This window comes from Chelon labrosus (genome assembly GCF_963514085.1).
Source record: "Chelon labrosus genome assembly, chromosome: 1".
NCBI lineage: Eukaryota > Metazoa > Chordata > Actinopteri > Mugiliformes > Mugilidae > Chelon > Chelon labrosus.
The window spans coordinates 4,127,991-4,373,210 of NC_140337.1; the positions used below are offsets into that span (position 1 = coordinate 4,127,991).

General features: G+C 42.4%; 5 protein-coding genes across 8 annotated transcripts; 2 read left to right on the forward strand and 3 right to left on the reverse strand.

The window, feature by feature from the left end:
• The first annotated feature begins 12,689 nt into the window (after positions 1-12,689).
• Positions 12,690-94,454, forward strand: LOC311489817 (diacylglycerol kinase eta-like). Of its 2 annotated transcripts, none has more exons than XM_084547105.1 (30): positions 12,690-12,823; positions 13,917-14,157; positions 15,526-15,630; positions 61,614-61,724; positions 61,821-61,901; positions 62,774-62,878; positions 63,671-63,803; positions 66,170-66,276; positions 66,470-66,595; positions 68,582-68,684; positions 69,671-69,830; positions 70,100-70,208; positions 71,132-71,271; positions 73,769-73,856; positions 74,737-74,828; positions 77,778-77,877; positions 79,272-79,337; positions 80,933-81,275; positions 81,362-81,446; positions 81,541-81,648; positions 82,794-82,890; positions 83,012-83,119; positions 83,238-83,351; positions 84,979-85,113; positions 85,801-85,964; positions 86,672-86,777; positions 87,430-87,519; positions 88,198-88,311; positions 88,478-88,616; positions 90,503-94,454. In XM_084547105.1, the coding sequence occupies exons 2-29, from the start codon at positions 14,065-14,067 to the stop codon at positions 88,604-88,606; spliced, it is 3,312 nt and encodes a 1,103-aa protein (XP_084403231.1). In that variant the 5' UTR covers positions 12,690-12,823; positions 13,917-14,064; the 3' UTR covers positions 88,607-88,616; positions 90,503-94,454. The 2 variants fall into 2 exon arrangements, with proteins under 2 accessions (XP_084403231.1, XP_084403230.1); XM_084547104.1 differs by having other exon boundaries at positions 88,478-88,592.
• Positions 94,455-96,582: 2,128 nt separating this feature from the next.
• On the reverse strand, positions 96,583-105,278 carry LOC311494357 (cysteine and histidine-rich domain-containing protein 1-like; the record flags this gene model as incomplete). Its single annotated transcript, XM_084553367.1, has 11 exons — positions 105,104-105,278; positions 104,419-104,468; positions 104,275-104,331; positions 102,406-102,560; positions 102,116-102,219; positions 100,702-100,754; positions 99,519-99,589; positions 99,053-99,155; positions 98,286-98,405; positions 97,522-97,581; positions 96,583-96,999 (listed from the first exon to the last, which is right to left on the reverse strand). The coding sequence occupies exons 1-11, from the start codon at positions 105,165-105,167 to the stop codon at positions 96,583-96,585; spliced, it is 1,254 nt and encodes a 417-aa protein (XP_084409493.1). The 5' UTR covers positions 105,168-105,278.
• A 4,727-nt stretch (positions 105,279-110,005) lies between these two features.
• Positions 110,006-198,434, reverse strand: LOC311494131 (phosphatidylinositol-binding clathrin assembly protein). 3 transcript variants are annotated; one of them, XM_084553024.1, is made up of 19 exons: positions 197,168-198,431; positions 175,694-175,836; positions 154,056-154,131; positions 153,745-153,847; positions 152,247-152,340; positions 151,612-151,723; positions 151,073-151,179; positions 146,943-146,984; positions 142,170-142,255; positions 141,837-141,960; positions 136,851-136,987; positions 136,195-136,295; positions 133,310-133,420; positions 125,854-125,991; positions 125,322-125,379; positions 124,764-124,896; positions 117,811-117,867; positions 116,533-116,649; positions 110,006-115,866 (listed from the first exon to the last, which is right to left on the reverse strand). In XM_084553024.1, exons 1-19 carry the CDS (start codon positions 197,295-197,297, stop codon positions 115,852-115,854), a joined length of 1,884 nt encoding a protein of 627 aa, XP_084409150.1. In that variant the 5' UTR covers positions 197,298-198,431; the 3' UTR covers positions 110,006-115,851. The 3 variants fall into 3 exon arrangements, with proteins under 3 accessions (XP_084409150.1, XP_084409151.1, XP_084409152.1); XM_084553025.1 differs by having other exon boundaries at positions 125,322-125,352; positions 197,168-198,430; XM_084553026.1 differs by lacking the exon at positions 133,310-133,420 and having other exon boundaries at positions 197,168-198,434.
• A 14,486-nt stretch (positions 198,435-212,920) lies between these two features.
• On the reverse strand, positions 212,921-224,986 carry LOC311488427 (ras-related protein Rab-38). The gene is made up of 4 exons (XM_084545124.1): positions 224,396-224,986; positions 219,129-219,259; positions 216,677-216,826; positions 212,921-215,824 (listed from the first exon to the last, which is right to left on the reverse strand). The coding sequence occupies exons 1-4, from the start codon at positions 224,586-224,588 to the stop codon at positions 215,621-215,623; spliced, it is 678 nt and encodes a 225-aa protein (XP_084401250.1). The 5' UTR covers positions 224,589-224,986; the 3' UTR covers positions 212,921-215,620.
• A 7,376-nt stretch (positions 224,987-232,362) lies between these two features.
• On the forward strand, positions 232,363-240,688 carry LOC311493935 (ras-related protein Rab-39B). The gene is made up of 3 exons (XM_084552757.1): positions 232,363-232,608; positions 238,878-239,058; positions 239,907-240,688. Exons 1-3 carry the CDS (start codon positions 232,394-232,396, stop codon positions 240,150-240,152), a joined length of 642 nt encoding a protein of 213 aa, XP_084408883.1. The 5' UTR covers positions 232,363-232,393; the 3' UTR covers positions 240,153-240,688.
• The last annotated feature ends 4,532 nt before the right edge of the window (positions 240,689-245,220 follow it).

Below are 245,220 nucleotides of genomic sequence, written 5' to 3' on the forward strand. Positions count from 1 at the left end.
TCAGTTTCAAAATGTAATCAGGCTGAGTTCAGGATCGACTCTTTCGTACCCCCTACGTCACTTTGCGTACCCCTGTGGGTACGCGTACCCCAGATTGGGACTCACTGCCCTAGAGGATAAGCGGTAATAGATAACGAATCAATCACTAGAATGAATTGCTTGAGTAGAGTCCAACATCCTGGCAGGGTGGAGGCGGCAGAGCAGAACACTTGTCGCTGGCTTGCTTGTGATGCTCTGCAGCTGGTGAAGCTCTGCTCCGGCTCAGACATACCAGTCTGCACTCCTGCAATTAAGCCAAACATCCAAGAAACACAAAACAGGACAGGGAAAATACCTGGTAAGAAGGGAGGGGAGTTAGAAGCTGAAGCCATGACACTGTCATTAATACAGCTGTTCTTCACTATTGGCTGTTACATACTCTGCGAGAAGCAAGAAGTTTGTTCTTGCTCCTAGGACTGCAAGAACAAGATCAAAGTTTGTTTCGGCCAGGTAATTTATATACCTCACGAGAAACTCAAGTGCCGAACTCTGGTGGAAGTCCTCATAGGGCCCTCCCACTGCAGCATACGTCACACATGCTACGCATTGTGGGAGATGCAGGAGATGGACGACGAGAGGCAATTTTCTTATAATTTTCAGATGCCGGCCGGTCGCTTTGACGACCGTGTCTGTTGGATCACGCCGTTCATTCAGCACGCAACCACACACAGTACGGCAATCTCTACCCAGGAGAGACCAGCGGTCGCACTACGAATACTAGCATCTGGGAGCTCACAGAGTGGCCGCTAGCATTTTCGCATTAACCACGCCCACCTCTAATTTCTGACCAATCACAGAATAGCAGCTGGATACGACACGAGAAAAAAGTTCTGCCCGGTTGATGTGTCGAGAACAAGCTGCGAGAACTTCTCACGGAGTATGTAGCAGCCTTAGACAAAACCTGCATAGACAAGGGTCTATTCATTTTGTGTAGGGGTGCACGCTGGCTTATTGGTTAAGTATCTAGTTGGCATCTTTTATTCACAAAATCTTAATTGAAAATAAACCTATGTATTTTATTCTGTAATATGTGCACGAATAGCACACATGAGACATTAAATTGGTTAATAACAGATGGATTCTTCCTCTGAAGGAAATTATCTCACCCAACAATATGGACGGGAATAATAATCTCTGACACCCATCGTATCATTTTAATCCTTTGTCCTCTTCTTCTCTCTACTTCCATCTGCTTCTCCTGCTCCACCTTCTCCCTATACAACTGTTTACCGGTTTGTGTGTTTGTGTGTGGGAAGGTGCGATCTCACACACGTTTGCCGGTCTTTGTCAGATGTGGCCTCGTGCACCTCCACACACACACACACACGCGACACTTACCATAAGAAAACAGTTGTTGCTTGCGTAACGGGCCAGCTGTTCCTGCGGTGGATGCAGTACGTGAGCTATTGTTGTTCTGTTTTAATTATCAAGCTTTCTCACTCCCCTAAAAGGTGTGTGTGAAATGCATCCAACACACACACACACCTACACAATCACCCCCACTGTCCGCGGTTGCATAACGCGGACGCATCAGCAGCACAGCACACCTACTGCTGCGTCGCTCAGAGTCGGATAGCGCTGAAGAGTTTCATTTCAAGCACGCAATCTGTACTCTAGAGCACAAGTTTTAAAATCCGTATAGATTTATTCCATCGCCAGACTTGTGTTTGTTTAAATTCAGCAACTGTTTAGTTTGCTTGTATCTTGAGGGCTCCGGTGTATTTTCTTTTCGGAGTGATTCACGTTCTGCTCTCTCACACTCCGACATGTGCCCGAGATGTCTGATATATTAGAAGAAAACACGTGGAGCGTTTAAATTCGAGATGTTAAGCCGTGATGATTCAGACTGTCTCGTAAGACATGCCATCTTCCGTCTCTGTTGCCATTCATTTTTCTTTTTTTTTGCAGCACTTCTTTGAATCACTGCCGTTAAAAGGTCCAACTCTCGGTGGATATTCCAGTTCCAACTTGGGAAGTGATCTCCAATAAGTGTTGATGGTAATTGTTGACAACTGGGGCAATACATTCTCTCTTGTGTTCAATATTAACACATAAATGTAAGTTTAAGTTTAAACGTAAGCTTTTATTGCACTGCAGCTTGTGGAGGCTGGCATTTCAAAGCTGTTGTATATGTATAAAAAACATGTAAAGACACAAATATTATATACTTTCTAAAAAAAAATAGGGATGGGATTTTAACGCGTTAATTAACGCATCTAATCGCAGTTTGCATTCCAAACAACGCAGAACTTTTGTCAGTGCACGATTTCCTGGTACACCGATTACACTGATGCACACGTCAGAGCTCTGCTAACGGCTGCCAAAATGGAGGAATCAGATGAAATCACCTTGCTAGGACTGATGGAGGGCAAATTTTATTTAAAAAAACTACCTAATGGAAGCCTTGATAAAAGCGGGGGTTTTATGAAAAAAAAAAAAAAGGAGTTTGCATACCACCGAAGCACTTCAACCCTGCATCTAAATGTAAAGCGTGTAGCACAGAAAACACCGGAGCTGTTCACGTCCCAGTCCCAGTCCATGTACGGACAAGACAAGTTGGCAGCCCAAACTGTTTCTTTTCTTTCTTTCTTTTTTTTTTTTTGGAAAAAGTACTTAAAGTACTTAAAATGGCACTTTAGGTCTGTTCAGTTTTGGCCAGGGACCTTTTCTTTGTTTTTCTACTGTTTTGAATTGAAATGCAATTAAATAAATTCTTCCAGACATTAAAAGAGCTTGAGTTTACAATATTCTTCGTTAACCATTCTTTTGTAGAAGGACTTGTCTGCTCGGGGTTGTTGTCTTGCTACATGACCTAGTTTCTCTTAAGACTTAGCTTCACGTTTTTTTGAATTTGTTGGTATAGTTCAGAATTCACTGGTCCATCAGCAATGGCACAGATGCCACAAATCGGGCCCAAACAAGGACATCCCTGCATTTAATGTACAGGATGAGCTTCTGCACTTTAAACCAATATAATCTTTCAAAAATGTGTTGTATCTCTGTCTTCTCAAAACAACCGTCTTCAGTAGTCTTTTGTGTTTGCACAAAATTAAACAGCACTGAAAGGGCGCGTGTTTTATGCATGCAAGGAGGACTTTGAATAGCCCACAAAGGGTCAAGATGAACGCAGCAGAACTGTATGAAGCTCCTAGCCTCAAGCACAGATGAGCAGAGTATAGAGGTCTCGTCAAGTGACACCACTTGAGGCAACTTTACTCAACTTCTTCTGGAGCCACAAAAGGTTGTATACATGTTTTTTTTTTCTTTCAAGTACTTCTCTACAAGACATGTAAACATATTTTGATGTGTAACATCCCAGGAATTCCCCCCAAAAATTCCCATCCGTTGCTGATTTTGCTTTTATGTGACACTTTTTCTTTTTTTTCAGATTCATAGAGGCTTTATTCAAAGCATCCTCATGATGCATTGCTTAGTTTCACTCCATGCTTTCTAAAATATTTACTTGAGTGCTCTTGAACATGATACTTCAACCTCAGCTGCTTCAGGGATGTTGTTCACTCTTCATTTAGCCAAGTGTTTTCCCTGAAACACGTTACTATTAACTCTATTAATAGCATTTAGAGTACTACACACAGATCTTTTTGACACTTCGGGAGTCTTTGGTTATATTTCCATGAGCAGGGAATGAATTACTGTGTAAACAGTTATTTAAAAGAGCCTTGTCTCGTGTTTCTCTGCAGCTCAGAGCGGACGTCTCTGCCGTTATTATAGTCTGGGAGCTGATTGTTTAACCACTGACGCGTCTGATTGATTGGACGTTTAGATAAATGTCAGACTGTAAGCTAGACGCCAGCCAAGACTGTCACGTTTTCACAAAGCTATGAAGCTTTGTAAGTGAAATATTTAGAACAAATCAGGGCTCAGACAGAAAGATGAATGGTTCATTGTTTTAATCATTTGAAGTTATCTAGCACCAATGTGTACAATGCAGTGAAGATGGGAAACAGCATGCACCCTATTTTTGGAACACATGGGAGCAGTACCTGATCTGTTCTAATCATCAGTATTCTTGGCAGTATTGACAGCCAACTTGCATTTTAATTCACTGTATATAGTATGCTGCTGCGTCTGTGTTTGTTTTAAACATGGAGCCACTGCAGCATGAGATCAACGCAGTTGTTAATCCTGCTGTTAAAATGTTGGTTCTGCCAGCGCCGCTGCCGCTCAGCTCTCGACATTTATTGAATCATTTAGCGAAATGAATCTACCCATTAGAGGTTTGGTAAACCACCACAACCCTTTGAGGTTAACACCTGCTTATCTTGACGCCACCACTCAAGTGCTCCCACTGTTCCATCTTCTGTAGTTGCAGTCGTGAACACAGTTTTGTGGTTTGATTCGCATGCAGAGTTTCTCACCGAGTTTGATTCATCCTTTTAAGCCTTAAAAGGTTTTGGAGCACATTCACATAAATATGCTTTTTGTGATTTGCAATCCGCGTCATTTGTTGAATAGTGTTCTTGCTGAAATACTTTCGGTACAGCTACACGTGCACATACTGAAACTGTTTTACCTTAAGCTGCTCTTATTATAACCAAGCAGTGACCTGGTGGAATGGAAAATAAAGCTAATTGCCAAGAATTGCAGTTCCTCAGCCCCCCACTTAAGGCTGAGTCAGAAATAAACATGTTTACAGATTGGTACAAAAACAGCTTTGGTCTCTTTACCTAATTTTCCCACACATGAAAACTGTATGTATGAGTGATTTCTTTATATGACTCACCTGTTCAAATTGTATTTCGTCTTAAATTTATGTAGGATTAAGGGCGTGGCCACTTTGAGTGACACGGTGTTGACGCCAAAGGTTGCTAGCTGTCACCCACCCACCTCATGTCCACTCACGTTCCACCTCGTCCACTTTTGCCAAGATGGCAACCGCCGGAGCCACCATTCTGAGCTTCTGAACTTCTTGTCAGAGATGCATTGAGTAACTTCTTTGGGGGTTCTTCCAACTTTATCTACAGTTGATAATTATGATCCATAGTTATGCTTCTTTGCAAGGTCACCCTTGCTAGGAGTAGTCAAAAGTGAGGCAGTGTAGTTAGACTAGGAGGAGGTTGGGTTGGACTGAGGGGTCAACAAAACGCTGAACGAACGGCACTGATTTGAACCCTTATTGTTCCTTGACTGAGTGTTACTGTTGCACAAAGGTACACTATATTTACCTGAAACTGGATAGTTCAATAGCTCTAGATCAACTTGTTTTTGTGTGTAAACCCATAATAAAAGTGTACGATTGTTAGAACTGCTGTTATGTGGTAGGTGCAACATAGTTTGAAATAGCCCATAGTTCATTTCCTGCCTCTACCGAAAAACACCAATAATAGATACTTACTAGGAGAGTGAGAAAATGCTGCCACTGGTGTTTATTGCCATTGTGCCTTTAGTTGTAGAAGATTTAGAGGCCAAACTTATTTATTTATTTATTTTTTTACATTCTTCAAGCTATACGTTTAGCGCTACAACTATTCTCTTTGTGCTGTAAGCTGCATGGATATCGTCTTGGTGTCGGTGACAGACAGATAGTAGTGGTGGGTGTGTTCTGTAAACTCATCACAGCATGTTGCTTCATTAGCAGTTCTGTGTTTGCGCGGCGTGTATGAAGCCGGGTTGTAAAAGCTAACAGGATGTGTTGCTGTGCTCTTTGAGGTTACCACCTGTTCGCTCACTCTGTCTTGTGTTCTCATGGAAACCAATATGGTGAAGAGCCGAGCCAATCAGACACACAATGGCCTCTTTGTTTTTCCACTTGCGAGTGTCTGTCTGCTTACGGGTTATGTCCATTCCCGCTCTCTTGTGTTTGCCGTTGCTACTGTTACTGACTTCTAAACCGCACTAGCACTATGCACCAAATTCTTTTTCCCCATGTTCGCTTGTAATAATCAGAGCTATTAAAGTTTGACGTGTGACATGGCTGTTCAAAGCAGACCTGCTGCATTGGACTAGACTTCAAATGGCAGATGACTCACATGTTCCTGATCTATGTATTCCACAGGGGTATTTATAGCTTCAATAGATCACAGAGGGGAGGAGGCGCTCACCTTTCTTCAAACTGTATCTCTCCCTGTCTCCTTTTCTGCCTTTTCACAGCATGCCTTATGATATGCGTCTTCTTTGGAACAAAACCCTCTTTAAAACTATAAATTGCTTACACATTTTGTACGGATTCAGAGATAACATATCAGTTGATTGAGCCTTGAGGGATACTGATGGATTTTGTTTCATTTGAATAGAACCAGTGTCACTGTATCTCCCTTGTTTTTAGTCTTCAAGTTGAGCTACGTTTACTGGCAGTTGGCTCCTACTCTCCATTTATTGCATGGCTTCTGTTTTTATGCTAAGCTATGCTAACTGGCAGTTGGCTCCTGCTCTGTATTTACTGCACTGTTTCTGTCTTTATGCTAAGCTAGGCTAACTAGCAGTTGTCTGCTGCTCACTATTCACTGTATGGCATCTATCTTTACGCTAAGCTAGGCTAAGTGGCTGTTGGCTTCTGCTTTGTGTTTTCTGCACAGTTTCTATATTTATGCTAAGCTAGGCTAACTGGCTACTGCTCTATAGTTAATGCAGAGTTTCAAGTGTTTACGCTCAACTGGGCCAACTTGGTTCCTGCTTCATAGGCTACGTAAAACTCAGTTTCTATTCTGCATGCTAAGCTAGGATAGTGGGCTGTTGGCACCTGCTCTGAACTTAATGCTTGGTTTCCATTCTTTATACTAAGTAGTCTAACTTGCCTCTCAGCCCCTTCTCTGAAATGAATGCATCATTTCTATATTCTATACTATGCTAGGTTTAGGCTGTTTGGCTGATGAATGGATGCTCTTTTTCCATCCTTTGTTCCAAACTAGGCTAACTTGACTCCGGCTCTGCAGTTTCCAGGCTTCATGCTAAGCTACGGTAATTGGATGTCTGCGCCTAGTCTGTACTTAATATTTCCAGCTGCTGGCTACAGCTAGCGGGTTTTGAACAATTACTTCTGTCAGGAAACACAAAGCAACAAACAATGACTATATGAAAATACTGTTTTTTTTAAGAGTGAAATTGCTCAGATCAATTAGATAGTAGATATGCCATCAGTCAGTCAGATATTTTGCATCAATTTGGTTCCGTCCAATCATGTTCTTGACTGTCAATGCTTTTGAAATCAGACTTTATCATTGGAGGTAAACTTCTCCTTTAATCTGTCTCACCATTTCCTGTTTTTGTGAGCTACTCTCACTCTCTCTCTCTCTCTGACCTGTCTTACTTCTGTTTCGCTTTCTATTCTGCTGCTCTACATCTCTCTTCTTCACCCCTCCTCCCATTGTATGCCTCAAAATCATTAACCATGATTCCCCCGTCGCACTGATCAAAGGGGAAATCGCAGACTCCGCTTAATAATTAACGCTCTTAAAGAGCTTGTTGTTTGACTTCACCACTGCTTGCCATGCCTCCAATAACCAGTCACCCTCTTCCTTTTATATTCTCTCGTTTTCTTTTTTTTTTTTTCCACTGCATGCCGAGTCCCTTCCTGCACCCTCCAATCTCATTTTCTTGATGATTTCTTTTAATGGAATAAATCACTAGGTGGCAGCATAGTAACACATGGTGCATACATTGACAGGAGACTGCACACAGTAAATGAGCTGCGCAGACTGTATCATGTGGGTTGCAAATAGTTTAAGAAACGGCACTGAGTGTGACGAGCTCCATCCCAGATTGGTTAGGATCTGGAAGAACAGCCGCACCATTCATCTTTTCATTTATCTCTTCAATTTCCCTAATTGCCTGATCAATAAGCTCCATGTCGATGGCAGATCAATTGAAATAATGTTCCCCTGACCCATTAACGACCTTTTACGACCTTATAAAAGCATTCGGGTGATTTGCCAAGTCCTTAAATCTATCGAGTCAGGCGATTAATGAGAAGGTCAGTTAAAAAACAATTAAGAGCACTGTGTAAGGAATTCTCGTTCTCTTTTTAGTTTTCAGTTGTACTTGAAAAACTTGAATGCCACTGCCACAACAAAGCTTAGTTTGAAACAGAAGCACCAACAAATCAGGCCTCTAAAATAAAAATCACACATTTTAATATGCTTTTGCCTCCAGAAAAGACCAGAACCAAATCAAGAGCAGAAAACATTTTAGAAGCATTTGGGTTTTGTGCACGTAAAGGGAGCATCTGTTTAAAAAAAAAAAAAAAAAAAAGAGTAATTTGAGTCTCATGAATATAGTAAAGAACATTTTTTTTTTCCACAGAAACTGTTAACTGACATCTGCGATCCCTCTCTTAAGTGACTCATTTTTAATATGTGTGTGGCAGCTTATTTTAATATCTGATGTAACCATTCCTTGCGCTGTTTTAGGCTGCGTGTGGGGGGGAGGTATGTGGTTTAGTTGTGGGTGGTGAGAAAATGAATGACAGTGGGAATAGGACTGCGATTTTGACATTTCCCATTTTAGATCTGTGCCACTGAATGTGTCTGTACCATAGACAGGCTTCCCTGATGATGTTTATGTTTATTATGATAACAGATGTTTGGCAGGAATAGATTGACACTTAAACCTACATGCGAGCACGAAGCTAGCAGCTAGCAACTTGGCTTTCCCGGACAGAGCTGTTTACACTCCTTATGCTATGCTAGCTAGCTGCTAGCAGTAGCTGCAATACTGCACAGATATGAGAGCAGCTACAAATCTTTTCATCTAAGTCTTGGGAATGATGTAAGGTAGGGTATTTGCTAGGGAACAGTGGACTATTCACTTACCTTCAATCTAAACGCAAACATAAAGCTAGTAAGTTTAGCTTTCCACAAAGACAGGAGACTCTAAGACATCGCCCAAGCTAGTTTTAATGAGCTGTGAAGCTGCTAGCATGCAGTTTGTGTTACCACTGGACACTGCTGTTAATACTCCTAATGCTAAACTAGCTAGCTGCAAGCATTAGGTTTAACACTGTACAGATAAGAGAACATCTACACATCTTTCCATCTGAGTCTTAGCATCAATGTGAAATAGGGTATTTCCCAGAACTATTAAGATTTCCATGAAATCTTTTTTGAATTTTAATACATTTTAATTTTAATATTCCTTGCTGTATGCCTTGTAGTATACGCCATTATAGAACATTATCGCATTATAGTCATTTTAAGTAGTCCCAACGGTATTTTAGAGTTAGTAATTTCCTGGAAAACGATTTAAAAGTGTTGATGAATCATTCTGCACTTGAGGGCGTGTCCTAGTTGTGCAACCAATCCGATGCGTTCACAAACTTTTACGTCCCTCCCCCTGTGCAGCCTCCTTCAGCCGCAGGGGCGGAGCCTGCCCGAGGCCATTGGAGCTGACCAATCAGAGTAGACTTTGTGAGTGGAGCCTGGCTCGCTCCGTTTATAAGAAACATACATGAATTTTACTCTGCTAGCTGTTTGACAGAGTCTGCAAGGGGGTTTATAAATACATACACGCAGTTAAAAGGGCTAAAACATGGAGACAGGGACGCAGAAGCGATTCCTGCAATGTTTTAGCTGCACACCATTAAAGAGATAAACACGGGGTACGAGGATAACTGCTCTTGAAAGATTAGTACAGGATGTGCGACAGTATGTTCACATTTGCACAACGATAATGAGGGTGCAGCAATTCGCCCTCAGTTTGATATGTAACACAGAGCCGTTAATTATCTCCCTGTTATCAGTTTCTTTTATTGCTCAGCTCTGATTGCCGCTCACGCTGCGCGCCGCTTGGATGGGGAAGAGAGGAAATTTGACAACCTGTAAGCAGCTCCCAGGGAGAGCTTGAAGGAGTGTGAGAAGAGGGGGAGGAGGGAGGGAGAGCTTAGTGTACTGCAACTCTTCTGACTCCTTTTGCTTTTCCAGAATTTGTGAGTTTTTTAAAGAAATAAAAGAGTAATATGCTTTGGATGCTTGATTAACCTCCCTCTGCAGCAATAACAATCAACATACGAGTGGAATAATCTAATAGAGGAAAAATGTGATTGAAATTTAACTTAAATAGACAAAAATCACAGTTAGATCTTTCCGTTTGTGCATGTCGTTGAAGGTGAGGGATTAATCAAACAGTCGCCTAAATGGAAATTAATTACAGGCAAATGATTTTAAACGGATCTCTCAGCTTTCTGCCGCTTTATCGACACGTTTCCATTGGAAAACAATCCATGAATTTCATTCCCTCCCTCCCCTCCATCCTTTCGGCCTTCTTCCTCGCCGTCGCCAAGGGCAACCTGGAGGAGAGCGATGAACACGGCAATGCCATCACCTGAACGTCCGGGAAATTCAGCAGGTGCGAGCGTGAGCCACTTGTGGACGGTTACAACCCAACAGAAAGCAGGTGGAGGGAGGGAGGCTGAGAAGGGCACACAAACACACACACACACACACACACACACACACGGTGTAAATGAAGTGAGTACTGGCAGGCTCACAGCTAATTCAGCATGAATATTTAATCAACTGTAAACAAATTACTATTGCACTGAGCGGTGCCAGCGCGTGTGTTCATGCAAGCGCATCTCTGTGAACGCCTGCATCCATCTGCCCTCGTATCTGTGTTAGTGTGCACACGTCGCTCCCTCCCTCTCCCCACCCTCCCTCCCTGCCTTATTAATGCAGACGTCTCTCACTATTAAATCTGGACTCTACTTAGTGGCGACTCTGCTGAAGAGGGTCGAGGAGCGAAAGAGGGAAAGTTTTGACGGCGTGTGTGGACATCATTTTGAGCAAACAGATGGGGCCCCGCAAGAGGAACGTTACACCATTCGCTCGGTTCAGGCGGTTTGCGTCCCTCACTTGCAAAATCAAACTGTTGCAGCAAAGTAGAAGCCGACAGATTTGAATGCACGCGGCTTCTTTCCATCGTTGTTCCGAGTGTGGTTCACTTTTTCTTTCGCTTTCATTTGCACAATTTCAAGAGGCCCGAAACCGAAAAACCGAAAAATAAAGACAAATTTAACATTTTATACCCCTGAACATTTGACTTAAAAAAGTCAGACTGAATTTGAATCCATGGGCCGACTGGGCCTTTCTGTGTAGAGTTTGCATGTTCTCCCTGTGTCTGCAATGGTTCTCTCCGGGTACTCCAGCTTCCTCTCACCATCCAAAGACATGCTGGTTAGGTTCATTGGTGATTCTAAAGTGGCCATATGTGAGTGTGAAAGGTTGTCTGTCTCTCTGTGTTAGCCCTGAGATAGACTGGAGATCTGTCCAGGGTGTACCCCGCCTCTCACCTAATAAGAGCTGGGACAGGCTCCAGCAGACCCCGCGACCCTTCACAGGACAAGTGGTTACAGAAGATGAATGAATGAATGATAAATATATAAATCTGTTTTAAAGCCAAACAAAGAAACAAGCAGGAAGCGTGAACACCCTGGACTTCCATGACCACTGGGGATCATGCCACAGGACTGAAAGCTCCAGAACAGCTGCTCAAATGGGCTCGAGGTGAGATTGTTTTGCCAACCGTAAAACCGCATCCAACGCGTGTTGATCCAGCTGTCCGAGGGGGCCTGGATGACTTTAAAGGAACTGCGATTTGGTATGGTACCTCTAGGCCTAAATGTTTTTTTTTCCCTCAAATCAGTTTGCCGGTCTGCAGTTGGACGGTTTGGAAAGTTTCAAACATCATTTTTGGACATATTGTGTATTGTTCTACTTTTTCTTTAAAAGTGTCTTGCTTTTGCACGTCATGCTGCCCTTAAATTGCTCCCCCCGGGCACAAATAAAGCTTTCTGAATGTGAATTTAACGGAAACTGGCTTTATTAGTGCACACACGTGGAATTTGTTCGGTGCGTGTAACCCACACTAGAGCAACCATACAAGGCCTCAAGGGGGCAGTTTAGGGGTTAGATGCACTTCAGACATGGATGGGGGGGGCACAGTCCCAAGCCCCCTCTCCCCCCGCTCACCTGAAAACAAGGGCAACTGTACTTCTAGAGTTCCTTGAAGCAGGTTCTTCATTAGAGCCAGTGTTACCAGAGATCCCAACCAGGAGCATTTTCCTAATCCACCCAGTCACTTTCATCCAGACTTTTCCATCAAGACAGTAGTCTGCAGGCATAGTGCATCTTAATGTCATATTAATTGATTTCTCCTTTGAAGATCAATTCTACAACACCTACCAGGCCACTGTGCTGTCTAGTGCACTGTAAAAAAACAAAAAATCAAAACATCTAAACAAAACGGTTCTTTCCCTCTAGGCTGGTCTTAGCTTGTACCGCCTATTATTGGTGTTAAATGTGTGTTTCTTTTATTAGTTTTTTTATTAATTATTTCTTGTGGATGGTCTGCTGTGCCCTCCTCGCACGCGCATGCGTGCGTGTGCGCGTTGTTTGCTCTCCGTTTAACCTCGGAACAGCGATTCGAGGCGACTCAACACGGCCGCTTTCAAATCTCTCTCTCTCTCTCTCTCTCTCTCTATCTCTCACTCTCCCTCCCCTCTTCCCCTCCTCCCCTCCCTCGTCCTCCTCCTCCTCTCCGTACCTGATTCAGATCCGCTCCGACGCTATGCGTATGACCGCGTCTTTCTCTGCAAGGCGAGCACCACCGGAGAGACCCGCACGCTGCTGCCGCCGCCTCCTCCTCCTCCTCCTCCTCCGCCGCCGCCGCTGCTGCAGCTGCTGACCGCCTGGCCGCCCGCGAGCACCCAACGCCGGCTGTCGGAGCCACCCAGGCCGGGCAACAGGAGCGGTAGACGCCGACCGCCGCCGCCGCCGCCGATTTACCTCCACAGACACTGTGAACGAGGAGGGGGCAAGAGAATTAAGCCGAGGTAAATAAAATCCACATTTGATCGACTCGTGAGCGCAGAGCGGGGTTTGTTTGTGCAGAGGAGGTGGCCCCGCTCAGCGGCGGCGGCCGTCCAGGTCTCCGATGAATGTTTCAACCCCCTTTTTTTTTTCCCCCCCACTGACAGCTGATCCAGTTTGACCAATTATGCAAGGAGTTGAAAATTGATGATTGATTTATTTTTTTTATTATTATTATTTATTTTTTCGTCCGCCTTGTTTTAAAACGACCAGAAAGCTGAGAGTGCGCGGTGAACAGCGGTGATATACGGCCGGAATGCATGATCAAGCTGGGCTGAGGCGCTCGGCAGCCTGTTGTTCATCCGCGCTTCTGTTTATTCTCTCTTCAATTTTTTTTATTTTTTTTTTAAAAAAGAAAACACGTGAACCACGCAAACACCGTTTCTTGACCCCCCCCCCCCCCCCCCCCCCCGCGCGCACACGTGTTTTTCGGCGGAGTGTGTTCGCGCGTGTTGAAGTTTGGTGTCACCGGGCTGGAGTGAGGTGCAGACGGGCTTATGAATAACGTGTCCACGTCGCAGTCAAGGAGACGCGCACATGCACAGCTGACATCCACTTTTTTTATTTTATTTTTTATTTTAAATAGTGTATGAAGCATGCAGGAGCCCATGTGAGGCTGCATGGAGAGGATGCAGCATGCTTTGGCTCTGATGAGCCATATCATCATCATCATCATCATGTTTTCCCATTACATTCATCTTCATCTCCTCCAACTGTCATATTTGGTTTGACTGCGTGCATGCGTGTCTTTTTTGGGCCGCCCTTCATCACAGCAGCTCTATTTAAAAGACAAAAAAAAACAAAAAAACACCCAGGGCGGACTTTAAACCTCAAAAGTGTTTTCACACAAACGCAGGAAGACGAAAAGGGGAACCGAGAAAACAGAAGCGGCCCTCATTCGTGTCGCCGGCTCTCGGACTGAACAAGTGCAGGGCGGCGGAGGTGAAATAGTTTGTTGTGAACTTCAAGAAGTGGAGCTGCCGGCACCTCCCTGCCTCCCTCTCTCAGTGAGTTTTTCCTCTGCCGATCAATAATTCATTCCTCCATCTTTTCCAGAGTTGGCCCCCGGATATAGAGAGGTTGGGAAGAGAGCGACGTCCCGGAGCCTGCCGTCCCGTCCGCCGATCCTCAACCGGCTCCACCCTGTCCCTCCTCTTCTCCTGCTGCTTCCCATCCATCTCTAGATCTTTCACACCTGCCCGCCATGGCGTCCAAGCTGAACCCCAACGTCCTGTACGTGACGGGGCCCGGCGAGTCGCTGGGGTCGCCCCAGGCCGACTCTGAGAGGACTCATATCGTGAGTACCCATTCGGTTCGCTTCTAAGCTACACGGCCACAACACACTGCTTAGCTTCGGTGGCAGAAAAGAGTTATGCAGATTCTTTCAAACAATGAGTGCAGGTTTCACTTCCACATCATGCTGTCGAGTACCGTTAGTGCCACTTTTTGCGATTGATCTCCAATCTAAGACATGTTCAGGTCTCAAAATGCAGCTATTCAGCAATGCACGATGTTCTTGTGCACATGTGTAAACTACTCAGTGTTTCCTGCAGAGATGAGCACCTTCGTCTTAACGCTGGAAATGTAAGTCTGTGCTATATACAGGAAGGCACATTTACTATCAACGTAAGCAGACGGATTTTTAGACTCAAGAAGGGATGGAATCAGAACACGCACTGCGGTCGGGGTTAGCAAGCTGGTCAAGTGGATGTTGTGAACATACATGTGTTTCTGCCATGTTGCTTTCCTCATGAGAGAATTTATTTTGCAGAGTTTCTTCCAATTCGGACATAGGAAATTCAAACGACTGCAGGAATGAATCCATTTTTTAAGAATGATCCTTGTAAAAGTATTCTGCAGGTTACACTGTAGACCAAGAGGGTCTTTCCTTTCCCTCTTAGCCTTAGGCATATAATGATCTAAGAATTTTTTCCCCCAACTTTATTGACAAACCTGATCCTGTGTTCCTCCTGGAAACTCCTTGCCTGTTTAGCCCACATGGGGCAAACACGCTCAACAATCCCAACCGGAGAGAAACGATCAGATCAAGTGTTTACGTGGTTATTAGGTGATCTGATTTTCCTATTGAACTGATTATCAAAGGTCTACACCACCCCTCTTAGTCTGATTGAAAAGTCCTTCTGATCAGACCAGTCTATTCTGACTGAGCTGGTTACATGAGGCATTTGTATTCTGATTGTTAGTGGAATGCTAGCGTCCATGCAAACGTAGCCACTGTCTTTTATTTTGAAAACATGCATGCAAAAAATTAAGAAGCTGGCTGAAGGGGTTAAAAAATCAAAAAGTAGAAAATCAAAAAAAGGTCAAAGGTCCTTTGAATCTTGAAAAACAACTAAAGCGACAGAACCAAACACAGAAAATATCAATAGTATTCATTAAAATACTTAAATTATGTTGTTTGTTTTAGTCTTTAGATTTCAAAAACTTTTTTTATCAACCACATTTACATGATTTCATGATTTCAAGCTAGCTGTGATATTATCTAATGAATCTAATGATGCGGCCTCATCAGAATAGCGGCCCATCATCAGCGTAAAGGTTTATCCTAAATTAGCGGTTGTGCACTTTACAATACGGACATTTTTGTTTATTGACGTCAAAACTTCTTCTGTAATGCTGTCTTTGTTCCCTACTCCTCTTCCAGGCGGGAGAAGCTGGAGAAGAGTCGTCGGACAGCGACGGGGAGCAAGAAGAGACGTCGCACAAGCTGATCCGCAAAGTGTCGACCTCGGGACAGATAAGGGCCAAGGTAGGACGAAGTGGAGTGAACGTGGGAATGTGGCCTCGGCAGTGGTCAGAGAGCTCCTACTGAGTAATAGAATTTTGACAGGCTTGTATTCAACACATGAAATCTCTTGGCATTGTCGAGTTATATCAAAGATCACAACATTATCTGCCGTTTATCTGACATTTCTGGCACCGTGTATGAGAGCCTTTCTGAGCTGGATACGTCTCCAAGGATAGACGCAACATTAGCAAACCAGGGAGCGATAAAAGTTTAAGGTTCGAGAAGTGCTTTTCTCTCAGTTTGGGAAAGTCATGGAATTTTTCATCAGGGCTGTTTAGTTATTTAAGAGCTCATGTAAAATTTAAAGCTTTCACCGGAGAGTAGACGTGGGTTTGACGCCGGTTGAAGGGCACGCGATGATCACACACTTTTGTTAACCGCATCAATCGGCCCACTGAAGGATGGGACACTTTATCAGCGTTTTCTCTGTCTGATTGTCTCTCTGGTGTGACTTCATCATCACATAAATAGGAGCATTTTATCTTACCCCACCCCCCTCGTCTGCTGTGGTCAGCTGACTTCCTGTACAAGCCAGGTCCTCTTCCTGCCTGCGTCATTCTCCTCTTTTACCGCCACTGTGATGATGACTCGTGCTCAAATATCTGATAGGCCGTCTGACGAAATCGCACAACTTTCTTTTTTAGTGGATCTCTGTTTTACTGTAAAGTATAGATGCCTTGATACTAGCCTGTTACCGGCATATCAACAGACACACATCAGTTTCTTGTCGGTTATCAATGAGCTAATATCCACAATGAGAAATGCCTCATGTTCCATGCAAACACACATCTGATGAATGTCCAAATGTGTAAATCATCATCCATTACCTGCATTGACCGTCAACTGTAAAGCACACCGGAATCAATATGAGACACGGGATACCCGGCAACCCCTGTCTCCATGGGGACGGCATCCCATAATGCCTCAATTGTTCCCAGTGCAGACAATGGTATTGGGTATCACCCTGGTATTGATTGGCTAATCTCATCGGACGGCGCCACAGCGTGATGTGTGCATATGAACTCTGCCCGTACAGTTTAAATTTTTTTCCCTTTAAATTTACAACAAACACTGTATTTAAGCAAATTGTTGAACGGTGGGTCATACTTGACAAAAGGACACATTAAATATATAAAATCTAATAGATGAAATAGGTTGAAAATTTATGAGAACACAAAATATAATAAAATGTTTTAAAAAATGCAGATTAAAGAAGATCTTAACTGTATCAGTTTACTTCTCTTTGGCGACACCTATGGCGACAAGTGGCAATTGCAGGTGTGTTTTTGAACCTCCCTTACCAGACGTGTCTCCACAGACGCTCATTTCTTAATATCATAAATGCAAGGACTTTCACATCTTTTCAACAACGGTGGTGACACACGGTGACTCAATACTCGCGTATCAAAATAAAATTATTTGAGATTTACACTTTTCTTTGTAAATGTTTTGAGTTTAAGAAAATAATGACTAAAAAGTGTGAGCTTGCCAGCTGTATGTTTGTGTAAAACTTTTGAACATAGAAAAATCACACTTTTACCACAACATCTGGAATTCTGGAGAAAATGTTTGCAAAATTTTGAAAAACTTTCAGTTTAAGGTACAGAAACTCCAGTTCTCATCAAAAAAATATTCCAGTGTATATGTTATGTAGCATTTCTTTTAAACAGACATTATTGTGTGTATAGGACAGACCATCTGGATATGCTTCACAAACGGTAACAGATTCTTTGCGTGCTACAGGGAAGTCACAAGTCAACATTTTTTAAAAAACAATGAGTATTCAGTCCCCTGTTTCAATACAATGGCGCCTTCCTACAGCTCTATGGATCACATATTCACCTGAGTAGATCTTTGTAGTACATGCTTGTGTGTGTGTGTGTTGATTAGACTGTGTGTACCTACAGTCATGTGACTTAGATTAAGCTAGTCATCGACTTCAGGATTATTCTTCAGCGACAGCAATGGCTTGATCGGATTAGCGTGTTTGTGGATCCCTTTTGTTTGCTTGTGTGCATGCAGGCGTGTGGGTGTGCTGCATGCTCAGCTGTATAGTGTGTGCATTGTTTATTGTTAAACATCATTAGCGCATCGCTGCCTCTTTCTCCTCTTTCTCCTCTTTCATTTGCCTTGCCTCGTTTTGTCCCCTGCCTGTTACCGTACTTGTTGGAGCAGCAGTCTGTTGCTGCACTTGTTAAAGAGGTGCTAATTCTTATCAACTGTGACATGACATTCTGACACCATTAGATTAATTCGGTTCCTCCGTCGTGAATCCCTAAATAATTACACAGATGGAAGTCGGGGTGTGTCAGGGAGATGCTGGTGTTGGCTGTAATTAAATATCTTTGCGTTTAGAGACAAGTTCTTTGAGATTTTAAGAAAGTAGACACGAGTTTACACTAGGCATATTATTAAAAAAGTGTTTTTCACAAGGTTAAATGCTGTTTTCACAATCCATCTTGGCCAGGTAAGGGACAACTAAATGTTTTGTTGCTGCTCTGAAATGAAAACGAATGATACCTTGGAGATTTGCTAATTGGCTGACTCTGTAAAACCTCTACTGATGGATTGGATTTTAAGGCTGATGGAGAATGACTTGGTGTAATCTTGTTTGGATGTCTTTGAAAGAACAGAGAGTTAAACTTAATCCCAACTCGCTCTGGTTTGTTTTAATGTGGATAATTGTTCTTAAGCCATCGGACCAGTCGGCCAGCCATGCATTTGCTGCACATCTATGCTATGTACACAACTCCATTATGCGATATTGTACTCCTGTCACATGTCGTTGGAAAGCTAAGATTCGCATTATTTGGATGATGTAAAACATTTCAAGATACAATCGTAACAGTCAACATTTTTGTCAAACTAACACAAAACAAACAATTACAAAGTTGTACAAGAACTTATGTATGACCCTTTTAGTACTGGTACTACACCTGTCAACAAAACTCAGACAAAAATGCTTGTGTCATAATTGCAATGGTCCAGTAAAGTATTTAGTCCTAAACACATTATTACATGAATAAATAACAAAGAATCAAGTCAAAGTTAAATCAAAGTATTCTATACACTGGAGGTAGTCTGAGGTAGTCTGAGAATGTCAGTATCCTGGCATCAGAACCGCATCTGCTCGTGTTGGGAAAAATAATTTGCTTCCTTTCAAAAGATGCCTAAACGATGTTCCGTACCTTTGTCGGCTCAAGAACGGCGTCCAGGTCATCTTGGGTTCACATTGGGTAGGCTTTTTCTGGTGAATGTTGGTAAGGCGCTTAGGCGTCACAGTGGTCGCTCAGGCGCATACATGCAAACCTCAGTGTCCCCAGTTCATGTCCTTGTTGCATGCCTCCCCCAACACTTCCTGTCTACCTCTTGCTTTTATCGGCGGTTTTTCACAAGAACACAAGACCCTCAGCTTGAAGCACGGCAAGCAACGAAGCCTTATTTCTGGCGTAGTTAATATTGATGAGCAACAGACAAACCTGATGTTGGGACATGAGATTTCAGCATGATGCTGATGTTCACCACATGCTCAAAGGTAATGGTGACAGTTTCTTATTTTAGAGATGTTTATGCATCACTCATACAACCAGCTGCATGATAAAAATGGTAAGAGACGGTGAGAAAAACTTTATTTAGAAGTTTTTACTACATTGTTTATGCCCTATGCTACCAGTCTGAGCTTATCCCATAGAGAACATACATAGTTTGATGAATTTAATGGAGGGAAAAGACAAATTTCTCCCTCTATTTTAGTCCAAATATCTCAAATGTTCTTTTTAAATTTGCAACATTTAGACCAAAAGGTTTGGAAATCAGATGACCTAGTTTACAGAACAAATCTGAAATCGTTCTCATTTTGTTTCAGCTGCAGTTCACCATGCACATGTGCAGCGCTGCAGTCTTATCTCAGATATCTTCACTTGTATTCAGACAAGACGGTCTTGTACACATCGCCGTTGATCATCTTGATAATGTCTTAAAGATGCACTTTTAATAAACACGTTCAGCGCTGGGTGTCTTGCATGGGATTTTTTTCAAAACAAAAAAGTAGAAAGTCCATGAGCAATTTGAGTCAAAATGTGAAGAAATTAGTCTGCTCGTCTTCACCCTGGAAGCTCCAGAAGGGAGTGACTAACAGGTATAGCCGGCGAGCTAGCCGGTAAAGCTCTAGCACGACTCAGTCACAATAACTCTTTGAGCTTCTTTAGCTCCTCTTTATCCAGCCTTTCACTCACCACTGCCGTTTGCTCTCACAAATGTACTTCAATTTATTCAATACAGAGTTATTGAAGAGGGGGAGGAAAAGGTTCCCCAGCTAGTAGTTAACTGTCAGCAAGCTAAATGACATTTAGAGGATGTGACTGAGGCTGGAGTTACGGAAAAAGAACCACAGCGCAACAAAGTAGAAACAGACAGTTGAGAGACAGAACTTTCTTTCTTTTTAAAGCTCGGCACAAGCTCAGCACAACGAGATGTGTTGCTGCTGGTCAGAGGCACAAACTCCCAGCTCACCCAGGCTTAACTTAATGTGAATTTCTCCGATGGCTGTGATTGGATTCCAGTAACAGAGCTGCTTGTGTGGTGGAGCTTTTATGATTGAGCAGCAGCTTTTTGCCACAGGAAGTACTTGGCTTGTGGGAAATGGACATGTGATGCTAAATTGGTTTAAGTTTTGCTCTGTCAGTCACTTTCAGGGCAATGTTTCTGCATTTGCATTGACGTTAGTATTCCACTTAGAATGAGAATAAAAATGCCTCACGTAACCGCCTCAGTCAGACTGGTGTGATCAGAAAGAATTTTCAATCGGATGTAGAGGATTTGGTGAGACCCTTTTTTGAAAATATTACCTCCTAATAATCATGTAAACTCTTGATCTGGTGGTTTCCCTCTAGTTGGGATAAATCCATTCTTTCTGAGCATGTTTGGGGTAGGGTTTAGGTGGGGTAAACATCAGGTGACGACTTTCTAGTAGGGACGTACAAGGGAGGTAGCAAATCAATAGGCGTTTATGGCTTTTTTTTGTCTGCACCAGTGTTTCCTGTGGACTGCCATGGTCCATGTTGGAGGAAAATAAATTGTTGCAATACCACTGTTGAACAACTTTACCAGACCTACTTGGTATTGATGAACGCTGAAGCACGTAAAACCTCTACTGATGGATTGGGTTTTAAGGCTAATATAGACTGACTTGCTGTAATCTTGTTTGGATGTCTTTTCGAGAACCGGTGTCAGTTTTTGACCCGAGTTAAACGTAATCCCAACTCGCTCTGGTTTGTTTTAACGTGGGTAATTGTTCTTAAGCCATCGGACCAGTCGGCCTGCCGTGCACCTGCGCGTCTATGCTGTGTACACAACTCCATTATGCAATAGCTTGCCATACTCCTGTGACATGGCATTGTGAAAGCTAAGATTCTTATTATTTGGATGATGTGAAACGTTTCAGGAAACAATCGTAACAGCAGGAAAGCACAGAACGGACTTTTACAAAGTCGACAAAACTCATCTATGACCCTTCTCCTACTAGCAATCCACCTGTCAGCAAAACTCAGACAAGCAGTTGTTCGATTGTCATCTTCTACTGAATGACTTCAGTGTTGTCAACAAAGTTGGAAAAAGAACTTCTTCTTTGAGCACATTTCCGGTTGATTCGACTACTTTGTGAATGTCAAAAGAAAGTTCAGTTCTGGTTGATATTTCGGGGCAGGTAGAGACACGTATCTGATTTTATTTAGCGTCCGTGTGAACGGTTAAGTTGTAATCTCTAATCTGAGTTATTGTAGTTAAGTTTAAGGCTTGCTTTTTGTGACTGACCTCTCTGATTTTCTTTCTTTTTTTGTCTCTCCTTCCTTTTTCTGTCCCTCTCTACCTGCAGGCTCAATTACAAGGCTTCACGGTCTTTTTTCGTCCCCCCCCCGCCCCTACATTCTCCTCCTCCCCCTGCTCCTGTTTGCCTTGCTCTCATTTACTGTGTGGAAAATAAAGGAGACACAGGAAGAGAATGAGGCAGAAGAGCAAACAGCTTCTGTGAATTGTGTGTGTTTGTGATTTTGTGTGCGTTTGCGCGTGGGGCGCCAGCACGGGGGCGCCGATCGCGCAACCGACGTGAAAGTACTATGTTTGTTTCCTTGCGAGGCAGCGCGGAAGAGACACCTCCTTCCCTTTTTTTCCTTCATTTTATTAATTTGTGAGTGTTTTTTTCCTTGTTCAACATTTAATTTTCTCTCATCCCAAACAACATTTAAATAAATGAATAATTCAAAAATATTACCTTTTATATGTTGCATCTGCACCTAGTTGACTGTCAATAAATCTCAACTTTTCTCTGCTTCCTAAACAAGCCCTGTCCTGTCCAGAATAGCAGCCCCCCTTCATGTTATATAAGCAGTTTTATTTCTGGCGCTTTGAGTGGTGACCAACAGGTAACACTTTCCTCATTCCTGTGGATTTCCTGGTTTGTTGGAATCAAACCCACTACATTTGTTCTTTTTTATCCGCATCTCGCTCGCAGTGCAGAAATCCGCGTGGGTGTCCGCTGCAATGGAGATGAGGACGAGTTATGGATGTGTGCGACGGGAATGGGAGTGTGTGTGTGTGTGTGTGTGTGTGGGATGGACCGCGCGCTTTGATTTATGCCCTCGGCTTGATGTGATACAGCTGCAGTGGTGTGCTGGTCAATACGGGAGAGAGGGAGAGATGGAAAGAGATGAGGAGAGAGGGAGGAAGATGGACAGAGTAGGGGGTGGAGGGGGGTGTTGGTAAGTGGAAGAAGGCGAGAGTTGGAGTGGAAAGTAGCAGGGAGGCAGATCCGGAGTCAGTTATATAAGAAATCCGCACAGCAAACAGCAGGCTTAATACCCGTATTTACCATCACAACAGGTTGGCGGGACTGCTGAGGAGGCGGTCGGACTATTTAAGATGTGCTATTCAGTCAGTGGTACTGAGACTGCACCGAACACATTGGATTTCTCCTTAAGGCTTCACAAACTGGCTCATTGAATCCTCTTTTTGTGATCTGGATGGCTTAAATCAGCCTTCCTCTTCTTCTACGTTTTTTTTTTTGGTTTACCGAAACATTTAGCAGCGGCTTACCGATGCAGATTGTTGATATGTGGAGCTGAAGAGATGCAAAACAGCAGTTGATGTGTGTTAATAAAATGGACTTAGTCTAGCGTCTTAGGCGTCCACACAAATCAACCAACGTACCTGTATTAAAAGACACATTTCAATGGAAAAAGCAAAACAGAAAATGTTGGAAAGAGTTAAAGATTACCAGTGAAAAGATCCTGCTGTAACTAAAGGAATCAAATTGAGGTGGTAGTATTAAGTTTCAATAACCCTTTCAATAGGAAAATATTCTGAAAGATATGAGCCTCCATTGTTCCTCTCTGGTTGGAAGAAATCCATTATTTCTGGTGATGTTTGCCCGACATGAGGCAAACATCAGGTGACGTGATGAGTTCCCAGAAACACGGAGGTGGGAAAACAAACCAGTTGAATGAATAAAGTTTGGATTGGTGCCGGTGTAAACTTGGGTCGATCTCGCGTCATCATCTTGTATTGAATCAATTCTGAACGTTGACAACTTTATTGACATACGTATTTGTGGCAGTTTTTACTTTCCGACAGCCGCAGAGCCGCTTTGTCAAGAAAATCTCTATTATAATTGATGTTGTGGCGCATGCAAACACATATTCTGTCAGATCATTTTATTTGGCATCCATTTAAACAGCCACGTTGAAGTTCCTAATGTCCCTTAAATAGTAGAAGAATACTTTAAAAAAGGAGCTTATGCAGTTTAACAGATAAATATTGCTGTCTTTTTCTCATCACAAACTGTCATTGGAGATTAATTGCTCTGTTTTCTCTTTAATTTTCTGAATACCACAAAAACATACCAGACGTTTGTATAATGTTACAGTACTGATATAAGACCAAGCAACAACCTCCAGGGCTGGAAAATGAAGTTAAGTTGGATGTGCCAGACGCTGTAGTTCCACTAATGGCCACTTGAGGCTGACTCCAAAAGTGAGTCTGTCCTGGTGCAAAAAAAAATAGTTTTGGTTTAGAACTAATTTCTCCATTCAGGACAATTGTACATGGCTTCATATTTTAAACAATGTACCTGGGCGTGGCTGCTTTGCTTTGAGGGGCAGGTGCATTGTCTCACTTGCTAGCGTCTGCCTTAGCTTCACTCACAAGTCAAGGGAGAGATGGGAACTGCCGAGATGGTGACGATCAGTGCCACCACAATGAGCTTCAAAACCATCATTCAGTAAACCATAGGGGTTTTGTCACAGATGTTTTGTCCATATTTATTTACAGTGAATGTATAGGAGCCAAATCACTGGTCTATAGCCCCAGTACAGGCTAAAAATTGAACTTTTTCTTTTTCAACTTTAACTCCAGGGTTCTATATTTAAACACTGACCTATGTTATGAATATCTTGAGAACTGAAGTCCTCACTTATTTTCAACAGTTAATCTTGGCTGTTTGAGACCTCTCAGGCATTAAAATAAACAAAAAGCAGTTCACTCCAGTTGACCTCCTGGTTGGCCGCCCGCATGTTTGCTCTATGAAAAGCATGATCAGCCTTCCAAAGAGCTTAATAAAGTTGTATCTTTTATAACGTTTATTTAGAGAAAATGTTCAGCTTGGCCATCTGTTTTTTGACTCATTCTCTCATGAAGTAGATTTAGAATGGGACGAAAAGTTGAACCGTTAAACATGTCTCTTGGCAGGTTCTTTGCTGGGGCTTTGGCAGGTGAGCCTCAGAATTCATCCGTGACACCACGCGAGCGCGGCCATTCCCCGAAGTGCATTAAAAACGAGCAGCTGTTGGAAAAATAGAATGAAAGAATTATACACAAAGGCGGCCGCTTGCGTGTTGCGCTGTACGCGTAGCGGTGGTCATATGTTAAAAGTGGTTTGAACGGCGGATAAACATTTTGTCTTCGTCTAAAAGCTTCGGCCCTGATTTGCAGTTCTCCCAAAGCACCTCCAGCATTGCTGCTCGTATTTTATAGGTAATCTATGATAAAGCAGCTAACCCTGCCATGATCCCCAATGGACTCAACATGTATTATTGATTTGCTGTAATAAAATTACCGTACATAGGCTGTTAATCATACATGCATCACGCCCGCTTAGCGTCTAATGCCGAGTCTCCCTGACTGGCTGGTGTTTGTTAACTGGAGCCCTCAGACTTGGTTTCTATTGATTTGACCTCAGACAATCAAACAAGGGGACTCTTCACTTTCAAAGAGAGCGGGAAGTACTCAAAAACTCTGCTCTGCCTTCAGAGAAAGGAGGAAATCCTTTGAAAGGGCGTTCTTGAAAGGGCGTTGTTATGTTTCTTGGAAAACATATCAAGTCTCCTACGAGCATTCAGATGCCAGACACTGTTTCAGTTTTGTGATTGGAGAACATTTTTAAAGCATAAATGTCTTGTTTTGGAGGAGAAACTTGTCTTCAGATAAATCTGTACATACTTTTTAAATTTTGAAAAGAACACGGTGGAGGAGTGAACTAAAACTTGAGAGGTGGGCATGAATGTTTCCCTACTCAGTTATTCATTCATTTAGTAGATTTTAATTCGTATAAGCTTTAAAAGCTATAAGTAAATGCTAACTGCATTCTTATATGTTGTTTTATACTTTTTAATTGCTCTATTAAAGTGTGGAAATATATGCCAGCTGACCATGTTAACACGGCGGGCCGAGGGCCTCAGAGGCAACACTTAACATTGATAAGTGCTAACAAGACAAAGGCAGTGTGCTGCATATATGCAATTTAAAACCGACCTGTTATGGTGGCACACATCAAGTCGCAAACTCTGGGACTTAAAAAAAGAAAGTGTCCAAAAACTGCAGTTCCTCAAATGGCCACTTGAGGCTGAGAAAAGTGGGTCAATCCCAAATCTCTGCGGTTTAAATTATATCAAGGGTAAAAGTTAATGCGTAATTACGGGCGTTGCTGCTTCGAGTGACCGGTGGTCATCTCACGTTGCTGGCCTCAGTTCCAATCATGCTCCACCTCTTTGACCATTTTTTTTAGTAAAAATTAGCCTGGAGTCTTAGCAGTCAGACAATGCCAAGATGGCGACGCCCGGTTCCACCTGCATTGTGCTTCAAAAACACTTTTCAGAAAAGCTAGGAAACATGTCTCAGCTAATGTCTGTCAACCTGCCATGATGAAGCTCCGTATCCGCCATTTAACGGCTAAAAAACACAGTGGGCGTTTTGCTTTGAATATTCTTCAATGACGAAGTGGCTGGACCTAAAAAAAAAAAAATGTTTTGCATAAACAAACATTGTAATGATTATTTTTGGAGTCACAAGCTGCTCCTTTTCTCTGTTTGGTTAGATTGTAAAGTATTTTTAAAAGGAGGAAACCTTTATTTACTGCACGCTTTCACTCCTCACTTTGCTTCCTGTCTCTATTTTTACCCTCTTTTTTTCATTGTCTATCTTTTGAGTCCATTCTCGTTTCGATTCCTCTTTTCCCCGGCCGCCGCCACCTGTTTGTGCTTTATTCCTCCCGCCCTTGATCTCTACACGCTCCCTCGCTTTCTCTCCCCTGACCTCCCCTGTTCATCACACCGCTCCCGCTTCCTTTGCTTTCATCCCGTCCTCCTTCATCCGTCCACCCTGTTGCTCGGTACCGCTCGTTTTTCTCCCGAGTCTCTGGGCTGCGAGTCTTTTTCGTTTTGTCCTGCAGGCCGTGTCTTTGACGCCGCTTCCCGCAGCCTCTCGCTTTCAAGATGAGTCGTGCTTGCTTCCTTAATTTCAAATGAGGCCCTTATCTGTCAGGCCAGACAGTACACAGATAATTTCTTGTTTTATAGTCAAATTGAATTGCTTTAAATGTCTAGACTGACGAATTTCACTTCATTTGGAATGATTATATCTGTTAAAGAAGCTTTTGATCTTAAAAGGTCACGAATAGATTCTCAAGCTCAAATTTTACCACGCAAGAAGTCCTTAAAATGCTCATTTCAAGGAAAAATCCAGGTGTAGTTAAGTGTGTGATTTTTCTGAAAAGCTCTGGAACTCACCAGACCTCGAGTCGCTCAGTCAATTGCGACCTCACTGATGAACTATTAATCTGAAAGTCTCATGATGAATCGACATTGTTCCCAACAGACCTTTGATTGTATTTTCGCGGTTCTGGTGTTTGCACCACAAACGCATTATCTTGCCGTCGCTACTGTCTCCCCTCTTCAAGTACGTGCTGTGAACAAAGCCTCTTCCTGCACATCTCATGTCTCGCTGCAGTGCTTCATGTTTATTTTCACGTCTTAACATCACTTTGTGAGCGTTTCTCGTCGAGTAGATGCGTCTGTCAGACACGCCCCCTTTAAAAAGTCGCTTTTCTCGGCCGGAACATGATTAATGCCTGCAGCAAAGGTGACTTTAGGTGAGTTAACTTCTCTCCAACACCCCCATATTGATCTCCCTCCATCACTCCTGCTCTTTTTTTCCCCTTTCCTTTCAGGCTTCCTCTTCTAGTTTCACCCCTCCTTGTGTTTTTGCCTCTCCATCTTGCCCTGTCAGTCTCTCCCTCCTGTATCTGCAAACTCTAAACCACCATTACTCTGTAGCAGGCTATTAAAGAAAGTGTGTGTGGGTGTGGGTGTGTGTGTGTGAGTGTGCGAGAGAGACACAAAGTTGATGACTTATCTGCAGCGGCTGTGTCTAACATGGTGACACTCACTTTGGCATGTGCTAATGATGAGGAGACGACAACATCCAGTGTGTGTGTGTGTGTTTGTGTGTTGTCACAGATGAACTAGTTTGTGCTCCCAGTCAGGAGCAGCTGTGTGTGTGTTTGTGTTATCGCTAATGGGCGAACACCTTTCAGCCTTGATGTGCGGATTTGTCTGTGTTTGTGTATATGCGCGCGCGCGCGCGTGTGTGTGTGTTGGGCTGCTAAGGCGCTAACGTGTGTTATCAATCAGTGACAGGTCCGTGCGTCTGTGTGTTGACAGACGTGCACCGTTCATCACTTCCTTGTCTTTCACTCTGTGCTGTCGTTAATGGAGACGGACGATGTGAAGAGTTTCAGTGTCTCATGCGTCTGTATTGATAACTTTTTTTTCTGCTTGAGTTAGCTAAAGCTTCTCAGTTGTGTTTGTGGTGTGCAGGCTTTGTCCCCGGTTGTTGTGGTATACGGGGAGCTAAGGGCCTAAGGCAAAGCTTTTGGTTTAACGTTTGGTGTACATGCCAACCTTCATCTATTGCAGATGCAAGCGACTGAAATGAGCTTCCTGTGTAGGGTGGCTGAGCTCAGCCTTAAGCTTGTTATTGCAGAAATTTGTTCTTGTTCTCGGAGGTGAGCAGGAACAGGAACACCCACACAGATTGGCGCCCACACACGGCATGCCGATCTCTACCCAGGAGAGATTAGCGGTCACACTGCCAATGTTAGCATCTGGGAGCTCGCAGAATGGCAGCTAAGATGACGTCATTTTGTTCTTGCAGCCCTAAGTGCTAGCCCTAGGTTTGTCATCTGGAGGGAACTCGGAGCAGAGCCGCTACTCCTTCTGCGTCCAAAGGGACCAGTTGAGTTGGTTTGGGCATCTGGCAAGGAGGCCTCCAGCGCACCTAACTTTTGGGGTTTGCTTGACGTGGTCAGCGAAGAGGACATTTTGGGGTAGGCCTAACATTCGCTGGAGCAATTGGATATCCCATCTAGACTGTAAGCGCCTTGCAGTTCCATACGAGAAACTGTAAAGCATTGCTAGCGAGGTGGGGGTCTGGCACACCGGCCTTAGCCTTTTGATAAACCGAGATTGGATGGAACATTCTGGATGACTGGATCAGTTTTTAATTTGTGCAAATTATTGGGATTATTGATAAATATCGTACACCACGCGAAGGAAAATGTGCAGTCTGTTTGGAGCAATGAGCAGACCTTAACGTTCTTCAAAATAATCAATCATATCAATCATAAATACCAGAAGTCTGTTTTCTTCAGTACACCCACTTAATGTTCATGTACCATTAGCAGGTCAAAATACACAATGATATGCATTTTGTTTGTCACTATTCAGCAAATTTGTTTAAAAAGTGAAGCTCATGCCATTACTGTAGCTGGGTGCTAGCTTCAGAAATGTGCCACCATTTCAGTCCCATTCAAAAAAAATTTACTTTTTCTATTATGTGCTGCAGTAAGTCAGTACATGTTTGCACAAGTCAAGCTAAATTCACTTCTTCTGATGAGTGTCCTACTTGTCCTTTTTCAAAATAATTTCATAATTCAGTAGACATCAGGCCTCAAAGAGAGGTATGTTTGGGATTTGTCACATCTAACCCTCGCTCCGCCCCAGCTCCTTAATCTCATCCAAAGATGGTAACTTGTGACTCCAAAAGAACAACACAAAAAAGCACAGAAAGAGACAGCTCATTTGTTCCATTAGCATAGCAAGCTAATGCAAATGATGAAAATAAAAACAAAGTTTTGGATCTCAGTGCTGATACTTACTGACCTGAAATTTAGCAGTTGCACTGTGGTTGAGGTAGAGGTATGGGTACTGAAGGTTCCACAGAAGTGCAAAACTTGTTTCCCACAGACAATACTAAAAATAAAAAGACTTGCTAAATAAAAAAAAAAAAATAGGGCAGGACACGTTTAGCTGAGACGTGTGCATTGCACTTCTTATTTTAGGTTTCGTTACCACCTAACACTGCTTGTTGTGAACGTTGGGTGGTTCAGCTAGCGTAGCGTGTTTCTATTAATGATGCACAGAGGCCACAACACTTCCTGTGATGCTCTGCTGCTGTTATTTTGTACGCTGTGTCCTGTCAGGGTGGCGGCCTTTAAAAACAAGACTCATGCTTCTCTCTACTTTGCATTTCTTCTTTTGTACTTTCCCCTTTTTTGTTCTTTTAGTTTGTACGTTTGTTTTGAGTTTACGCCTCGGTGCACTTCTTACTGTTTTTTTTTTTTAACCCTGCTATCTCTTCATCTTTCTCTCTCTCTCTCTCTCCCTCTCTCTGAGGCCAAAAATAGACTCTCTCAGGGTTTTTGTTAGTCTAAAACAGGAAGTCAGAGACAGTCGCCACAATACACACACACACACACACACAGCGCACCCGAGCACGCGCGCACGCAAACGTGCTGCTTTTGCAATCCTGCTGCGCTCAGATAAATTTACCGATTCGCTTTTCGTTCTTTTTGACGGAAGCTTGCGTTGCAAAATCGGCTGCCGTTGCGTGCGCGGCCCGGGCGATGTTGTGTGTCCGTGCGCTTTCACACGCCCCGGACTTGAAGTGCTACATGAGGAGTAGCGGTCTGAGTCAGCAGCATGCCAAAAAAAAACAGTTAATGACACTTGAAGTAAAGACTGCGCTCTGTGGTTGAGTGACAAAGCGAGTTGTCTTTTTTCACAGCTTTTACTTACTAGTACACTTCCCACCAATTTGAGTAATTTCAATTATTGTGATTATCGCTACTTCATCTGCTGCGTACCTGCTGGATCAAAGTATATATTTCTTTGTTACCATTCCGGCTCTGTGATCATTAATTTGGCCTCTCAGCTTGGCCTCAAATGTTTTTTTTTTAATCTTCCGCCTCCACATCATAAAAACTTTTATTTTTTTTTCCTAGGCTCTTGGAGTTGCACAAATGTCAATCATTTAAAGGTTAAACTAGAAAAGTTGTGTCCTGTTTACGGCTGTATTTTTGCCTGTCTTTTGTAGCGCTTGTGTTTCGTTTGACATCGCCTCTTTAAAAGACTTCATCGGACGATTAAACGTTGTATGACGCATCTTTTCTACGGCATTACAAGCCCTTTGATGATGATAACTGTATATTTTACTGTACATTTCAGTGCTTTCCCCTTGGAGGTGGATGGTTTCTGGTTTTAGGGCTTTAGGAAAGTAGTTTGAAGTGAGAAGACACCTTATGAACCTGTGTAGGTGTTCACTTCCTGCACAGCGTGTTGCGCAAGAGGACTCCCCTCCTTTATTTTGAAATAGGAGGTATTAAGGTGCTGGCTTTAAAAAGATCTCACTAACTGAGTACACTTTTCAGATTTTTGAAGTGCTGCTCAATTAAAATCCAGCTTCAGTGTTTCAAAGACCTCAGCTATGATTTGAAGTGTTGCCAGATGAGGCCTTTAAGTTGACAGTGTGGCGTGCTACGGCATGCAAATACTGCTGCTGCTATCTAACCTGCACCGTGACCGTCTGAAAACGGAACCCCACCCACACCGTTTGAAACAGAAAGCGGCGCGTTTTCAGCTCGAAATAAATCTAGCCGTTCACTGGGTCATGCGTTGGCCGCTTGTCGTCGTATGAGTCGTCACAGAGGTCGGAGGAGGTCCTTGGCTGCGAGAAACTGGCCCCGGGGTGCGTGCGGATCTTTCTGGAAACAGTCTGAGCAAAACCGAGAGTGAGACGGAGACGGGGAACTCGATGTACGCAGGCACTCGGGGTGACTGTAGTGGAAGGATGTGGCTTCCCTTCTAAAAACGGCACACTTTATTTTTACACAGCCGTCTGTGTGTGATGTTTCTAAAAGAGGAAGATGGTTATCATAACGAAACAGCAAGATTATCAATGCAATTGTAGCAACAAAGAGATTCTACAAGATAGACGCACACACAGACAGGCAGATTAAGTTGATTGACTGATAGATAAGCTCTGTAGATGAATAATATGTTGTGGATAGTTGACAGAACAAACGAGGAAGAAGAAACATTTACTTTCTGGCTATATTTTTTATAGATGTTCAGTTTCAGTAGCTTTGAAGGTAGTCATTTCCCTTATCTCTTATTTTCTTTTATTTTTCTTTTATTTTCTGTCTTTTCTTTTCAGTTTATCTTTCTTTTCCCCACTCTTAAAGCTTGGTTTATACTTTCTGTACTATGAGAGCGGTCACTATAAGGAATAATACCTGTCAGTTTGTCACCATCTCTCTGCCATTACGCCGCCAAAACAGTTGCTGATGCGATGTGTGGTCTGTGGCGACGAGAACTAAGCAGGTTAGTTGGATTTTTTTAGCTGATAAATGGTTGAACAACAGTTGCTTTTACCGAAATCACCGCAACGCAGAAAGGGAGAGGAGACGTCTGAGTCAATGGCGTGTAGGAGGCAGAAGGAGGGAGAATTTTACTGTGCTTGTTCGGCCGCTGAGAGACGTGGACGAGGAAGAGCGACATGACGTTAGATCTGGGGAGGTGCATGTGAGGCTGTGCCATCGGGAACGAAGCTATACCACACCTTAAGCGGTGTAGGGGAGAAGAAATTAGAATTCAGAGAGTTGCACAGGTAGTGGGGGGAAAAAAAACCCTTTGGGGATGCAAAGTGGGTTAATCTCAAGTTTGAGGCGACGACCAGTCCCAGAGACTGACATTTGTCATTTGTCTCAACATTTGTCTCAAGGAAAAACTGTCCATGACGTTGGTTCCTACCAAATAGCTTGACAGCTTGGAGGTTTGGAGCGTCGGGTGAACCCTGATGGACATGCTACATCACCGACGGTAATTTTTTTTTTTAGAGAGCGGTGATGGCAAGAAGAGATAGTTCTGTCCGTTTTTATGTTCTGCCTGATTTACTCAGAAACATCTGGGGTGGAAAATATACACTACAAGGAGGTTACCAAGGCAACCGGAGCCTGGAACGTCCACTGGAGACCTACTGTCAGCTACAAAGAAACGGACAACGAGTGAATGCAGTGTAGACAGGGTTAAGAAGTGTTCAGTGATTGCGCTCTAGAAAGGCAAAAAAAAGGGGCTGATGTATTTGGACTTTGAAGACGGATTCTGACACAACAAATGTCTGCTGTATGTGCCCGAAAACTGGAAGTTTCCTCATAAGTCACCAACTGATTAAAACCAAAGAGTCTAAACATATTCAATACATGGGCCGCTAGCTAGGTTTTTCATGAGCTTTAAAACATATCGCATGCTTTTCTTGAGTAGGTGCAATCTGCCTGTTTATCACTGAGATGCATCTGTAGCTATCCAATCTGATTATATTTCCACTCATAAAGGGAATATATAGACATGTCTCCAATTTGGGTTAATAACTGTATAACTGAAAGCTCCAGATAAAAGTGTGTTAAATAACTATTTTGCTTACAAATGAATTAGAAAGGCAGCACGTAGTTGCACCATCAAGTATTTGCAAGCAGCGCACGTGGCAACACAAACAGGTTTTGTGACACCACGTTTTGCCAGCCCACGTTCTCTTACGTTGCTCAACATGAGCTGCAGTTTTGCAGTTTCTCAATGCAAATCATTATAAAAGTCACAAATTCAAATAAGAAGCACGCTGGAGCATTTTCAGTATCTGCAGGTACTTTTCATAGGTTCCTATCTTTAGCACATTATATGTAAATAATGTTTTCACTCCGCTGCGGTGACAGAAAAAGACCCATAGAGTTAGAGTAGGAGATGTGTGAAGCTGCGTGTTGGCTGGTGCTCGTATAAATAAACCCAGTCGCTTTCTGTCAGGGATCTACGTTTTCTCCTCTCCACTTTCATACTGCACATACGGGCGAAAATATCCATTCGTCTGTCCTCTTCTCAAATTAGGTGAACTCTTCCTGTCGGCTGTCTCCAGTTTGTAGCCAGACATGCCGAGGGAAAGTGATTGATATGCCCACGCTGTGTGCAGAGACCTTGTGTTTGTCATGAAGCTCGCATCACTGTGCTTCACTTGTGCCCACACTCTTCCAGTAAATAGACAGTAGAAGCGGTGCGTTCGTCCTGAAGGAGAAGAGGAAGGTCACATTTCAGTTGGAGCTGATGAGTCCCGCTCTGTGTGGAAGGATTGATCCTCTGTTGCCGTTCAGGAGATGCTAATTGCAGATACTCACCTGAAATTAGAGGGAAGTGTTTAGATTAGTCTGAGTTCTCTAACATCTCATTAGCTCAGTCCACAACCAAACGCTGTTGAGTTGATCTTGCTTTAATCCAGGAGTGTCAAACCTACGGCCCGTGGGCAAAAACCAGCCAACCACAGGGTCCAATCTGGCCCTTTGGATGAATTTGCATCCAAGAGGAGGTCTATTAAAAAGACGTAGAAGACACTTAATGGCAGCATTGTGGCAAGATTGCACGAGGCATTTCAGGTAGTTCATTAAAATGTTTTGCAAAAGAAAAGTTCATTAAATGGAAATATTTCTAAATGTCCTTGTATTTCTTTGCACTAAAACAAATGGAAAAGTTGTTGTTATTGCTATCATGTTACTGGTCTGAACCCTTTGAGATCAAATTGGGCTGTATGTGGCCCCTGTGCAGGGGCCACATACAGCCCAGGGAGGATGATGAATGAATGGTGAGATGAGGAGGAAGGGTGGGGTCAAACATAGGGCCTGTTCAGACCTTGCATCAAGATCTGATAAAGAGCCGATCTGGGCGATCCGATCACGTAAAAGAAAGGTGTGAACACCCCCCAGGTCGCACTGAGATCGCATTTGTGAGATACAATCTCTGACCACATTTGGAGGTGTTTTGTTTCTCATGTGTCCGGATGTGTTCGCATTCTGTTAGTAGCGCAAACACAGTGCGTCCTAGGTCGCATTAGAGACCACCTGTACTCAACAGGGGTGCTAATATTTGTCCTAATATTTGTCCTTCTTATGGATGGAAGTTTTGAACAAGCCCATAAATTGGGGGAGTGACTTAGGTATGGCCCTGCTCATGAACCTTGGTTAAGCTTTTTAACTTTATCTCCTCTTGACCTTTGATGCCAGACACTAGGTTGGGGACCTTGGCCTAGGTGATGTCTTCAAATTGCTTGATTTTCCAAAAGATGTCAACATTTTTAGTAATTACAGAACATAGAAAAGCAGTCATCCCACCCAGGTTAAAACTAGAAAAACATCCAAAACTAGAAATAAATGACTTAAACAATTCTGTCAAACTCATCCATGGAGTAATCAGTCAACTTGTTTTTAGTGTTATCCTTGATTTTCAGAGCAATGAAGTGTGATATCGGGCTGAGAGGCTTATCAGTCACATCCAGTCAGCTTCTGTAGATTGTGTTCTTCCTGTCTACATTTGGCTCCCTCACTTCCCGCTGGCGTCCGTCTGCAACACCTTAATTTAATTTCAGCACATCCGGCGAATCTACAGCATCTCAATTAGTGAAGATGGGACGCTGCTGTGTTGATCCAGCTCCACTTTGTGACTCTACCTGATGAGGCGGGCAGATTTTATCGCACAAACGTTGCAGCTTTTAAATGCCGCGTTCTGTTGAAACACCCTTTTGCATTTACTCTAATTGCTCTAATGCCTTGTGTTTTTTTGTTTCTTTTTCCATTTAAGTGTCCTTTTAACCTCAGCCAAGCACGGCTTCTTTCTATTTCTTGACCAGGCACTTAGCTTAGTTGCAGAGGCTTTCCAGTCTTGGAACGGGGCTGCTTTCCCCCTGCGACTCGGGCCAAGGACACAACTGGCACAAAAAGATGAGGACAAGACGATTTATAATCATATTAAGAAGGGGCCTGAAGTCGCACAGACGCCAATTTCTCTCCATTTCCATCTCCATCTCCCTGCCTGACTCGGCCTTTTGTGTCTGGCCGCTTCTGCCGCTCTCCCTCCTTAGTCATTGAGCTTGAGGCTGAGCCAGATTGTGAATCATATTAGAGTTAAAGGTACTGGCAAGTTATCAGAAACACAGCACATACCCCTAATTCTCCACCCCCTTTTTTTTAGGTCTGGCTAATGTAGCCACATGCAAATGACCACAAAAAGACGTCATATGTGCGAAAACACACCCAGAGTACTCCACCTAATGCGCACAAATGCACACGTAAAAGGGGTTTTTACCAGGAAAAGAGCTGGTGTTTGCAAGAGAAAAGCCACATCCTTTGAAAGGCAGAGTGGGGTCGAGGGCGCTTACTGTTTTTTAAACAAAGAGCTGATTGCATTTCGCTGTTAACAATGAGAAAGAGAACAACAAGCAGGGAAAGGGTAATGGAGAGTAGAATAGAGGAAGGGATGGGGAGTGTGAATACGAGAGGTGTGTGTTTGTTGGGTGTAATGGTGGGACGTAGCTCCTTTTGTATGTAAAGTAGGTCTTTGCGACAATATAGGAGGACAACAGCCGAACAGGATCGTCTACTTTTTACTTTTAACACCTTGAGAGAGAGGTGTCCTACGTAACCTCTGCATGGGCATTTATGTGCGCGTGACAAAACCAGGGTACTGACGCCTTCCGCCTGCCATCGCGCACCTTACTGGGAGAGCGCTGTGTTAAACCCGCTGGCGAAGGCAGGGGGAGATTGCTGCTCGGGAATCAAGCCTGCATGCGGTTTCCCGAACACGTTCATCGTGGAAGTGTGTATGCAAATGCACAGACATGCAAATAAGAAGCATTATTCCGAGCGCGCATCGGCAGTAAATCCATGAACGAGTATATCATTGTCACATTAGAATAGTCAAGTGATTTGTTCCCTCTTCTCAATCGTCGGTGTGTTGCAGCTCAAATTTAGGGCCGCTTTACCAATCGACTCATTTCCTCCCGACACTAAAGGGACCCACGCTGTTCATGTGGTCCAGTTTTCATGTTGAGGTTCTTACAGGGGCTTATGATGCCTTTCATACGGGCTGCAATCACTAATTATTTCCATTTTTGATGAATTCATGGATTTCGTTTTTAGAAGTGTCCAAAGCCCAAAGTATTTACAATGTTATAAAAGAACAATGCCACTGCACAATTATGGAACAACATACACCGATCAGGCATAACATTATGATCACCTCCCTAACATTGTGTAGGTCTCCCTTGTGTCCAAAATAGTTGTGACTCATCAGAAAATGGACATGGGCCTTCTGAGGGTGTGGGAGGATCAATGGAGGTGGAGAGGAATTGGGTAGAAAGGATGTCAACGGGGATTGGGTAGGGAGAGGGTTTAGGTAGGAAGAGGAATGAATGGTGAGGTGTAAGGCATGTTGTTAGTGGGGCCCTTTGGGTCCTATGGGTTGAGGGGAGGGGCCTCTGTGGATCATCCCACAGCTACTTGATCGGTTTGGGATCTAGTGAATTTGGAGGCCAGGTCAACACCTTGTGCTGTTCTTCATGTTTTTTGAGTTGTTCCTAAACTGTTTCTATGTGTGTGTCTGTGTCAGGCTGCATCCTGCTGGGGATGGCTGCTGCCATCACGGAGTGTCATTGCAATGGGGTGGTGGTGCCTGGTCTGGTCCAGGTGAGGGGGTACATGTTACATGACACTTGTTGGGGCAAGTGGGGCCCATCTCTTTGACGTCCCATCCAAAATGTTTCAGAGTGAAACAAGCAGAACATGTGTGGATGGATCTAGTTCCCTTTGCCGTCATGGCCCACTTGTAAAGAATATGCTGTCAATGCTGCCTCTCCATCTGGGTTCAGATGACGAGCCATGACCAGGTGAGTTTGGTGGTAGGAACCAAAATGGTGGATGGTGTCTCCTTGTGGTAGACATTTGTAGAACTCAGTGTTCAGGTCATATGTCAATCAGACGCTCCTATTGGTGGTCACCTCAAAGCTGAAATTGGTGCAACTTGGTTCCTGCCCATGTTGTGTTGTTAAAGGCAAGAAAGTAATACATAGGGCCTGACATACGAAAATATCAAGAGAGAAAAATCGTGGAGAAGCAGGAGAATCAAATTTACAGTGCTATGAGAAATCTGAATGAATTTCATCAAACATGGTTTAGTTAAAGAAGATGTGAAACAGAACAGATATGGGGATTGTAGAAACTGCATGCTGTTTAGTTTTGAGTCTTGGCGCATGACCCAGGAGTTCAGCAGATCAGAAATGTATTTTTGGTATTAGCAGTTTTAAAAGATATGACAGGTCATGCACTCATGAAAGTGAGCGTGTTATTTTTATCTTTGAGCCTGAAGCTAAAACATAGAAACTGAAAGTCAGAAGACAAAACAGGACAGTTTTTTTGGTGTCAACCACAAAGGAAACTCGTCCATTTCATGTCACATGTTTGCATGTCAGTAACAAAAGCTTGTAAAAGCTATACGTTCGGCAACAGCCCAGACCCCAATGCCGTAGCCGGATGTGCACCTCCCCAGAAATGTAACGCCCAGCAATGCGGACTACAATAACTGTGATTGGTCCACTTGGTAGTCGCGTGTTTTAGTACTTCCGGCTGCTTCTCCATCTCTGCAATTTTCAAACTGATTGTTTTGGATCAGTAAAGATGGAACACATCAAGGAAAGGTTAACTGAGGAGGTTCGGAGATACAAACTTTTGTATGACTCGTCTTTGGTGAAATTTCGGCAAACGTTTCAGTCACCATTGTTGACAGTGAAGCAGGAAGTAGAAACGAAAATGAATCCAACTGACAAAAAAGACAGCACCAACTAACGTTTGGGGGACAGACTGATGAGCGCACAAATATAAATGGCTGGCACCGGCGTAGGCTACGTGCGCAGGTTACAGCATCTAGTCCCACATTACCTTAAATGAGCCTCAAGTCTGAATCTGTTCAAAGCTACAGTGCTGAACATTAGTCTCCTGTTCAGCACTCCTCGTCCTCCTTTTAGCACTGCCCAATGAAGAAAAGCAACACAAACGGTAACCTTTTTGTCCTCGTTGTCAGACGTTTCCTTTAATCCTTCCTTTGAAGGTAGGGTTTGTCTTTTATCTTCAGCATCAGAAACTTACCTTTGACTCTTATGTGTTATTCTTCCTGGCTGCCAGAGACGGAGCATTCACAGAACCCAGGTTACATTGGCAACTCTGCCATATACTCAATAGTTGCGGTAGGCTACTCCATGTCCAATGCTACGATTTCTCCCCTCATTAGGTCTGGCAAGCAATCATCGCGAAGGTAGTTCGGGGAGATTGCGTGCAATTGAAAAAATGTTTTAGATGTTAGTCTATCATTTATCTGTTGCACCTCTAGAACAGACAGCGGGACAAAAGTTTGTTTTATTGCAACATGCCCTCAATTCATCCACAGCCATGCACAACATTAACAACAACAACTCAAGACTACTGTCTTTCTTACCGTCTTTCTTAAAGGGACAGTGCTTTTTTTCTAAAGGTGCAGTGCAACAGTACAGCACCAGCAACAGTTGTGGTCAAAGTAAAAGTAACACAGAAGGCCAAAAAAAGAAGTGTGGGGCCGTCCCTGGTGTCAACTCATTTGACAAGAGTTTGCTCCTGCACTACCACTTTCAAATACACTTTCAAACCTCTCAATCATCAAGATTGTTGCGGATTTATGTTTTTGGTGATTGTTATGAACATTAATTAATACAGTTAGAAAGATTTTGTCGCATTTAGGACAGTCCTAAATGACAGTAGCACAAGTTTGTGTCTAATCCAGTTTTGGATGCACGTTTGTGCAACGTGTCTGCAGGCGAATGAGTATATGTGTGCACGTGATAAAATCATATTTAAAGTCACCAGCTGTGCGTGTGCAGAGGTGCGCCGTTGCCGCTGAAAGTGCAGGATTCCCTTCAGTCTGACGAGTAGGTGCAGGAATCAGAGCTGCAGATGGAGCTCTGAGTCTTCTGCTTCTGTGAAAAAAGCCACACACACACATTTTGTCATGCTTTCTGCACCACCACTAACCACTCAGCAAACTCTTTGTAGAAAGTCTATTTTTGTCTTCCCATGTCTATGTTTGAGAAACCGAGCTTATTCTAGAAACAGGCTGTTACTGTATATGGTAAATCCTCAACCGTCCTGTCTCTCTCTCTCTTTTCATGCGTTAGGGTTAGTTCCTTTTCTTTCTACTTCTCCCTTTCAGTATATTCTTTTTTTATCTTGCGTGTTTTCTTCCTTTCTGTGTTTTGTCACTTTTTCTTTCTCTCTCGCTTCCTGTCGTTAAAAAAAAAAAAAAACGTTTTCTTCTTTGTTCCCTTTCTTCTTCCTGCTTGCTCACTTTTCACTTGTTAATGTCTCATTACATTTTTTCTTTCACCCTGCCTTTGTTTCGGTCTCGTTTATTTCTGTCTTCGGTCACTGCAGCAGTCTGTCAGTGTGAGCGTACAGTCATGCTGCGCTGCAATCTGGTGCTCGTTGGACGAGCGCACACACAGATTCGCTTTAACGGGATCGCGCGGGGATACACACTCCCAAGTGTAGCGTTGCGTGAACATCCACGCGGGTACAAACACACCCACCTGTCATGTAAGCGAGAGACGGGAAGAGCCCATGTTGTTACCACACAGAGGCAAACTCCAACAAGTCTATCTCCGTCTGTCTTTTATTTTGGCTTTGCTTTCCCTCTGCCTCTTTTCCTTTTATGGTCGACCACATCTCTTCTTCTTTTTCTTCAAAATTTTCTTTTTCAGGTTTGTCATCTAGTTCCTATTTTAATTTTTCTTCTCTTTGTTGCTTTAGTAATTCTACTGTTTTCTGGTCGCGACAATGTTGACATGCACATATATCTTCACAACAGCATGATCATCTGGAATGAATAAACCGTCGATTAGCATGATTGAGGAAAGACCAGCTCTGTACGTAGTTTGTAGCTCTTCTTAGCCTCCTAGCCTCCAAGCTAACAGCATCTCCACCTGTTACCTATTTTCAATGATGAACACAGACTGCTGCCACCTGCTGGTACCAAGAGTGAAGAGTTAGTTCCTTTCATGCAGGTGCACAACATGTGGGCCAGCTGGCTTTGCAGTTTATTTAAGTGCAACTTTTTGATCCATAAGCAACATGAATCAACGTCACAGTCGGCCTTTGTTGCCTTTAGTTTTCTTGTAACCATACCTTTTAAACAGCGCCAGCACGGCCACAATGGATACCACTTTACGGAAGTGGACAACACCTATACACTTATGCGCAATGTATAGTACCGCGTCACTTTGACGCCATTGCTACGGCGTCGCCCCAGACCCTGCGCAGGACCCTATGCTGTAGCTTGACGTGCGCGTCCCCAGAAATGTAACCACACAGTGCAGACTGTAACGGCTGTGATTGGTTCTCCTTGGTTCAGATTCCTACACACTATCTACTCCTACATCTTCTCTTTGTTCTGTGCTGCAGTGATTTCACAGAAACTAACTGTTGATCACTCAGTTTCCTTCACCATTGTGTGAAGCTGGCCTAGTGTCGCCTAGTGTTTCGGTTGCGTAATTACATAACAATAGGGACACACCAGCACACAGGTATAAATGATTTCGACTGTGTGACCCCCTATGCTGTAGCTATGCACTTTGAATTGAGCTTTAGAATCTGAGGTTACATCATGTAACCAAGTTTAACTTTGGAGCTAGGCAACAACAGTAGTGGCGGTAATGTACCTCCAAGCTGGTTTGCCAACCACCAATAAACCCAAAAGTAGAAAAGGGTAGGCAGTGGTAGGCCGCTGGATCCAAATGTTGCTTATGTGGTGGCATTGCAAACTTTCCGTCTTAGCCTACTCTTCGCTAAAGGACATAAGCCCATAAAAAACAGGTAAGTGACTAAAACAGATATCAGGTCGTCCCTAAATGGTGGGAATTCAGAATCAATGAAAATGAATTTGATGCTCCATTGTTTTGCACGTGTTAAGCGGAGCAAACACCGCATCATTTTGTGGTTACACAACATGTCTCCAATTACACGATGCAGCCTTGTAAAGCTGTAATTATCGCAGTTAATGTACAGCAGCCACCCACCTACACACACACACACACACACACACACACACACAGAATAACCCGCCTACATGTTAAAACATACTGTAATCTTTGGCTTTTTTGCACCTCTGCTATCAGAGCTGAGCACACTCTGTCGTACCTGAACAACCACATACAAAGTGTAAAGGAAGTCATAAATGAAACGTTCATGTCAACATGGGTGTACTTGGCACTGGGAGGTGTGCTTGAAAGCTTCCATACACAAACACTTGAACAAGGAGGGACCTTTCTCTCGCATTCAAGTGTCCAGCGGATGACCGCAGACGCCGTTGCTGATTTCATCCCTTATCAAAACACTCCAAACCAGAGGAATTTCTGTTGCAGCCACAAGAATTTACTCATGCACAGTACAGTACGTGCACTCATACACATGTAATAAAAGCAGGCACAGACACACACAAGGGCTTGTCTCCATTTTTAGAGTCTCCTCAGGGAAATGGAGGCTAAATTTAGAACGTCATTTTGTTAAACAAATACAGCATCAGCATGTTGGAGGATTGTCAAAAACCCGCCGGCCGAGTGTTTCCGTCAGCGCGCATGTTTATGTGCTTCAATTTATCTTCTTGCGAACGCCGCTTGTGCATGCCGAGTGAGGTTATTTTAACTTTGCTTTTTTATATAAACAGTGACGGGAGAGTAATGGAGAGGGAGAAGTTAAGGTGAAAATGAAAAAAGAGAAACTTGGACACGGAGATGGAGAGGTGTAGGAGGGAGAGGAGTTCAGTTTCATTAGAATGGCAGCACACACTCTTTGACATGAGTACACATGAGTTTTGCAATAGCGGCTCCTCTGCTTGTGAAAGTCCCTCCAGTGGAACTTGTCCTGGCAGTTCAGTATTTCAACATTTTCAGCTCCGTTTACCAACCTGGCCGAAGGTTATCATTTCATAACTGCCCCATCTGCTTGGCTTTTATGGTGAAAGAGAACTTCATGTTGCTACCCTGCTGCCACCACAAACGAAGGAAAACCTCAAACTCTCAAAGAGGATCAGAACTAATAAAACTCCCACTGGTGGACTGAAAAGTCGAGCAGGATCACACCTCCAACCTCAAAGCTCAGATCGCTGATAGTGCCTCTAATCTTCTAGGTCAAGCCGTTTAGATCACCAGACTGTGCAGGATGAGTTTTAGTGAGCAAATCACCACAGCGAAAAAGCAGATTATATGGTCTAGACACGCGGAGGTTTGCCCCATCCATCACATTACCAAACCTGCTAATAACGGAGACAGTAGAGAGGGGCGGAGAGCAGCGTCACCTCAGTCCCCTTCATCTTTTCATGGGACAAGTAGTCGATCATCTTTAAGTCTGACAGAAGCTCATTGTACACATCTGACATTAAACTGATGAAGATGTATGAGTGCACCAGTTAACCCAGTTAGGGTAATTCTGAAAAGGTCACAGTGTTTTTCCGTTCAAAACATTGACGCAATGCAACATGTAGTGTGATATGTGGGTGAACTTTAAAAAAAATAAATAAATAATCATATTGAAAAAGAGCTAGATTGCGTTTGACCAGTGCGTATTTTTCAGTATTTTAATAATGCTACAACACCAACGTCTAAATTTGAGGTTCATTTACAGTAAACATCACTTTGTGTTGTACAGTTAGTCGTAATAAAATGCAAATTTTGATCTGTGTGTGGCACTGCAAGAAAGCATGTTAACCTTATTAAATTGGTCATGTATGTTCCTGTGTATAGTTTGCATGCTTTCATCATGAGCATTAGCTATATGGACTTTTTCACCCACAAGTACGTTGGGTAATCGTAAAGTAGTAATTACTACTCGACTTTTCAACAATATGCATTTAATTTTATTGTTGGTGATTTTCCTCTATAGCAGCAGGGACTATCTAAAGGGCTGTGCATATAGTAAGATGACTTGGTGTTATTTTCCTACTTCCTGGCTGCCAGAGATGGTGCATTCTGAGAGCCCAAGTTACATTGGTAACCCTGGTTTCTCTGTCACAGAAACACTGTCTATAACTTTGCTTCAACATACTAATAGCGGGCTTGGCGTGTCAGATGAAACCACAGGTACGTAGTAATGTACGTGGTCATTCTGTGATGAACCGAAATATCAGACCTGTAGAAGTTTGGTGCCACTAGATGAAAAGATGTAAAATCACTGTAACCTTCATAAAAGAGTATGTAGAAAAGGAGAAACGTTTAGCTGATGGAGGTGAAACAAATAGAAAGCAGAGATGACAAAAGGGGGAAAACATTGATGTAGGTTTGCAGGAATGACGATAGAAGGGTCGAGCGGCACAGCGGACGACTGTACAGGTGAATTAATCGACTGAGAACAGTAGGTGACTAAAAGCAGGGAGAGGGTTAAAAAGGAGGGGAGAGGGAAGCTGGAGGAGGTATAAAGAAGAAATCACAGTGAAAAAAAGGAGGAGGAGGAAGAGGTATCGATCTGGGTAGTAAACAGACGGCCTGGCTAAGAGGAGGAATGGTCAAGGGGGATGAGATGGAAGAGTGATATTGATCTGGGGCAAAGAATGAGAGTTAATGGTGGAGTGAGACGAAGGGAGAGAGCTGTGAAAGCAGGGAAAAGAGAATGTAAGAGATGGAGAGCAATGGGAAAGAAAGAGAGGGATCCTTTGTATGGTTATCAAGCTTTAGCTTCTTTGGACTTTGGCCTACAGAAAATGATTACTGTATGTTGCTCAAAAACATGTCTTGTTATAGCACAGCCACACTGTGACACTGAGATACAGTGTTCTGAATGGAACAAGAGTCCTTGAAATTACTTTAGAAGTTGTCAACGTGTGAAAATCTCTTCGAATTGCTCATTTAGAGTTTAAAATGTTCCTTTTTGATATCCAAACTGAAGATTAAAAATGCGGTTTTGACCCGTGAGACACAACTACCTTGAAGGGAAGTGCATTACTATGTCTGTTCTACATGGAAGTGAAGAAGTACCATGAACATGCTTGTTTTTTGGGGGGTTTTTTTGTTAGCCATTGAGCATATAGCTAGATATCTCAATTATGGGGCATTTATGCCGTTGTGAAGAGTTACCAGAATTACTACCTGACTCTTCCTCTTTTAAATACTACAATGGGGGCATTATTGCTCAGACAGAAGTGCTTCATGAAAAATACCCACACGCGATGCGGTCTGATTTCCCGGCTGTTAAAACATTTGTTTTCCTGAAACGTTAGCAAGAGATATTATAGAGACGGTGACTCTGCCTGAGGCTACAGTTTCTTGACCCGGTAAGCTGAGACTGAAGCCTTCCAAAATCTTCTATTCTAACCAGGCATTTGCACACAGTAGCAACACGAAGAAGGTCATATCATTTTTCATCATTATGGATTTGTGGAAAATTTTCAGGGAAGTTGTTGCTGGTTGTTGCTGGAAATTCAGTTCTTATTCCCGGTTCTTAAAGTTAAAAATCCTTAAAGGGGAACTACCGTTTTTTCATTTCTGGCATAAAATACGATCGTTTAACGATCATATAACTTGTTATTTGGAGTCCTTCGGAAGATATTTAGCTCCAGTAGAACGCCGCATATATCCATATAGTGGGAGTGACTGGGGCACCGAAACGCAGCCTCTAAATAATGTATTATCTGCCACGAAACTTATTGTTCTAAACTTGGTGAATAAAATGGTAAAATCCACCTATATGTCGTAAGACTGTTAAAAAAATTAACTATCAGTTCAGTTGCCTTGCTTGGTTTTGTGATGATACAGAAAATGTTAGAATATTAAAAATTGAGATGTATTAATCTTAGCGTATACAAATTAGCTTTGAAATCAGGACTGTATTTCATTTGCTATATAGTGTTGATTCAATCTTTGCATTAAAAAAGTGCTCCATGATGTGTATCATCCTCATTAATTCTCGTGTACTTGAATAAATACATGTATTAGTTTAAGAATGCTAATGGTATCATCCACTTTAGCTTGACCTTTTGAGTGAAACGGTATGCTAATGTGAAATGTTGGTAGTCCATTTCCACCTCCAGTGTCGGTATCTTTGTTCAAAGTAATGGGTTAAATGCACTGTGCATCTAAAAGCTATGAGACCTAAATTGAAAAAAATAGAAAAGTCTGAAAAAGTTATTGAGGTAAAGGAAATATACACTATGAATAGGTAATTGTTAGACTTGTTGTTAAAAAAAAAGGTTGCTTTTCAGTTACAGTTACAAATGAAGTGTTGTTAGCCACCACCTGCTGCCAGTATTTATTAAACTGTATTGAATTAGATATGAAAGGAACAAACCCACTGTGAAATACATTTTTATTAGATGACATATGATGGACAACGGCGAAGCAGCATCCTCTTTTAGAAAGAGAGAGAATCCCCACCAGCTACAGAAATCCAGGCACATGTTGCAGTGACAAGACGAGTCCTCTGATTCATGTTATTTGACTTGATTCACAGTGACTTGACCCTAAACTGCAGTCACAGAACTGGTCCAGAGGCTCCAAGCTCTTTTATCACATTTAGCAGCGCAGAGGAACTGGAGCTGCACAAAACGTCGAGCCTGAAGCGCTCCTTCTTCTGATCGATCACTTCTTACAGCCCCTGTTTATGCAGTGGACCCACCTACCAGTCCACGGCTGCAGGGTTCTTTCTGAGAGAAAATAGACCTACAACATGGCTGCTGTAACATCAGGCATGGTTGTCATGGTGAATATCCATGGACGCTGAGTTGAGCTGTTGTAATGAAAGAGGAAAAAGTCAACTGTCAACTCGTGTAACCTCCCAAAGTACTGTAAATGTAAAGTGAAAGCAGAAACGGCATTGTGGAGAATAAAATATCATCAGATGTGAAATTCCAGCGGACATTATTCATTCTGCATTCTGTTTTAAAGGCAGTGATAGGGTGGTAAGTCAGGGTTAAGTATGAAGGCTGAAATTAATATGAAGAATTCCCGGTCTCATGACCTAAATTACGCTTTATTTTCTTCCACTGAGCAGAAATCCTGACTCAAAACCAATTTTTATTTACATGACATATACATTGAGCAGGCATAACATTACGACCACCTTCCTAATATTGTGTCTGTTTCCTTGTGCCTCCAAAACAGTTGTGACTCATCAGAGAATGGAGAGGTTTCTGAGTACCATGTTGAACTAATCTCAACATAGAGGTGACAACCAATGGGACATGTCAATTGACTGATATGTGATTCGATTCCATAGGTATAAGTAAACACCACCCTGGATTTAGATTGCCACCAAATTCACGATACTGGTTGTGGGCTTGGAGCGTCAGTCCACCCAGATGCAGCTGTATTGTATTTGTTATCAGTGTCTTTTCAAATATAGAGAGGTGACGGCAAGAAGAGTTAGGTCTGTTTTAAACACTAGCAATATTGTTATGCTCTGATTGTGCCTCTCAGAAACATTTGGGTTGGGAAATATACAACAGTGATACTTTGGCAACCAGAGCCTGGAATGTCCACCAGCGACCAACTGTCAGCTCAAACAGATGGATGACGAGCTAATCACGTTAAATGTAGGCAAGGCTTAAGAGAACGGACAAGCAAAAAATATCAAACTCAGTTATGTGAAATAAAGAAACCTGATGTAACTTTGCTATGAAATAGTGTAATCTTGTAGGACTTCACCCCTCAGAGCTGATCGAGAAAATGTATTATAATGCCAAACTGAGATAATTTGAGTGAGTCACACTTGATGATGTCTTTATCCTGTTCATTGTGAAATACCTCACATATCAATTTATAAACTTAAAACAAACTCCTTGAAACTGGAAAAAATAATCTTCTGAGAGGGAGAATGATTGAAAATAAAGATTTTTTACGTCTTGTTCTAATGGGTGAACGGTAGCTTTTATAGTATCGATATATCATCCCAAACTGAACTCAAGACTTTAACCTTTTGAGCTCACACGTCTTTGCTGGAAAGTATGATATGAGTAAACTCTGTAGTGTTTTTTAGGTGGCTAATACTGGAATATGTCAATGTGGGTATATTTCCAGGGTCATGAAAGTCACAGAAACAACTGAGTCATTCAGTAATTGCACTTGTAAATAAAATAGAAACTTTCTGAGACATCCTTTTAGAAAGTTTTAGAAAGTCTGATTTGGTCATAATTTTGACATTTTGTGACAATTTCAATAAATATAAATGTGTGTAGAGTTTGGCGGAGCGGGAGGCAGGATTCGGTCGACGGCATTAGTGTGAATAAAACTAAGGGAATGAGTTGGGAAGACAGGAGAAGCCCCCATGGGCTCCCGTGGAAATCACTCCCATGACAACGACATGACGGTTGACGGTTTGAGACTTTAGGGATGGGGTTACGCAGTCATTTCTCGTAGTTTGGGGTAAAGAGAGAGGGAATGTGTTATTTCCGTTATTTTATAAAAGTCAGTGTAATGTTCTCTGAAGTGATGGAAACTGTGAGTGTGTGTGGTCTTGTTTTTACGAAGTTGTGTGGGCCAAATTTTCCTGGAATACTAATGATGTGGGGTTATTTTTCAGGACTTGACTTGGTTTTAGGCTAAAGATTACAATTAGGTTAGAGTTAGGCACTTAGTTGAGATGGTTAGGTTTAGGGGCCTCATAATGCATGTTCCAACTGAAGGTCCTCACAAAGATACAAACACGAGTATGTGTGTGTCACAAATTCCAACAGGGAGAGACATTGCAGCTTGACAGCGCTGGGACGTATCAGCTGAATGGCACACATGTACTCACAACTCCCTGCGCTCACATTCGTCTCTCTCACACCTTCGCCCAGATTTACTTCAGATGTATTTTCATTTATTTTCTCACACAGACGACGTACACACAGGGCCTCAGAGTTGTAGCCGCAGACACACATGACCCTCGGACACATGTGATGTGTGTGAGCGCGAGCTTAAACGGTCGACGGGCGGTGTGATCATCGAGGATGATCAGCAGACACACTCACACCCAAACAGTCACGTATCCATATCAGCTGATCTCTTCCCATCTTTGGTCCCTTCTTACTCTGACCCCCCCTGGGTTTCACTGCTTCCTCTGCTCTCCTTCCCTTCTTCCTTATAGCCTACCTTCTCCTCTCCATATGTCTCTCCTTTTTCTGTCCTCCCCTTCCTTCTCTCCTCCCCTTCTCCTCTCCATCTGTCTTCCCTTTTTTCTCCTCCCCCTCCCCTCTCCCCACCCATCTCAACTTCTCTCTTCTCACCTTCCTTCTTCTCTCGTCTCATTTCTCCTTCTCCCCTTTAGTCTCTCCTATTTGTCCTCCTCTACCTTCTCTTCTCTCCCCTTTCTCCTCTCCACTCACCTCTCTTTTTCTCCCATGCCTTCCCTTCTTTCCTCCTCTCCTCTTTCCTTTTTTCTAATCCACTACCTTCTTCTCTCCTCTGTCCTCTCTGTTTTTTCTTCATCTTCTCCCTTGTCCTCCTCTCTATTCGCCCCTCTTTTTCTTGCTTTCTCCTCCCCTCTCTTATCCGCTCCTCTCCGTCCCTGCTCCACACAGATGTAATAACTCGTCAAACGTTAAAACCCTTTATTTGCATGATTGCAAAAGCCTGATTAACATCGCAAATCAATTACAGCAGGGACAACATGCTAATCGCATCGGCACATTAAGAGATCCTTCCACCTCTCCTCCGCCATCCATCTCTTTCTGGCTGAGGGACTTATCTGTTCATTCGCCTGCTTGTTTGTGTGTGTGTCAGTGTCTGAGCGCATGTGCCAAACGTGTGTGTGTGTGTGTGTGTGTGTGTGTGTGTGTATGTATGGGAGGATTATGCAGCATCAGAGCCAGATTTGGTCCGTATGCTCCCAGGCAACCCCCCGCACACACACACACACACACTGAGACACACACACTCACAGAGCAACACACCAGCAGATTATGTGTCCTTCGGTGCACAAACCTGACAGGCACATGCCAAAAAAAACTGGATGATATTTTCGAGAAACGTGGCTAAACTTGAAGACAGGCTAGGAAGTGTGCGTCTGTCTCCACCCCTCTGTCTCTCTGTCCATCGAAAGCATGACGGAGTGTCATCTGTTTCTCTCTGGCTGCACATATCACTGGTGTGTGTGTGTCTATTAATAAACGCACAGAGGTACATGAGACAGGATGTGGTCGCCATGGTGCGAAGTCCTCCCACGCCTTGTTCTGAGTCCGTGTGTGTGTTTGTGCGTGTGTGTGGTCAGACGTTTTGTTTATGCACGACAGATGATGCAAGCTGTTCCTTTTTTAAGTGATCCGTCTCGGCGTGTTTCTCGCCATATTTTTGCACAGTAGTTTTTAAAAAATGCCTCGTGTAATTAAAGCTGTCAAGGACAGAGGGGCAACGAGCACACACACACTCTCACACAGGAAACCTCGTTCACTTCCTGTCTGATTAACAGAAGACAGCGAGTCCAGGTGAAAAGAGTGATAAATTGTGTTTGCGTGTGTGTGTCATTACGTTTCCAAGCTCAAGGTTGATTTGAAAGTCGTGTCTGTTACCATGGCAACCCCGCATGCCTTTGCATTACCAACTTTAATATGTCAGGAAGCCAAAGAAAAGAAAAGAGAATGAGAATGAGAGAATATGTATAATTAGACATCGCAAATCGAGAATGATAGTGTTTGTTTTAGCCACCTCTAAATTCCAGATGGGTGGGGTTTACAGCATCGGGGACAATCCAGGCGGGATGTGCTTGTGTCTCTGGCACAAAACGCAGCTTTAAACACACTTGCCTGTGTTTGTGATGCTTTAACAGCTTTGGACATCTTGACGTATTGAACCCCGCCCGTGCAGTGCTGCCCAAGTGTCTAAAACAAATGCATTTACAGACTCTAACACTCCACAGAGACATGAGTTTATTATGAGGGATTTGTATGTCCAAACAGCCAGGCCAGCGTGTGTTTCTATTAATAAACCAACCATGCACACACAGCTGCGGAGGTTGTGATGAGTTAAAGCCAAACCTGATACAAACAACACCACCCCTACCTTCCTCGTCCTCTTTATCTTATTCCATTTTTTTAATGTTTCTCTCTGTTTTCTTTATCTTTTCACTCTTTTCATCCTCTACCTCTCTGATTCACTCTCCGTGCACCCGGTCACCTTGCCTCTTCTCCCGTCCTCCCACCCCCATCTCTTTGTCAGCCTGCCATCTGCTGGAGCAATGAAGTAACTGCAGGTCTCTCCAATCACAGCTGGTGACATTGGGCGAGCTTCATTTGGCATTCCAGCGAGGTCCGTCCGGGGACGGCGCGGCCTCGCGATTACAAAAACAAGGCCGCGTTTTGAAAGGTCGGGTGGCTCGGTGTATGTGGCAGACGGCTTGCATCTGTTCTAATTAGTTCTGGTAAAGACACACCTGAAAGTGTCAGCGCTTCACTAATTCCCCATTAAACAGCTGCTGGCCTAATCTTTGAATTAAATGTCTCAAAACCAGACTGTTACTTTATTTTAAAGGTAACTACATAGCGACAGTGAAGGTTATGCACCAAACTGAATACATTATTTACAAAGAGTCCTTGTGCTGCATTAGAATACTTCAAATAAGTAAATGAAAGGACTGAACACTTAGACTGTACAATCAGCCATAACATCATGACCACTGACACGTGAAGTGAGTAACCCTGATTATGTCAGTGGGTACAATATATCAGGCAGCAAGTGAACATTTTGTCATCAGAGTTAGAAGCAGAGAAATGGACACGTGGAAGCTTTGAGAGACTTTGGCAAGGACCAAACAGTGATGAGTACCTTGTCCTGTTTTTCATGTTTGTTGAGTTCTTCCTGAAGTGTTTTTGTTTGTGTGCCTGTGTCAGACTGCATCCTGCTGGGGATGGCTGCTGCCATCAAGGAGTGTCATTGCTATGGGGTGGGGGTGCTTGGTCTGGTCTAGATGGGTGGTACATGTCTAAGTAACATCCACATGAATGAATGCCAGGTCCAAAGGTTTCAGTGTTCAGTGGTCAATGTTATTTACTTCACCTGTCATAATGTTGTGGCTGATTAGTGTATGTTGCAGAGTACAGAGGTATTTTAGGAATGTTTATTGAACAACACCACATTAATGAATGGAAAATAATACTGTCAAATTCTAATTCAATCAAATTCACACTGTTGCTCCAAGTCTCTTGATTTGCAAACTTTTTGATTTGTTACATTCACGCCAATCATTGTCTTGTGCGCAGCGCTTTCACCAATTTCTGTTTTTTTTGTTTTGTTAAAAGAAATACGTGCAAGTTTGCGTTGTCCAGACAGATCTTATGGGGGCGACTGTGGGTCAGTAGGTAGAGCGGGTTGTCCACCAACCAGAGGGTTAGAGGTTCAATCCCCAGAATGTGGTGTGCACTGGTGTGTGAATGTGTGTGTGCTTGTGTGAGCGAATAGGTAGATGTGTCTGTGACTGTAAAGCGCTTTGAGTACCAATAGGTAGAAAAGCTGCAAGCTATATAAAAACATGGCCATTTACCATCTTCTTCTTTCCAGCAGACAGCTGGGATTTAGAGAATTCCTGATGTAGTTTCATTTTCACATTTGTTGCATATTTTATTGTCTTAGTATTACCAAATAATGTGGTATTGTAGCGACTCCAACAGGGACATGTCCAGCTTTATCGCTGGTTTTATGTAAATGGGCATGGCCTACAAATGAGCGTAATATTAAAATGACTCTAAACCTACACAGAATTATTTCCCCCGTAGTTTAGACTGACAGAAAAAATAAACTGTTAAGGGTTATATTGTACATTTGTGTCTACAGTATGTGCTGAGGACGGTTATAGACGGTTATAGTGCATTGTATGAAAATGTGAAACTAATAAAAAAATAATAATTTATATGACTGTACTGTATATGACTGATATGACCATGGGAGCCTCCTTCAGTTACTACTAAACAAGCAGAATGAGTGGTGTTGCATACACATTACAACTGCAGTTTATTTTTCTTTTAACCTTGGACTTCGCCTCTCAGAAAACATGGACTGCAGGTAGTAAAACTTTAGTCTCTTATCTGGGTTTTACAATAATTTGATAACAAGTAACTTAGACTGAATTATAGTTTCAGATGTTGCAAATATGTTCAATTGTAGTAAATACAGAATGATTTATTTTACAGTGTCTCTATCAAGATAAGATAAGATAAGATAGGACTTTATTCATCCACTTGGGGAAAGTAGGGTGTTACAGCGGCAGGAAACAACAGTGCAAGATATAAAAAAGATACAAAAAAAAATAATAGAATACGGCAGACAAATATGTTATGTACAAAAAATATTTACATACTGCATCAGGTGAAAATTACTGTGGCTAGTCAGAAGTTGAAACAACCAACTTGTGTAGATTGAGGGTTGAGGTGTTAAGGAGGTTAAATATATTTATTGACATTGACATTCATGAATATCATGAGTAAAACAACAAACTCCAATAGGAGTTGTATTACCAAACATTGCAACTATAAAGATGTGAGATAATGGTTGTAATATACTGTGCTCTTGTATGTCTAGAAGGTCTAGGAAATGCTGATGTTAAAGAGTCTGACTGCTGAGGGGACAAAAGAACTTTGCTCCTTCTTGCACTGTGGGTGCAGCAGTCTTTGCCTGAAAGAGCTTCCCAAAGTCCCAACAGTCTCATGCAGGGGGTGAGAGGGGTTGTTCCTGATGTTGGACAGTTTAGCCAACATCCTCCTTTCCCCCACCTGCTCCACTGAATCCAGAGGACAGCCCAGGATTGAGCTGGACCTCTTGATCAGTTTGCCCAGTCTGTTCTTGTCTCTCTCTCTGACTCCGCCACACCAGCAGACATGTGATTTAAGTGTACAATAGGATATGATAAAAAATTGAACAAGTGAAAGGATTTGAGCACGAGGACCAAATTGCAGTGACAAAAAACTGGGTTGGAGCATCTTGTAGGGTGTTCCTGGTCTGCAGTGATCCGTACCTATCGTTCACTTACCTGGGGAAGACATGGCACCATTGATACCCTATGGGAAGAAGACAAGCTGGTTGAGACAGTGTGATGCTTTGGGCAGTGTTCTGATGGGAGACCTTGGGTCTTGCCATTCATGCGGATGTTACTTTGATCCATATTACCTAGCTAAGTACTGTTGCAGACCATGTACGCCTTTTATGGAATTGTCATTCCCTGATGGCAGCAGGATAACACTCCCTGCCTCAAAGCTACAGTGGTTCAGGAATGGTTTGAGGAACATAGTGAGTTCAAAGTGTTGACTTGTCCTCCAAATTTCCCAGATCTCAGTCTAATCAAGCATCTGCTGGATGCGCTGGACAAACAAGTCCAACACTTGCAAGACGTAAAAGATCTTCCGCTAACGTCTTGGTGCCAGATACCACAACACACCTTCAGAGGCCTAGTGGAGTCCATGGCAGCCCACCTACACAATATTAGGTGGATGGTCATAATGTTATGGCTAATCAGTGCACATGAAGAATGCAGTTAATATATTTTAAGTTTAAAATGTGGCTAATTTTTCTGCAAAAAAAACTCCCACAGTGAAATCTCTGTGGCACCTAATTAAAGTATCATGTCATCACCTTAACAAATTCCGTTCTGTCTGGAGCTAATGTGCAAACCAACCGTGTAAACTGAGAGCTGCCATGTTAACACTGCTAATGGAGACGGGTACGATTTTAATGAAGCGCCATGGACTCGCGGCGGCCCGCGTGTTCCTATCCGCCCTGTGTTCTGTCTGGGGAAATAACGCAGCTCAAATGGACCAGGCGCAGATAACGCGCCGATGCTGGAGTCATTCCACATCATTGACTGCAACATGACTTATTAAAGACGCTAATGAAACACTCTGACCTGATTGTGGCTTGATCTCGTTTCAGCGATTTGGAAGGAGAGAAGGGAAATGTGGGGGTGGGTGAATACAGACAACTTTTGGAAACTTTTGAGGAGGAGGGACAAAAGGATGGGGAGAGAGACGGGGAGGGAGCGAGAGAGAGTGTCAGTGAGTGAGTCTGCAGGGAACAGCATGTTTCTCCTCATTAAAGACGGAATGATATGCCGACTGGCACAAAACATACACACACACATTCAAATGCACACGCTCGCTGTAATTTGCCTTGGCAGATGAGACGCTGATCTGACATTGAAAGCAGTCCGATGACAGCGCGTAGGCAGCAGAGCACAGCTGTGAACACACACACAAACAGAAACTGGTATTTCAGTCTTTGAAAGACTTTCCATTGACATAATGCACCCCCCAGCCCCTTACCTTAACCATAACCTAATCGTAACCTACCCTAAAATCAAGCCGTCATTTGGTTTTAACTCTCAAAAAACATGAAAAACATTAATACACACAGACAGCTCATACAAACTGGCGGGACATGAGTTTGTGTGATCACAGTGATGTTTCCGGCACCATTGAACACAGTGGAGTGCCATTACCCATTCTGTGTGTGTGTGTTCGTGTGTGCGTGTGTGTGTGTGTATTCATTGCCAGCCAGACAGGTTCTCCCAGTTCTATTTATAGCCTCAAGGAAGTAGTCTTGTTCTAACATGAACACACCAATCCTGTGAAGTGTGTGTCATGCAAGGCAGGGGAAAAGTGCACTGGCATGCTCCGCCCTATCTCCAGGATTTGTGTGTGGGTGTTTGTGGGGGGAGAGAAAGAGAGAGAGTTGTAGAAGCCTTTTATGAAGGAGGCGTCTCTAACAGCACACCTGAGGGGGCGTGGCTACCTGACAAGGGATGTTTGAGAGGGAGGAAGTAGGATTGCATTGTTTGAGTATCTGCTGGTGTGAAAGGAGCTGAGGCAGGGTGTGTTAAAGAGCAGCGCAGGGTGAAAACTTCTATGAAGGAGTCCTTTTAAAGAGATAGGAGGAGAGGATGGGGACAAAACGATCCATGTAGCACAAAGAAAGGCGCAAAAGTTGAGAGATCCACTTCTTTTCCACCTCTTGAAACCTGTCTTGAAGCAGCTAGTCCACAGCTAGCACATTCTGAAAGGAAGTGAGGTCACCAGTGAGCGCTAATGCCAGGCTTGTGTAAGCTCAGCGGGTGCTGCATTGTACCCCTGTTGTTTCGAGGAGGGCAGGATGACGATGGCCAGCTCAGCCACGAAGACAATCTGGAGTGCAGCCACTCTGAAATCTCACAGGAGAGGCAGCTGGTGATAGAGGTCAGTGTGTTGTACCAAGATCCTATTTATGACCCCATGAAGGACTGAAACAGGAGGTCAAAATGAGGACGTTTGTAGTTGTTTCCTTTTTTAACGGTGACCTGGTAGATAGTAGTTGGTATTTATAGATGATTTATAAGGACAAAGATCTCTGTTATGTGTTAGTCATTTCAGGTTAGTTCAACGTCAGTTTCAGACCAGTGAAATCCGTCAGGTGGTCTCACGTTTGTTGTTGGTTGCAAACATTTTTCACCTTTGTCATTGAACTCTTCAAAGACGAGGCTGTTCATGGTCTATATTGTGGTTTTAGTCCGTAAAATCCCATGAAAACCCAAACCAGTTCTCAAAACTGTCTACCAAACCTAAAATCTCACCTTCAGCCTTAAGAACCTTGGTTCCTTCTCAAGAAGAAGATTTACAACTACTTTAATTTTTAAACAAAAAGACCTGAGTTATTTAGTGAAATAGTTTGTTTTTGAACATTACTCAACAATAGTGGAGCTCTGAATAAGATCAGGTTTTGGTTACAAGGATAATACTTGCTACAGTAGGAGGATCAACTGATTATTGGTTTTGGTCTTTGCAGTCTGTTGTCTTGAGGCTTAAAGTTGAAGTTGTTTAGTGCTGGAAACTTGAAAGACAGACAAAAGATGTCAGTGCAGATGTCCGTATTTCTGCCAATATACGGGTGAAATTCATATAATTGTCCACCTTTAAATACAGTTATTCACTAAGAAATACAAAAAAAAATGATGTGATCAATCCCAACAATAGCTGCAACCAAGTGTTGTCCTGTTTAGACTTGTTGTCTTTCAGTTGAAAGTAGTGAATAAGTCAGTTGTGTGTCTTCCTCCTCTATGTTCCCTTATCAGTTATTGTTCACTGTAGCAGGCCGCACTAAACTGCAGGAAGTTCTCGTTTTTCTCGGCTAACAACCCTGACCGCACACTTGTCCGGTCACCCAGGTTCACTGCTGTCCAGGAAATAAGTCGGATACTAGTGATTTGTTGATCGCGTTTTGAAAGTGTGAACACTGAAGGTCAAGCCTTCACGCATGAGAGCTGAGCGCAAATTGGCAGGGTGAAGGCAGACAGACATTTGTTTGGGGGTGTGTGTGTGTGTGTGTGTGTGTGTGTGTATGTGTATATATACTTGGTTGGATAGTTAATTGTAGCTCAAAGGGGAAAATACCCACCAAAAAGGAAGGAATTAAGAGTTGTACGTCTGTGTTTGTCTGTATTTTGCAGATAACTGTATTAATGTGTATTCGTTGGCCAATCCTCTTCACTGATATTCTGTGTGTGTGTGTGTGTTTGGGTGTGTGTGTGTGTGTGTGTGTGTGCACACCCGGTCTACTGAGGCTGTATGTTGTGATTTGATTAGTACTGCTCTAATGAATACACTGATCTGTCTGACAACATCTCTCGGCTGCAGAGACAATCCTCTGGAAGTGGCTACAGTGCAGAGTGACCTTTGCATACTGTAAATGCTGTGTCCAGGCAGTCATATGTTCTATACACGTGTGCTGATATTCCTCTGCGAATGGTACAACTCGATTTAATGTAGATGGGCATCACAAGTCGGCAATTTGCCTGAAGGGGCTACACAATCTGGATAACATAGAAGCGACACGTTTTATCCTTAGACCGTCGTTGCAGTCAAAAGGTCCTAATCAATCAGAAAAACTGACCAAGAAAACGTTATTTCGTGCAGAAATTGCCCGAAGTAGGTGTGTATGAGAAGGTCACACACGTTCTAGCCACACTCACATGAGCGACATAATGTTGCTATCACAAGGAAATGGATTTGGTTTTGTTTGTATCACCAGTCCTCGCTGCAATCCTGTTTCTATGGCTAAAATTTGACTGTGCTCCCAGACTGGAGGAATATATATTTTTATTGCCTACAAGCTCAAACCAGTTGCAAGTCTGACTCGACGGTGTGTAGTAGGCAGAAAATGCATTTCAGACCAGTCACAGCTTATGGGGTCTGCGTCACTGCAACATACAGAAACATGTTTGGGTTTACCTTAAGACGTAGCTCTGAGTCATAAATCTGACTTAAGGCAAAAACTTTGGAATGCTTTTCCTGGTATTCTGCCTTGGTCACATTCAGAGATGTGTTGATTCAACCTTATCGTTGTTTTGGAGGCTGCAGTTAGAGGTACTTTCAGTTTCTCTTGTGCTACTGTGTTCCTAGTATTCTAGTCTATTGTATCGCACATGAGTGGAATGGACAAAACATTTGCAACACTTGTGAGGTGTCAGTAGTTTTAGTTAAGTGTACAGACTACAGATTGCAACTGCATTGGTGTGCATACAATCGCAGCCACTGACTGATATTGAACATCTGGTGGAGGGGTTGAGGTTCAGTAGCATTTGTTTCAGATCCAAGTGCTTTTAAAATTACTTACCAGCTTTAATCAATTGTTCATAGCTAAAAGGCCATTATTCAAGTGCTAATTCTGAACTCTTACCCCTATGTTTTCTATTTGTCTAATTGCTCAAAGATATTTTCATCCTTGCTGAGGAAAGTAAGCTAGCATAGCCTCATGTTAGCTACTGGCTTAGAGCATTGTAACCAGCGTCTTCATGGTGAAACTTCATTTTAAATGCAGCCTCCAGCCTCTGTAAAGTTTCACACCTAGATTGCAACATCCTGAATTGGGTCTAACTTCCAGTGCGTCCTTCGGCTGTATCAATGGTTGCTATGTTATTAGCTGCTTTCTTCAAACAAAAACACTCTGATTAGCTACTTGACGGACACCTCCCGTTGCCGTTGCTGTGGCAACCACGGATAAGCTTGATTGGTGGAATATGGTCGTTACACCTTGCTGTTATCGCAGACGTGTCAGGTGGTTCAGTCAAAGGAGACCTTTACACCTTCTTGTTTGTGTGTTTTAGTCTTTCTTCTCCCTCCTCGTGGGTTTGCCAGTTCTTTAGCTGTCTTCTCTTTTATGTCGACTCTCCCGAGGCCCCGTTTGTTGTAAATCCTGCGTTTAACCTTTTTGTGTTGTTGAGTCACAGCTCTGTTTCTACTTCCCATCTCCTCTTGCTAATGATGCATACCATGAGCCTATATATAATTTTTCCCACCATCAGTCCCTTCTGCTTCCGTTCCATTCCTCTTCTCCCTTTCTCTAACAGAGTGACAATATGAGATTGACTCTCCCTCAGGGAGTCAAAGCACATTTCGTCTAACAAATAAACAAGCACTGCAAGTGCACAAGAAGCTCTATGTGCCATCACAAGGCGGGATATCTCACTGCCGCACATGTACACAAACACACACTCACGCTGCAAGGGAGAAATTAGATTGTGATGGAGAGATGAATTAGATTTATCGCTGGTTCAGTGGCTCTGCCTTGCATTGCTCCCCTGTTCAGACAGCCAAGGCCATTACTGCTAAGGCAGACGGGCAGAAGAGGAAAGAGGAAAAATAAGATGAGTGACATGGAAATTTAACAGAAATTTAGATGTTAAAAAATAAAAGAAACCAAGGACAAAAGAAGGGCAGGGAGAAAAAAAATAAAATACCTGCAATCTGGGAAGATATTATTTTTTTCTTTAAAAACTGTAGCAAAGCAAGACCCCAGACTAGCGAGAGTGAGAACCAGTACATCAACAACACAACCCTGTTAGCTTACAACCCACCAAAGGAACTGCATTCCAACAACGAAGACAGCATAACGTTGTGTAGAAAGAACACCTAAGCACAGATTATTTTTGAATTATCTCCCTAGAGTTTGCTGCAATTCTTTCTTTTTCCATTGTTTGTTCATGTACACTCTGTCCTGCTAGCGACATACTAGCTACTTTAAGCTAAAATGCAAGTTACAATTAGCCAAAATAGCTAGCTACTGCAATCGATAGATAAAGTATGTGGTGTTTGTAACAAAACTCACCAAACTTTATTAAGTTTAAACACATGTAGCATATAATCTTGCCAATAGGTAGTGTAGGCACATAAGTGGGCATGTGTACTAATAGCTAGCAATTTGATAGTACTTCATTTGAAAATGTGCGCCAGTTTCGATATTTGTGCCAACTTCCTGGACTTGAATAATAGTTTTAATTTCTTTATCTGGAATATGAATACATTAACAAATGGTTTGATACTTTACATTCTTTGGTACTGGGTTACAAACTTAAAACTGTTGTAATTCAATGAAATAAGTTATTTAACTAGCTTTATTTTGGCCTTAAAAAATAACATAAAATTGAAGCATTTTTGCAACCTTTTAGGGTAGCATTGTGCTAATGAGAAGGTACCACTGAAACATGGAAAGACAATCTTGCTTATCATTGTGGTGTTTTTGGTAGTAAGATTTGGTTTGTGGATTGGGTGATTGATGATCTATCAAGATTATTAAGATTTTTATACTTTTTTTGCTTTGCCACATACACTTTCCATTTCTTTCTATCACAATAAAATGTTCTCACACTTTCCTTCATTCATCATCTTATAAGTTATCGATAGTTGTAATGCAGCTCCTGTCTCAGATTTGAATTTTCCCTTCAGGGCAGATTTCCGGATCATGCTCTGTTCTGGAGAACTTGCCAAGTTACTGCTGCGCCAACAGCTCTCAGGCAAGCCTGTTTGGTTTGAGAGCGTCAGTTGTTTACACTAGAAAAACAACATAGCATGTTATGGAAAGCCCCATAAAGTCTTTTGTCAGTGCTGGTCTTTTAATCTTCTACTGATTCAAAGACAACAAATACAATATCCTTTGTGGATGTCTTTCACTTTCTTTATAGTCTAGTCAGTGTTTGCAAAATAATTTTACACATCAATAAAAGCCCAACCCTCTTTAATCTTTAACGCTGAGCGCTTTTAGTGGTAACGATTTTGGAATTTGGCCCTATTGTTCTGTATTGTTCTGCTCAGCTTACTGTAAAACAATCCAAAATGCCACCAAGGATCAATCGGATAAAATGATTACTCGTAATTTCATTTGCCTGCACGCAGGGGTGTGAAAATTACCAATTGATCAACAGAAAACGATATTTGGAGGCGCTCTGAGAAACCTTTAAAAACCAAGCTCCAACTTTTAAGCGCACTGTGAACCTTACTGCAGCAAAATATCTTGAATGCGTATTTTGTTTATCTTTACCCACAGGGCTTGGTGCCTGCTGCACCGGTCGAGCAAGCATATTTGTTAAGCATGACGTAGGGATATTTGATAATTTGACATTACATTCTTCTGATTGCAGCACAGGTATTTGTCCTGGAGGTTTTCATAAAAGACCAGCGTGATTAGTCATTTTCAGTGATATCTAATAATTTGTGGCTGGCACATTACCATTTTAGATGTTACCTTTTGTCCCTACAGATCTTGCGTGAAGTTGATGTAAGTCATGTTCTAAGATGTTTAACAGATTTAATGATATATTGATTGGTGCTATACAACACTTCCATACTGTATGAAAACCTCCCATGTAGTGGACATTGGTTTCTGCAGGTAACACATGCAGAGACACATGGTTACCGTTCTATTGGAAACTTGTCACAAAGGCAGATCTAATGAAAGTTGCCATGGTGATTCGCGCAGGAATGTTGCTACATTAGGCGATACACGTGTGGGTATGACCTGATGAGTAACAAGATTGTACCTGTGAATGTGTGTGTGTGTGTGTGTGTGTGGCTGTACCGGCATCTATCACGAGAAATGAGGATCTCCATGGTGACCCCCGATGTCCTATCTCAAATTGATTACCCATGGTGCATTCTGTCCTCTCAGGGAATGAGTGCACACTAAGCAGAGGCGGAGGATAAAGGACAATAGCAGCCACCACAATAGAATCAACAGTGACTTTGGGCTAAGCAAATTCAAGTATTCAAATTACATCGTGCATGCTGGCCATGTAAATGATTTCCATACAGCCACGCATGGCTGCACCTCCTACCTGCTTCATCGCCTCATCATTGTTGCTCCATTGTCTCACGATAACGCTGCATATTTCCAGAGGTTCCATGACTCTCTCAAACCTTAAATTAGTAGCAGTAATCTAATAGAATCCATTAAAGGTGTGTGAAAATGCACAAAAACGCTGTTATAATGTTTTAGCTTTATGGTTTTGTGCTTGCTATCGTCACAAAGCAAGCTATCTTATCGTCTTTATCCAAATCGATCTGCCTTCTCAGAGGAGCATAGCTGTCTCGTTAAGTCATTCAAAGGATCTGGATGCACTAACACTAATTTCTCTTCCTCTCTCCCTCTCCTCCTCCATTTCCTTTCTATTCGGCCCTCTCTTTTTTCCTCCTGTCTCACTATAGAAAAGCGTGAAGGAGGGAATCCTGTTAAAGCAGACCAGCTCCTTCCAGAGATGGAAGAGGAGGTACTTCAAACTCAGAGGGAGGACTCTCTACTATGCCAAAGACTGCAAGGTAAAGTTTTTCTCTTTTGCATCTTTAAGCTTAGTTTGTTGTGTAGTGTCAAACTGAATATAAATGCTGATGTTTGTGTTTTTTTCCCCCCACCAGTCACTTATTTTTGATGAAGTGGACCTTTCAGATGCCAGCGTGGCTGAGACCAGCACCAAGAACATCAACAACAGCTTCACAGTAAGCTAAAGACAGGCTTCCAGAATAAATTAAATGTTTATCGAAGGGTTTCAGGGTTTTGCCTTCGTTTTGAAAGGCAAAGGGTTAGGGTTTCACCTCCAAGTTGCAAATTAAACTAGCAGCATGGGTCTGCGACGGGCAGTAACTGATCAGACGTTCTTGAAGAGCAGTTTTGAAGCTCAGTGTGGCGTCTCAACTGTCACCGTCTTGGCAGAGCTTGACTCATCCTAACTCCCAGCTAATTCCAACCAGCGTAAAGTTGTCATGTATGGTGAAATTAGCTGGCGAGACAATACCATTTTTTATTTGTTTTGTTTGCTGTAAACATGTTTATTGGTACTGTAAAGTCAGACATTTTAACCTTGAGCTTTATTGGGATTGACTCGCTTTAAAGCCAGACTCAAGTGGCCATTTGAGGAACTGCAGTTGTTGGCACTTGAACTTAATTTTTCAGTTGATGCATGTGGTTGCCTCTTAGTCCAGATGGAGCTCTCCTAAAAAATTAAATGTAATGACTTTGGTGACTTTTTGTGTAGTGGCATCATCAGATCTAAATTTTAATTTGTCCAAACTTTTCCAAACTCCCATTAGCCTCAGTGGTTTTCTCTGGAAAGTGCTAACTAGCATAACATGCTTACATAGCAACCATTGTGGTGAAAAGCTGTGTGTTACCATTTAGCTTAAAGAACTAAAACCTCACAGAGCTGCTAGCATAGTACAGATAGCATTGTCCCAATAATGTAATACAATGTTGAATAAAACAAATAACATACAAAGATTTTGCCGCAGGTCTGATATTTTGTGGCCTAGCTTAAGCTTCTGTTGTCTTAAAGAAACGGCTAATCTCACAGTTTTTATTCCCTCTCTTTCAGGTGATTACTCCATTTCGCAAATTAATGTTATGCGCCGAGAACAGGAAGGAAATGGAGGACTGGATCAGCGCTCTCAAATCCGTCCAAAAATGGGAAACCTACGAGGTTAGCGCCTCCCTTCTCTGTCGTTGCTTTAGCGGCGCCGTTTCTTCTGTTGGCTGACGTCTGATTAAGCTGGGCCAAATTCACAATCATTTGATAAAAGCTAGTCATGAGTGTGTAATTTATTTTGATGGGAGCTGCCGTCACACCTCGGTTCTTCCTCCATCTGTTCTTTTCTGAAACGATCCATCCGACTTTTTCTTCATATTCTGGAGGAAAACACTCTCTCCTACATCCCTGTCTCTTTATTCTCTTATATGCTTCTTATTTCAGCTCTTTGCCAACAGATTGATGTGACTCATAAAATCAGAACCTCTGCTTTAATAGGCTATAAAAAGCTGAAGACTGTAAGCAGAGCTGAAGCTATGCAGGCTGAGCTTTTATTCTCGTGGGTTTTAGGTGTTCAGCGGCCCTCGTCTTTTACAATAGTGCATTTAGGATTTTAGTTAATGTTGTCGTCTCATGCATAGTATTCCCTGCTCATGTGCTAGTGAATCTTCAGACTTAAGCTGCAGCTCCCCTTGCACCTTATGAAAATGTCAAATTGTGTGTTTTACTGCACAGTCTTATACCACTAGTAGCATCAGTATCATTGCCCTAAGGCCATGGAGTTTAATACGTACACTTAATGTTGTTTTCTTATCCTCATGCTTCCTCTGGTTGTTGAGCTCAGCATGAAATGTAAAAAATGATTGCCCCGTCCTGCATTTGCCTGAATTTTCCCCTCCCAGGCCTCCCCGTCATTTTGATGTAATACTCAGGATGTCATGTTCTTCCATATTTCTCCCTCGACAGGCCAGTCAGTTCAACATGGAGCATTTCTCTGGGATGCATAACTGGTACGCCTGCTCGCACGCCCGACCGACCTTCTGCAACGTCTGCAGAGAGGCGCTGCCAGGCGTCACCTCCCACGGTCTGTCCTGTGAAGGTACGTAGACACACACACACATGCTCGCCCCGGGTGCTACATTTGTGTTCTTAGAGTCGCACATTTGCAGGCACATTCATTGGAACACTGAAGCATGAATTCCTGAGGGCTGATAATAATATTTTTAACCTAAGAGAAATAACCTTTTTTAAATGTGACCGTTTTTATACGTGTACGATGAGGCTCCTTTGTAAAAAAAAAAAAAAAAAAAAAAAAAAAAAAGCACTGCTTCTTACTGGTAGGTGAGGCAGAGCATATTACAGTTCTGATGCACTTGGAGGCACATGTGTGAAGTCATTTCCATTCTTCTATCAAGTATGGCAAGCTGCATTGTCGGCGAGTCAGCGTTGAAGTGTTTCCCAAGAGGTCATTAACGTTGTTGGTGTCGTCATCCATTTAAAGTGAAGCAAGCACATATGCTTGGTTGACATTTCACCTTGTCATTGGAGCTCTTCAAGCTTGCCACAGACACCATATAAGCTGATAGTTGATCTATAAACCAGCCCTTAACAGCTGATAGCTCAGCTGAGGCATCCATTCAGGCTGCCTTATTTAAGCCGCTTCAGCATGCCTTTCATTGTTGATTACATAGACTGTAAATAAATATGGACAATGCATCCCCACGTCCTTGCATTGGCCAAACTGACGGTACTTTTAATACTGCGCTCTGCTCTACCTCCACCAGTTAAAAGAAATGTTGGATTATACACTGTACATATTTATTTGGTTTTTTCCCACTCTAATGGTTCTACGGACCGCTTCACAGAGCAGTTGGCATGGCAACTGGTAGTCATCACAAGGTCACATCTTGGTTCTATCGTGTCACATAACTAGCTAAAATGAAAGTTGAACGTGCATCAGCATTATATTAACTGCTTAAAATGACAGAAATCATCATTGAAAAAAAGAAAAAAAACATTGACACGGGCTGTGTCCGAAATCACTCACTCATTCCCTACTCCCTACTCCCTAAATAGGGAAATAAATGTAGTGGACTATATAGTGAGCTCAACAGAAAAAAATTTCGGACACTTTCGGACACTTCTCTTGGCGCCGGTAATTACGTCATCGCTGTCGCACAATTAAAACGTACCACATTAATGTCTTCTCACATAATACTTGTCCATTTACTACTGCATTTTTATTAAATTAGAGTCTTTTGATTCCTGTCCTGTACTTTTTATTTTCGTATTTTGTTTTCTATTTAAGCGTATTTTCATATTTTATTCTCTTGGCTCTTTAGTAACAGAAAGTTACAGTGTAATCTACTGGAATGTTTAATTATATGCTGTTCGTTTTACACTTTTTTTTTTTTCAATGAATGTAGGAAGCCATTTAAATTGCCTTGTTTTGAAAGATCTTACATTTGTACACAGTCTCCCGTCCGTCTGCCATATTTAATTTACTTTCCGCGCCAAGAGAACTTCTGCCAATGCATGATGGGACATCTTGCTCCAGTTAGTGACCATCGGATGTTCACTACATTTCGCGGTGAATTGTGGGATACATGCAGTGCACTATATAGTGGACACTAAACATTCGGACACCACTACAAAATGGTGTGGTCACTATATAGTGCACTATATAGTGGTTAGGGAGTGATTTCGGACACAGCCACGGACCTTAGTGTTTTAGTTTGGCCCAAGTCTCATCCGCTATCATGGAGGGGGTGGAGCTTATGACCTATACTGCAGCCAGACACCAGGGGGAGCTCTACTTGCTTTGGCTTCACTTTTGAGGAGCTGTTCTGCCATCCATCTTTATTTGAAGTCTATGGTTGTTTCTTCTGTTTCCACCTCCGCTCAATCCCACCCCATGTATCTGAGAATCTTTGCTGATCCTCTCCCTGCCTCAGGCTTTCCACGCAGCGCAGTGAAGTCCCATAAAAGTAAACATTAGAATAGCATTAGAATGCACAAATATACTCAGAGAGACGTTTGTTGAAGTTGATATATGAGTCAATTTTCATGAGTCCCAGCTACTTAAGCAAAGCATTTCATCATGTTTTCCTTCCCAGCACAGACATATAAATAAACTGTGAATAATTGGTCCAACTTCTTCTTCATCTTTATAGAAAACATCATTGAACCAGATTCAATACAAATGAACTAGTAAATAAGCCTTTACTGGGTAGAGTGGAACCACTAGAGTTATGTTGTTTACACATAATAAAACATGTTCCCTAACCCCAGTTAACATCAATATTACACAGAGTACAACACGTACTTCTACATCTAATACAAACACATCTTCCTTGTAACATTATGCAATTTAAACCGTGTGCGATGTCGACAACCTTTATATATGCTTGTTTGTGCCATTTGAACCGTTGCCTAACATGATATTTATTCATCTGTCGTCTGCAGTTTGTAAGTTCAAGGCTCATAAGCGCTGTGCTGTTCGCTCCACCAACAACTGTAAATGGACCACACTGGCCTCCATAGGAAACGACATCATTGAGGATGAAGAAGGGGTGAGAGATGAAGCCATAATATGTACTGTATAAGCCCAACTCTACCTAGATGTCGTCTCTTCTTGACCCATTGTCAGTCAGTTTACTGCAGTTAGAACAGGAAATTATTGGATATCACTTAACTCAGTGTATTATATAGCAAATAATAAGTCATGTCTCAGGTCCCTTGCTGTTTTCCCCCATATTTTTCCAGGTGTCGATGCCTCACCAGTGGCTGGAAGGCAACCTGCCGGTCAGTGCCAAATGCGTGGTGTGTGACAAGAACTGCGGCAGTGTGCGACGGCTACAGGACTGGCGCTGCCTGTGGTGCAAGGCCATCGTGAGTGGCATTGATTTTAGCCTCTGTTCTGTCAAAACCTATTGTGTCAGATTATGGTTAGTCTTTGTTCAGGACATCCCCTCTAGCTGAGAGTTATTTAGGCTCTCGCATGAACTGGGAATCATGTCATCATCATCAGATCCATCCATGTTGATGGAGTCAAGTTTGATTACGCTGTCAAAATTATTCATTTTTTTTTTGGCGGGATGAAAAACGTCTGTCTGCATTTTGGCTCCCAGGAGTTTGCATAAAATAAATTTAATAAATTTGGGTCTGAACTTCCTCCTTGGTCCACAGACCAAAAGTGTTTCCCATAAATACAGCACCTGTCTTTTATCCAAAGCTGTATGAATCATAAGTTGACACACACACAAAATGAATACATTATAAAGAATAAGTTCTCACTTTACTTGTCTGTCAGCCTCAGGGATGTGCTGATTTATGCACAGTAAAGATCAAATACACGCCCAAACTTTTCAATGCTCTCGGCTCCCTCTCTTACGAAGACTCAAGGTCTGAAAAGTTTACTCGAGTCGTCAGAGTAATAGGATGGCAGCAGAGATCCCCGGGGGGGAGGAGGAATAGGAGGAGGGCTTAAAATGAGAGCTGAAACGAGCGCTGATGAATTCCTGTCAGCTCCAGGGTTGCTCGAACTGACCCGACGCGCTCATCGCCCCGAGCAAGACGAGAATAATTTTCCTGTGCAAAGATATTGACAATATTCATTACATCTTTCAGAGGTTGGGTTAGTAGAGCTGTGAGAGAAGGACACGTTGTGCAGTTTAACAAGATGAACAACACTGTGCACAGCATTAGAATAGAAGCAAATTATCACCCAACTCTACAGGTCTTCTAGGCTCTATGGAGCCTTTTAGCATTTTTCAGCTCGTTGTTTTAGTTTCACAAGCAGCAGCTTTGTAGTTTTAAGTTTCTGACACTAAAAGGAGATATTGACATAGCAGCCATGTGGTGAATTTAATTGAGAAGGATTTAGAAGTTAAAGACATATTACAGATATTTTTGGCTTCAGGACATGGTGGAGACCAAAACCAGAGCTAAAAGGAATGTGAGCACCAAATCTACATCCATCAGATGGACAGAAACTTAATTTTAGTCCGTGTCAGCTAGATTTCTCAATACATTGACACGGTTGTCCTAAAAACTTCATGGTACTATGACAGATGTTATGTTATCAGCTCGTTATGCTGCCACCATGTGGCCAGAAAATCGGTTACTAAAGCTTTAATAGTAACTCAGTCAGTTAACGTTCTCTCAATTTGTTCCATTTGTATTGATCCAAAACAATCAATTTGAAAATTGCTGAGATTGAGAAGCAGCCGGAAATACTAAGGCAGAAATTTGTTACTACCAATCGGACCAGTCACAGCTCTTGTGGTCTAAATTTCTGGGGAGGTGCATGTCAGGCTACGGGGCTGCCGCCATAGCTACGATGTCAAATTGATGTGCTGTTTATACCTTACACTTTACATACCTTACACTGAGGATTCTTATTGGTGTTTCCCTCAGTTTACACCAAACGACAAGCCAAAACCTGATACTTAATGAGTACATAGGACAGAGTTTACAGTGTTTGGTTTTTACTGTTTTAAAAAAGAAAAAAGAAATCTGAGATCTCATTCAATGATGGAATTAAGTAATCTGGAGAAAAAATCCAGTGGTGTTCATTTTCATAATGCACAAACTGAAATACACACTTTACTCTTTGCCCCTGTTCCACTTAGCAAAGACTGCATTGTTTCTCAGTGTTTAGTACGAATGTACACGTATAATGAAAAGTCGTACATCCAGTCCACACACACGCACAAATAAATCACAGTGGCATTTGTAAAGGTTACAGAACTGGCATTTGGTGGGTTTCAGAGGGATGTAATGACCTTTTTGCTTCTACTGAAATATAGAATTACTATGGAGACCACTGACTCTGTATGTACGTGCGTATGTGTGTGTGTGCGTGCACATTTACAGGTCCATAACAGCTGTAAAGAACAAATGGGGAAGGTGTGTCCCTTGGGTCAGTGTCGAGTGTCGATCATCCCTCCCACTGCACTTAACAGCATCGACTCAGATGGTGAGACACCTCTTACACCCACACGCAGACATGAATGTATACGAACACACACACACGGATCTTCACTTTTTAAGCTTGTTGCATACTCCGTGAGAAGCGAGGAATTTGTTCTCGCTCCTAGGGCTGCGAGAACAAGAAAAGGGTTTGTTGTGGCCAGGTAATTTTATTCTTCACGAGAAACAGTAATCATCACTCCTCATAGGCCCCTCCCACTGCAGCATACGTCACACGCGCTAAGCATTGTGGGGGATGCGGGAGATGAATGACGAGACGCACTTTTCTTATTATTTTCGGAAGTTGTCCAGTCATTTTGACGACTGTGTCCGTTGGATCGCGCCATTCATTCAGCAAGCACTCACACACAGTATGCCGATGACCAGTAGTGGTCATACTACGAATATTAGCATCCGGGGGCTCACAGAGTGGCCGCTAGCATTTCCGCTTTTCCACATTGACCACACATACTCCAATTTCTGACCAGTCACAGAATAGTTGCCAGACACCCCACGAAAAAAAAGTTCTGCCCGGTTGATGTGTCGAGAACAAGCTGCGAGATCTCCCAAACGAAGGCTGCGAGAACAAAATGACGTCAAACTTCTTGCGGAGTATGTAACAGCCTTTAGCGTTGCATTAACAGTAGGTTAAAAGCTAAAGGTCCTTTGAATGCAGATGTTGTGAAACGGTAACCTTAGCTTTTTTCTGTTGACACTGATACTTGGTTAATCCCCTTGATTCATTATGATCATAATATAGACATGAATTTAAATATATATTTAAAATTTTTAGCATGCTAAAGAAGGCATAATATTTTCGACAAAACTTGGACAACATTTTTCTTATTTCCTTGTGATTTCTTGTAACCTAGCTTCCGGCATCCATCACATACAACCTTCTGAACCTGAACTGCAACATTTGAACCTGAATCTGTTAGCTGTAAATTCATTCTAAGCCTTTTCGGTTTGTTTATTCACAAACCTTCCTCTCAGGCTTCTGGAAGGCCACCTCGGCGTCGTGCTCCAGCCCTCTCTTGGTCCTGGTCAACTCCAAAAGCGGCGACAACCAGGGCGTCAAGTTCCTCCGCAAGTTCAAGCAGCTCCTCAACCCAGCTCAAGTTTTTGACATGATGAACGGAGGGCCGGAGCTTGGGTACTTGGAGATTTTTTTCTGAACTATTGCAGCAGTTTGGCATATTACAAATAACCCGGGAAGAGGTTTATTTTGTTCACAGTTGATGGAAATAAGTAAAGTAGTTAATTAAATGATAGCTTTGCTCGTGGGTGTTTTTCGAGTTCACCATGACCCATTTAATGCAGTGTACTGTAATTCTGCCACCTGCCTGTGACATTTTGTGCTTTGTGTCCTCCTCTTTCTGTCCTCATCCTCCCATCCCGTCCCACTCGCTCTTATCCTCCCAGCCTGCGCCTCTTCCAGAAGTTCGTGACGTTTCGTATACTGGTGTGCGGAGGAGATGGCAGCGTGGGCTGGGTGCTTTCAGAGCTGGATAAACTCAACCTCCATAAACAGGTGAGAGCGACGAGGTGGAGGAGGAGGGAGGAGGGAATGGTGATATAATCCTGATGTGCAAAGCAACTGTGGAGAATCTAGCAGAATTTAAGATAAAACCTGTTTCATCTAGGGTTTACAGACTCTTGTGTCATAAATGGAAATCACCAAGCTGCTAAATATTTAATATCTGACTAATATGTTGAGGGTTGAGGAATGAGTGGAATGAGTCTACTACATTAATGAATGTCATGGAACATTTTTATTCTAATTTAATTCAGATAAATAAATGCCATGTCTGACCAGTCTGATTCAGTTTGTCACATCAAACTAAATAGATTGAAGTCCCTGTGTAGTGCTCAGCAAAGTGCTGGTAGATTTATGCATGTTTAAGTATTTCATCTAAATGCAGAGCAATGGAGGTCCAAAAAACTCAGTCTGTTCTGATTGGTCAGCTCTCAGTGGCCTGCCCAGGCTCCACCCATACAGGGCTGCTGGCGAAGGAGAGAAGTAGGGACGTGAAAATTCCAGGTAGCGTTTCATTGGACAGAGAATGAGTATACGCCCCCAAGTGCGGGATGAAGTCATCAACAGTGTTAGGTCAGATACTGGTGTAGGTTCCGGTAAGCAACTTTGCATATTTGTGACTTGAAGCGCTGAAGCCTCTGACCTTTAGTACTCTTGTGTGAAATTTTGCAGTGAGTATAATCATGGTAATCATGGAGCCGTGCCCTAGTGGTTAAAGAAGCAGCTTTAGGGCCGCGAGGTGCACTGAGCAAGCGTCTAAAAAAAATAAAAACTGCACTTTGCACAGCTGCCCACTGCCCCCAGTGTGCTCGCTTAGATGGGTTAAATGCAGAGAACAAATTCCATGTAATGGACAAAAAAAGGATAAAGATCTAATGTTGGTGAACCCTAACCCTAATTTTACTGTGTCTCTACAGTGTCAGCTCGGCGTTCTGCCTCTGGGCACAGGTAACGACCTGGCTCGTGTTCTGGGCTGGGGAGGCCTCTGCGACGACGACGCTCAGCTGCTGCAGATCCTCGAGAAGCTCGAGAGAGCCACCACCAAAATGCTGGACCGGTAAGACCAGAGGGGAAGGCGGTTTAGACTTCCACGTTAAGTTGACGCAGAGGCTACGGCAACAACGCAGACGCCGACGCAGAGGCTGCACACACCTTAGCGCCGTAACGGACGCGCACCTCCCCACGTTTCTGCTTTAGTATTTCCGGCTGCTTCTCCATCTCCGAAATTTTCGAATTGATTGTTTTGGATTAATAAAGATCCAGAACAGATTGAGGAAAGGATAACTGAGGATGTTCGGAGATACAAACATTTGTATGACTCGTCTTCGGCAAAAGTTTCAGTCGCCATTGTTGAAAGTGAAGCAGGAAGTAGAAACAAAGATGAACCCGACTGGCAAAAAAGACACTACTAGCATGTGGGTGGTGCCTTTACAGAGCGAGCCAGACTGCTGTGTGCACCAGTATAAATGGCTTGCACCGGCAATGGCTACGTACATAGGTTACGGCGTCTATGTCCCGCAGAGGTATAAACTCTGCTTAACAAGAGGTGTCAAACCCCTGTCTGTGTTTCCTTTGGGGGCTTTAGTTTCCTGTCATGTTCCTGTGAACTGAGGACTGAAATGCTTTTACCGGTAAACACTAGTCTACATTAAGTGAGTTACAGGAAATCCCAAAGGAATGAGTAAATGACAACTAGATCTGTTTCGTTTTTATTAAAGGACACAAGACAGGAGTTAGCAACAGTAAAAGCAATATGGGTAATTGGATAAAGGTACTACGGGCTTTTCATTTCTGTTTATTCATCTGGAAAAGACTCATAATGTTAGAAGTAAGTTCAAAGCACAAAATGAAGCAGCTTTAGTTGATAATTGGCTGCTAATGGTCGCTGTTTCCAAAATGTCTTTGTTTGGACAAACCTAAAATCAACCAGTGCTGAGATTGACAATGTTGAAGACACCTCTTTTCACCTTTATCAACAATGTTTTTGGCATATTTTGTCTTCAGAAGTGCAGAAAAACTGAGGCTTCACTCCATGTCTGCCCACGATTTCATTCAAGTACGCATACGTTTTCATCCTAACCTGTTAAAATATTTCTACATCCACATCTACATTCATACATACAGTGGACATCAGTGGAATGTGACATGTAGGTATGCAGACTCAGTCGAGCCTTTTACAGCTTCCTGGGTTTTATGCAGTGCACGGCGTAGTCTTTCTACAGGTTTTGCCGTAGCCTCGTAAAAATCCGACGTTTGCTGGAATGTGAAACTGACTGTACATACTTGACTGCATGTGTAACATCAGCCGCTCCCTATCGTGATCTCCATCATCCTCCTCACTCTGCAGCGGCTCCGTCTATATATGGATGATGGATGTAGGCAGGTGATAACAGTGTTTATTATCAGCATGCCAAAAATGCCATGGCAATAAATCATTTTCCTATTAAGCGCTGAGACTTGAAAGAAGACAAACAAAGCTAAATTTAAAATGTTTTGCAGTGAAGGATGAGAATGTTTTTGTCATTCAAGTAAATGTCCCTGTTCAGACTTTGTACCAGTGTACACCCTGAGTGATCCGATCATAAGTGGTCGGTTTTAAATACATGTGTTGTGACTACAATAAATATCATTAGGGGCGTAGTAGAGCAGTGTGCAAAGAGCAGCTGTGTCAAAACAATGAATCGCTATCTGTTGTTTCAGAACCATGAACGACTTTTTTTTTTTTGTGTTTTTTTGTGCGTGCGCCACGGCATAGTCAACACGATAAACCACAGCAGGCCATCAGTCATAATAGCTGCTCTGTGTTTTCCCCTCAGCTGCTGACTCATGCTGCTTTTACACTACTGGCGAAAAAAATCAGATTTTTAATGGAAGCCGTCAGTATGAAACTACAAGCTGAGACCCAATTCTTGGAACTGCGTGATGCTCTTCAAATGAAAGCTTCATCTTTTCACGTGCAGTTGAATCACCAGTTTATTTTTAAATGGATGACGACATCCCATGCTGTCTTGGACACTTTCGCTTGTAAATGCTGTCGCTTGAAGTGTGAACATAGCTTATGAAGTAGAGTAGAATGTCAGTGGAAGATCCCTCGATGTGGCCAGAACACGTTGTGTGGCCACACCTTCTGAAAATGTCGTCAAATGGGTCACAGTTCACCTCCGAATGCTCATCCAATTTGAATTGGCTGTGTCCACGCCGGTACTTTAAGCTGCCCGTTTGTGATCAGATCACTCAGGTCTGAAAAGGGCCAATGATATTCAAGTAACTCTAGAAAATAATGAATAATATCAACTTCCTCCAGGTTTTTTTTAGCAGAATTCGGGGATATTTTTTATTTAAGTGAAGTCTTTTTAAAAAAATGAATTAAATGTTTGATAAAATGATGTTATTAGGTTTAAATGACATTCCCGTTTACACTTGTTTGTCCTTAACTCCAGGTTATTGAATAATGTTGAATAGAAGAGGAAATGAATGCTTCTGTTTCTCATTTCCCAGGGAGATAAGCTGCTAATAAACTTCTTAACCAGGCGCTCGCTGTGTGTGTCTTTTAGATGGAGCGTGATGACATACGAGGTGCCCACCACCAATAAACACACCCCGATAGTGAAGGAAGACGACAGCCTCGATTCCCCTCTGCAGGTAAAGCGCGTTGCAGGGCGTCCAAGAGCCCGTCCTCCTTTCAACAGATTGTATCCACAAAAGCCAGCGAGCTTTTGCAAGCTCCAAGAAATTATTTTGGAAAGCGTCCACTGAGAATCAATTGAGCCTGGCAGGTGGAGGCCAAAGCAATCAGACCGAAACCGCGGGGAGTGGTGAAGACATCGATGAAGGGCAGCGCTGTTTTTTCAGTTCAAGCTGAGCACTGCCTCTTGGCCACCGATTGGGTTGCTAAACATGTTGAAATCACCATGATCCTTCACCTGCGTAGACCAGCTCTCACCTCGGATTGGTTCACTTATTATGTTGCACAATCTTGGCTTTCTGGAACTCCGTGAAGAAAGATTTTAATTGGGCTGGGTTTTTGCCTGTAAACTGGAACATGAATAGATCGTAGAAGCTAGGATAGGTGGTCATAATGGTCTCTGAAGAGGGTGTTGTAAAACCATTGAAGGCGAATTTGTTCCGGGGGTATGTATTTCCTTTAGGAAGAAGGTCCAAATTTTTAGATGATAATATTTTCCTATGTAACAGACATTCAGAGATTTTCAAAGGCTTCCACACTCCCTCATAAACAATAAAAATACATTTTATTTTCAGTTCCTCTTAGCTTACATACATTTTTTCCACTAATATCAGCCTAACTTCTGGTTAGCAGAAGGAACCTGATGACCATTTCCTCCTGAAAAGTTTCAATGGCCCAGTTTCATAGCACAGACCAGGCGTAGCGAACTCAGCTTGACGAGGGTTTTACTACATGTATGTGTATGTTTCTCTGGTTTTTGTTAACGAAACGGTCTGAAAACCAAGCCTCTGCCCTGTTCTTCTTATAACTCCAAAGTCTCTCCCTCCCTTTTCTCAGGTCCACATCACTCAGTATGCAGACTCCGTGGCCTCCCACCTCGCCAAGATCCTAGACTCGGACAAACACAGTGACGTCATTTCCTCTGCCAAGTACGTGCCATGAATGCCTTTTAAAACGGCAAGGGGAAAAAAGGAGAGAAAAGTAGATGAGAAGAGAATGGATAATAAAGATGGGTGGATGAAACCTGGGAAGCGAAATAGAGAAGAAGGATGATAAGAGGAAGAGACACATAACGGGGGACGAGTGAGTGTCTGCTCAGCGGGTATTGATTTTCCTGTCTCATCCTAAGGACACACATACACTTAAGTGTGCGAGTGGGTTCTCGACTTTGAGTGAAAGAGACGGATGAATCAGTATTTAGGGGTCATCCTCAGTGCATTAGCACATTAGTAGTCTTCCTTTGGGGAAAGAGTAGCAGCCATTACAGGGCACTTTTCTCCACTATCGGCTCTGCATGTGTTTTTAAACTGACTCCGATTGTAGTTCTGACCTGCAGCGCATTCGAAACACCTCAGGGACTTCAGGTCACGCTGGAAACATGACACTAGTGCTGTTGGCGAAAGAAATGTGAATTTTAGAAGTTGCACCCTGGGATTTTAAGAGTCCAGAGAAAGCTCAGTACATGAAAAGACAGAAGTTCAGGGACAAAATGAGAATTTGAGAGAAGTGCAGTGTTTCCCCCTTTCTTTCACAGTCTTTTAAAGCTGGATCAAAGCATCTGGGATTATGACGCCAGTGCTGTTGTATGAGAATTACTCGGTTTTCTTTGCAAGCGTCTGGGCTTATAAAGCTGTTTGAGATGACACTCTGTTGCTCAGTGTTATAGCTAGCTACATAAACGTGAAACTGAGCTGGCCACTGATGCAACCTGGAGCTACGATCAGCAGAAGCCTGAACCATTAGCACCATTCAACACCGCCACACAACCTAACAAACCATTACTAATAAAGATGTAACAGGAAAATAAAATATGTCCAGCAGAAGGCTGGAATTCAATCTCTGAAACTATTCTCAGATATTGACAGATATCTCCTCGCATATCTTGTCAGACTTTCTCTTTGAAAAACCTTTGAGACATGTAGCTCCCTGTCGGTGTAGGCAGATGCTGATGCTGGACTAGAAACTCGTCCTGCAGGATTTTATGCCCTTTCCACCATCTGAAGGGATGTGTGTACGTACATCTCCATTTGTGGAACTGCCAATAGGAAGGGCCAAATTCTCCCTTCAAGGGCTAGAGTTTCTAAATCCTGAATACGGAGCCAAGAGGAGGTGCAGGTCTAGTTTCCTCACAAACCTCCTCACTAACATTATGCTGAGATATTATTTTGGAGTTTTGCCCAATGATGCCATATAATTATTGAATATAGCCGCATCAAGTGGGCTCCAAGAGACTGCAAAGAGTACAAAGAGGCATTGGCGTAGATGTTGCTTGAGTGTTTGCTTCATATACAAAAAACAAGCTAAAACAAGGGCAACTGGACTTGTGGGTTTCCTGAAGATGTTTCCTCCAAGTAGCTTCTCCAGTTCTAAAAGACTGTTGTTGTTTTTTTAATAGGAACCCTGCAAGTCCAGTTTCCCTTGTTTCAGCTTATTTTTTAGATTTAGAATGACTTGGATGACTGAGACATACCTCATTTATAGTGCTGCCAGTTGTTAATACCCAGGTTATTGTGACAAATGCGTTGTCATTAAAATATCATTAAGTAATGTAAGGCTACTGTCAGACTCTGATGGTTCCCTTTTACCATTAATACTGTATCGGACCGTCACATTGAAGAGGGAGCTGGGCTAAGAGAAAACCTTTGATTTACCAAACGATCTACGTTCCAACCCTCACCTATGGTCATGAACTTTGGGTAGTGACCGAAAGAATGACATCCCAGATGCAAGCGAACAAAATGAGTTTGCAGGGTGGTTGGACTCAGTCTTGGAGATAGGGTGAGGAACTCAGACATCCAGATAGAGAGGGGCCAGTTGAGATGGTTCACACATCTGGTGAGGATCACTTTGGACACCTCCTTTTGGAGGTTTACTGAGTGCAGACATCAAGGAGGAGACCCTAGGGTAGATCGAGAATTTGTTTGAGGGATTACATATCTTGTTTGGTCTGGGAAGAACTGAAAGAACTGGATTGTGTTGCTAGGGAAGGGATGCCTGGAATTCCTTGATTAGCCCCTTGCCACAGTGCCCGATCTTGGATGTGAGGAAGAAAATGTTCCTAAGTTGCTCAATGATTTAAATTTCCTTCATAATGAATGCCAAGTTTTATCTTTGTATTAAATTCAGACTATAATGAGAATTAACATTAAAAAGACCTAGATAAGGATCGGACGCATAGATCATTGTCATAACCACTCAAAACATCCTATCACATAAATGGTCATTTGGAATCTTTTCTAATATAGCCTGTTCTTTAAAGTATAACTTTACAATTAAGGACTTTGGTGGACTAGTTTTTGAGTGTTTTCAGAGGCAGCACTGCAAATTTCCAACCAGAACAAAATGGCCTTGCATTGATCGGTCATACTTTTCTAACAATGCTTTGCCACCTGCAGCTGTTGAGCTATGATTGATTAATTCTCCTTCTCTGCTGTTATTTCCTCCCACCTCTCCTTGGCATGATATTCAACAGCATTCAGAAAAAACATATAATTTAAAAATGTGTGCAATTAAACATCTGGAATGACGTAGTACGTAATTTGAAGATAAAACAGTTGTAGGAGAGGGCAAGCATTATTTCAAAAATTGAGGATCAGGTATTAATGCAGCTTTCCAGCTATTGTCAATATTTTCTAAATGCATGAGTGCTCGGTGAGTTTGGAGAAGCCTCCCTGCTGAGTCATACAGCAGCAGTGTAACAACTGTGAGTAAATAGTGACTGCGTGGGGGCGATGTAGTTGACAGGCAGGTAGGCGGCAATGAAATGGGAGCATGTGTGTGTAATATCCATCGTAGTGAATCACCAAAATTTGAAATATGTTAGCCATGTAATGGGTTCACTACTCAATGTTAATCATATTCACCCCGCTGTCCGTCAGGTTTCTGTGTGGGACGGTGAACGATTTCGTGGCGGAGGTGGGGAAGGCGTACGAGAGAGCCACGGAGAACAAGGAGGAGGCCGATGCAATGGCCAAGAAGGTAAAAGGCTTGTGTGCAATTGTGTGTGTGTGTGTTATGTAAGAGCTTGTGTAATAGTAACTAGTGGGCAAGTGTAGGTGTGCGTACATAATGGAGAGAGTGCAAAATGTAGTTGAAGGTTCAGTGTTCACTCCCTCCTTTAGTGTTCTAAGCCATTTGTGGTCCTTGTTTTGTATTTGTTAAATTTAAAGGAAGCATTGAGTCGGAAAAAAGTCGCACATTAAACCCACTTTATTATTTTTATTAAGCTCTAAGTGATGTACAAGAAGTATTGATCATGTAGAGCCACATCTACTCCTGTGGGACTTGGGCTTGTCAAACTTGGTCAAGGAAAACAACGCTAAGGAGTCCAGACTATCTCTTTTAGCAGCTTAAGCTAGCAGGAAGAGGTGAAACACCTACATTAAAATTTGCCTATATCCAAGTCAAGAACACGCAATATGTCTTAAATACGCGGTCACATCGGCCGTAATTCATGAGAGCAGCGCTGCTATCCAACTGTTGCCGTCTAGAAGACACCAAGGCTAACACTTAGCAAGCAAGCTAACCACCAGGTAACATGAAGCAAAGTGTCCAGTTTTGAAATGCCTTTAACTTGCAAGTTACTCAATAGCGTTATTCCAGTTCTGTTTAGCAGATGAAAAAATAAGTTTTCATCACTTCTGTCATTTTACTTTTTCCGCTGGAGTGAATAGAATTTCTCAACAGGGCAAACAGGAAGTGAAATATTGAAATGGACACAGTGAAGCCAGCTAAGATAGCTTAGAACTGCTTTTTTAGCTTCTTTTTTTGTAAGAACTGAAACCATTAGTTGATAAATCAATAATTCAGGTGTTGTTTTAGTACTGATTTGCACTTTTCCACTGTATGACAGTAAACAGAATATGAATTAGCTTTGGACTAATTTAATTTGAATCAATCATGAAAACATGATTGGCTATTAGCACTTTCTGTTGGCACTCTAACCACAGATGTACAAACAGCACCAGTCTGACATTATTGGAATATGACAGTACTGAGTTATGAGTCTGGTGAGTACGAATACATCTAACAACAAAATATTTACTACTGAGATTGAAAAAAAATGCTTCTTGAGCTTCCACCAAACCTTCCTGTGATTGTGCCATCAGTCCCTTTTATCCGTCCTTTCCTCTATTGGTGTCTGGCACGATATTCGCCATTAACTTCTTGAAATAAAAGTCTCAAAATAAGAGCATATTGATTTCACACTGGGTTCACATGTTCCTGCAGCCGGGCCATATGAGATTTTAGGAGCTGTGTCCAGCATCAGTTTGTCCTGTATCTCCAAATTTGTGCAGTAAGCAAAGCGGCAATATAAACAATAAAAACCTCTTTCTCTCATCCTCTCTGTCTGCCTCTCTCTCTGTTCTCAGTGCGCGTTGCTGAACGAAAAGCTTGATTCCCTCGTCAAGGCCTTAAGTGAAGAAGCAGAAGCACAGGTAATGATAACATAAGCCATCACAATCAATATACAGTCAAAGCAATCAGTGAAGTTTTACGCACTGATTGAAAAAAGGTGTTACGACCCAGCTCATGAGTGAAGTGAGATTGGATCACTTTGGAAAATGCGACATTGTTTACTGACAGTTTGATTCAGTGTTGATGTCTGACTATGGTTTACAAGCTGAGCGTCGGGATCCCTCTGAGGGGCCATGGCAGGAGGTTTTAAGGGGTGAAAGGATGATATAAGTGGAACAAAAAAATTTTTTTTGCATTTATTTAAAAAAATAAAATAAAATTATAATATATAAAAGTATTTGCAGCGCTCTGAATTTTCTACATTTCGTCATAAAAAAAGCATCAGTGAATTTTCCCTGAAAGATCCTGAAACATGAAAACAGAAATATTATGTTTGTGTATTTGTTTATTTAGGGAAACGAGCCAATGTTAGAATATGACAAGTGTCAGTATCCAGTGTGATTCCTTTGTGCTGCACTAACTGCAACTACTGTAAATGTTTCCGGTAACTGCTGACCAGTCGTCTACAGCGATTGGGAGGGATTTTGCCCATTCCTCAATACGGAACTGCTTCAGTCAAAACGCTCTTTGGTCTTTGACATCATACACAGTTACACAAATGTGTTATGAAGATCAGACTGGGACAAATTCCTGATTTTTAAAGCCAAAGCAGGGCACTGAACGACACCTGAGTCTCAACACATTGATTAAAAGAATCGTAATTTGTAGTCTTACAAGTGCACTTACTTTTGCACCTCACAGATATGTAATGTTGGCTTACTTTCCTGAAAAACAAACAAACGCACAAGTGTAATATTTGTGTTTTATTTGTTTGATTGGGTTCTATATGTCTCAAGGTTCAAGGTTCAAGGTTCTTTATTTGGCCATTCGTGCACAAACCAACAGTCCAGGCACATTAATCCCAAACCATTACTTTATTTCTTTATCTGCTTGTTTTGAGAGATAAGAGATAAGATAAAGTGTTTCTAAATCCCCACTCAGCCAGTCAAACCTGATCCTTTACGCGGGCTCTTGTGAAACAGTGGCTTATGCACTCGTCTCATGTTTCTTCGCAGGAGCCAAACAACACAGCGTCGTGTAGCTTTTTGTATCTCCGCTCCCTGTGGAGTCTCTTATTCTCAGATTGATGTCTGTGCTTTAAAAGCAAACAGCGCAGCCCTCAAAATGTCAGCATGATTTCAACCTCTGGCTCAATAAAAAAAGGAAGTGTGCTGGGTTTAAGCTGTGATTCAGAGCTCCTTGTGTATTTGGTAATGGATAAATAAAAGATGGATATCCGCATAACCCTGAACATTTCAGCTTTTAAAGAAATATTAACTGCTGCTCATCATTGTCAGAAACAAAACCACAAGATTATGCCCTAACAGCAGCAGCAGTAGTAAAGGTTTATGAATGGTAAGATCTTTTCTGGTAACACTTTGGTGATGCCGCAGGGCTTCCATCGTACATAAAATCTGATAGTTTATGGGGATAGTCATTTAGGAGAAATCTGTGGAGTTTACAGTTTTACTACACGTTTTACAGAAACTCAATGACATTTCCTGTTTCCATCCAGGTGGTGCCAGCAGGTTCAGTGCCCAGCCAGGAGAGCGGCGGCTCGAGCCCCGGAGAGAGCGGCGGCGAGTCGGGGTCAGAGGGCAAAACATACCGGTCCAAGGAGCAGCTGATGCTCAGGGCCAACAGTCTGAAGAAGGCCCTGAGGCAGATCATCGAGCAGGCAGAGAAAGGCAAGAGTGACCTTTATCCTCTTCATCCGTTTTATGTAACGTCTGAATGCTCACCGCTCTTCATCGCTTCAGTGGTGGACGAGCAGAACAGACACACGCAGGTCCAGAGGATGTCGTCCTCGTCCTCTATCAAAAGAGAAAATAGTGAGGAGCTGAAGGATGCTGAGCCACGTAAGTGTCCCTTTAGTTTCATCTCAGTAAGGATACAAGTAGAAAAGGACTATGGCAGTATTTTAAAAACTTTCAAATCCGTCCAGGTCAAGGAGGCTTGAGTCCCACCTCGCCCATCGTCCTGGAGAAACCAGAGAGCCTCAACACCGTCACCTTCAACGAGGACTCTGTGTAAGTCTGCTTGTGTGTGCCCCTCTGATTTGAGTTTGCTACGTTGTGCATCACCGTGCATTAACATACAGACTTACACGGTGTGTATCTGCAGGCAATGCTCAGAGAAGTGTGTGATGAACAACTACTTCGGCATCGGCCTGGACGCCAAGATCTCCCTGGAGTTCAACAACAAGAGAGACGAGCACCCCAAAAAATGCAGGTAAAGAGAACACAAATCAGATTCTAATGAGTCCGCAGAGAAGTTCTCCTATTGAACAAATTGTAGTGTTGAACGTATAATATGTCTTATTAGAGGGTGAGCATGGAGCATAATGTGTTCATTGGAAACTCTTTGGAAATCCATGTACAGACGGCAGGTTTGTCCATTTTCTATTCAGATGATGGCCTTCATCTTCTGGACCAAGATGATTTCTTTAGGAGTTACATATCTTTTTAATCCATAACTGACAATTAACAGCTATAAATAAATGTACATTGTGGAAATCTTAAACTGTTGTCTGTCAAAGCTAAAGATTGGCTGCTTTTGAATTTTGGGTAAATTCTTGACTTGATTCAACAACATATCACCGCTGACATTTGAAAATAAGCCTGACAGGCTTATTTCCCATGGTAACAGCAGCTAAGGCTCATGGGTTTTGAAGTATTTCCAGCCCTCCACTGTAGAAACCGAATGTTCAAACCGTGAACTACGTTTTGGGGCCTGTTCAGACCTTGTATTAGGATCCGATCTGGGCTTTCCGATCGCAAGTGACCAGCTTTAGGTACGTGTGTGGCATTAACATGTGTCTCCAGATCCGATCTCAGTTTCTCTGTACCCTGACATCATCTGGGGTTCAGTAGAATATTGTAACAGCTATTGTCTCTAATGGATCTCTACCGCTGCTCCAGAACCGAGAACAGCTCTGTTTTATGTGTGTGTGTCATGACTTTGACACACACGTTGCTACTTTCAATACTTTACTTATATTCATTTAGTTTTTAGTTAGTTCACAGGTACAAGGACAGAATATCTGAGGCAAAACTCGCAGGAGCACCCCTATTGAGTATAGATGGTCTTTAATGGAACTCAGGGCACATTGTGTTCACACTACCAAAGGAATGCCGACACATGTGGACATATGTGATCCAGACCACATCCAAACGTGGTCAGAGATCGGATCCCTCAAATGCGATCTCAATGCGTCCTGGGGGCGTTCACACCTGTCTTTTACATGATTGAATCACCCTGATCAGATCTTAATGCAAGGTCTGAACAGGGCCTTCGTCTCAAGTAGCATTATCATCAATGACAGTGCGGTATAGGCTCAGTGCTGATTGGTTTCTTCTTCCCGTCTCCTCCCGCAGTAGTCGCACCAAGAACATGATGTGGTACGGAGTCCTCGGCACCAAAGAGCTGGTCCAGAAGACGTACAAGAACCTGGAGCAAAGGGTTCAGCTCGAGGTCAGACACACTCTGAGAAATATAAGAAAAAAAAAAATGTGTCTGCATCTGTTTTTTTGAAACAGATTGCTCTCAGCTGTTTTTCCTCCATCTTCAAACGTCCTCTCTTTCCCCTCCGCAGTGCGACGGGGTTGCCATGTCTCTGCCGAGTCTGCAGGGCTTGGCTGTTCTCAACATCCCTAGCTATGCAGGCGGCATCAACTTCTGGGGCGGCACCAAGGAGGATAATGTGAGCGTGGTGCAGCTTTCAAAAAGAAATAATAAAGAATAATACATCTTAACTCAAAAAACTTAAGAAAAAAGAAGTCTCACTTTGCATTTGATGGTTTTTTACTTTGTTCCTCCAGAACTTCGGTGCTCCGTCATTTGATGATAAGAAGCTGGAGGTGGTGGCTGTGTTTGGCAGCATGCAGATGGCCATGTCCAGAGTCATCAACCTGCAGCACCATCGCATCGCGCAGGTAAGAAACACACACCTACACGCTTAGGAAATAACTATCTCCTTTCTATACTCTGGAAAGCTTCTGAGTTAGTGGTGCTCTCTTAAACTTTATATCTTCCACACATCCTCATGATGGAGTGATCACGTTAGTATTCAGCTCAAAGCCTCAGAGCTGTTAGCTTGGCTGTAGATTCTGCTGAGGTTTTTATCCTCAGTGATAACTGCAACATTAAATTAAAGTACTTAACATTCTTAAGCTTGCTTTATGCCTAGCAACAGGTACTACGTGTTACAGTGGTGAACGACTCGACTCGAAGGATTTTCCTGGATTTATTTACCTCTTGACAAGCTGCTGCAGAAAGCAATGACACATTAATTGTCTTCTTATTAGCATCCCTGAAGCTCTGCTCCTAAAGCCATACTACACGAGACTTTACATCAGTAATGCATAAAGTTATTAGTAATGCTAAAACATCTGGAGTATTTCAGTCACATGATACAAGATGTCTCGCCATAGCATAAATCGCGCATTTCCAAACTTTCAGAAAGCTCGTATTTGTGGTCAAAATAACACAAAACTACTGAGTAATGTAAAACTTTATAAGATAAAAGGCTCAGTTTCCAGAAAAAATAAATAAATAGCACAGCAGCAAATATAGTCAGTTAATGTCGTTGCACCCAGACACAGATGCATGACACAGATACTTGAGTTTGTTGTCATTTACTTCACACAATGGTGACTGTTACTGAGCATCTCATGTTGGAGCAACAAAGAAAAGGTATCAGAGAGTAGTTGATGTGTACGACCACTGAACTGACTGAGGCAGAATCAGGGTGAATTTTCCGTTCTTGCCGGAGACATTGTGAAGGAAATTTAGGTAGTTACACATCTGTGGACGTGCTTGTCGGAATACAGCATTATACGGTGAGCCTTGCGTCATAGCCTAAGCAAGTATCCTGATTCTGCATTCACACCATAGACTGTATATAAATATGGACAATGCAACCCCACTTCCTTGTATTGGTCAAACTGAAACTAGTTTCCCAGGGATACAGGCGGCACCATCTGGCAAGTTTGGAGCCAGAGTCTGCTCAGTAGGTCCGGGAGTGGAGCCACGTGGAGCCGTAATTTTTTCCTACTCTCACAGTCCTACGGGACCGCTTCTTGGGGCAGTTGGCATGGCAACTGGTAGTCATCATGATGTCACATCCTGTTTCTATAGCGTCAAATAACTAAAAATGGACACTTGAACATGCATCAACATTATATTAACTACTTAAAATGACTGAAACAATCCTTGAAAAAAATATATTTGACATATATTTCAGTGTTTTAGTTTGGCCCAAGTCCCATCCACTAACATGGAGGAGGTGGAGCTTATGACCTATAATAAGCTCCACCAAGCTTCACTTTTGAGGAGCAGTTCCGTCATCCATCTTTATACAGTCTATGGTTTTCACTAGTGGTGAAAAAAGCATGTGGCTCCAACGTGAGTCGTGGTTAAAACAGAAAGCAGCAGTTTGAAGGGGTTGAATAATAAAAAAAAAATTAGTTAAAAATAATAAAAAAAAGGGGAAGAAGCAAAACATAAAAAATAAACAAAACATCTTGACAGCTTCTGCTTTCTGCTCTGTTGCGTTCTCAGTGCCGGCAGGTGAAGATCACCATCCTGGGGGAGGAAGGGGTTCCCGTGCAGGTGGACGGAGAGGCCTGGATCCAGCCGCCCGGCATCGTCAAGATCATCCACAAGAACCGCGCGCAGATGCTCACCAGAGACAGAGTAAGCGCAAACACAGAATCTACTCAGATATTACCCGCAACATATGTCTGTATTGACCGTGTGCATGTGGAAAAACTGTGGATCAAGAAAGAAAAATGGCGTCGGCATGAAATACTCGTCCTTTCATAAATATTGCAGCTGAAAATCCGCTCTCGGCTCTCAGGCTCCAGCTCTCAACGCCGCGCTGTTGGCTCTTTCTATTTCAGGATTTCTCAAACCAAATCCATACCCACTGTGTTTGTTCTCTCTTTGCGCTGCTCAAACCTTTAAGGGCTCTCATGAGCCAAGCGCATTTGGGCAGTTTGTTTCCATGGTTTCCCTCCTTGAGCACCGCGGAGAGAGAATAACTCAGGCTCTCTGGTTTTATCCTCCTAAATGTGGCTTTCATTCAGTGAAACGGTGACAGTTATATCTCAGGTAAACGACGTCCCCGCTGGATGCCGCTTGAGGCGCGGTTAATATTAAATTCAGACATAGAGGTAATAAAACGCTTCTCTTTCTTTGCTCCTACAGCTTTACAGATAAAAAGATTTCTTGTCTCTCCGATTGTATTTTGTGTCTGCTCAAGCACGGAATACCTGAAGACACTCATTGAAGCAGGAAGCTCATGAATTTAGTTTGTTTGAACACGTTGGCCAGCGCCGACGAGAAAGAAAGTGACCGTCCTCTCCGTCTTGGCTCAACCAGGCGTTCGAGAGCACGCTGAAGTCATGGGAGGACAAGAGGAAGATTGACAGCTACCGCTCGTCCAGGCCCCGCCTCAACTCCCAGCAGTCCATGGAGTACCTGACCGAGGAGGAGTGCGCTCAGGTCCAGCAGCTGGGCATCGTGGCCGACACGCTCATCAGCAAGTATGTGACACGTTTCTCTCCTTGTCTTGACTCGGTTTACTGTTAAAATGATGACACAACCCTTACATAAGAGCAAGCCCATCAACGCACTTCCTGTTCAGTCATGTGTTTGTGTGTGAGGAGCTTAAAGAGGTAAAGGGGGACTTTTTCTCCACATTATGGGATTCCTTCATCCCACTGCAATTAACTGGCCTGTTTGCTAAGTTTTTCAGTGTTGCGCTCATTCGTAGTTTTATTTCTCCTTTTGGCATTTAGAAACAACTTGTGTCCCCCCCCCGCAGTTTCTCGGATTCGCTGTGATGTTTTCAGATACGTCAGCAGACTGCATTCCTTTCAAGGATGATGCATATTTTAATTAGCCCTGTGAACTAACCCCACAAAGCAGTCACGCAGGGAGCTTCTGCTGTAAAGAGATTCAATGATCTGAGAACGCAGTAGAAGTCGCGCACTCTGTAATTTTCCAACCACCGTCACTTAATTTGAGACATTAACAATTGTTGTGAGGTTTGAAATGAAAACCGGTAAGTGGAGGTGTTTGTCTTGGGGGCAGATTTATGAGTTTTGAGTCCAAACTGAACTCAAAGGTGGGCTAACGGAGCGCTTTAGTCCCCTCAACAGGCTGAAATAATCCCTTCTTGTCGTTCGGCTTGTCGAAACAATAAACATAGCTCTTTCAGATCGATGATTTCCTCCTTTGTCCTCCCCAGGATCCGCGAGGCAGCCAAGACCCACAAGCTGGTGGAGCAGGAGTTGGCTCACGCCGTCAACGCCACCGCGCTGGTGCTCACCGAGGCCAAACTGTCCAGCCCTGAGGTAAGACGCCCAGAAGGGGGAGGAGGGGGAGGCGGACAGACAGAAGGACGGACAGATGGCCGCTTTGATTGACGAAATGGAGAAATAACGAGTGCAGACTTCCAGCAATATGCCCGCGCTTCACCTCAGTTTCACTTCGCAGCCTAAAATGCATCAGTGGTGTCAGTTCAAGGACGCAGTGTGTGTACACAATCCAAAAAAAGGAGACAGTACTAAATAATTAGATGAATAATATAAATGCAGTGTTATTAAAGCTTTCATCCTGTTGCTTTCTGCAGCAGCAGTTTTTTTGGAGACGCTGTTTTTCATTTTGTCGGTTTGAAAAGTGGCATTTTAAACTGTTACTTTGTGTTAATGTTATTTCATTGTACCCTGATTGAATATGCCGCACATATTTAGCCATGTAATTGTTCATTTAATGTCTTATTTATTCTTCTACTGTTGAATTTTTGTGCGTCATTCATTCAGTTTTATCAGAAAATCCATTTTCTGCAGCAGAGTCCGTCACTGTCTTTGTACATCTTTGTACTTTTTAAACATCTATAAATTGGATGCAAAGATTAAACCCTGAAAAATGAAGGACAAATACAGACTTCCTAGTTTTACCCTGGGTTCTGGTAATGATGGCGACCACTGATTTGTGTGTTTCCAGTGTCTGAGCCGCAGCACGGCGGTGGAGATCGTCAACAGCAGCAAGGTCCTGCAGGCTGAGACCAGGATGCTGCTGGACGGAAAACTACTGGTACAACTCCCCAGCTTCGTGCTCGTCTCTCTTCTCTGCCGTTTTCTGTTTTGTGTCCTGCTCACGTCTCATGTTTCAGCCGTTCTGCTGTCTTTGTTCAGGTTGCTTCCGGCGCTGAGCGCCCTTTAAGGAAATGTACCTTCTTAACAATAGCCCTTTGTGCAGAAGCAGCTCTGCATGACGTCGTTTAGGTTTAGAATCCATCTCCCTTTCTGTGTGTCTCTTTTCAAATGTTTACAGCGCTTTTCCAGTTTTAACAGACTGGGCTAGGCATTCGCTAATTTTATCATAACCACTGCATGAGGAAGAGCTTTGAGTTCCCTGTGATGACAGCCAGAAGATGAAGTGAACCGAGATGTTTAGAGAGATAAATGCTGCAGCCAAAACTGAATAAATTAGAATAATATGTAGATTAATATTAGTTTGAAAGAAATGCTTGACACATTTACAGATTAGCAGATGTTCTCTGTTTACACATCTCTGAGTATGCACAACAGGGTGGAAAGATGTCCATCATCTTCAGAAAGCAGGAAAACAGAACAGATGTTAGCCTTTTGCAGATTTATAGACCGAGAATGGTTTTTGAGAATGTCTCCGAGGCAAAATATTGTATAAAATATTTGTAGCTGTGCGTGCTCTAATGACACGTTCTCTAAGAGCTGTCTCCTCTTTTCTCAGTCCGAGTCTCCAGAGGAAGAGGAGCTCCGCTCGACTCTGAACAGCCTCAGCGCCGAGCTCCACAAGCTGGACGACATCCACTGGATCTGCCCGCTCATGCAGTGCTCCGAGGAGGTGGGGGCGGATGTTTGTTTGTGTCAGAGAGGCACCGTTGTACTATCACGGTCTAACAAGAGGCCAAGTGTCACTTCTGTCGCTAAGGCCTAACTAGTAGCAGCCCGTCTGCCCTTGCTGACAACAAGTCTCAGAGTGTGCAACAATGATCTGTGCTTGTTTTCAGGACTCGGTGAGGAGCAGCAGCAAGAGCAGCAGCAGTATGAAGCTGAAGATCATACCTAAAGGGAAGAAGGAGAGGGAGAAGCTCCACAAGCAGAAGTCCAACAGTTCCCTCTCAGGTGAACGATCATGACACATCCACAGTATGTAAACCTTATTAATCCGTTTTAATGGAATGATAAACTATGTTTTGTTTGGAGATTCAGTTCATGGCTGTCTACAGTATCAGCGTCAGAGCCGATCCATGCGTTTTATTGATTATGTCTGTACTCATGCTCTGGGTATGACAGCTGTCAGGAAGTCCTCAGTGTGTTGTGCAGTCATGCCTCAGAGTGACAGGAGAGAAAAGCCTCAGCAGTTTGTTTATCGGTGCAGTCCAGCTCTCAATATTTGAAGGAAATCAGCTCTGGGCTGATTCCAGGCATCGATTGATGAGCTGGTATCAGTTAGTACTTTTATATAAACTCTAGTTTACCTTGTAATCAGAATAAAACCACCTCAATCAGAACAGACTGGTCTGATGAGAAGGAACTTTCAAGCAGACTGAGAAAATCAGCGCATAATAATAACCATGTAAACACTTGATCTGATTGTTTCTCTCTGTTCGGATTAAATCCAGTTCTCTCTGAGCATGTTCGCTCCATTTGGGGTGAACGTCAGGTGTTGAGTTCACAGGAGGGACAGAAACATGGAGGTGGCGAAACAGAACTAAAATACAGCCGACAAATGTTTCTCAGGGCCTGTTCAGACATTGGGTTAAGATCTGATCTGTGTGAGACGATCATGTGAAAGACAGGTGTGGACATGCCCAGGACGCACAGAGATCGCATCTGATCACATTTGGAGTTGGTCTGGGTTAGGGTTAGGTGTGTATAGAAGCTTCCAGGGATGGAGTTGTAATCTGAGTTTTGTACAGGTCTAACTAACGTCAGGGAGGAGATCAATAAATAATAACTTGTAGAAGTCATGACACACACATAAAGCAGCTCTGTTCTCGGTTCTGGAGCAGCGGTAGAGATCCATTAGAGACATCAGCTGTTGAAATATTCTACTGCACCCCTGATGATGTCAGGTTTATTTACATACAGGGCGCAAGACTGAGATCAGATCTGGAGACGCATGTTAATGCCAGGTCTGAACACGCATACCTAAAGCTGGTCACTTGTGATCAGATATCCCAGATCAGATCTTAATGCAAGGTCTGAACAGGCCCTTAGAAACTGGTAATGACTGCTGAGTGCCTCAATCATCAAGTACACCAAGTTGTTCAAACAAAGGTTTGATGAACAGATCAGTTATGGGTTTGGGCAGTGACGTTGTTAAAGTGTCTCCATCTCCATAGAAGAAGGTGATTAACCTTCTTCTATTGAATTCTGTTGTTGTATTTCCAGAAATGTCTTCCACAGAACAAGAAGCACTTTGTCATCAGAGTTCTACAGTTACAGATGACACATGTCTCATCACATCATTTTATTTAGCGTCCGTGCCAACTGTGTGAGCTGGAAACTCACATCAGCAATTGTCCATGTAAACGTAACCAGCAAAGTGGAGCACAGTCCTTTTTGTTTCCTCTCCTGTCGGTGTTGTGTAGTCGTGCCTCAGAGCCGCAGGAACAAAACAAACTGCAGAACTTCCCTTTGGCAATAACGAGGAAGTTCTGCAACCCAATCTGCAGGAGTGGGATCAAGGTGTTTTTTTATTTTGCTGGTGGATCAATAGCAGCTGTAAGGAGCCCAGATTCATTTCATTTACAGTTTTGTGTTTGCTCTGTGTACACCTGCTGTACAAAACACTTCATTGTGCTTGACATTGTGCCCCATCTGGCACTGGAAAAAAAAACACAGAGCATTATGAGCTGGTAGAAAGTTTAGAAAAGCAACTGCAGCCAGCAGCTTCCAGCTAGGATCCAAAAAGTAGCCATAGCCTCAAGAGCAATGTCTTTCCTTGACATATTTGTGTTATTAATTCATATTTGTCTGCAAGGACTTGCTCAATCTGTCATTTGTATTTGTCTGTCTTTCTCTTGCAGGAGCTTGGGATATTAAAGGTGGGGCAGCGGAGGCTGATTCCTCGGGCAACTGAAGTCGTGCGCGATGTGTTTTCTAATCATGACAGCCGAGGGTGTGGAGCACCCCTCCTGTCCTCCTCCCCTCTCACCACGACGCCCAGTGGTTTGACCTGAGGCGTTAGAAAGAAAAGGAAAACCACCTTCCCAACTTATTCTCTTTCCTCCCTGGCTTACTTCCTCTTCACCGTCCTTTTTTTTTTTGCTCCTGCAGACGGGGAGGATTCATTTCTTGTTTTTATTGATTTTGAATGAAGGGGCCCGGCTTCGCGTGGCACCGCTTCACCGCCTGCTTTTGGCTCTGCGGGCGAGGCCGACGGCGAATCAAACTGAAGGTGTGGAACAACAAGCGTCCTCCTCACAAACTTTTTATTTTTGTTTGTTTTTTGACAAAGAAATGTGTTTACGCGGTGCTGCATGTCGAGTGCAACCATCTTATTTTATATCTACTATCATACGTTTTCACTTTTTCTCTTGATTTTAATTGTTTTACTTCTGAACTTCTGAATAGCCTTCTGATGTTTTTTTTCGTGGGACTTTCTAAGAGTATTTATTTCGTGTTGCTACTGCCATGAGAACTCCAACAAAATCGTCAAAATGAACAAACTGAAACATCTCAACCTTACCGTCTAGCGAACTGGAGGATATCTTAAATGTTGCCAAAAAAAAAAAAAAAAAAAAAATGTACCGAGGAATGTACCTGTGTGGACTTGTATTAACCTGTGAATAACGTTGAATCATATACGATTTCACAAAGGTTCTACTGTTGTGATTCTAAAGTGGTTCTTAATGGGCTGTTGTGTGACTTGTGCGTGGTTGGAGGCTATGCAGCCGCTCTGCAGAGATGAAGAGAGTCGCTTCATCTGGGGTTCAGCCTTGTGAAAAGATCAGACTGTGGGATTTTAAACTTATCATTGAGGTCTAAAGTGTGACTTGTGTGTTAAAAAACAAATTCCACTTTGCTTTTTTTTTCACTTGTGAACCATTTTTGAGGTACGTTACCAGATGAAATGACTCAGTATTTTTAGCAGTGTGTGGTAAAGGTGTTTACAGAAGGAGGAAGCATCAAGGACGCATTAAAACCTTACAGCTGCTCAGTATATTACTCCTACTTTGCCATACTCATGATTGTATATGTAATATAAGAGTCAGTGGATATTTCAGTTTGCCTTGTCTGTGATTAAAAACTATTATTATTAATATTACAAATATATAATATATATATATTTTTTTGTATATCTTATTTTCCCAATGGTAATCTGTGAAGCTGTCCTGGCTTTGCTGCTTCCCCCCTTTGACAAACTCCTTGGCCACTGTGCATATAATCGAAGCCAATTGATGCTGTTCTGTGTGTCCCTGCATGCATACTTAGCCTTCCTTCGCCTCACAGTGAAAAACTGCCTCATAAAAGGGAATTTTAGGTCGTTCCTTAAAGTTAGCGACGTTATTGTGAACATTGGTTTTATTTTAGCCTGCTCTGAGAAGCAGGTTTGTTGCCGTTCAGTTGGGATAAGGCTTCAGAAGTTTCATTTAGTGGAAAAGTAACGCACATTAACGCCTGTCAGGTACTTTGCTGTCAACCATACTCGACGAGAATGTATCGGTTTACAACGAGTTTAACGAAGTGTTTCTCTGAGCAGGTTATAACGGACGTCGATGATGATGGATGACCTTTTAAAGGATACGCCAGCATTTTGGGACGTTTACTTATTTGCTGTTTTACCTCAAGAAAAATGAGAAGATTAATATCTTAAGTTATAAGTTATTTTAGATTTCTTAGTAAAGGCGTGTTTACTTTGAGTTGTAAAAATATATTTTATTTCAGCTTGCAACTTCAGGGGCTACTGTCAGGTAGAAGCTCCAATGTCTTATCGCTAGCTTATGGCTAGTTAAACAATATTTTCTTTTGCTAAATTTGTTAAATATGCTAGCAGACTACTTAATTGTTGGAGCTTTGGCTGTTTTTTCTTCCTTACCATCCTTAATATATATTTTTTTTTTAGAAGCTAAGCTAAACGCATTGTGAAGCTAACGCTATAACCAATGGACAGAAAAAAAGTTAATTTGGTAAAATATAGCATAAGTGCCATCATAAAAAATGTAATGTTCACAAGACGAGGTTAAATCTGAGTGCTAATTCTTAAGGTCCATGAGTTAGCTAAACCTGCTAACAAAAAAAACGCTACGCAGCTCAGCTTATGCTAACATGTGGCGTTAGCGCCTCTGCTTTCAAAACTACAAAAGGGATAAAAAAAATAACATTTTTTCGCTACAGCTTGAATATTACATTTACAAAGAGGCTGAAATGCTAATTGCTGTGCTTCTTCCCATTCTTGTAAAGGGTTGGATCTTGATTTTTCTTAACTTATTTTTGCTTTTACCAAGCTAACCCTTGATGGGACGGGTTTACTGTGAGGCATTGTAGATGTTCAGCTCTGGTAGGATTGTGCTACTGTAATCCATAGTGTGCCAGCTATACTACACCTTAGAGGCTTTAGTGGTGTTGTGCCAAGTTCGTTCAGTGGGTTATGAGACATACAAAGTGTGAGAGAGCGCGTGCACAAGCTTCAGCCGCGAAAGTTGCTGTATGTCGTACATTTCAAAGTTTACTGTATCTTGCCTTGCACTTTACAAAGAAGCAAAGTTAACGGGGGAAAAAAAAGACATTTGCGTGTGAGTGTGTGTGTTAAGATTTTGATTGTTTACGAGTGTTTTTTTTAATTGACTTGATGGGAAAAAAAATCTTTTATTTATGACAAATGTATAAGGACAAAAGTGTGTTGATAAAATGTAATATATCTAACTAATCGTAAAAGAATGATAAATGTTCATTACATTGGTGGTTGTACAATTACTCGCAGAGCAGCTTGAGACATCCCATTCAACACCAATGATATAATGTGTGATTACTTGTCGTTCCATTGTCACAGCAATGTCACTAAAATGTCCTTTCACCAATTGATATTGAAATCATATCCTACAAAAAGAAAAAAAATCAAAAAATGTTATTTTACCTTGAAGACAAAACTTTTGGAATCATCCAGTGTTATTTACAGACTAATGAGTTGTTCATCCTGGGTTAAGCCAATATTTGGGTGAAATCTTTCACTTTTGATTTGATTAGCCTTTGACGTGCTGGAAATGACCACGTTGGAGAACACACATTTGTATGGAAGCCATTTTGGAAAAGTCATTTGTTTAATGAGCTTTTTATCATGATTTAATAGTTGTTTTGTTTTATCTCCTGTCATTTTTGGACTGAAACTCTTCCGAAGACTACAAAAATGACAGGAACAGAAAAGAATCCACCGATTACGCTCAACCATGTTTTGTGCAACAGTATTCCATAGACGACATTTGTGAACGCACCCTCTGATCTGAACAGCCTATATATCGAGACTGTGTGCGCCAATGCTGGAAGCCAGACTTGATGTTGCACGACCTTGTACATTGCGAGGTGTTTTATTGTGTTATCGTGTGAAGTATGTAACAAAGACAACGTCAGTGCAACTCTCTGGAGATTAAATGAATTATTGAAGTGTGAACCTTGTGTCTGTTGTTGTCATATGTTGATAATGGTGTGCTAAAAGTTTTTATGGGTTTCTCTTGCTGCTTTCAAGCGTTGTATTTCTCGCAGGTAGAGGAGACCTCACTCCAGTGACTTAGGGCTTGCATCAGATCACGACTTCAGGTAAACTCTTGGTTAGCTGATAGGCGGCTTCTCAAGACATCCGGCCTCTCTTTCTATTTCTCAAAGACAGCTTTGCATCATGTATAGATCTTTGTAGTCTTCTTGGGATTAATTATAAAAGCTTTTTGAATTTCCTTTTAGAGGTGTTCCTGGTGGACATGGTTGCACGTAGACACAAAGAACCGGAAGTACGTTCTTGGATGAAGAATGATTTTTGACATTTGGTATGTCACTGCATGAAGTGTGTGCAATTGTCTTGGATTTTCCATTTGAATTTTTTAAATGCATCTCCCAAGAAAATGGCTCAGTCATCTGTTATTAATAGTTTCTGGATAACTGTGGTACAGTAGAATAAGCAAAATCAGATTGAATAGAGAGGAAATATAGAGGAAGTCCCACAAAGTTCTTTTTTATGGTCTTGGTGGAATCAAAGACGGTAAGTTTTAATGAAGGTGTTTCTGTATAGCAGCCCAAAACTGACTTAATATTAATTATATAAATGCAGATGTGATTAATTAACTACACTAATATTTTAGTAGCTACAAAGTACTTCATTAAATTAATGGCTATGATAGATGTCTACATTTCCACATTTATTTATGCTTTCTAGTTTTATTGATGTATTTCGGCATTCCATTTATTTGTGACTGGATTGTTTTGGTTAATTGGTTGAGAGGTGCCTACCTCCATCAAAAGCTGTGCAATGAGTTCTATCAAATCTACGGATGTCTAAATGAACCCAAAAATACAGAATTCAAAAACATAATAATTCTATAGAAATAAATAATTGTAGAAATATAGAAACCGTAATTAAGTACCTTTTCATTACCATTTATTTATTTATTTATTTATTTATTTTGTTTCCAACAGTTGTGTCTAGACGCTTTATGTTTCTGGACTGTCCACCTATACGTAGAAGAGGCAGAACTTAGGGGTCTAAGTTCTTCCGACCCATTCTCATAATTGTTATATCTCAGGATCACCTTGAGATAATAATTTCATAAAATTTGGTGCAAGCTCCGTCCAAGGATGTATTTGATAGGTTATTGTAGTTGAAAGCCATTGTAACGTCAAGCCTTTCCCATTGTTGTTAAGACAATATCTCAGGAAAGCAACAAGTACAAGTCTAGCAAACACATCTCCACTGCAAACCTTCCGTTATCCATGTTAGTGTGAAAGTAAACACAAGGAATGTACATTAATTCAATTTTATTTATATAGGATCAATAACAATACAAATTGCCACTTTACAGAACCCAGACAGAAACTACATTACTAAACTTCAACATTACTCTGGAATAAGCGAGAAACAAATGGCTTCAAATATGACAACATTTACCTGCTTGCCATTTTCTTATTATGGCACCAACATTATCATGACATTTCTAGCACCCTGGCTCTTCATCAGAACGAAATGTGTGGACTATAACAAATGCCAGATGGTTTGTTAAACAGAGCGACCCTAGCTGCCAGTTGATCCTCTTTGGACGCTGACTTGTGCCATGGATTCAGCTGCCATTTTCCCCACAAAGTAAGTTAACCTCTTCAGTGGTTTATAAGTCAGGCTTTATAAGATCTGACAAACACTTCATATAAAGCATAATGAGGCGTTGATAGGACTAGTTCTTGCCTGTCCTAAACAATTGCTCCACATACTGTATATTCTGTCGATTTTAGGCTATAGTAAAACCCGTCAGTGAGTAATCCAGTGTAGGCCGTGTTCACAGTTGTACAATAGGCTTAAAATAATGAAAACAATGCGTGGAAATACAATTTCAGCATGAGTCACACACTGATCCAACCTGAGCTGTTTCGTTTACAGACTGTAACACTAGTGATAGTCAAATGAGTCATCAGGCTTTTAAATGAATCATTAATCTTTCTGCTTAACTCTCCGTGGATGTGTTCTGGTTAACAGCTTTACACTAAGCAAAGAATTTGTATCATAGATCCAGCAGAGTCGTGAGATGTTTTTTTATTTTTAGACATGAAACAACAGAAATTTAGACGTGGGAACAGACATAGAAAAGTCTTTATTGCTTGTGTTGCGGTTGCATTTAGCTGTTATTGTGTTCACATTTAAAGAGAAAAAGAGAATCGGTTTCTACTGTAATTTAATAATATGTAAATGATTCAACCACAAACATGATATAAGTCACTTTTACGAAACACTTCAAGAGAATCAACTCCCATTTTTTTTAGCTGGACCTCTAATGTTGGTAGAGGTAGTTATTAGTAACCACTTGTATAGTACTCTACTTATTTCAGAAATAAATATTACATGTTACATGTATTTGAATTTCTCTCTCTTCTATGTTACATGTAACATAAATGTTACAAAAATCTATTTGAGTTACTCGAGCTCTGGCATGTCTTCAAATCCTTCCTGTTCGTCCAGCAACCTCTGCTCCTCCAGCTTCCTCTTCTCCTCCATCGCCCTTTTCATCTCCTCCTCCACCTCCTTCCTTTTTAAATTCTGCTCCTCGTCATCCTTCTTCTTCTGCTCTTCTTTGTCCTTCTCCTCCTTCATTTTATTCTGATCGGTGTCGTACGCCCAGTCGTCATCCGAGTCGCTGATGTCGTCGTCTTCAATGTCCCAGTCGGGCTGGTACGACTCTTCTATTTCGGCGAAAGGGTCCTCCACGGGCTCGGGCTCAGGTTTGTAGTTTGGGTCCTCCAGTTTGCCCCAGGACACCTGGTCGGCCTTACGTAGGGTGATCTCCACTTTGGTTGGGACCATGTTGACGGAGCTTTGTTTCACGTCGATCACCTGAAGGTAAGAGAGACCAAATAGGTTGATGAGATTTGATCACATTGTGCTTGTACTTGGGTCTGTTTTGTTTGAAAGTTTAATACTTAATCTGCCACTGCTTTAGCAACAATGCTGCAACCAGGTTACATTTTCTATTCACATGATAAAGATAAGATTGGGCAAGGCGCGAATACATTGCTACAGACCGCAAAATGAATAGCTCCACTTTTTATGGTAAGACTTAGGCACTCAGCACTTTAAGGAAACAATCTTGTCTGGTCGAACACAGATCAGCTCCAATATAATTTTGACTTTTCATTAGGTTTAATCAAATTTCTTCCTAACCGTGGCCAAAGTTGTTCTTTTGTTGGCTAAACCAAACTAGAGACAGGATAAAAATCATGTGCTTTGTGCGTCCACCATCCACCCCAACCACCCCTTGCCACTAAGTCCACTTAAATGTGTCTATGTTGCAACTAAATGTAGTCATTCATATGTATAGACGGGTTGGTTCTCATTGACAGCGTTGGTGGTACTCACCCCCCAGAAGTGGAACTCTCTCTTGAAAATCTTGTTCTCAAACTGGATTTGACATGAGAGCTACAGAGAAAAGGGAAGGAAGACAAAGAATGCAAGTTTTAATGAATAAATAGGGTTTGACTTTTAATACGAACGTCCCTTGAAAGAGATCCTTAGTTAGATCCTATTTAGCTGATTAAAACTGGAGGCTACGTATGCGCATATATCCCTTTAAGACTTAACAATGTTTTTAAATAATGATAAAGGTTAGCCAAATAAAAAAAAACTTGGAAGGTTGTTGTCTAATGTTAGAAATCCTTGTACTGGTTTGTAGAAGCGTGTATTCCCAGCTAATCCCTGTCCTTCTTAGCTAATTTTAGCTTCCCTATGATAGCTTTACAAATAAAAAACAAACAAATACAAGTTTATGGGGTTTAAAAGTTTAAATATTAATACAAGACATTTTTTTTTTGTTTCTGCTGTTAAACAAATTTCTTTCTTTAACTAATGCCTTTATTTTTCTGTTAAAAGTGACCTAGTGCCTTATGAAAACAAGTCATGTAGCATTTTAGCTAGCTCCACCTCTGGTACTCTTGGAAAGGGCAGGATGCATTTATTATTGAAATGAAAAACAAAACAAAAAAAAAGAGTAAAGGAGGTTTTCACAACCTGGAAACCCAACGTGCTGTATTAACTGTTACTAAAATCATTATCATTTACAACAACTGATGAATGTCGTCTGATTAGAAACAAGCTTCTTCACTGTATTTGTGTAACACACTCACCACCGTCCGGTTGGCCTCAATGCTTGTGAACTCTGGGTTTGCGTTTTTAGCGTAAATCGTTACAACAACATTGTTTGCAGTCTGGTGCCAGTCGTGTCGACACGCCACCTTCTTCTTGTCCTGTAAGGAATCACACAAACACTGGTCAGTGACAAAGAAACCGATCTTTTATGATTGGATCTTTTTGTATGAGGGAAGGGATAAAAGTTCTTATTGACACACTTTTCTGTAACACAGAAAAGGTATTTCAGGAATGAGTGAAGCCAATTTGAGTCTGGTAATACGACATTTCGTAATGGGCTGTGGTATCCAATACAGAGGAAAAATACCTCTGCATGCCATTGGATAGTCCTACAACCAATCAGATCAATATTGTTGTAAAAAAAATGTAACTCCACGGTGTTCAGATGACACATAAAGCCCCTCAGGACCCTCATATCTTTGCTGGAGCATAATCAGTTCCCAACGGAGGGACTCCTGACCAACATTCCCCCGCAACAATTTTGTGGGTGAGATTCCCTCCAGGCTAATGTTTGGTTGTCTTCTGATCAAAAAGCACAAAATGATTCAGAATAAACTCTACACACCAGTGCACAAGCAAAAAGTAGGTCATGTTAAAATGATTTTTGGTTTGTTTCAAAGATATCTTATAGGTTTTTTTCCCTTGAAAACTTTAAAGCAGTCCCTAAAGTTCAGCCTGCCTTTTAACGTGGTACGTTCTCCAGGTGGTGGTGGTGGTGGTGGTGGTGGTGCAGCATGTACTGTACCTGCTTTGGGACCCAGCGGTGTTTCCCTGTGCTGCAGCCCTTCTGGTCCAGGAAAGCATTGAAGTCTGTCGTCTTTATGCAGCAGCAGCTCCAGTACTTGTACCTAAAACAAAACAAGGGTCACGCTTTTAGCAGCGCCGTCGTTCAGGGAACAGAGAGCAACACCGCGACTGATCAGCATGTAATTATCCTAACAGCAGATTAACGGAGAAAATGAATGGAGGAGAGCAATTGTAGTCTGATCTGCAAACTTGCCCTGATCTTTAATTAACTGTCTGATCTGTATTTTTTTACATTCCAGCTTTTATGATTGCTCTGCATGCATCAGATTGGTTTACATTCATTCTCTATAGAGCTCCTCTGATTATTGTTTGAAGAGGGAGTGTGCTAATAACAATACAGTGGTTCAGGCCTTTTGTTTTTAATAGCTATTGTAAACACGCAGCAGTGAATGGTTTCTTCTTACCCCTCGTGAAAGACTGGACCTCCCGGGTGGTGGGTGCAGACCTCCTTGTCGGTCTCTGGGCCTTGGTAGATCTGAAGACACAAACACGATGCTAATGATCGCAGCGTAAAGATCATGTGATCGATAAGAAAGTCCTAAAGATTTACGCTCCAGGCCATCAGTCACATGATAAGGTCACCGGTCACGAGTCTGTCTGCATTCAGTGTTTCTCAATCTCGGGGTTGTGGGCCTGATTGAGGTCGTTTGTTGCCGGGATGGAGTCAGAGAAAATGGTGACTGATAAAGATTGATTTAATTGTGTGTATATATATATGTATATATATATATATATATATATATATATATATATATATATGTAAAACGTCCCTCTCACCCTCTTGGGGTGGTATCTGTGTCATCCTCAAGCTCGGGTCCTCTACCAGAGGCCTGGGAGTTTGAGGGTTCTGCGCAGTATCTTGTTCCTAGGACTGCGCTCTTCTGGACTGAGGCTTCTGACGTTCTGATGATATATCTATATATCTATATATATATTTATTTATTTATTATGAGATATTTTGTCTTGAGTTTTAACCTGTGCAAAGAATATTTTTGTTTAATTTTATTTATTTAGCCATATTTGAAATAAATAAATAAATAAATGGGTTGTTTCATTTAGAGCATTGCATCTAATGTGTGTACACATTGTTTATTTATGTTTTTTATTATTTAACATTTTGATAGTTCAAATATATATATATATATATAAATTGTATAATGTTCCTATTATTATCACTAATAAGAGCATTGGGAAAAGTTGGTGATAGATGTGGTAATGGACCAAATGTGTTGTTACCTGGCTCGTCCACTAGATGGAGCTCTTAATAAACAATACAGAGACTGAAGCACAGCAGAAAGTGTATGTCCATCTGTATGGCTATCTCTGTGAGGACAAGTTTCAGACCAGGAGAGTGAGGACACACTTTCTGGTGCTGCTTTGGATTAAAAAGGTTAATTACGTTAAGGCGTCCTCACAAAGGTACGAGCACAAATGTGTTTGCGGAGGCAACACCCGTCGGTGTGGCTGATGAATTTGTCGACATTTGCTGATGTCAGACGGCGGACTATTTTGGGCCTCGGCAGAAATACCACAGAAGTTACACACACACACACACACTAAAATAACACATGATAAAGAGACACTCACTGTTTTGCATCCTGCGTTTTTGCAGCGGGTCCCAAGCATGACAGTCTGACTCTCTGTTGGAGAAGAGAGAGAAATTCAAATACCTGATTTATTAAATCAGTTGATTGTTTATTTACTTAAAAACATGTGAGAGAATCTGGCAGAGCAGTCAGAATATGAATGCTCTGAAAGCAGTTTTTCTTTTTCCAGATTTCTGTTGTTAAAAGGCTGAAGTATTCTCAATGCACAGTTATAATTTTTTGACTTGTTGGGACCTAATTCTGCACATAAATGCCCTGATAAGACAGGACTGTTTAGTACATATTTACATTCCAGCAGCACCTTATTAGGAAGACATGGGAGGTATGTGCAGCCTGACGAATTCCATGTCATTTAGAAAATCAGCGAGAACCCAGTGTGGATACAATGAAATAAACAGCTCCGCCATAAATTCTACTTCCACAAATGTTATTCATCACGAGCGTCAACAAAAACTGGAAATGCTGCTAATCTTGTTTCACATCCCATAATACAACAGAAGGCTTTAACTTTGAAATTTCAGCCTGTTTCTAATTTACAAATCAACCAACAGTTATTGTTTTTAGTGGAGCAACTTGGTTATTTTGTCTCTTTTAAAGTTACAGACAAATTCAGACTCCTCTTATGGTAGTCTATGGACCATAGACTGTATATAAATATGGACAACGCATCCTCACTTCCTTGCATCGGCCAAACTGACGCTATTTTCCCAGGGATACAGGCAGCGTCATCTTGCGAGTTTGGAGCCAGAGGTGCTCTACCTCCACCAGTTACAAACACATTTTTTTCTCCCTGTGCTCTGATTCTCTAAGCTGATCAACCAATCAGAGTGATCTCTATAGTAAACACGTTGAATCCACTTGTGGCAACGGTGCTGGACATACCAGAAAAACCAGGGCCTGGAGTGTCACAGCCTTTAAGACAAGACTTTTCCCCTTCCTTTATATAAAAGTAGCTATGTGGCTAGTCCAGTCAGGAGTGTTTCTAGCCTATCCAATCCTCCACATTCTCACTCATCCAATCACGTCACTGCTGTCAAACTTTAAATACATTCTTCCTCACTGCTGTCAGATGTCACTTCAGTTGAAGTGCTGTGACCCTCCTCCATCCCGACCACCTCCAGTTTCTGAGCACAGCCTTATCTTCTCCCTCTCAAATATTTGGGCCTAACCGTCAAAGACTCGATCGTTTCATTGTGCACATCATGGAATAAATATTTTCTTGTTCACTCACGCCTGATTGAAATGGGTTGAGGCCTTATTTCTGCAGCACACAGTGCTGTGACTATTTTACAGTATCTTCTGAAAATGGTTTGTTGTATTCTAGAGTAGGATTCGAGGTACAGGTGCTCAAAAAACCCCCACAAATATTGAGTTTAATAAATCTGAAAACTGACCTATCTTCTCGTTCTCTGCTCTCTTGCTGATGTCCAGTTTCTCCAACGCCTGAGCCAACGACGCCGACACTTTGTGGGGCAGCTCGATCAGGGGCTCGTCTGAACTGCACACACACACACATTCATATTAAACACACATCCACACAGGCAAGCACTGACACATTATCGTTTAAATTATTAATTCCTGCCCTCACTCTGACCTCTGTGAATGAATGAATGAACAAATGTGGCATCCATGTGACTAACAGGGAGACGCATCCAACTGACAGACACGGGCTACAAACACACACCTGGGTCTCTCTTTCTGCAGCTTCTCGGCGGATTTGGGGCCTTGGTAGATGATCTCCTGGCCGTTGATGTGTTTAATCTCGCCCTTATCTGACGACACCTCTGGCCTCAGAGGCTCCTTAGGCTTCTCGCTGCTGTGACGCCCGCGGGTGCAGCCCTGAGTTCAAGATAACAGAGGTCGCATCAGAGTGGAAAGAAATTCTTTGGAAAGGGTTTCTGGTTCCCAGCGGGACGTGCTCAGGGTGGGGCCACCCCTGCTGAAAGTTATTTCCTTCAAAGACCGAAAATAAAGAAAAAGACTGCACCGTTCAGTGTGGGAGCTTAATATACACCGATCAGCCACAACATTAAAACCACTGACAGGAGAAGTAAGTACCATTGACCATCTTGTGATAATTTAATGTTCTGCTGGGAAACTTTTGGACCTGGCATTCATGTGGATGTTACTTAGACATGTAGCACCCACCTAGACCAGACCAGACACCCCCACCCCATAGCAATGACTCTCCTTGATGGCAGCAGCCATCCCCAGCAGGATGCAGCCTGACACAGACACACACACAAAAACGCTTTAGGAACAACTAAAAAAACATGAAGAACAGCACAAGGTGTTGACCAGGCCTCCAAATTCACTAGATCCCAAACTGATCAAGTATCTGTGGGATGATCCACAGAGACCCCGCCCCTCAACCCACAGGACCCAAAGGCCCCCACTAACAACATTCTGTTGCCAGACACCTCAGGACACCCTCAGAAGGCCCATGTCCATTCTCTGATGAGTCACAACTGTTTTGGAGGCACAAGGGAGACCTACACAATATTAGGGAGGTGGTCATAATGTTATGGCTGATCAGTGTATATTAAGTTGCTACTGAATAAAAGAAACTGTAGAAATCTACAGGAGTCGTCATCTCATGTGTCAGAGTCATCAGTAGTTCAGCTTATAAAAGTTACTGCCTGTAAACGTCTCACATGACATTTACATCTACATGACTTTTTGGCGGCAAAGACCTATCTCCATGTACAGGTAGATCATCTTGACTTGGTCACTGTAAACAGAGCTGACAAGCCAAAAGAGTGTGGGCACCACTGGTCTGGAGTCTGTCCGTTGTTATCTGATTACGCTCCAGCAGAGATCTGCCAGGACATTCAGATGGTGACGGACAGAAGAGGAACAGCGACGTATACATGACGTACATGTCACTGGAATGCAATTGTTCTGATTGGTTGTAGGATTATCCAATTACATGCAAAGTTTTTTTTTTTTCTGTAGCAGTTGAAACACGCCGCATAATGAAATCACAATGGAGTATCACCAGATTGAAAAGAATTGAGTCTTTTACTACAAAGCATTGGATGGATTTAGTCCAACATCTAAGTAAATATTGAGTTAAGACACAAACATGTGTCCTTTAAAAGTTATGAGGAATAAACTTTTTCTAATAAAATTAAGTGGTTTTGTTACAACATGCAGGAAGTAATAAACCAGTAGTAATGAATGACTTCCTGATCCTGTGTTAAAGTCTCATTTTGACACTGGTCATATTGATGCAGAGTTTGTTTTTGAGTATTTGAATATTGTTATTTTATTCAGCGAGGAGCCACATCTCTTGTTTAATCGGCTAAGCAGCTTTGATTAAAAAGGCATCAATATTCATATTTAATGATAACACTCTGCCGTGATTTGGCACCAGATCGATCCCCGGCTCCAAATCTGAGAGCATTTTACATGAAATAGTTTTCCTCCGCTGGTTTTTTACTTCCACCTGATTAAAGTTTCATCAAAGCAGCTGAATATTTTCCCTGTGTCTGCCGCGTCTCTCCTAAACCACGAACACTCCCGTGCAGCGTTTGACCCTGAGCCCGGTTACCTTGATGGAGAGAAACTCTGAGAAGTCTGTCGTCCTCTTCCTGCAGCAGGACCAACCCTGGAGGATAAACGAACAAATCACTTTTCACCAGGCGGTTTGTTTTGCGGTCAGATCAGAGTTAAAGAAAAGTGGTGATGGGTTTACCTTCAGAGCATCGTGGAAGATGGGGACTCCCGGATGGAAGAGGCAGGAATCTGTTGGAGGAGGAAGAAACACAAAGTGCGTCCACATATAGAAACACACTGTCAGAAGGGTGTACCAGCTGTTCACGGGGTCACTACAGCTCACAGCCACTGTCCTATATAAGGAAACCGGTTGCTAGGAGGACAGCCATGTGGCTTAACGTTCATGCTATGCTATGCTATGCTAGCTCACTCTCTCACATGGACACACACAACTGGAGTTTTCAAGCAAATACAGGCAACAAATCTGGTTCCCGTTTTAAAAAAGTTCTCAGATGAATTTCTGAACCCTAAATGTCTGTAGGTTTGTAATGAATTTACATTTAATTTTCACCTAAAGCTCAAATCACACTGTAAATCTGGTCCCTTTCAAAATAAAAGCTGGTAGAAGCTTTTTTTGGCGATTTCTATCTCTGGAAAACTTGAACATGTGAAAAGAGTGAAAGAGTGAGAAGACCAAAATGTGCCTTTTTCAGCTCTTTTCCTCTCAACAAATGGAGAGAATGATCACCTAAGAGAATCAAGGAAAACGATTTATTTAAGGCCTGCTGAGGCTTTTTAACCAAATTAGAATCCAATGAATGGATCTGGACCGTCCCGAGCTGAGTTTAAGAGTAAAGGAACAGAAACAGTCGGAAGGGTCTCACCATCTTTGTTCTTGTCGGCATCAAACTTCTCTCCACAGCCTTTGTTGTAGCACAGCAGAGCCATGTCGGCCTGTCGGTATGTGTGATTTCTTCTTCTGCTTCTTCTTCTTCTTCTTCACTGTACACTGTGCACTCGTTTGTTGTGTTTGGAAATCTTCCTCCAAACCGGTAGTGAGGCTCGGTCTTAATGCCGTGGTAGGACCTCCAGAAGTTTCTCCAGTGAGGCAGAAAAGAGAGATCCAGAAGGAAGGATCGTCTTCTGGAGGGGGAGAGAAAAGAAATCCAGAGGGGGGTCTCTCTCTCTCCCTCTCTCAGGTTCTGACCTGGCTGAATGAAAGCTAAAAATAGCAGCTCACCTCCCTCCTCTCCTCCCACTCTCAATTTACAGCTGTCAAAACTTATCTGGAGGTGGGGGTTGACATTCCTCCTGGTGAGCGTCGTCTGTCACAAACAGGCCTGCTGTGACCCGGCAGCCGCCACAATACGACTGACAGCTCTGGGATTTCTGTCACTTTCTGCGGCTGGATCCTCTGCAGGACTGGGGGGGTCTGTTTTCCCGGGAGCTGCTGAAGATGCTGAGAGACACTTTAATTCCAGGACCAGACACATATGTGCCAGACGTTACTGCCTATATGAAAAAACCTTGACTGTGTTCACAAAGAACCAAAGCATGGGCTCTCATCTGCTGCTATGACCTCGTCCACTCTCCTTGTAAGGTTTTCCATCAGATTGTTGAGTTTGGCTGCAGGGGCCAAAGGAGCCAGGGGACCCTAAACCAGAATTAAAGGTTAAACACTTATGTACTTGGTGAACTGGAAAGTCAAAAGAAAGCATCTCCTGATCCTAGTGTGTTCCAACACTGTGTTATGAGAACGCCAAGACTACACTGAGTAAATATGTAAGTAAAAATGAATATGTTATCCTAAAGTTTATAACATGCATTACATGTTCATCTGCAGAGATGTGGTTAAAAACATTTATTTTTTAAAAGATCTACAAACTTGAGGACAAGAATGTCCATATACTTTTGGCCATATTGTGTATATTTACAGGTTCCACTGACTGGTTGATCATCTGTCGTTGGTTTCCAAAGAGTAGCACAGGTGCAGTTCAATATTTTGTAAAATATCCGAAGCTAATAAATGAACCCTCTGTTTCTTGTTCGGTTAATCTGTTCATCAATGGCAACATAAAAGTTACATTTGACGCTGTGGTGCAATTGTAAGAAACACAGCACGTGACAAATTGTTGCTTTTTAATCTTTTTCTGTTTGTCTGAAAAACCTACATGGCTGAAAAACCTAGCGAGCATAGTCTTACCTAAAACTGCAGTTCCACAAACGGCCACTAGAGGCTGTCTCCAAAAGCGGGTCAATCCCACGGACTGTATATGTGGACAATACGTCCACACTTCCCTGTGTTAGCCAAACTGACAGGGGACGTTTCTATATCATCAAATAACTAACTCAAATGAAACTTATCAGAAAAAACAACACTTGCGCATGCATCAGTGTATTAACTACCTAAAAATAGTGTTTTAGTTTGACCCAACACCCATCCACTAACATGGAGGGGGTGGAGCTTATGACCTATACTGCAGCCAGTCACCAGGGGGAGCTCTACTTACTTTGGCTTCACTTTTGAGGAGCTGTTCCACCTTTATTTACAGTCTATGATCAATCCCCGTAGACCTCCATCTTAAAATGTTCAACTTTCCAACAGAAATAAACATGTTTACAGCCTGGTCCAAAAAAAAAAAAAGGTTTTGGTCATCAGCGCTAATTTCTCCATTCATGACAACAATATGCGCAAGGATTTTTATATAACTCATCCGTTTAAATCACATCAAGGCTTTAAGTTGTGAATAATTAAAGGCAAGGCTGTGCTGAGTGACAGGTGGTTGCCCTCATATGATGTTAGCTGTCCGCCTTAGCTCCACTTACCTGTTTGTGTGCTAGCCTGCAGTTACATGGAGTCAGACACTGTCAAGATGGCGGCTGCCAAAGACACCACACTGAGCTTCAAAACACCACAGGAAGGGTGAATCCGTCTTTATATACAGTCAGAGGTGGACTAAACAAGTTAGGTATCACATATTATTAGTTGCTTTAATGGTGCAGGCAGCATATTTTAAAACCTGGACAGAGCTTGCTCTTTTCCTTCTATGCTAAGCTAAGACAATTGCCTTCTGGCTTCAGTTCCAACACGTATAACATTGATTTCCTTTGCAAAAGAATGACAAATTTAAACGTTGTCCTTTATTTGAATCTAGTTTCCACTGATTTTTTCTGTGTGCAAGCATAAACTTATGACCCTTAAGACAGCAGCTGACTCGCTGTAGCTGAAGCTAAAATAGTGTTTTTATATACACTTGTCTATTGCAGTTTCCTGCCAGTTTTCATTCTGAGCACACAGACACAGAGTGCCAGCTGCAGGCAGTACGACAATAAATTAGTCCCAGGCCAAAACACTGCTGTTTGTCAGGCACAGGACATTTTGAGCAATAGACTTTTTATTGAGGACCACTTTGTCATAAACAAACAAACAAAAAAAAAAACCCCAACAACCCTGAAATATACGGCCAAATGCATCACCGCCGACGTTGGAGAGCGCAAATGTACACCTTCAGTTTCATCATTGCGAGCTCAGCGGGGGTCAGGAGGTGGAAACCTGCATTTAAATCCCTCAGCGTGGGAGTGTTGTTGTAATAACAGAGAGCGGCAGAGAAAAATCAGGTTCACGTCAACATGTCACAACAGGAGGAGATTAAATACACACAAGCAAACAGGAAAACATTAAGGAGATGTGTGGTAACTGAATGTTTCCCACGGTTGTAACATCTCTGAGACCCATTAAAGCTTCAGTTTAAGTCTTGTTGGCATTATTTAATTAGAAAGGTGTAAACAAGGATAATATTAAAGGGGAAGTTACCAGTAAAAAGCCATCAGATGGGTCTGTGTCTAAGTTGTTCCAAGAGAAACTTATGAACAGACCCCTCTTGTGGTATTCACAATCTTGCAAGTAGAAATTTTTGATAAGGTTATGAGGTATGATGTTTTTTCTGACGTTCTCAGAAAGAGAAAGTCGATGTTAAGCTTAGTCATAGGTTTCTTGGTCATTTTTTTATGTCCATGGAACATTTTGACAACCCTCAGTCTTTCATTATACTTTAACATATCCTGATTTAACTTCCCCAGTGTTAGCTTGCTAAACTGTTAGCCTCAGTGGCTTCTAGATGCCAACAGTTGTCTTCCTGCAGTGTTCTCACAACTCACGGCCGATGCTTTCACTTGCACTTTGGGTTAACGACTTCCCATGCCGCAGCATTCTTAATAGAAAGCACAATGAGTACATCATTAAAGAATGTAGTATGTGCAGAATGAACCACAAGACAGCGTTGCCAGACTGGGCGGTTTAACACCCTCAGCTCCGCTCACGCTCTACCTCTTTTCCCATTTTTGTGTTGGCCTACAGTTAGGCGGAGTCAGACCATCATTTGACAAAGATGGCCACTGCCTGAGATACCGAACTCAACTTCAAAACCACACAGGAAACCTATGAGACAGAGGGTTAGTTCATTTTTATATAATACAGTGGTTCAGATTGAAGTGAGGAGTAACACCTTATCAGCTGGGGCTTTGAATTTTATTTTGCGGGCCATAGCAGAGCTGGGATGTCGAATCAAATTTAGGCTGGTCTGGGATCATTCAGTCGTTTTTTTTCTAATAACAGCACTCCATCTGCCAATCAGTGGACTACATGATCAAATGGCTTCATAGGAGCAGGATGTGTGTAGTTCTGGTGCTTGGCTTCTCAGGTTTGTTGCAGATTTTGAGTGATCAATCAATGAGCAGTCTGGGTGGTTACAGTATTAAACAAAATGTCGACCTCATATTTTGGCGTTTTTTGGACAGCTTTTGGACTGGAAACCATCAGCTGTATATGGCAACACTGCCAAAAGAACTAATGTAAGCTAACTGTTTAGCTAGCAGCATCTGTCAACATGTGAATGCTGCGAACCCAGCCCGATAATAAAGAAATGTTCAATGTAATTATGGTTTATTAGCTCCATAAACTGAACTACAATTTCCACATTCCTGTCTTTATCTTGGAAATACTGTTAAACGGATAAAACTGTTTAGCTTGTTAGCCCTTCTGTTCACCAGATTTCCGGCCAAATTCAAGGCAACAATGAGTCCAGCGGAAAAAAGTACACCCAGAGTCGTAGATTTATTTCTTTGCAGTTACTGAACTTTCTTGGCTCAACAATAACTTACATTTGATTTCCCGATGCTAAAATGCTACATATAACACCTTTTAAATCAAGCTCACAGCACTGCTGCAGTGTTTAGAATTGGTTCATGTTTGTTTTTTTTAGGAGTAGTGGAACATGGGTCGACTGGACTGAGGTAACTTGTGAGGAAGAGTAATTGTCTTGCAAATAACTTACTTGGAAAATAAAATTATATGTAGTTTGCCTGTGACTAAAGTCCCTCATTTAAGGCTTTAGTTGCATAAGTAAAGGTATGCCATCAGTAACTACATCTGGGTGACTGTTAATGTGAGCTTTAAAACTGAGAAGTAATTTTTTATCCGAATGAACAAGCTTAAAAAGAGACTGTCAAACCAGTCAACTCAAATTTAAGAAACTGTACAAGTGAAAAAAATGTTCGGTTTTATACTGGATGAGTTAAAACGAGGGCTGAGATCTCACTAGAAGAGGCTGACTTATGAAAACGCATTCCCAAGGCCTGCGGTGCTGCAATTAAAACTCACCAGCTTCACTGTTTGACATTTTCAAAACCTTGAATTTTTCATAATCCAGAGACTTTGAAGAACATTCGGTGAGCTTGTAGACTTTCCGGCAACTATCAAGAAAACACTCAAAGACGCGGCGTTTAGGAATGGAAAATGACTTTTTATTTCTTCGAAAAAAGAGAAAGAAACAAATCCCTAGAATAAACAAAGATACTGCTGTAAAATAAAAGCCTGTGATTTTTTTGTCAGCTGTAACATTTGTTTGCCTTTCCATGCTTGATACAATCCATATATTTCTGCTTTAAATAAATAGAAAAAAATGTACAAAGAGATGGGGGGTAGGGGAGGAGACAGAAGAGAGAAAGAGAAAGAGAAGAGACAGATTAAAAGGTGTACTCTGCTCTGAAAAATAAATTTGGCATCACTGAGAATTCATGGCTGATCCTGATGTACGGGGAGGTCTGCAGCCCTCGAAATCTGCATCGTCTGTCTGTTTAGCCCGCCCCCACCGATAGTAATCATACCAATATACTGCTGTAATAACGCTAATATGTTCCATGTTCAGAAAAATAAATGAAAAATAACGCAGATTATGAGAGTATGTCTGTAAGCTCTGTGTTGCTGTGTGACTGTGTGTGTTCGTCTATGTACAGTATAGTGAGGCAGCAATCCGAGGGTTCTTACCAAAAAACACAGATGTAGAAAAAACGGAACGTGCACAGGAGATCTTTGATTCAACGACTCGCTGACAAAAACGAGGAGGCTCGCCTGTTCAACGGCCTCCTGTCACCTTGTGGGGTTCTGACTCTTAACGCCCACAGGCGGCGCACAAAGGCCCGCCACCGAGGCTGTGCGCGCCGCGAGTAACAAATGAGAGATCTTTGGGAGACGTGAAAGAAAAAAAAGTTTGGCGCTCTGTTCTGCTACGGCGGCTCGTTCGTCGGCGGTGCGAACGTCTGTCAGATTCAGTCAGAAGAAGTAATGAACCTGCTGTCGTGGACGGCAAAAAGTCGGGTCTGTCTGTCCCGTCGCGTCGTCGCCTGACAGACGATACGGTTTAAAAAACAGGGACAACAAGAGGAGAGGATTTATCATCGTCATCATCATCATCACCGTTACTGTCATTTCATGCTTTTTTGGAGAAAAAAAAAGGACAACAAACACCGACAACGATACAACCATGCACTCACTGACCCCGGAAAGAAGGAGAGATGGCTCTGCTCTCCAAACGTCTGACGCACTCGGCCCTCAGCAGACACATTTTAATATGACATCAAGGTTTATCTGCGTGTCCTTCTCCAACTAGATTCATGCTACAACAATGCAGAGAGGCGGTAGCAGCTTTGAAAACTGAGAGAAGCTCTGATACGTAGCCACGAGGCCGATCCCCGGACTGATGCCAGATGCACCGGGTCAGTGGCCAACACCAGAAAACAGCGGGAACGTCCGAGCCGTAAAACGTGAGAACGTGTCTGAATTTGAGGGAGGGGAGGGCCGAAGAAAGAGCCTGCATGCTCGGCCAGAACTCCTCCCTTAATTACAAAATGACCTATATGATAAAGCTGTGATAATTGCTGGCACGCTAAAGAGACGAGCCAGTGACATTTACCCCCCAAATACCCCAGCTATCTCCTTTCCTATGCTCACTCAAACATTTTGAACATTTTGAAACCACTTCAGACACACAAAGAAAACCTCGTCGCAACAAGCAGGACTGGATTCCATGCAGAGAAATGCTAAGTTTCGTAAAAAGGGAAAGAAAAACTAGTAACAGAACAAAGGAAAGAGCTCAGCTAAAACATGAATTTTTCATTTTTGAATCGTCTCATCCTCACTTGTTCTTCCTACCAAAGCCAATCCATTTTCTTTTCTAATGAGGTCATTACAAACATCAGGAACCATCGGAGCTCCAGTTAGGTCTGATTGGATTCATTGCTTTAAGATCCGGGTTATGATGACCAGACTCCAGATCAGTGCCACTGAAGCGGTGCCAATTTATCGCACAAAATTAGCGACAGTGAGACAGCTGTCCAAGAATAAATATAAACCATGATCTGATCTCATATTGGTGCCAAAGCGGAAGCATCCCTTAATAGTTTTTCGAGAGTCTAAGAATGTGAGGATGGATGCTCCACAGAGGGAAACAGAATATATGGGGCCAGACACAAAATCATATGTCCTTTCTCAAGTTGTGTCTTGAGAAAGTGAAAGCAAGCAAATTGCATGCCTTGGTTTTATACTTGTGCGAACTGCTGCTATAATGTACATGTCCACAAGGGGGCAGCCCATCCCAACTTGGAGAGCCTTTAAAAAAAAAAACAAAAAAAAAAAAACATACACCTGAAAGAATTTGGATTTATTGACGTAAATGGACAAGGTGGACGCCAATAATAAAAGACGTGAAGGTCAGTTTAGTTTCCTATGCTCTGCTAAAAAGTCACTCCTGACTTATGCTATGTTGCTGAGATTCAGGAAGTGTGCATGACAGCTGGTTACCAATAAAACCCTTCAATGACATCTTCAGAAGTCTAACAGAGCCTAGAACTCTGCTCAACTGTCCCAGGATTCCCCTATGCCCACTAAACACAAACTGAACAAGAGTTGGCTGACTCTTGTCAAACTTTCCAGCATTAAGCTGAAGATTTTATCCTGCTAAAAACTGCTTGGACTACTGGAAAAGCACCATTTGTATCTCCCATTTTGTTACAAAACACCTGCACGTGATTCGCTGTCTAGATCTGGTCAGAGACAGTTTGTAGGCTGCTGACATCGTAGCGGGAGGCGGATGGACGGTTGTCGAGACGGGGGGAAAAAAAGACGTGGAAGTTATCTACCAAACACTGAAGCAATGTTAACAGCGAGAAGAAAGCTTGAGAAACGTGAACCACAAAGCCTGAGAGCCTCTGAAAGGTTTCAACTACAGCTAAAAGACGGAGACATCAAGAAAGATACAGAGCTATAGTTTCTAGACACTGGCGGAGGAGAGGAGGAGGTGAGAAAACCTGCTGGCGGAGGTCTTCCGCGGGTTTCTGGGGGATACTATGGAGAGAGGCTAAGCTAACACAAGACGGCAACGAGAAGCTTCTATGAGCATATCTATCCAACAGCGACAGTGATGGGTAGGCGCAGACAATCTAGACAGGAACTGGGTATTATAACTATTATTTTTTTTACATATCTACACATACAGTGACGAAACAGGCTAAAAAAGCATTCTAGATATAGACCGACTAGACCAGAAGAAACTGAAGCGAGATTCTAGAGATTTCACAGCAGAATGAATGATGAGTTCGATATTTGACTATCACTGATGGGTGGAGATGCAGGACGGGGACCAGGGACGGGACTAAAAAAAAGTTCATGTTAGAATGGCAGGAGATTAAGTTTTAGTTACCCGCCAAAGTGGCTGGTAGATTAGACAAACGTGTTCTATAGTAAAACCCCAAACTATCTCTACAAACTTCAAATCTCTTTCTCAACTTTTTCACACCAGAAAAACTGGAAACAGCTCTACTGACGGCAGGAGAGCCGCTTAAGTGCAACATTTTTTGCGTGTGCATTTTTTTTGCAACAAAATTTAGATTTTTAGAAAAAACTAATCCAAGCACATCTCGTGTCAAACCAGTTGGCTCAAAGGTTGGATTATAACGTGACCCTCAGAAATAGCCCTCAATGGAAAAAACAAACAAAAAACAAGTGAGTAAGCATACATGTGGACACACACCGAAATGCAATATGCACAAATACACAAACAGTCAAACTCATGGGGGACGGATGCTTTGGCTAGGGAACGACCACGACCTCTTTTGACGTGAGTCGAATTTCGTCCCCAGTATTTCTTGGAACCCCAGAGCGAAGGCGATGCCACGAGTTCATTGTCGTTTGGCTCTCCACACGGACAGAGTCGCGCTTACGGCCGCTCACTTTGATTCAGTGCAATTTAAAGTGATTTCAACTTGGTTCAGTAACATTTAACTCACTCGCTCAGTGCTGCTGTCATCAGTCATTGGCACAACACATGGATCGGCCAAAAGGCTGTACCTAATGAGAAAGCTCTTATTTTAGAAACTCTGAATCTGGTTGGTGAGCTCATGAACACAGACAAACAGATACACACAGGTTGTCAGGCAGTGAACGGGCTATGCAAAATAGAAATACCCTTTTGTTAAATTTTACCATCTCCCAAAACTGGCAACAGCCAAAAATGTCAAGATAATCATACAGAAGTCTGACTGCTTCAAGGCCTCGTCACACCAGGATTAAAACAACTAATGTTTGTAGAATTAGCCACGATTAGCAACGTTTTCTCAAGATATCCACTGAAATTTGTCAAGTTTGCCTTCAAATGTGGAATTTTTCAGTAAGATCCAAAGTCAAAATTTGTGGCAGTTTTACCAACATTTTTAGACACAGCGGAGTTGGATGATAAGTTAATCTAAAGTTTTCATCATATCAAATTGTCTTTTTAGTTTTAGAATATGTCAGAAAATGCTGATATGTTGATATTGCCAACAGTCTCCTCCTTTCATCACACATTTCGTAAATTATGCTACCTGGTTGTTAGCTTGCTAACTGTTAGCCTTGTTGGCTACTGGAAACCAACAGTTGCCTAGCATTGGTGGTTCTCACGACTTACAGTTGAACGTAGAGCATTGTGTGAACTTAACTTCCCATGTCTTGCCAACAAGATCATGAGTTCCATTTGAAGGCAGTATTATTTTCTCTTTGGTGAACAAGCTAACAAACTTGCTAACAGATAGAAAGCTAGCAATAAAAAAAAAAAATAATGATTCACAATTCCATTAATTATAATTCCAAGGGATATAAGTCCTCCCCAAAGAAGGACAAAAGTGTTCCTACTAGCATGTTACTAGTTGGCTAACTAGAGCGTTAGGAGTTAGCTTACCAGCTAAATCAAGTTTCTAGAATCAAATAATTCAAATACAAATGTATGAATTTTGCTGGGAAACTTTCTGGTGTGACTTGGCCTTGAGAGAAATGTACTTTTGAGAAAAAGTTAGGTTCTGTTCCATCTGTAGCATGTTCTCACCGCTAATCCCTGCCTCTCTGTGTGTATCTGTAGCTTTAGAAGAAGGAAACAATGCAGAATGAGTAACAAAGACTTTAGCTCAAAACCCATAACAACAAATGCTCAACTACTATTAACAAATGCTTCAACAAATCGCTGTACAAGCCCCGATAACATTCAGGAAAGTTTGGTGAAGAAATAGAGACTGAAAAATACAAAGGTATCCCAACAGAGCGGAAAATTACAGGAAACACACTTGAGAAGATTCGCCACTAAATCTCTCGCCGGGTGGACAGTCGTGGACGCAGACAGCGGACAAGGGTGGGGATGGAGAGGAGGTCGGTTGTGAAGGTATTGTCTGAAACAACTCACACACACTCATTTTTGCACACACACACACTAAACAAACCCTTGTCCTCTCTTAAATGCCCCCGAGTTGCAGGCGGACAGTAACACAGAGAGGACGAAATAGCACCAGTATGAAATAAAGCTAATTCTGCAGCAGAGACACTCACAACAGTCAGATTAAACATCCTGACTGAAAACCAGAGGTAGGATTTCCTCAATCCCCTCCTTTGCTCCTCTCTTCTCCTCCATCTTTTCTTCCCCTCTTTCAAACTCGTCCATATTCCCTCTCCTGAAACATCACTCCATCGATTTAAAACACAAATCAGACGATAACAGAGAGAAGCAACGCACACACACACAAGGAGTTGTTTCAGACAACAACCGGCCTGGATGACATCTTCCCCACCACGTCCCTACATCCTTCCATCCTCCATTTTGTCATCTTCTCCTAATTCCAACATGAGTTTTGGTGTCGGTCGGTTATCTTGTCGTCTGTCCGTCTCTTTTTTTTTAGCTTGATCAAATCATTCCTCCGTCCATCTGATCATCCTCTTGTGTGTTTTCTTTTGCTGTTTGTTTGTCGCTTTTGGCACTCTGCTTCCCCCCTGACTGAATTACATAAACTGCATCTGAATAGAAAAGGAAATAGTGAAAAGGGAGAGAGGAAATTATTTGTTTTGATCAGTTAACACCGCTTTGCTCAGACGGCAGCAACAAACTTCTCAACAGGAATTAACACACATTAAAACAAGATGATGAACAAGGCTGCAGCTGGGGCAAGATAAAAACACAACATGCGTGCTGAACAAGCTGTACATTTGTTTTAATTATGGAATAATTTCATCCCGCCAGGCTTTTTAAAATGCCTCATCATCTTTTTTTGGTTTCCTATTGACTTCCATTCATTTGTTGCTCTTAATCATTTTGAGTCAGAGTTTTTGTACTGATTCTTCAACAAAACTAACTGGGCTTAAAACATTTTTTCACATCTTTTTGCAAACAAATTGTTTTAAATGATCACAGGAAAAAACATTTGGAGATAATGAACCCTTCTTCTTATTTTTGACCCAATAAATTGAGTCCAATAAATTATTTTGGACTCAAAACATATTGACTTGACAGACATTTTCATACTGAATTATTTCAACATTATGACTTATAACAAACAGGACATAAAACCTGGTAGAGAGCTGTATTTTTACACTGTGAGTAAGTGAACCAGTCGTTAAGTTATGAAGTGTTTAGTGTGTGTAAATCCACAAATCCATCTGATTGTTGGGAGGCGTTTGAGTTACCTGAGCTCCGGGCATGGGTGCAAAGGGGTTAGTGGGTCTGAGAACAGGCTGGTTGTACATCATTGGCTGAGGAGCCATCACAGGTACCCCACCCATCTGACCCATCTGGGGAGGGACCTGGAGAGAGGTAACACACACACAGATACATTTACAAAACCAAGTAAAAATACAAAACAGAATGAGATAGCGATAGATGAGATTTGAAAAGAGTGTCTTTTACATGAGTTTCTTTACTAATCAGCTGCAGCGTATACACTGACGCTTATATTCCACCAATAAACACAACAGGTGTAACCACCTAAATCAGATGGAATTTTTAAATCAGATTGAGAGGGGTGGCGTAAACCTTTGATAATATATTCAACAGGAAAATATTAGCTCCTGAACCATTTGAAAAGCCTGATCTGATCGTTTCTCTCTGGCTGGAATAAATCCATTCTTTCCGCTCATTTAAATATCAAGTGACCAGCTTCCAGGAGGACAGAAACATGGAGGTAGCAAAACAACGCGTCGTACAGGCAAGTTTCTAAAAAAGATGAACGACGCCGGAATCGACGCGCTCAGCAATATTGGAAAAAAGTCTTGTGTTACATTTGCGGCAGACTCAGCGCTCCAGAGCGGCAGGAACACTTTGTCAATAAAGTTCTATTGTGATAGATGTAGGATGTTTTGGCACATGTAAACACACAAATCAAATCAGATTTGTTTATTTAGCGTCCATGTAAACAGACGTCTCAAATCATTTCCATCAGGTGGAGGAAGTGTTGTCTATGTAAACGCAGCCAAAATCAGAGACGGTGACGCAAAACCAGAACAAATGTATGAAATAAACAAAGAAAGGTGCAGAGACAGAGAAGCAGAGTTGCTCCGTCAGAGAGTACACCAGTCTATGCGCCAATTCAATACTACGTTTTTCCAGTGTATATAACACTGCAGACCTGTGGAAAGCTCACACTCCATGAAATTAATTCTTCTTCACTGGAATGGTACTTTATATTGGTCGATACGCAAAGTCCAGGCATTGGAACTGGTACTGGGATAAGAAAAAAAAAAAAAAGGTATCGGAAAATCTCTGGTAGAGAGGGAGTACAAAGAAACCTGCCAGGTGGAAGAAGTGTAGTGTGTAACTGCTTCTGTTCTGGATATTATATACTGGAATCATTCCTCAGACAGTCTATAAACTGATTTGACAAAACATGGCATTTGAAGAACAGCACATAAACTGGTAATTAAAATACTTGTGTCAGTGCTTGTGCTCTTGTATCTCTGCATACTCACCATTCCATACACAGGCACTTGCGGTGTGGTCATGGGGAAAGCCATGGGCGCTGGAGCCTGGAAGAAAAACAGATGACAGTCAAGGAACAACAAGAATATAAAAAGAAAGCACCTGGCAAACGTTCTATGGCTATTGTCAGTCATGAAACAGCAGGAAAGACTGAATTTTAGAGCTAGAGTCTCACACAATGGATAAAGTAGCTGGAGCCTACTGTATGTGCACGGAGAATACATTTAATGCTCAACAACGCAGCATGCAGCCGAGGTGCTTAGCGGATTCCCACTGGGAGCAATCATTACCACTGCGTTAAAAGGGGTGGCTCAATAGGACAGTGTCTGGCCCTGCCCCGCTTACTCCACAAATCAAATCCACTACGGCTGAATGGGCTCAAATTCAACGCGACGGGCAAATCTAAAAAAGGCCGCTGTTTACAACCCACGCATATCCGCATCAAAGCAGACGATTTCTGCTCGACAAATTGGTGATTTATAGGCGTTAGTGTCTGTGGCACAGTACGGTGTCGGTGAACCTCCCGGGGGGAAAATCGGTTTACAAGATGAGACGGGTGGAGGAAGGATAGAGTGCCTGTGTGCACGACGGTGACTGATCTATACATACAGCAGCATTAATATGAACAGGTGTAGGTCTGAAGATTTTTAGAATGCAAAAATGCTCGGGAATACCTGCTAGCATTTGCAGATGTTACAGAATGACACCGGTGTGACTTTTCCTCCCTTTCACATTTAATTGTACTGTATTTCATGACTGTCGGCTCTCCTGCAGGTTAGCCTTTTCACCCGGAAGCCCCAACGTTTTTAGAAAGCCCTTAAAATCAACCTGTAGAAGCACAATGCTGCCTTCACGGACCTAATGCGTCACTGTAAATGAGACAACTGTGGCATTCTTAACTTCATAAAGCCATGATCAGTTATGGTAGTATTAAAACTCGAGCTGAATATCTCCAGATGGATGTTTTGGTTTTTTGCTGAGAGTTCAACACACAGAAAGGAAAACAGCAGTAATTAGTTGTTTAGCAAAGTCATTTATTACCTCAACAAAATGATGGATTACATTAATCAAGGCGAAGCAAAGGGTGGGTTGAGATTTTTATGGGCAAAACGTAAACCTAGCATTATCCTTTAATTGCTGCTTGTGCAGCGACACCTTAATCAATGTTTTCATCGAAGCCTGCTCATACTAGTTGGTTCATAAAAAGAGTTTCAGGAGCCACAAGAATTTCTCCTTTTTATGACATATTTGCTCATTAATTCAGGGCAATTTCTGATTTTTGTTTAGTTGTCATGTGGTGAAAAGAGAATTAGAATTTTATTTCAGCTTATTTTCTTTACTTTTTTGGAAAAATGTACAACTTTCTAACAACAAACATGTCTTTTTTAACCTAAGTAGAGAAGTAGCTTTAGTCACCTTTATTCATGGTGGACACTTCATTGACCGTATATAAAGCTATGAAGCACTGAAAGAGGCAATCTGAAGCCCAGCGTGGCACCTCTGGCCGCCGCCATCTTGGCTGTGCCTGACCCCGCAGAACTCCCGGCTAAGTCAAAATTAGCTGAAGGTGCTTAGAGCTCAAAGCAACCACGCCTTTAATCATGCATCACTTTTTGCCCTTTTGTGTATCAGGCTGTAAATGTTTTCATTTCTGCTGTGAAGTTGGACATTTTAACTTGGAGGACGATGGGGACTGATTCGCTTTTGAAGGCAGCCTCAAGCTTTTGACACTTTCTTTTACGACCCGGAGTATGCGGTTTAAGAAGAATTATTATTATTATATTAAGAGTAGCAGTAAGTTGCTGATTTTCTTAATTTAAGTTGCGTAAATTGAGCTCATATTGTGTAGTTAAATAAAATGTCCTCAAATACCAACTTTTCCAAGTTAAACCACACACTTAATTACTGTTTGGTTACTAAAATGACCATTCCGGGCTGTTTTTGGATCAGAACACTTCTTTTGAGATATACAGTATACACGATATTGCGGTGCTGTGTTAAGCCTTGCAGCATGATGCATTACCTCATTTGGTAGTTTTGTGTGCTGTGTGGGATGTTGAGGACTGCAGCATTTTGAAGCTGCTGTAAAAACAGAGCCAAAGCAATTTAAAACACTAGCATTGAAGGGAACATAAGCAGAAGAAGTGATTTTATGCTAAGAGGTGTAAGGGAAAGGTGAACCGATCGAAGAAGGCGATCGATGCGATCGAGCCGCATCTGCTTTTAATTCCGGCCCCTGTAGAGAGAGCTGTGATCATAAACATGGATCAGATTGATCTGGGAGCTGCCAGTAAACAACACAATTCGGCCAAAACACGTTTAATGCTCACGCCGTAGTACACCACCCGTTTCACGGTTTTAGTCTTTGAAACTCCGATTAGAGATTAAACTGACCTCACTGTCATTTGTACCTTAAACGCCTGTTAATAAGCGGCTGTCTTCAGGTTGTCCGGGTCGGTCTGTCTGTCTGTTTTGTGCGGCTGCGAGGGTCATTTTAAGATGTCGGAAAGACAAACAGAAGGTGAGGTGGTGTTTATGCAGCGCTACACTTTCTCTTTTGTCCACCTGTCTCAGCCGTCGACCCATCAATGCATCATGCTTCCCATATATCGGTTTATATCTGTCTGTTTACCCGCTGCCGTCTCCCAGTGTGTTCATTTTTTAAAATTCCTCTCCATCTATCATTCAGAGCTTCACGGCTGAACTTCTGCTATTCCCTTCGCAGTCTGCTCTCCTTTCTGCGTCTTCTCTGAGCCAAACTTCTGACCTTAAGTCGTCTGCTAGGTCGAGTGAAGGTTAGCTGAGTGAAACGCGTTGCTGCGTCTCTATAGTTGACATTTTAAGTAACAAGTCAGCAGAGACCGCTGCAGTCTTGAATCTCAAATCTCAAATGTTTTACTTACAATGTGTGCTGCATGACAGTGTATTTCTTGCTGCACTGTTAACTGTGAAGTGATACTCTTTCTACTCGCTCTTATCACTTATTTATCACATCTGGGCTTGCAAAGGCTAACAATCAGGAATAATATCTATTCTTTTTTCATAGAAACAAGGGTTTTTTCATGGTATACTCTGCCTCTGAGCTTTATTTGATCAAAGCTGATGCATGTTTTTGTGCTGCTCGTCTTGCTAAATGTACGTTGAAGGTAGGATGGCGGTCACTGCTGACAACACCACGTAGGGACTTTTGTCTTGCATCATATTGGAAGGAAAAGGGCATTTTAGTATGTGCGGCTGAGGAGGGGAGGGGGACGCCACCTAATTTGTTATTGTGTTGTGAATTAATCCCCACAGGTAATTTATCTTCTTGCCCGCCAGCGAGAAACGAGAAAAGTCGCAGCCAATATTTGTCGGTTTGGCATTCATTTCACGACATTATGGCCCTATTTAGGAGAATTAAACAACGAGCACACAAAGGTGGGTATAGTTTCGTTTTAAAAAGGGCTCAGTAACACAGCTAGTAGAGTACACAGTGCATTTGCAGCATCCTCCTAAAGGGGGCTAAAAATAGAGCCGACGCAGAAATGCCAACGACGATCACTTCACCCTTTAAAATGCCTTTAAACATTTTCTCACAAAGAAGCGCTGCTGTCCGAAAAAATCCCATAAAGCACACAGGACTATCAAATGAGACTGTAGCACCACAATATTTTACATCTAGAACTTCTAAAATAAATAATTATTATGTTGTAGTGGTCATTTCATGTAAAAATGAAAAGGAATTGTGCAATTAAACCTACAGAAACCAGTATTTGAACATATGTAGAGCAGGAAGAACTTTCAATTCATGCAAAGACAGTGTGTGAGGTGATTTTGTGCAATAAAAAATAAATACTTTTCTGAATCTGTTCAAGCAAGTACAGACAAGGACGTGACAATAAGCGCAGTTCCTTGAACAACCACTTGGGGGCCGGCTCCAAAGGTGAGTCAATCCCTATAGACCTCCTTGTTGAAATGTTTATCTTCACAGCAGAAATAAATATGTTTACAGCCTGGCGGATAAAGACTTTTGACATCTATAGATAAATTCTCCATTTATGACAACTGTATGGTGGTGCCGTCAGTTATGTCAGGCCTTTAATGCGTACATAATTAAGGGTGTTGAAGCTTTGAGTGACAGGCAGGTACAGTTTCAGGTTGCTAGCTGCATGCCTCGAACTCACTGTCCCCTCTCAGTTGCGCTCATACAACTCCCCCTATTTCCCCATTTTTAAATGAACCAGGAGCTAGGCGGAGACAGGCTTGGCCAAGATGGCGGCGGCCTGAGACATCACTTTGAGCTTCAAAAATACTCTCAAGGACGTCATGCCCACCTACAGTGTGACTCTATCCAAACTACATGGCACGTATTAGTTGTGACAGGATGCAACAGTGCGTTTCCTTTATGCTTTAACAGCTTTTGGACAACGATGGAGCTCCGCGGGATAAAATAAAACGGGCTCTGCGCACAAAGCGCAACTGCTGAATGAATTCATTTTTGTTTCGGGCGATGTCACAATCACCCAAAACATGAGCGACAAATAAAGCTGTCCTGATTCAGAAAAATACAGTGCAGGGGGGGTGAGGGTCGGAAACATGGCACCACGTTGTGACTGCCTGCTATCGGTCGATTTGCTTACATAACTTGCAGAGGCAATTAGCTTGTAGCACAGAGATAAGAAGGTTATTTGTGGAAACCGGGCTAGCAAAGCCGCAAATTCTTTTTAAACAAGTGTCTCCAAGAAACACATGGAAAAAGACGAGGTGACAGAGCAAATGATGGAGAGGGAGATGGCGAGGGAGGAGGTTGGATGGAAGGGGTTTCAGAGCAGCTTGTTAAGACTTGTCTTACTAAACAGAGATAAGTACTTACATAACTAGTATAGAACATTCCATTCTGCATCAGGACGCAACAAGGAAAAGGGACAAAAGACAGAGAGAGACAGAGAGGAGGGAGGCAGGCAAAGAAGGAGAGAGGGGATGAGAAGTGATCAGGACAGAAGGCGAGAAAATGAGAGGGAGGTGGTGAAAGAGGGATGCAAAGAGGTATGGTGAGGTAGAAGACCAGGTGAGAGGGTACGAGAATGGGGGGAGGGAAGAAATAAGAAGAGGATGAAGGTGAGGGAAGCACGCAGGAAACAGTGGCAAGGTGGAAGAATGAGAAACAGAACAAAGAAGACAGTGAGAAAAAGACAACGGATAGAAAAAAGTGGAAGAGAGGTTAGAACAACAGCGTAAGCAGAGGAAGTAAATAGAAAAAAAAAAAGAACACAGGGTCACAATACCGACGTGCAGATGTCAAAAGCAGTGCGGCGAAAACAGGTTGAGCAGATGACAACGCAAAAGCCGAGCCGCGATAAAACAGAGCGCGAGCGAAGGCAGGAAGGAAGACGAGTGGATGACGGTGCAAAACGGGGGGGGGGGGGGGGAGAAGTGCACGAAGAGGAACGAGCGGGGCAGGAAGGAGAGATTAGAGAGAGTGACAGCAGGGGTGAAGGGGACAGCGAGGGAAGAAAGAGAGAGAGGCAGAAAGAGAGGATCAACAGGAGAGGGAGAGGAAGAGAGGAAGCGGAGGGTTAGTGACAGTTTGTCGTCGTCAGCCAGAAATTGCAGAGCAGAGATCAGGAGGACAATCAGTAGCTGCCAAGATCAGCACACACACACACACACGACCGCACATACATACACACACACACATTTAACCACACACTCAGCATGCACTGGCAGCTATTTACTGCATCAAGTTAATGTGCTCACACGTAACGAAACTCTCAGAACAACGCACTGACATGCACACGGACAGCTTCAGGTCTGGTCTATCGGCAAGGTGTTTGGAAGCATTTTAAATCTTAATTTGACAGAAAAGTGAATTTCACAAACATTTGGGTTAAACGTTTTAGTTCAACTTGGACAGAACCAGGTTAGCCATAAGTCTTTATGCTATGCTAACCATAGTCATACATAACTGTACGTAAATTAGCAAAATTGTTACCTTTATACTTTGTTAATCTCACAGATAACACAAAATGAGTTACAATATGAATGGTTAATTACAATTAATAGTAAGTGGATGGTTTTGAAACATTTGGAGAGTGTCAGATTTGTTGTTTCCTGTGACTGTGGCGAGCTAAGCTAACCCAACTACCCCTTAGCAAAGCAGCGTTGCTTTTTTAACATATTTAACACTGAATTTAACTTGAAAATTAAAGACTTGACCATGGAACATTTGCTTTTCAGAAATGTTTACAAAGTCTCATAAAGAATAGCTCTGGTTTATGACAACTTGAGTCTCGTTTTCATAGTTTTGGGCATCATTTCTGGAATCTGGAACCAGGTAGGCGGCCTCTACACGGTGATGGATGCTTAAAAACGACAACATGGATCGTCTGTTCACCGTTAGTCTTCGTTTTCCCTTTCCAAGTAATGCTGCCTTCAAATGGAGCTGACCTCACGAATCATGTTTTCTTGGTAATTTCATGTTTGAGGGAAATGTTGATATTCCCAAAGGTTTCAAAATGCATCGAGTTAGCCGTTCATTAGCTTGCTAAACTGTTAGCCTGAGTGGCTTCAGAGTGGAAACAGTTTTCTAGTAGTGGCGTTCCCATGGCTTATGGCGGATGTTACCACTTAACACCAAGTATTTTGTGTACACAACTTCCCATGTTGTAAACACAAGCTGACAAAGTTTCATTTGAACGCAGCTTAAGTTTGGCTAGCTTGCAGATTTCCTGTTTCTTGCTGGGCTAGACATCTTATTACCAATGTAGCAACAGTCATAAATCTCTGAAAGCGAATTCAAAGTTATTATTAATAATAAGAATGGTGCCCAAAACCATAAAAAGAAGAAATTGTTATAAACCGCAGTGATTTACTGACTTTCAGGACTTACAAACACCTTGGCGGGTTCTTTCTCAGGTTGTGCAGCTCACGACAACATGTCCAAAGTGTGTTTCTGTGTCCTTACCACATGTTGTACAGGCATGGGCTGTGGTGCCATGGGTGCAGGGCCCCACTGTGTTGTCGACATGGTCTTGTTTTGCCAGTTCTGGCCACCGGTCAGCTTCTTCTCTCCAGGTTGGTTCCACTGCATCTCTGGCCTGTAGACGGAAAACAGAGAAACAGAACGAGCTCACTGTCTGGAGGTTTTTATATTTTCACCTGCTCTACCTGAGGCCAATTTAATCCTACAACACCACAAACACAACCACACTGGGGGAATTTTCCTTTTCTTTAAACTCTCATTTTTTAAATTCCCCATGCGGTGTATCAAGAATTTTATGTACTCACAATATTGCAAGAGCTGCAAAAACATAATGTAATTCTTTTTCCTTTACAGAAGCACTTTGTCACAAACTCATTAAACACTTTATGATAAATGTGATTTTGTTCTGAAACTCTTGTTGCCAGGAAACGGCAGAGACAAGTACAACTAGAAGGCATACATCTTCTGCCACTGCTTAAATTGTCAAACCTGGCTTACAAGCGCAACAAGAAAGCCATCATCACATCTCGAGAAACTTACTTCTTGGCTGGGGTCCCACCAAACTGCAGATCTGAGGAGGCGTAGAAACAGAGAGAGGCTGAGTGATCGTGGTTAAAAGAAAGAGACAGGAAGGTGTTTCAGTCTAAGACACGGTTTTTCGCTTCAAATTGACTTTCTTCTCTCATTCCCGCTTTTCTACTTTGCAACATTCAGGGGTTTTAATTTAAACTCCCATTGAAAGGAGGTGTGAACGTTTGCTAATGAGCACAGACGCTAAACATGTACAGTAGATGATATTTTCACATGACTTGTTGTTATAAAGATGAGAATGGAAATGAAAAAGAGTGTAATATAACCATGTCAAAGCAAAAGAGATGTATGAACTTGTTTTTTTAGTGTCATCTTGCATGCTCTAGTTGTTGTATGCTCAATAAATATGAGTTATAACAGAAGAAGTATGGTTTACAGTTTGTATACTAAAGGCCAGGCAATGTGTTATGTAAGTGTTCTACTCTGGCTGGGAAAGAGCGGATTTCTCTTTGTTGACACATTCGTGTCTCTCCAAACTCACTGCCCACGAGGTTGGCCAGAGAGGAGTCGAGGTCGTTGGCTAGCAGCTTTCCTCCGGGATGGATGGCCATTTGAGGAGGAGGAGGTGCGCTGTGCGTGGGAACTGTAGGCTTTAACAGGTCTCCCAGAGCATCAAAACCTGCAGGAGAAATCAACTCATGTAAATGAGCTGGGCAAAACCAAACAAACCTGGGCATTTTTGATGAGGAACTCCGGTAACAACATCAGCAGAGAGAAATCAACATACGGAAGGTGTCATGCGCGCAGAGAAAGAGACGGAGAAAAGCAGGAGAGACATGTTTCAAACTGAATTTCAGGGGGCGGCAGACTTGACCGTTCGCTAACCTTGTCCCTGAACAACAAGCGTTCAATTAGAGCTTAGCAACTGTAACCAGGCACAGAAGGCTTGTCGTGCTTTGGTTTTATCCATATGTTGAGTTTATTCAAGCTGTTTTGAATTAAAGAGCAAGGACTGCATTTATCCGTGTTCTTGCTAGCTTACTAGCTATGGTAGCATTCAAGCTATTCTTTGGCTAAATCCATGTTACTGTGTTGGTGGTAACAAACTCTGCTAAAATACACAAATATCTAAGGAATAATATTTCCCTGCTTGTGGACAAGGTGGCCCTGGATGCTGCTACGTGAGCCTGTTGCTAATGTAAGCAATTCTGTCCAATGATTTATTGGATTTAGGGAGGTCAAACTACTCCAGGCAATGTTACCAAAGACAGCATTGTGTCCACTAAATGCAACATTGAGTCAAAAATGTAATTTTTATTTTCATACAGCCAGACCATCATATTTAATATTATCTTAAAAGGCTAGCCAGCTAGAGAGGATATAAATTGCTGGTGATTGGCTGAAAAAAAATGAGATGCTTGCCTTTTACGGTCTCAGTATGGAATCATGGACCCACTATTTCAAAAGTGACAGTGAATTTCAAAGTACAGCCGCATCTGTTATTGTAAACCATATTATGCTCCCTGTGCAACAGCGCCTAATGCTGATCCCAGACTACAGGAGTTTCAAAATCTGTTAGGATGGCATCACACACACACACACACACACACAAGCTCAACCTTCACAGATATTCTCCTCCCTAATCTCAAACTTGCACACGCTGCAAGATTTGAAAACTGCCAGGTCAGAGAACATTGAACGCACCAGCTCACGTTATCGCACAGGAAAATGGATGTAAACAAACCAATGACGGGCTGTAAATCTACCGATCCGCACTGGAGTCCAGTAGGTAATGCACCTGCGACATGGTTTGCCAAACTCAAATCAAACCAAAACAAGACATACAACTCTATAATTTTTTTTAATACTAAGCAGTGAGAAAGAAAAGAGGCGACAGCTAAGCCGGTGGAGTGTGGATGGCAAAATGTTTGGTGAGATGCGGTCAAGACTTTTCATGGCGAGTAGCCTGGTAGCTAACCGTAGCAACGTGTAATGTTTCAATGGATCTGGTCAGTGGATCTGTGTCGTTGCAAATTCCTGCTTCTCATTGGCTTACGTGGAATTACAAATGTAATCATCCAGATTTTAAATCCTAAATATAAAACACGTTCATAATAATTGGGAACGCCCAGGTCAATCTGCGAGTGGTTTAAGAGGAAGTCTGTGAACGCCTCACATTACAAGATAATCTGGGGCATACTTCGGTACTGACCAAGGTCCATGCTGGATTGCTACTGATACTGTAGACTGAACATAGGATAAGGTATGAGAGAAACTTTCAATGGTAAGCCTGTAAAAAACAATGAGTAAAACTCATGCTTGATAAGAAAGTTGGAACAAAAGCAAATGTTACAAAGTTTTCTGTTCTCTTTCACAATGAAAAGGCATTTAATTGTAATGAAAGTCGACTCGAAATTTTAAATCAGATTTTCACAATTTTCCAAAGCGGCCCATTTGCAGCTGAAAGATTTTAATGAGGCAGGACGAGTTCTGATCTGAGAATATTGCTGAGTTATCTGAATGTGAACCTCAATCTCACCGCTTGCCTTCCTGTTAATTGAATTCTTTCGGGCCTATTTTTAGCATTTACCTACAGAGGCACTTCCTGTTTAAAGCAGAACCGCTCTACCCAGACTCTTCTTTCTCACCGTCACACAGCAGCCTCATTCTATCAGCCCGTACGAGCCCGTAATCCCTGACTCAGTAGCTTGCAGCAGTTGTTCTGGATGATTGATTTATCTCTTCGTGGCTGTCATGTACACACTCTGCCTCTGAAAAGTGATTAGTTTGGAACATGCGGCGACTGTAGCTGCGCGAAAGCCGAGCGCGCTGGGCCGGTGGCCGGCAGGTGCAAATGACAAGAGTAATTTCCTGTGTTGGTGTGCGTGAGTGTGTAAGTGCTGGTGTTAACAACTTCCCCTGTCAGCACCCATTCAGCTAATGGCTGAGAACTACTCTGGTGTTAGTAACCGGAAGGTGTGTGCATGTGTGTGCAAAGAGGAAGTGGTCAGCATGACTAAGTTTAAAAAAAAAAAAAAAAAAGCAGAAAAGACGAGCGAGGAAAGAGGGTTACAGGAGGTGAAAATGATTTATTTTATGTATGAGTGGGGATTCAACCATTGTTGTTCAAAAAAATCAATACCTGGAGGGGTGAAGACAGAGCAACGATACAAAGAAGAAAAGCAACATGTGTGAATGTTGGACTAGTGTAAATGTACAGTGTCTGCAAAACACAGGAGGAGGAGATGGGGGGGGGGAGGAATAATATTTAGTTAGGAAGCGGTGCGTAGGTTTGACAGTGGTGCTGACACAAGAGATTCAGAAAACACTTTTCCTGCTAGCTTAGCAGATGAGAGAAAAGGTGGGAGAGGAGGGAAAACATACAGATGCAGGAAGAAGCAGAGAAAGGCAGGAAGAAAGAAAGAAGTTAAGGAAGTGGGAACGAAAGCATGTTCTGCTCCCTATCTTTTTAATTCTCCTGACTCTAATTTCTCTCCCGTTGTCGACATTTCCATTATTGTTGTCACTGTGATGAAACACTCCGGCTACGTGGGTGACTTTCCTGCTTTCTCCTTTTTCGGTTTCTTAAACCGCCGTGTCAGTAAAGCCCAGTGAATTAAATTGAACCAAGAGAGCAAGAGAAGGGAAGCAGAGATAAAGGGTGGGGGGGGGGGGGGGGGGGGGGAAGGAGAGGAAACAAGCTCGCTCAGTAGATCACACACACTGCAGGGCAGCGAGGAGAAGAAGAAGAAAGCGGAAGATGGAAGAGAGGGATGTGGTGAGGCGAACACTAGGAGACGTATTGAACTGGGAGGATAATGATATCAGTGTTAGCTTAGGTGTTTCAGGGATGGATCTGACAGTCAATAGAGTTTAAGATCAAAGTGAAGGGAGGAAGGAAATCCATGCCAAGGGTTCAATTCCAAATCACTGGTAGTTACTACTGACAGATCCAAAGAGAAATTTAAAACAGGTACATTGCTGGCTTCGTCATACATAAGTGTTCCTTGCTTGGTTTATTAAGATCTCTACAAAAAGAAGCAGTTAGTGGTTAACCGGTGCGTTAGCGGGAGTTGTGTTGGGACCACGGAGGAAGAGGGTGATGAAGTTATGGAAGTAGCTTTCCTTTTTCTCCTGGCACATATACAGTTTGCTAAGTTGTCGTAGACAGATTTACGACTTGAAAATCTGGGAAAATACACGAAAAGCTGAGGTTCATTAAACCAATGTTAGCTCCCTGGCCAACACATTGTAAAACAACCCTGCAGAACTGATTTTAAACGTGTACTTTAGCACTGCATAAAGAACGCTGTCAAGCTAACAGGTCTGCATTGTCGCCAGTAAATAACTGCAGTGTAGTGAAGTGTAGAGCTAGTTGTTCTCGGAGTGTATTTGGGAAGTTACTTTTCCGACTTCGGTGTGTTTGCGTGCTCTTATTTTCATGTCGAAACAAGATGTACGCTAAAAACAATACACACGTGTATCTATGTAACAACTAAGTTCCCGGGATGAGCTCCTGCAGCAACCTGAGAAAATAAGCTAACACTCGAGTGCCAAGAAACTGTAGTTCCTTAAATGACCACTTGAGGCTTGCTCTGATAGCGAGCCAATTGTCAATGACCTCCATGTTGAAATGGAAACTTTGCAGCTCAAATAAACATGTTTACAGCCTCACACAAAAACTGTTTTACCTAACTTCCCGATTGCTAACCTTAACTCTAACGCATGTACATTATATCAAGACGTTATAGATATAACGGCATGGCTGGTTTGAGGGTGTGCTGCCTCACGCTCCACCTCTTTGCCCAGTTTAGAATAGCCAGGAGTCAGATAATTGGTGCCACCCACATTTAGTTCTTTATATGCAGTCAATGACAAAATGTCTGCATTTGCTGAATTGTGAGAGATGAATGTGATTTGGCTAGCAAGTGACAAAACTAACATTTGCCAAAGTCTGGGTTAGGGTTATTCTCATCTGCCACGTTTCTGCGCCTTCACATCAAACTTTTGAGCTGGTGGCTACGGCGCGGGGAGCCGTTCTCGCAAAATGTTTGACGTTGATGTTACCGACGTTCAAGTGGTAACATCGGTCGTAAGTTGCGAGAACACCACCGCCTGCTAAGCAACGGTTGGCGCCTAGAAGCAACCGAGGCTAACTACTAGCAAGCTAAGTACTTGGCAACTACTTTAGAAAAGCAAAAGGCATAACGGGGAACGAATCCCCCATTATTCCACGCTACAGTACTTTGTTTAATTCTAACTTTAACTTTTTTCCCTCTTAAATTCCAAACCGGCAGTAACGGAGTGAAGCATTTCTAACAGCAGTCTTGCTAAGAACTAGAGGTGCATTTGCGCTTCCTCCACTCGTTACACCTTGTGCTGCTACAGCCTTTACGGAAATGTGACACCATTCACTTCAGACTTGACTAAGAAATGTCTCTCAGGGTTTATGTAAAAGTGATGTCAGCTGGAAAAAAAAAGCAATAAGGATCTCTAAAAACCTAGGAACCTTAAACCTCACCTGAAACTCAACCAAAAAGAGGAAATAAGGATTAAAATGACTGATGAGAAACGACAGCAAACACATTAACAGGAGGTTAATTTGCTTGAACTCAAGCAACATGCTCAATGTCACTAAAGATGTTGACTCTGGAAAGCAAAATGTCTTCCCACAGTCCCAGTAGAAAAATGACACAAATCATTTCAAGGATTGTCAAATCACAACAAATAACAGAAAGTCAGGCGACGTGAAGACTTTTGAAAAAGAACAAGCGGTGTTCACCGCCCTTCAGAAAAATCATGTCTCAAGAATGAAGGATCGAGAAAACTCTGCGCCCCAAAGCATAAATACAGGGAAAAAAAGTGGAGAAAATTTACAGACAAAGAATGCAGACCTTGCAGAAGACACAGAGGAAAAAAAGAAAGGACTTCTAATTGTGGACGTAAGGAGGGGGAGGAGGAGGAAGAGGAGAACAGATGGAAAGGAGTTGCCTGGGTGATTCTTGCCTTGTGAAGTGTGATGGGGAGACGGTGAGGCAACGAGAGACAGAGAGACAGAGAGATGGAATTAAAGGGAGGGAGAGGCGGAGGAAGGTGGGAACGGTGTGAACGACAACAAAACAAAACAGACGAGCAGGAGCAGACAGATGGGACGGAGCAAAACGACAGAAGACGCACACGCGCTTCTGAGCAAACGTACACCAGCTTCCAGGCGCAAATACACAGACATACAGTATCTGCACACACACCGACATGGGGGTATTTGTGAGGAGCTGCCAGTGGCCCAGATGGTGCACTGGTGGTTGTAGTGGCAGCTTCGACACAAGCTCTATTAATAGAGAGAAGTTAGACCCGTCCAAAGCCGGAGCAAGGCAGCATTACTGGAGCCTCCGACTGTTTAACGCGAGCAGGGCAGAAGCGACTGACGGGGGTTACCCAAGATTAGCCAGAAATCAGCCAGACACGAGGCCCGCGGGGGGGGGCGGGGGGGAGCAGAGTTACGCTGGCATATGTCTGAAGAAGCAAAGCTACACCTGTGCAAATACAACTAATCCTCGGGATTAAATTATTCACATTTCAGATTCATTGCAGAAGATTCTAGCATCGACTTTCCTCCAAATCTATTATTAATGACCCGGCTCTGAATGGTAATTCTGTTTAGATCTTAACAAGCGTGGGCGGCACGCGGCACACAGACCGCTGGCGTGAACACAGCTGGCCGATTAATCCTGGCACATTCCCAGTAATGCAAATTGATGGGCGAAAATAAGTCCAGTCCTAAGATATGAGCTGGAGTGAGACCTCAGTTGCTTGTTAGTGTATGAAAGCAACCCTGGCTTGAGGTGGTGCTATTTTTCAACTCTAATTAATTCAAATAAATTCAACTTAGTCCCATTCAACTTCCCCCTGAGCTCCTGCGGCGCAGACCTGCACCTCCTTCTGGACTTCTTTATGATAAGAACAGTCTTCAGGTGACCTCTGCAGGCAGTCGCTCCTATCTGCAGTGCCTTCTTCAGCGATAACTCGGCACGGCTTAGAATAACACGCTTTGCAGGAGCATCTTGGGACACGGAAGGGTTGAGAGGCCCCGAGATTGACTGTGTCAGTTGCTGAGAGGTTAAAAGAAAGTAAGCTAATAAGAGGGCTCAGAGCCAAAGTCTCAGAACCCGCAGCGCTCAAGAGCCATCAGTCCAAAGCTGTTACCGTAACCACAACAAGAGAGGGAGAGGCAGCTACACGCCGTCTACTCCATTCAAGGCTTGATTTTTCAGACTGGATTTAAAGACTTTGGTTGGCGCCTGCAGCTGCCAAGTATCCCTTTATCATTCCGGGATCATTTTGCGAGTGACAATATAGTAAATAAAATAAAAAAAAGTGAATGAAACTGCAGCAGATCGACGGGATAAATAGATTAGTGAAGATTCGTTTGCGCATATTTATTGACTTCAGTAGGAAGAAATAAAGAAAGGATGAGATACAAAGGGAAACCAGGCCTGGGATCAGTTAACTTTAAGTGAAAACAAAAGATATATACTTCTGTATAATCCTTAAAAGCACTGATAACCTACCAGTGGCGCTCTAGTCTTGAAACTGTTATTTTCTCTGTGCGTTCTGTATAATGGTTTTCAGTTGGGATGGCTCTACAGGAAGAACTTTCAGAAGCATTTTTCCTGAACCTTATCCAGATAATCAAGAACAAACAAGCCACAATTAAAGTTAAGATAGATTACAGTTATTTGCAAATTAGCAAAATTTAAAGTTAAGTGATCCCTTCCCTCTGGGGTCCGACGTTCTGCCGTAGAGTTAGTCAAACAACAGGATTAGCATCAGAGCCAGAAAGCCAGAAACACCCACCCAGCGGCAGGAACAGCCACAAGCTGCTGGATCCGGTCAGAGGGTTAGTTAAATGCTACGCTCGCGCTGCCAGCAAAGCCAGAAGGTTTTAGTTTTGAGTCTGGCTCCGTCTGGACAGTTAAGACGGTAGGAGAGGGCTTTACCCGCTGCAGGTTGTAGGCCGTTGTTACTGGGCGCGGCCTTATTCCCAAACACGGCATCGAAATCTACAGCCATGGCCGAGGCGGGCTGCTGCAGATGCTGGCTCTCCAGTCCTGAGGAATGCAGTTAAATATGACTGATTAAGGCCCTGTTTGTGCTATTTAAGCTGCACGAACTAGCAGTTGGAGCAGCTTTATCTGGCACACGTATACAAAAAGGAAACAGCTGTAGATTCATATATCACAGTGATTTTGGAAGGACCGAAGTTGTGGCGTTTATCTACAAAAGACTCCGCCACCTCCGGCTAAACTAATCCGGTTAGATCAGGAACATGGACACTGCAGTCCTCGGCGTGCTGGCATTGTTGTTGCTGAGTAACGTGGGATTCTGCGCAGGCTTGCTGCGGATGTCGGGCTTTCACGGAAGAGTTAAGCCTGTGCACGAGGAAATTCTCCCATGCACCTTTTGTTTTCTTGTCCTCATCCGCATCCCCGTCGGGGATTAGAGCTCGGGGGCTCGGAGAGTAGACGTCTTAGCGGGATCCGCGGAACAAGAGTACACAACAAAATTCACCGAAATCATCGTCACAAGCAACCTTTTAGGAAACACGGCGAGGATGAAACCCTTCATAAAGGCATACAGTAAGGTTTGTGCCGACTAGCATGGTGACTTTCGTTTAATTGAAGTTGAGATTTCTGCAGTTTTACAAGTTTTACCAAAACTGCGTATCTATGTATATATTAAGGAATAGTTGGACGTTTCGGGACACACGCTTATTTGGGTTCTTACTGATATGTCTGTTAAATATAAAGCTAAAGTCAGCACCTGGTTAGATTGAAACAAAGGGGAAATACATAGCTAGATTTTGATTCTGTTATATAGAGCCACTCTATCGGCAAATCTGTCTAGACCTGGTATTAACATTAGTTCCGGGTGGTCTGATCACAAATGGCCAACTTCAGGCATGACGTATTGAGGATGCTTTTGAGATCCAACTGCCTTTGAACACATTCCTTTAGTAGCGTGGACACACAATGTGTTCTGAGTAAACACACAACTGTGATTTTGAGTGGTCGCCCGAAAAGGCAAAACCACGACAAGCTGGAACCAGGAGACCTGGGTTTGTAGGGTTTTTTTAAAGATGTTTCCCCACTTATTGACGTAGCTTCTTCAGTTGTTTTAGCTTGTTTTTTTTGGATATGCCATGTCCAAGACGACTGAGAACTTTAAGTAGTATTGTCCGTACTTGTAGATGTTAACTTACTAAACTAATAAATAAACTAATTCATCATTACTCCGTTGTATGCTTCTGATGTCAGATTTAAAGTCGGAACTTTGTGCGTGTCTCTAAAATAACCAACAACAGTTGGAAACGGATAAATAATTGATAACTTAGGGTGTGTTGTAAGTAAGAGAGACTTCACAGCTCATTACAGTGCGTCTTTTTTCCATCCTGTCTCCATGCGCACACACAACAAAGTGTTGAACTGCTGTTCATGGTTCAGAAACGACGGTAAATAGCAATCCACTGTTTTGAGGCAAACACTGTTTGCATAATATTATAATAATGATGTGGGTGGTTTTTCTTTTTTCTTTTTTGCATTATTCAGAGATGACGACTTGTGATAAGATCACCAAGAACACATGTAAATACCAAATGATATGAGTGAGTGTTCTCAGGCGTCCACGTCATGGCATATACAAAGGACCACGCAGAAACAAGGGCAGCTGGACTTGTTGGGTTTACCAATGACGTTTTGCCACTCATCCAGGTAGCTTTATCAGTTCTAGAGTCACTGGACTTGGGGTCTATGAAAGCTTCACCCCTATCCGCACCGTGAGACTGGAGTCTCTGGCAATTAATACGTAGCTATAGTACCATTCACTGTGGAAACAGGATCAAAACAAATTTCTTTATATACAGGTGAGCATCCGCCCTACCAGTCAGTTAGACCTGAAGAAGCTACTTGGATGAGTGGTTAAAACATGTAGGTACAGCTCTAAGAAATCCAACGAGTCCAGTTGCTCTAGTTTTCAGCTAAGGTTTATGCTAAGCTAACAGGTGCTGGCTGTAGCTTCACATTTATTATACAGCTTTTCTCCACCAGAAAGCAAATAAACACATTTCCTTGTTAACAGTACTCCCTTTAACAACTTCTTCTACTGCCAGGCTAAAAACGTCTCCTGTGTCCGAGTCACTGATAAAGTTTAGGACTGAAGTAGCTCTGACTATGAAATCTGGCCTTTTTCTAATGGCTTCAGCATAATCCTCTGTCATGAAGCTTTTAATACTCCACACTAACGCGGCTTCCGGATGCATCTTCGGGCTTCGTTTTGATATGAGACAGCAGCCTTTTTTTTGTGATTTAAACTGAACCAAAATATCGCAGGAGCTGCCGCGTACAGCCGAGCCGGCGCGTGGAAGTCAGCGCCGGTGCTCAGCATTTTCCACGCTGACGATCAGGGAAAGCTCGGAGGATCTCCGCTGACATTTCCTCTGACTTGTTTATTGAGCTGCTCGGGGGAGGGAAGGGGGGGGAGGGGGGACCCACAGTTATTTATTATTACAAAAATACTGTGTGTCCTTACAGCGAAAACACCTGCCCGCGGACGGGGCCGTCTCGGCGCGACTTTGCGAAGAACGGGGGAGGGTGGCGAAGGCTGGATGAATGGCTTACATAAAAAGGCGAATGAATGGTCGGACAGATGGATGGGCAGACAGGTGAATGATTTGTTTGTGTACATTTGAGCTAGCGTTTGTCTAAGTGGGTGTCTGACTTATTTGCATGCGCGAGTCCCCGCTGGTGGCTTCGCATACAGGAATGCAAATGGGTGCACAGGTTGCTCAACGCGTGTGTGTGTGTAGGTGTGTGTGTAGGTAACGCACCTCCCCAGGCACTGTTGGCGGTGGAGATGGAAGGAGTGCTCTGCACGGCGGGGATGAAGGCCGGCTGAAGATCAAACAGGTCACTGTTCAGATTGGGCACGCTGTGGAGAGAAAGAAGAGAGGGGGAAGGAAGGAGGAAGGGAATAGTGAAGGAGAAGAAGGACACAGAGGAAGCAGGAGAGAGAGAGAGAGGAGGGATGAAAGAAGCAATAAAAAAAAAAAAAATCAAGAGATTAAGTTGGAGTCGAGGAGAATAGAGAGACACGGAAAGACAGACGGAGGCTGAGCGTTAATATTTAATCAAATGAGCATAAATAGCTAGAGCCACCACTAAAAATGTGCGTTTGTCACAGATAAAGATTAATCCTAGCTCTCTCTCTCCGAGGCGCTGTAAAAACCTTCACGGAGCAATAAAGCAGTTAGGAGGCAGTAAATTCAGAGAGTGTTACGGGGTGTTGAGTCGAAATTCTGTCCTGATTATCACAAATTAATAGTCTTCCTTTAACTCTGTTATACTACAGCTTTTTTTGTAGGAAAAGAAATCTAAAACGCGTACTCATTCTACATCTAGTCTTGTTCATATATCTGTATTAGAATGTTCGGTTTCATTTGAAATGACCCCATGCATGAACTGCAAGGTTTGGTGGCATGCGCACCTGTTGGTAGACAGCGTGGAGCTGAACAACTCCGGGGCTTGTGTGATGTGGTTGTTGTTGTTGGCGCTGCCTATCGACTGGCTGCTGGGGGAGGCGGAGGGCGGGGTCTGCATGCTGATCTCCTTCAGGCGCTGGTCCTGGGGAACACACAAAGCGGCCAGGAAGGCGAATGAGTAAACAGTCGTTTCCCCCATTCAAATGAGGCGGGTTTCCAGTCAAGCTCAGATCCTGGAAACCGCCGCGTTACGTACCAAAAACACCTCAGGGCGGGCGCGGAGACAAATCAGGAAAGGAAATAACACTCAACCTGATAGACCGATTTCATTTCCGTGTTCAGAGGACTTTAGCTGTTTGGAGATTCCAAATGGCGAGTCACGGTGAGTAGAAAGACACAATGGAGACGGTTGCGCTTGCTGTCGCCAAAACAGGCGACAGCAAGCGCCAAATGGATTCTTCTAGACCGCTGGGAGTACTGTGGTACCAAGACGCTAGCGACAGATGATTTTAAATCCTTCTTTGTTCAGCACATCCCAAAGATGCTTGACTGGACTGAGATCTAGGGAATTTGGAGGCCAAGTCAACACCTTGAGCTCGCTCTGTTCCTTAAACCATTCCTGAACCATTGTAGCTTTGTGGCAGGGAGCGCTATCCTGCTGAAAGAGGCCACTGCCGTCAGGGAATACTGTTTCCATGAAAGCGTGTACATGGTCTGCACCAATGAGACCCATGGTTTCCCAGCAGAACATTACCCAAAGCATTACACTGTCCTCCTCCCACAGTGCATCCTGGTGCCATGTGTTCCCCAGGTAAGCAATGCACACAACGGAATTGTGGGTGTTTTAAGCTCCCTATATCATACACCGATCGGGCATAACATTATGACCACCTTCCTAATATTGTGTAGGTCTCCCTTGCGCCTCCAAAACAGTTGTGACTCATCAGAGAATGGACATGGGCCTTCTGAGGGTGTCCTGTGGTGTCTGGCAACAGGATGTTGTTAGTGGGGGCCTTTGAGGGGAGGGGCCTCTGTGGATCATCCCACAGATCCTTGATCAGTTTGGGATCTAGTGAATTTGGAGGTCAGGTCAACACCTTGTGCTGTTCTTCATGTTTTTTTTTTAGTTGTTCCTAAAGTGTTTTTGTGTGTGTGTCTGTGTCAGGCTGCATCCTGCTGGGGATGGCTGCTGCCATCAAGGAGTATCATTGCTATGGGGTGGGGGTACCTGGTCTGGTCTAGGTGGGTGCTACATGTCTAAGTAACATCCACATGAATACCAGGTCCAAAAGTTTCCCAGCAGAACACTGGATTGTCACAAGATGGTCAATGTTATTTACTTCTCCTGTCTCTTGAAACTTAGGAACTCACACCAGGATCTCTTTTCTTGGCCTCATGCTAACCAGAAAGCTGCCCTTGGATTCCACCCCGCTAACAAACAAGAAGAGCAACTTGGACATGCTGCGAAAGATATCATCTTTAAACTTGTTGTGAGTAACTGGGCGTAAAAAGAGAAAGCTGTCTGTGTTTTGGTGATATCGCATTAGTTCTAGGCATCAGATATACGACTCAACCCCAGAACTACACCCTAACTGAATTTCCAGAGGCAGTTTCGCTTGTCAAAGTTTCCTGGTGGTCTGTAATGACAGACCATTAGTAAGGTTTCCGGTGAGTTTTTGCTGTGATGCTAAAAGCCCCGCCTAAAAAGAGTATTTGACCCCATCCTGCCGAGACCCGGGTGTTTGCGAAATGCCGAGTATTGTTCTCTCCGGTGACAGGTTCACAAACATCAGCAGAGTGCGGCCACCAGCGCAGCTACGCCGAGACAGAGTCAGAAAAAAAAGCAGCAGTAGGCTTTGAATTTGCTTTTAGGTGATGAGCGTGCCTTGGTATGTCTTTCATTCCGCTCGGGCTAAAAGCTGCTGATGCTGGCGTGACGACGACCAGGTAGGAAGCTCAGCTGTATAAACGCGGTAAAAAAAACACCAGAGGTTATTTTAATTGCTGCTTCAAGATCACCGCTAAAACACTTTGAAGGTGTTCCTACACATTAGCGGCGGTAGAAAATCTCCTCACAATCCTCCTGACTTCAATTTCTTGCGTGAACTTAAAAATGTCGCTCCAGGGTCAGTGCGACGCAACGTCTCATCTGATTCTGGTTTTTTTTTTTTTTTTTTTTTTTTTGTAGCAGAGTCTTATAGATCATGTTTAGCCTGGAAGCATTGTTTGGAATCGCACTGCTTCACTGATTTTGATCATTTCATGTTGCTTTCACTGCATCTGCTAGATCTTGTTATCTGCTGCTGCTGCTGCTGCAGTGACCTAGTTTCTCTACAGGGATCAATACATTCGGGTCTGATCATGTGGGAATTCACTTTTGGAAATTCTCCCCCTTTCAAAGCGTGCACTGTTTGGTAGACAAGGGAAGTCATTTACAGCACAACAGCAGCTCAGGTGATTATTACACCCCCCCCACAGAGGGAAACAGAAAGGTTCTCACGGTGCCTTAAGGCTCAGTTAGGGTACTGCTGGACGTAGATGCCGCAACCTACGCGCGTAGCCTACGCCAGTGCGAGCCATTTATACTTGTGAACTCAAAAAAACACCCAAACGCAAGTCGGCACTGGGGCTTTTTTGCCAGTCGGGTTCATTTTTGTTTCTACTTCCTGCTTTACTACTTTCAATGGCGACTGAAACGTTCGCGGTAATATCGGCGAAGACGAAACAGATGTTTGTATCTTCGAACCTCCTCAGTTAATCTTTTGAAAACTGTGGAGATGGAGAAGTAGCAGGAAATACACTACAACCAAGCGGACCAATCACAGTTCGGCGTGACACGTAGTTACATTTCTGCGGAGGTGCGCGTCAGGCCACGGCATTAGGGTCTGGGCTGTCGTCAAATTGACGCAAAGGCCTAAACCGCCAATTATACCGTTTTGTTTACACACAACCACCCTGGTGTTTTAATTCAAAACTTTAAAGAAATATTCCAATTCACTCTTAACTTCCACCGTAAAAGGACTTCGGGGCTTGGAGAGGATTAATAAACAGAATCTGGTGCTGTAACAGCCTCAGCCGGGGCCCTCTTCATTTTTATTCCGACAGCGCAGCGAAGGAACAAATGGGAGCTGCTGTTATTGTTTGGGCTGCGGCCCCAGCTGGACAGTAGCTGAGTGTGTTTGTGTATGCGTGTCTGTGCGTGTCGAGTCCATATGGACGCCAGAGAGCGCAGACAGCCGGACTCGAGTATCTGGACGACCCCTGCTGACCCCGGCTCCCTCGCTCTCTCTTCCTTACTCCGCCGGGTTCTCGCTCGCGCTTTATCTTCCCTCTCCTCTCTAACTAAACCCAGAGGTAATCAGTGGACCTTGGCAGAAACGGGGCAACCAAGGGCACTGAGTAAACACGGCGCTAAAATCCAATCAGACGCAAACAAACACACCCCGGCAACACGCAGAGCGTCTAATCTGTCAGGATATACACATGCTTCATAAACACGCACAAAGCTTTACAAGCGATACCGGCACGCACACGTACTGTATGTGTGCAGCCAGGATGTCAGCGCGCCGGGCGGGGCGTGCACACGCAGGCTCGCGCACTAAAACCCGAGCCGCCGCGAGCCTGCTCTTACTCAATTACAGTTTGCTGCAAGGCAGGACTCCCAGGGAGCCGGAGCAAGAAATGTCAACACATTTTACACTTGACTTTTCTATTGCTCGCCTCGCCACCGAGACTCCTGGCCTTTATCCTCAGCCGGAGTTCGCGGCAAAGCTGCGGCGCGATCCGTCAGCGGCCGTCGACGGCGCTTTCCTCCATTAACGGGCCGAGGACTCGAGCCGCGGCAGATTCGCGAGTTATTCTCTCTCTCTCTCTCTCTCTCTCTCCGCGAGCACAGTCACGGCGCGGTCTTAAATCCAGGGCAATGGCCGCAGTTACTCTTGTCACGTTGAGCTGATTTTTATGAAGTGATCGTTTAGTTGGGAAGATTGAATCCCTGCACACACTTCTGCTTTTGTTCATTTTTATTTGTAGTGTTATATTCATTTCATCCTTCCTTAGCTTTTCCCTTTTCTTAACGAGATGGTTTATTTACATGATGAGTTTACAGAGGGTTTGAGAGCGGTCATCTATAGCATGGCTTAACTCTGTCTCAAAGGTGCTCCAAACTGGCTGTCATGTAAAAATGCAAAATTGTCTAAAACGGGAAAGGAATAAGCTAAAGTGAAACGATCATCGGACTCCCTTTTTATTGGTCTGATGCAAAAGCTGACCTTGGATTTTAGTCTGCGCAAACGGCAGGCACGCAAAAACAACAAGAATATTTACTTTGACGTGCTGTGACAGATAAGCTAGCAGGCTGACAAAGTGTTTATCCACCGCACTGAACTGGGGGTTGACGAACCCTGTAACCCTACTGTAATACTGGATAAAGGAAAATCTACACCAATCAGCCACAACATTAAAACCACTGAAAGGAGAAGTGAATAATGTTGACCATCTTGTGACACACACAAAAACGCTTTACGGACAACTCAAAAAAAACATGAAGACCTGGCCTCCAAATTCACTAGATCCCAAACTGATCAAGTATCTGTGGCATGATCCACAGAGGGCCCTCCTCTCAAAGGCCCCCACTAACAACATTCTGTTTCCAGACACCACAGGACACCCTCAGAAGGCCCATGTCCATTCTCTGATGGAGGCACAAGGTGGCCATAATGTTATGCCTGATCGCTGTATATTAGAGTGGAAATGTGTGCCGATTCCAGAGGTCTCGGGGAGAGCTGGTGAATATGTGGGGAAAGCTTTTGCGCGTCTCCAGAGGGAGCTGAGAGGAATCTGATAAATTGCCCGAAGTGATGCCACTTGAAAAGCAGTTTGGAACAGGTGAGAGCGCTAAGTACTTGACCTGCTGCTGCCCGGCCCTTTCGGCCGCTACGGCTCGCAGCCTGACCTCACCGATTCAGAGGCGATTTGGCCAAATGGGTTACCTTAAGAGCCTGCAGCCTGGCCTGCTCCTCCTCCAGGGCCTGCTGCTTCTCCTTCTCGTCCATGCGGCTGAAGGACATGCTGGTGGAGGAGAGGGACGAGACGGCACTCGACAGGGTGGATGCTCTGCAACACAGGAGACGGGGGGGGGGGGGGAGGAAACAGAGCAGGTGTTTCTCTTTTTGGAAGGGGTAATCATGAAAAAAAACAGTGCCAAGAACATTGCCACATTTTAAAATCTAACTTGAAATAAGTGCGGGTTTTGGTCCATGTTTGGGGGCGTCATATTTTTCAAGTAAAATCTGACCCAACTGGCAGGCAATTAAAATGTCTACCTGGTGTCTGCGTTCAGTTCCTTAGTCTTCTTGCCCTCCAGGGAAGCCAGGTGCTGCTCTAAAGCCTCCAGCAGGCTGCTGGGGGCCTGAGAGAAGAAAGGAAAGGTATTCAGCTACTTTTTGAAACTCCCTCTCTCCTTCGCCGTTCCTCTCACACGCACAGAAGCCCGCCTACACGTACAGTCACACACAAACACTGAACCCAGAGTTAGTTGGTCTCACAGGAAGGTAACAGAGTGCATCAGGCTCCAAGAATAGCCATGGCAACATGCAGCAAACACTCACACTGTTAGCAGGAGACTCAAAGGAGGGAGAGAACAAAGGAGGAGGCTGAAAAACAAAGAGTGCGGGAAAAGGTGGAGAGCAGAGGAGAGGCTGTGCCTTCTTCTCCTGACTTCACACGAGCACAGGGCGATTATTCCCATGCCGTCTCTTCCCTTTGCTGCATTTGCCTCTTTGTGTTGCTTATCTTGCAGTGGCCTCTCGCTCTGTGAGGTCCTGTCATACTGGCAGAATGAGTATCAGGACGCCCTCGTCACCTATGTCTTCTCCTAAATCTCTTTGGATTTACTGCACATGAGGATTGACATTACACTCTTTCCCTTATCCTAATTACCAGGAGAACAAGTGAGGCCAAGAGTGTTTAAAAAGCTCTTTGTTGTATGATGACATCCGGCGGCAGAACTAAATTTGAGCTCAACTGTTTTGTGAGCAGGTTACTTAAGGATTGTCGCCGCGCCACAACAGATAACACATTTCAGCTGCAGATTCAAGTTCAGCTCCGACCCTTCCGACGATGTGTCCCGCGCTCGTTAGGTGCCTCATTAATGCTCCGAAGAGCACGAGGAAGGAAGAGGGCCAAGGGGAGCTGGACAGCAGCGTGATTAAATGTGCAGTCGGTGGTTTTCTTGAGCACATCCACAACTCCACAGAAGCGGTTCAGCTCGCTGTGGGCTGAGGAGAGAGGTGGGGAAATTCTTCCACTGTGAAAATATGACAACGTCATGTCTGACTCTCCATCCACAAAAATTCAAAGTGCGCTCGCAGCAGGGCTGCAGACGTGAATGCAAACACACACGCGCGCACATATTTGGGAGGCGTTTTGGCTGCCGTGTCCGTGGCTGGCTAGACGGTGGGCTCTTGCCAAGCTGTTGCCTGGTTGTTAAAGAAACAGCAACTCGCAGAGGAGAAAGAGAGCGGCTTTAACTGTCGCTGGGTTTGAATAGGTGTAAAGAAGACCTTGTGTATGCCCAGTCAATATTAGCTCAGGCACACACACAGCAGGGCGTCTCTTGACTGTCTTCTTTTGTGACAAACCGAGCATACCGTCTTAAGATACTTCACAGCGATTGCTCTAACTTTGGAAGGCACGGAGAAAAAAAGTCATCACAAAAAAAAGGAAGACGAGAGAATGTGGTTTTTCTCCTCTCCCACGCTCCGTTTTGTGACAGTGATTTCCCGGTAATGCTCGGGTCATTCACTATTAAAGCACCTCCGCCATGCAGGTTGAAGGGAAGATGTCGTGCATGACAAATATGAAATAAACAACATCTAAGGAAGAGGATGGAATTTAAATGAACCAGTCGTAACCCCGGCGCGGGGATTCTTTCATGCAGATGAAGACTGGGGGGTGTGGGGGGCTGTGAAGCCTCATTTTCTATTCATGAGGTTTCATGGCCTTTCGCTTGTTGTGCCGGAGCTCTGTGCACGCGGCTACAAGCCAGCCACCTGAGGCCGACGCACACATGTTTTATTGAGTCGACACCAGATTACTCCTCACCGGGAAATTAAAAATAAAAAAAAGGGGGGGGAGCGCATGCCTTTGAGTGCTCACACTATGAGCAAGATGTTCATGCGGGGGGTTAAGCAGGTTGGAGAAGGTAAGCAGTACAGTGTGCAACCCACCACCTACAATGTATGATCCTTTTGTTTTCTGCGACAGCAAAGGGAGAAAGAAAAAAAAACGCCTGCTTAACGACTACAGTAAACTGTGCTGTTTCACAAGGAGCTCAGCACCCACACAGTCCATCCACAAGTTGTTAACTCCCAGCTTTACACTCTAATGATTTTCTACTAATGCATGACCAAGGTCACGTTCCACTGAGGCGGTGAAATGCACCCGTTCGTGTCTGAATGTGGGGGATTTTACGCTGAGGCAGAAATGCACCAAAGTTGTCAACTAAGTGTCAGAGTTGTCAATCTATGGCTGCAGCTAATGGTTATTTTATTATCAGCTAGGACTGCAGCTAGGGAAAATGTCCCTCCACATTCCTATAGCTCAGTGGCTTCAGTTCAAACTCAATGTATCTGTATATACAAGGTAATGACATTTGAACTCTGTGGCAGTTACCGAGCATAGCCGAGCTGCATTAAATTTGGGTCAGGCACATATTTTGGCTGTGGATTATCAAATAAATTAGCAGATCTGTTCCAATCACTGCATAACCAGGTATTATTCTTATTTAAAAGTGGATGAAATAACAAGAGAATTTAACAAGAGCCAGGCTAGCTGCTCCTGTATGAAGGCATAGCTAGGCTTTGAGAACTTATTAGCGTGAGCATGCTAACATGCTAACATTTACCATCTCAATTTAGCGTGCTAGCATGCTCTCACATTAGATAATTGGCAATAAACCCAAAGTACAAAATGCCTTACAGGTATTGACAGATCGTACATACTGACAGAATCAAATCAGAATTGAGCCTGATGATGGCGTTACATTAGGTTAAGGGATCATCAGTGTGATTATAGTTGATTCTCTGGGGACCATGAATGTTTGCACCAAATCTCATTCCAATCCTAAATAAACAAGTAAGAACTGAGGCCAGTAGACCTGACAGGTCCAATTAGTGCATACCCAGTTATTATTTTGATAAATCTATGTTAGCATGCTCTCTGATTAGATTATTAGCAGTAAACCCAAAGTTCAGAATGTTTTACAGGTATAATACAGCATATGGGATCAATTAAAATTTTAGCCCACTGTTGGCGTCACAGGAAGTTAAGATATCACCAACATGATTGTAGTTCATCCTCTGGCAACCATGAATGTTTGCCCCAAATCTCATTCCAATCCCAAATAAACAAGTAAACACTGTGGCCAGTAGATCTGGCAGGTCCAATTAGTGAATACACAGTTATTATTTTTATAAAACAGTCTATGAAATACCAAAGAACTGATAAACAAGAGCCGTGCTAGCAGTTCCGTGAGATACGCTGAGGTACGCTGGCACAGATGGGCTCTGAGACTAATATTCATCATCCTAATTTAGCATGTTAGCGTACTCTCAGCTTCCATTATTAGCAGTAAACCCAAAGTTCAGAAGTTCAGAGCCATGCTAGCAGATCTGTGAGATGCCACAGATGGGCTATGAGAAATTCAAATATACGCATGCTAACCTCCTAATATTGATCATGTTAATATAGCATGTTAGCACGCTATTCGGGGAACCTGAATGTTTGCGCTAAATCTCCAATACCAATCCAGCCTGTAACTGTTAAACCAACTGACCTGTTGGCTTAAAAGTCAACTCCTAATTCGCACATCCCAAGGCATTCTCTCTAAGGTGCTTGTTTTGTAAGCACCTAATGGATACGTTTACAATGATATAAATCAGATATTAGCACAAAATAATCCCATTTTAGTAGCTGGAAAGGTAACTTTAACAAGCAGTAAGAATTATTTGATAAATCAATTATTTGTGCAACAGAATTGTGATTGCATGTGACATGAAGCATAATCATCAAATAATCTCCAGCTCCAGGTTCTCTAATGTAAGTATTTGTGATTATTTTCCTGCTTTATACAAGTCCTGAACAATTGGGTGAACAAGATAAGACATTTTAAGGATGCTACCTAGGGCAGAACTTTACATAAATTAATTAAGACAACTGAACAGATGAATGGATAATGAAAACAATCATTAGTTGCAGCACTGTTGCTCAGCCATTTCGGTCCGCTGACTCCAAGGACGTGGCTTCTAATTTTAATATGTTTATGAAATCAAAGAAGAGAAAACAGACAAAGCAACAAATAAAAGGTCATTAAGCTGAATATTAAATGTCTCCTGGACGTTTTTTTAGCCCCTTGTGTAACTTCATCTGTCAGTCTAACGCAGGAAATGCCTAAGAGTCCACGTCCGGAGGATGGAAACCAAGCTTCCAGCAAGTCCAATGAATTCACAAACAGATAAAAAGGCAACGTTATCCTTGACGACTAAAAGCAAAGCTGAAGTTTATTCCATAGTAGGGTCTTGTTTTTTTGTCTTTGTTGTTGCAATTATCCTTATTTTTGTAGCTTCAAGGTCTAACTAAATGAATTGTTTGCCTTTGTTGAGGGTTTTTAAGACTACATGATGAGGCCTGCTGATGGCGCCGTGTATAAGCAGGCCAGCTTAACGCGCCTCAGTCTGCTGTTGGATCTATAATGACCATTTAGGAGTGAAAGAGAAAGCAGGAAAGCAAAATCAATCAAACCAGAGGGGAGAATTGTCTTAGATTCCGAACAGTAAGATGAGGTTAGACGAGATGGTTGTTTCAAATAAAACCCAATGGATGGAGAGTGAACAATTTGTACTGGAAGGGACACAGGTATAATGTGAGGTGGGAATGGAGATGTGGAGTTAGGTGTGAGTCAATGGATGGATGGATAGATGGATGGATGGATGGATGGATGGAGCAGTTAACATACATGTATAGCTGAAGGAGAAAAGGTGAGAAGCAAAGAGGAGCTGGAATCAGAAAGAGAAGTGGAAGGTGAGATGTACACTGACCTGTGAGAGATCTGGGATGTCACCCTGATCTATTCCAACTTGCTGTCGTCAAAAACAAACAAATCAACAAAACAAAACAAAAAAAAAGGGGGGGGAGGGGGGGAGAAAGGTAGGTGGGATAAAATGGAGAAGGAAAAACAAAAAGAAGGGCAGGGTCCAATAGGAAAAAGAAAAGATGAGAAAAGAAATAAAAAAAAAAAAACAGGGAGTCATTACTTCATGCAGTGGCAGCGTCAACATAAACGACAACAGAAATAAACAAGAAAAAGTTTGACATCTGGATTGGCTGCTGAACCCGAACCAATCCTCACAGTGAATGACGACGATGGCTGCACAGTGATAAATATGTCTGACCGATGATGGAGAGCGGGCATGAGGGATGGCGTGATAACGCTGAACACATTCATAAAAGGACAGTTACTCGGCAACAGATAACATTTGTGTCAACATTTTGACTTTTCGGGACACCGATGAAGAACATTCCTCCCTAAAACTAATTAATCACCAACAATATGACCTTGGTTTTCTTTCTGAACACACCTTTACTTTCAGATTTATCAGCAGAAAATATACTTAATGGCTGGTAAAGGGGAGCTCCCACTACTTTAAAGATGCATTTTTTAGAGATCTAGCTTTAAGTTTTTAGATCTGTGGATCGATTTCTTAATATCTATGAAACATTAATTTGTTATTTATGAGAAATGGACCCAACAAAATACCAAGGACACATTTTCTTTAGTGTAATCCTCCAATCTGTCAGTAATTAAACATCACTCATAATAAGAAAAAGATCTAACCAGGAAGTTTTAAAAGGGAAACTTTAACTAATAATAGGCCCTTTTCACTGCAAACATTTTGACACATCACAGAAAAACTGGCGTAAATGACTGCGGTAATGACGGCTAAATTCCATTTAGCTCCTCCTTCCATTATAGCTCTATTGTTCCTGCTCAAGACACTTAACGTTTGGTGTGTCCGTACTATAACTTGATTGACAATGGCTCCCCATTGTCAATCAAGTTATAGTACGGACACACCAAACAGACATCCAAGAACAAAAGGCAACTGTGTCTATCTCCGCACTACAAAGGTGCACTTGAACACACTGGAAAGACTGCGTCAATTAGACGCTGTAGATACGGCAACAGCCCAGACCCTACGCAGACTCTAACGGCGTAGCCCGACGTGCACCTCCCTGAAATGTAACTATGCATCTTGCAATGCACACTGAAAGAGCTGTGATTGGTCCGCTTGGTAGTAGCATGTTTCCGCTTTAGTATTTCCGGCTGCTTCGCCACCTCCGTAATTTTTTTAATTGATTGTTGTGGATCAGTAAAGATGGAACACATGGAGGAAAGGTTAACTGGGGAGGCTCGGAGATACAAACATTTGTATGACTCGTCATCGCTGATTGTTGAAAGTAAAGCAGGAAAAAAGACAGATACCAATCCAGCAAGCTCAAATGGCTGAAAAGTTGCCGTCAGGAATTTGACTAGTACAAACGGTACAAGACACACCTCCAATACTATGGTTACAGATGCCAACGCTGGCCCAACGCTGGCCAATGGCCAATGGCCAACCATTGGCTTGGTGTGTCACAGTCCTTAGTAATACCGGTATTTTTCTACTTGAAGTCAAAACGTCTGCAGTGAACAAGGCCCCAAGAGACAAAGTTGCTCTCTTGATATGGTGAGCAGCCAACTTAAAACAAGCCTGCGACACCAATATCCAATCAAAATGTAACTCCTTAAGTTTTGTAATTAACCACACAATAACTATGTCTAAAATGATGTCCTAAAATGATGGCAAATAAACTGTGCACTATGGTGCAACATTTACGGAGATCATATTTTGTCTTTTAAGACTGTGTGTGTCTTTTAGGGTTGATTTCTGAAGGGTTCCTGCGACTGCCTCAGACGGCTTCCAGCTTTCAAAAGTCCTTGACATGTGTGAGAAGTTTGAAAAAAAACAAAACAAACAAAACAACTCATTATTTATTCACTGAGTGTATCTGTTTTTTAATTAAGGGCCCTTTTTTTTTTTAATTGTATGAGTAAAACAGACAACACTTAATTGCCCAGGGAGCGCTTCCAAAACCTAATTATACAAGACAAAGGAATCTGATTGGAACTATTTATTTCTCTAATGCCAGGAATGTGAAAGCACCAGTGTAGTTTCCTCTGCCGAAGTTACAGTAGACGAACATTTCAAGTCTGCTGAAAAAATGCGGGGGGGAGGGGGCACGGGAGGAGGAGGAGGAGAAAAGAGGGATGATCCGTGGGCGCTGGGAGAAGGAGAGCCACACGAGTATCCATCTTTGTCAGGGGGAGAGGGAAGAGCGAGGGAGAAGAAAGGATTAGATGGAGGAGTGTGGGGAGCAGAGGGAGAGGGAGCTAGCGGAGCGCCTAACCACATCCTCCATCTTAGGGTTATTTTGGGTGCATATAGATGTATGTGCATAAGTGTTTGTACAGCAAATGTGGGGCAGTGGGGGCAAGTTAGGCGCGCTTGTTTGAATGTAGTACAGTAGCAAAACTGTGGCAGTCCTATTAAAAATACAGTAGTTCTGAGAGGTTTAGAGATATTGAGCTGTGTTTTTGTTTTTTTTTTGTTTGTTGTTGTAGTCCGTATCACACAGAAAACATGTGGAACAAGTCCATTTTTTGCTTTCTATCCTTGAGTTGGCTTTTTTTTTTTTTTATCTGCTGTCCTTTTGTCTGGTGCTTTCCTACTTTTTGTCGACCTTCTCTTGCAGCTTTTCGGCCTGGATGTGACAATGTCATCACAAAAATACAAACTGACAAAAACAAAAAAAATAATGTAAAAAAATAGAAGCATCCTGCCCTCAACTAGCCATGGGCTAGAATAAATCAACGGTGAGTGGCATAAGGGACTTCAAAAACTAAAAAGCAATCCTTCAGGCTGGGTTTGTACTCGTGCAAGGGGTCCACACAGTGCCTACACTGTTGTTAGCATTCATAGTTGAGCGCTGGTGTGGCAGCATCGTTCTGTAATAAGCCAATAAAACGCTAGCTGGTGACTAGATGGCTGTTGTAGCTTGGCAATTGGAACCGAGTTGTTCGTGAGGTAGAGTTACTTTTCTGGTAAGGTGCACATAATGCTCTGTACCCTACGACACAGCCTGACACACAACTATACATCAGGCTGTAGTTCTTGCCTTCTAATGTTAGCAATAGCCACATTAGGCTAGTGTTAGCTGGCTAGCGTGGTACCTAACAATGAAAATAAACCACTAGGCAAGATCAAAAACTAATTAAAAATTGGTTCCTTGGTGCATTTGAAGTGTAGAAAACCAGATGAGAGTTTGATTTTGGAAGAAGAACCTTCTTCTATTTTTAAGCTAAATGTCCAAAAATGCATACAGCTTTAGCCAGATTTGTGGTTGTGCGTCACTTCAATGCCGTAGATGAAACCTACGCCACAGCATGATATGCATCTCCACCGGAAAGATAGGTACACGTCGCGCCGACGCAGACGGCAACAGCTGTGATTGGTCTGAAACGCATTTCCTTGTTAACGTGTCTCAGGGCCTGTTCAGACCGTGCCTTAAGATCTGATCTGGGCAAACCGATCACATAAGACAGGTGAGAGCGCCCTCAGTATGCACTGAGATCACATTTGAGAGATCTGACCTCTGACCACGTTTGAAGGTGGTCTGGGTCGCATGTGTCCGAATTCCATTGGTAGTGTGAACGCACCGTGTTAATGTCAGGTCTGAACACACGTACCTAAAGCCGGTCACTTGCGATTGGGTGGCCCAGATCGGATCTTAATGCAAGGTCTGAACAGGCCCTCAATGGCAAGGCAATCACGCCAGCGCACAACTAGCGTAGCCACTTACAGCACACACTCTGTGTAGACTCGTTGTCGAGTATAAACCAAGCTTGGGTGTCGCAAAGGAACTGCTCATAGGGTGTGATCAGGACAAGAAACTGAGGAAAAAACTTTGAAGAAAAGGGTAAATCTGATAGGGAGTTGCTTTCCAAAAATGAATTCTGAGGGTAAAGTATTCAAAAAAATAACCTAAGAAATGTATTTACCTTGAGTGTGTGTGTACCTATGTACTTCTGTTTGTATGTGTGTGTGTGTGTGTGTGGGGGTGAGTATACCTCCGCCACTTTGAGGAACTCTGACAGCTTGGTCATCCTGTAAAGAAATTTCTTGTAGATGTCCAAGGCATCTTTACACTGGTTCTTCTTCATGTCAAAGTATTTCTCTACAAAGAGGGAGAGTGAGAGAGAGAGAGAGAGAAGAGAGTGCAGAGGAGGATAAAAAACAGAAAAATTTAAAGATTTAAAAGGCAAAAATGGAAGGAAGCGTTCAATGAAGGGAATGAGGAGGACGGAGAGAAGAGGCCGGAGCAATCAGAACACCATCAGGTGGAGACAAACAGAAGCATCTGGCAGCTACATGACAGCTTGTCAAAACCTACTCTGCTGCCGTGACAACCATACAGTGCGTACATAGGTGTGTGTGTGTGCAGCTGTCGGGGTTGTGTTTACGTATCTGTCAGATTGGAGTGTGTGGACACTATACTTACACCTTATCATTTGCGACACATCTAGGAAAGAGTGCGCTGGTTTGGTTTGTGTTAACCTGTAAGTGCTCATGTGTACTGAAATTGTGTACAAGTGTGTCTATGCGTTACCCAATAGGTTGATGACCCCTTCGTTGTAAGCGGCAAACAGCCTTATGGAGTCTTTGAAGAGCAGCATGAAGGCCGAGTTGATCACTCCGTTGGTCAGCTCATTAGGGTTGGCCTACAGAGAAGAGAGACAGACGTAGAGAGTGAGGAGGTAAATGAGACATCCTTCCAAAGCTTTTGAGACGATGGAAATATCTCTGTCAAATACACGCAAGCATCTCTTTCCCGGCGCCTCTCCCCTTTGGCACGAAGCAAAAATATCATCACACACAGAGCAAATGTCAATTTAGTTTAGGTGGGAAGAAAAACATCCAAACACACGCAGGCCGACTCTGAACTGGAGCACACATTCAGTCTGCATTCCAATGAGAAACCTCCATCACCATCCATTTTTATCGCTCTGGCACAAACCACAGTACACCCACCAATTTCAGCAAATCCCCACCCAATCCCAAACACACACACACACACACACAAAAATGAAATCTGTCGTCGTAATGTATCTTGTTATACTCCACCAATAAGCAGAGGTTTCAAACTTTGCAAAGTCTTGTTTCAATTTCCATTTTGATTGGAAAGCGAATCAACCACAGCTCCGGCGAGGTCGCGCACACACACGTGTGTGACGCGGTTCCTACCTGGAAATCCAGCAGAGCATCCAGCTGGTTCTGGATGATGGGCAGTGTCTTGATCAGCTTCTCTGTGTTCATGGTACGCATCACGCCGTCAACCCTGACAAAACAGGAAACACACACACCATCACGCCGGGCACCTGGTGGAGGAAAATTCCTATGCATATCTGGATGCAAGCCAGGGAGCAATGAACGGATGATGGAAAACCATGAGAAAGTAACCAATATTTTGCATTTTAAAGCTTCTTCAGTAGTGATACTCAAACAAAATGACTTGTTGAGGTGTCATGGAGACATTTCACCACTCATTCAAGTAGCTTTTTCAGTTCTAAATAACTGGTGGGAAGTTATTATACGACACTGTCATACGTCATCAGTCACTGTCCAAGCACTGATGCAATTCAAAATACGTATCTGACCAAGTACAGTCCAAATACCCAGATGTGTACATGCCCTGCCTTGTCTTATTGAGGATACATTAGGAGGTGTGGACTTGGTACAGTCAGAATCATTAAGGCCATCATTAAGTACGCTTGCTGTTCAATTTCTGAGTACGTACTTCAAAATCAAACCAAAGTCCGAACTACCAAGTACACAAGTATACAAGCTCTTGTCTTTGGAACAGATAAACACCTTGGGTTTTTATTTGGAACATCAATCGATGGTGCCTACCCGACTAGGATCGGTCAACAACCCAGTCCTCAACTGAATTAGAGGAAATTGTTGAGATCTGAACAAGCCATTTGAAGAAGTCACTTGGATAAGTCATGAAACTTCTTCAATGAAACTCAAACAAGTCCAATTGACTTCTTTTAGGCATTAAAGCCACCATCTCCTTCAGGCTTGCTCTGGGGGTTTCAGGCCAGGTTTTTGTAAAGCGTCTTGAGACGATTTGTATTGTTATTGACGCTATATAAATAAAATTGAATTGAATTGAATTGAATTGTATTGAAATTGAAATGGTCTTCCAACCCCAACCTCCAGAAAGGATGCAGCTACTTCCAATTCAAAATAAAAGGCTCCAGTGAGGAGACGTTTTCCTGTGCTGCCTGCAACGTTGCCATTAAAGGTACAATTTTGGTATATTTATTCATGTAATTGTTTCGGGTTAGGCCAAAAGTTTAATATCACTCTCTTGGTATTGTGCAAAGCCACAACTAGTTGCTGGTTAGCTTAGCTTAGCATAAAGACTAGCTTAGAGCCATGGTCAGAAAATTAACACATCTAAAGTTCCCCAATTTACAAATTTGGTTATCTAATCCAGAATAAAAAACTAAGGACGGCGCTTTAAACATAGCACTAAGCTATCTAGAAGCTAGGCTCATACTAGAGTTTATGACATTTTCTTAACATATATATTTTTATAATGGGTTAACGTATTGTGCATTCACATGCTGCTTGGATGGCTTTTGAGGAATGTGGAAACAACGCCGCAAACTGTGTGAAATAAGTGAAGTCAGCATTTTGTGAGTAAAGTTGACATTTTGTGTGTGTCCACCCCTACCCTCTCTTCATCTTGGTGAAATCCACTGCCACCAGTCTGTAGGACATGGCCTTCTCGTTCAGGTAGCGACTGTATCGTCTGATAAAGGTTGACATGTCGTAACCTGGGAGAGAAAAAGAAGACGAGAGCGTCAAAAGGATTTCTAAAATTTTATTGCCTAATTTGACCTTTAAATACTTCCCCTTTATGGTTTTAAACATTCTGGTAATGTGCTTTGGGGCAAATCGATCCCATCTGGTTCTTTGAAAACAAATTATGCCTTGTATTATCTTTTGGAGAATAAAATGTGAAGGCCTGTATGCGTGTTTTACCTTGCAGAGCGCCTTTATCCAGGAAGTTATTCAGGTTAAACAGAGTGTTTCTGGAGGCCAGGTACTGGATGAAACGCTGAAATAAGAAAGACAAATGAGCAAAAGTTAATGCTTGATCAAAAGAAGGTTTGTCGAGTGTCGATCCAAAATAAATTACATATTCACAAAATCAATGAAGCCTAAAATAAACCTGAATTTATTGGACATTGCTACATTTGATTACTTTCCGGTATTAGTAATTCTCCATGGATTTGTGATATTGGAGGATAAGATTTGTATACTGGAATTTGCTTAGTTACGGGAAGTTTATGAAGGTGGGTTTGCTGGGTCAAATTCCAGATGATTGGAAAAAGCCGGGGAATGAGCAACATAAAACACTTTACCCTAAACCTCTCCTGTGGAAGTGTTAGCTGCCAGCGGCAACAGAGAAACAAGATGTGTGCTGATTGTAACTCTACTATAGCTTGCAGTCTAACACTGAAGAAAAACATGTATGCTCAGATGACACATAAGACAAAAGGTCAACAGCCTAGCTAGCATCTGAGTGAGGTTGAGCTTGGATAGAGCTAAGACTTATGACAATATTAGCATGGTAATATAGACCCTTTTTTTGGCCTATGTCACGACTACGTCACGGCGGTTAGCTGGAGGCAAAATCCAGAGACACTACCATTATCAACATGTGATCTTGCTGTGTTGTGTGTCAGAAATGGAGTACAGCTAATAACTCCAAACTGAAATTTTTATCGCATACCAGCTGCCACTCTGAGTGGAAAAGATAGAAATCTGTGGTTAAACGCAATAAAATGAAAGGACTGGACCGAGGTGATCATCAAAAATGCTTGTATGTGCCTTCACGAAATAGCATGTGCTAGCTCGCACTAGAAAGTTAGCTAATGTTAGAATAATGAGCTACGCTGATACTTTGATAGCCAGCTTCATTTACTTCATACTTTGCTTAACATGACACAGCTAACAACATTTTGCTTTTACATTAGCCTCTTAGCCATTAGCCTGTGTAATAGTCTACATTAACATATTCATTAGCCTATATAGCTATCGCATGTATAACAGATGCAGTTAACTTCATGGTTGACAGAGATGTACGTTACTTATCCAGCCATAGTAGTGCAGTTACTGTCAAGACTTAGCTGTTGGTTTTGTTTACATTAACTAAAACCTGATACACGTTTGTTTTCCAGCCTTGCCGGTAGCTACGCAAAACTTTGGCTTGCACAACACAAAACTCATCTGTTAAAGCACTCATCTGTTTGTAAGTTAAGTCTTGTTCATCATGACCATTCGGGACATAATTATAGGCATCTAAGGATTTATTTGTCCTCATTTTTAACGCACACACTAGTTTTCTGTATAAAGAGTACGACCGTTGTGCAGTAGGTAATCCTGTCAAATCGTCCATCCAGTGTGTTATTGCGTACGGGTCAGCCAGTCTGGTCCCGTAAATAATGTTAAATTTTAACACTCTCACTCTCGAGTGAGTGACCGTATATATTTGCATTTTCTCCCAACCATTGTCAAGAACAAGCCTGATGAAGCTGCTAATCCTTGTTAACGTATTCCTGTGGATTGTTTTGCCTCCAGTTAAGCCCCGCCCACTAAAATACGTCATCGCGTTTACCAACACAAAAGTGGCCTATTGTCACAGTAGCAATGGCAAAAGTCTGCTATTAATTACTGTCTTAATTTAGCTTGTTAGCATGCTAAAATGTATTTGTTAGTGTTTAAATACAGCCATTGCTGTTTGGTATGTTGTAGCATTTGAAGGTATTTGGTCATAACCCAGGTTTGCAAACTGATGTGAAAGGCTTATTCCTTATTCCTGTACAAACTGCTGACTAATCCTTTAAGGAAATGTTGAGAAATTCCACTGAATGAGTGACAATTTCACTCTGTTTGGAAGGTTACAAAGGATTGCCATTATAATTAGGCTTCATCCTCTTGGGAACACAAATGTATGTACGCAGTGTATTGGATATATGTTCAGTAGTTGTCGGGTTGTTTCAGCCTGGGCCAAAATGGTGGACAAAAAAGTGAGTAACTGACAATGCCATTCTTAGAGCATGGAGTCAACTTATCAGATGGTAACGGTTTATGCTCATTAGCCAACATCTAATGAGGCAAAAGGATTTCTTCCATGACTCAAACACTCAACCTATTGGGATGTTAAAAAAACACATGGTTCTTAAAAAATGCTCTTTTCTCCTGTTTGTTTGCCTTCCCGCAGTGATCAGAGGTCAGCTGCACAACAGCTACCACAGTGTTATGGGGCATTCAGTTTCTCGCTCCAACACACCAGCAGGGTGTTGCTGCTTTAGATGGTTTAACTTCAACTGCTTGCATTACCTCAGGCTGTGCTGTCTGTGTTTAAAAATTAACTTCTCTCATTTTCCAGTCATTCATTAAGACTCCTTTTGCTCACACCAAACTGGCGAGGGAGGACAAATGGCAAACCAGACAAAAAATTAATTAACCTTCAGGAAGTGGGAGAAGACGGGCAGCTCAATATAATACGTTATTATGTAATAGCACCTTGCAAATGTTAATGAGATCAAATGTAGAACTGAAACTTCTGTACAGAAAGTGAGTATTTATGTAACCGCTATCTTTTACAGACTTTTTGACAGCCTTGTTTATATTTGAACATATTTCCACTGCGGTGTGACAGAACAGAAACCGGATCCCTCCGTTCCCTCCCTGCCAACTCTTAACACTAGTTGCTTGTTCATTTTGACAGATCTGATGTCACAGAGCAGGTGTTGGAACGGATTTACTTCCTATTTTCCAGGGAAGGTTTTCTCAGCATGGCTGTTCTTTTTCAAACACAACCCTTGCATACATTTACACATCCTCATACTGTTATTTTGGGAGGGGGGAGCTCCATATTTTACTGGTGGCCACTGGTCAAGGCAAAGTTGTTGTTTTTTTTGCGCAGTGTTTGAGAGCACCTCAGTGTTGAGGTATTAATGATGGAGACCTTATTCACTTTCTCAAACTCAGAATATTCTGTCTGGAGCTGGAGGTGCAGAACTTATTCAGGCCTTAGGGAGGACCACAATCCCTGAGCAGGTGCTAGTAGGTCATGAATACTTCCAAAAAAAATAACTACATTTGAGTCTGCAACTACTGTTTTGTAAGAGGCAAGCTACAAAAAACTTGGCAACAAGAGAACTATAGCGAGATGTAGTAATGACAGGTTAAAAAAAAGCCTTGGTGCTACGAAATGTGCAAAGTCCAAGCCAGATAGGTCATGGCATAACTACTTTTACTTAGTAATATTTAAGGTGGGAAATGTACAAGAGGGTTGCCTAGGCAACCAGAGCCAGAAACGTCCACTAGTGACCAACTGTCGGCTTCAAAGAGATATGCAACGACTTCATCACTACATTTGTGGACATGGCTTAAGCTTCTGTCATACCAATCCATGTGAAGATGCTCCCCTCAGGTACTTGTACGAGAATAACAAACAGTGTTTGAAGTACTTATAGAAACAATATATCACAGAGAAATGAAGCCTTTGAATTAAAGACCTTCGGCTAAGTGGAAAAAAAGCAGCATTTTGTGCAGAATACGGAAAAAAGACCCAAACCCTAACATCATTCAACTGTGTGTGCACTTGGAAAATCATCCCCACGAGTGCCAGACAGTGGTAACTCAACCCTGAGCTTTCTCCACCGACTAACTGACAGGGAAAAATGCCAATATCCTTTAATAATGTGCCAAAAATCACCATTTAAATTATGTTAAAGTATCTCAAAGGCATGTCTTGTAAAGAGATGGTATTTACAATGCCGTGAGGCATTTTCAGCTCACATAATTTGTCAAAGGGATCCAGTCGTATATTGTTATTCATCATATTGTAATGACTAAATCGCTGCTGCTTCCATTACGAGACAATTCTGCTGAGTAGTAAATCTGACTTTATTGGTGTTTCATATGACTGAGCGTGAAGTAGGAAGCTCAACACCAGCTAAAACATTAAAGAAGAACATAAAGTTCAAGTCTCTGGCTGCTACTAATTACTTCCATACACACTCCAGCTGATGCTTTATATCTAGTCTTTTGCAGGCCATGAATCTTTTCAGCAAGTGCATACTCTTGAAAGTTTCTATATTTATCTGTAGGCGCAAATATTTAATTACTAAAAGATGTTTGGGTTTTTAGAGAATGACTGCTGTAGTTTAAGGTAAATACTGAACACGTTATAATCCAACTGCAGTAAAATTCCAAGATCATTTCTAAGTCAAAAAAGTGTAGAGACGAGAAACTTGGTCTTAACTTTGGGCCGAAAAGACCCGAGATTAACCTGGGCTCTGCTTTTAATGACTAGACATGAACTTGTATGCAACTCCTATATCTCAGACTAGTGGGATAAGTCTTGGCTCTCATCCATGCTTCTGGAAACTCAGGCCTCGGGCGTCCCAAAATCATCTTAACGTTAAGGCCGTCTCTGTTCAACTGACTTAAAATGATCTGAGATTTGCCAGTTTGCCAATTCCCGATCTGGCAGAGAACATCATCAGAGCATCTAAGAATGTGTGTGTGTCTTTGTGTGAGCACAAATATGCTTGCGGGCATGAGTGTTGGCTTCAGCAGCACTGACGTTTCCAAGGCCTCTGGGACTGTTTAAAAAGGAATAAAAAATGTGATTTTGCTCTTGTCCTTCTTTTTGTGTGCATGCAAACACATCGGACTATAAACTATTCACACTGTCTCAAACAGCTTTTTCTTTGTGTGGACCAAATTTGTGTCCACAGCAGGTTAACCACTGATTTGAATGGGTTTTAATACGATTGATGGTTAGAACTGAAGCTCATTTAAAGTTCCGCTGCACATAAACAGCGTAACCTACGCACGTAGCCTGGCTCGCTCTGTAAAAACACCATCCAAACACTAGTCGGTGGTTTTCATATCCAATATCCAACTAAAGAAATGTGATATATTTAGCAAACTAAACTTCTGTATGAAAACAGGGAAAACAGGTAATGGCAATAAAATAATATATAAATATATAGAAAAGAGAAGAAGAGAAGAAAATAGAGGCCTTAAAAATTTTCTTAACAAATATTTAAAAAAAGGTAGTGACGGTGAAGCTGGGACTAGTAAAGTGAACGTAGGTTAGAAACAGCGCAGCCAACGTTTACCAGCCTTGTAACGTAAGCTAACGGGCTAGCGCTAATGTTAACGTCCATTAGCTTGTATAAAAGCCCGACGCAACACGTTATCTTTGACAGAAACAGTTGAGTTTGGTAGCTCCGTCAGAGAGGATGACACAGAGAGGAGAGAGATCCAGCTGCAGTCAGGTGACAGAGACAGTGATGCGGGAGGGGCCTAGCTACTAATTATGACAAAAACTAGTCATTCGTTTATTGTTTAATTCTAGTCTAATGTATTTTTGGAACTATCAAAATGACAAAAAAAAAAAAAATCCCTTTCATCTCAAAGTTATACAGTTTTGTTGAGTCTATAGCTTCAAAAATAAAATGTTAAATCTACATTGATATAACTGGACCTTGGATTGTGCTAGCAAGGCTAGCGGCATGACTCTGGGGACTCCAGAGCCAACAGTTGGCCGTTCTCTGGTGTCGGGTTGTCGTTGAGAGTCTGTGACCCTAGTTTGTGCAGTGCGTCCCGTACAACTGCCCCAAGTCGGACCTCTGTCGACAGCCGATTCAGCATGTTAGCGGCAAATTTGCTGTTCAGCCTCGAGAACCAGTGCACGAGAAAAAAAACTGAAGTGGCGAGTGTAAACAAAATGGCGACGTTTAAAGGCGTACCAAAGGCTCTTCTCCTTTTGCAGCTTCATCCAATCTGAGCATTCAAATCCAGAAGTAGCTTCACAACAAGGCGATCATCTAGAAAGAATAAACTGCAAAGCAACCAACGATCAGGATTCAGGAGAGACCAGTTCTGTACTACAGTTTGTAGCTCTTCCTAGCTTCCTAGCCTCCCAGCTAATTGTTCCACTTCCTGTTTCAACTTTTGAATGCTGAATAAATACTACTGCCACCTGCTGGTATAAAGAGTTATTATTATTTTTCACCCAGGGTAGAAGGTGTGTGCCGGCTGGTTGTTGGCTGTAGTCTTTGCGGTGTGTTCAAGTGCAACTTTATAGTAATAAAGTAAATAATCTGCCATTCTTGCGAGTAGTTTCATTTAATCAGTGTGGTGCGTCTGAACCTTAATAACCATGTAACTTTCATCAGCTATTTCAAATGCTTTGATAGATGGCACATTTTTGGTTTATATTAATATGACTAACAATTGGACTAATTGGGTACAGATGTCCATGTTCCTTTTTATTTGCCTGAAGAACAAATGGCATGTAATTTCCTGTCAGCCTCAGCATGTAATTTACATTTCAGGGTAATTAGAAAATGTCAGCATGCTAATATGCTAAACAATGACGGTGAACATGGTAAACACATGCTCAAATCTAACATGTTAGCGCTGGAATTTGAGTTGCCATGGTGACGTTAGCTTTTAGCTTAAAGTGTGTCAGTGCTTAGATAAAGCCGCAGAGAGTCGCTCGCAGGGCTGTAAACTCAGTCTTCTTGCTTGTTAAGTGGCTGTTGGTATTCATTTGGCAAACGGCAAATACATTCATCCTTTCAGCTGAATGTGCGTCAGGCAATGTCTGAACGCATTAGTGTGTTGGCGAGTCAAAATAAAAACCCTGGTTATGACGGAGACGCTTAGAAACAATGGTCACAGATAAAGAGAGGAAACAATAGCAAGAAAAAGAGCTCATAAACTTCCTAAGCTCTTGTTCGCTGCCTCTTCTTGTGCGCCGACTGCTCCATTCCTCATCAAAAGTCCATCTGACGAGAGCTCGCGTTTCTCCCTCAGTCTCGCACACAAAGGCGGATGCAGAGAGAACCCACACAACACGCATGGATATAGTTAAAAAGGAGAAAATCTACAAAGGGGCAGAAACACTTGGTGCAGAGCGAGACAGAGAGGGAGGCTCGGAAACCCGCTGAGCCGCAGATTATTCAACAAAGGCGCTTCCAAGAAGACGGCGTTGCGCTGAGAGGAGATTGAGATTTTGAGAAGGGGTCTAAGAATAGAGGAGTGAAAGGAGGAGACAATGAGAAGATGTACAGAGATTGCAGGGAGGTAGGCGGAGGTAGAGAAGCAGGTCGGCTCAGCTTGTCAAATAATTCATGTTAGCATATCGGAGAACAACCTCATGTATTATTGATACATTTAGATCTTGGCAACTCCCTGCCTCTCTCACCCTCAACTGTGAGACACAGCTACACATCGAGCTACCAGCATCTGACTTTCACCCACCCTCCGTCTTCATCTTCTTCCCCCCGTCTCTCCACCTCCACGTCTTTAAAGTCTAAAAAGTGCGCAAGTTGGTGGTTTCCCTAGTAACCGATCACCATGGCCTCAGCACTGACCTGAAGTGATTTTCTTCTTACTCTATTAGTCAGCTTATGCAGAGGAGAAGCCAAGGCTGGAGCTCCTTAGACTGCAGTAGAAATTCAACAGCAAACCGTGGAAGAACTGAAAATCTGAGCGTATGCTATTCGATTGATTTCTGCGCTTCTTCTTTTCTAATACCATATGTCCAAAAGAATGCAGTCAGCCGTGGCCGTGACCACACTTACGGTGTTATTGGTGGCTCCAGCAAGGGGAAATCTTAGCTGCCATGCAGACTTAAAAACAGCCCAGTGTTAAAAAAAAAATGTAGTGGGCTGCACGGATGGCTTTTCAGGCACTGGACTCAATCCACAAAGTTTTCGGTTTGAGGAAGAAATCCATGAATATGAGGCAGGATTCATGGTGAAACAAGCTGCATCAAGTCATTAAAAATGTAATAAATATGCTCACTATAAATTGGATTTTAACATTTCAATCAAGTACAGCTTAAGGCCAAAATGTTGATATCTTTGGCGGAAGTTGTTGTCAACTTTGGGTGTTTTGCGCAATGACACTTCGGTAGGTCAGGGATTGAACCACTAACCTCGTGATTAGTTTATAACCCACCTGAGCCACAGCTGTTCTGGCCAGCGTTCCATTCAGACCTTGCCCACATTTTGAATTGCTTTCCAAAAAACTGGCGAAAAGACATGAATATTAAAAAATGTGTGCCATTCGATGGAAACCGTGTTCCTCCAGTCACACTGTTTCCTGTTAATTTTTCCCCCGCCACAGTCTGATAACCAGAAATAGAAGTGTCCTTGAGCAAGACTCTGAACCCCAAGTTGTACCCACTGGTGTGTGAAGGTGTGAGCGCTTGTGTGAACGAATGGTAGAAGTGTCATTGTGACTGGAAAGCGCTGTGGGTACCAATACGTAGAAAGGTCCATGGAAATACCATTTAACATTTACTCTGCACTGTCGGAATTTGACTGAATAAAAAAAAAAACTGGCAGGGTGCCAGTAAGCAGAGTCGAAGGCAAAAGTTATCAGTACTTCAAGTAAAGCGTGGTAAGAAATTGTGAATTGGTCTACTTTTGTCCATGTTCCGTCTAAGCCCCGTAGTAGTATCATGTAATCCTTTGGGAAACACTGCATTGAGTGCCTTTAAACTTGTTTTTTTGGTACACACAGATGGCATTTTCATGAGAATCAACTTTTAGTCTCTTCAGATGTCTGAGTAACATTAAGTCACGTTTCATTTATGTACGCCAAGTCAGTTTCAAGGGACTTTTTCGCATTTTGACTTAAGCCAAACCGCCTTTCTGTCAAGCCTTTGCTTGACGTTTGTTACATGTTTCTTTTTGTGTACGGGTACGACAAAAATACACAAACCTAAGAAGAAGTGATAGCGGCATTCATGCGAAACTTCAGGGAAGGAGTGGAGGATCTAGCTGGTGGGGAGATGTGCTTTGCGGTAGCGACCCGGAACACCGCCACGTTGTTTGCAATCGGAGAGCCGTAAAAGTATTTTCGGTTCGTTGTGACACCACGCCGGGGTAATGGCGGACTGCCACAGTCTTGGCGAATAATGGGAAACACTGCAGTCATATTGATTGTAAGATTGTGAAAGTTGTTGCATAAGGAATGAAAAATGAGAGAGATCACAGCCTGTTCTTAGGCCAATTGCTGTGAGCTTAGGAAGTATGGAAAATATTCCACACTTGCATTATCAGAAAGAGTGCACTATCGGACAAAATAATATCCCAACTTTTCCAACTCTTCATCCACTTTTTATTGTTGAACCAAGTGAAAGCAATGAATGATCATTACTAAACACAAGTATGTAATATGCCCCAAAAAAATCTGCACTGCCTCTACTTGGATTCTTTTCATCTCTCCTCCCTTTGGTGTAAAAGTCCCAGAGCAGCCGAGTCAGTAAATATGAGTGTGCCGTGTGCAGCCCCCCTGACGTCACATTACATGATATCTGGGAAGCTACTGCTCAGCCCTCTCTGGACCTGCCAACGTGTCCACAAAGTCAATGAACAACCACCAGCACAGGAATTATTGATCCTGGTATAGGGAAACTTTCCCTGAGCTTACACAGATTGTGCAAATAGCTGCAAGTTCTTTGGGATTCACTGTCTTGCCTAAGGATATTTCAGCGGGGAGGAGGAAGTATGGGACCTCTGGTTAAGGGGCTCAAATAACACTTAATGTGTCTTTGAAAGTCGCGGAATATTGTAACACCTGTTTACAGAGAATTGAGAACGGCAGGCTAGGGCTACGTATCTCCCAGCAGAGGTCAGGGAGTCCACGGTGGAATTATTTTTGGCTGCCGTGCTCGACTTCTTTCCCTCAAACACACACACACACACGCACATAGACAATATCGTTACAACTGACTGCAAACCCGAGTTCCAATGTAAGGTGGTGAGTCACACAAGAAGAATGAGTCGTGATCGGGCTGTGTTGAATGAAAGCAGCTCTTATGCAAGCAGAGAAACACACACAGCCACACTCGCACGCACGCAAGGAAGCAGACATGTTGATAGACACACATGTGTGCACACAAACTGTATTCTAATAGTTTAAAACCTGCCCGGGATTCTACCCCCTTCCTCCACTTTTTCCTCCTTCTCCACCTTTCCTGCTTTCTTCTACTGCAAGCACATTTCTCCCGCTCTTATGCAATCACACATTTAGCCTCTGAATCCAATCAAAGTGTGAAAGAAGCAGTCACAAAGGGAAGCTGGGTGGGTGCTGAGGACGATGGGATTAAATAAATACGTCTATATTTTAAATGTGTGTGTGTGTGCGCCTCCAAGGTGACGAGGCTAATAGTGTGTGGGCTCCTGTTCTCAGGGGAGCAGTTGCGTCTGCGAGGTCAACGATGCAGCCAAGCGACGTGAGTCATCATTTCAAACGCTTATGTTCACACACACACATGGTGGGCGGCTGAAATCAAGTGGAACCCTCAGGCGCTGAAAAATGAAGCCAGTGCAGAAGTGTAGTTCCTCAAATGACCACTTGAGGGTGGCTCCTAAAAACGAGTCAATCCCCACTGACCCACAGAGCTAGATGTTAAAATATCCAACTGTACGGCAGAAATAGACAGGTTTACAGCCTGGTATAGAAAACAGTTTTGGAACATGTTGCTAATTTCCGCATGACAAATGTACGGAGGGGAATTTTTAGCTAACTCACCTGCTTGATTTCTACCAAGGCTTAAAATTGCACATAATTTAGGATGTGGCCACTTTGAGTGACCGGGTAGGTGCGCGCAATGTTTGTCAACTGCCTCAGCTCCACTCATGCTTCACCTCTTGGTCCATTTTTGAATTAGATGGGAGTCATACTCTTCAAGTGCAGTGCACTGCAGGCTACAGTACGTCAGTGTAAGGATTTGTACTGCATCTGTGTTTCTGCACCGTCGCTAAAATGCTAGTCTGAGGTGAATTACTTCAAACAATGAGGATTGGAAGAGCATCTTGTTGAGGTGTAGGCTACGGCATAGATCACAAAGCTGTGCAGCATAAATCTGAGGCCGAACCAGAAGAATGAGAGTCAGGCAATGCCAAGATGGCGACGGCTGGAGCTACTGGGTTGAGCTTCAAAACTACTTTTCAGGAAACCTACAAGTGGCATCCCTGAGGATTTGCTCATGTTTAAATACCGTCAATGACAAAAGTGCAACGTTGTCATGTTTATAAGTACACATTTGATTCAAATATGCATAACTGTCCAAGAAAAATCTTCTGAAGGCAGTCAAGTACAACTTTCTTGAGCATGTCAGTTAGCAGAAAACCAATTTTTCATTTTGGAGATTCTGGGTCGTCTTTGAACTTTGAAGCAAACTGAAAAGGAATTTGCTTCATTTCGAACGCTCGACATGATCCGACTTTGTCTCAAGTTCATAGGTACTGTAGTATTTAGATACTTAGATGCTGTCTCAAATAGAAAGTAACAGTAATTAAGACCTAATCTATTAAAACTATGGTCTACATACAACACAGGGGGTACTTCTAAATGTACTCCAATGTATTTGACAACCGTGTAACTAAACTAATATTATTATCGCCTTAGGTACATATGGGTGTGCCATAGGTTTGATAAATATTGGAGCACAAAAGTGTGCATGAGATTTTACTTCCACTATATTGGAAATTTGGCGCCGTCACTGTGTCGTAAAACTGAAATGAAACACTTTTATAAAGACAAATAAAAACCTGGAACGTGTTTTCCACTGCTTTTCTAATACTAGATCCCTTTCAACCAGGGATCAAAGACAATTAACTGCAATGTTTAACGTGCAATTGTATAGATTGGTGGCACCAGCAGAGGTAATTACAGTTCAACTAATTAAACTTGCCACTTGAAGGGGAGACTAGTGGAGGGGGTAAAGTGTCTGCTCTGCTCGCAGGCACAGAAAACATGTCCACCAATCTCTGTGTTCTGTGGAACATCAGGAGCTTTGCTACTACTTCGGCAGAAATGCCGCCTCGCCTCCCACGGAAAACAACACACTGCGAGTGAATGGGATGTTACAAGAGAAAAGAAAAAAGCCTCTCAGGACGCATTGAGCACAAGCTTTCACACTTTGGGAAAATAACTACACAGCCGAGGTGCGCTGGCTGTAAACAAACTCTGAAAGCCCACAAACTAATGTGCTGCTGAATAATGATATCTTTGATACCTCAACCTTGGAAATACCGCTCGCTAACAACCGTTGGACAAAGCTAGTTAGACAAACGTGCCAAAGATTGCATTTTACTTCCTTTAAAATAAATTACCCTCCAAACCCTATGAAATCAAACCTTGACACATCTGCTGTGCCTACTTACAGCTGCGAGGCCGTGATCGGACAGTCCCTGCTCTGGGGAAGGGTTAACTTAAAAACCAGATCAGTATAATTTCAGGGAATCGATAACCTGAATCGGTGCAAAATGCAAAAAAAAGGGAAGAAAAAATAGATGCAGACACCCCTGACTGGGAGAATCTCTATTGAGCTCGATGTACCCTGCAAGTTTCTGGTTGGCTAAGCCCGCTGAGCACAGTAGGACGGCCACACACAGACAAAAACGCACACACACACACACACACACATTACTTTCATCTATCGATCTCGCAGATGCAGCCAATTTAGTTGAGTTGGAAAAACTTGTTTATCTGCTTGAAGGAGCATAAGGAAGTGTGTAGCGACTGTGTCAGCTCATCGTGGGTCACCCTGGAGTTTTCACTTTTCAGATAGGATGTTTGGGTATCAGAGATAAGCCGGAGCCCGTCACAAACACACACACACACACACACACACACACAGGTCAGAGATTCCACCGCAATCTCTGCCCGGCTACTAATCATCTTTACGTCTGCACACCAGTAGCTGATAGGAAGCACATGTGCGGTGACTTTGTGTACGTGTGCGGTCGAGCTTTTCAGATTATCACCAGTGACCCCTATCAGAGTCACGCCGCCCTCTCCAACACACACACAGCTGACATCCTCCCTGTCCGCGATCCCTCGGACGCAGCGCTTGAGTCAGCAGCTTTCTCCACCTCTTTTTTTATCATTCAGTCTTTCATTTCCTCCTCGTTCTTTCCATCCGTCTGCCTTTCGGAATAGCTCACACGCTCCCCCCCCTCCTCCCTGTGCTCGCTCAGATCTGTGCCTCCGTCTGCGTCCTCGCCCTCCCCAGAGGTGGTGGAGGTGCTGGTGGGGGTGGTGGTGGTGGGAGTGTAGTGATGAGAGTGATGAGAGTGCTTCGGTGACGTCACCAGAACAAACGGGCCGTTTGCTATCTGGGACAGCGGTGGCGGCGAGGTGCGCTGGGGGTGGCGGCTCGCGCTGCAACTTTACACCGCCGTCGCATTTGAGCACGCAAGCGGCGTCTGCTAACGCACACCTCGCCGTTCCCTCCGTCTGGCCGCCCTCTATCGCTTTCCATCTCTCACGCGCATTAAAAAAAAAAAAAAGACTCCCACAGAGAGAAAAGGAAAGCAGCGTGTCCTGCTGCCGTCAGCACTTTCAGCGCTGTCCTCGCCAGACCGTCCCTGTCTCCTCTCGTGTCCTTAATGACTCTCACACTCCGTCTACTCTCTCTATCTCCTCCTTCCACCTTTCTCTCACTCATTCAGCGCACTCCATCTTATCCCTGTGCTCACTCAGTTCTGATGTACAGACTCCCGGCTCTCCATCCTGATTCCTGATGCACTGAGGCACAATCAATCAGGCTGTAATTTTCCTCGCTGACACTTACAACTATGCTGCCCAGAAGAAGAAAGGATGATGGGTAGGATTTCTGAGTGCACAGCGTCCTTGAAAACAAACTCCAACAAAAGGGTTTCACGGCGGTGTGCTAGCCTTTACCTTGTGGTCTGGCAAATCTTTAGGCTGTGACATTCCTCGAAGTCACAGTAGACTGAGGAAAAAGCAGAAAATTATGAGGGCATTGTAAAAAAGGCTGCTCCTACTGGAAAATACTTGACAGGTTAGAGCCGTGAGGGGTTTGATTTTTTTGCTGTGTTCAAATACCAATTTATTCTTAGTTAAACCAAAACTAATCTAAAGGGAGAAAGTGTAACCTACTATTGATTTGTCAGCACTGCAAAAACACAGATAAAGAATCAAAATGGTTTTATTTTTTGCAGTGAATATGGTTAACTAAGATCAGCTATAAAAAATCTCAAATAATATTCATGTTTCCCAGAGGATAAGGATAAGGATAAGGATAATGCAACATTATGGTTTTTCCCACTAGCACTACCATGAGTCTAACATTTTGATTAGTGACTCAGCAACTACGACAATGAAATCTGTGATTTTTTTTTTATACAGAAGTTTACTGTAAGCATGTATCCTAATTCAATGAAATTTTATGTATATAGTGTGAGTAACAATACAAATTCAAGGGCTGCAAGAAATCCGTATTGTTTTTCAATCAATTGCTGATAGTTTTTTTTGATTAGTAAACTAATCTGTCAATAATTATTTCAAGCATAGACTGTATATAAAGATGGACGTCGGAGCAAAAGTGAAGCCAAAGCAAGTAGAGCTCCCCCTGGTGGTTGGCTGCAGTATAGGTCATAAGCCCCACCCCCTCTATGTTAGTGGATGGGGCAAACTAAAACACTGAAATGCACGTCAAATAATTTTTTTTTGAGGATGGTTTCAGTCACTTTAGGTAGTTAATATAATGTGTCAATTTCTTGGATAAATTTAGTTTTAGTTTGTTATTTGATGCTACAGAAACAGGATATGACAACTACCAATTGCCATGCCAACTGCTCCGTAAAGCGGTCCCGTGGGACCATGGGACCGTGAGAGCGCAGTATTAATTAAATGAAAACACTAGTGAGTCTAGAGAAACAGAACAGAACTGATTATTAACTTGCTTTTAATTGAAATCTCTCAACACCTATAGGGTGGACAGCCATTAAATCTGGTAAAGATGTTATTAATGTTGGCGACTTTTCCCATAGCACCATCAGGTCGACACTTGAATTCATCCAAAACACCAGCTTTTGATCAATCATCTACTTTATACTTTGTGTTTACAGTGAAATGGCAAGTGTTAGCATGTTGGAGAACACAGTGAACACCTTTTACAACAGTTCCTATTAGTTATATGTATATATATATATTATTATATTATGTATATATATATATATTACTATATGCTATATATTTCACATATTGTATAACAGACAGTCCAATATATGTAACATGCATACTTTTCTGAATAAACTGTTTACAAGTAAGCAGTAGCCTTTGCATTTATTCTGTTTTATGTGTACCTGATTGTGTTTCCACACATTTTAGAAAAAGGAACTTGATATCTTACTTTATTTCAAGGTTTAGTCTGAGAAGAACTATGCTTACAGGAAACAAAGCTAAACAAAGCACCACCACCAAAGATCCCATTACCCGTAGAAAATGTGGGATCTATTGTTCTCGGAGAATCGGTTGCAAGAAACGCAGGGACAGAAAAGAAAATCAGGTGGATTATGTGTCAAAAACCAATCTGAGGAAGTGCTTAGCCTTTCAAAAAACGATTTCAGAATAACTTTGACTTCTATATGACCCAATTTCTCTAGGACTGGCTTCTTGTCCCGTCATCAGCTGCATCACTTCCCAATTCTTGTAATTCCACAGACAACTCCCACGTTTTACTCCCATGTCGCCCATGCTTCCTCTCCCTCTGTCTCTCTTTAAAGCCTAGTTCAGGTCTAGGATGGACAAAGCATGAACAGTCTCGGGGGAGAAACCCAGCAGCCTCCCTAGAGGGAAGGGACACAGTGGCTGGGAGAGAAGAGATGGAAAATGTCTCTCTCAGTCATTGTTTGGGGTTTCCTGCTGGGTTGTTTTTGGTACATATTGGCCTATCGTACAAAGGCCTGGAAGCTGAGGCACACGCTGACAAATGATAACAACCTAGACAATGGCCAGACGCCGAGCCAAGGCTAGACATCCCTGACTGCAGTTAAGGCCAAATTTAAACCTCGTATGTCGGCTGAGGTGGAAACTTTAGACTGGCGCACCGTAAACTAAACCGATGAGCGAAAACTCTAAATCCTGCAGCCGCGTTTCTGCGAGATGCACTCCAAAAACGGCTTTGTAGCAGGACAAAAGTGAAATAGTGATCAAACATATTGACAGACTCTTGATCGCTCGCAGGATTCACAGTGTCATTGGGGAACGAGCCAGGATTGCTTCTTGGCAGGGAGGAAAAAACCGGAGGTGAAGAATTGAATGAGTATCAATAGCTGCCACGCACACACACGCACACACACGCACACAAACACACAAACACACACAGAAAATGCTCTATTACTCTAATCACGATCCAGAGCTCTCCAACAAATATGGCAGCTGAGGGAAAGAAGAGATATTAAAACTTAATACACATGCTGTTTGCTCTGAATGGTAAATTCACACATCTGATTTGAAGGCAGGGGCTGAATATATTACCAGGGACAGCAGTATAAAATGGACTGCGTTTAAAATGGCTGCATTCTGCTGACATCCAGACAAGCCTCCAATGAATGCCAACAGCGGACTTCTATTTAAATATGTTCAGATATCGCCGTCTGATTTCCATTCGGTTGCTGACCACAGGCTTGGAAGCACGGATAGCGAGGAGATGCAAACATCTGTAGTCGACATGCATTTCACCTGAAGCACAGGGTGTATTGCCGTTTTCCCTGTCGGTGCACTACTAAAACAGACAGTGAATGTCTGACGACATTTTTAAGATAATAATACTTGTTCTCCACCTCCTTCCTTCTATACCTCCCTCATCTTTCCGTACCTCCTCTTTTTATCCCCTTCTTTTTCTACTTCTGTAAACAGTTTTGATAACTTTGACATTTTTATGTCCTAAAAACATTTTTTTTTTCTTGGAACGTACAACAGAGTCCTTGGGAGGCTATAACACTGTCATGAAATAATTTCAGGTTTAGTGGCTCTTTAAAGCAAGGTCATTGAAGAGAATATGGGCTGTAGCATTAATCATATTGAAAGGGATACACGAGTGCTTTTGATGCTTCCAAACATCATAGCCATCCTTCAATCTGCTTATCTGAGGTTGGGCTACAGTGGCAACAAGCTAAGGTGTATGGTATCCCATATGGTCCTCCACCTAGCAATGTATTCGAGTTCCTTATGCAAGGCGATCCCAAGCCAGACAAGGTATGTAATCTCTCTAGTGAATTCTGGGCCTCCTCACCAGATGCCTGAATCATCTCAGCTGGATCCATTCAAAGCGAAGGAGGAGCAACTTTAGTCTGAGCTCCCTGCGAATATCCAAGCTCTTCAGCCTTTCTCTAAAGCTTGGTTTACAGTCCCACAACCGAGCCACCATCAAGCCTTCGTCGTGGGCCTGTGAAAGCATTGCTACCTGTGAGCTGGTGTGTCCGTATCGAAACACCAGGCGGCGACTAGTCACCCGTGTTGAGTTTCACTCTGCACTTCGCGCAATAGTGAGTCGAACTGAACAGCTCACGTCGGAGTTTAAAGCAATAAACGTGGATCAACAGTTACTTTCACTGGAATCACCTCAGACCAGAAGATAGGGCCGTCATCTATCTGAGCGGATGGAGTGTCGGAGGATGAACAAGGGAAAGCTTTGAACACGTGAACTAGGAAACGCATTTTAATGGAGTGGAACGAGCGTCAAACTGGTCTCAGATGCGTGTTCCAGGTGAAACAGGCGATTCTCAAATGCGTGCAACAATGTGCGTGTGAATCTGGGTGGTCACAAATGCGAATTTTAATTCACGCGTGAACCAACACACGGTTTCTGGCTGGTTGCGTTAGCGTTGACGTTAACGGTGAATGAAATTATCTGCATACCAAACTATCAAATGCAGCTAGACACCGTCATCCATCCATGGCATGGTCATGGAAGTGTTAGTTTGCATTGTTAACCTGGTTTAGCGGTGTACTCACATTAAGACAATCTACTCCAAGGTCCTCCCAGCAGAATAAGTCCATCCCTAGCAGCAGCTTATTTGAACCATGTGTTCATATCTTCATGGTACTCTGTTGAGTTCAGTGTTGGTACTAAATAAAAGGTGATTAGTTATATCAGTTAAGATGCATTTGCCCCACAGGAATGATATGCATCCCTCCACTCAAAGCCCAGATACGCCGGTTTCCCGGCGACACCTAAATGCACCTTGCATTCGTGGATCCGTGTGGCTCTGAGCAGCGTGAAAACGGTCTCAAAACTCTACGTGCACGTGCCTGATCTATCCACTGATCTGTATGCACAACAGTAGACATTTGGAAGCACAGGAAGAATTTTGAAATCAAAAACGATGAGCTTTGAGAAGTTTTATTCAGACTGCTGTGTGTGCATTTGCGCAATGATATTGCACACTGCTCGGTAGTTGCGTGCGCACAAAAATTCAGATGTACATGTGCTGACAAATGTGCGGCCACCCAAACGCACACACAAATCGCAGTTTCACTCCACGTATTTTGGACCAGTCACAGCAGTTGCGGTCAGCGCCACTGTGGCGGTTACGTAACCTGCGCGGTCACAGCTACAAATTCCGTGGAAGGCTGAGCCCAGCCACCCTACGGAGGAAGTTCATTTTGGCCGCTTTTAACCATGACGTCATTCTTTCAATTACCACCCAAAGTTCATGACAAAAGGTGGAATGTAAACTGACTGGTAAATGTAAAGCTTTGCCTTACAGCTCAGCTCCATCATAATTTTGTTTGTCAGAGAGTACACCTCTGTGACAAACGGGAATTTCCTTGTGGTGTGCATGCAAATTTTAATTCAGTGTAAACCTTTTTTTTAGTGCGAGAGCATCCATCAGACCCCGTGCAAGGCCACCGCGCGCCAGGCGAGAAGCAACCGGTCAGTGTGTTGATCTGAAAGGGAACGTACAGTCTATTGACCCCAATTCCGTGGGTCCGTGGTTTCTAATTTTACGGCCAGATTTCTCTGAGCGCTGACTATAATGGATGGCACGGCCACGAGGGAGCAGGGACACCTGGCCGCTGAGCCTCAGTCAGCACCAGTGTCCTGACAGGGCTGATGAATGCAGGCTGATGAGCACACACTCTCGCTCCACGGCGGCCCGAAAGCCTCGCTCTGCGGGGCTAGAAAAGAAACGCGCCTACTGTAATTTACTGTAGGAATGTTTGGCTTTCCGTGTGTGCCTCGCACTTTGTTAGTTTCAGCATTTTATAACCACTGAACGGCAGCATATTGGCAATAAAAAAATAACTGCATTTTAAAATGTTCCATGAAGTTGAATTATTTGCGACTCTATTGCCCGCTCTACGTTTTTAATTTGTAGGACAAGATTACTCTGTTGCACCAGACACAATTTATAAACTGACTTATCTACCTGCTACAGGCAAACGTGAAATATATAATCTCGCAACCGGTGCTAATAGTAAATCAGTTCTGAATTGCATGAAACACAAAGAGGCTGTTTAAAATACCCATTTCATAAAACAGCGGAAACGCAGCAAGATATATTAATAACCATAACTTAACTAGAATTAGATTTTTCCTTATCTGAGGCAGCAGAAACAAACAAACACAGTGATCTGCTTGTTGGCGACGCAGAGATTAGGAAGTAGCATAATGCCGCAATCGCTGCGAAGTCACCCTAGGTGAGACATCAACTTCACATGGGTTCAATCTGACAGCGACAGCTCGGAGATGAATCAGCCCGGAGTACGGGAATACCTCCCAACCACTTCTCGCCGCTCCGCAGTGACCTACTTAGCATGATTTGAATCATCAAAACTGTCGCAGTTGCTTGAGGTATCGTTTAGCATGGAGTCACCAACTGATCTGAAGTCTGTCGGCTGTATATGAGATTGTGGCTCATGCAAGTGTCTCACTATCAAAGACGGCAGTTTGTCTCCGTTGCACCAACAGCGCGTAGCATCACATCTGATTTTGTCGTGCTGCGACGAGTGTTTAGGTGGTTCTATAGTACCCCGCAGTAAAGTGATTGCACACCCAGGACTTCCTCTGAAGAGAGGAAGTTTAGATTAACGCAAGAACAAAGGAACACCAAAAGGAAGCGTTACGTAATGCAATCACTGGTGATCTCAGCTCAACGAGGAAGCGATGCTTCCCTCTATCAACGGAAATCAAAAGAAATGTTGTTCAGGGTGTGTCGGCTTTTGGGTGTGTTTGGCTATTGAGAGGATTCAGTAGTACACAATGAAATATGCACTTGAGCTTAATTCCAGACTATTTCTGAGCTCATTGTTAGCATATTGCGGTTAAATTAGAAACTGATCAGCTTTTTTTTTTAAATGGAAACAACGTGCAGGGTAAACATTTTGGGGAAATTTGCTGAATCTTGGCAAGGGTTAGAGAAGACTGATGCCTCTCTGGTGATTGTATAATTAGTGGGAAGCTAATGGCATTGGCTGGTTAGCTTAGCTTTAACAAAGACAGAAAACAGGGACAATGCTGCGTCCAAGGGTGACGAAACCTAACATTCAGCAACTCTGACGCTGGGCTCAGGTTACAGGGGTTTTGTGATGATTTGTTCCTCGTTTCCTGACAATCGCCAGAGTGATCTGTCAACATTCACGATGCTAACCTCGCTAACTGAATCTCAACTAGTTTCTCATCATTTCAAAAATGAAACGTGAGCAAGCTTGAGATTAGAGAAAGGGACGTCTGTGAATGATTTTTAAATCAGGTAGGATTTTAAAACTCCTGTAGTCTGAGCCCAGCTTAGCGCTAACTAGTTATCATTTGGTCATTCTGCATTTTAGTCACAGAAATTTAAAGTGATACTAAATAGCTGATAAAAATGTACCTAAGCACTTAACTAAAATGAATATCACTGGCATGATAATAAGCATACTGAAGCACATGTCTGCTGCATAAAATCTAACAGTCATGCATTTTTATGCGATGAAAAAAAGAAATCATCTCACAACAAAGCACATTTTGTTTGAACGACTGTACTCATAGAATATGCATTCAGAGGGCACGAGTCTATCTGAATATCAAAGCATACTTTCATGAAAAAGGTATTGTGTTCTATGTGTTATGTTATAATATATGAATTATTGACAGCCTACAGACCAGAGGATCAGCACTAACTAACATACTTTATTTGAAGAACAAAGCTCTGCTTCTATGGGACTACAAATGAATAAAACTACAAAGAGTGAAACTACAAAACTCTCCGTGTCCAACGCTGCACATAAACCGAGACATTCTGTTGACACGGCCGTTGATCAGACCCCATCAGAATCAATGAAAAAGTCCTTCCCAGCAAAGAGGCAGTTGCATCAATTTTAATTTCAGATTATTGTCTTTGAATGTCTGCAAATCCACGGAGGGGCCGTGTTATTCTTCCAGCTACCAACAGTGTTTTTATTAAGTTAATTTATTTCATTATTCATTTGCGTCTATCCTTGTCCCCCATCTTGCCTCCAGCACGTACCGAGCTAATTAATTTCTCGGCGCTCCACAGCTATTTCAATCATTCACGCCTTGTGTCCAATGTGTAACATCCTCAGTGGATTCTGTTTGCATTCCACATACATCAGTCACCGTCCCACTCCCCTTACTGTTGATCCAAATGCTGATTTGGCCATGAATAAAAGATCCGATGTGCGTGTTTGTATTTATGAACGTGTGGGTGAGACAGGGTTGAGTAATATTATCACTTATAGATGTAGCCCGCTGGCCTGGAGGGCTTTTGTTGGCGTGACTGTGTGTGTGTGTGTTGTGCGCTGCCTCCTACCTCGTTGCCGTACATCATGAGGTGGTGGGTGGTGATAAGGGCTTTGAAGACCACCACCCAGCTGGAGTTGGCTGTGCGCTCAAACAGCGTGTCCGCCAGCTGGGGAATGTTCACGTTCATCTCATTGGTGCAGTGGATCAGATCTGGGTGAGAGAGGGGGAGAAAAAAAAAGACGACAGAGTTACACAACAGCAGACAACAAAGGGCGGTGGTGAGAAAGGCTCCCGAAGATAACCCAAATTCCAGCTGAAGGAATATCTGCAGAGTTCTCCATAAATTTCTTGTCTTTCAGTCGACTGCGTCATCTGCCTCCCTCTCACGAGACGCGCTAGCAGAAGTTCAGGTGTCAGTCATTCAAACTGAACCTTTGGGTGCGAGAGTGTCGAGTTCTAAACATGGCACACTCAGAAACCAGAAATAGGGAGCGCTCACTAAGATGTTATGTTGTGACACTGAGGTCTTTCACAGTGCTTTCTCCAGCACGATACGCTTTTGCTTTAGCTTTCGAGTCATGCTGATGTATTGATTAGAATTCAGCTGGGGTCAGATTCTTTTAAGGAGGCAATGCTTCATTGGTGTTTAATGTTACTGCAATTTGTGTATTATTGTAGACCTGTGGGTAGCGCTACACAACTCATTCATAGTAGCCCTCAGAATCTGCTGGTTTTCCTTTCAATATTTTATATAGTCTACGGAATGACAGAAATTCTGATGTTGATGTCTGCCGGTCACGTTTGCCAGGGTTCCAAGGAAGTTCTGTGCCGAGTTTTAATTCGCTTGGATGAGCGGTCGACATATTTAGACTAGAAGGTGTTTTCTGTTACGCTTTCTTAACACTGCGCCTTCATCGCCAGCGAGCCTTGGTCATCGGTGGACGTCGACGAGAATTTTTGCTTATCGCGTTTCCTCAGATAAAGCCCCCATCCACCCATTCCCAAAGGGCATGATCCGAGAAGATACTGGTTTTGAGATACCACAGCACATTCTCATCTCCTTCCGGCTTTCGCTCGAACACGCCATGTCCCTCTCTTGAGACGTGTTTGCGGAAGTCAGCAGGACGGAGTTCACCAAGAGCTAGTTCCAAAGGTCAAACTATGGCTAAAACTTAAAAATTTCCAGCTTGGTCACTAGCGGATGTTCAAGTTCCTAGGTAAGACTCTTGCATATTTCCCACGCCAAATGCTTCCAAGTTAAACAAGCAGAACATAAAAACACTCCTACAGCATGTTGGACGAAGCTAGCTTGTGATTCAACAGTGACAAATCACCCACTAGTTCACAGACAGACCTAGTATAGTATTTTGTTTAAAGTCAAACATTATGGGTCGCCAAGAAAAAGATCTTCATGCGCTAATACTTTCTGAAAATACTGTCAACAAGGTTTTTGTTTGCATCAGGGTTTACCCGGCCCTCCAAGCCTGCTATCAGCATGAATATAGTGTTAGGAACCAAAGTCGTGGATGGCGTTTCCTCGAGTTAAACGTTTGGTGAGCTCTGTATTTTCGCCAAATGTCAATCGGCTGTACCAGTCCCTCCCTGTTGGTTGTACCATCAGTCCAACATTTCATGGTGTCTTGGACGCCACATCATTGCTAGTCTCTTCCTGTGTGTGCGCGCCCCTTCAGTCTTCTAATAAACTAATGAATTTCTGTGATGTTGGACTGCTGAAGACATTGTCGTCAGTTGTCGAGCATTTTCAGTCTTTGAAAAATGCGTCTCAGCTGAAAGACTTGCTGGCTTTTCGTTGACTGAGGGATGATTGTGAACGCAATTAATAAATTAACTGGAAATGGAAATAATAGATTAGTCACAGCCCTAGAAGCAGACTCTGTTCCAGTACCATACAGTACTATTCATTCAATGAATCTTCATCCAGTGCCCACAAGCCTCTTGGACTGTGCCAAATATGATCTGACCAGATACTAACAGCTCTTCCCCACTTCACTCTTCTCATCACTTTAATGGAGATCGATCTGAAGTGTGTTCAGGTCCCCTAGCTTATTATAAAGATTCAGTCTCTCCACATGCAACACAGTGAGCCTCTCGAGCGAAGACGTCAATACAGATGCGCATGGCAAAATTGATCATTCACACCAGAAATCAGGTGTTTTGTGTGTGTCGTCCCCCCCCCCGTTTCATTTCTCCAGCGTCCTCCACCCATTTCATTCCTTCGTCTTTACTTCCGGCCCTGCTCGCTCTCCCCATCCACCTCTTCTCCCCATCCTTTGTTCCTCACCACAGGACATTATGAGCTGCCGACTCTCGCACCTGGTAACTACGGAAACAGCTTCTCATTAGACTACTGGAGGACTGTAGCCGAGAGAAGCCCGTCGGGAGGCTCCATCATCATAATCAGGTGCGAGCACGAGCACGAGCATGAACGGACGCACACGCTCGCTCAGCCGAGACCATGTTCACTCGCTTAATGCATTATCTCAAGTACTTGCCCACACACACGCAGCAACATACACAGCTGACTTCCAGTGCAGCATTATTCTCCATCATTCAACATGGCACCTTTCCCCACTTCTCCCTGAACACACACAACAGGCGCCGGGCTATTTTGTCAATACGAATGAGCATCCACTAACGTAATACAAAGACACACTACCGCACAATTCATCCATTAAGCTGCGTTTAGCGGCGTGAATGACAGCCGAGCAGGGCAACGTTTAGCGGCCAACAGAGTGGATCTGAATTTCAAATGGTTCACTGATATGAATGCATCAGCATGTTGAATGAGTCCTTTCAGTGGCAGCTCTGACTGTCAGCCTCGCCAGGCCCTTCTGTCTCTCTCTGCAACCCTTCCCCTCCCCTACTGCATCGCTGCATGATATTATGAACGCTGATTGGAAACAATTAATATCTCCGAACTGGAAACGGGAAATGCGAGCGACTGGTGGCTTTGTTAATGAATTAGCCGCCTCGCTGATCGTCTCTGTCGCTTCGCCCCGCGCTCCATCCTTTATGTCATTCCCGCCACCTTTTTTCGTCCGTTTTCCGTCCGTCCATCGCGACTTCTTTTTCAGCAGGGCTCATGTTTTTTCATTAGGTCTGGAGATGGTGGGAGAGAACCAAGAGAAGGACTGATGAGGTCTGTGGGGACGCTCACGAGCGAGTGTGTGTGTGTGTATGCGGGCAAGTGATAATGTAAAGAGGGTACATGTGCTGACTTAATCAGGCAGAGTGGGAAGCATTAGATGCCACTGATCTCGGACCAGCCAAAAAGGAAGGCGAGGCAAATTGAGACAAACAGGGCGAAAAAACAGGAAGATGGGGTTAAGAGAAGGAAAAGGAAGGGCCGGTGAGAGGTGGAAGAGGTTTAAAGAGACAAGGTAAAAACAGACAGACGCCTGATCAAAAACAGAGGAGGAGAAGAGCAATAGACAAATGAGAAGAGATAATAAGACATGTGAGACATGATTGTCTCTTCATCCAGACAATTTGCAAGAATCCACACACGGCTCGACAAGCCTCCTCGCCTCGATTTATCTCTGCTCTCCTTTCTTCGTGTGGTCCGCAGCAGCAGAAACACAGCAGGGGATGTCATTTTTTTCCCCTTACACACCCTGAGCAATTATTCCGACCACAAGAAAAAAAGAAAACATACATAAGATTCACTCCAACAATCCTCAACTCAACGTACTGCGAGCAATTACTTGCAGCTTCGCAACAAATGTGACCCGGGTAATTGGCGCCCACACGAGCCATACAAGACAGACAACAGGGGAACTGAAGAAGTGACTGTATGAGAAAACGTTACACAGTGTCTTAACAAGTATACTCGTCCGGGGCTAGTCCTGGGAATTTGGTTGCACTGCATGGACATAATTGGCTTACTTTGCATGAGGTTAGCCTAGTACTGTTAGAGTTAGCTGTCCTGCCTTTTCTTCAGAGCTCACAAATTATTCCTTTATATCATGATTACCACAGCTTCTTTTGCGATTATTCTAAGCTAGCTGCCGAGCTTTAGCATCACACTTAGCATGCAGAGTGAGCGGTATCAGTCTTCTCATGTAACTCTATGCAGTAAAGTAAACAAGCAACTTTCCCAACATTTTGAACGAATATTTTAAGATGCTGATGAAGTGGATTTTAGAGTTGACAATATTTAAATAGCTAGCTTAGCATAAAATACGCTAACCCGGGCTCCAATCTCCAAAAAAACAATCTCACAACTTTTTGTTGTGTATCTTGTTTCTTTCATCTTTATGCTAAGCTATCTTTATATCTTATATATCACTTTATATCATGTGTAGTTCTATAGTCTTTGTGCTAAGCTAGGTGCCTGCTAGATAGCATTTAGATATGTAAGTAAAATCAATCTTGTCATGTAACTCTATGCAAAAAAGCAAATAAGCAAACCAAAAAAAGCTTGAACCATTCTTTCGGGAGGTTTCAAGCAGTGTCCATACGCAGATACTTAGCTTAGCATAAAGTCCGGAAATATAGCCAAACGTCTTTCCTGGCTCTTCTGTAATAGTGGAAATATCCACTGCTAAAGCTCACAACTTATAACTATGCATCTTGTTTAAACCTAGCTTCAATCATCTTTATGCTAAGCTAGCTAGCGCCAAGCAAATTTTGATCTCTTTCATTGTTCAGGAATAAATTGATGTGTTTGCTTTAGCTTCCAAAGCAGTGCTGAATCATTTTATGAATGAAACAATCAATCAACGGAACCAAAACTAAATATATAGATTGCAGACATAAAATAATTTTATATTAATCAAAAAATTGTGGATGGGTGGACTACTAGTACTCCTTGATGCCACTTCAAACTGAACTCAAATACACTGAATGTTTATCTGCACGGTCTGCATTGATTTAGTAAGGTTTAGAGAGTTTTCTTTCTTCTTAAATTAAGGAAGATGTTTGTTCCTTTGTACAACAAATTAGCAGTGCGACTACTTAAGTGACACACACATATACAAGTGGGAGGACTGACTGCTGAGTAAATGTGATCTCATTCCTAACAATGACCTTCTCTCTTCCCCTCTGATCTGAGGTCCATTGTTACTGGTCAACTGTTGACCTCTGTGGCCTTCGACCGAAGCACAAGCGACCAGAGACTTCCTGGTACCGAGGGACCGCTGTCAGAGCTGTAGGAACCAGGCTCGGGATCTGATAAGGGAACGCGTGCTCGCAATAAACAAAGCGAAATGTGTCGATATTCTGTAGTGCAGTCATTTAACTTCTGTGAGGCTATTTCGCCTGCGAGCATCTTCAATCCTGCACTCCAGGGAGCTGCCTGGGAGAAGCAGGTGGCCAGATCAAGCAGAGGAAGAAGAAGAGTAGGGAGGAAGAGACGGAGATCACATCTGCCCTGCTGGCTACATTCCTTTCTGTGCTCCGCTCTGGTCTCTTGATCAACCTTTAAGTCCCACTATATCCACCTGCTATCAGTGGAAGCACACATACACTTTCATCTCTTCTGATCTTAACTTTTACACCAAGTTCACTAATTACCTGTTTGTGCCTGCCTTTTCACTCACTCTGGTTTTCCCTTTAAGCCTCTTCCCTCTCTCCCTCTGCTCTCCAGCTCCTTTATTTAATCCATTCCAGCCACTCGGGATCAGATGCCACGCTATGACACAATGGTGCCAGAAATGGCTCAGAAATCCCAACGGCCCACAAGTATTAACTTCAGTTACCTCAGCCATCTGAATCACAAGAACTCATTATTGATATTGATGCAAACTATCACAGTCTTTGATTACACGGTGGATCTTTTCCCAACTGAAAAGGATCATCAGTCTTTTTCTGCAGCCTTTTGACAGCGACGGTTAATTGAAGGCTGGTCAAGAATGCCTACACCGTTCAAGTGCAGTGTTGGCTAATCCGTTAAGGCATGGCAATGAATAACTATAAAATGGGCAGACATTTTTGTTTCATCTATGATTAAAATAGCTGATGCTGCAAAATTAGCACATATCAAGCTTTTAAATGAAACGTAAATATGGATAATACCGCATTAAAGACACCGATTTGACAATAAAGTGCTAGTTCCACCAGCTTCTCGGTCCTGTCTTGACATGAGGGGACATCAGTGCCTTGCTTCCATTGCTTGACACGGTTCAATAGCCCAGAAGGAGGTCAGGTTCACATAGCTAGAATTCCTGGATGAGGGCTATCTGGACAAATCCTATGGGGAGATTTTAAGCTTTTAAGGCAGTGTGTTCATACGGTGCTGTGTAAAAACACCTTGAGGGGGACACATGACTGCTGATGTAATCGCCGAAAACAATGCGGTTCTACTAGTCTTTTGAGAATGACGTTCAAAGAGTTTCTACAGCGCCTGCTAGTTTCTTCATTTAATCACTCAAACAAGGGGATATAGACACTTTGATCAAAATTCATCAAAACTGGCCAATAAATACAATATCAGAAGATGAGGGAATATTCGAACAGGGCCGGGTGGTAAGGCAATAAAAAAAATAAAATAAATAACATTTTTGCCATGTCACCAATTAAATGCTTTAACTGATCTCATGGGAAATTAGGTTTTGGCTTTCCATCTTACCAAGGAGGATGCAATTAACAATATCACATCTCAGTTCCTGGTAGGGATTCAGCGTCTTCTTCAAGACACAGTCAGAGACTAACAGCGATGCGGCCAAGAGATGCCACATAATTTAAATGAAACTCAGCGAAGACAGGTGGAAAAAACCAATGGTGAGAGGAAGTGAGCACGATTAACCAACAGGAGCGGCTGATACGGTTGATCGACGTGATGCATACACAGAGTTTTCCAAGCGTTTACATTAAGGGAACAACATCCAAGACTTTGGTTTCAACTAGGGATGTCCTGATGTATGTTGGGTCAATCAAGGCAATTAAAAAAAAATAATAAAAATCAGATCAGTTTCGGGCTTCAACCATGCCCAATCTTTTGTAGTTATTTGTTTTAGATCTGCCATAAACCAAAACCTGGAACCTCTGGAAAACGAAGTCAGTCAGAGAGGGAATTGTAAATTGTGCAGTGTGGATGTTTGGTGAGGTGGTAGTAGGTGATCGTCATTCAATACTAAATATATAAATACTAAAAATAACATCACTAAACGGAATACAAGGAGTACATTCAGGCAAAGGCAGCACCAAAACAACAACATCACACAACATTGAAAAGAAGAGAAAGGTTTCCTAGAGACAACGTCAAGGTGAAACATATTCCAGAGAGGGTTATAGAGTTTATGGTGTTGGATGACCAGAACATTTCTGGCGTAGAGAACACAGGTTTTCTGGAGCCAAGGTACGAGCTACCCTCTCCACACTACATTAACTCTGACAGAAATATTTATTGGACTGAATCCAGTCGCATCTAGGAGAATACAAGGAAGAGACGAAAAGCCTTTAGGAAACGCCAGGGGAGGACATTTTGTTTAGATCAAATCTGAACTAAGACTGTCCGATACTCAATATTAAATGACTGGTACCGGATCAGAGGACAAAAAACTTGATCGAGACATCCCTAGTTCCTACTGCCAAACTCACCATGCTGATAGACAGCTTGGCGCGACGGTGCCGACGGTATTTTCCATCCAATATGTTTATACCCTGCTGGTATAGTCTAGAAACCTAGGCAACGAGGACGTCCAAGAACGAGATGGACAACAATTAAACTGCTCTATATGTGGACGGGTCTTTAGTCATCCAGCTGAAGGGCGACGCTTCTAACTACTCAGCCATCCTACAGTTGCGGTCCATCCATAGGGAATTGTGATTAACAAGCTTTAATAGCGCTGTCAAACGAACAAGGGCATTGCCGCAAAGTTGACCGACCTTCATTCAAAACCTGCACCGGTACAGAGCTAACAGGATGATGTACAAGCTGATGAAAAGACATGAAGACACAGAAGGCACCACGAGGAGTGCGGCCCCAATCTGTTAAAGATTAACACTTCGCAGTATCAGCACCTCGTCTGGCGTGTACTAGTAATCTCCTTCTCTCCTCTGTCTGTCTTTGTGTTAGGGACTGTAGAAACGGGTTTGCCTCAAAAGAGGATTCCCCATCCACCCCTCCTTTGCTTTTTCTGCCCCTCTCAAATCCTCTCGATAGGAGGAGGAGAAGGAAGAGGGAGGGAGAGAGAGGTGTGAAGAATTGTAAGAGAATTGTAAGCCTGCTGAATTTGAAAAACTATCTTTTCCTTTCTCATTTGGCTTTACAACCAACTAAGCCAGCATTTTTAAAACCTCTAAGAGAGCTTCCTGCAAACACACTAAAGAGTGAGTGAATATAGAAGACAGCAATCTCATTTTGTCGTGTTGACAGGGGAAGAAAGGCTTCTCCATCACATTCAAGGACTCGCTGTCGCACTCAATTCTTTCCATGATTGCTCTCTTTATCACCAATGTAGCCAGTCACACAGCCGGCGTCATTCCATTGATCTGTGTTTATGTTCATGTCGTCAGAATTACGCCGCGATTTGAGCGACTGCCACAGTGCAGCAACACGAACGGTTGCTGTTCCCTGTAGTTATGAGGTTTCATTTATCCTTGCACGGAAACAGAACAGCTGGACCCTGTTTTCCAGATAAAACTGGTGGTCTCTTTGTTGTGAAGACAGCGTTAATTTGGCCTGTTGTTGAAGACATTTCCAGAGCATTAAAAGTCTTGTAATTAACTGCCTCAGAGCAACAGCACAGGAGCTGCACTTCACCGCGGTTAACGGGATGCATTTATGCGCCTGGATCGAATCAATCAATTTAACTGTCATTGTTGAACCGTCACCTTACAGAGAGAAATACACCAGAGAGGCTCTAAAGGCATGCAATGCAGCAAAGGCCGTGACTGTGTCTGTCTCTTTGTCAGAAGAAGAGCTTTGAACTTTTAGGGAAAATAAAGATATTCGGTTGGATTGCAGAAATGTTAACATGTATTTGTCATATTTGTTTTTATTCTCCGTAGAGTGGACTTCAGGAATGTATTGGCGCCTCCACACAACCATGTAAGGATCGTAAACTGGAGGGGTAAATTAACTATCACTTCACAAGTCATTTAAAAACATTAAACTACAACTAGAGTAAACTGCAGTCTATAACTTTTTTTGTTATTTTTCAAGCACAACTGCCAAATATTCTCTAGTTCTAGCTTCTTAAAATGGGAGAAATTGCTGTTCTTCTTTGTCTCACATAGTCGTAAAGTAAACAATGTTGTAGTATCCACCTTTTTAAGGCTCATTTAATGTGGCGCTGGGTGTAGACGGCGTAACCGACTTGTGCTCTTGTCAGTCTGGTTCGCGCTGTTTGTTTTTTTCTTTTGCATCACTTTCTACTTCCTGCTACACTTTCAACAATGGCGACTGAAACTTTTGTCGCAATTTCGACAAAGACAAGTCCTACAAATGTTTGTATCTCCACAGCAAACCTTTCCTCGATGTGTACCATCTTTATTGATCCAAAACAATCATTTTGAAAACTGTGGAGATGGAGAAGCACCCAGGAATTCAAAGGCGGTAACACACTAATACCAAGCGGACCGACCACAGCTGCTGTGGTCTGCGTCGCTTTTAACTTCTGGGGAGGTGGACGTCAGGCTACAGCATTAGGGTCTGTGCTGACGTCTTAGCTACGGCATCCAATTGACGCGACGGTATAAACCGCGCATTCAATTTGTCTAGCTTGGGGCCTTTGGATGTTGGGATATCAGGCGTTTTACTGTAAACAAAACCAACTCAGATGACGTATATGTCTATGTTGCGTTTACTCTTCTTGTCTATCACCATATAAAGCCTATCCAAAAGATTGGACTGTCCAAACGGCAGATTTCCACCGGGCATAATGAATTCTGAACTCCAAACCGAATTCCCCAACTAACATTTTGTGGGCAGGAGAACTTCAGGCTGGCTTTTCAGACCAAACAAATAATCAATTAGATCAGTATAAATCTGGAAAATATTTTTTAGTTGCAGTTAGTTTCTTAATTAGAGCCATGTGTCACTTTCAAGTAAAGATTGATCCCAAGAAATGGGGCAGTTAGATTTTAAATGGAAAAGGCATGGGAATGTGTACCCAGAGAGAAACAAGTCATATTGATGCAAGACTTACATGTGAAAATGAGGAGGGAACATGAAAGAGGGGAAAATATGATAAACACATACATATGGGAGGAGAGGAAATGTTGAATTACAGAGGAAGGGTAGAAACTAAGACAGAATGTCACCAGAAGTTGGTCTATTAATAGACTAGGTCTGGTTCTATAGCTTTAATTCTCCCCTTGAGGTCTTAAAGAATAGCGGTTTCTCCTCTCTTGTCTACGTAGAAATATAGACAGATGGTGAAAAAGAGAGACAAACTACTTCCTTTCTATTCTCCAACTGCACTGTTTCCATGAGGGGATTCAAAAACGAATCAACTGAATAGGACTCAAGTCTCAGAGAAAGAGAGAGAACGTCTACGTATGAATGTCTTGGGGGAACGTCAACCGGTTTCTGTCAGGACAAAAAAAAAAAAAAAACAGAGTGACACCAGCGTGAAGAATGGCAGGCGGGTAAGTAGACAGATGTACATGCACACAGGTAGAGTACGGGAGGGAAAAATAAGCAGCTGAACTCAGCCAAAGGCTCCTGAGAGAACACGGCTAAAAATAACCAGACATCAGAACGGGACGGGAACAGAAGCACTGAATGTTCCCAAACACGCAAACACACAGAGAGGCCCATTACCAACCATGTACCATCATTATCGGATACAATAAACGTGCTGTAAAATGAGTTTCCAGTGTTCCCTATGAATGGTACAGTATGCAGGATTCATCAAGTGTCCCCCATGAGGAGGACTGTACAAACACTGTTATGTTACCTTGGAAAATAAAGGTTAATAGGGTCATTCTTAGGTATCATTGAGGTAACTGTACAGTCTTTTCTTCTGTCCAGTGGAGGATATTACTATAATTAATCCTTGAAATAGTACAGGTTACTAATAAACCATGCAACAGGAAGGTGTTTTATTAGATAATCCAGAAGGTTCTCAGTTTAGCTAATGAAGACAAAATTGACTATAATTTGAATTATCTTTTATTATTCTTTTAAGTAAAAACTGAAACAAGTACACTCTACAGGATGAGGGTTTAATGCTCCTCTCACTATTAATCATTTTAATGTTGGTCGGACAAAATAAGCAAACATCTGAGTACATCCCCAGGGACTCTCTAAAACTGCTTTTGGATATTGTTTAGAAAAATTAATCAAGAAATAAAATAAAAATGAGGTCTACTAGTTGTAGCCCTAGTGTCTAAAGCATTTCAAGAGCTTGATGATGTAGAATTTTGTGAGCCCACCCACCAACTGTTCTTAAGGTAAGACGAGACCCAATTTGTGTGTTTGGCAGTTTTAAACATCAATCACCTTGAAAGGTAATGATAACATATCCAGTTGTTATATCTGAGATATCTGCTTATCAACAAATCCATTGTAAAGATCGTACATCCGCTGTGCTTTTAGCTCTGTTTTGGTCTCCACCATATGCTCAAAAATATATTTTGTCACTCAGTGCTCGTCCAGTTATGCACTGAAGCCGTTTTTGATGAACTCACTGTTCATCAAAAACGGCTTCAGAATCAAAATGCCAAATTAGGGCATTTTAAGAGCAACAAAATGCCACCCAGGAAATACTGTAGGTGTTAATCCTCTGTGGGTTAGCTGATTCACTGGTTATATGAAAGCATTGATTAGTGCAGCTTTAATGTGTAATGTCTTGGTGCCACGTTGTTACCAGTTGCTTTAGTTTATATGCAGGAAGTTAACTAGACACTATCTCATCAATATTTCTTCAAGGGAACATTTATAATTCAGGTGTTTATGTGTGGACCAGTGACCAGTCGGCCTTCAATATTAAAAGTTTTGAAGGCAGACCAAATCGGGAGATGGTTAACTTGATTATTTCCACAGTAACGAACACGCAAATGCAAAAGAAAATGAATTACGGTAGGACTCCGCAGCAATAACATGGCTTGAGTAATAAAACGTAGCCAGCCAATCTAAATACATAAAGTTTTGAGTAAGTGACAAATATTACATAGGTCCTGAATTATGGATTTCACTCTTAATAAGAAGCGGGCTTGTACTGCTTCTCCTCCGAGTTGGTTTACAGCAAGATTGATAATGCAAGCGGCTGTTTAAAGGGCTTCAATGTGAACTGTGCCGTGATATTTGCTCACTCAATCACTACTTGAGCGTGATGTGGGTATTGCATATTCCCAGACGATGTAGCATGTTTGCAACCGATTCCATGCACACTCAAGGAGACGGAAGCACTGCCTCGAGACCATTGCGATTTCTTCCTCAGCCCACACACACACACACACAATCACAATCACACACATACTCGACACTTCACATCACATACGTTCCCCTGGGCTTGACTTGAAACAAACGTACCCAGGCAACAGTCAGCAGTACGCCGCTTTCCTGCCTGGTAGTCTAAACTGGGCCTATCTTTGCTCTGCAGCCAGGGAGGGGCTGTCCCGCTCTGTTAAGATAGCATTAGACTCACCTACAATCACTTAAAACACAGGCGTCCCTACTATGCTGCTCACCAGCTACACCCAGCAGTGGGTTTATCAGGACTGGAATCAGTGTAAAACAAATAGCAGGAAGTAAGCTAGCCTTTCTGTGGAACTACACTGAACCCTTTCAATTCTCTGAATACCTCAGTTAGTGGTGGCAATAAATCACTCCATGTGTGTACACTGTGTATTAAGTGAGCAGAACAGTACAGAATATATGGGCAGATTGACAGCTTGAAGGTCACACTATGGGAGGAATGGGAAGTAAATAAACTGAAGTCAAACTGTGATTGGAAAAGGACAAATGATCTGTAATGATACTGTAGCTAATGCGTGTATGTTACTGCTTCATAAGAGGAAAAAAAAACATACTGGACATATTTGTGGAAACAATGTCTGAGCTTCGGGGCAGACATGAACTTTACTTAAAGTACAACACTGTGGAATTTCCCCCTTTTTTCTTTCTTTTGCTTCATCTTCCAACAAGCCATCACAACACTGGCTATCAACAACATAATGTAGTTAGCTTAGGTGGCTAACATTACGACTGATTCTTTTAACGCCTGCTAATGTTAGCCTAACTCAAGTAATGGTAGCTTAGCTGGGTATGTTATGAATTCTCTTTCATGTCACTTCAGCACTTGCTAATGTTAGCCTAACTATCCTAATGTTAGCCTAGCCCAACTAATGGTTGCCTAACTAGATACCTAATGACTGATTCTCTTCCATGTCAATTCAACACCTGCTAATGTTAGCCTAACTATCCGAATGTTAGCCTAGCCCAACTAATGGTTGCCTAACTAGATACCTCACGACTGATCCCCTTTCATGTCAATTTAACACCTGCTGATGTTAGCCTAACTAGCCTAATGTTAGTCTAGTTCAACCAATGTTGACCTTTCTGGGTAATATCAAGACTGATTGCCTTTAATGTCACTTCAACACCCGCTAATGTTAGCATAGCTGGATAACATCTGAAGTGACTGACACTTTGTTGGCCTTATGTTGGAAACCTGTAATAATACAGTCTAAAGGTAACATGGAAGCGAGACAGCTAATGTTAGCAGAAATTACTATTCTGTTCATAATTTTTAGTTTCTATTGAAAACACACTTGTGAACTGTATGTTTTTCATGTTATGGAAGGATTACAATTACGAATTTCAATATTTTTCTACGGTAGTGGAACCCAGCATAGTTACTGTTTGTCTTATCTATCAACAGTAACATAGGAAGTTCTGACTTGACAAAGGATAGGGTAACCCTCTGGTTTGTGAACAGCAGATTAATGAGAAGGGCAACAAAGGGTCAGTTCTTTTTAATGCCACTTCAACACCTGCTAATGTTAGCCTAGCTGGCTAACGGTGGGACTGACTCTCTTTAATGTCATTTCAACACCTGTTGAGTTTCTGGCAGCTCCTGTGAACCCTGTGTTGTGTTTACTGCAATATGGAAAAGAGGGATCTGCCAACCTGGTCCGCAGATACCCCCTCCCTCTCTCTTATAGGTCCAGTTTTTGTAATATAATTGTCAAAATAATACTGCCCCTTCAGCCTGGGTTTAACACCCATAGACAAAGAGCTTAAACTACACACACAGGCTATCACCTTCCACCACACACACACCTACGTGTATGAATATATACACTAACCATATGTCAAGATGACGTGTAAACCTCTATCTGACACTGAATGGTAAATGGCCATGTTTTTATATAGATGCATCTACCCATTCATTCACACAAGCACACACACATTCACACACCAGTACCATGCACTCGAAACAATTGGGGGTTGAACCGCTACAAAGGTTCTGGTTCGTGGACAACCTGCTCTACCTACTGAGCCACAGCCACCCCTCTAGAGCTACAGCTGTAAGGTGCGAGTATGATCTGACACAGTCCACATAAACTTGAACTCAATAACCTATTAAACGCAAGGTCTCCTAAACTTCACCACAGAAATTGCGATACTGCAGTCCAGACAGAGCCAGTCAAAGTGTTGATGGGGATGACTACTCTAGCACCACATTAATTTGTCATGTACGTGTAACCGAGTTGTAAGGTCTGGCTAAAAACAGCCTGACACAACATGAAGTCAAAGGACATGTGGGCAAGCAGCTCAGCCAGCTGGTAAAAACGCTGTGGCATGTTGTATTAATCGACATGAGCTTGAGCTTAGCTGCTACTGAAAACGCACTCAATAACAGGAAAGCCTGACTAAGAAGCCAAAAAAAGCTGTGGTTAAGAATTGTTTTAAAAAAACTGCATATAGGGTGGTCTAAAATTGCCTGGAAAGAGTGACTACACGATCAGCCAAATGGTCATTCTGACTTCCAGTGAAGAGTACATGACAATTTGGCATGGCATCAGCAACTTTTGGAGCTGCTATTATAGTATGAAAACAAGAAATAGCAAATGTGGTCCTTGCCTATACCTGTACAAGCTGTTCAAGTCTATAGACATGAGTCATCTGCATCCATGTGGGCAGACTCCTAGTGTAGTATTACAAAGGATTGTCGGCATATCCGCTGTCCATCTTTAAATCTGTTTTAGGTCAGTGACACACCAAGCCATTGCCACTAATTGGCCGATTCATCATCTTGAATCAGCGGCATCAGCGAGCAAGGCAAAGGACGCAAGAGCCAGCTGCCTGCTAGCTGTAGTCTTTATGGTGCGTTCAAGTGCAACTTTTTAGTCCAGACAAAGGCGGCTTTAATGCTGGTTTGGTGTGTCAGGCCTTTAGACATATCTGGCCTTTTGTCGGTTTTAAATCAGTACCTACACGCCAACTAAACAGTCCCATACATAACAGTCAAGACAAAAGACACAAACTAGTTTGTACAACTGTTGTCCAGCCACATCTAACCGCAAACAAAGGAATAGCTACTGGTCAGCCATTCTTGCCTTGTCTTGCCAATCAATTGCATCATCTTGTAACTTATCAGGTCTGGAAAGTCACCAAATCTGTCAGACCCAACGCCTCCAACTGTAATGTGGGACTTATTGACATTGTTTCATGATCCAACAACAAATTTGTTGATCGTATGCAGTACCTTTAAGGAGCCTCATCTTCTTCTTGACTCATAAGCTCTCACCAGGTTTAGTTTGGGCAGAACCCACAAACACCATCTTTATCTATAGCCAAGATCATATTTTATATACTATAATATTCAATTTAAGCTTGCATTTCTACTGCACTCAGTGTCCTCTCTTGGATATTTTCTCAATTACCAAGCCAGCTGGCCGCTTATCTTCCCCTCGATTCTCATCTTCCTCCTTCCTCTCATTTGAAGACAAGTAGAGGAGACGTTTTGGCCACGGAAGGCAGATGTTTTAGAGGAATCTCGTTGACAGAGCAACAGCTGGGAGCTCAAACAAGCGGGGGCTGCTGCATCACTTAGCAACCATTAGCTCATTCACACCTCCATTTATGAGACTCCAATGACTCTCACATGACTACCGAGTGCCTCTCATGTGATGTCAAGGTGTGAACTGTTCAGAGTGAACAGAGTGTTGGAAAGAGCTTCACCCCAGTCATTCAGGGAGGCTGATAAGAGACTGGAGCTCAAAGTAATTCATCCAGTTGGCATTATTTACTATTATTAGACAGACTATGCTACTGCCTGAATTACTGGGAACCTTTGCTAGAATCTTATTCACTAGTTCTAAGAACAGCTAAACAAACATCCAAACACTCGACTGCATAAACAAAGGTTGTAAAAACACCACCATTAGCGAGTCGATTTCACCATCCAATTCCACTCTACACAGGCCAGTTGGCTGGTTTGCTGCCATGACAACAGAGTGCTGGTGAAGGGGAAACTAGACTTGAGTTTAAATGTCACAACTTCTCTGTAACAGCTGTAAGATGGGGAAACAATCAGCATCTCAATGATGCTAAAGAGGAAAGAAGTGGCCTCCCAAGTGCGTGTGCCATGGCAATCACTTAGCAGCTTGGAACGGTCGGATTTAACACACAATATTTCTCACCTTGATGACCTGCAAACTGCAAGCAGAAACCCGCATATCCTAAACACAATGTGAAGCCCCCACCCCCTCTCATTGACTTTTATGACAATAATCTCCATGAATAGAAGAGCTTTTATTAAAACGGATGGGACGGACTCGTCATTTTCACCACTGACTCACAGCTGAGGTTAATTGAGGTGGACAGTCCCCACCATAACGCTAAATGGCTTTAAAACGGCACTTATTTTCGCCAGTGGTGCATGAATGTCACGGCTGCTCCGGCTAACGGCCGCCCTCCGAACCCTTACACGCTCACTGCTGGGAGTGCTGAACGGCGTCTGCCAGGCTATTTGGTTATTGGGTCTAGATGCAAATATGCCAGTGAGATCATTCGCAGCTTGCTGTCAGACAGTCACAGCTGTTTGCGGTGAACATGTGCCAAGACGAGAGCGATCGAAAATGATGGTGGTGGTGGGTTCATATGTGTTCGCCGGCAGAGGTGAGGGGTGTGAATGATAGAATTAAACAGACAGCAACAATAACACAACGTATCAGTGTCGGAGCCTGACAGTTTCTTCTCTAACCTGTAGCAACACAATTCACTGGCTAACAAATGTGTCAGTTGTTAGCTGGCTGAATGGCTGACTCACCCACAACTACCCCCGTGGCCAGGCAAAGGCCTTGCTCAGACCTGCAGCATCCCTATCTAGACTGTGCCTAGATCCAGGTAAGAGCAGTCCTCCTGAATGCCTTTTGAATACATCATTAGCAACAATCTGAGATTAGATTAGCACAATGCTGCAGACTATGACCGTTATTTAGCAACTCTCCATGGTTGCAGATGTTGAAACTTTCTAAGAGTTGCAGCATTTGGGTGGAGGCCACTGATGCTTTCATACGGACTAGCTGTTAAGATATGGGTTAAGTTTTAGTAACTGGACAGCGCAACCAGACACCTAAGATACAGGTCTTGTATGTGGTTTTAAATTAATGAGCCAGTTATGAACATAGTGGACCTGCGGTTGTTTTCTGTAACCACCACAGAACACAAAATGAGATATTACATCTTCTAACTTTAATGTTTCAGGTGCCAAGTCTAGGTTCCCACTACTAAGCCTTTGCCTAACCCATTTTGATCAGGAATGTAGGACTTGTCTCGTCAGGTCAAGGTTTGCTGGGATACACTTCAAGTTTACAGGTCATTCAGGGACCCAAGTTACACTCTGACTGTTATTCATGATTTTGCCACATTGGTTTATTTATTTTTTAGTTGTCACTCAACAATGAATTGTATTTTTGACATCTAACTGCTTCTTCACACCGGTGTTCTTCTCGTTTGCTGGTAGTATGGAAGTCTGCCAAGCTCTTACTAGCAAGGGCCTCTGTACCTTTCAATATCCAAGTGCCTTAACCAATGAGGTGATTGACTGATACATCGATCAGGCATAACATTATGACCACCGTCCTAATATTATGTAGGTCTGGTCTAGGTGGGTGCTACATGTCTGAGTAACATCCACACGAATGAATGCCAGGTCCAAACGTTTCCCAGCAGAAAACTGTATTGTCACAATATGGTCAATGTCATTTACTTCTCCTGTCAGTGGTCATAATGTTGCGGCTGATCGTGTGTACTGTATGTTGCACAACTGCATTGACGACGAAATAACTCATTTGAGTCATTAATGTCAGATATTATGTGGTTCCAGCTTCCTGAAGGAGGAGATTTTTTGGCAGTTCTTTGACAAATATCACTGTGAATCCAAAAATGTTTCGGTTTTGCACTTTTTGTTGAACAAAACAAGATGTCTGAACCATTCACTGTATAAATATGGACGTCTCGCCAGGAGGAGTTCCGCCGTCCATCTTTACGCACTTGGTATTTTCTGATTCGACAGTTGACCGAAACAAAGCTGCTCCGTCTTTATTTGCTACTTTGGGTTATCTGTGCACGGAACACATCGTGGCTTATTTGTGGAGTAATGTACGCCGTGTCATGGTCACAAATGTGGACCTTGACACTATGTCTACACTCCACCTGCTGCCCACCCCCTCCATATGTGAACTGACCCCTTGGACAACACTGTCAGAACCTGTTCTACCTGGCTGTGAGAGTTCATTACCTTAGTGGGTACTTGGATCAGCTGGCTGGCTAGTTGACTGAATAGTGATGGAACACACTCCCTGCCGGCCTCCTTTTACCACTAACTGACTCACAAATTGACAACCTGCCCGACTGACAAACCTATAACCCGTCTTCATAACAACCGACAACACTACGAAGCCGACAGCCTCACAACGCCGCTTCCTTCATGGTAAAATCATCAAACGGGCAAATAACATAATCAGACCTTCATGCAATGCCCCACTCGCTGACCGTTCCCCCCGAGGTTGTTGCTCTCACAGAGAAATCGATACCCTACAATGATTAAGCTTGACATGGCGTATTGGCTGCTGAGGTCTGGCCAGGTTCACAAAAGAAGCCCCGAGACAATGCATGACTTTTTGTTGAACGTCAGCAGCTGAGCCTCGCGAGTGAGGAGGAGGAGTTGACGGGTACGAGGCAGCTGAGCCGGAGCATCGATCAAACATGTGCATCCCATGCCGACAAAGGCAGTTTCCCAGAAAGGGAACTTCAGCACATTTGGTCCCCGTCTAACGCAAGCATTAGCAGGGCACTTATGCACTTGTGACTCATTCTCGTTTTTTTTAAGACATCAGTTCATTCATTCTTTCGTTGGTGTTGGACTGCTGGCATCACAGCCCACTTTAGCATGACTCAAGTTTAATTTGAGAGGGCTTTACTGGCACTGGCACACAATAATCAACTATTTATTATCAAAGTAGGATACAAAACCGAGAACCAGATGGAAAATTTACATTCTACTCTCGGCTGCCACGCCTTAAAGAGGTTCTCCCAATAAATAAAGGCCATCAAAACAACCATATGAGGAAATGCGGTGTTCCTAACATAATCTGTCAGTCTTTATTGTCTGTCCTCGGAAACAAGGGAAGCACAGGGCGTCCTTCCCAGACTGCAGGTCTGATGAAAGACCCGCGCTCTGTTGCTTCTGTCACTTGTTCTGTTATCTCTGTTTGCGACTTGCCTTGAAGTCTGTACAACAGGAACCCGCGACAAGAGTTTTGTAACCGAGCCAGGCCCATAACACTAGATGTTTTCCCATGGAAGGCATGTACCGTGTTGCTGGTTACAGCCGCACAAATCAGGCTCTTCCTCCGCTCTGCAACAAATTAGAGCGGACGCGACTAGTCTGTTGACGAAAATCGCTAGCATTAATCATTCAGGGGATTGTTTAACACCTGACAAACAGAAAAGGCAAACATTTGCTAGCTTCTATTTTTTTTTTTTTTCCTACTGTTGTCCCAATGAAACAAACATGTAGCAGCAGAGCTTAAAATGTATCTGCAATTTGTTTGACAATCAATTTTTCATTTTTCAAGCAAATATTTAAACATTCTCCATTTGCAGGTCAGAAAATTTTGTGTTTGTGTTGTTGGTTGAGTGGCACCCAAGACGATGGATAGCTGCCATTTCCCAATATGAATAAACCTCTGGGACGCCGAGACCGAGAAAGTTTATTGAGACTGAGCTGAGGAAACTTTCGAACAGGGCTTCCCAGCGTCCGAAACGGGAAATCAATCCAGAACCAAGACCATACCTTGAAAGAATATGTCATTAAGTGTAACGTTTTTAATATTGAAACACATTTTCTACAACTAGCTGGAGATTACTCCTAACAAATCCGGTCAACTACAGTTTACACAATTGTCGTGGTGGCTTCTGGAGAGTGGGCCCTGCTCGCCGACAGCAAAGACGTATCAGCAAGCAGTGGCACTTGAACGCGACGCAAAGACTACGGCCAGCAGGTGGCAGTAGCATGAATTCATAATTCACACCGGGAAACAGGAAGAGCTACCGTCAGCTGGGAGGCTAGGAAGCTAGGGAGAGCTACAGACTATCGTGCAGAGCTGGCCTACCCTGAATCATGCTGATCAGCTAGCCTATAGTTTATTCAGTCTAGATGATTATCGATTGTTGTGGAAATATATGTGGTTCTGATTGTTCAGATTACATGAAGATGGAAAAAAAAAACTGAAAAGAGCCTTCTCGCCCACTCATTTGCTAAGCCGAACAGCCAATCAGACAGATCTCTTTCTACCGCCAATATCAACATGCCGAGTCCACCCGACTAGGGCCCAACCGGGAGAGACGTTACTGGACACACCGGGGCGACCGACGGCGCTCGCCGACGGCCCAACCCTGACCAATGGCCGAGCGTTGGCTCGGTGCGTCACAGCCCCTCAAGTGGCAGCAACAGATTTCCAGGCAAACACTGGCACTTGGGCCTGAAAGAAATGTGTTTTGATCATTATTCTGTCATCGGCAGTCATCGCGGGCTCTTTGAGCTTGACAAGCTCTGCTTTAGAGGAGAGGCAGAGATAATTAATGATAACCTAGGGAGTACTTTCATTTTGATTACAGTTACATTAACCATAATTTGAAGACAACGCCTCAGGCTCTGGCACATCATGCTTTTTTATTTTTTATTTTTTTACCATTTTCAGACAAGACTAAAGAACTGATATCAGATTTAGACTGGTCGGGAGGTGATTATTGCTCGTCCTCCTGCCTGATAGTCCTAGATTAAAGCAAACAGAAGAGAAATATTGATAAGAATCAGCTCATTTCTGTCACTCATTAGCATGTTTGAGGTACAGATGATTGGTCGTGCGTGTGAAAGGCGTAAAAAAGAAGGAATCAAGGTGTGATCTTCCTGATCTGACTCTACCCCTGAGGGGGCTCGGGGACGCTGTCCAACCAGCCGGGTTGGAGTGAAGGAATGCGGGCATGGCAGCCCCGAAGCACACCGGTGCGTCTCGCTTGGGCTGACAACACACACACACACACACACACACACACACACACACACACAAAAAAAAAAAAACACAACACAAGGGGGGTAGGCAAGTACACACTCACAGTCAAGGTGTTTCTTCTTGGGTCCGCTGACTTCATGTGTGGTGGCTTTGCACACAGCCTTGTTGATAGCCGACCCCGTCATGCTGTGCTGCGCCGCCGCGATCCGATCCGTGATAGACTGGCCCGACATCTCCTCTCCTGCTTCTGTTCCTCTTTTTTGTTCAGGTAAAATATGTCAACTACGATCCGATCAATGGATCAACAAGAGCTGGGATCTCACACCCCGTTTTGTCCTCCAGGTGCGTGCAAAAGCCCGTGCAGCCTCGTCTGCAGCAATATCAAGCAACACCAACACAAAAAAATATATCTAATAATAATAATAAATCCGATCGGCTAATTGAGAAGCTAATTAGCAGTTCGATTGTTTGGCCACAGTTTAGTCCGACAATCTATAGATCTATCTACTAAACAAAACACACTAATCCGAGCTAGTCTGTGTTAGCTAATGTTTCCGTTGCAGTACTCAAACCAGGAAAGAGTCCCGCTGAAGAATCTGTAAACACTTGAGATTACTTTCTGGCCACAAATAAACATAGCTAACTGGCTGCTTTGTAACCCGGACGATTTGTTTTTAGAATCACCGGAGAGACAAGTCCAGCTCGGCGCTGAAAAACAGAAAAGAAAGTAATCCTTTATGAAAATCACAGTTTGGAGGAGATCAATCTCAACAATCCAGGAAAAAAAAAAAAACTTCTTCTTCTTCCTCCTCCACGTCAACTTGTTAGCTTGGGCTGTCTAGCTATCACTGACGGCTTGGGAAAGTGTGTTTTAAACCGCCCCGCGGGTGTAAAAAGTCACCCAGGTTTGAGCAGTGCATCGTTTTAAGTCAATAACCGGGTGGCGTGGCAGTGACAGCCGGGACAGGTGCAGTTTCTCCCGGCGTGAAGCGCTGCGAGGAGCGGTGGGTGTTAGCCGAGCAGCTAGCTGGATTAGCTAGCCAGCCGGAGAGCGAGAGAGAGCGCCTGTGTAGTCTGTGACCGGAGAGAGGAGCCGGCGGAGTCGATAAGTTAGAAATGACAGCTCCGGTAGCTCGGTCGTTTCCGTTTAAAGGTCCACGGGTTCAGTTGGTGGTGTCCCTCGGATGCCGACACCGCATTATCGGCTCGGTTTTTATAACCGACAGTCCCGTCCGGCGCCGCTGTCTGAAAAGTCTCGCCAGTGGTTTCTCTTTACGGACTGACTGGCTGGGTGCTCCTCAGCCGGACAAAATGGCAGCGTAAAAAATCAGCTGATCTCACAACTGTGCTGCATTCGCGTCCCCGCAAAAAGCTCGGACTCCTCAAACCCACAATCTCATGTCTTTTTTTCACGTTAAAGTACTCAACTTATTTATAATAATATCAGTTGAAAAATGTATGTTAAATGTATGTGTTTTTAACATTAAACCAGTTTATATTCACATGAATTCCATTCACACCAGCATATAACTGTATCCAGACACTACTATTAAATATTTAGTCTACATTGTTGTAAACTATATTGCCATTTATAGTCCTTTATCAAGCAAAATGGCTGGTTCAAAACCCTCTTCAAAATCTTTATTTAAATTTAAATAGGAAAATAATAATATTTTTTTTTGTCAATTTACATCTTTGTATAAATGGTTTTTGAATTTGGAGTTGGAGAAAACTGGCAATTTAACAATGATACAGCATATATTTATCACTTTTCTAAACAATTTATCGACAAAATAGATAATAAAACATTAAACTGATGCACTTCTTGACACTGAAAATAGTCAAATGGTCTTTATTAGCTGACCGAAACTTTATTATTAGGGTATTTTGCCTTTATAAACTGTTGTACAAACGTTTTTTGGACACAGAGTGTCAAATAAAATGTTAAACTGGTGTATTTCTCAATATTTTAACAGTTTAAAACTAAAATAAATCCACTTGTAGTATTAGTGTTATGGCCTACAGAGGACAAGACTCTCATGAATCTCAAAGTTTGCTACAGTGTAAAAACATGGGCGGACAGAAATGCTGTGTAGCAGCAAATGTAAAAATATAGAACTGAATTTCATTAAATAGAAGAAGAAGAAGGATTCGAAGTTTTGCAAATAAAAAACTTTTTTTTTGATCGTTCATGAGGACTCGCTCATCTTATTTCCGACTGTTCTTGAACGCCTCCCAGATCTATTGGCCAGGAAGTGAGGAGTGAGTGTCTCCTTTTAAGGTGTCTCGGTTCAAATTGTAGCGGAGTGCATGAAACAAACGCATCATATTTCACATTTGTCCAACTGATTACTGTTTTCCTACTTCAACACAAACATCATCTGACTTTAATCTGCGTGGTCTCGGTTTGTGAAAGCATTTACGGCGGCGGACTAAAACCGCATTTAAGGTCGTATCAAATAATTCCACAGACGCCGTGTCCTTGTTTGACTCCAGACTATATGGAACACGGTGTGCTGAAGAATCAGTGGGAAGCGTTCATGCTGCACAGCGCGGATCCCGGTGGGTATCACACCGGATCTGAGAACTGAATAAATCAAATAACTGTCGGCTGTCGACGGGATTTCACACACTGTAGCCTACTCCACTATAGGATGTAATCACATCCCAAGCTGCTGTTCCCAGCCGTGGCTGCAGACGTTTGCATGCAAGCAGTTTGTCATAATTCAATAACCGTCTGCATCCAATCAGATTTTTGTGCAGACATGGCTGCACACGACCTGCGACTCAGAGTGCACCTGGGTGTGAAATGTGACTGAGTGATACCTCAACTCGCAGATGGGGATACAGATGACTGTTGGTGATTTTCCTGCCTTTTTCAGACAGTTTCAGTTTCAGAGAACAAGTTGCAGTTTGCAGAATTTGCCGCCCAGGTGAGAAATACTGCAAACTGGCCCCAAGGAGAAGCGGCAGCAGCAGTGGGTAAATTAGTGGGAACCACCGCCGTGTTGGACCTCTACTGACCTCCCACCTCATCTCTCCCTGACAGTGAGAGAAAAGACTCTTGCGAGATGTCGATTCTTTGAACTGTCAAGAGTGGATGACGCGAAACGGGAGAATTTTTTTCTGCAGCTGTCAGTCTCACTGGGTTTGAACGCTGCAGCAGAGAAAAAGGAAATGCAACCACATTACGTGGAAGTGGTTAGCGCCGCTCACGCCCTCTAACAGGGTTCTGTTCCCGGGTTTCGACGGCCTGCGCCACAGCTGAAGGTACGCCGGCGTGCACAGACGGGAAAAAACAACCCTCTTCATGCCCCATCGGACTAAATCAACAGATTTCCATATCAAAATGTTGATTTGTTGTTGTTTTCTCGCAGCAGTTTATTCTTATGTCAAATCCAATGACATATGACAAAAAAATACAATAAATGACCATTGCACATGAGGAATTGATGTACAGCTGCACAGAGATTGGCAGACAGCAATTACATTGATGCCTGCAGGGAGTTGTCTCCACCTGAATTGCATGAAACTGAAAGGGAAGTGCAGCTCCCAGAGAGACGAAGGTGAACTCAGGGTGAACATGCAAACCATAAAATCAAACCAACACTAACCATTTCATCTCCGCTAAAGACCCTCTCCCTCTCCACTCGGAGTACAGTGTTGCCATCTGCAGGCTGAAGGCCTGAACTCCCTATTTCCATGGCAACTGCATGTGTGGATGTACCCCCACCTCCCCCCTCCCCCGTAGCCCCTGGCAACAGGCTCTTGGCCCGGATTGAGCCCTATCAGCACCTGCCAATCACTGGACGAGCCCATGCTTCGCCAAAGGCCGTGCGCTCGAGGAGATGGGAATGAATCCATTACCGGGAGATCGGCAGGGACAGGAGCGGACGGAGACGCGGGCAGAGACGAAGACGGGCAGCAGAGGACCCTGAGGTGCTCACAGTTCATCCGTGGTGTGTAAATGGACTGCGGCGTGGCACGGAGGATCGTTTTCGCTCTAATTACAATGACTGCGATTGATGGCAGGCGAGGTGTGATATTTAATGACAGCTCTGGGTGTCTTGACCTTTATAGTTAGTCTTTGTGCACATACTGTAGTCTTCCCTTCATTACCTATTCTCCTGCTCTCGGCTCACTCTGTGTATCATCGAGCAGTCTATAGTCAATCAAGCTTTATTTGCACCGCGCCTACTGCACAAAAGAAACTCTGAGTACTCGACAAATGACTGACAAGATGATAAGAAGAACCTCCAGACCTCCTCCGGTGCTTCGAGCCACACACAATTGTATTCCAGTGGGGAAAGGTCCTCTTAGTGTGTCTAGACACAGGTGGCGATGAGAATAAGAAAATGCCAGAGATGTGGATGGAATGAGGAGTGGTGATCGTGATCTGGACCCTGCATGTGAAGACTCGGGGTAAACTGGTGGAGGAAGAGAGGATGGTTAAAGTTTGACAGAAATACATGATTGGCTGGTTGTGGCAAAATCTGAACGGCTGAGCTGGAAGCTGCCATAGTCAGCTGATTAGAGAAGCAGCAAGAGAGAGCAAGAGGTGTGAGTGTGTGAGGGTAGTCCAGATTAAACCTATGCTGAATGTCTTTTGGAGGATTGGTGAGCGGAAAAACATCCAAACTCTGCACACGAAAGGTTAATCTTGGATTCATTCAGGGTATTTGAAATAGCCTTTGACAAATTACACACAGACCTCATTATTTGCGTAGAGAGCTGTGCATTCTCACACTGATGCACGTCTTCAAAGGCCCGGACACACCAAACTAACACCAAAGGAGAAGAAGAACACTGGAGAAGAAGGCAGACTGTGACGTCCCCTCTTGTTACCTGTGTTTGGGCCATAGACTGTGTAAAGATGGAAGGCGGAACAGCTCCTCAAAACTGAAGCCAAAGCAAGTAGAGCGCCCCCTGGTGGCTGGCTGCAGTATAGGTCATAAGCTCCACCCCCTCCGTGTTAGCGGATGGGACTTGGGCCAAACTAAAATATACGTCAAATACATTTTTTTTAAAGGGTGGTTTCTGTCATTTTATGTAGTTATAGATGCATGTACAAGTGTCAACTTTTCTGATAAGATTGTTTCATATTCTCATATTGTCAAACCCATGTAACATCATCAGCTATGTCTTGTATTTATATCATCATCAGCCATATTCTACATGTACGCTTAAGTCAGATGTGTGTATCTATGACAGATGTTTATCTCTTTCCTCCTTCTGTTCGCTTCTCTCTTTTCTGTCTCTACTCAGCTGGCCTTAGGCAGATGGGTCCCTCCATATGATCTGGGTTCTGCTCAAGGTTTCTTCCTGTTAGGGAAGTTTTTCATTGCCACCGTACTGCGCAGACTCTGGTTCCAAACTCACAAGATGGCACTGCTTGTATCGCTGGGAAACTAGTGTCAGTTTGGCCAATGCAAGGAAATGGGGACGCATTGTCCATATTTATATACAGTCTATGGTTTGGACCACACCGCAAAGACTAAAACTAACACATACATAATACTCATTGTCACAACCTGGCTCTAAGGAAGGACAAAATGTGGAGACAAAACATGAATCTTTCAAATAAAGTATTTTTATTGTACAGTCAGTAAATCAGTAATGTTTGTAGTGTGTGCATGTCTGAGTAAGTGCCAGAATAGGAGAGCTAAAGGTAAATCAAATCTCAACCAAACCACAGAAGAGAGAGACTGCCTATGCTCCTGTAGATAAAGGGTAGCAATCACACCAACCCAGGTGTCAGCTATAACTCCTCCCCAGACACTAACAAATGAGGAATTTGGTCTTGAGGCCTGGAAGGAGTCAAACAATGCATTAAAGGTAATACCTCTTCACACTAGCAAGTGGCAGTAATCTGTATTCCTGTTTCCTGTTGTATAAAAAGGGGAAACAGGAAGCTCTACTATTAGCTGGGAGGCTAGGAAGCTAGCAAAAGCTACAAATGTATGTCGCATAGAACTGGTCTCTACTGAATCATGCTGATTAGTTGGTCTACAGTTTACTCATTCTTAATGACTGTGTTGTTGTGAAACTGTGGAATTTATTGTTTAGCTGATCAGCCAATCAGAGTGATCTCTCTCACCACAGCTTTACCAGCGGGCAACACGGTGCAGGACACGTCACAAAAGCTAGGGCCACAGACACTCATCAACGGTCCAACACCAGCAGACAGCCGACCGTCAGCCAGGTGTGGCTTTCAAGTGCGATACAACAACCCCATCACCATACAAATACACTTTAGTCCTGCTAATTATCGGCTTCTCTCTCTTGTTGCAGCACTCTGGCAGAAACTAGCTACTGCAAAGTTCATATTTGCTCGGCATGTCAGTCATGTCAGGCTCATGACGAGAAGAAGTGCAGATGTCAGATCAGTCTGGGCTATGAAAGTTAAAAACTCTCTGAATCAATAAAGGCTGTCAACACGGATCTTCAAAAACCTCCATTCATTAATGCTCAGCTCCACATCTGCTCCACAGATCCGTTCTTCAGTCAACATGTGAGCGCTGAGAGGGGCGGGCGGGCGGACTTGCATGTATAATTCCGGGCTGGAATATCAAACGCAGCTGCCGCCACTGCCTCTCGGAGCAAAATTCTCTCAGATCAGTTATTCATTCTTCCAGCTTTAAGGGGATATGAGGCTGTTGAATTACGAGACCGAGCAAATTTAAGTGGATCCGTTAACGTGCATCTTGATAGCCTCCATCTTGAAGAGGCACTCTGTCCATTATTCATGCAGACTGGGAGTCATCTTTCATCTGAAATGTTATTCTCTTATTTATTCACAGGTAGATGCTGACAATAGTGGGGGTCAGACAGAGTGGTGATGAGAGTGTAGAGGATTGATTTTAAATAAATAATTGTAGGGAGACCAAGAGTCTCCGCACTGCAGTATGTATGTGTCTGTCAGGAGGAAATAAAGAAAAGCAGTATGACATCGCTTTACATATTTTTTTTTATTCATATAAACAAAGGTTCTATTTTCAATTCTTTATACATGTACAGTAAAAAGATGAGCTTGTGTAAAATCAATTATATCACCATAAATATGATTTTAGTTGAATGTGTAGGGGTCAATTGTTCATTTTAACTCAGCTTCTTAAACTGTTTCATTTTCATGCACATATTAATAAATTGGTGCTGTCAAACTGGTGTTAATTACTGAGGCTACTGGTTGTTGTGGCTACTTCAGTTGGTTTGGAAAGAAAAAGAACAATACAAGTGTCAAAACCTGCAGTTTCTCAAATGGCTACTTGAGGCTGACTCCATACGCGAACGAATCCCCATAGACCTCCATCTTTAAATGTCTCAAAAGCTAATTTCCACATTTATGACTGAATGTACAGGGGTAAATCTTTATATAGATATCAAGGCTTACGTTTATGGGTCCATAAAGGTGTTGTCCCTTTGAGTGACGAGTGGGTAGCCTCCTCAGCTCCACTTTAACTCCAACTCACTGTCCATCTTTAAATTAGACACGACACACAGCTTCAAAACTACTCTTCAGCAAACATATGGGTGACACCATAAAGGGTTTATGTACAGCAAACTGAAAAGTTAATTTCTTTGTATATACAAATATATGTCTTTAAATATTACTTTCTTATGTACAGTAAAAAATAGACAGACACATGTAATACCATAGACTGTATAAAGATGGACGATGGAACAGCTCCTTTTAAGTGAAGCCAAAGCAAGCATGGCTCCCTCTAGTGACCGGCTGCAGTATAGCGCAAAGCGGTTCCGTAGAGCCGTGAGAGTTTTACAGTGTACAATCCAACATGTCCTTGTAACTGGTGGAGGTAGACCAGAGCTCAGTATTAATTAAACCTGAACACGAGTGAGTCTGGTGGAAGTGTGGGCGAGTCATTGATAACGTTGCGCCCCATGGCTCCACTTGGACTGTACTGCCACTTTCGGACCGCATCCTGGGAAACTAGCGTCAGTTTGACCAATGTAAGGAAGTGGGGACGCATTGTTCATATTTATATACAGTCTATGTGTAATATCAGCTGTGCAATGAGCATGACACAGATTGTAGTTGGACGCATGAGTTGGTAATTCAGCTTCTTGAACTGTTTCATTACTAACTGACTTTCAAATGTGAGTCAGTTAATTGAGCTACAGGTTGGTGTTGCTGCTCAAGTGAGTTAGGAAAGACTTGTGTGTTAGCACTAAGCTAGCAGCTGTGTACTGGCAGTAGAAAGTTCACATTGACATATTAATATTTTTAGGTTTTCAGACTCATCACATACAAGTACCAGTTTAGACTATAAATGAATGACCACACGAATAATTAAAGTTGCACGAACAATATTTTTACATAAACAATGGATCAAATTACTGTTTGTAAAGCCGAAAAGAATTATTACAACTCTATACGCTCCCTTTGCTCGGTACAGGCTTTTAGTATCTTTTAGCAAATATTTTGATTTTCTGAACTCCAACTTTGTTGTTTCGGATTCAGTCTTACGGACTAGCACAGAAGAGCCAGATGTTTTTCTCAGGAGTTGGTGGAGACATAAGCCGGCTTGAATGAACAACTATGAAGTTCTTGAACTGAGGGATTGGGAACCTGACTTGGGATGATTTGTAGTCTCTGGAAAGCATAAAAGCTTCTAAATTGGCCGTAGGTGTGTGTGTGAGTGTGAATGGTTGTCTGACTCTCTGTGTTAGCCCTGCGATAGACTGGCGACCTGTCCAGGGTGTACCCCCGCCTCTCGCCCAATGACAGCTGGGATAGGCTCCAGCAGACCCCGCGACCCTTAACAGGAATAAGCGGGTACAGAATGATGAATGAATGAAAAAGGAAAGCATAAAAGCAGCTTATCTGTAAATTATACGCAAACATTATGCAGCTCTTTGTGCCTGTCAAATGTATGTCACATTTCAGACATGCCATTTCCTACATTAAAACCCCATATTCGTTTGCCATTTCATAGGTGTGCAGAATGTAATTTTTACCTGTAAATGAAAGAAAATAACTTATGTGACTTGCTGGCTAGCATGCGAGTGAGCAATACACCAACTCATTCAGTCAGAGGATAATAGCTTCACACCACCCCGTCCAGAACATCTGATTCAGTGCCGACTGGGATGGGCTGGCAGCAGCCGATGCAAACATATCTGAGGATCCATAGGTAGACGCTGCCTGACAGGATGGCAGTTAGGACTAGTAGAAGTAGGCTGATGAGAGACTGAGGGCTCGCAGTGAACAGCATGATATGGGAGGTGTGAATGGAATCGTCAGTGGATTTCTCGGCTAGAAAAGAAACAAGAGACAGAGAAATGAGAAAAAAAAACACACACAAGATTATCAAGGGGCAGGAATGAAGCACAGTGAAGGACCTGAAATGATGCTAGCAACTGCTTTCAATGACTGACTGAGAATCCACAGCCAAGCACTTTGAGGCCATATTTTAGCACAGAAGTGCTTTGAACTAAATGCTAACTCAACACAGATACAGCATACAGAATTAGTTTGAACCCAGACAAACAAACAAACCCCTCTAATGCCGCTACAGTGCTAGAGCTTGGGACACACCTAACGAGCCACCCTTCAAGACATTTTCCTACAACTTGCAGACTTTCACCTTACACCTCATCACTGTGTAAATACTGTACACTAAAACACTGAACTAGGAGTAGCTAGTAACTACCAGAAGTTTATTCGTATACGAAAACAAACAGCAACTGGCAGCTTGTACGGTTTATATGCCTCTTGGCTAAATGCTAACATCAGCATGCTAGCCAGTGCTAGCATGTTGATGTGTGCCATTGTTCACCATCTTAACTTTAGTTTTTTACCATGCTAAAACTGACCAATTCGGGATCACCAGGGTAAATACATTTCGTCCTATGGGGGACATGAATATTTTCACCTAATTTTATGGCGGTCCTTTCAAAAGCCAGGTGGTAGTTGGGAAACTGGGATTAGCAAATTTTGGGATACATCACCAGGAAACATCCAGTGTGATACTTTTTGCATTCATTAAAATTTTGACTTGATGACGACAAGGAGTCCCCAGCATATTTAGAGTTCATCCTAAGAGAACCACGAATGTCCGTTAATTTCACAATCCATTCTGCTAAAATTTTGCACTAAACTGTTGACCTGATGGTGGTAACAGGGACACAGCATATCTTCAGCAATCGTTGAGGAGATTCTTCAAAGAGGTGAATCGACCAAACACTACCACCCCTTGGGCCATGCTTTTAGAGTGGCTTAAAAACAGCGCAGTTTACTGAGTTGTTGCAGAAGATGAAACAGAATGAACAAAAGCACAATAATGAGGAAAGAAAAACTCTCACTCAATAAATAGAGTATTGTTTTAAGCTGTAGGCACCTGTATGCTACCGTCTATTCACTGATTCACTCATCTTCTGTAACCGCTTGGCCTTCCCAAACCATCTAATCGAGGCAAAATAAAGTTCCCTGGGTGCAAGCTTAGAGAATCTCAATCAGTGTATTTGAAGTGTATGTGAAGATGGCAGTATGCATGCACAATTCTCAGAGCAAGAGGGAGGAGGCAGATGGTCAAGTAAGGATACAGCTCATATGTGCCCTAGGGCCTCCTTGCAGGTTAATACAGCCATGATAATATGTGCTCCGAAGCACTAAAAGAGCTCTCACGGGGAGAGACAGGGGCAACAGAAGATTGGTTTCTTACTGCTGCAGTGTCAAAGCATGCCTAGGTTGCTGATGGAAGGTTTATCATATGACAAATCTAGCTGTATATAGACAATCACTGGCAATACTGGCTTCCAGTGTCCTATGTTATGGCCAAACATATATAAAATGAATATGTTGACTTTCAATTCTGAATTTTATTTTCAGTTTCATCATTTAAATATGTACAGAAGGCCAATGGTTGAAAAAAAAATCATCAGATGCCTTTTTACATTTATTCTTAAAAGCATGAACATGAACACTGATGATTAAGAAAATGAAAATCACTCAGAACCCCAATTTTGACAACTCAACGCGGTGCAAAAATTGTCTGGTAAGTGGCCACTTATTACAGATTTTCTGAGACAAGACTGAAATTCACCACTGAGAGTTGAATATCTTTCTCCTTTAACAGCATGTGGTCTGGATCGCTAAGTAGCTCCAGGAAGGAAGTATTTGAACCCGTCTTTGTCATGTTCACAGCATGGCTCAATGGATGGAAATGCTGTGCCTCGCTTTGTTGATGAGAGAAATATCGTCTACTATTGGATGGATTGTTTTGAAATTTTGAACAGATATTCATTCACCTGCTAGATTTCCAGAGGATGAATCCTATTTACTTTGGGTAATTGATTATTCTTAAGCCATTGTCATTTTTATTGGTCAAGTGAAGTATGTCAGCATCTGCTACATGGGCATTCATGGTTCCTAGAAGATATACATGGAATTTTGGAGAGACATATGAGGTATTTTGAAGTCGAATCCTACCTCATTTGGATAGAGTTTAACTTTTAATCTATTTTCAGTTTTTATTGGTCAAGTAAATTATCTTCCCATCTACTACATAGACATTCATGGGTCCCAGAGGATTGACATAAAATTCTGAACAGACTTTGGAGGCATCCAGAAAATGAATCCTACTTACTTTTGGTAGCCTCTGACCTTTAATCCATTTTCTGTTTTTATTGGTCAAGAAAACTACGTCATCATCTCCTACATGGACATTCATGGTTCCCAGAGGATTGACATAAAATTTTGGACAGACATTTAAGGTATCTTGTAGATCATTCATTCATTCATTCATCTTCTGCAACCGCTTATTCCTGTTAAGGGTCGCGGGGTCTGCTGGAGCCTATCCCAGCTGTCATCGGGCGAGAGGCAGGGGTACACCCCAGACAGTCTATCTCAGGGCTATCTCGTAGATCAATCTTATTTACTTTGGGTAATCCTCATTCATTCATTCATCTTCTGTAACCGCTTGTCCTGCACAGGTCACCAGTCTATCGCAGGGCAATTTGGGTAATCTTTGACTTTTAATCTATTTTCACTTTTTATTTGTCAAGTAAATTATGTTCACATCTGCTACACGGACATTCATGGTTCCCAGATGATTGCCACAAAAATTTGCCTCAACATTGAAGGTACCCAGAAGATGAATCTTGTTTACTTGATTTTCAGTTATTATTGGTCAATTAAGTCACATCAGCATCTAGTACATGGGCGTTCATGGTTCCCAGATGACATATCCCAATTATTAACATGTTGGTGCCACTGTAAGTTATGATTTTAAGTGACAAGTATTCGCAGCTATTGCATGTAGTCCTATTAATCTGGTATGAGCATTCATGCCTCCAGGAACATGACTACTCCCAATGTTCATCTGTGGGTCAAACCTTTTTAATCGTGAAATTATCATTCTGTGGTCCACAGTATGTCATCACATCTGGATTTCAGTCTTAGAGAGTTAGCTCAAATACAATCCACAGGACCTCGTTGCTGCTTGAATCAATCAAGTCACCACTGGTCGTCTTTGAATTCCCAAGGATAGCTCTGAGAGCTTTCTTAATCACCACGACCTAGAAATAAATTGCAAGGAGGCAGTAACCCTCAATCCAAACTAGAAGCACAGAGCAATAAAAGCTTTTCATTTTTCAAAATCAATACATTTCAGCAGGTTATTTAGTGAGCAACCTGTTGGATGACACTCTGCTCACTCACCTCTGCCAAAGTGAAAAATCAGCAGCAGACAGATGAAGATCCAAACAGCAGCCACCGTCTTCATGTTGGACTCAATTCACTGGGAAATTGACAGGAAACATTTGCAGTAGTGTCTTGGGGAAAAATGGCTTATAAATGTAACTGAAAAAGAATAACAGAATCAAATTCACACAGAGTTTGAATGCTAATTTCAGTTTATCTCACAATTACCTCTGATTAATTTATGCAAACAAAATTCATGTCATTAACGTAATGCAAATGCTGCATGTTTAACTAACCTGTGGATACAGAAACACAAACATGACAGATTATAACTGCTACTACCTTTAGGAACAAGGAACAGATGATCTGTAGTTTGGGTTCGCTGATAAGAAAAGCGATCTATTTATACAGATGTGCGATGAAAAAGCTTGAAATGCCAAAGAGGCAAGAATCTGCTGATCAAGGTTTATCTTCTTTTCTCCCAACTCACAGAACAAAGCGTGAGGTATCTGTCCCTCGCTGCTTTCAGTCCTGCAAGATGCAACAGGTCTCTCAACTGGGAAAACAACAGTAAGCATCAGTAATCCTTTCCGTCTCAGCAAGGACTGGGGAATGCAAATCAATTCAGCCAGCATCTGCTCACGCGTCAGCCGTCTCTCTGTGTGGAGGAACTGGCAGCGACCCCTATTACTGATGCAGGGGATCTGAGAAGACAGCCCCTCACCTCCTCCTGTCAGCGTTATGCTCATATCCTCCCGTCCCCCCACTGATATCGGCCAGCGGGTTATAAAATGAATGGAGAGCAGCAAAAATAAAAAATAATTAAATAGAAAACAGTAAGAGAGGGAGTAACAGAGAGAGAGAGAGAGAGAGAGAGAGAGAAAGAAAGACAGGAAAAAGTACACAGAAGCCCAAAAATAGCAGCCATCAGGGTAATTAAAAAAGAAAAGAAAAGAGCAATAACAGGGTTTCCTCCTACCCCAGCAGGAGTGAAGAAGGCTGAGATAGGGAGAGAGAGCGAGAGATGCATCAAAGAGGAAATAAATTCAACGTTGGGACTATTCTGCAACATATCAATATACTGTGTTCACAGATTTCAGCTGCACAAAACCATTTAGAATCACAGCTTGTTGCTCCCTCTGGTGGCTCTGAACCCTTTCAGACGGATAAGGATGTGCTTTTTAAGAGGAAGTGGTATGAAACCTTCTAATCTAACAATCAGAAAGCTTTCAAAGCTATGGTCATTTTGAAAGAGGTAATTTGCCCCACTTTCTACCATTTAGCTGCTCTTATTTTTGACATCTTCGTAGCTAGATTTCAGCATGCTGTGGTAGTAACATGAAATATATGAGAAGAACTAGACGCTGTGAAGCTTCTTGTGCACAAAGTGCATTTTCAATTAAAGGTCTGAAATTCACTAAACACTAAACAAATGATGCAGTGGTTGAAGTTGTGCATTCCAAGAGTCAGTTCACAAACTTTCTATTTGGGTCCTTCAAATCAGAAAGCTGCCAGTTTGAAAAGTGTAATTTACTTGCTTTCAACCAAATACTCCGACATATAACAGCTTTGTAGCTATGTTTCAGCATGCTGCGTTAAACATTTTAAGTTGCAAGGTTCAAGGTGTTTGCAGTCATATAAATATAAAAACAGCAGTTTAGACCTCAAGTCTCCCTTACTAACAACAATACATAGACAAGATTAAAGAAACACAAAACCACAGCAGATTTATACATTCCACATTATTTGCCATTTGCCAACAGTCACCTGTCCCTCACATCATTTGTTCAACTAGTTACAAATTAAGGGTGTCCTGTGGTGTCTGGTAACAGAATATTGTTAGTGGGGGTCTTTGGGTCCTATGGGTTGAGAGGAGGGGCCTCTGTGGATCATCCCACAGATACTTGATCAGTTTGGGATCTAGTGAATATGGAGGCCAGGTCAACACCTTCATGTTCATGTTTTTTTTTTAGTTGTTCCTAAAGCGTTTTTGTGTGTGTGTCTGTGTCAGGCTGCATCCTGCTGGGGATGGCTGCTGCCATCAAGGAGTGTCATTGCTATGGGGTGGGGGTGTCTGGTCTGGTCTAGGTGGGTGCTACATGTCTAAGTAACATCCACATCAAAGCCATGTCCAAAATGTTTCCCTAGTGGACAAATTAAGAACAGCAGTTAGTCTGCAATTTAACAAACAAATTGCAGTTAATGACTTCTATGTAATTTTTGCAAATTCATCCCATGGGCTAGACTGGACCCCCTGGCGGACCGACTTTAGCCTGCGGGCCACACACCCCCTGATCTAGAAGAAGGATTCCTATTATATATGGTGTCACTAAATCGTCTATCTATGATAGCATATCCCAAAAAACAAACAAACAAGGGAAGCAGGTTTAGGTTGCAGTGGTGATCATGACAACTAATGATGACACAGACTGGTCTCAGCTTAGATTACACAATATCTACAACATTTGTCAGAGGCAAAATAACTAACTGTGAGCTCCTACACATGCTTTTCCCAAACATAGAAGACTTTTGGAAAGAACTTGATACTGTTATTCCATTCCACCGTTGCCTTTGTGCTTGCTCTGGGGTGGGTTCACACTCAAGCACCACTCAATAAATAAATCTGTACAAAAAAAGAAAAGGAAAGATAAAACCAAAAGAGTAGAAATCAGTTAAATTAAAGCTTAAAACCTGAGATGAGGAAGTGTTCTGTGCCTTGTGCTGCAGATCCAGTCAGTGGGAGTGATAAGGGGACGTGAGGCCGTGTTATATGAACTGTTCAGGACTCTGAGGGCCTCAGGGTAGAAACTGTTTGTGAAAACATTTGAAATATATCAGAAGGAAACTGCAGAATTAGACGCTGTCTCGCACAAACTACATTTCTAATTAAAGCACCAACCTTCTGAACTTCACTACCTGCTAGTTTAAAGCCCATTCAAGATTTGAAATCTTAATCAATAATATCTGAACAAGTTGGTGTCTTTGTTTACACATGCAAAGCGTTGATTCTAATGAGCACCTTGATGACATTTTGGCAATGCCCATCAAGGGACTAGTGTTGAAAATGTCTGTAATCTTGTGCCTAGCACATCAGACACGGCTTTGACAGTTGTCAACGCTCCTCTATATGTCCGCCTATACTTTCTATATAAAAATGAAAAATATAACAAAAAATAAACAAAAAATATCCTCTTAACCATGCTGTACTGACTACCTCTTAAAGAGCAAAGAATGACTCACGTGTCAGTCAGGCTTTCCATTTCCTGTCAGAGAACATGATTGTGAAAAAAATACTCCTCACCTCTCCATTAAAACACTTACACCCCCATCAAAGAGTGAAAGGGTGAGTGTGAGCTACATTATAGAACATTAGTCAGGCCGAGGGAGAAAAAATGGGCAGAACAAAAAGAACACACACCCTGCTTTCGACAGTCTCCCTGCAAAACAGCTGTATGAGAAATGACGAAACTAACAGAGACCAATGTAACAAAGGCACAGATAAATGGAAGTGACATTTATTCATATTTCATTCTTTCTGTTGTTCCCGTTTTAAAAGATGACGGACAAATTACGACTCCATGAAAGCTGATTTGATAATTAAAAAAAAAATAAAGCTGACAATTATCTGCTTACAAAACACTTTTACTTAAAATGATGTGCTTGCAAAGGCACAGAAATTAAAAAAGCCAGTATTAAATCAGACTGCAACTACCAATAAATATCACGCCTGTTAAAGATGGTGAAGCAGTTTCATGTGATGACTTGAAATTTTCCCACATAACCGTCTGTGTTGACAATCTGTCAGCAAACACATACTAATACAATAACCTACAGCAGTAACTCTGTACATGAAGAGCAATTTACATGACATTGATGTGAAAAACGTGTCCTGTGTGTGTGGAGAAAACAGAAAAGAGACAAGATTAAGAGTCACCATCCACAATGTGGGGTGCAATTTGACCTACATGTTATCACCAGCATGCTAACATGCTAACACTGATAACGCCAACATCTTGATATATCCAAAAATGGTGAAGAAAGGCAACTGGACTTGTAGAGTTTCTTGAAGATGTTTTGTCACTCATCCAACTAGCTTCTTCAGTTTTAAAGACCTAGTGAGGGGTCGGGGATTGAATCTTGATGTTTAGCATATGTGATGTTTGACACTCTCACCATTTCATTTAGCAAGTTAGCATGTAAACATTGCAAATTGTCACTGAAGACAAATACTGCATTCAAATAATGGCACTTGTGAACTTGTGGTTAAATAAGTGGTAACAAGTGGTAACATCAGCCTTCAGTTGTGTTGCTAGGCAACTGTTGCTGTCTGGAAGCCACCGAATAGGTCTAGCAAGCTAATGACCGTTCACAACCTCTTAACTGGAAATCTTTGGACAGGTCTGATCTGATGAATTGTGATGTGTTGGTTGACGTTTCTAGAAATGGCAATGGCCAGGTTGTTAGTTTGTTAGCTAACTGTTAGCCTCTGTGGTTTGCTGACTGTTTCCTAGCAGCAGTGTTCTGGCGGCGGATGTTACCAGTTACCAGCAATGTCTTCCCATGTCTTAACCACAAACTCACAAGTTCCACACAGCATCCATCTGAAGATAACAATAATTTAGGAGTTGCGAAGGCACAATAATAAGATGACTCACTAGCCACCTCCACCATTTCTGGAAATGTTAGCATCAGACCCTACCATAAATGTTCATTTATAAAGGTTGTGAATAATGAAAGGGCCGTTCATGGACTTTTCTTGTAAACACAGTTTCATCTTTTGAACATTTAGTGTTAAAATATTACAAATGATTGCACTTGAAGAAATGTTAAAGAAGCAGTATGTAATATTTCGGGGGACTGATAGCAGAAATAGAATAAAGTATTAATGATTAGGATTGCATTAGTGTTTCATTCCTATGAATCATACACAGTGGCTCATTTTTACCAATTCAGGAAAAATCTAAGAAGAGGGAATACCTGACAGGTGACGTTAAAGTTCTGACCGAAGCAAGACTGCCACAACACTAAGGAATATAAATGGGGTGTCGATTGAATGCAAACAATGCAAATTATTCCTCATTTTGAAACCACATTAAATATTTTTTAAACCAGTTGACACTGGCTAGCTGTCTTCTATGGTTTTTGCTTTTACTGAAACATTGTTATGTTTCTTGGCACATACTTTCAGTGGGAATATGTGTTGTATCTCATCCTCATGTGTTTTTATATGCCTGCATGATATTAGAACAATGTAAATAAAATCAGGACTAGATCATGAAAACCTTAACAGCGCCACTTGTGGCCAAAAACTTTTAAGAGTGCCTTTAAGTACTGTCCTTTTTGAATGAACTGAAACCGTAGCGTTAACATTATGTTTTGTTTTTCACTGATACAACCAAACCATCTGAAACAGGGGTTGGTTTTCTACCATCTGCTCCAACAAAAGAATCCAGCAAACAACAAACACATCTTCAAAAGACAGTGAACTTTCAAATACTGCAGTACCTTCAATAAATCTCTTTCATTATCTTTCGGAAAAGGTTTATTTTTTGTCTTTCAAAACCATAAACTACTGTATATACTATCACAGATTTGATTTTTGTGATGACAGAACACGCTTTCCGATTGTTTTTCTCGTAAAAGTAATTTCCTTATTTGTTGTTTTATAAAAATACGATTTTTCTGAAACCTCCTTCAGACTTTCCTTATTTTGAAATAAAAACAGGTTTCCATCAAATTATCTGAAGCAAAGCAGAGAAGTCAGAGATAGAAAAGTGATGGAGGAAGAAAATAATTCAACTTTTAAGTTATATCCTGTTAAATGTTAAACAAAGTATTCTCCACCGTCCTCTCCATCTCTGTCTCTCGGTTCAGACTCGTCCCTGTCTCCGGGCCTCAGTCTCTGTGTCTCTGTTTAAACGAGGAGCATCCTGAACATCCACCAAGTCCCTTCTCCTTCGCATTGTAGTCGAATTGAGGCAGGACAAGGACGGTGCCGTCCGGTTCGCTCTTGGCAGCGTCGCTCAAACCTCTCTCCTCCTCCGCAGACATGATGCTTTTCACCAAACATGTCATGGCGGCGTCGACGTTGGTGTTGTCCTGGAGACAAAAAGAAAAGTTCAGGGGCTGGAGAAAGATGATGGAGGAAACTGTGAACGCAACGTTGGTCTATCTAAGCATTATCAGGTTGTTGTTGTAAAAATGAAGGTGGGACAATCCTCAACAACATTTGTTAGAGCTCAGTCCAACCTGGAGGTTTGTTTCTGGGTTCTTTGAAGGAGGACATAAAAGCCAAGACGTGAGATTGAGTGTGCAAAGGTTTTTCATGGCGAACTATGCCAAGCTTTGTCTCCAACCTCCTGTTTCAAATGTAGACTAATTGAATAAGTAGATAAAAATAAATCTAATCATCCAAATAGAATACGTCTCTTTAACCTATCTAAGGCTCTCAACAAATGTACAAGTTTAATAAATACTAAGCTTTTCTTTTTTTAGCAGAAGCAATTAAACGTGTTACAGTATGTCAGCAGCGACGAGAGCCTTTGACATCTTCATTACCCATACTACATGGCATTTAACTTGACACTTACTTGAGCCATGTTCGTCCCTAATTACAGCCCAGAGGGAGACTTGTTTCTTTTTATGTTACTGAGCCTGATTTTCTTTCCACTTCTGTGTAGACGAATTTCTAAATTCAATGAATTCAGCAGGCCAGAGAAAGGCTCTTCTAAGAAAGCTAGGACTAAAAATGTTGCAGTACTTAATCAAACAGGTGTCGGGTGAAGCTTTAAAAGTGACGTCAAAACAACTGGAAGAAAGAGCAGCTAATTAAAAAAGCCTGTCAGACAGAAAGTTAATTAAGAATGCACTGAGAAAACATGCAGCAGCTGCTGTTTACAGAGAATATCGGTGTACACAATTAGAAAGAAACAGAAGATAACAACGCCTTGCCTTGGCTGAGGTTTCGTACCAGCCGACAAAACCATACTCCTGGGAGAAGTTCTCCAGTTTGGGCAGTTTGGGGCACAGGCCTTGACGACGTTGGTCACACTTGTTGGCTAAAAGGACAGCTGGAACTGGCCTCCCGTTGCTCAGGGCGACCTGACGAAACCCAGGATAAGACCAATAAAGACATGCAATTGAACACTGTAATAAATAGTACACCATGACAGGTCAAAGAGGCTGCTTCAACAAATGTAGTCTTGTTTTTACCAAGAACATAACTGATGCAGTTCATTCACTGTAATTATAATATTATATGTTGCAACATTTTTTATGGGCTGACTGTATGGCCACTGTTTTTTTCTTAATATTAAATCTATTATTTTCTTTCTTTACTCATATTTTGCTATGAATCATGTTGCATCCACAACCCTTGAATACAAACCATCCCATTAAGCTAACCAATAACAAAATTGCTGTTCAGAAGCTGAAACATTAATGGAAATTAATGTAAAACTCAGTTTAGTTGGCCAGTCTTAGAATGGTATTGTTTTCGTTCACTCCGTTAGCACCAAATAGCAGACAGACACAGTTAGCATTCCATCTAGCAAACATAGAGAATCGTTTAGAAGCTGGTAGGGACCAAAATGTGAGCTAAAAGAGTTGCTCTTTAATTGATGTTTCTTTCCCACATTATATGGTGGAACTAACTATGTTCCACAATGACTCTTGGATACTTGAATATTTCAGAATATAAAAAATAAGTAAAATTTGCTTAACTATCCGATCTTTAAATTTTCTGTTCTGATTTATTCTCCCTGCTCCATAGACAGTGTAAAGATGGACAATGGAACAGCTCCTCGAAAGTGAAAATAAAGCAAGTAGAGCGCCCCCTGGTGACTGGCTGCAGTATAGGTCATAAGCTCCACCCCCTCCATGTTAGTGGATGGGACTTGGGCCAAACTAAAACACTAAAGTACACGTCAAAATTATATTTTTAAGGTAGTTAATATATACTGATATATACTAGAGTGTTCATTTTTCTGATAAGTTTTGTTTTAGTTTGTTATTTCATGCCATGAAACAGGATGGGACATCATGATGTCTACAAGTTGCCATACCAACTGCTCCATGAGAGTTGGAAGAAATAAAATAAGTACAGTGTATAATCCAACATTTCTTTGTAACTGGTGGAGGTAGAGCAGAGCATAGTATTAATCAAATGAATCTGGAGTTCGTAGTGTGGGCAGGTCATTGGTAACGCGGCTCCACTCATGAACTGTACTGCACAGACTCTGACTCCAAACTTGCAAGATGGCGCCGCCAGTATCCCCGGGAAACTAGCGTCAGTTTGACCAGTGGAAGGGAGTGGGGACGGGTTGCCCGTATTTACATACAGTCTATGTCCTGCTCTCATAACATTGTTTAGCAATGACACTCTTGTAGAATTTGTTTAACACCAAATAGCAGACAGACAGTGTTAGCATTTATCTAGCAAAACTTAATAAAGCCTTTAGAAGACCAAAATTGGGCCTAAATGGGGTTTTGGGCAGAAATACGCGATGGGTGCTCTTTAATGGCTGTTTAAAAGCACAACTGTTTTGTTGCTACTCATATTTTGGTTTGAACTTCACTGCATCAGTGACTCTTGAATACAGACTATCCCATGAACCTAACCAACAGCAAATGCACTGTGCAGAAGCTGAAATATAAATGAAAGCAAGATGTAAACTCTGTTACGCTCTCTTTTATTTATATATGTTTTTACAATTCTGGTTCACTCTCAATGCTCTCGTATAATTTATTTAGTACCAAATAGCAGACAGACAAAGTTAGGAAACTAAGAAATATACTGAAGAGTTTAGAACCTGGTAGAGACAAAAATAGCAAAGAAGAGCCGAATTTTGGCCAAAAACATACAGATATTGCTTTTTAATGCCTCTGTAAATACACAAATTGTTTCTGTCGCCCCCAAGTGGATAACATAAGTCACTGCAGATTTAAACATGAACATAACCCACATACTGATCGAGTTATTCATTTTTAAACTTTATATTACATCTCACAATCTTGTAAAACTTGTTTGCTTTCTTCATGACAAACCTGGAAAAGAGAAGAGTCTTTTTTGGCTTTAAAACGTTTAAATCTCATATGTTAATGGCTGCTGCATAAAAGATTTTGCTTTAAGAGCCTATAAACTACAGTAAGCTCATGTGAAGTTACTAAGATATTAATCATATATCATATATATATGTTATTAATCTAACTTTTACCATTTGATAGTGAGTGTAGAAACATTGTAAGGGTGAAATATGCAAACAATGCAACATCCTGTACTAACTTCCAAGTTTGCTAAAAAAATATAGATCAATATTTGTCTTTCAACTTCTTTTCACTCCTCTTATCTTGTTCTGCCTCATTCCTTCCCTTCCTCCTGCCTTAACTCATCCTTCACATTTACCTTCGAGTCAAGGTCTCCTTTCCACTTAAGGACGGCCTGAAACGTAGACAGCCTGGTCATGTCGAAGACAACCAGCGCCCCCACCGCCTCTCGGTAGTAAACGCGGGTCATGTTGCCATAGCGTTCCTGCCCTTTAAAGAAAAAGCGGAAGACAAAATCAAGGACAGCTATTTTTCTGTAGAGCTTTTAAACAAACACCATGAGATCTGATTAAGATTTAATTATCAGACTCTAATGTGAACTACAGAACTACAAAGAAGCATGAAAGGTTTCAGTTTCCAAAACCCTTTCCAGGAAGTCACATGTTGATACTCTGTGGTTTGCGCTAGCTTAAAGTCAAGTTAAGCTTCATTACAGACAAACCTAAACTAGAGGCAAAGGCATCTTCTCACAACATGAAATAAACTTCTGTTTATATTTTTTTCTCATTTGATCATTAATGCAGTAGCTGCTTCTCATTTTATTTCAAGTGACCGATCAATTAATCAGCTGACAACTGCAATCTTTATTTTCTGTGTCTGTCAGTAAGCTATCTACTGTTTCATAATACGCTTAACGACATTTTGAATTCATTCGGTTTTGAATTGAGCGTTTGATCCAGAGATTCGTTTTCTAGGGCGTATTTTGTTTGCTGCTGATGTTCTTACTGACTTTTAAAATCTCATAAACAAAGTGAGATGAAATTTCGTTTAACCTCAGCCGAGTTCATGCTCAAAAATACATCTTGTGTTGCATGTAAGTGTGCGTGACCATTCGTGTGTGTGTGTCTGTGTATAACTGAATATATGAATACGTCTCTATCCTGGTGACTAACTTACTCCACATGATCCTAATATAGAGGTGAATCAGCATCTGACTGACACACACACACACACACACACACACACACACAGCTTACGAGTTACGTAGAAAGACAAACAGCTGATACGAAGAAACTGGGCTTACGTCCCCAAGCGTCCCCAACAAACAAGCTGTCTGAGAGTTGTCCAAACTACAAATGCTATCATTGTCTTTTCAGGAGAGAAAGAGCCTCTTTCTCCACAGTATCTGATGAGGGCTATCAGTGCCAGGACAGAAATCAACACCAGCACTGACCAGTCTGCTCTCAGAATGTAAAATGTCAGTCCTGACTTCCCTATCCACGCAAGATTTGCGACAGTTTTTATGGAGACATACATTGTCTGCGCTTCGAATAATCCTAAATGCGTATCGCCTTTAGTTAATCAACAATTTGACATTTGAGGAAATGTGTTTAGATGCTTTCTTGCTGATAAAAGTTAAATGTGAAGCTACAGCTTAGCTTATTTTAGCTTGGCATAAATGGTGCCTTCAAATCGGCCTCTGTTTAATGTGTTCAAAAGAACATGTGAACCACGCCCTCTCCGGCATTCGAAAAGTTTTCAGTGGAAGTTCTCAGTGAGGTCAGCGTTTATGAGTGATGTGCTTGCTGACGCTTTTTAAAATTGGCGGCGGTGGATTGGAAGCATTCATTCATTCATTCATCTTCTGTAACCGCTTATTCCTGTTAAGGGTCGCGGGGTCTGCTGGAGCCTATCCCAGCTGTCATCGGGCGAAAGGCGGGGTACGCGCTGGACAGGTCGCCAGTCCATCGCAGGGCTAACACAGAGAGACAGACAACCATTCACACTCACACTCACACCTACGGCCAATTTAGAATCACCAATGAACCTAACCAGCATGTCTTTGGATGGTGGGAGGAAGCTGGAGTACCTGGAGAGAACCCACGCAGACACAGGGAGAACATGCAAACTCCACACAGCCAGTCGGCCCATGAATTTGAACCCGGGACCTTCTCGCTGTGAGGCATCAGTGCTAACCACCTCGCCACTGTGCCGCCCGGATTGGAAGCAAATTTACTGAAATATGTTGTGATCTGCCTGTTGAGCATTTTCTTTTGTAATTTTATAACGTGTCTGAGGAAAATGTTGACATTCCCAATGGTCTTGTTTTCTTCCTTGTGCCTTTGTAAGTCCTAGAGTAATACTTGAGCACTTTAGCAATACTTGAAAAGCGTCTCTCCGACAGTGTAGCTAGCCAAGCTTGGCTATTTTGTTGTTCATAGTTTGAACACATGATTAATTATTTGGTTGTCATCCTGCTAAACTCTTAGCCTTAGTGACTTCTGGACTCCCAGGTGGCCTCCCAAGTGGCCACAGTTGCCTCTTGCCATTTGAACACCTAATATTTTGTGTGCACGACTTCCCATGTTGTAACCACAAGCTCATGAGATCCATCTGAAGGCAGAAAGGACAGCAAGCCCGACTGTGTCCAAAGCTAATAAACATTTTGATTAACACAACTGTTAACTGCTAGTAAAGGGGTATTTTCAGGAGCCTTGTTGTAAAAAATTAACATTACAGGTGATATTTGGAGGATTTGTTACTTGTGAGAAGCGCTAACTTAGCTGTTCCCCTGTTTTCAGTCTTTATGCTAAATTAAGCTAAGCTAACTGACTACTAGTTGAAGCCCACTTTTTACTGTACATGACATGAGTGGGACAAACCTTCATGTCTAATTCATAGCTAACACTTGATATCCTGTTTACAATGTTTGCCTCACATATGGCTAGCTGATTTTTTTTATCCTTTATGCTAAGCTAAGCTAACCCAATTGATAGGTTAAGGTGCACACTGATATTTAGATACCTGTTTCTGTTAGTATAATAGGCCACATGGTTCAAACATTTAAATAGTATAGTATGGTATAGTTACTCACAACAAGCCAACAGTCAGTACACAACTTCCACTGGAAATCTGCTAACTGAACTCTGAATTAAGGTGTTATAACTTGACAAATGTCTTGAACAGAATATAAATGATCAGATTGCACAGACAGAATTTTACCATAAAATGACTTTACTCTTTTGTTTTTTCTTCCAGTATTGACATGCCAAAAGCTCTCTCGTATTAAAAGTTTTAAAATATCCGGATAATCTTCAACACCAGTAACGCCACTAGCTCTGGTAATCTGGTCTAAAGTCCACCTGGATTAACAGCCACAGCCAGACATCTTTATGCAAATGACAGCACTAATCAGCTATGACTCAACGCCTAGAACACAGTGAGGCTGGAAAACTAGTATGTTTGCATGGATCTTAATATCTGCAATAAGATAGATACAAACACACTGCATATACAGAATGTCTTTATATTTCTAGTTCTTTCTCTCTATATTGTTTCAGAGTATTGTTATTTTTTGTATATATTTTTCAAAATTTTGTATTTGTGTTTTTTTTTTTTGGTAACCTTTTCCCTGTCAAAGTTGTCACTTTTTTCTGTATATATATATTTTTTGCCAAATTCCATGCTACTGTGACAAAGAAATTTCCCATACGTGGGATTAATAAACACGTCTTATCTTATCTTATCTTAAAGAGTTTGTCTTTTGTGCACATGTTTGCAGAAATGGTGACATGGCAAAACAACACTTTTTTTTCTTTTTTTTGGCGGTTACTTCTCGTAATATGCATCATCATTGTTGGATGTGTCAGCAAGATGCAGCCAGCAAGTGTGAAAATGCACATTACAGTTTGTGTATTGGCTGCATTGCACTTGGATAGTACAATGTTGTCAGTTAGCGGCTGACAAAAGCTACAAGTTTAACCACATGTTTTCTGCAAAACATCCAAATGGACAAAAATATATATACATTTTTACATTTTAAAACATAATACATTGCATAGCTATATTCATTCATTCATTCATTCATCTTCTGTACCCGCTTATTCCTGTCAAGGGTCGCGGGGTCTGCTGGAGCCTATCCCAGCTGTCATCGGGCGAGAGGTGGGGTACACCCTGGACAGGTCTCCAGTCTATCGCAGGGCTTGCATAGCTACAATCATATTTATTACTAGAGCAATGGTGGAGTGTCACTAGCATATTCAGGTACTTGTATTTGACTTGAGTATTTCCAAATTGTACTTCTGCTTTTAGAAGGAAGTTACTCCACTACGTTTACCCAATACCATGCAAAGTAAACTCCACCTTGACTAGCTAAAACATGAAAATGCTACTTAATTATTTATAGTCACAATTAAAATAAGAGATATCATTCGATATTATGGGGTACACGTTGCCGAAAATACTCCTGTACTTTCCCTGAGGTGACATTCTTCTTCTTCTTCTAACGTGTAAACGTGGGTACATGTTTCTATTGTTGTATTTTTACTTTAATTTAAATAAAAGGTATCTGTTAAGATCTATTTTGGCATTTAGATCATTTAAAGTGAATATATTTAGCCTATAGTCGAGCATATCTAAAAAAGGCAACTGGACTTGTTTGAGATTTCTTAAAAACGTTTTAGCTTCTTCAGTTCTAAAGGACTGGTGGGGGGTTTCTATTTGGATAATCCAGCAATCCAATACTCACCTGAATTAGAGGACGATGTTCAGATTAATCTGGGTCGTGCCCTCTAGTTCAGGATTAGTGATCCTCTTATGAGATATGTCACCAAGATCATAAAGAAACCTAAATAAATCCTAATTTTCTTGAATTAGGACAGTCTAAATTTAGAATTAACTCGTCCAATAAACAATATTTCATTGCACAGGATTGTGATCTGAAACGGATGATGCTCTGTTGCATGTTTTCGTTAAGTAAGAGTTTTAACACAGCAAAGAAATATTAGAATAGACAGGACCAAATGTTGAATTGTATTATCAGTATTATCAGCTAAATTTGGTGCAGAGTAGAGCATTCAGAATAACACATGCATGGGCTGTATGTATTGATGCCTTTGTGTGGAAGCGTCACTGTGATGCTGCAGCATGGTAAAGGATCTTAACTGAGGCATTTAGGTCAATAGGGCAACAGTTGCCCCTTTTTTCAGCTTTGTTTTGTGGATACACCATTACCTGGATGACTGGGGTATCTTAGTCTCTATTAAGCAGAGAGAGCACAGTGCAATATTTCCATTGAAAATTAGCACCGGAATAGAAATAATCAAGTCAAATGACCTCCAGATTGTTCTAAAATGCATTCATTCATTTATTTGGTTAGTATTCCATCACTGCCTTTTGTGTTTTGACTTGCAAGTCAAGACATTTTGTACTAAAGTTTTATTTTACTCCAAATTCTGTCTTGTTTATGCCCCCTGTCAGATTCCACATTGTTGTATTATCACCATAACTCTTTACTGCCTCTGTCTATTTCTGCAGATAAGGCTCAGCAGGAACTACTCTTTACGTACAGTTGGGTTATCTGGCTCATATCACAATCAATACGCAATCAGGCACAATTTTACGCACCGGCGATGTCCCACAGCTGCAGGCGCACCACCGTCTTGTGATCCCAGTTGAGCACTTTGAGGGCGAAGTCCACCCCGATGGTGGCGCGGTAGTGCTGGGAGAAGACCTGGTGGACGTAGCGCTTTATGATGGACGTTTTCCCCACTCCCAGGTCTCCGATGACCAAAACCTTGAGCAGGCGCTCGTGCTGCATTATTCCTGCGGCTGTCAGAGCGCGCGTTAAAAAAAGAAAAAGAAAAAGGGATGGCACGGTGATGTCTCCAATTATTGGTTCCGCATGAAGCGCAGCTACAGGATGCGGAGGAGTTTTACCAGACCTGAGCTCATGTACAAGCTGGCAGCTGAGAAGTAGAGTAATACTTGGGAATATCGAGATTTCAAGGCATATTTTGCATAAATATAAAGGGCACTTTGTAAGAGATAACCCTAATAACTTTGCAGAAGTTTGAATCTTAGTGTTAAATTTTGATACAGTTCTTTAAATGATGCAAAAGGAGTTCTCAAAGAAACAGTAGGCCTATGTTATGTTAGATTAGAATCCTCAGTAGTGCGTCAGCTCCGTACAATTTTTGTCCTGCGCAAAGTTTAAAAGTCTAAAAAAAAAAGAGACTTGCCGGATGTAAAACGTTGTCGTGGCAGTGTTAAAAAAAAAAAAAAAAAAAAAAAAAAGAAGCAGAAAAACCCGACGTGCCGTTATCAGTTTACCCTGCGGTTTGTGTGCGCTGCTGCTCCTGCCGTTTGGTCGTTTGGTCCGCTGCCATGTCCCCAGAGAAGAAACTGCGGTGAGAAGTCTGTCAGCAGTTTGAACAGGAGCTGTCTGTCCGGACGGTGCGGACGACCACGCCCCCGTACTGTCAGTGTCGATGTGTGTGCTTGTGAGTATGCGAGTATGTGTGTTTGTTCTTGTTTCAACTACATTGTGAGGGCCATAATCTTACTGAGTACTAACGCCAGCTCCTTTGGGGCCCCAAAACGTTTTGAGTTTTTCAACCTGTTAAGACTTGGTTTTAGTGTAAATGTTACATTAGGGTAAGGCAGCTAGTTAAGATGCCTAGAGTAAGGGGACAGGGAATACATAGTTAATGGAACATAGACTGCAGAAAAATCTCCATCGCCTATCTCCCCTTCCTCCCACTGGTCAAATTATAGACTGGACAATGTGTCCTCACTTCCTTGCACTGGCCAAACTAACAAAATTTTCACAGCGATATGGCACTACTACGCTTCCGCTAGACTCACTTGCCTTTTTGTTTAATTAATACTGCGCTGTACTCTACCTCCAGCAATTACAAAGAAATGTTGGATTAGACTGCACATATTTATTTAATTATTTTTTCCAATTCTCATGGTCCTACGGGAGAGCTTCACAGAGCGGTTGGCATGACAACTTGTAGCCTTCACAAAGTCACGTCCTGTTTCTATATTGTCAAAAAAATAACTAAAACGAAACTTCCCCGAAAAATGGATACTTGAATATGCATCAGTATTATATTAACTACTTAAAATGACTGATACCATCTTTGAAAAATAATTATCTGATGTGTACTTTTGTGTTTTAATTTGGCCTAAATCCCCTCCACTAACATGGAGGGGGTGGAGCTTATGACCTATACTGCAGCCAGTCACCAGGGGGAGCTCTACTTGCTTTGCCTTCACTTTTGAGGAGCAGCTCTGCTGTCCATCGTCATACTGTCTATTTGTCAAATTTACGCTAAAATTTGGGGGAAATGGGCGGCACCATCTTTTGAGTTAGGAGCCAGAGTATGTGCAGTACTATTCAAGAGTGAAGCTGCATTACTGATGACTTGTCCACACTGCCTCTAGACTCAAGATTTTGTATTTGCTCTACCTGCGTCAGTTACAAAGAAATGTTGAATTATACACTGCACTTCTTTTTTTTTCTAATTAAATACTATCAAGGATCCAGACTCCAATTGCAGACTTTTGTCCCCACAGGGCTTATGTTTGGAGTGTTGTTTTAGCTAGTTAGTTAATTACATTAATTCACTTACAAATTCACAAAACAAAAATTTGACTCACCGAAAACACTGCAAAGATCCCTCAGATCCCTAATGTCGGTTTGCACAGTTTACAGCACAACTACTGGTTTGGTAGGTTTCAGACAAACCTACACAAGTAGTATATTGGTTGACAAATCATCAGCAATCCAGTACAGGAGTTTTAATACAACATATTTTAAGACTATGTACTGTAAAAGACATCATAAATTAGACAACTGTGTAATCTCATGAAATTAAAAAACACTATAAACCATAAAACTTGGTTTGTGGTTGCTAGTTAAGATGAGAAGTTAAATGTCAGCGTCAATAGTCGTCACATTAATCCACGAATGGAATTAACAGTGCACCAGACTATCTATTGCAGCTAGATACTGTCATTTAGCCACAGCATCATCATGGAGCTAATGACAAAGTATTAGTTTGCATTGTTTGCAAATAATATTGGGTTAGAGGCATACTGACTTCAGACAAACTACCCAGAAGTCAGGTCAATGAGTCAGTGTATTGACCCAACAGAATAAGCAGTAACAGTTATAGTTATAGTTCAGTCTATATATTCAGAAACTGTGGACAAAGCAATGTCTCCAACAGCCAAACATTGTCTGAGAGCTGGCAGTTGGCTTGGTGTGTCATGGCCCTTGGCTATCTTCATGTTTTCTGACTGTTGGTGTAATTCCAGACTGACTCCATGATATTTACATATTTACAGCAGGACCCTTAACAGGATGTCACACCCTTTTATCTCACCGTCTCATAGACCATTCAATATTTCATTCATATTTGCATATAGTTTCTGGATGGTAACATATTAGTTTTAACTATTTACAAACATATTATCACATTATAATTATGGTTTAAATTATTTTGGACAAAAAATATTTCTAAATATTAAAAGATTTGTCAGTTTTTGGTGACCCATCGACATGTGCATGGAAGAGGGGGAGACAAACAGGATTTCCTGGATATGTGAAGTCGTAAAGTATTTGTAGTTTCAAAGTAAAAGACACAGTTTCACATTTAAACAGTAAAAGCATGGACGTATGTATGCACGCGAGCTATGTTTGCTGTAAAAACTGCAACTCCCAACATGCTGCAGCGCGTTCAAAGGCTCTTCCGTGACTGCGCACTGGCGTATGAGTGCATGGGCGGTGCAGAGTGCGGCTTCCTTCTACAAAGACATAAACATTTCCAATAGAGACAACATATATATATATATATATTATTTCTTTAAAAATTAAGGATTGTAAAATTTATTAAAGTATCGATTTTCTGTTTCTGTCAAATACATTTTTTTATTATATGGGGAAGCATTTTTCTTCTATGACGACGTCAGTTCAAACAAAATAGTTTGTTTAGTTTCTTTTAGTCTGTGGCGTATTGTTGTTTTTATATATCTAATAGAATAATAGATATTAGACACATTAATTGTTTCCTGTGTCCCTCTTGTAAAATCTGTTCTCCACTGTTCCCGTTCGCCTTGCGCCTCTGCACGCTGCTTTACGGTAGTGGTACTGATGCGGGATGAGTCAGGCTATATGATGCTGCTGCTACTGCTGCCATTTCATCAGCAGCGAAAACCTACAAACACTCAGCAAACACAGAAATGATACCGCGGGATTCCCCTCTGACAGCGAGCATCCTCCCGTCGTAGACACCCGGCGCTTCTCGTGGAGTGGAAAGAGAAAGAGAGGCTTTGTCTATTCGTGGCTCCGTGAAAGCACAAGATCCGTTTTTTATTGCACCTGCTCTGGATGCGTTTTTTTTTTTTTTCTCTCCCTTCCTTTGAGCTCTCGATCGGGCCCTGACTTTAACAAGGAAACCAGCCCTGACTCCAGGGCCTGCTGTACACCAGCCTCTGTCGTCGAGGCAAACATCGACTCCCCGAGGCTTTGGCACCGTGTCCGTCATTTTCGCTGCGCCCTCAGCATCGATCTAGCCAGACTTGCTGGTGCTATGGAGCTCACATCAGCCTGGTCCTGAGCAGCTAAGAAGAGCAACCATTGTGGCCTAAAGTGGACTCCACTCCTGCATCAAGTAGGTTATTTTTATTTATTTTTTATTTTTTTACTATAACTCTGTTATAATCAGTACATTTTAAAGTGGTTTAAGAAATTACGAACGGCATTTCATCCATATTGTGCTCTAGTTTAATAACAGCCTGTAATATAAGACTGTTTTATAAGTAGGCCTATAGGTTGTGTCCTTATGGAGTCCATACTCATCACTGTACTTTGCGTAAAATGTAGAAATAACTGAAGCTCTGTTTTCTGGAATGTTAAAGGCTGATGAGATTTAAATACACCAAAATGACATTAAAGTGTAAGCACGGTAGCTCACAGATCACCTGAAACACACCTATTGTAAAAGATACAACGAATAACAAGTCAAATATTTAGTTTCCGATCACACGTTCTCACATCTGTAAGGGCTGGATATGTGATATGCTGTGCGTCGTGGTGGATCTCCAAATGGCCCATCCGGTGTGAGAGCCCATAAGGCTGCTATTCACCGGGGATTCGGCCACTAATGTTTGCATACCGACCGAGCTACGCAACCCGACTCTACAGAGACGCACAGGGGGGTGATGGGAGGCTGCGTGGGTCTGGCTCTCTGCCCGCCAGATGGCCTGGCTGGTTGGAAACAACTATAGTGCATAATGCATAGAAGCTACAACGTAGGAAATCAGAAAAAAAACTGATGCATATGAATAAGTAAATGCTAAAGTTACCATTTATCCTTTCTGTCTTAATAAATAAAGCCTTCAATTATTAATCTTCTCTTTCCTAAAACTTCAGTTTGCACGTATTTCTGCGCAGATTTTCTAAAAAGCACTGTGAATAAATGAGAAATGTTCATCATTTTACTGCTTGTAGAGAATGTGCTTGATTTTTTTGTGGCTCGTTTAGACTCCCTTCTTGTTCAACAAACTATTAGTCACATAAACTTACTCATAATAAGTAGTGTCAACATCAATCAATTTTAACCCGCTTTATCTGATCCCTGAGAACTGAAACAACAATGTGGTGCTTACTTGTGTTGAAAGTAAGTTTGACTCCTTGAAGTCGATTCAAAAATCCCACCTCAATGTTGGTTAAGAGGGACTGATGATGGTAGTCTGATTTGAATTTAAAAAACATACTGTGCTAAAAACATATGATACGGTACGATACGAGATTATATGATACGATACGAAGCCATACAATACGATACGATATGACACCATACAATACGATATGATGCGATGCGATACAACACAATGTGACACAGTACGATACGATACAGCACCATACGATACGATATGACACAATACGCTACAATACAGCATCATATGATACGATACGATATGACACGAAAGGATAATATGACAAGATACGATGTAACAGGATGCCATGTGACACGATATGGCACAATACAGTACAGTACGGCACGATAAGACAGAGTTTACCTTTGTGGGAAATTAAACATGTAAACGTTGCTATGTACTGTAGCAAAATATATTTTCAACTGTGCAAAAGACCATCATTCAGATTTTTTGAACTTCATTGTTCATCATGAGTAATGTAAAGCAAAGCCCAGGCACATATGTAAGGACATATGCACATAAAAATGACTGGGCTTGATGGAGTAAAGATTATTGCATATTTTCACCTTACATTTTTGGTATTTATTCAACCTGAGACATTTATGTAATAATACTAGATTTTGGGGGGTTATCATGAAAAGAAGCTTTGTAGGGAAAACAAATATATAAAAATTACTAATTATCCATATTGTTACATAATGTAGTTTTATTGTAATCTTTTTTTGATTTTTTTGGGGTAGTGCTATGACAAGCTAATATGCATAGCTATAGCTATAGCTACTACAATAAATATTTTAGAGGCCAATAAAATAAATGTGCAAAGTAAGGCACAGTTAACGTAGTAGGGTCAAGACTACAATAATTCCCACTTAAAGGATGTTAAGTAGAAATATCTCAACTTGAAAACGGGGACATCAACCTTCACAAAGTGAACTTACTGGTTATCATGGGGAAAAAGAAATTGGTCACTGGATCTAAATGCACAGAATGCTGCTACGTTCCAACAAAGTCAGCAGTTTATTATTTAGAAAGTCACTCATTCATATAAAAAAAGGCATTAGGCCAATAATCCGAGAAGCAGGCTTTTATTAAAACAATAACTGATTCCATCAAGTGACTGGAAAAGCATAAGAGGATTTTCTCTTATACCTCGTGGTTTTAATTGAATCACGCACTGAATATAACACAGTAAGCTAGTCATAGTGCATGTTAGTTTGGCAGAGGGACACGCACACATTTGGGTAAATGGCCAAATTGAGGTTGTGTTTTTGAGTTATTAATTTACACTATACACTCTATTTTACTTCACCAAATTTAGTTGCATTACAGTTTTATATAAAAACATATAAACAGCTTAAAAATAAGATGAATTCCATAAAGTAAATTGTAACTTTTGCAAAAAGTCCAACTATTCTATGAAGCCTAGGCATCTTGGGGAATGGCCCTACGTCCAGAGGGGCTACTAAAGCTGTACACTGACTACACATCAACTGTCGCTGACAATATAATAAATTCAGGGAATTTCCAGTACTAAAATGAAACAATGGCATAAAAAAATGTGAAAAGCTTAAACTGTGTTGTCATGACGTGATAAAAAGTAGCTAATGTTGACAGGAAGCCTGGAATATTGAAGCTAATCCTTTCTACTCTTGTCATACAGTCCACTGACTGCATTCAAAGATGACGTCACCCAGCGGTATTTTGGGGATCGGTTTTTAAGCTCAGTGTGGTGGGTCCATATATGTATAATAGACTGTATATAAATAAGGACAACATGACCCCACTTCCTTGCACTGGCAAAACTGACGCTATTTTCCCATGGGTTACGGGCGGCACAATCTTACGAGTTTGGAGTCAGAGTTTGCGCGTACGTTCTGAGAGTGTAGCCTCGATATCGATGACCCACAGACTCACTCGTTTTTGTTTAATTAATACTGAGCTCTGTTCCACCTCCACCAGTTATAATGAAATGTTGGATTATACAGTGTACTTATTTATTTTTTTACAACTCTCACTGTCTCACCACATTACAGAGTGATTGGCATGGCAACCGGAACTCGCCATTATGTCGCATCCTGTTTCTATAGCATCAAATAACTAAAACAAAACTTATGCGTCACCATTATACTAACTACCTGAAATGACAGAAACCATCCTTAGAAAAAAAAATATCTGACGTGTATTTTAGTATTTTACTTTAGACCAAGTCCCATCCTCTAACGTGGAGGGGGTGGAGCTTATGACCTATACTGCAGCCAGCCACCAGGGGTAGCTCTTCTTGCTTTGGCTTCACTTTAGAGGAGCAATTCCACCGTCTTTCTACTGTCTATGAGTTTGTCTGGCCGTTGCCATCTTGGAAGTGTCTGACTCCGCTTCGCGCCAAACTTATGTAGAAATGAACAAAGAAGTGGAGCATGTGGGAAGCTGAGGCAGGCGGGTGACACCTGGACATACAGTTAGCAATCTGTGAGGGCATCTGAAACATAAAGTGGAAACCCCCTCAGTTATACTTAGCCTGTTCTCATTTGGAATCAACTTCAAGTGGACATTTGAGGAACTGCAGTTTTAATTTTTAAGCCCTCGTGGCCCCTGTGGCTGTGTCTCTTAACACAACTACCTAAAAGTGACACTAATGAAGTAGAGCTAGTAGTTAAATAAAGGAGCTGGTTGTACTTGAAGTATTGCCTCTGGGACACATTGCCTGTTAAACCAACAGGGCTTAAGCAAAAAGAGGAAGTAGTCCACATGATTCAAATATCTAGTCTATTCAGAGTCATAAACTACTATTGTTGTTTCCTCTTTTTCTCTTTTTCTTTCTTTCACTCCTTCATGCAGCTCTCACAGCAACAGACAGACAGAGGCGCCTGGAGAGCGATAGACAGGCAAAGCCAAGTCATGGAGGCGATATGGCTCTATCAGTTCCGGCTGATCGTCATCGGGGACTCCACGGTGGGCAAGTCGTGTCTGATCCGGCGGTTCACGGAGGGCCGCTTCGCCCAGGTGTCCGACCCCACCGTCGGCGTGGACTTCTTCTCCCGGCTGGTGGAGATTGAGCCAGGGAAGCGGATCAAGCTGCAGATCTGGGACACGGCAGGACAGGAGCGCTTCAGGTGAGGAGAGCCGAGTGTGTACTGGCATACTCCTGCAGTAACATGTGGAGACTTATAACAAAAAGGTACTTCACTTGATTTGAATTGCGGTAAATGTAGTAAAGTAAAAGTGGAGTACCATAAAATGAAAATATTAAGCTACATTAAGGTAATTTCCTGTGTCTGGTCAGTTAGGAGAAATATTTATTCCTGCTTCTCTTTCTTTCATCACATTCCCAGTGTGTCAGAAGTTTCCATACTCGTAGTATTTGGTAGCATTGCCTTTAAACTGTTGTTTAAATGTTTCAGGTAGCCTTCCACAAGCTCCTTCCAAAAGGTTGCATGTATTTTTAGCCCATTCCTCCCAACAGAACTTTGTTGTCGTTAAGCCATTTTGCCTCAGCTTTGCAAGTATGCTTTGGGTCATTGTCCATTTGGAAGACCTATATATAACCAAGCTTTAACCTCCTGGCTGATGTCTTGAGATATTGCTTTAGTACATCCATAAGATCTCCCTTCCTCATGATGCCATATACAGTGGGGAAAATAAGTATTTGATACACCGCCGATTTTGCAAGTTTCCCCCCTTATAAAGAATGGAGAGGTCTGTAATTTTCATCATAGGTACACTTCAACTGTGAGAGACAGAATCTAAAATAAAAATCCAGAAAATCACATTGTATGATTTTTAAATAATTAATTTGTACTTTATTGCATGAAATAAGTATTTGATCACCTACCAACCAGCATGGATTCTGGCTCTCACACACCTGTTAGTTTGTCTTTAAGAAGCCCTCCTATCCTCCACTCGTTACCTGTATTAATTGCACCAGTTTGAACTTGTTATCTGTATAAAAGACACCTGTCCACACACACAATCGATCACACTCCAACCGCTCCACCATGGCCAAGACCATAGAGCTGTCTAAGGACACCAGAGACAAAATTATAGACCTGCACATGGCTGGGATAGGCTACAGGACAATAGGCAAGCAGCTTGGTGAGAAGGCAACAACTGTTGGTGCAATTATTAGAAAATGGAAGAGACTCAAGATGACTGTCAGTCTCCCTCGGACTGGGGCTCCATGCAAGATCTCGCCTGGTGGAGTGTCAATGATCATGAGAAAGGTAAGGGATCAGCCCAGAACTACAAAGGAGGACCTGGTCTATGACCTGAAGAGAGCTGGGACCACAGTCTGAATGGTTACCATTGGTAATACACTACGCTGCCATGGATTAAAATCCTGCAGCACATGCAAGGTCCCCCTGCTCAAGCCAGCACATGTCCAGGCCCGTCTGAAGTTTGCCAATGGCCATCTGGATGATCCAGGGGAGGCATGGGAGAAGGTCATGTGGTCAGATGAGACCAAAAGTTAACTTTTTGGTATAAACTCCACTCGCCGTGTTTGGAGGAAAAAGAAGGATTAGTACAATCCAGTGAACACCATCCCAACTGTGAAGCATGGGGGTAGAAACATAATGCTTTGGGGGTAGTTTTCTGCAAAGGGACCAGGACGAGTGCACCGTATGGAGGAGAGGATGGATGGGGCCATGTATTGTGAGATTTTGGGCAACAACCTCCTTCTCTCGGTAAGAGCATTGAAGATGGGTTGTGGCTGGGTCTTCCAGCATGACAATGACCTGAAACACACAGCCATGGCAACGAAGGAGTGGCTCCGTAAGAAGCATTTCAAGGTCCTGGAATGGCCTAGTCAGTCTCTAGACTTAAACCCAATAGAAAATATTTGGAGGGAGATGAAACTCCGTGTTGCCCAACTACAACCTCGAAACCTGAAAGATCTGGAGGAGATCTGTATGGAGGAGTGGACCAAAATCCCTGCTGCAGTGTGTGCAAACCTGGTCAAGAACTATAGGAAACATTTGATCTCTGTAATTGGATCTGTACTAAATATTAAGTTCTGTTTTTCTAGTGTATCAAATACTTATTTCATGCAATATAATGCAAATTAATTATTTAAAAATCATACAATGTGATTTTCTGGATTTTTATTTTAGATTCTGTCTCTCACAGTTGAAGTGTACCTATGATGAAAATTACAGACCTCTCCATTCTTTATAAGGGGGAAACTTGCAAAATCTGCGGTGTATCAAATACTTATTTTCCCCACTGTATTTTCCGAAGAGCACCAAAGCACCAACACAACATGATGCTGCCGCCTCCGTGCTTCGCAATTTGGATGGTGTTTTTTGGCTTGCAAGCGTACCCCCCTCTTCCTTTTCACAGTTCTGTTTTAGTTTTATCAGATCAGAAAACATTTCCCATTTCAAGTGAGACCTTTGTTCCCATGTGCAGCACATTATGACTACTGACAATTCAATGTTCTGCTGGGAAACGTTTGGACCTGGCATTCAGGTGGATGTAACTTAGACCTGTAGCACCCACCTAGACCAGACCAGGCACCCCCACCCCATAGCAATGACACTCCTTGATGGCAGCAGCCATCCCCAGCAGGATGCAGCCCGACTCAGGCACACACACAAAAATGTCAGAAGAAACTCAAACTACGTAAGCAGAAAATTAAAGAGAAACATCCCTGGGAAAGGCAGCAGAATCCTCAACAGTGTGGCCAACAAGGAACTTGTGGTTTAAATTCTCATATGTTTGGGAACCGAAAGTCATTTCAGTGTGAAATTTGTCAATGTATGTTCAACTGGATATACCAGTTGAACATACAGACCAGCTACTTTTACAGTACTGATGGGAAGAGACATTTTCTAACAGAGGACATCAGACAAAAAGTATGTCCTAGAAGTGATAGTTTAATGTCAGGAAAGAAAACAATTACAATTACTCTAAATGTAAGGATTTAAGGAATAATGGATTTAATGATTGTCCCAAATTCAGGTGCGTTCTTTTTGTAATTAAGAAACAGTTTCCCATAAAGAAAATCTTAACTGACAAGAACCTGACACCATAGCCTGGATGTCTCAAAACATGAATGACCACTTTTAATCTGCACGTGCCGAGCAGTTATTCAAATGAGATGTGTAGGCGATGCAAGCGGAGTAAACGACTGCAAGCACAGAAATTCACAATCCTGGGAAACCTCTAAATTAAACTGGCTCTGCGTCAAAGAAAGCTGCAAGGTCACATTTTCTCAATGCTGGTGACTATCTGCACACATGTGCATGTTAGACACATATCACCCACCTAGACCAGACCAGGTACCTCCACCCCATAGCAATGACACTCCTTGATGGCAGCAGCCATCCCCAGCAGGATGCAGCCTGACACAGACACACACACAAAAACGCTCCAGGAACAACTCAAAAAAAACATGAAGAACAGCACAAGGTGTTGACATGGCCTCCAGATTCACTCCAGATTCACTCCTCAACCCACAGGACCCAAAGGCCCCTACTAACATTCTGTTGCCAGACACCACAGGACACCCTCAGAAGGCCCATGTCCATTCTCTGATGAGTTACAACTGTTTTGGAGGCACAAGGGAGACCTACACAATATTAGGAAGAGGGTCATAATGTTATACCTGATCAGTGTATGTCTGGCGCGACATACAAAGGTGCATGGAGGAGGAAAAGAAACTGCAGAAAGGTCGACTAGTAAATGCACCAACTTTATTCGACCAACATGTTTTTGCTTGTGGTCAAAGTCAAATTTCACTTATTTCTTTCTTACTTTTTTGTCATGTGTGTTAGTCTCCAATTTCTACAGTGTCCATTTCATTATCAGCGTGTATCACCTATAAAGCCTGTTTGATTGATTAATTGATTGATTATATTTCCCCCTCAGATTAGAACCTTCAGGACATACAAACATACACAGGGGGTAAAATATAACCATAATAATATACAGTATGTCTCATAGGTCTTCACACACACACACATTGCGTGACTCGTCACCTTGACAGATAGGGATGTGCCTCACCTGTCAAGATGACAGGTGTCGCCATGGCAACTGCAGCTAGTCCCTTCGACACGGAAGGACAAATCAAAGCTGTTTTCAGCTTGAATGCAAAACACCAAGAGGCCATTTTATAGAGAAGTCTTGAGTGTTCCTTAGAAATAAATCTTTGGATTTGTACTAAAATTTGAATTTTGCAAAATTAGGCTTCATGTTTTGGACATGGGTGTAGCATCAGATTTCAATTCTACAACTTATTTGGTTCTTATGATTGACTATGAATGCAATACATACAGTAAGCTCTTAGATAGAGATAAACTAAATAAAAAATAAAGTGACTCTGCAGTTTGAATCCACCTCATGTTCATTTCTTCTCTGCCAACGCAGGTCTCTTAGTCATTGTTTCATCTGCGTGGTCCTTGCTTCCATAAATATATATTAAGAACCTGTGTGTCAAATCAAATGAATCACTCGCACACGTTTTATCTCGTCCTCCTCTTTTACTGAATCCTCTCTCGACTAATCCTCCCCTCTTCCTCTTTCATGACTCGTCTCTCTTTCCGTCTCTACCTCAAGCCTGTAATTATCCTTCCCCTTCTATTTATCCTCGCGTCATCTTTTTGAGGATGCTGTGGGAAGAGGGACGCATCATGAGGCGGTTGGTGTGCGTTTGTGTGCATGCGAGGTGTCACATCTTGTCAAGCGCAAGCAGCACTTCTCCTCCCAGTCGGACTGCTGTGGTGAATCGGTTACATAAATTCAAACAGCGCTGTTCCTTCAGCCATAATTTCCACTCTGCTAAAACTGCTTCTTAAAGGCTGATACTGATATTATTATTCCAAAGTTGGCACGTGACATACAGTATGAAATTCCCAGCCCCCCCACCTGACACATCACTTCTTTCACACATCCTACCATCAGTTTCTCCCTCAGATTAACTTTCCTTATTTTCTCTGATTCTCTGAATCTATTTATTCTGTACATACATACATACATACAGTCTGTGAATTTCCAAAAACCTTATTGAAAAGAAGTGTAAAGACTGAATTAATGAGCAAGTTTGTAAATGTGCTATAGATGGGTTAGCATGGTTGGCTAGCTAACTTATTGCGCCAAACTAAACCAGTGTTATTTGGAAGGCCAAGGAGCATGTGGTATTTTTCGTGTTACGACACAAGTTACGTCACAAAATGTACAATTAATAGCATCACAATAATAGTACAGTTGAGGTTTTAGTGGGACTGGATGTTGCGATTACAAAGTTTAAGCTAACATTGACAGCTCTTTTATTTAGGCAACAAAGGCCAACTGTGATGTTGCCAGCTGTGTCTGGACCAAAAATGTGAAAATTAACTTAAAGGCTACAACCAACAACCTGCTGGCACATATGCACCTGTGTAAAAGAAATAACCTCTGATACCTGCAGGGGGTGGTAGTCTGTATTTGTTATTCAAAATGAGAAAACGGAAGTGCTTCTGTTAGCTGGGAAGCTAGGACTAATCTAGGCTAGTCACAGAGGGTCACAAGGCACTAGATAATAGTCGTCTGTTGGCATGGTGCATCACACCTTTTACACTACAACTTCAGGTTTTTGTTACCGAAGATGACATGGTTCATCCTTATCCTAAAGCGGAGTTTATACCTCTGCGGGACATAGACGCTGTAACCTACGTACGTAGACAACGCTGGTGCGAGCCATTTATACTTGTGCACTCGTCAGTCTAGCTCGCTCTGCAACAACGCCAGCCAGACACTTGTCAGTAATATCTATGCTAAAATTAGCGAACACCAGCTAGTGTTTTCAAGAAAACCTTGGTTCGTAATTATTCTGAATGTTTTTTTCTCTTGTAAGATTAGTTTCAGTTTTAAAGTACTATGAATAAATTTAACTTGGGTCCCACTTGTCTAAGCATGTAAGCTAAACAACCATGATAATGTTAAATAATCTGCTTAGTTGATTTTGCAAGTTTTTTGCTTGGAACATGTGGCTTTAGCTTATTAATCACACATATAAATGTACGCTTAAGACCTTTTTCTTAGGGATCCAACGCAAATTTGCTGAATACATGAAAAAGTCACCCAGGAACAGCTTTGCAACCGATGAAGCTAAAATTAGTCGAAATAGTTAGCTAGCTACAGACACAATCTGCCAGTGACAATGGCAAAGGCTGTGTACCAAGTGTTTCATGTCCTGCTAGAGGTCCAAAAGCCTAATAAATCTATTTTAAATTACATGAAAATCCTTGTTTAAAACACATCTAGGACTTACGAGTGGTAAATCTGTAACCGCTGGAACAATAACCTACAACCCCGACCGGCTGCACAAATTCTCACGTGTTTACTGTAGTTGATAAATTAACTGGTTTTAATTTCAATCCCTCCCTCCATTTTACATACTTTGCAGGTCCATTACCAGGGCTTACTACCGTAACTCTGTGGGCGGGCTCCTCCTCTTCGACATCACCAATCGCCGCTCCTTCCAGAACGTTCACGATTGGTTGGAGGAGGCTCGTAGCCATGTCCAGCCACACAGCATCGTCTTCCTGTTGGTGGGCCACAAGTGTGACCTGGAGGCACAGCGCCAGGTGTGTAGGTTATAAAAGAGCCTAAAAATGTGAACAAGAATGTATCAAGAAGTTGCATTCAGAGAGTGTGTTTCTTAACTATAATGTTACGCAATATACAAGATAAGATAGAACTCGAGGAACATTCTTGTACCAAGGGGTGCTTAAAGAGCAAATTACAGTAAAACGGCAAAATTACTATACATTGTTAATAAAAAGTAAGAAATAGAAGCAACATATATATAAACAAGGTGTTTAAGCAGTAAAATGCTGGACCAGTGCCTGATGGACGAGTGAACAATTTGAACAATGCATTGCAATATTTGGTGCACTACTTCACACTGTGGCTAATTCTTAAAAGTCTGTTGTACTAAATATAATCTTAGTTCACATTTAGATCCGCACATATTTGGCTCAGAGGCAAACCGTCACTGTTTGTTTAATTGTCCCTGGGGAGCTTGCTGTCAGAAAGCTAAAGTATCAACGTTGAAGTGTAGACAGTACAGGATGACGCTGCAATACGCTCTGTACACATAATCTTGCAAGAGCAGGATTCAGATAAAATAAACCAGGAAATAATATAAGATTTCCTGTCTTAGCCACTTTGTTCTGATCTTGATATGACCACTCTCTGAAATTGGTAAGTGATGCTAATCAGTGCTTATTTCAGCACGCTTAAAATGCATTGAAATTCTTGAGCAACATGGCCATACTTTCTATTACACATTTTTTGCTATTTGGAATACGAAAGACGTAAAATATAAATTATTCTGTTCACTTTAAAACAAGATATGTTCATTGCACAATTCCTTCTTGAAGAACAGGCGTGTTCACGCACGAGTTTCATCTAAACACATCTGATGTTGTAGGTAACCCGCCAAGAAGCAGAGAAGCTGGCAGGGGCGTACGGGATGCGCTATGTTGAGACGTCGGCCCGTGACGCCATCAACGTGGAGCACGCGTTCACCGAGCTGACCAGAGACATCTTCGCCTTGGTGCGGTCCGGCGACATCACAATCCAGGAGGGCTGGGAGGGCGTCAAGAGCGGGTTTGTGCCCAATGTGGTTCACTCGTCGGAGGAGGTGACCAAGAGCGACCGCCGCTGTCTCTGTTGATCTGTGAAGAGTTCTGAAAGATGGGACTGAAGGTTTTAAGAGGGGTGAAGGATTCAGAGGGGTTTGAGTGGCTGACGGACTGAGGTGTCGGCCCTCTGACTGAAACTGTTTGTAACCCTCTGTTTTTTCTTCAGACTGGATATGGAATGGGATGTTTGAGGGATGAAAACGCTGGTAGAAGGTGGATAAGAACACCTTGACGGTGGGCAGAAAGGGTTGTGCCCATATCTGTCTTGGAAGGGAAGGATTACAGATTCTTATTTGAGGGCTCCCATGATTGCTTGAATTTAGTTTTGGGCTTCTTTCCTGAAAACCCTCCCTGAAAGTCTTACAAAGGCCTTAGAAGAAGATCCATGTTGGTTCTTTGTCAAAGTATGACAATGTCAAAGTATGACTCGTTTCATCTCTCTTTCTCCCATCATCTCTTCCTTCACCTCTTCTCCCACTAACCTTGTCCTATCAATATGCAATTACATGGTCACATAGAAAGCTATCACTTTTACGTTAGTGTCCAACATCCTCCTTTGAATTTTCATTAAAATATTATAAGAAAAAAATTCAGTACGCTTAAACAAAACCTTGCTCCGGTGCTGACATCTTGCTCCACATTCCACCATCAGAGCTCAGTGGAGGAGTCATGGAGGTCCTAAATACAACGAGAGTAGGCCAACTTCCTCCCTGGACCACTGATTTATATCTCTTTGGAGCAATTAGACCTCCACTGAGCTCAGTGACATTGACTACATGGCCACAGTCACCGTCATTCAGCTAAATACCACACTAACAAAACACTGTCACCCATCCAGTTCCTAAAGGAGTCCCTAAGAAAGGAATAGACAACGTGTACAGCTTAACTGACCGCGGTGGACTTGTCGGACTAGCTTATGAACTCCTAATCGTCTGCCTTTTGATGGACACTTGCTAAGGATTAATAGGAATGTTGAAGCCAGAAAGCACCTTAATAGCCAAGTCCGTCTTAACTGTGGAGCGACGTTTGGGACATCTGAACAGTGAAAACGAGCAAACTGGGGATATTTTCTTTCGTGAAGGTAAAAAGAGACAGACGGAGCGGACCACGCAGAGGGAAACACGAGGAACCCACTCCACAAACGTTACTCGCAATGCACGCATATGACAGACCAAACTACACCTTGAGGCAATGGCGCGAAGATGGTCCAATTGGCAACCCAACCAACAGATACAGGCACAGAGACACTAAAAGGTCAAAATCTGTTCAGAGCAAGCAGTGTCTTTTTTGTTTTTTCTTTTTTGTAGCGTGCACAAGTGTGGAACCACGTAATACTTCTGTGTTTTTGGTTTAACATGCAACGGTGTTGCAGGTGGATATAACCGCCATGATTACTTCAAAATTACACTAGATTAGAGTCACTATATAAGATGGTCATAAGAGCAGACACGCAGGTTAAAACAAACAAAATCATCTGCTTTTGCTGACCTCCATGTTTGCTGTATTTCACCAAATATATAGTTTTTATTTGAATACGGAGAAGGAACAGAAAGATTTTTTAGCATTGTTAGCTATATCTTAATACTTGAGCACGCAGACGGTTTGATAGGAACCTAAATATCTAATACATGCAGAATTCCCATTTAAGCGTCGTCTCTCAATATGAAGAAATTCTTACATCTGATTGGGATACAGCAGTGGGAAAAAATATGGTCTGGTCAAGATTTATTTTCAACTTTTACTCTTTCATGCATTCCTCAATGACTTGTCCATGTTGATTCCTGCTAGGATCACAGCACAGATTTGCCTGTGAGGATACTGTACAATATATACTTCAATCTCTCACACGGTATGCCTTCTTTTGTATGTGTTTCCAAAGAGTTTTTGTGCGTGTCATTTCTTTTTATTACATGAATGTATCAGTAGGGGAGATTTTACACTGAGCTATCATATAAGAAGGGTGTGAATGAGCTTTGATGAGGGTGATATAAATGACTGAAATTATTCAAATAATAATAATAATGCATTTCCACAGGTATACACGCTGCAGTGTTTCTTACTGACTTGAGTGAAATGCTGTTGCCAGACAGAAAAGATCGATCAACAAAAGTTCATCCAGGAATAAAAAGAAACAAAACCGGAGAGATCTCCCTGACACATTCGTGTTTCTGAAATTTGACAATGAGGGTCACGTTTAATCCCACAATCAGTGTTGTGGACAGTCAAGTGGACACCATGCAATTGTCACTTGCAGTCTCCTATGTGGACTGCTTCCCTTTATCAACTGCGAATAGTTTCACCAGATCCCACCAGACATGCATAGTTTTACAAGCCAGATAAATATTGTCTTCAAGCATAAAACACTTTGGCAAATTTGCGTATTCGCTCTAATAACACCCTCGTGTCTGTAAACACGAAACTACTGCCAGCAACCTGTTAGCTTAGCTTAGCACAGTTTGGAAACTGTCTTAAAGTATAGTATAAATATGCTCTAAGTCTCACGAATAAACACTTGATATCTAGGCTAGCTGTTTCTACCCATTTCCTTGCTTTATGCTAAGCTAAGCTAATTAGCTGGAGCCTCATATTAATACACAGAAATGAAAGTGGTATCGATGTTCTCATCAACTCCAGCAAGTAAGCATCTTTATCAAAATACCAAACTTGTAACTTTAAGCAACTAAAATCATCTATGAAATACTATGTTGGGAATTTGGTTTACATTGAGTAATTTTTGTTGCTTCCTGTCAATTATTTATTTGCATTAGTTAAATTTGTCCTGATAAAATGCAAGGTAAAAAAAAACAAAAAATGGAATTTAAAAAAGCATTGAGGAGCTAATAGGTGTTTTAAGGGTACAGAAATACGTTTTTGAATCTAAACACAACAATGACAAGAAGCTTGACTGGGAAATATTCCCTAATCTGCACTTCATTCTTGGATGATTGCGACAGTCCAATAAGAACAAGAATACATCAAGGGGTTGAAAAAGTTCTGATTCCTCTTACGATTAAAAAGAGGAAAATTTTTCTCATTGGATTACCTAAAAAGGCATTTGTCAGAAAGCTTAAAACATAGTTGTGAAAAGCTGATATTTTAAGGTACGAGGTAGTCTTAGAGAATAACAAAAATATCTTCTATTTAAGGCAATATAATGTTTATGTTCAAGTTAAAATGTACTTTCTTTTACTGAATTTTCTTTTATTGAAATCTCTGCCTCTTGAAGCTTGTTTGTGTTGAAACGTGGCAGCGCATCCCTTCTAAAATTGACAGATTGTCTTTCCAGGAAACGGATTGCGAGGCAGCACATCTCAGTGCTCTACTCTGGGCTGCATTTTGTCAAAAATTACTTGATAGCATATCAAGTGATGCCAGTAAAACACATTTTCAACCAGTGTGTGAAATAAGCAGTCAGCAGTTAAACACTGAGCGACTTCTTTCCCAGAAGTCAGCTGCTAACGGTCTGGAAGTGGCCGCTAATGCTTTGGTCTTTGTCTGAACTGGGGCCTGTGAGAGATGGAAATTAGTTCTCTCCTCCAACTCCAAGGTCTTCAGTGAGTCACATGACATTACTGAATTAAAAGATGGACTTTTTGGCTGATTTTACAGGCCCCCTCAATGAAACCGCTTCGGTTTTTCATTATACAAAGTTCTGAACATTTGGAGGTGCTAACAAAGTCACACCAGGACCCAGGGAGTGACGAGGGAAGGGTACTCTGAAGAAAGTCATTCATATGATGGAAAGCAGGTTCATGTTTGACAGCAAAGTAATCTGCTCTTTGGCTCGTTTCCAGAGGAATGTACAGGGTGATTTACTGGCACTCTGCAGAGCTCTCTGCCAGGGTCCTTGGCAGCGTTTGGTTTCACCAAGGCTTCTTTCACAGAAAACACTCAGTGAACCGGTTGCTATCAACACAGCTGCAGTGTTGGACAAAGTGAATAAAAGGTTCGGTCTTGACTCCATAGTCCCTTCGTTACAACCTGTTTAAAAGAATAGTCTGATATTTCAGGAAGGACATTTTCTGGCAGAGAATGAAAAACCTAAATATTAAAATTGAACACACTGGCCTTATTTGCTGGACTACTTCATGGCCAGGAGTAAGAGCTTCCTTGGGTTGCGTGACAGAACCTTTAGAGGTTGAGCTGAATTATTTTGTCACCTTTAGGGAGAACGCTTCTATTTCTACTCATTATGCTAAGACAAACTACTTAGATTCTGGCTGTACCTTCATGTTTAGCTTCAAGATTAGCCCTAGTCCGTAGCTCCCATGCATTTCTTTGAAAAAAGAATCATCCTGCATGAAGGCATTACTTGGAGAACACTTGTCCAACCATAGGGATGAAATATTCCATCTGCTGCAGTTGTTTAAATGGCTAAAGTATTTGGGTACATTTTTTTTTATTGCTAGTTAATTTTCTCATTGTTAGCTCTGTCACTCAAATGTAAGGGTAATGCACAAATATTTATGATACATATGAGCTGCCTGCAGTTAGCTTAGATACTGAGAACAGGCTCTCGTCCAAAAATAGGCCTGTCGTTTCCCGCCTTTATATTAAACTAACCTAACCTGCTGCCTGTAGGTATACCGATCGTCTAGAAAGTGAATGAACAAATTCACCAAAAAGTACAAATGTTCCTTTAAAACTGATCATTTACTTGCAACTTAAAGGATTTCTGAAATAGAGGAGCCTCAGTTTATTGCTAAATGTTGGCGACATCTGAGGAAATTGCCTTGCCAAAATAATTATACTTAGTTGAAACTGGTCATTTTTACTGACATGTTGGTAACGAGACATTAGCCTGAATATTTGAAACGAATTGAACATGAAACAATAAATTCTCCAGTGATTTCAGTCACTGGTGGTTCTTTGTGATGTTTGACCTTTAGTTGTGCTTTTCTCTGACAGTTCATCAGTATGGCACAGACTTGTCCTCAAAAGCATGTATCTGTTGGTTTCTGTTCCTCAGTGTAAACCCTTCTTCTGCCATGGTACCACTACAATGATGTTCCTCTTGTTCTTTTTATCCCTCTGTGGTGTACAGGGAAATTCTGTATATCAGCCCTTAATCCTGCTGGGTCAAAGTGGAAAGTTTCTCTT

Coding starts and splice junctions, on each gene's coding strand:
- LOC311489817 (XM_084547104.1), top strand. CDS start 14,065: ATGGCGTCCAAGCTGAACCCCAACGTCCTGTACGTGACGGGGCCCGGC. Junction 81,447..81,540: donor ACCTTCAACGAGGACTCTGT/GTAAGTCTGCTT, acceptor GTGTATCTGCAG/GCAATGCTCAGAGAAGTGTG. Junction 81,649..82,793: donor GAGCACCCCAAAAAATGCAG/GTAAAGAGAACA, acceptor CTCCTCCCGCAG/TAGTCGCACCAAGAACATGA.
- LOC311494131 (XM_084553024.1), bottom strand. CDS start 197,297: ATGTCGGGCCAGTCTATCACGGATCGGATCGCGGCGGCGCAGCACAGC. Junction 151,724..152,246: donor ATGCTCTGCTGGATTTCCAG/GTAGGAACCGCG, acceptor TCTTCTCTGTAG/GCCAACCCTAATGAGCTGAC. Junction 142,256..146,942: donor ACATCCCAGATCTCTCACAG/GTCAGTGTACAT, acceptor TTCTTCTCTCAG/GCCCCCAGCAGCCTGCTGGA.
- LOC311488427 (XM_084545124.1), bottom strand. CDS start 224,588: ATGCAGCACGAGCGCCTGCTCAAGGTTTTGGTCATCGGAGACCTGGGA. Junction 219,260..224,395: donor GCAGCTGTGGGACATCGCCG/GTGCGTAAAATT, acceptor TTTTCTTTAAAG/GGCAGGAACGCTATGGCAAC. Junction 215,825..216,676: donor GGTACGAAACCTCAGCCAAG/GCAAGGCGTTGT, acceptor TTTTGTCTCCAG/GACAACACCAACGTCGACGC.
- LOC311493935 (XM_084552757.1), top strand. CDS start 232,394: ATGGAGGCGATATGGCTCTATCAGTTCCGGCTGATCGTCATCGGGGAC. Junction 232,609..238,877: donor GCAGGACAGGAGCGCTTCAG/GTGAGGAGAGCC, acceptor CATACTTTGCAG/GTCCATTACCAGGGCTTACT. Junction 239,059..239,906: donor ACCTGGAGGCACAGCGCCAG/GTGTGTAGGTTA, acceptor CTGATGTTGTAG/GTAACCCGCCAAGAAGCAGA.